The sequence below is a fragment of the Lithobates pipiens genome, unplaced genomic scaffold, assembly GCF_037356315.1.
Source record: "Lithobates pipiens isolate NorthernLeopardFrog02 unplaced genomic scaffold, aLitPip1_a1.2 Scaffold_13, whole genome shotgun sequence".
Classification (NCBI taxonomy): Eukaryota; Metazoa; Chordata; class Amphibia; order Anura; family Ranidae; genus Lithobates; species Lithobates pipiens.
In genome coordinates this window covers 56,055,516-56,343,873 of record NW_027507718.1, presented here as the reverse complement: position 1 = coordinate 56,343,873, position 288,358 = coordinate 56,055,516, and the positions used below count along the sequence as shown (strand labels likewise).

Sequence of the window (288,358 nt, the reverse complement as noted above, 5' to 3'; positions counted from 1 at the left end):
TGCCATGGAGGCTGTCCTGCTGGCAGGATGTGCCCTCCTGACTAGATCACTCACTCGACCAATGAATCCCCATATGGATGCTCAAGGACATCTGTGGGGACACACGCATGGTAATCCACCCAATCATAATTGACTTGGTGGTAGACATGATGGTCCTTTAGTTTTGGGTTGTAACGTGACAAAATGTGGAAAATTTCAAGGGATATGAATACTTTTTCAAAGCACTGTATCTGTCAGGGTGCCACTGCTCTCTACAGGTTCATGCACTGAGCTCATGCTCAGCATCCTGTAGACCTTTTCACTATCTTGGAGAGTTTGTTTTAAAAAATGTGATTATTTTGTGTGCATTTACACTGTCCTGGTGCTCCAGTGCCTCCAAAAATGTTATTGGTAGTCAGATGTATGATGTATGCCCCTAGAACGCCTTAAGGTGCTTCTTGGATTTTGGGCCCCTCGGTGTGCCTAGGCTAGGGATGAGCTTCGTGTTCGAGTTGAACCCATGTTCACTCGAACATCGGCTGTTCGCCCGTTCGGCGAATTCCGAACGTTATGGGCCGTTCGCGACAAATTCGAGTGGCGCTTGCGGCCTATAATTCACTGCGGTATAGCAGTGCATTGCTGGCTGATGATTGTCCAAGCATGCACTATGACCCACATGCTTGGCCAATCATCAACCAACCACAGCGCTGTAATTGGCCAAAGCCAGGGTGGCTTTGGCCAATTATGGCTCCGGGGGTTTAGTACACGCCCCACACTATATAAGGCCGCCTGCGCGGCGGGCTTGCGTAGTGTGTTGCATCGGCGGAGAGACATTGTCTTTGAATTTCATTTGAAGCTGTTGCAATTACAGTCAGTATATTGTGCCACCTACATAGTGTACACCTAAAGCTACCCCAATTGCTGGTGTTCTTCTGATCCTATGCCACAGGAAGCTGCTGCAGCAATTACAGTCGGTTATTGTGCCACATGCACAGTGTACACATAGAGCTACCCCAATTGCTGGTGTTATGCTGGTCCTATACCACAGGCAGCTGTATCAATTACAGTCGGTATATTGTGCCACCTGCACAATGTACAGATAATGCTACCCCAATTGCTGTTCTGCTGGTCCTATACCACAGGCATCTGTAGCAGTTACAGTCAGTGTATTGTGCCACCTGCACAGTGTGCACTTAAAGCTACCCAATTGCTGGGGTTCTGCTGCTCCTATACCACAGGCAAGCAGCTGCAGCAATTACAGTCGGTGTATCGTGCCACCTGCACAGTGTACAGCTAAGGCTACCCCAGTTGCTGGTGTTCAGCTGCTCCTATACCATAGGCAGGCAGCTGCAGCAATTACAGTCAGTGTATTGTGCCACCTGCACAGTGTACAGCTAAAGCTACCCCCAATTGCTGATGTTCTGCTGACCCTATACCACAGGCAGCTGTAGCAATTACAGTCAGTATATTATGCCACCTGCACAGTGTACACCTAAAGCTACCCCAATTGCTGGTGTTCTGCTGGCCCTATACCACAGGCAGCTGTAGCAATTACAGTCGGTGTATTGTGTCACCTGCACAGTGTACAGCTAAAGCTATCCCAATTGCTGGTGTTCTGCTGATCCTATCCGCAGGCAGCTGTAACAATTATGCCGCGTACACACAATCAAACAATCCGGTGGAAAAGTCCGCCAAACAATCCCCCCGTGTGTAGCCTCCGGCATACTTTTTTGACCCGACAGTACGGCGGACTTAGAATTTCGGTTTGCACAACAATCTGCCCGCCGTACTCGCATTTCGGCGGACAATCCGGCCGTGTGTATGCCAGTCCTCTGTACTTTTGAAATGAGCGGACTTTTCCCGCCCGGAGAAAAGTCTGCTCATTTTGAGCGGGTCTCCAGGTAGGCGGGGCCCGCGAAGGAGACGTCGCTGGCCCCGCCGCCTGGTATGGACTTAAAGGGGAACCCCAACACCGAAAAAAATCGGCGTGGGGGTCCCCCCCAAGTCCACAACAGACCCTTGTCTGAGCACGCTACCCGGCCAGCCAGGAAAGGGGGGCGAGCGGGCGCCCCCCCTCCTTAGCCGTACCAGGCCGCGTGCCCTCAACATGGGGGGTGCCTTGGGGAAGGGGGGGCCACGCCCCCCCACCCCAAAGCACCTTGTCCCCATGTTGATGAGGACAAGGGCCTCTTCTCGACAACCCTGGCCGTTGGTTGTCGGGGTCTGCGGGCGGGGGGCTTATCGGAATCCGGGAGCCCCCTTTAATAAGGGGGCCCCCGGATACCGGCCCCCCACCCTATGTGAATGAGTATGGGGTACAATGTACCCCTACCCATTCACCTGTAAAATAAAAGTACAAAAAAAAACACAACACACGAGATAAAATACTTTATTGCACAGCTCCGGGGGTCTTCCGTCTTCGGGGGTCTTCTCGCCGGACTCCTCCGCTATCTTCTTGTAGCTCTTTTACTAGCGGAGGAGTCCGGCTTTCTTCCTCGCCGCCGGCCTCTTCTCCCGACTTCGGGGGTCTTGTCCTCCTCTTTGGTTCTTCTGCCGGGCCACCGCGCCTTCTTATAGCTCTTTTACAGGCGGTGGTCCGGTCTTCTGTCGCCGCTGCCGCCTTCCGTTCTTCTTCTTCTTCTTCTCCTTCTTCTCCTGGAGATGTTGACTCGACGCTCTCTCCGGCCACAATGCCAGGGACGCGCTGCGCGGCTACTTATATAGGGACAAGGGGCGGTGTCACATGGCTTTATGTCACATGGGTTGGTCACATGGGTTGATGTCACATGGGGACTGTGACATCGTAAGGGGGCGGGGTCACCATGTGAGACCAACCCACGTGACATCAACCCATGTGACATCAACCCATGTGACATCAACCCATGTGACATAAAGCCACGTGACACCGCCCATTGTCCCTATATAAGTGGCCGCGCAGCGCGTCCCTGGCATTGTGGCCGGAGAGAGCGTCGAGTCAACATCTCCAGGAGAAGAAGGAGAAGAAGAAGAAGAACGGAAGGCGGCAGCGGCGACAGAAGACCGGGCCACCGCCTGTAAAAGAGCTATAAGAAGGCACGGTGGCCCGGCAGAAGAACCGAAGAGGGGGACAAGACCCCCGAAGTCGGGAGAAGAGGCCGGCGGCGAGGAAGAAAGCCGGACTTCTCTGCTAGCAAAAGAGCTACAAGAAGATAGCGGAGGAGTCCGGCGAGAAGACCCCCGAAGACGGAAGACCCCCGGAGCTGTGCAATAAAGTATTTTATCTCGTGTGTTGTTTTTTTTTGTACTTTTATCTTACAGGTGAATGGGTAGGGGTACATTATTAAAGGGGGCTCCCGGATTCCGATAAGCCCCCCGCCCGCAGACCCTGACAACCAACGGCCAGGGTTGTCGGGAAGAGGCCCTTGTCCTCATCAACATGGGGACAAGGTGCTTTGGGGTGGGGGGGCCGCCCCCAAGGCACCCCCCATGTTGAGGGCACGTGGCCTGCTACGGCTAAGGAGGGGGGGGGCGCTCGCTCGCCCCCCTTTCCTGGCCGGCCGGGTAGCGTGCTCGGACAAGGGTCTGTTGTGGACTTGGGGGGGACCCCCACGCCGATTTTTTTCGCCGTTGGGGGTTCCCCTTTAAGTCCATACCAGGCGGCGGGGCCAGCGACGTCTCCTTCGCGGGCCCCGCCTACCTGGAGACACGCTCGAAATGAGCGGACTTTCCTCCGCGTGTGTGGGCGAGTCCGTTCATTTCGAAAGTACGGCGGACTTCGTACGGCGGACTTAGTACACCGTATTAGTCCGCTGAAAAAGTGCCGTGTGTGGGCAAGTAGCCCGTTCGAAAATTCAGACGGACAGTTTGGCGGACGTCCGCCAGACTAAGTACGTCGGACAGACGGCTACATGTGTACGCGGCTTTACAGTCGGTGTACTGTGTCCTCTGCACAGTTTGCACCTAAAGCTACCCCAATTGATGGTGTTCTTCAGATCCTATACCGCAGGCAGGCAGCTGCAGTAATTACAGTCGGTGTATTATGTCATCTGCACAGTGTATGCCTAAAGCTAACCCAATTGCGGGTGTTCTGCTGATCCTATCCTCAGGCAGCTGTATCAATTACAGTCGGTTTACTGTGTCATGTGCACAGTTTGCACCTAAAGTTACCTCAATTGCTGGTATTCTGCTGATCCTATCCGCAGGCAGCTGTAGCAATTAGTGTCGGTGTATTGTACCATCTGCACAGTGTGCACTTAAAGCTACCCCAATTGCTGGAGTTCTGCTGATCTTATACCGCAGGCAGCTGCAGTAATTACAGTCTGTGTACTGTGTCATCTGCAGAGTGTGCACTTAAAGCTACCCCAATTGCTGGTGTTCTTCAGATCCTAAACCACAGACAGGCAGCTGCAGTAATTACAGTCGGTGTATTGTGTCATCTGCATAGTGTACACCTAAAGCTACCCCAATTGCTGGTGTTCTTCTGATCCTATGCCACAGGCAGCTGCTGCAACAATTACAGTCAGTGTATTGTGCCACATGCACAGTGTACACCTAGAGCTACCCCAATTGCTGGTGTTATGCTGGTCCTATACCACAGGCAGCTGTATCAATTAAAGTCGGCATATTGTGCCACCTGCAGAATGTACAGATAATGCTACCCCAATTGCTGTTCTGCTGGTCCTATACCACAGGCAGGTGTAGCAGTTACAGTCTGTGTATTGTGCCACCTGCACAGTGTGCACTTAAAGCTACCCCAATTGCTGGTGTTCTTTAGATCCTAAACCACAGACAGGCAGCTGCAGTAATTACAGTCGGTGTATTGTGTCATCTGCACAGTGTATGCCTAAAGCTACCCCAATTGCTGGGGTTCTTCAGATCCTATACCACAGGTAGGCAGCTGTAGCAATTACAGTCGGTGTACTGTGTCATCTGCACAGTGTGTACTTAAAGCTACCCCAATTGCTGGTGTTCTCATAGTAATAATACTACAGGCAGGCAGTTGATTCTGCTAGCTGCAGTATATTCAGTATATACGTCTCAGCTTTGTGCAACTACATCACCCTACAGGCCATTAGTATGTCTGGAAGGTCAACAAGGAGAGGCAGACATTCACGAGCCAATAAAAGAGGGCAAGCAGGCTCTGTGTCTAGAGGCAACAGTGCTGGTTGTGGAAATGGTGCATCCTCATCAGCACGTGGCCATGGGACACGCTTGTCCTTATTTTCGGCAGCTGGACGTGTTGAGCTGCAACATGCCGAAGACTTGGTAGAGTGGATGACCATGCCATCCTCATCCTCCTCATCCTCTCTTACCCAGGCTCAGGGTACTGGCAAAGCAGCTGCCAACGTGGCCTATTCCCTTGTCTCAATGGCATCAGTCACTCCTTCTCTAGCCCTACCATGTCCTCCAGAGGAGTCCCCCAAACTGTTTGAGCACAGTGTTGGGTAAATGCTCCAGGAGGATGCCCAGCGTTTTGAAGGCTCTGATGATGATACTGAGCTAGAGGAAGGCAGTAACGTGAGCCCAGAGAGAAGGAATGCCCAAGAAGGACAGCAATCTGGCAGTCATGTTCCCCCAGCTGCCGCATACTTCCAGGTTTGCTCCAGTGATGAGGAGGGAGGTGATGAGGTCACTGACTACACGTGGTGCCTGATAGGAGAGGGGAGGAGGAGGAGGTACATCTCCAATGAGGCAAGATGCCCTCCAGGGCCAGCTTAAGGGCAGCACACCGACTGCATTACACCACAGAGCTACACATGTGCAGGGCGCTGCCTCGGCACATTATTTCAAAAGTTCTTTGGTGTGGGCCTTTTTTGAGATGAGTGCATCCATTCACTCAACTGCTATTTGCAACCTAAAGCCGCGTACACACGAGAGGACTGTCCATCCAACTTAGTCCGCCGAAACACATTTCAGCGGACAGTCCGCTCGTGTGTGGGCTTCAGCTGACTTTTTCAGCGTGCAGTCTGGCGGACTAAGTATTTCGGAATTTCCGTAATATTGTCCGTCCAACTTTGGTTTCAGCGGACAGTCCGCTCGTGAGTAGGCTAGTTGGATGGACTAAGTATGGCGCATGCTCAGAAAGGATTTACACGGCGAAAGGTTGCATTGCTGTGTATTGGACTTCCGATTTCTAGTCTCGTCGTACGTGCTGTACACGTCATCGCGCAAGCTTTCAACGGACTGTTTGTTCATCGTGTGTGGTCAAGTCCGTTCATTCGAAAGTAGGACGGACTGTCTGTCCGATTGTCTGACGGACTAAGTTGGCCATACAGTCCTCTCGTGTGTACGCGGCCTAAGTCTCAAGTGTATCTCGTGGGGCCAAAACATCAGTCATTTGGGCACCACATGTTTGACCAGACATATATCGAACTGCCATGCAGTTCGTTGGCAAGTTGCACCGTCGAAAAAAGTTCACTCCCAGCCATCCACATGTCCAGCGGTTGAATGCTAGCTTGGCTAAATTGCTAGCACTTCAACTGCTGCCTTTTAAGTTGGTAGACTCTGCCCTCTTCCGTGAGTTTGTGGAATGTGCGGTTCCTCAGTGGCAGGTTTCCAAACGCCACTTTTTCTCATGGAAGGCGATTCCGGCTCTCTAACGGCATGTGGAAGGCAATGTCCATGCCTTGCTGGACAGGGTGGTCAACAGTAAGATGCATATTACCGGTGACTCATGGTCCAGCAGGCATGGACAGGGACGTTGCCTATCTTTCACGGCGCATTGAAAGACTCTTCTGGCAGCTGGGAAGAATGCAGGACAAGGTGCAGTAGTGTTGGAGGTTGTTCCATCACCACACCTCCAAAATGCTACTACTGATGATTCTGACACACCTCTCTCCTCCACCCCCTCCTCTTCATCTTCCTCCATGACCTCTTCCTGTGATTTGTCATCAGAACCGGCTATGCTCCATATTCGTTCAAGGGGCTACTCAAGTACGCAGGCAAAAAGATGCCATGCCGTGCTTGCGCTGGTGTGCTTGGGGGATAGGAACCACACTGGGCAGATATTCTGTCAGCTCTGCAGGGGCAAGCTGAGAGGTGGTTGACGCCATGACAACTTAAGCCAGGAATGATGGTTTGCTACAATGGCACCAACCTCCTCTCCGCCCTCTGACAGGGACAACTGACTCATGTGCCCTGTCTGCCTCACGTCCTTAACTTGGTGGTACAGCGATTCTTGGGCTCGTACCCAGGCTTACAGGATGTCCTGAGGCAGGCCAGGAAAGTCTGTGTGTATTTCCGCTGGGTATATAATGCCAGTGCTCGGCTGGTTGACCTCCAAAAGGAATTGAACCTGCCCAAGAACCGCCTAATATGTGACATGCCCACCAGGTGGAACTCAATGTTGACCATGCTTCAGTGGCTGCCCACGCAGCAGAGGGCCATCAATGAGTACCTGTACAGCACCAGGAAAGGGTCAGGGGAGCTTGTTTTTTTTGCCACGCCAATGGGCCATAATCAGAAAAGCATGCACTGTCCTGTCAACATTTGAGGAGGCCACAAGGATAGTGAGCACTGACAGTACATGCATCAGTGACACTGTCCCTCTTGTCCACCTGTTGGAGCACACGCTGCATGGAGTAAAGGACAGGGCACTTGAGGCAGAACAGAGACAGGAAGAGGAGGACTTCTTTGCTTCTCAAGGCCCCCTTTATCCAGACAATGTTCCTGCTGTCCCACCCATCACATAGGAAGAGGAGGAGGAAGAGGAGGAGGAGGAGGATTGTGTCAACATGGAGGTGGAGCCTGGCACTCAGCATCAGCAGCAGTCTTTTAGGGATCATTTACAGTCCCAAGAAACCGTGGACTTATACGTGGCTGGGAGGAGGTGGCTATGGATCATGTCGTCCTTAGTGACCCAGAGGACTCCGGACCGAATACCTCAGCTAACCTACGCTGCATGGCCTCCCTGATCCTGCAAAGCCTGTGGAAGGATCCTTATATTCAGCGGATCAAGGAGAGGGATCATTACTGGCTGGCAACTCTCCTTGATCCATGTTACAAGGGTAAGATTGCGGACCTCATTTTGCCGTCATAGAGGGAGCAGAGGATGAGAAATCTTTGGGAGGCCTTGCAGAAAGGTCTGTGCAATGCATTCCCAGAGACTGGGAGATTACGAATTCCTAGTCCTGGACAACGTGTTGCTGAGGCTTCGGTCAGTCACAGAAGGAGCGGACGAGAAGGTGGCAGTCTGACTGATGCGTTTAGACAATTTTTTAGTCCGCAGCCCCGAGATATGATCGGTTCCAGCAACCATTGCCAGCGTCTGATTTACATGGTGCAAGAATACCTAGGGGCAAGATCAGACTTGGACACCTTTCCCACAGAAAATCCTCTGGCTTACTGGGTCTTGAGGATGGATCATTGGCCAGGGCTTGCACAGTATGCAATTGAGCTACTGGCCTGTCCGGCATCCAGCGTTCTTTCGGAGCGCACATTCAGTGCTGCTGGAGGCTTTGTAATGATCAAAGGGTGTGCCTGACCACCGACTCGCTTGATCGACTGAACTTCATAAAAATGAATCGGTCTTGGATCACCACTAGCTACCAAGCACCTGAAGCTGATGTAACCGAATATTTTTATTTTTTTTGCAATGTCGGATCTCTTCAAGACTGCCTATGCTGATGCAGACTGACTATCCTCTTCCTCCTCAATGATCCTGCTGATAGCTTGGAAGAACATTTTTGGTTCTGGGCACCGCCACCAGTGGCTAAGCCCCAATTTTTCAGCCCCTGTTTAACAGGGGCGTTTAATTACAATTTTTGATGCAATACTTTGCAGCAGGGCTCATTCCTGCGCTCCAACTAGAGTATCTGTGAGGGGTTGCTGTGTTGTAGCACCAGTGCCTAAGGCCCATTTTTTCTGCCCCTGTTCAACAGGTGCATGTAATTACAATTCTTCATATAATATTTCAAAGCAGGGCCCGTTCCAGCACCCACCAAGAGTAACTGTGAAGGCCCAATTTTTCTACCACTGTTCAACAATGGCATGTAATTACAATTCTTGATATAATAGTTCACAGCAGGGCATTCCAGCACCCACCAAGAGTCACTTTGAGGGCTTACAGTGTTGTGGCAACACCAACACCTTAGGCCCAAATTTCTGCAGAGCATATAGGATGGGCCCCTACTTTCAAACATCCAACTTACAAATGTCTCCTACTTGCAAACGGAAGGAGACAACAGGAAATGAGATGAAATCTACACCTAGGAAGGGAAATTCTCTCCTGTAAGGCCGCGTACACACGCGCGGACTGTTTGCCCAACCTTGTTCGTCAAACAGTTTGGGCAAACAGTCCGCTCAAAATTTGCATGAGCGGACTTGCCCACACACGAGCGGACTGTTTGACGAACAAGGTTGGGCAAACAGTTCGCTCAACTTTTGAAATGAACGGACTCGCCCACGTAAGGCGGAGGCAAGCCCGCCCATTTCGAGCGCGTGTACAGGTAGGCGGGGCCCGCGAAGGAGACGTCGCGGGCTCCGCCGCCTGGAATGGGCTTAAAGGGGAACCCCAACGCCGAAAAAAATCGGCGTGGGGGTTCCCCCCAAGTCCACACCAGACCCTTGTCCGAGCACGCTACCCGGCCGGCCAGGAAAGGGGGGCGAGCGAGCGCGCCCCCCCTCCTGAGCCGTACCAGGCCGCGTGCCCTCAACATGGGGGGTGCCTTGGGGAAGGGGGGGCCGCGCGGCCCCCCCCACCCCAAAGCACCTTGTCCCCATGTTGATGAGGACAAGGGCCTCTTCCCGACAACCCTGGCCGTTGGTTGTCGGGGTCTGCGGGCGGGGGGCTTATCGGAATCCGGGAGCCCCCTTTAAGAAGGGGGCCCCCGGATACCGGCCCCCCACCCTATGTGAATGAGTATGGGGTACAATGTACCCCTACCCATTCACCTGTGAAATAAAGTACAAATAAAAACACAACACAGGGGGAAAAAATATTTTATTGCACAGCCGGGGGTCTTCCGTCTTCGGGGGTCTTCTCGCCGGACTCCTCCGCTATGTGTGTGTAGCTCTTTTGCCAGCGGAGGAGTCCGGCTTTCTTCCTCCCCGCCGCCGGCCTCTTCTCCCGACTTCGGGGGTCTTGTCCCCCTCTTCGATTCTTCTGCCGGGCCACTGCGCCTGGTCCGGTGGCCCGGTCTTCTGTCGCCGTCTTCCGTTCTTCGGTCGCCGCCTTCGGTTCTTCTGCCGGGCCACCGCGCCTTCTTGTAGCTCTTTTACAGGCGGTGGCCCGGTCTTCTGTCGCCGTCGCCGCCTTCCGTTCGTGTTCTTCTTCTTGTTCTTCTTGTTCTTCTCCAGGCGATGTTGACACGTCGCTCCCTCCGGCCGGAATGCCAGAGCCGCCCTGTGCTGTGACTTATATAGTGACAATGGGGCGGGGTCACATGGTATATGTCACATGGGTTGGTCACATGGTGACCCCGCCCCCTTACGATGTCATAGTCCCCATGTGACATCAACCCATGTGACCAACCCATGTGACATATACCATGTGACCCCGCCCCATTGTCACTATATAAGTCACAGCACAGGGCGGCTCTGGCATTCCGGCCGGAGGGAGCGACGTGTCAACATCGCCTGGAGAAGAACAAGAAGAACAAGAAGAAGAACACGAACGGAAGGCGGCGACGGCGACAGAAGACCGGGCCACCGCCTGTAAAAGAGCTACAAGAAGGCGCGGTGGCCCGGCAGAAGAACCGAAGGCGGCGACCGAAGAACGGAAGACGGCGACAGAAGACCGGGCCACCGGACCAGGCGCGGTGGCCCGGCAGAAGAATCGAAGAGGGGGACAAGACCCCCGAAGTCGGGAGAAGAGGCCGGCGGCGGGGAGGAAGAAAGCCGGACTCCTCCGCTGGCAAAAGAGCTACACACACATAGCGGAGGAGTCCGGCGAGAAGACCCCCGAAGACGGAAGACCCCCGGCTGTGCAATAAAATATTTTTTCCCCCTGTGTTGTGTTTTTATTTGTACTTTATTTCACAGGTGAATGGGTAGGGGTACATTGTACCCCATACTCATTCACATAGGGTGGGGGGCCGGTATCCGGGGGCCCCCTTCTTAAAGGGGGCTCCCGGATTCCGATAAGCCCCCCGCCCGCAGACCCCGACAACCAACGGCCAGGGTTGTCGGGAAGAGGCCCTTGTCCTCATCAACATGGGGACAAGGTGCTTTGGGGGTGGGGGGGCCGCGCGGCCCCCCCTTCCCCAAGGCACCCCCCATGTTGAGGGCACGCGGCCTGGTACGGCTCAGGAGGGGGGGCGCGCTCGCTCGCCCCCCTTTCCTGGCCGGCCGGGTAGCGTGCTCGGACAAGGGTCTGGTGTGGACTTGGGGGGGAACCCCCACGCCGATTTTTTTCGGCGTTGGGGTTCCCCTTTAAGCCCATTCCAGGCGGCGGAGCCCGCGACGTCTCCTTCGCGGGCCCCGCCTACCTGTACACGCGCTCGAAATGGGCGGGCTTTCCGAGCGGGAACAGTCCGCTCATTTCGAAAGTACAGCGGACAGGCCCACACACGGGCGGACTGTTCGCTCAAACACAGTTTCAGCGGACAGTTTTTCGGAATTTCCGAAAGACCTTGTCCGTCCAACTGTCCGCTGAAACTGTCCGCTGAAAGCCCACACACGAGCGGACTGTCCGCCCAAACACTGTTCAGCGGACAAGGTTGGGCGAACAGTCCGCCCGTGTGTACGCGGCCTAAGTGTTGATATGGGAAAAATGTGTCTCTTCTCCAATGATGCTTTATCCCAATCCTTGTTTTACTAAGAAACCCACATTTTCAAAAAAACATTGGTCATTGGGACAGAAAGTGAGGTGAAATCTTCTGAAGTTGTGCACAGACAGAAAAAAAAATGTTACAGGGGTGATAACCCTTCCCTATGTTTTCCAAAAAGCTTATAAATATATTTTTTGACTGGAGCTACACTTTAACCACTTGCCTACTGGGCACTTAAGCACCCCTCCTGCCCAGACCAATTTTCAGCTTTCGGTGCTCTAACACTTTGAATGACAATTACTCAGTCATGCAACACTGTACCCAAATTAAATTTTTGTCCTTTTTTTTCCCACAAATAGAGCTTTCTTTTGGTGGTATTTGATCACCTCTCGGTTTTTTATTTTTTGCACTATAAATGAAAAAAGACCGAAAACTTTGAAAAAAAACAAATTTTTCTTTGTTTCTGTGATACAATTTTTCAAATTATTAATTTTTCTTCAAAAATTTTGGCCACTTTTGACCCCTTTTTTGAAAGTAGACATTCCAAGGTATTTAGTAAGAGGCATGGTGAGCTTTTTGATGTTGTCATTTTTTCCCACAATTCTTTGCAAAATGAAGATTTTTTATTTTATTTTAATTTTTTCCACAAAATTGTCATTGTAATAGGTTATTTCTCTCACTGGGCATGTGTATACCACAAATAATGCCACAAAATAAATTCTGCTACTCCTGAGTATTACGATACCACATGTGTGGGACTTTTTCACAGCCTGGACACTTAGCCCTTGTACACAGATTCCGTCGGAATGTTTCCTATCGGAGCGTTTTGTCGGATATTCCGACTGTGTGTGGTCTGCATCGGACTGTTTCCGTTGGAATATCCGTCGGACCAACTTTTCCAACTTGCCGGAAATATTTTCCGACAAAATGCTCCGATCGGACATACTCCGATCATGTGTAGCCTACTCCGATGGACAAAGTGCCATGCATGCTCAGATCAAATTCCTAGACCAAAGCTATTGGCTACTAGCCTGAACGTAGTCCCGTGGTAACGAAATAACGTCATCATGTTATGTACAATCTGATTTTCTGACAACTTAGTCCGACCGTGTGTATGCAACATCACTTCCAGACCTCGTCCCGAATTCATCCGTCGGAATGACTTCGATGGATTTGGTCGTCGGAATCTCTGACCGTGTGTACAAGGGCTTAGAGAGACCCAACATGCAGGGAGCGCCGTTACGTGTTCTAGGAGCATAAATTACATATCTAACTTGTTGACTATCTATTACACTTTTTAAGGCCCTGGAGCACCAGGACAATGACACGTGACACTGACGTAGCACTGATGACAGATGGCACTGATACGTGGCACTGATACATGGCACTGATGACAGATGCCACTAATACGTGGCACTGATAACACGTGACACTGACAGATGGCACTAATATGTGGCACTGATGACAGATGGCACTGATGACACATCGCACTAATACGTGGCACTGATGGCAGATGGCACTAATATGTGGCACTGATGACAGATGGCACTGATGACACGTGGCACTAATACGTGGCACTGATAACAGATGGCACTAATATGTGGCACTGATGACAGATGGCACTGATACCTGGCATTGATGACACTGATAACAGATGGCACGTGACACTGACATGTGGCACTGATGACAGATGGCACTGATATGTGGCACTGATGACAGATGGCACTGATATGTGGCACTGATGACAGATGTCACTATTATGTGGCACTGATGACACGTGGCACTGATATGGCACTGATGACAGATGGCACTGATGACATGTGGCACTGATGACATGTGGCACTGATGACAGATGGCACTGATGACATGTGGCACTGATGACATGTGGCACTTATACGTGGCACTGATGACAGATGGCACTTATACGTGGCACTGATGACAGGTGGCACTGGGGACAGATGGCACTGGGGACAGATGGCACTGATGCCAGATGGCACTGACAGGTGGCAGTGGGGGCAGATGGCACTGACATGTGGCAGTGGGGGCAGATGACACTGACAGGCGGCAGTGGGGACAGATGGGCACTTTATTTTGCTTTTTTTTTTTTTTTTTTTTACACTAACAGCTGTGAGATCTCACAGCGGTTCATCTCTCCCTCCTCACACGCTGTCTGTGTGAGGAGGGAGAGCGGCGATGAGAGATGAACGCGCTGTAAATGGCCAATCACAGCGGGGGACACGTCCAGCACAGAACCTCCCCGATGTGCAACGGCGCGCAGAGGGGAAGTAAACAGGAGGACGGCCTCCCGGCAGATAGCGTCCGCGCTGTAGCCGTCTTTTGGCTATAGCGCGGGCGCAAATCGGTTAAAAATGGACCAGTTCAAAATTACAAACAGATTCTACTTAACAACTTAGCACCGCCTATATACTGTTGTTCTGAGTATTTAGGGCCTGGTGGCCCCACGCCTTTCCTTTTTTTGATTTGGGTACGGGGTTCCCCTTAATATCCGTACAAGACCCAAAGGGACTATTAATGGGCAGCGGGGGGGGGGGGGGTTCCCATGCCATTTTTCTCAATGATTTTCATCCATATTGCCAGGACCAGACATGACATTAAAACCGCAAGCAGTTTTAAATTTCTTTTTTTCCGTTAGAAATGTCATTTTGTGCAGAGACTGTTCTAAACACGGGAAACACGTGCCACTTCACATGCATACTATAGACACCCCCCAGGCACAATATTTAAAGGAATAGTTCACTTTTTTTTCACTTTAAGCATCATTAAAATCAGTGCTCCCGAAAAAATGGCCGTATTTAAAACTTTTTTTTGCATTGATACATGTCCCCTGGGGCAGGATCCGGGTCCCCAAACCCTTTTTAGCACAATAACTTGCATATTAGCCTTTAAAATTAGCACTTTTGATTTTGAATGTTCGAGTCCCATAGACTTTAATGGGATTCTAAAGTTTGCAGGAATTTTCAGTCCGTTCACAGGTTCTGGTGTTAACCGAACCGGGGGGGGGGGGGGGGGGGGGTGGGGGGGGGTGTTCGGTTCATCCCTAGCCTAGGCTGTGAAAAAATCTTGCACATGCGATAATGCCATATTCAGAAGGAGTTGCAGAATGTGCTTCGGGTGTAATTCCAAGTATGCCTATGCTGTGTGTAGGAAATATCTTATTAATTGGCTACTTTGTTTATAAAAAAGAAATTTAAAATTAATTTTCTTTTCTGCATTTTTGCATTTCACTCACTATGCCTTGCATAAAATACATTGGGGTATTTGCTTTCCAAAATGTGATCATTTTGCGAGTGTTTCTCCTGTTCTGCTACTTCACAGACTCAAGAAATATGATAGATAGTCAGGAAACTAGATGCATAATGTATGCTCATTGGAAGCCCAAAGGTGTTCCTGGCATTTTGGGCCCCTCTATGGCTCTAAAAACTTTTTGGGAAAACTATTTTTATTTCCTTTCTTCATTTTCCTAAAACTGACAAAAACATTAGAACTTCAAAAAACTCACCAAGCCTGTCACTAAAAGGGATCATTTAGGTGGTATTTGTACTGTGCTGGCATTTTAGGGATTCAAGAAATGAAATATATGAAAGGAAAATCCTCCACAGGTGGGAGAATGTGGGCACTAAACAGACTTCAAATTGATAAAAAATAACATTTATGGGTATAAAAGACTAAAATCTTGTAGGACATACAGACCATCATACAAATGTATATTATGGGTGCAAAATGATCAAAAGAGGTTATGACCACTAATGTGTTTCAATGATTCTTCTTCAGAGGTGTCAGAAACATGATGATACAGATAATTTTTCTGAAAGGTAAGTGTAGACATGAATATACATGGCCACAGTTATGTATACATACAATGAATACACAAAAATAGTACTCTACTAATCCAGTCACAAGGATTGGATCACATATGTATACCACTATGTTTTAAAACCAAGATGAACCAAGATGCCATTGTGCTGGCTCTCATACCCCACCTGATACCCACCACTAGGCTACACATGAGCTTCTGAGTGAAATAGCAAGTCAATTGTATCCAGAAAACTAAATGAGTATGCATCACATTATGTGTCACTTACCTGACACAGGAGCCACAATGTCACCGCTGTCCCCTCTTCCATGGAGCATCCATCTTCTTTCCGGGTATCGTGGCTCTGGCCAGAGCCGTGGTGACGTCACTCCCGTGCCTGCGCACGGGAGCTGCCACTAACGGCATATCGCCGTTAGCAGTGGCATGCTTAGTGTGCCTGAGCGACACTGTCTACGGCGCAAGCACTGTAGACAGCAGTGCCTGTCTTTTTGCATATATCTTCTAAACCGTGTAGTTTTAGGAGAGATTTTTTGGACTTGCAGGTAAGCCTTAATCTAGGCTTACCTATAGGTCAATGTGGACTTTAAGCCCTTTTGACCATAATATCTGAGGGATTGAGCAGGTACATTGTGGGCATATTGTACGTGTAAAGATATAGATACAGAAATATTAAATTCCTTTATTTATTGAAACTGGAAGCATTTCAAACATTTTCAGCACATTAGCAGCTGAAGATGGAAACATTTTACAGATTTGCAGCACGGATATTCCCTGTTATGTCACATACACACGGTCAGATGTTCTAAATGTGCGATCGGAGCTTGTCAGAAATTCCGACCGTGTGTGGGCTCCGTCGGACAGTTTCCATCAGAATTTCCGTCGCACAAAATGTGAGATCTGGTTCTCAAATTTTCGGAAACAAAATCCGTTTGTGTAAATTCTGATCTTGTGTACACAATTCAGACGCACAAAGTTCATTTATCTTGGCTCGTCGTACACGTTGTACGTCACCACGTTCTTTATGTTCGGAAATTCTGACAACTTTGTGCGACCATGTGTATGCAAGACAAGTTTGAGCCAACATCCGCTGGAAAAAATCCCATGGATTTTGTTCTCGGAATGTGCAATCATGTGTACGTGGCATTAGACAGACTTCTAGTTATGAGGGAAAGGCCAAACACATTACATCTGTAAATAATAAAAAAAACGTATTTTATTTTAAATTTAAAACAGAAAAAAAAATTACTGATTTGTGTCATATCATATTTCTGAGGGAAAGAACAGGCGGATTTATTCCAGAAACCTTTTATTAGTTAGAATATCAAAAATTGTGTGGATTTGCTACACATATTTCCATACATTTCTGTAGGGGACAATTTCAAAGTACACATATGTAAGCCATATACAGTACTCAACAAATTAGTTGAGACAAACAGGATATTATAATGAGAACATTTCAGGTTTACAAAACACATTTACTTACTATCTCTCAGTAATTGATATGGCCTCCCTAAGCTTTAATTACCTCCCTTACCCCCGTACACATGGTCGGAAATTCAGACGGAAAAGGTCCGATCGGATTATATCGTCCGAAAATCCAATCGTGTGTGGACTCTATCAGACTTTTTCCGTCAGAAATTCAGACGGAAAAAATTTGAGAGCAGGACCTTAAATTTTCCAAAATCTGATCGGACTTTTTCCGATCATTTGTAGAGAATTCCGATCGGACAAAGTGGCACGCATGCTCAGATCAAATTACGAGACCAAAGCTATTGGCTACTAGCCGCAACGTAGTCCCATCACAATGAACGAACGTCGCCACTTTCCGAACGATCGGATTTTGCGACAACTTTGTCCGACCGTGTGTATGCAACACTAGTTTCGGACAAAATCCGTCTGAAAAAACACAATGGATTTTGTAGTCGGACCGTGTGTACAGGGGCTTAGACATTGGTGCTGCAAAATTTTCACACAAATTCTTCACTTCGGGGGCCTTAAACCACACTTGGAGAACGCTTTCTATCATTTACATTTTTGTTATACAACCCATATGAATTGGTGAATTCCCTGGCCATTTCAAAAGGTATAATTTATGTTGGGAAAAGGGCCCTTAGTTAACTTGGAATTGTGGCAGGGAGCTAGGTCTTGCTGGAACACTCCATCTCCATCAGGAAACCACTTCTTTTGCATCAGGGTCAGTTGTGCCATTAGAACACCTACTGTACATACTTATTACTGTCCATCATGCCTTCAATGTGGTGAATTGTTTTGTATCCATAAGCATTCTTTGGTGAATGTTTATGGGCTTGCAGGGTGTGGTCAGTTTGAAGATGTTCTCTAAAGCCCCATACACACTATCAGTTTTTCTGCTGAGTTTTTCCTTCAGATTTACCAAAACCATGTAATGCAAGGGCCTGCCTGGTTGCATACACATTGAAACTCCTAAGGTTTGCCCTCATATTATATGGTTTTGGTAAATCCGAAGGAAAAACTCAGCAGAAAAACTGATAGTGTGTATGGGGCTTTAGTGACCTGTAGCCATGAACATAAACTGGGTTTTGTCTGAGAATATTACTGTCTTCTACTGTTTCAAATTCCAATCTCTATGCTTCTTTGTCCATAACAACTGCTTCTTCGTCATAGTGGGTGTCAAGAGCACTTTCTTAACTGGCTGTCTGGCTCTGCAACCACCCCAGCAGAGTCAGCGCCACACAGTGGAAGCGTTCTCATTAATTCCATGAGATGCAAGCTCCCTTTTCATGTCCCCACTGGTCTTCTTTGGGTTTCTAGTTGCAAATTCTTCTGATTACACCATCTCTACCCCCCTACCCCAAAGCATCTTTGCCCCATGTCTTCCCTACTACCCTGGACTGTGGTTGTAGGGGTCTGCGGGTGGGGGCTTATCAGAATCTGGAAGCCCCCTTTAAAAACTTCAGGCCAGGAGGTTTACGCCCTTCATGACCAGGCCATTTTTGCAATATGACACTGTTTTATTTTAACTGACAATTGCATGGTCATATACCTAAATAAAATTGATGTACTTTTTCCCCCACAAATAGAGCTTTCTTTTGGTGGCATTTGATCACCTCTGCAGTTTAATTTTTTTGCGCTATAAACAAAAAAGACTGCCAATTTTGAAAAAAACAATATTTTTTACTTTATGCTAAAAAAATAACCTAATAAAAAAATGTAAAAAATTTAATTCATCAATTTAGGCCAATCCATAGTCTGCTACATGTTTTTGGTAAAAAAATCCCAATAAGTATATATGGGATATATTTATGAAATGTTTTTATTATTATTTTTATTAGTAATGTCAGTGTTCAGCAATTTTTAGCTGGACTGCGACATTGTGGCAGACAAATCTGACAATAAGTGACACTTTTTGGGGACCAGTGACACCAATACAGTGATCAATGCTAAACAAAATGCACTGACACTGTACTAATGACACTGGCAGGGAAAGGGTTAACATCAGGGGCAATCAAATGGTTGGGAGTGCTTTCTAACTGTGTGGGGGTGCTTTGTCTGGGGCAAGACAGACATCTGTGTCCTAGAAAATGATGCCCTACCTAAGGACTAACCAACACGTCCACCTTTGCTTATGAACACATTTGTTGCTCACTTACAGTGCCAAGGGAACAACTGCCTTTCCTTGTTGTCCTCCCAGACATTATTGGGAGGGAGGGTGGTGGTGCTTATAAGCAAATGGAAAGAAGAAATGGAAATTTGTATGTAGATGCACTTTAATCAATGTAAAGTGGTGTTTGGTGCACTTTCATTTGAGTACTCACACTACAGACTAGGGATGAGCCGAACACCCCCGGTTCGGTTCGCACCAGAACTTTCGAACGGACCCCACGTTACGAACGTTAGAACCCCATTAAAGTCTATGGGACTCGAACGTTCGAAATGGAAAGTGCTAATTTTAACGGCTAATATGCAAGATACTGTCCTAAAAAGGGTTTGGGGACCTGGCTCCTGCCCCAGGGGACATGGGTCAATGCCTAAAATGTTTTTAAAAATGGCCGTTTTGGCGGGAGCACTGATTTTACTGACGATTAAAGTGAAAAAAAAAAGTGAAATATTCCTTTAAATATGGTGCTTGGGGGGTGTCTGTAGTATGCCTGTGAAGTGCCACGTGTTTCCCGTGTTTAGAACAGTCCCTGCACAAAATGACATTAAACGGAAATAACACCATTTAGAACTGCTTGCGGTTTTAATGTTATATCTGGTTCCTGCAATATGGTTGAAAATCATTCAGAAAAATGGCATGGGTAGCCCTCCCTGCCCATTACCAGCCTATTTGGGTCTTGTACGCATATTAAGGGGAACCCTGTACCCATATTAAAAAAAGGAAATGCGTGTGGCCCCCAGGCCATATATACTCAGAACAGCAGTATACAGGCGGTGCAAACAAGACAGGGACTGTGTAGGTTTGTTGTGTTAAGTTGAATCTGTTTGTAATTTTCAACTGGTACATTTTTAAAGTGTAGCTCCAGTCAAAAAAACTATTTTTAAGCTTTTTGGAAAACATAGGGAAGGGTTATCACCCCTGTATAATTTGTTTTGTCGTCCATCTTCTTTCATCTCACTTGCTGCTGTCTCCTTGCGTTTGCAAGTAGGAGATGTTTGTAAGTTGGATGTTTGAAAGTAGGGGCCTGCCCTATATGCTCTGCAGAAATGGCGGAACAAGGTGTTGGTTTTGCCACAACATTGTAAGCCCTCAAAGTGACTCTTGGTGGGCGCTGGAGCGCCCTGCTGTGAACGATTATATCAAGAATTGTAATTACATGCCATTGTTGAACAGTGGTAGAAAAATTGACCTTTGGTGGTTGTGGTGCTGGTGCCACAACACTATAAGTCCTCACCGTTACTCTGGGTGGGCACAGGAAGGGGCCCTCCTGTGAAATATTATATCAAGAATTGTAATTACATGTCCCTGTTAAACAGGGGCAGAAAAATTTGGCCTTAGGCACTGCTGCTGGTGCCACCACACTGCAACCTCTTCCATATACTCTAGTTTTTTTTGCTGGAATTAGCCCTGCTGCAAAGCATTGCATCAAAAATTGTACTTAAACGCCCCTGTTAAACAGGGGCAGAAAAATCTGGCCTTAGGCACTGGTGCTGGTGCCACCACACTGCAACCTCTGCCATATACTCTAGTTTTATTGCAGGAATTAGCCCTGCTGCAAAGCATTGCATCAAAAATTGTACTTAAACGCCCCTGTTAAACAGGGGCAGAAAAATTGGGCCTTAGGCACTGGTGCTGGTGCCACCACACTGCAACCTCTGCCATATACTCTAGTTTTATTGCAGGAATTAGCCCTGCTGCAAAGCATTGCATCAAAAATTGTAATTAAACGCCCCTGTTAAACAGGGGCAGAAAAATTGGGCTGCTGGCATCACCCAGAACCAAAAATGTTCTTCCAACATATCAGCGGAGGAGGAAGAGGATAGATAATCAACATAACAGGACAGTCACTCAGCATCAGCATAGGCAGTCTTGAAGGGATGTGGTATTTCAAAAAAAATTATTCGGTTACATCAGCTTCAGGTGCTTGGTAGCTGTGGGTGATCCAAGACTGATTCATCTTGATGAAGGTCAGTCGATCAACTGATTCGGTGGACAGGCGCACCCTGTGATCAGTAACAAAGCCACCAGCAGCACTGAAGGTGCGTTCCGAAAGAACGCTGGATGCAAGACAGGCCAGTAGCTCAATTGCATACTGTGCAAGCTCTGGCCAGTGATCCATCCTCAAGACCCAGTAAGCCAGAGGATTTTCGGTGGGAAAGGTGTCCAAGTCTGACCTTGCCCCTAGGTATTCCTGCACCATGTAAATCAGACGCTGGCGATGGGTGCTGGAACCAATCATACCTTGGGGCTGCGGACTAAAAAATTGTCTGAAAGCATCAGTCAGACGGCCACCTTCTCCACCGCTCCTTCTGACCGATGCCTCAGCAACACGTTGTCCAGGACCAGGAGTTTGTAACCTCCCAGTCTCTGGGAACGCGTTGCACAGAGCTTTCTGCAAGGCCTCCCGGAGATGTCTCATCCTCTGCTCCCTCTGCGATGGCAAGATAAGGTCGGCAACCTTACCCTTGTACCGTGGATCAAGGAGAGTGGCCAGCCAGCAATGGTCCCTCTCCTTGATCCGAAGAAAACGAGGATCCTTCCGCAGGCTTTGCAGGATCAGGGAGGCCATGCAGCGTAGGTTTGCTGAGGCATTCGGTCCGGAGTCCTCTGGGTCACTAAGGACAACATGATCCGCAGCTACCTCCTCCCAGCCACGTACAAGTCCACGTGTTTCTTGGGACTGTAAATCATCCCTATAAGACTGCTGCTGCTGCTGCTGATGCTGATGCTGAGTGCCAGCCTCCACCTCCATGCTGACACAATCATCCTCCTCCTCCTCTTCCTCCTCCTCATCCTCTTCCTGTGTGATGGGTGGCACAGCAGGAACACTGTCTGGATAAAGGGGGCCTTGAGAGGTAAGGAAGTCCTCCTCTTCCTGCCTCTGTTCTGCCTCAAGTGCCCTGTCCATTATTCCACGCAGCGTATGCTCCAAGAGGTGGACAAGAGGTACAGTGTCACTGATGCATGCATTGTCACTGCTCACCATCCTTGTGGCCTCCTCAAATGGTGACAGGACAGTGCATGCATCCCTGATCATGCCCCACTGGCGTGGTGAGAAAAAACCAAGCTCCCCTGACCCTGTCCTGGTGCCGTAGTCGCACAGGTACTCATTGATGGCCCTCTGCTGCGTGTGCAGCCGCTGCAGCATGGCCAATGTTGAGTTCCATCTGGTGGGCATGTCACATATAAGGCGGTTCTTGGGCAGGTTCAACTCCTTTTGGAGCTCAGCCAGCCGAGCACAGGCATTAAATGATCGGCGGAAATGCACACAGACTTTCCTGGCCTGCTTCAGGACATCCTGTAAGCCGGGGTACCTGCCCAAGAAAAACGCTGCACCACCAGGTTAAGGACGTGAGCTACACAGGGCACATGGGTCAGTTGTCCCTGTCGGAGGGCGGAGAGGAGGTTGGTGCCATTGTCGCAAACCACCATTCCTGGCTTAAGCTGGCGTGGCGTCAACCACCTCTCGGCCTGCCCCTGCAGAGCTGACAAAACATCCGCCCCAGTGTGGCTCCTGTCCCCCAAACAAACCAGCGCAAGCACGGCATGGCATCGTTTTGCCTGCGTACTTGCGTAGCCCCTGGAACGCCTACGGAGCACCGCTGGTTCTGAGGACAGAGCACTGGAAGAGGCCATGGAGGAAGAAGAAGAGGAGGGGGTGGATGAGAGAGGTGTGTCACAACCAATAGTAGCATTTTGGAGGCGTGGTGGCGGAACAACCTCCAACACTACTGCACCTTGTCCTGCATCCTTCCCAGCAGCCAGAAGAGTGACCCAATGGGCCGTGAAAGACAGGTAACGTCCCTGTCCATGCCTGCTGGACCATGAGTCAGCGGTAATATGCACCTTACCGCTGACCGCCCTGTCCAGCGAGGCAAGGACATTGCCTTCCACATGCCGGTAGAGAGCCGGAATTGCCTTCCGTGAGAAAAAGTGGCGTTTGGGGACCTGCCACTGAGGAACCGCACATTGTACAAACTCACGGAAGGGGGCCGAGTCTACCAACTGAAAAGGCAGCAGTTGAAGTGCTAGCAATTTAGCCAAGCTAGCATTCAACCGCTGGGCATGTGGATGGCTGGGAGTAAACTTCTTCCGCCGGTCCAGCAGCTGGGGCAGGGACATTTGCCTGCTATAATCGGACGTGGGTGTACCACTAGCAGAGTTCCCGGAAGCACTTGGCTGTGACACACCTAATTCTACACCTTCATTCCTCTCAGAGCAGGTTTCAGAGAGGACTGAAGGTCTAGTGGGGTTGGAGATGCCAGCTGATGAGGAGCAAGGAGAGGTCCGCTTTGTTCTTTGGTGTGGGTCTTTGAGGTACGCTTGCCAACAAGCTGCATGGCAGGTCAATATATGTCTGGTCAAGCATGTGGTGCCCAAGCGGCTGATGTTTTGGCCACGTGAGATACGCTTGAGACATATGTTGCAAATAGCAGCGGTGCGATCTGATGCACTCGTCTCAAAAAAGGCCCACACCAAAGAACTTTTAGAATAACGCGCAGAGGCAGCGCTCTGCACAGGCGGAGCTTTGCGGTGTGATTCAGTCGGTGTGCTGCCCCTAAGCTGGCCCCTGGAGGGCATCCTGCCTCATTGGACATGTGCCTCCTCCTCCTCCTCCTCCTCCTCCTCCTCCTCTCTCCTTCCAGGCACCCACGTGGAGTCAGTGCCCTCATCATCCCCTCCCTCTTCATCGCTGTAGCAAACCTGGCAGTATGCTGCAGCTTGTGGAACATGACTGCCAGATTGCTGTCCTTCTTGAGCATCCCCTCTCTCTGCGCTCACGCTACTGCCTTCCTCTAGCTGAGTATCATCATCAGAGCCCACCAAACACTGGGCATCCTCCTGGAGCATGTACCCAACACTGTGCTCAAAGAGTTCAGGAGACTCCTCAGGAGGACGTGGTGGGTCTAGGGAAGGAGTCACTGATGATGACATTGAGAGGAGGGAAGACGATGCGTTGGCAGCTGCTTTGCTACTACCCTGAGACTGGGTGAGAGAGGATGAGGAGGATGAAGAGGGCTTGGTCATCCACTCTACCAAGTCGTTGGCATGTTGCGGTTCAACATGTCCAGCTGCCGAAAAAGAAGGACAAGCATGTCCCATGGCCACGTGCTGATGACAATGCACCGCGTCCACGACCAGCACTGTTGTCTCTAGACACAGAGCCTGCTTGCCCTCTTTTATTGGCTCGCGCCTGTCTGCCTCTCCTTGCTGGCCTTCCAGACATGGTAATGGCCTGAAGGGAGTTGGGTAAAACAGCAGTTGGGTAGTTTATATTGTGCTGGAGGCACACAACACCCACTAACTCCTGCAGATGCCTTTTTTATAGAACACTAGAGATAAAGGGGTATATACAGATGTATACTGTGCTGTGCTGGAGGCACACACAACTTCCAATAACTCCTGCAGATGGCAATTGGGCTCAAATAGAGAACAGCTATGTAGGTGGATTATAGCGGTATGTACTGGGTACAGAGCACGCAGACAGCATGCACTATCTCCTAACACTACTGACTGCAAGCTCTATTATTAAAGATAGATCACTAGCTATATAGGTGAGGTGAATATAGTGGTGTATACTGCGGTCAGGGCACAGACAATAACCACTACACAACAGCAAGATAGGAAATCAGCCAAAAACGATCGGTGTGTACTGTGTTGAAGGTACACAGAACACCCACTGCTTCAGATGCCAACACACTACATGAGGCCGCCTCAATGGCGGCCTTATATAGTGTGGGGCGTGCACTACACAGCCTGAGCTATGATTGGCCACAGGCATCCTGCCTGTGGCCAATCATGGCTCTCCTCGCTGCTGGCGCTGCGATTGGCCAAGCATGCGGGGTCACAGTGCATGCTTGGCCAATCATGAGCCAGCAATGCACTGCGCCATCGCAGTGCATTGTGGGCCGTGAGCGCCACGCGAATTTTGACGTGAACGGACCAAGTGTTCGGATTTCGCCGAACGGACGAACAGCCAATGTTCGAGTCGAACGTACGTTCGACTCGAACACGAAGCTCATCCCTACTACAGACACATTCCACGGATACACTATAATATACTGCAATATAATGCGCCAAGCGAACAGTGACGCTGTCAGAGAGTTGCCCGTAGCGGACGTGTCACTGGGCGCGCTGCAGGGTGTCGGTGTGTGCTGGTGCGTGCTGGCGCTGCTGGGCGCGCGGCTGTGCGTGCACGCGCGGGTGCGCATTGGCGCCAATCGGCCTACTTAAGTGTTCCCCCGTGGTGTGCTCGGTGCTGTCTGATCTGCAGCTTCCTGTGCCCTGTTACCCGTGACTTTGCTTGTGTTCCTGAACTCCTGTTTACCCGGCTCGTCCCTTGGATTTTCCTGTCTGCTGCCTGCCTTTGACCTCGGCCTGTCTCTGACCTCGCATCTGCCTGCTCCTTTGTACCATGCTGCCCACCTGTTGCCAACCCTGCTTGTGACCCGGACTCGAACTTGCTTATCCCTTTTCTGCACTATCTGCCTGCTGTCATCTGTGCCTGTGGCTGGACCTGCTCACCACCTTCTGCTTGCATCTGCTCCTGCATCCAGCTGTGAGAGTCTGTCTACCTGTCTGAACCCTGCCGTCGGATCCCTCCTTCAGCATCTAATCTGCCAGGCTCTCATACCCGTCTGCGCTCCCGTGCCTCCTGTCCATCCTATCAGGGGCCGTGAACCAGACCCGTAAGGGAGACCTTCCCCTGCTATTTCGGGCTCATCTGTCAGGTACGTGGGTCTGACAGTATCGAACAGCCATGTCTGAGCCCGAGCAGGGAGCCTCCCCCATGGAGGAATTGTGCAGACACCTGGCGGGTCTCACTCAAGCCGTGAAGAGTCTGCAAGAAGGCTACACCAGACTGGAAGGCCAAATCCAGGTACTGTCATCTCCTGCACACCAACCAGGAGCTTCCGCTGCCGGACCAGCACCAGCACCCTCCGTAGTAATGCTGCCTCCCGAACCCAGGGTACCAACTCCAGAGAGATTCTCTGTTGACCGCGGAAGGTTCCGGTCCTTCCGCAATGCTTGCGAGCTTTACTTCGCTTTACAACCTCGCACCTTCTCCCTGGAAGCGACTAAAGTGGGCTTTGTGATTTCTCTTCTGTCTGGTGAACCCCAGTCCTGGGCCCATCGTCTCCTAGAGCAGAAGTCGCCCTCTCTTGACAGTCTGGATACCTTTTTCGCCACTATGTCCCAGCTCTATGAGGATCCCCAGCTGAGAGCAACTGCGGAGGCTGCCTTGCATGCCCTACAGCAGGGGCGCAGGGGTTTGTCTGATTCGCTCAAGGACAAACTGGCACGGGTCGGTGTCCCTCAGTCTCTGGAAAAGCTCATCAACCTCTCCATCCAAATCGATCGACACCTTAGGGAATGTCGATCTGAGAGGTCCTCCAGCCAGTTTCGGCCTGCGTGGGTCCTCCCCAAGGTTCCTAGTGCTTCCAGCTTTTCTCGGCCGACCACCCTAGCTCCTCCGGTTCCGGGACCTGAACCCCCTGAACCCATGCAGCTGGGTCTCATCCGTCCATCCCTCGCTCTAGAGGAACGGCAATGTCGAAGAGCCAGTAACCTGTGTATGTACTGTGGGGAACCAGGTCACTACGTGAGATCTTGTCCTAACAAGACACGTAAGTCTCTTCCGATTCCTTTCAAGCATGCTCCTAATCTGCCTAAGTCTACTTCTCACCTTGCTCTCTCTGTCGTTCTACAGCTTCCCGACAAGGATATCCCAGTTCCAGTCATAATTGATTCCGGAGCCTTTAGTTGTTTTATTGACCAGACATTTGCTGCCAATCACCGCATTCCCCTCCGACCGAAGTCCCAGAGCCTGGCGGTGCACCTTGCCGATGGCTCCGTCCTAAGTTCTGGTCCTGTCACCCAGGAAACCATCCCCTTACTGGCCACCATGGGTCCTAACCATCGTGAACTCCTTTGCTTGGATGCCATCTGTTCCCCTCTTTTTCCCATTATCTTGGGAATGCCCTGGCTACAAGCCCACAACCCCAACATCGACTGGGCCACAGGGAGGGTCGAGTTTCTTTCCGGCTACTGCCAACAGCACTGCTTTCTTGAAGTCCCTTCCACGTCCACTCAGCTTCTCAGTCTGGACTCTGATCCTGAGTCACCTCAAGCAATTCCTGAGCCTTATCGGGATTTTGCGGATGTGTTTAGCAAGAAAGGAGCAGAAACCTTACCCCCGCACAGATCTTACGACTGCCCGATAGAGCTTCTACCCGGAACTGAGGTCCCTTTTGGAAGAATTTTTCCGTTAACTGAGCAAGAGCTGGAAACTCTGAAGGACTATTTGGATGAAAACCTCAAGAAAGGCTTCATTCGCCCATCTACTTCCCCAGCTGGGGCCGGCATCTTTTTCGTTGAAAAAAAAGACCACTCTCTTCGACCTTGTATTGATTATCGGGAGCTAAATAAAATTACCATCAACAATCGCTACCTGCTACCCTTAGTGCCTGAACTCTTCCAAAGACTGGGATCCGCTGTTGTGTTCACCAAGTTAGACCTCCGCGGTGCCTACAACTTGATCTGCATTCGTGAGGGGGACGAGTGGAAGACTGCCTTCCGTACGCGGTTCGGGCACTTAGAATACCTTGTTATGCCCTTTGGTCTGTGTAATGCACCCGCCACTTTCCAACACTTTATAAACGACATCTTCCGTGACCTGTTAGATTTATATGTTATCGTTTACTTGGATGACATCCTAATCTTCTCTTCCTCAGTCTCTGACCATTGCAGGCACGTCCGAAATGTGTTGACCCGCCTTAGGCATCATAGATCTTACGCCAAGTTGGAAAAGTGCAAATTTGAGCTCCAAAGCATACAGTCCCTTGGCCTGGTTATCTCTGTTGATGGTATCAAGATGGATTCTCGGAAAGTGTCCGCTATTCTGGATTGGCCCGCTCCTACCGATAAAAAGGGTGTCCAGCGTTTTATTGGCTTTGCCAATTTTTATCGGAAGTTCATTAGGGGCTTCTCTGCTATAATTGCACCCATCACTGAATTAACCAAGCAAGGAAACCATTTCTGTTGGTCCCCTAAGGCCCAAGTTGCTTTCCAGAAACTGAAGGAACTTTTTACTTCTGCTTCCATCCTAAAGCACCCGGATCCTGCCCTGCCTTTTGTCCTTGAGGTGGACGCTTCGGAAATCGCGGTAGGGGCTGTACTCTCCCAGCGACAAGGTGCCAAGGCCCTTCTCTTCCCTGTGGCCTTTTACTCTCGCAAGCTCTCCGCAGCGGAGAGAAATTACGATGTGGGGGACCGGGAACTACTGGCTATAAAGGCAGCTTTGGAGGAGTGGCGTTACTTACTGGAGGGTGCTGCAAATCCAATCCTGGTCTATACCAACCATAAGAATCTGGAGTATCTGAGAACGGCTAAGAGATTGAAACCATGGCAGGCAAGATGGGCACTGTTCTTCTCCAGATTCCACTTCCACATCACGTACAGACCCGGCTCCAAGAACATCAAGCCAGATGCCCTCTCCTGCATGTTTCATAACTCCCAGGATACCTTGCTTCCAGATACCATCCTCCCTGTTTAAAATTTTTTGCTTCTTCAGGGGGACCTCCTGTCCCGGATTAGACAAGCTTCTGTGGGGTGGTCCCCGCCGGTTGAGAATGTTGTGAGGTCACAAGATGGTATGTTCGGGTACAGGGACAAAATTCTAGTCCCGGATGATGTGAAGTAGTGATTGCAAGAAGTACGTAGAGTCCTGCACCACCTGTGCCCGGAACAAGACTAGCCGGACAAGATCCTGGGGTCTACTAAGACCCTTGCCAGTTCCAGAAAGACCTTGGAAGATGATTTCAATGGATTTCATCGTGGAGTTGCCCCTGGCGGAAGGTTTCTCTACCATCTTTGTTGTGGTCGACAGACTGTCTAAGATGGCCCATTTTCTGCCCATGAAAGGCACACCTTCGGCCCTTGAAACTGCAAAGGTGTTCATTAAAGAAGTGGTGAGGTTGCATGGAGTTCCCTCAAGCATTGTATCCGACCGGGGTGTCCAATTTACCTCCAAGTTTTGGAAGGCTCTGTGCAGTTCCCTTGAGATTGAGTTGGCTTTTTCTTCTGCCTATAATCCCTAGACGAATGGGCAGATGGAGAGGACTAATCAGACCTTGGAACAATACCTCCGCTGTTTCTCTGCCTTCTCACAAGACGACTGGGTCTCTCTTCTGCCTCTAGCCGAATTTGCCTATAATAACTCATTGCATTCTGCTATCAAACAGATGCCTTTCTTCGCAAATTATGGTTACCATCCATCCTTCTTGCCCCGTTCGATTCCTGAGTGTGCCATTCCTGCAGTTTCAGAGACAATTGACTTTTTCACCAACAACAAATTGCTACAGGAGGCTATGGCCAAGAGCCAGGATTATAACAAGAGGATGTTTGATAGGAAGAAGCGAGGAGAACTCATCCTTGTACTGGGCAATCAGGTCTGGCTTTCTACGGCTAATCTGAAGATGGCTTGTCCCTCAAGGAAGCTGGGTCCTAAGTTTTTGGGTCCCTTTGCAGTCAGGAGGAAAATTAACGATGTTACTTATGAGTTGGACTTACCCAGTTCCCTAAAGATTCATCCAGTCTTCCATGTATCTTTGTTAAAATCTGTTACTCCTAATCCTTTCACTGGCCGGAACTCGGGCCCACCTAAACCCTTAATCGTTAATAATGAAGAGGAATTCTAAGTGGAAGTGATACTGGACTGTAGAAGGAGGGGTAACCAAATTCAGTATTTAATCAAGTGGAAGAGGTACGGTCTGGAAGATAACTCCTGGGAACCTGAAAGCAATTTACATGCGGAGGAACTGCTCAGTGCTTTTAAAAGTGCCCACTTGGATAGATTGGCCCGGATGGGCATCTGGAGGCTGCCCTTGAGGAGGGGGCACTGTCAGAGAGTTGCCCGTAGCGGACATGTCACTGGGCGTGCTGCGGGGCGTCGGTGTGTGCTGGTGTTGCCTGGTCAAAGGCAGGCAGCAGACAGGAAAATCCAAGGGACGAGCCGGGTAAACAGGAGTTCAGGAACACAAGCAAAGTCACAGGTAACAGGGCACAGGAAGCTGCAGATCGGACAGCACCGAGCACACCACGGGGGAACACTTAAGTAGGCCGATTGGCGCCAACCCGCACCGACGCGCACGCACGCGCATGCATGCACAGTCGCGCGTGTGCGCGCGCCGGTGCGCGTCAGCGCCAATCGGCCTACTTAAGTGTTCCCCCGTGGTGTGCTCGGTGCTGTCCGATCTGCAGCTTCCTGTGCCCTGTTACCTGTGACTTTGCTTGTGTTCCTGAACTCCTGTTTACCCGGCTCGTCCCTTGGATTTTCCTGTCTGCTGCCTGCCTTTGACCTCGGCCTGTCTCTGACCTCGCATCTGCCTGCTCCTTTGTACCACGCTGCCCGCCTGTTGCCAACCCTGCTTGTGACCCGGACTCGAACTTGCTTATCCCTTTTCTGCCTGCTGTCATCTGTGCCTGTGGCTGGACCTGCTCACCACCTTCTGCTTGCATCTGCTTCTGCATCCAGCTGTGAGAGTCTGTCTACCTGTCTGAACCCTGCCGTCGGATCCCTCCTTCAGCATCTAACCCGCCAGGCTCTAATACCCGTCTGCACTCCCGTGCCTCCTGTCCATCCTATCAGGGGCCGTGAACCAGACCCGTAAGGGAGACCTACCCCTGCTATTTCGGGCTCACCTGTCAGGTACGTGGGTCTGACAGATGCACAGAACTATATGGGATTAAACTTGCAGTAACGTACACAGAAGTAAATGGAGTTAAATTTGCAGTAAAGCTCACAGAACTATATGGCAATAAACTGGCAGTAACACACAAAAAAACTATATGTTGTTAAACTGGCAGTAACGACACAGAACTATATGGCGGTAAACTGGCAGTAACTCACACAGAACGATGTGGCATTAAACTGGCAGTAACATATACACAAGACTATATGGCGTTAAACTGGCAGTATCGCACACAGAACTATATGGAATTAAACTTGCAGTAACGCACACAGAAATAAATGGCGTTAAACTGGCAGTAACGCACACAGAAGTAAATGGCTTTAAACTTGCAGTAATGCACAAAACTATATGGAGTTAAACTGGCAGTAACACACAATGCCATATGGCATTAAAGTGACAATAACGCACACAAAACTATATGGCATTAAACTGGCAGTAACACACACAGAACTATATGGGATTAAACTGGCAGGGATGCACAGAAATCTATATGGCGTTAAACTGGCACTAACGCACACAGAAGTAAATGGCGTTAAACTTGCAGTAACGCACAAAGCTATATGATGTTAAACTGGCAGTAACGCACAAAAAACTATATGGCATTAAACTGGCAGTAATGCACACAGAAGTAAATGGTGTTAAACTGGCAGTAAAGCAATCAAGCAGACGGTGTTCAACCATCACTACACTGACGCTATCTGAACTGTCCCTACAATATCTATTCACTAATGTCAAGATTACTGACAGTCTCACTACACTACACTGAAACTATATGAGCTGTCACTACTCTAGCTGCACACTATGCAAAGCTGAATGATGGTCTTCCTCCCTATGGTCACACTATCCCTAGACTGACACTAAACTAATATTCTACACTGACAATTGAAGCAAAATAGCACAGTATAGCACAACAACTAACTAATAGCACTTAACAGAGTCCTGTTCTATCTCTCTCCACACTAAAATCACACTGAAAATGCCTGCCATTGAAAGAATACTTTTATACTGTTGGGCGGGAATGAGCTATGATTGGATAAAGTAATGATGACAGTGTCCAATCATGACTCTGACAGTGCTCTGTGTCCTGATTGGCTGAAGCTTTCACTGCTTCAAGCCAACCAAGCTTGCAATGCACTGTTCAGCGCCGCAATGCATTGTGGTTGGGTTCGGGAGGATGAACAGACGGTCAAACGAGCCATTTGTTCAGATGTTCACAACGAAAGTTCGGTTCAAATGCTCGGGCCAACCGTTTGCCCATCCCTAATGGCAGCTAGCTATTATACTTCAAACAGCTGACGTACAATGATGGCGGGCGGTCTGCAAGTAGTTAAAGCTGTTCTAAAACTATAATGTACATATTCTTTGGGCATGCACAATTTTTTTTAGATTTCAGACTTGGGTAGAATTGATAATCATTATTCAATTATCATTTTATAAATAAGTGTGTAATAGGTTCATCTTTAGTCTTAAGACCTATGATTATTGCATTTTTCTTAAAAAGCAGGTTATTATTGAAGGATAATTATCTTCTACTGTACCTTTTATTCAGTAGATGTGTGAAATAAATGTGCAAGCTTATATTTAATGTACTTTGCAATTTTGAGGTTGGTAACCTTTTTCACTGTTAATATCAAGCTTAAAAGTTTCGATATTTGTTATAAGAAATAATATAATGCATAAAAGTTTGCATAATTATTGTAAAACATGTTTTTCAATATAAAAAAAAAAATATGATATTCTGGCCCAATAAGATCTGTCCTCATGAAATAGAAATGTTTGCTTATTTTCATTAAACATTAGAATAAGAAATGAGTTATAGTTGTGACAGCAACATCACATCCCAAATAACATTAGAAAAACGTATTAGAAGGAAAGACAGAGAGGTACTGAGACCTTTATTCAGAATAATTCACCAAGACATCTGTATATTAAAACATAGATTTTAATGATAAATTAATTAAAATTATTAAATTTGGGTAATCATCCCCTAAAAACATAAACAAAGAGTTGAACACATCCTATTAACTGCTTCTAGACTGCCTCACACCGATATACGTCGGCAGAAGGGCACGTACAGGCAAAATCACGTACCTCTACGTTGCCCTTTAACCACTTGCCGACCGCCGCACGACGATGTACGTCGACAGAATGGCACGGGCAGGCATATGGGCGTACATGTACGTCCCTGCCTTCCCGCGGGTGGGGGGCCCAATCGGGCCCCCCCCGGTGCCAGCGGCGGTCGGTATCCGTTAAGGAGCGATCCGGGATGAGGGGGCGGCCATTTATTCATGGCCACCCCCTCGCGATCGCTCCTGACGAATGGAAGTGCAGCATTACATCACTTCCTCTCCTGTAATGTAAACACAGGCACAGGAAATTATGTAATCTCTCCTCGTGTCGGTCTTTTTCGTTCCGGCACCGAGGAGAGAGGATCGGTGAGTTGCACCTAACACTACACTAACAGTAGAACACGCCAGGCACACTTTTCACCCCCCCTTCACCCCCCGATCACCCCCCCAATCACCCCTGCACCCCCAGTCACAGTGACACCAATTGCATTTTTTTTATTTTTTTATTATTGCATTGGTGTCATTTGTGACTGTAATAACTGTTAGGGCAGTTAGGGTTAGCCCCCTTTAGCTCTAGGGTACCCCCCTAACCCCCCCAATAAAGGTTTAACCCCGTGATCACCCCCCGTCACCAGTGTCACTAATAAGTGATCGTTTTTCTGATCGCTGTATTAGTGTCACAGGTGACGCTAGTTAGGCAGGTAAGTATTTAGGTTCGCCGCAGCTTTTTATAGCGTCAGGGACCCACATATACTACTGCATAAAGCCCCCTGATTGCCCCCTAGTTAACCCTTTCACCAGTGATCACTATATAACTGTTACAGGTGACGCTGGTTGGTTAGTTTTTTTTTTTGTTTGTTTCGGGGCACCCGCCATTTATTACCTAATAAAGGTTTAACCCCCTGATCACCCGACGGGTGATATAAGTTTGAGGGTCAGATAAGGTCTGCGTCGCCCCAGGCAGCGTCAGGTTAGTGCCAGTACCGCTAACACCCACGCGCAAAGCATACACCTCCCTTAGTAATATAGTATCTGATCAGATCTATATTAGCGTCCCCAGCATTTTAGGTTTCCCAAAACGCATTGTTAGCGGGATCAGCCCAGATACCTGCTAGCACCTGCGTTTAGCCCCTCCGCCAAGCCCAGCCCAGCACACCCAAGTGCAGTATCGATCGATCACTGTCACTTACAAAACACAACACACATAACTGCAGCGTTCGCAGAGTCAGGCTTGATCCCTGCGATCGCTAACAGGTTTTTTTGTAGCGTTTTGAAACAGTCGCTGACAGGCTAGGTGCTTTTTTACCTGTGAGTCTCACTAGTGTACCCCTAAATTTAGAGCCCAAAATGGCAAAGCGAAGGTACACTAGTGAAGAGGCCTACACATTTCTGAGCATGACAGATAGTGAAGAGGACGTCACTCATCTGTCAGATTCAGGCTCAGAATACGATCCTGTAGAGGACAGCGGCTCCATGACAGATAGCATTGGCGACGGAGATGAGGTCCCTGTTAAGGGCAGGTGTACCCGATCCCGAATGTTTTCTGTTGTTCAGGTGGAGGAACCACAGGTCACTCGTATGCAGCAGAGACGTACTAGAGCCGCTCATCCTTCTGGTGAACTGGCAAGCACCAGCGGCCTAGTACACCCTGGACGTACATCCAGCACTACAGTAACACGTGGTGACGTGGCGAGTCCCATAAGTGCAGTTCAAGCTGGCGAGGTGGCAAGCACAAGTAGTGTCCCGCTGCCACCAAGACAAAGACAGGCCCGTCGTACCCATAGTGCCCTTCCTGCAGAATTCGCCAATCCTGATTGGGTGCCCACCACTTCTGCAGAACCCGTACTTCACCCATTCACTGGCCAACCTAGCATTAACGTGGAAACAGTTGATTTTACGACACTTGACTTTTACTCACTGTTTTTCACCGAAGATCTCTATAGATCTATTGTGGACCAAACCAATTTGTACGCTGGTCAACACATCGCCACTATTCCCCAGTCCGCCCTTGCCAGACAATGGAAACCAGTTACGTTTTCCGAATTTAAAATCTTTCTGGGCCTCTCCCTCAACATGGGCATAACCAAAAAGAGTGAGTTGCGGTCATATTGGTCCACTGACCCAATTCACCATATTCGCGTGTTCTCTGCTTCCATGTCCAGGGCACGATACAAGCAGATTTTGCGGTTCATGCACTTCAGCGACAATGAACTCTGTCCTCCTCGTGGAGTCCCTGAATACGATCGGCTCTACAAAATTCGGCCCCTCATAAACCACTTCAACCAACGTTTTGCAGACTTGTTTACTCCCCATCAAGTTGTCTGCGTTGATGAGTCCCTGATTAAGTTTTCTGGTCGCTTGTCATTCAAACAATACGTTCCCAACAAGCATTCCAGATACGGGGTCAAGATGTATAAGCTCTGTGAGAGGGCCACAGGCTATACACGTAGTTTTATGGTTTATGAGGGTAAAGATAGTCACGTAGAGCCGGAGAATTGCCCTGACTACATAGGAAGTGCTGGCAAGATAGTGTGGGACATGGTGTCACCCTTATTTGGAAAGGGGTACCACTTGTACGTGGACAAAATTTTTACACAAGCGTGCCACTGTTTAGTCACTTGTTTGATCAGAAGATTGGAGCATGTGGCACCGTGCGACCTAATCGCTGGGGCTTTCCCCAGCGGCTTGTAGAGTCCTGTCTTAGGCTGGGGGAGAGAGCCTGCTTGCGCAGTAATAATTTGCTCGCTATGAAGTGGAGGGATAATAAGAATGTTTTCGTTCTTACCTCCCTTCATGCAGACACGACGGTCCAAATTCCTATGACGACTGGTATTGTGGAGAAACCCCTCTGTGTCCACAAATATAACCTTAATATGGGAGGGGTGGACCTCAATGACCAGTTGTTGGCGCCGTATCTAGTTGCCCTTAAGGCCAGACGCTGGTACCAAAAAGCGTCTGTTTATTTATTCCAATTGGCTATACTGAATGCTTATTTGCTACACAAAGCTTCAGGATGAACTGGATCCTTCCTTAAATTCCAGGAGGATATCGTCAGAGCCCTTCTGTATCCAGGCGGTGCTCCACCTCACGTTCCCCAACCAGATGCAGTAAGCCGGCTGCATGAGAGGCATTATTCTTATGTCATCCCGAGTACCCCTACCCAACGAGCCCCCCAAAGAAAATGTTGTGTCTGCAGAAAGCGCGGATATATTATTGTCATTATTATTGTCCCCGCTGTCCTGACAATCCTGGTCTTTGCATTGGTGAATGTTTTGAACGCTACCATGAACTAGTTGAGTTTTAGAGTAGGGTACAGCATTGCACAGGCTAGGCACACGTTCACAGGGTCTCCCAAGATGCCATCGCATTTTGAGAGACCCAAACCACTGGAAACGTTACAACAGAAGTGTTAAAGTTACATAAAAAAGTGTTTAAAAAAAAGTAAAAAAAACAAAAAACCAAAAAAAATATAAAATAAAAAAAACAAAAATAGTTGTCGTTTTATTGTTCTCTCTCTCTCTATTCTCTCTCTATTGTTCTGCTCCTTTGTACTGTATTCTATTCTGCAATGTTTTATTGTTAACCATTTTTTGTTTTCAGGTACGCCATTCAGCTGTAGCGTGGATTTATTTATTTTGACAGCAACAGCGTTTGCTCCCACGATACGTAAAGCCACGACTCCAGCACCGTCGGAGGTGATTTCACCACCACAGTTAAAAAAGAGCATATATGCCGAAGCATGGGGGCATAAGGGGTGGAGGAGCGATCTGCTCCTACCTTTTGCGGGAGGATGCCCCCATGCTTCGGCATATATATATTTTAGGCACAGATTGTGTTAAATGTGTTATTTTTTGCTATTTTTTTTTTGTATTTGCTTTGCAGGTATGGTAAGTCCTACTGTTATACTGTAATGTTACTTTGTTTTATTGTTAACCATCATTTGCTTAGCAGGTACGCCATTCTGCTGCAGCGCAGATTTATTTATCTTGACAGCAACAGTGTTTTGCTCCCACGATACATAAAGCCGCGACTCCAGCACTGTCGGAGGTGATTTCACCACCACAGTTAAAAAAGACCATATACAGTGGTGTGAAAAAGTGTTTGCCCCCTTCCTCATTTCCTGTTCCTTTGCATGTTTGTCACACTTAAGTGTTTCGGAACATCAAACCAATTTAAACAATAGTCAAGGACAACACAAGTAAACACAAAATGCAATTTGTAAATGAAGGTGTTTATTATTAAAGGTGAAAAAAAAATCCAAACCATCATGGCCCTGTGTGAAAAAGTGATTGCCCCCTAAACCTAATAACTGGTTGGGCCACCCTTAGCAGCAACAACTGCAACCAAGCGTTTGCGATAACGTGCAATGAGGCTTTTACAGCGTCCTGGAGGAATTTTGGCCCACTCATCTTTGCAGAATTGTCCTAATTCAGTTACATTAGAGGGTTTTCGAGCATGAACGGCCTTTTTAAGGTCATACCACAACATCTCAATAGGATTCAGGTCAGGACTTTGGCTAGGCCACTCCAAAGTCTTCATTTTGTTTTTCTTCAGCCATTCGGTGGTGGACTTGCTGGTGTGTTTAGGATCATTGTCCTGCTGCAGAACCCAAGTTCGTTTCAGCTTGAGTACACGAACAGATGGTCGGACATTCTCCTTCAGGATCTCTTGGTAGACAGCAGAATTCATAGTTCCTTTTATCACGGCAAGTCTTCCAGGTCCTGAAGCAGCAAAACAGCCCCAGACCATCACACTACCACCACCATATTTTACTGTTGGTATAATGTTCTTTTTATGAAATGCAGTGTTCCTTCTACGCCAGATATACTTGGACACACACCTTCCAAAGAGTTCCACTTTTGTCTCATCGGTCCACAGAATGTTGTCCCAAAAGTCTTGGGGATCATCAAGATGTGTTGTGGAGAAATTGAGACGAGCTTTGATGTTCTTTTTGCTCAGCAGTGGTTTTCTCCTTGGAACTCTGCCATGCAGGCCATTTTTGCCCAGTCTTTTCCTGATGGTGGAGGCATGAACGCTGACCTTAACTGAGGCAAGTGAGGCCTGCAGTTCCTTTGACGTTGTTGTGGGGTCTTTTGTGACCTCTTGGATGAGTCGTCGCTGCGCTCTTGGGGTAATTTTGGGCGGCCTGCCACTCCTGGGAAGGTTCACCACTGTTCCATGTCTTCGCCATTTGTGGATAATGGCTCTCACTGTGGTTCGCTGGATTCCCAAAGCTTTGGAAATGGCTTTATAACCCTTTCCAGACTGATAGATCTCAATTACTTTCTTTCTCAATTGTTCCTGAATTTCTTTGGGTCTCGGCATGATGTGTAGCTTTTAAGGATCTTCTGGTGGACCTTACTGTGTCAAGCAGCTCCTATTTAAGTGATGCCTTGATTGTGAACAGGTGTGGCAATAATCAGGCCTGGGTGTGGCTAGAGAAATTGAACTCAGGTGTGGACAACCACAGTTATAGTATGTTTTAACAAGGGGGGCAATCACTTTTTCACACAGGGCCATGATGGTTTGGATTTTTTTTCACCTTTAATAATAAACACCTTCATTTACAAATTGCATTTTGTGTTTACTTGTGTTGTCCTTGACTATTGTTTAAATTGGTTTGATGTTCCGAAACACTTAAGTGTGACAAACATGCAAAGGAACAGGAAATGAGGAAGGGGGCAAACACTTTTTCACACCACTGTATGCCGAAGCATGGGGGCATAAGGGGTGGAGGAGCGATCTGCTCCTACCTTTTGTGGGAGGATGCCCCCATGCTTTGGCATATATAAATGGTGCATGTATTCCCACCATTAGAAGTGGGTGGATGAAGGGAGGTATCTAATGGTGGGCATACCCACCGATCAATATTTTTTTTTCGTTCAGCCCACAGGCTGCATGAAAAAAAAATTACAATATATGCCCAACCAGTTCCAGCAACATACTGGTATGTTGCTGGACTTTGAGTGCTTATACCAGAATGATGCCTGCAGGTTTAGGTATCATCTTGGTATCATTCTTTTCAGCCAGCGGTCGGCTTTTATGTAAAAGCAATCCTAGCAACTAATTAGCCTCTAGACTACTTTTACAAGCAGTGGGAGGGAATGTCCCCCCCTGCACCATCTTCCATGGTTTTCTCAGGCTCTCCTGTCCCAACAGGGAACCTGAGAATGCAGCCGGTGGTTCTGCCAGCTGACCATAGAGCTGATCAGAGACCAGAATGGCTCCAATCATCTCTATGGCCTAAGACACCGGAAGCTTCGAGCATTTCATGGATTAGATTTTGCGGGATGTAAACAGCGCCATTGGGAAATTGGGAAAGCATTTTATCACACCGATCTTGGTGTGGTCACATGCTTTGAGGACAGAGGAGAGATCTAGGGTCTGATAGACCCTAATTTTTTCAAAAAAGAGTACCTGTCACTACCTATTGCAATCATAGGGGATATTTACATTCCCTGAGATAACAATAAAAATCATTAAAAAAATATATATAAATGAAAGGAACAGTTTAAAAATAAAATAAAAAAGCAAAATAAATAATAATAAAAAAAAACACCCCTGTCCCCCCCCTGCTAAGGCGCAACGTCGAACGCAAGCATTGGTCTGGTGTCATATGTAAACAGCAATTGCACCATGCATGTGAGGTATCACCACGAAGGTCAGATCGAGGGTACTAATTTTAGCAGTAGACCTCCTCCGTAAATCTAAAGTGGTCACCTGTAAAGGCATTTAAAGGCTTTTAAAAATGTACGTAGTTTGTCGCCGCTGCACGTTTCTGCGCAATTTTAAAGCATGTCGTGTTTGGTATCCATGTACTCGACCTAAGATCATATTTTTTATTTCATCAAACATTTGGGCAATATAGTGATTTTTAGTGCATTAAAATAAAAAAAAGTGTGTTTTTTCCCCAAAAAATGCGTTTGAAAAATCGCTGCGCAAATACCGTGTGAAAAAAAAAATGAAACACCCACCATTTTAATCGGTAGGGCTTTTGCTTTAAAAAAACACTTCATGTTTGGGGGTTCAAAGTAATTTTCTTTTAGTAAAAGTAATTTTCTTTTTTCTTAAAGTAATATTTTTTCATGTAAACAAAAAGTGTCAGAAAGGGCTTTTTCTTCAAGTGGTTAGAAGAGTGGGTGATGTGTGACATAAGCTTCTAAATGTTGTGCATAAAATGCCAGGACAGTTCAAAACCTCCCCAAATGACCCCATTTTAGAAAGTAGACACCCCAAGCTATTTGCTGAGAGGCATGTCGAGTCCATGGAATATTTTATATTTTGACAAAAGTTGTGGAAAAAAGACATTATTATTATAATTTTTTTTTTGCACAAAGTTGTCATTAAATGATATATTGTTCGAACATGCTATGGTTATATGTAAAATTACACCCCAAAATACATTCTGTTGCTTCTCCTGAGTACGGGGATACCACAAGTGTGAGACCTTTTGGGAGCCTAACCGCGTACGGTACCCCAAAATCCAAGCACCACCTTCAGGCTTTCTAAGGGTGTAAATTTTTGATTTCATTCCTCACTGCCTATCACAGTTTCGGAGGCCATGGAATGCCCAGATAGCACAAAATCCCCCCAAGTGACCCCATTTTGGAAAGGAGACACCCCAAGCTATTTGCCGAGAGGTATGGTGAGTATTTTGCAGACCTTCATTTTTGTCACAAAGTTTTGAAAATTGAAAAAAAGAAAAAAAATATACATTATTTTTTTTTTCTTCATTTTCAAAAACAAATGAGAGCTGCAAAATACTCACCATGCCTCTCAGCAAATAGCTTGGCGTGTCTACTTTCCAAAATGGGGTCATTTTGGGGGGTTTTGTGCTATTTTGGCATTTTATGGCCTTCGAAACTGTGATAGGTAGTGAGGAGTGAAATCAAAAATTTACACCCTTAGAAATCCTGAAGGCGGTGCTTGGTTTTCGGGGCCCCGTACGCGACTAGGCTCCCAAAAAGTCCCACACATGTGGTATCCCCGTACTCAGGAGAAGTAGCAGAATTTATTTTGGGGTGTCATTTCACATATGCCCCTGGCATGTGTGAGCAATATATCATTTAGTGACAACTTTGTGAAAAAAAAAAAAAAAAGTTTGTAATTTTCCCGCAACTTGTGGCAAAATATAAAATATTCCATGGACTCAACATGCCTCTCAGCAAATAGCTTGGGGTGTCTACTTTCTAAAATTGGGTCATTTGGGGGGGTTTTGTGCCATCTTGGCATTTTATGGCCATCAAAACTGTAATAGGTAGTGAGGAGTGAAATAAAAATTTTACGCCCTTAGAAAGCCTGAAGGCGGTGCTTGGTTTTCGGGGCCCCGTACGCGACTAGGCTCCCAAAAAGTCCCACACATGTGGTATCCCCGTACTCAGGAGAAGCAGCAGAATTTATTTTGGGGTGTCATTTCACATATGCCCCTGAAATGTGTGAGCAATATATCATTTAGTGACAACTTTGTGAAAAAAATAAATAAATAAATAAAAGTTTGTAATTTTCCCGCAACTTGTGGCAAAATATAAAATATTCCATGGACTCAACATGCCTCTCAGCAAATAGCTTGGGGTGTCTACTTTCTAAAATGGGGTCATTTGTGGGGGTTTTGTGCCATCTTGGCATTTTATGGCCTTCAAAACTGTAACAGGTAGTGAGGAGTGAACTCAAAAATTTACGCCCTTAGAAAGCCTGAAGGCGGTTTTTGGCTTTCGGGGCCCCGTACGCAGCTAGGCTCCCAAAAAATCCCACACATGTGGTATCTCCGTACTCAGGAGAAGCAGCAGAATTTATTTTGGGGTGTCATTTCACATATGCCCATGGCATGCGTGAGCAATATATCATTTAGTGACAACTTTGTGAAAAAAAAAAAAAAAAAGTTTGTAATTTTCCCGCAACTTGTGGCAAAATATAAAATATTCCATGGACTCAACATGCCTCTCAGCAAATAGCTTGGGGTGTCTACTTTCTAAAATGGGGTCATTTGTGGGGGTTTTGTGCCATCTTGGCATTTTATGGCCTTCAAAACTGTGATAGGTAGTGAGGAGTGAAATTACAAATGTATGCCCTTAGAAATCCTGAAGGCGGTGCCTGGCTTTCGGGGCCCCCTACGCGGCTAGGCTTCCAAAAAGTCGACCACATGTGGTATTCCCATACTCGGGAGAAGCAGCAGAATGTAGTTTGGGGTACAATTCCACATATAACCATGGCATGTGTGAGCAATATATCATTTAGTGACAACTTTGTGTAAAAAAAAAAAAAGTTTGTAATTTTCCCGCAACTTGTGGCAAAATATAAAATATTCCATGGACTCAACATGCCTCTCAGCAAATAGCTTGGGGTGTCTACTTTCTAAAATGGGGTCATTTGTGGGGGTTTTGTGCCATCTTGGCATTTTATGGCCTTCAAAACTGTGATAGGTAGTGAGGAGTGAAATTACAAATGTATGCCCTTAGAAATCCTGAAGGCGGTGCCTGGCTTTCGGGGCCCCGTACGCGGCTAGGCTTCCAAAAAGTCGACCACATGTGGTATTCCCATACTTGGGAGAAGCAGCAGAATGTAGTTTGGGGTACAATTCCACATATAACCATGGCATGTGTGAGCAATATATAATTTAGTGACAACTTTTTGTAAAAAAAAAAAAAAAAAATTTTTTGTCATTATTCAATCGCTTGAGGCAAAAAAATTAAATATTCAATGGGCTCAACATGCCTCTTATCAATTTCCTTAGGGTGTCTACTTTCCAAAATGGGGTCATTTGGGGGGGGTTTTGTACTGCCCTGCCATTTTAGCACCTCAAGAAATGAGATAGGCAGTCATAAACTAAAAGCTGTGTAAATTCCAGAAAATGTACCTTAGTTTGTAGATGTGACAACTTTTGCGCAAACCAATAAATATACAGTTATTGACTTTTTTTTTACCAAAGACATGTGGCTGAATACATTTTGGCCTAAATGTATGACTAAAATTGAGTTTATTGGATTTTTCTAATAACAAAAGTAGAAAATATCATTTTTTTTCAAAATTTGCGGTCTTTTTACGTTTATATCGCAAAAAATAAAAATCGCAGAGTCAGCCAAATACCTTTAAAAGAAAGCTCTATTTGTGGGAAAAAAAGGACGCAAATTTCGTTTGGGTACAACATTGCATGACCGCGCAATTACCAGTTAAAGCAGCGCAGTGCCAAATTGTAAAAAGACCTCTGGTCATTGACCAGCAAAATGGTCCGGTCTGAAAGTGGTTAAGGGGCGGCGGGGGCACGCGCTCGCCCGTGGGAAGCTCCGTGAGTTGGGTCTGGGACTGTGACATCATAAGGGGCGGGGACATCACCCGGTGACCCCACCCACTGTCCCTATATAAGTCGCCACACACCACGTCCCTGTCATTGCGGCCAGAGAGAGCGTCGAGTCAACATCTCAAGGAAGAAGAGGAAGAAGAAGAGAAGAAAAAAGAGAAGGTGGCGATGGCGGCGGTGACAGAAGACCAGGCCACCGCTAGTAAAAGAGCTGGAAGAAGGAGCAGAGGCAAGAAGAACTGAAGAGGGGGACAAGACCCCCCGAAGTTGGAAGAAGAGGCGGCGGCGACAGAAGACCGGGCCACCGCTAGTAAAAGAGCTAAAGGAAGAAAGCGGTGGCCCGGCAAGAAGAACCGAAGAAATTAAAATTATTAAATTTGGGTAATCATCCCCTAAAAACATAAACAAAGAGTTGAACACATCCTATTAACTGCTTCTAGACTGCCTCACACCGATATACATCGGCAGAAGGGCACGTACAGGCAAAATCACGTACCTCTACGTTGCCCTTTAAGGGGCGGCGGGGGGCACGCGCTCGCCCGTGGGAAGCTCCGTGAGTTGGGTCTGGGACTGTGACATCATAAGGGGCGGGGACATCACCCGGTGACCCCACCCACTGTCCCTATATAAGTCGCCACACACCACGTCCCTGTCATTGCGGCCAGAGAGAGCGTCGAGTCAACATCTCAAGGAAGAAGAGGAAGAAGAAGAGAAGAAAAAAAGAGAAGGTGGCAATGGCGGCGGTGACAGAAGACCAGGCCACCGCTAGTAAAAGAGCTGGAAGAAGGAGCAGAGGCAAGAAGAACTGAAGAGGGGGACAAGACCCCCGAAGTTGGAAGAAGAGGCGGCGGCGACAGAAGACCGGGCCACCGCTAGTAAAAGAGCTAAAGGAAGAAAGCGGTGGCCCGGCAAGAAGAACCGAAGAGGGGGACAAGATCCCCGTAGTCAGAAGAAGACCCCCGGGCGGCGACGAAGAAGAAAGCCAGGCTCCTCCGCTAGTAAAAGAGCTAGCAGAAGATAGCGGAGGAGTCCGGCGGGAAGAAGACCCCCAGAGCTGTGCAATAAATTATTTTGAAACCTTGTGTTGTGTTTTATTTACATTTTTTTCACCAGGTGAATGGGTAGGTGTACATTGTACCCCAATACTCACTCATTCACATGGGGTGGGGGTCGGTATGTGGGGGTACATACCAGGGGAAGGGGCCAGCGATGTGTCTATACTGCGGGGGTCTGCACTAAGAGGGGTGTCTTGTCTATACTGCAGGGGTCCACACTAAGGGGGTGTCTTTTCTATACTTTTCTATACTGCGGGGGTCTGCACTAAATGGGGGGTGTCTATACTGCAGGGGTCTGCACTAAATGGGGGGTGTCTATACTGATGTCTGTATTAAGGGGGGTGTTTATACTGATGGGGGTCTGTATTAAGGGGGGTGTTTATACTTATGGGGGTCTGCACTAAGGGGGATTCTATACTGATGGGGGGGTCTGCACTAAATGGGGGTGTCTATACTGATGGGTGGGTCTGTACTGGGGGGTGGTTATACTGATGGGGTCTGCACTAAGGGGAATGTTATATTAATGGGGGGTCTGCACTAAAGGGGAGTCTATACTGATGGGGGGTCTGCACTAAATGGGGGTGTCTATACTGCAGGGGCTTTCACTAAGGGGGTGTCTATACTTATGGGGGTTTGTATTAAGGGGGTGTTTATACTGATTGGGGGTCTGCACTAAGGGGGGTGTCTATACTGTAGGGGTCTGCACTAAGGGGGATTCTATACTGATGGGGGGTCTGTACTAAGGGGGATTCTATACTGATGGGGATTCTATACTGATGGGGGGTTCTGCACTAAAAGGGGGGTGTCTGCACTAAGAGGGGGGATTTTACACTGATGGGGGTGTCTGTACTGAGGAAGGGGGTTTGTACTTAGTGGGGGGGGGTCTGTACTGAGGGTGGACAATAGTTGGTGGAGGGGGGGTGACACCAATGTTCTCCACACCAGGTGACACCAACCCTAGTGACGCCACTGCCACCAGGTGATGTAACCAGGTGGCCACACCCTTTAAATATATAAGCACTGTCAAATGGTTTAGCCTGCAATAGGTGGCCAGCCTTCATGGATGACAGGTGTGTTTTTTAATTTTAATTTTTCAAGTGCGGCGGGCGGTATGATTGATGATGAATTTACAATGGGTGGCACAGTTTTTTATTAAAAAAAAAAGACATTTTCAAAAAACATGTTTTTATTACTTTTTAACCTGTTAAAGAAGGATTCCACATTCCTATAAGCCCCCTGTCCACAGACCCGCACAACCACTGGCCATGGTTGTGGGGAAGAGGCCCTTGTCCCCATAACAAGTTGCTTTGGGGTGGGGGGCAGAGTACCCCCCCAATGTTGAGGGCATATAACCTGATAAGGTTGGGGGGCACTAACCTGCCAGGCTGCTTGCTCGGATAAGGGTCTGGTATGGATTTTGGGGGGGACCCCACACTTTTTTTTTTTTTTAAATAGCCATATGTCGGCAATTGCAACTGTGAGTCATTTTAAATGTGAGTTGATTTTTTCATTTTTTTTCTTTAGACATGTATTTTTGCTGCGGCATGTGCTATGCATGCTACAGATGTGCCACTTTACAGGCAGAATAAGAGGACCCCCCAGACATTATATTTAAAGGATTTTTTTGTTTTTATTGTTGCAGACCTTCAGACATTTTTTCAAATTTCCATCTATTAAATCTTCTGCCCTTGTTGTTTTAACTTTGGATAGTAAACCCTTTTTTTCTGCCAGTAAATACCTTATACAGCCCACTTCCTGTTTCTTGTCTGGTCATTAGAATAGGTTTATGAAAGCACCAAAAGAAAGCTCTATTTGTGAGAATAAAATTTAAAAACATTCACACAGTGTCAGCATGACCGCGCAATTGTCATTCAAAGTGTGACTGCACTGAAAGCTGAAAAATGGCCTGGGCAGGAAGGGGGTGAAAGTGCCCTGTATTGAAGTGGTTAAGCATCATTAACCACTTTCGGACCAGCCCCCACAGTTTTACTGCAGCAGGTTGGCTCGGCTGGGCAAATCGACATTACCTTAAGTCTCCTTTTGGCCACTAGCGGAGGGCAGATGACCGCCGGGCACCCGAGATTGCTCGTGACAGTGCAAGAACCAGGATTCTGTGTATAAACACACAGAATCAGGTTCTCTCAGGTGAGAGGAAACAGATCGTGTGTTCATACAAAGCATGAAAACCGATCTTTCTCTTCCCCTAGTCAGTCCCATCCCCCCTACAGTTAGAACACACCTAGGGAACACAGTTAAACCCTTGATCGCCCCTAATGTTAACCCCTTCCCTTTTATAGCACTTATCACTGTATGATTGTCAATGTTCCCAAAAATTTATCAAAAGTGTTCAATTTGTCGACCGCAATATTGCAGTCCAGATAAAAATCACAGATCGCCGCCATTACTAGTAAAAAAAAATATTAATAATAAAAATGCCATAAATCTATCCAATATTTTGTAGCTGGCATAACTTTTGTGCAAACCCATCAACTCTTATTGCAATTTTTTTTTTTTTTTTACCAAAAATATGTAGAAGAATAAATATCGGCCTAAACTGAGGAAAAAATTTGCTTTTTTGAAAAAAAAATTGGGATATTTATTATAGCAAAAAGAATAAAATACATAGTTTTTTTCAAGAATGACGCTCTTCTTTTGATTACAGTGCAAAAAATAAAAACCAAAGTGGTGATCAAATACCACTAAAAGAAATCTCTATTTATGGGAAAAAAGGGACATCAATTTTGTTTGGGTACAGCATTGCTCGTGCACGACTGCAAAATTGTCAGTTAAAGCGACACAATGCTGTATCGCAAAAAATGGCCTGTTCATTGAGCAGCCAAATCTTCTGGGGCTGAAGTGGTTAAAATCACTGCTCCTGAAAAAAAACAATTGGTTTTTAATAAAATGGTTTGTATTGATACATGTCCCCCAGGGTAGTACCCAGACCCCCATACCCCTTTTATGGCCAATTACTTGCATATGAGCCTTCAAAATTGCCACTTTTGAGTTTTCCTGTTCAGAACCCATAGACTTCAATGGGATCTTTTCCCCTGTTGAGCCCATTTCTAGTATCAATTTTACAGAAATTAGACATGTCCTTGAAGAAAATATGAGATATTTATCTGCATGACAGAAACATGAGGTCTTTAAAAAATGTTGGTCTGATATAACATTTACACACACACACACACACACACACACACACACACACACACACACACACACACACACACACACACACACACACACACACACACACACACACACACACACACACACACACACACACACACACACACACACAGCCACCCACTTTCCTGGCCAGTCATGCTACATACTTGAATTAAGGGTCTGGTATGAATTTCTTTATGCATTTTTTTATTTGATTCACCATTTCACCATATTTTTCAAATAACAAAATTAAACCATTTAACCACTTGCCACTGGGCACTTAAAACCCCTCCCTAGGCAGGCCAGTTTTCAACTTTCAGTGCTCTCACATATTGAATGACAATTACTCAGTCATGCTACACTGTACCTATATGAAACTTTTGTCCTTTTTTTTAACACAAATATAGCTTTCTTTTGGTGGTATTTAATCTCCACTGGGTTCTTTTATTTTTTGCGCTATAAAAGAAAAACAACCGACAACTTTGTAAAGAAATGTATTTTTCTTTTTTCTGCTATAAAATTTTGCAAATCAGTAATTTTTCTTCACAAAGTTTAGCCACAAGTTATACTGCTACATATCTTTGGTAAAAATAACCAAAATAAGTGTATATTTGGTCTTTGTTTTTTTTACCTCTATTTGTTTTTTTAACATACACAGTTGTAACATTTCAGAGTTACTCTCAATCTGGTGATTCAGTACTAAACAGCATGTATATGGTTAGTTAGATAACTTTTCAAGTAGTTATTAACCAAACGGTGTAATTTGTAACGTTAGTTGGAGTGCTAGTGCTCCTAAAAGGGGAGAAGAAGGAAAGAGAAAAGAGTAGGGGAAAAAAGGGGGGGGGGGGGGAGTAGAATGGGTGGTCATCAGCTTGTGCCCGTATCCGGATCTCGTTGTTCCTCCCGTCAGTGCCACAGCTCCCAGACCACATTATGTGCTTCCAGGCGATCCTGCATTCTCGCTGTCATTTTCTCCATTAATTCGATGTCCCTTATTCTAGCGTATAGCGCTCCTTCGGGTGGTGGAGAACTACGTTTCCAATTCAACGCCACCAGGCAGTGAGCCACTGTAAGGACATACCTGACTAATTTCCTTTGTGGGACTGGTGTTTTTAATGGAGACAGTCCAAGCAGGAAAAACTTAGGAGTAATAGGGACTGCCTTCTCCAGGAGATGTGTCAAGAGCTGTTGGACTTAAGTCCAAAAGGGGACTATCAGAGGGCATTCCTTGTAGATGTGGAACAGTGTTCCCCTTGCTCCCATGCATCGCCAGCAACGGTCTGAGGTAGACAGATAGATGGCATGAAGCACATCTGGGGTCATGTACCAAAAGTATAACATTTTGTAAGTGTTTTCTTTGTAGAGCGTGCAAATCAAGCTCTTGGATGCCTGGGTCCATATAATTCTCCACTGATCCATGGGTATCTCCTCACCCAAAGCTTTTTCCCATTTAAGCATGTAGGCATGCTTGCCCATTGTTGCAATAGATCGTTTCATAGTTTCATAGTTATTAAGGTTGAATAAAGACACCAATCCATCCAGTTCAACCTGAGTGAGTGTCTACAATTGTCCCTATCCCTTTACATTGTACACTCACATCAGTCCCTACCCTCAAGGAGCTCACATTCCAAGGTCCCCATTCATATACTAGGGCTAATTTTAGACAGAAGCCAATTAGCCTTCTTTGGATTGTGGGAGGAAACCAGGGTACCTGGAGGAAACCCACGCAGGCACAAGGAGAACATGCAAACTCCAGGCAGGTAGTGTCGTGGTTGGGATTTGAACCAGCGACTCTTCTTACTGCTAGGTGAGAGTGCTACCCACTACACCACGTTGCCACCCATCGTTCATTAAGAATTTTATATATGTCAGAGATCTGACCTCTTTGAGCGGAACCTGATAGGACTAGGTTTTCAAATGGGGTGGGTGGGGAGAATTGCAGGATAGGGGCAAAGGTCAAAGCGTAGTGGTGGATTTGGAGCTACCCATAGAATACTTGCTTCAGAAAGTCAAATTTGGTCTGTAGTTCTGCAAAGGATTTCAATTTACGTGTACAGGGATCTACCAAACTACCTAATGAAATAAGTCTCTCGTGGTCCAGGGGGAGGACATCTGGTGAGTCAGGCTATCTGGCATATCAGGGTTACATGCAAAGGAAGTCAGGAGAGAGCTCTCTGAGGTCAGATTGTGTTATCGCGCCAGTTTGCGCCACAGCTTTCTGAGCTGTGCCATTGGGCCAAGCAGCCATGTGGGATCTACCTCCGTGCTTGCACTCCATAATAAACTGTTCGGGTGTATTGGGACCAGCCAAAGTTTCTCTATCTCAGTCCACTTATTGTAGGAGCGGAATGTGAACCAGGAGGAGATTGCCCGTAATTGTGCCGCCTGGTAATACCTAATAAGGTTGGGGAACGCGCCAGTCCCCCATCCGTCCTGGCTGCTAGCATTACCGAGCGTGGGATCCTGTGTCGTTTGTAATTCCAGGTGTACTGTTAAAGTTCTGCTTGTAAGTGCTTTAATTGGCCATAGGGGACAGGGATAGGCAGGGTTTGGAAAAGGTATAGTAATTTTGGGATAATTGTCATCTTTACGGATGCCACCCGCCCTAGCAGAGAAATGTGGTGTTTTTTCCATTGTTGTAGGAGGCCCCTGATATGATGGAAAAGGGGGGGTAATTTTCCTGGAAGAGGGTAGAGTACCGCGGGGTGATATTAACCCCCAAGTATTTTAGGGCTTTGGTTTTACAGCTGTAGGGAAATTAGTTTTCAAGTGGTCCACCTCTTCCTCTAGCATGTTTATTGGTAAGGCCTCTGATTTAGAAGTGTTTATAAGTGTTTATTTTATACCCTGACAGGGCTCCTTAGCATTCAAGTTCCACATGGAGGACTGGTAGGGAGGTCCTGGGCTGAACTAGTGTGAGTATGATATCATCGGCAAATAGGGAGATTTTAAATTCCCTGTCCCTAACTGGCATGTCCTTAATGTCCGGGTTTCGTCGGATAGTGGCTGCTAGGGGTTCTACACATAATGCGAAAAGTAGAGGCAATTTGACACTTTATTGTAACTTAGTAAGCATATATACTTGGTACTATATTATACGCTTTTGGAGTAAGTACATGTAAACGGTACTACACTGCACACTATTGGAGATATAGAGCTAGTGGTGCATGGCTTAGTATGTGCATATAAACGGTACTACACTATACACTATTGGATATATAGAGTTAGTGGAGTATGGCATAGTATGTGCAGTTCCATGTTAAGCTGGAAAACTTGATGCTCAAAATTCACAGAGGGTCCATTTGTATCTCTTTGTGAATTATATTTACGTTATTAAAGACCTGATACCTTTGGAAATATATAATTTGATTTTTAAAAGTATACATATGTTATAAAATAGGTCCTTGGATCCTCATATTGTCAGTTGAGCATCCTCTACAAAAATCTTTAGCCCCACTGGTTTTTATTGGAAATATTTGGGGTATGACAATAAGATATAGGCCCATATACCAGGTAGCGCCAACAACCCCATTTTAGTACAAAAAACATTCTGAGAGATGAGGTTTGTGTTTGTTGGCTGGGAGTGCTGGGAATGCTATGCGGTAGGGTGGTTCCAGAGGTGCATCGTTTTACACATCTGGATAGGTCGACTGAGTTTTAGTCCTGCACGTGGGTGGCAATGATTTAGGGGTGAGGTCAATGCTGGATATCACGTGGGACATCAAATTTGATTTTCTGCCTTTACGCATTGGCATTCCCAGATATAATCATTGTGTGGTCGGACATCATAGCTCGGACCGCATGGAGGATGGGCAGGTCATTGGAGGGTATCAATAAGGCCCATAAAAAGAGGGGGGAGGTGAGCAGATTTGTGGTGAGGAACGGGGGTTGGTGATAAGGCACATGAAGCTGGAGGTGGATACATTGAAGTATCTTAGGGACGATGGCGTGCATCTTAATGCAGTGGGGATAGACATGTGGGCATTGGGACTGCAAGATGGCATACAGTGAGCTTTAAGGGTGTGGAGGGGAACCCAATGTTAAGGTTTTAACCTTGGGCGCTGTGGCAGGTATTGGTCTTTGCGGAAGTAGGAAGATACCTTGGAAGGAATGAGTTCAGGACCTATCGTGGTATGGGTTCTGATGGTGGGATTTCAGCTAACGAAGGTTTAGCTGAAATGTGTTGGTAATGGGTGCACTGCGGTCAATGGTCTTCCCTGAGCCAGCCTGTCGGCTTGAGGCCTATGATCATATGGGAAGTACTGCAGTAGTTTACACAAATGGTAAAGGAGGTTCCCACAAAGACCCACACTAGGTTATAGTAACAGATGTTGATGTTGATGTTATGTTGATTTTATTTTGAAAATATATTTATTTAATAAATAAGGCCTGCTACGGCCTGTGTTTTACTCCAATTTTGGTATGGTCTCGTTAATAAGGTATATGGGAAAGAAGTAAACAAGGGGTTTCAGCAGCAGTAAATATGTTATACAATAGTCAAGAAAAGCCCGGAGCAAAATGAGAGAAGAGAAATAAGTGGAGGGCTGACATGACTGTGGAAACAGGGTACAAGATGTTAGATGTGTGTGGATTGGGGAAAAAGTTAGTGGGAGGGGAGTACATTAGAAAATGTGCTGTCTCCGCCCCCCAAGTACCACAGCATGAGTTCCTGCCCACCCTCCCCTTTTTTAGGTTTGTGTCTGTTTTTGGGTTGCTGTTCTCTTTTGATGACAGGGAAGAGGCGAAATGGATGTGGGGCAGTGGCGGATGTTGGTCTTTGCGGAAGAAGGAAGATACCTTGAATGGAATGAGTTCAGTACTTTTCAGTGATATGGGTCTTGATGGTGGGATTTCAGCTAACAGAGGTTTAGCTGAAATGTGTTGGTTATGGGTGCACTGTGGTCAGTGGTCATCTCTGAGCCAGCCTATTGGCTTGAGGCCTATGATCATATGAGAGGTACCGCAGTGCAGTAGCTTACTCAAATGGTAAAAGAGGTTCCCGCAAAGACCAACGCTATGTGACTGATAGGTTATGGAGTTCTGTGTCTCCATGTGAGAGAATCTGAAAAGGGTTCACCTCTGATTGTGTATCTTCCTCTGCAGTCAGTCTGGATTGAGACTTAGCAAGGTTGTTAGAAGTTGAGGATGCTTGTGAACTTCACTGGTGGAAACGTCCACCCCTCTTACTGTGAGAGCGCTCCTCTCCCTCTGCAGCAGTGCAGTTGTGGTGTGCTGTGTGGCAACCAGCACCATCTTGGCTGAACGGCCAGTCAAGTGGAGGGAAGAATTTTGACATTTTATGGGGTATGCTTCACTCCTTATGCCTTTTTTTACATTCTCCCAGCATGCTGTAGCTGTTGTGGGGTGAGATTGCTGGGTATATGTGGTCTTGGCCCCCCTATGTGAGCCCTGAAGAGCTGTCTTAGTGTGCCACAATCCCAGTTGGCTTCAAGCCACGCCTCCCATGACTAATTAATTTTAATCTACTGATGTACTTTGTTCTGGTGAGAAAAGTTGCAGTGCCTGCATCTCTTTAGAAGTGATTAAAACTTATCTCACCAAAAATGAATTTATGGTGCAGAGGATGCCTAAAATATAATTTATATCTTAGTGCACAATTCTTCATCCAAGTCAGAAATGTATTTTTTAGAAGCATGCTGTACACCAATTGTGTACTGAATGCCTCCAGGTTGCCATATTGCATTGAATATTACAGAAAATGACAGCACTGCTATTTAAAAAGAAAAGTTAATTTTAATAAAATGAAAACACAAAATGGCTTGTGAAATGGTTTATACAATTTTTTTTTCTATTTATTTATTTTTTCCAAGAAAGTTGAGTTATCTTTTTAAGGTCCATTCTTGGGGTGATTTTGATTCTATCTATGGGTGAACCAGCATGTTTGAATCAGTTTTATGGATTAAAATGAATTTGTATGTTAAGTCACTGAGTTTAAAAGTTGCAATTACATAAAGGACACTGGGTGTTATGAGACATTTGGACTTTTGAAAAACCTGATTACTATTATTCACCACTGTTTTTGTTTTTATATGTACACAGTGTTGGAACAGTATGTTTATTTATGGGTGGCATGATACACAATAAATTAGTATTATAGATACTGTAAAATGTCCTCATATTATTACATATACCTTACATATTACCACTACCTGGGTGGCTTAGGTGCAGAGTCCTTCCCTCCATCCTTCCTTTCTCTTGAGTACCTCGCTGCAATGTTCAGCAGCTGGCCACTGTAACAAAGTTCCAACTCCTAGACCGGCTTCTGTAATAGGCAGAACACTGAATCAATTTCCTGGCATTGGATCAGTGTTCCGCCTATCACAGAAGCTGCTGGCAGGACAGGATTCCTAGGAGGCAGGACTTTGTTACAGTGGTCGGCAGCCGAACATTGTAGTCTCAAGCTCTGTAACACAGCGGGGGATGCCCGCTGTGTATAATGCAGGCACAGGTGAGCCTGCAATGATAAGCACAAGTGTGACTGCAATGATGGGCACAGGTGAGTCTGCAATGATGATCACAGTGAGTCTGCAATAATGGGCACAGTGAGGCTGCATTGATTGGCACAGCAGGCTGCGTTGATGGGCATAGATCAGTCTGAATTTGCTGGAAACACTGAGGTTGCATTTGATGGGCACAGTGAGTCTGCAGTGATGGGCACAGTGAGGCTGCAATGATGGACACAGTGAAGCTGCACTGATGGGCACAGTAAGGCTTCATTGATGGGCACAAGTGAGGCTGCACTGATGGGCATAATTAAGTCTGCAATGATGGGCACAGTGAGGCTGCATTGATGGTCAAAGTAAAGCTGCGGGGGGGGGGGGGTCTTGGGAAATCTTGGGTGAGTTCCCACACTTTTTTTCCCAGGTCTTGACCCCTAATTCTGACCCTTCCCTTCTTTATTTAAATATTTGCTTTGGCATCTACTAAAAGTGAGGCTTAAGATCTCCAGCCATTACTCTGTGCCCTGTCTGTTTGACATTGCTTAACTTGGGTAAAAGACCCACTCACCCACAAGGCTAAGCCATGTCTGCCAGCCTTTATCCAATGAATGTGTCTTACTGGCCATTAAAACTGTCTTTGGATCTTTGGAGAGTCTAATACCAAAGGTGAGAGCTTGTTTCCACAATCAACAAGATGAGGCCTTATATCAAACTGAAAGCAATCTCTGAATAAAAAAAGGTTTTTTTCTTGAACCAACGGCAGCAAATGAGCTTATTTCAATATCAATAATTAATGGTATAGTGATATAAGTTTGCAAATTATCGTTTTCCGTTACAAAGATGCTATTGCGCCTATGTATGTGGTGAGAGACATGAAGCTACACAGAAATTCACATATCATATCCCACTGAAAACCATCTCATAAGCAAGCTCATACTGTATTTGGATAGAGCATATTAAGTATTTTTGTATGGTCCCTTATGACTTAGAGGTATGGTTCTAAATCAAATCATATCTAACATCTAATAAAGTAATCTTTTTTTTTTTGCTTTCTGATGTTGTCTCACTTTAGTATTTTCTAATAATTCCTGAAGTACAACTGTTAAGCAAAATAATCTATGAGTTTATGTTCCTTCGTGTAACTACTCAAAATCTTCAAAAATGGTTACCAAAATGAAATAAAAGAAGAAAAAGAGCAGGTCATTTTAAAAGCATTTTGATGCAAATGGAAAAAGAAAGATTTCTCACTATTATGAAATGAGAAAAAAAATGAAATGGTCCAAAAAGTGATTGCATGCTGGAATCCTATTCCCACCTATCCACACCTGTCATCTTATTCCTGGCTCATCACCCAGAGTCATTTGAACAGTAATTTTAACTGAAATACTTGAAAACATCATATTTTTCCGAACATTCTAGTTTAAATTTAAACAAAGTACATATGCAATGACACTGTCAAAATTATTCAAATATATAAAAAAAAAAAAACTAAAAGCGCTTTAAATAAAAGTAAATATTGACTTTGCAAAGTTACAAGTTACACGTTCTAATACAGTGCTGTTTCAAAATGTTCTGTATATTACTAATTTAAGTAAAGATGTAAAGATACAGCTATAATAACAACACCACCGGAATTTTTTCCCTACTACCTGCAGAACATGTACAACATATTGCCTGCTATGATTTGATACAATGTAAGTGTTTAAAGGACTAATGACCTTCAATGTTGTAGATGTGTTTTTTTGTTTTTGTTTTGTTTTTTATCTAATGGATTCTTATTAAACATTTTTTCAAAGTACAATTCATAATGGAACACAATACAAAATGATTGTCAATACAGGTATTGCATAAGGCATATCTTAACTTATAACAAGGAATCAAAAGCTTTCTTCCATGAGGAATGTGTTAGGGAACCGCATACATGTATATACATTTAACTACAATTATAGCAGTATATATACAGAGAGACTGTAATCTTAAAAAAATATATATACCATAGTTTGTGGACTCTATAACTTTCCTACAGACTAAATAATGAACACTGATCTGGAATTTTTTCACCAAGAAAATGTAGCAGAAAAGAGTTTGGCCTATATGTATGAAGAAAAATTATTTATTTGCAGAATTTTATAACAGAATTGAAAAAAAAGCTAAAAATGTCCTTAACCTAATTTTTCTTACCTGATGACCTGAACTTTAAAAATCAAAGGTGCCCATTTTGAAAGCTTATATGCAAGTTATTGGCCATAAAAAGGTACATAGGGGCGTGGGTACTACCCTAGGGACACGTATCAATGCAAAAATGTTTTTTAACTGCTTCAGCCCCGGAAGATTTTACCCCTTTCCTGACCAGCATACTTTTTGTGGTTCGCACTGCGTTGCTTTAACTGACAATTGCGCGGTCATGCAACATTGCACCGAAACAAAATTGACGCCCGTTTTTTTCCCACAAATAGAGATTTCTTTTGGTGGTATTTTATCACCTCTGTGGTTTTTATTTTTTGCACTATAAATAAGAAAAGAGTGACAATTTTGAAAAAAAACGCATTATTTTTTACTTTTTGCTATAATAAATATCCCCCAAAAATATATAAAAAAACTTTTTTTTTTCCTCAGTTTAGGCCGATATATATTCTTCTACATATTTTTGGTTGCACAAAAGTTATAGTGTCTACAAAATAGGGGATAGTTTTATGGCATTTTTATTTTTAATTGTATTTATTAGTAATGGTGGCGATCTGCGTTTTTTTATCGGGACTGCGACATTATGGTAGACACATCAGACACATTTGATACTATTTTGGGACCATTGTCATTTATACAGCGAAAAAGTGCTATAAAAATGCACCCATTACTGTGTAAATTAAACTGCCAGTGAAGGGGTTAACCACTAGGGGGCAATGAAGGGGTTAAGTGTGTCCTAGGGAGTGATTATAACTGTGAGGGGAGGGGCTTCTAGTCACATGACAGTGATCACTGCTCCCCCAGGGAGCAGTGATCTCTGTCATGACACAAGCCAGAATGGGGAAATGCCTTGTTTACTTAACGGGGCACTTCCCTGTTCTGAGGCTCCATAACACAATCGCTGGGAGATGACACGCTCTTAAAGAGGCCGTACAGGTATGCATGTGTCCACCGCTGCCATTGTGCCAACATATAGCGGCATGCAGAGATTGGGAAGTGGTTTAAAAAGATAATTTTTAAAGGAGCAGAAACAATAAACATATAAAATTCCTTTAAATATGGTGCCTGGGAGAGTCCTCTTAGTTTGCCTGTAAAGTGGTGCATCTGTACCATGTATAGAACCTGCTGCAGCAAAACTGACATATATAAAGAAAAAAATTACATTTAGATTGATTTTCTCTGCAAGCTTTGTTTATTTTGTAAACACTGGCTCGGGGAGCCAGTCTGTATGATAGGGCCACAAGTTAGTGCACTTGGAACAAGATTAGAGATGTTTGGGATAAATTCTGGTGTCTCTTTGGCAGACTTTGGATGGAAATAACACATTTTTGTACCACAGTGAGCAAGCTTTATGTGAAGAAGCCACTCTTAGCCCTTGTACACGCGGTCGGATATTCTGATGGACAATGTCCGATAGGCCCGCGTTGTCAGATAATCCGACAGTGTGTGGGCTCCATCGGACTGTTTCCATCGGAGTATTTTCCAACTTGTCTATAAAATTTTCTGACAACATGCTCCGATCAGACTTTGTCCGATCATGTGTAAAGAATTCCGATCCGACAAAGTGCCACGCATGCTCAGATCAAATTCCTAGACCAAAGCTATTGGCTACTAGCCTGAACGTAGTCCCGTCCTAATGAAATAACGTCATCACATTAAGTACGATCGGATTTTCTGACAACTTTGTCCGACTGTGTGTATACAACAGTTTCGGACAAAATCCGTTGGACAAAATCTGACGGATTTGGTTGTCGAAATGTCCGACCGTGTGTACAAGGGCTAAGATAAAGTCTGGTGTCTTTTTTGCAGACTTTGGATAGAAGTAACAGGTGCAGAAAAATTGGGCTTTGAGTGTTGGTGGGGCCATCTGTTTATTTTTCTTAACAAAACATACAAAAACAATGTCTAACAATAACTTCAAAAGAAATTGTTCTAAATAAATTTACAAAATTAATTTGAAAATGGCTTTATTTTCTCATCTCTCCATCTTCTTACTCCTCTTCTATACTATACATTATTACACCTTATTTTAACTTATCCAAGATGTCCAGACAATGCCCCATCAATATACTCTTCTGTATTGGTGAGCTGCATGTTCATGTAGCCCCCACAGAGACCATGTATCCCTTGTATTCCATACCCCACTTCAGTTTCACCATTATTGGCTTACCAGTGTTTTGCTTGAGTCTATCTAGCAAGATTGCTTTGCAGTTTAAACAAGGAAGCTGAGACCTCTGCTATAATAAGAGGCTCCACTATCAGTCTCTACTGCTCTTTTTATTTGGACTTTTGTTGACAATGTTTACAAATTTGTTTACCTTAACAACCAACTGCCAACAGTTTCCATTGTTTCAGGACAGCCTGTGTACTTGTTACCGAGACACTCATTTGAGAAGCATCCTCAAACAAACCTGCAGTAACCTGATTGCTATTCTATGACAGTCTTATAGAAAAATCATATTTTATATCAAATGCAACACATTCCACCCTTGATTTTTCTCTGACTGCACACAGAAAATCTCTTCATTACTAACAACTCATTCTACACATACATTTTCCTTGAATGCAACCCCTCCGTATTTCTGTCACTGAAGGTGTTTCTGTCTTCATTAAAAGTTCATTAGAAAGTCCATTCTAAAGTTCTTTAGAAACAAGTCCAGGCTTGTAATACATCAAAGGCCTTGCTCTCCACAGCTCTTGTAGTCTTCCATTATTCTGTCCGTCATGAAACCACTTTTCTATGGTCTTCCTATGGGTCAAATTGAAGACAGCCTGTGGAGTGGAAAACAAAGTGGAGTATCTGTTCCTTCTAATAATACATAAACAGTAGACCCCGACCCTTTAGCTTCAATCTCTCCTCTAACTGGCTCCTTGCCTGAATCTCTGACCAACACTTTGCCACCTGCCCTTATCCACTTCTGAACCTCCCAAAGAGCATCAATAGAGAGGAGAGGAAATATACTGATATTTCCCAGAAGATCACTGCTGTTTATTTTGGAAGGTTTGATGTTATACAGCCTCCCTTTCCACTCTTGCTGAGAAGTATCCACTAACCAGAGTTCCCGCCACTATCCTGAAGCTCAAATGCAAATGAAAATATAACCTCAAACCTTCCTGCTGGATTCCTTCTCATTCCTAGATAAGCTTCAGCTTCAGATATGTCACTCTTGGTTTCTATGTTATGGGAAGCAGTAACATGGTACCTGTTAAGCTCTGTTCTTTCAGGAACCTTATGTAAATACTGAACTGTTCACTCCAGCTGTGGAATCTGCACCCCAGCCCCCACCGTCCTCTCATATGGTGTGCTTTTGGCTATAGGTCTAGAATTTACCAACATGACTGCCTATGTGAGGATGTGATTCAACCCCCTTAGTGTGGGTTTGCATGTCTGGTCCTTCAATAACCCATTGTATCTTTCAATCAAACCAGCTACATGTGGATGGTGTGGGATGTGACACAACCAGTACACTCCAGAACCTTTGGCCCCTGCTGTACTGTTGATCCAGTGAAGTGTGAGCCGTTATTGCTTTAGACTTGTTTGGGACATCCTTAAGCAATAACAAGTTTCTGGAGCAGTTGAAGCATTGCAGGCTTGATCTGCACATTTGCAAGGATGAACAAGCAACAAGTCCTGAATAGGTGTCCATTGCAGTACAACAATATCACAGTCCATTTTTTCCCCAGGGCAGGGGACTGATGAAGTCAATCTGCCAGATCTTTTGCAATGTCCATTGTTGCACTTATCAACACACTGTACAGTTCCCCATTACAGTCTTTATCATGTTCATGGGTATAGGCAATCCTCTCTACTGTGCCCATTCATATGTTGCTTTCTGCCCCAAATGTCCAGATTGCTTGTGGGCCCAGTTGGCCAAGTTTATCAAGACAAGATCAATTTGCACAACTGCATTCACTTTAGCAATTTCATCTGCCACTCTGTTATATTTCTCAAAGTCTGAGACCAAGGGCACATGTGCATCAACATGCTCCACTTTTATGGTGAGGGAGTGAGCTTCCTTCCAGATGCAATCCCACACTTCCTTGCCTCCCCACACCACCTTTCCATGAATTATCCATTCTTTGGACTTCCACATGGGCATCCAAATTGTCAGTCCTTTAAAGACTGCCCAGCTGTCAGTGTAGATAGTCACATGGGAAGAAGAATCCTCCTGAAGATTCATCACTACAGCTTTCAACTCTGCATACTGACTGGAGCCTCCAATTCCGGTCTCCTGCAGGACTGTGTCTGTACTTAGATGTAGGATGCTGCTGTCCATTTACACCCAGATGAGGTGACTATGGCTGAACCATCAGTGAATCACTCTGACTCCTTCATGTCTTTTGACAGAGACTCAAAGGGTGAAGCCTCTTGAATGGGAGATGATTGCAGCACAGGAATTTCATCTTCTGGCTGGGTGTTGGTAAAAGTAACAAGACCTCATAACTGTTTTGAAATGTCTCTGACATCCCCAGCGGCAATAATCCCTGTTTCCTGAAGGTACCACTTGCACAACTGTCTCAGGAATATTCCCCTGTGGCCCAGTTCACATCATTCCCAGGAATTTCACCTTTGTGGCAGGTCCTTGGACTTTGTCTTTATTGATAGCCTGCCCCCTGTTCTCCATGTGCTGTATCAGCAGGTGCAGTGCTTTAGTTACATTTTATTTCATCCCAGAGATCATAATGTCATAAATGTATTGAAACACAGCAACTTTCAAATTCAGGGTACTTTCATCTCGGGCAATTGGTCCATGAAAAATAGTTGGAGAATGAACATAGTCTTCAGGAAGCACGGTGAAAGTGTACTGGCGGCCATCCCACACAAAGGTAAACTGGTTCTGACACTCTGGGTTTATCAAAATATAAATAAACCAATAATGCCTATCACAGCATAATATTCTCCTGACTTTTTAGAAGTTTTCTTAATGATTGAGATCATATCAGGTACAGCTGACTTCAATGGAGGTGGCACTTTGTTTAGACCTCTATAATCCACAGTCATTCTATATGTCCCATCTGGATTTTTACTGGGAACACCAGAGACAAGAAAGGACTTACAGCAGGTCTAAGGATCCCTACTCTCAACAGATCTTGAATAGTCTCCCCAATTTCTTTGTGGCCTCCAGAAAATCTGTACTGCTTGAGACAGACTGGCTTCTCTGGTGGTGGAATGTAGACAGGAGTCCATTTCGCATTACCTCTGACTACAACCTTCACCGCCCTAACCAGATATGCTTTATCGGGATACCTGAATGGGAATGTACCCCATTCAGTCTGAATTTACTGACCTTGAAATACATCCATCCCAAGGATATTTCTCGAGTAACTCCAAAACATTTGTCATAAATTCTAATCCCTTGAAAATAGCCAATTTTAACTGTGTCCTAACTGTAGTTGTGGTTTGCCCTCTCAAACCTTCTAAATAAATCAATACTCCTTTGTGATGGGGAGGATTTACTTGCAAAAGTGTAACTTCAGCTCCAGTATCAACTAAAGCCATTACATGTTTAGAAGAAGATGACTTCACCCACCATACAGTGACAGGTGCATATGGGCTTCGGTCTCCTGCTGTCACTGTCCTCGTTGCTATTACAGGAGACCCACCTTCCCTTCATAAAGGATAAGGAACATCCCAATGCTCCTTTCTGAGTCTCTCTAACTCCTTCCCAGGATAAAGGGATTTGGGTTTGGGTTCAAGTGCAGTTTTGGGAATTGGTTTGTGGCTAACAGGAGGGGTCTGTTCTGTTTTCTACAAATCTAGGCTGCTATTATCTTCACTAGGAGTAGTGTTTCTAACCCTGACCATTTTCCCTACTAAATGTTTCCACCTCTTCAGTAATTCTGCAGCAGAAATCCCATCTATCTCATCTGATGGTATTCCTGCCTTTAATAGGCCCACCCACATTTCGTTCCTTGAAATAACTAGCCTGTTTTTTCTCTTCACCCCCTATCTTCTCTACCCCATTCCCTTTCTTATCTGTTAATTTCTGCTTGTATTTTTCCTGTTTGGCCTTGACCTTATCATCTGCCCTGACAGGTTTTGTTTTAGTCTCATCTAGCTCTCCCAACTGGCTTAATATGGTAGTGGCTTCATGAATCTTGCTGTTTAATCCCAGGCCTCCCAGCAAGGACAATAAAAGAGCCCTGAGATTCAATGGTGCAGACTTCCTCAGCTTAGAGTTCAGAGCAGACGCAAAAGGTTCCATATCTGGACCCATTCATTCTGGAAATGTATTTAATCCGGTTATATAACCCATCTGGAAATACCCTCTCCTATTGTTCTCCAGGAGTAAGTATTTTCCAGGTCACTAGGACTAGCGTATACTCGGACTATTCTATCTCTCACAAGGTCTAACAGTGAAAAATTCACACTAAACACTCTGACTTTTCGCATGACCTGATGTAATTGTGGATCATGGGTTAACACTCTTATAGCCGCTGCTTCTTTACCTAACAAAACAACACTGCCTGCCCCTTCATCCCACACGTGTAGGAGCCAACTCAATAGGGGCTAGTGATGGCCGAACGGTTCGCCCGGCGGTCGTTTCGCGGCGAATTTCCGACATTCGCGGTCCGCACGTTCGAACGCCTTTTTCCGTCGTTCGCCGCGGCGGACTTACGTGTTTAATGTATACAAGAACTTTAACCTTTGGTGACACGTTTATCATGTGATACAGGACAGCCAATTGAGACATGACAGCACATGGACACTTGTACATTCCCCCTAACCTATAAATACACCCGATCCGGTGGCCATTTTACATTCTTTCTTCTGTTACGATAGGGACAGGTTCCTGTGTGGAGTAGGGAGAGATAAACCACTAGCTATTTGGTACACAAAAGTTCTTTTCAGGACTGGTATAGGTGTTAGGTGTTGATAGGTTTGCTATGCTGCTGATTCTTGCAGCAGCCTGAGTGTCTTTTGTTAGTTTAGAGAAAGGGAAAGGACGGTGTATGCTACAGGGACAGCCAGATTAGTCTTTCATCATCATCATCATCATCATCATCATTAGCTGTTACTATCAAGGTCCACAAAAGAGCTGTTCCAGTAACCACTAATCGTTCTCTTTTTTTGCCAATTTGTATAGGGACAGGAAGGAAGCAGTGTTGTCAGGCAGTGAGGGTAATTTTAAAGACTTGCTGTTATTATTAGTTCCACAAAGGTTCTTTTCAGGACTGGTATCAGTGGTACAGTAATAGGCTTGTACATGTATAATATTCTTTCTTCCAAATATAGAAAGGATATTATACTTGACTGCTGCCCTTCTGCTGCAGTCTGCTAAACATTCACAACTCACTTGTTCCACAAAAGTTCTTATAAGGACTGGTAACTTGGTATAGGGTGCTACGGTACATAGGCTTGAGTGCGGTACAGTCTGCTGTTCTGTAAGGACCGCTATCGGTCCACAATAGATAGGGTTGACGTGCACCACTGCTGACCGCTGCCCTATACTGCAGCAGTCCTTCAGCGGTATAGGGACTGACGTACAGTCTGCTAATCACTAACACACAACCTGCTTGTTCCACAAAAGTTCTTATAAGGACTGGTAACTTGGTATAGGGTGCTACGGTACATAGGCTTGAGTGCGGTACAGTCTGCTGTTCTGTAAGGACCGCTATCGGTCCACAATAGATAGGGTTGACGTGCACCACTGCTGACCGCTGCCCTATACTGCAGCAGTCCTTCAGCGGTATAGGGACTGACGTACAGTCTGCTAAACACTAATACACAACCTGCTTGGTCCACAAAAGTTCTTATAAGGACTGGTAACTTGGTATAGGGTGCTACGGTACATAGGCTTGAGTGCGGTACAGTCTGCTGTTCTGTAAGGACCGCTATCGGTCCACAATAGATAGGGTTGACGTGCACCACTGCTGACCGCTGCCCTATACTGCAGCAGTCCTTCAGCGGTATAGGGACTGACATACAGTCTGCTAAACACTAATACACAACCTGCTTGGTCCACAAAAGTTCTTATAAGGACTGGTAACTTGGTATAGGGTGCTACGGTACATAGGCTTGAGTGCGGTACAGTCTGCTGTTCTGTAAGGACCGCTATCGGTCCACAATAGATAGGGTTGACGTGCACCACTGCTGACCGCTGCCCTATACTGCAGCAGTCCTTCAGCGGTATAGGGACTGACGTACAGTCTGCTAAACACTAATACACAACCTGCTTGGTCCACAAAAGTTCTTATAAGGACTGGTAACTTGGTATAGGGTGCTACGGTACATAGGCTTGAGTGCGGTACAGTCTGCTGTTCTGTAAGGACCGCTATCGGTCCACAATAGATAGGGTTGACGTGCACCACTGCTGACCGCTGCCCTATACTGCAGCAGTCCTTCAGCGGTATAGGGACTGACGTACAGTCTGCTAAACACGAATACACAACCTGCTTGGTCCACAAAAGTTCTTATAAGGACTGGTAACTTGGTATAGGGTGCTACGGTACATAGGCTTGAGTGCGGTACAGTCTGCTGTTCTGTAAGGACCGCTATCGGTCCACAATAGATAGGGTTGACGTGCACCACTGCTGACCGCTGCCCTATACTGCAGCAGTCCTTCATCGGTATAGGGACTAAGAGTTTTGTCACAGGGTCATTTAAAAAATGACAGGCAGAGGAAGAGGCAGGCCCTTCCGCAGGGGTGGTAGGGGTAGGGCAGGAGCAACAGGCTTGAGCCAAAGTGGGAAGTTGCAGAAGGTGCGTTCAATTACTTTAAAGGATGCACCAGACTTGGTTGAGTGGCTCGCTCAGCCTTACTCTTCTGCACCCTCCTCATCCTCTCGATCTGCACCCTCTTCTTCACTCTCTGCTATGTGCACCCCCAAAGACACTACCACCAACAACACGACCACCACCACCACCACCACATACCTTCCGCTTGAGTCACTGGAATTATTTTCCGATCCATATCAAGAGGACATTTCTGATGCGCAGCCACTCTTGGTATTGGATCAGGAAGAGGAGGTAGCAACAAGCGCTACTCAGCAGTCTGACGCCAGTACCCAGATCAGCCCAAGGAGGAGGTTGGTCCCCGGTGTTGCTGCCTACTCCGAGATCTCTACTTATAGCGGTGGGGAAGGTGACGTTGATGATGACGTGTCTAGTGATGTCACGTGGGTGCCCACAAGAGAGGAAGAGGAGGGGAGTTCAGAGGGAGATATGGACCAGCAGATAGGGAGGAGAAGCAGCAATGACTTACATTGCACAGCAGGGACAAAGCAGACTGCAAATGTATCAGGAGCGAGTCATCGACCATGTACGGTCACATCTGGCGCTCCCAGGACACCGGCACATGGCTCCGCAGTGTGGGCTTTTTTTAACGTGTCCGCTGCTGACAATAGCGTTGCCATCTGCAATCTTTGCAGTCAACGCGTTAGTCGCGGTAAGCCCAATACTCACCTAGGGACGACCGCCTTAAGAAGGCACATGAGCAGCCATCACCGAGCCCAGTGGGAGCAACGGAACACACAAAGCCACACTGCAGGCTCTCACCGTCCAGCCTCGTCTTCTACTTCTCCTTCTCCTCTCTCCTCACAATTGTCCTCCACTCCACCTTCCATCACGCCAAGCTCACATTTTTCTGCAAAAAGGCAGGCTTCCGTGGGCCTAATGTTTGAGCGTAAAAAAATGATGACGCCGGATAACCCTCTTGCCCAACGGTTGGCGGCTGGCTTGTCAGAACTCATAGCCCGCCAACTACTGCCATATAAACTGGTGGACTCGGAGGCCTTTCGCAAATTTGTGGCCATTGGAACACCACAATGGAAGGTCCCAGGAAGGAAGTATTTCTCAGAGAAGGGCATCCCAGAGCTATATGGCCATGTTCAGCGGCAAGTGAATGTATCTCTGGCACACAGTGTCGGTGCCAAGATACATCTGACCACAGACACGTGGTCTAGCAAACACGGGCAGGGAAGGTATATCAGTTTTACTGCCCACTGGGTGAACCTTCTGACGGCCGTCAAGCATGTAACCCGTGGCACCCGTGTAGATTTGGTTTTACCGCCACGGATTGCATGCAGGCCTGACTCTTCTTCTCCTCCTCCTACTCCATCCTCCTCCCTCTCCTCCTCAGCTGCCTCCTCCTTTTCCGCTGCTAGCGTCTCTTCCACTGCACCGCCCAAGCTCCCCAGAACCTATTCCACATGCCAGGTGAGACGTTGCCATGCCGTGCTGCGTCTGTTGTGCCTGGAAGCAAAGAGCCACACTGGCCCGGCACTCCTTTCAGCTTTGCGTTCACAGGCAGATGAGTGGCTAACACCGCTCAATTTGACAGTTGGTAAAGTGGTGTGTGACAACGGTGCCAATCTGCTTAGCGCATTGAAACAGGGCAAAATCACGCACGTGCCGTGCATGGCACACGTCTTAAACTTGGTCGTGCAGCGATTCCTTGTCAAATACCCTGGGGTCCAGGACATCTTGCGGCAGGCAAGGAAAATCTCGGCCCATTTCAGAAGATCTTACACGGCCATGGCTCGCCTTGCTGACATTCAGCGGCGACACCATCTGCCGGTCAGACGTCTTATTTGCGATTGCCCGACGCGATGGAACTCAACCTTCTATATGCTTGATAGGCTGCTCCAGCAGAAACGTGCAGTTAACGTCTACCTGTATGAACTCTGCGAAAGAAACGGTTCTGGGGAGCTGGGTTTTTTTTCACCGCGCCAGTGGCTGCTCATGCGCGACACATGCAGACTTCTGCGGCCATTTGAGGAGATCACCAAACTGGTCAGTCGCAGCCATGGCGCCATCAGTGACATGGTACCTTATGCCTTCTTTCTGGAGCGTGCATTGCGTCGTGTCATTGATCAGGCTGTGGAGGAGCAGGAGCGGGAAGATGAGGAAGTCGCAATGCTGGATGAATTCCCAGGGGGGGCTACTCTATCTGAGACAAGTCAACAACAGGAGTCTGATGAGGAGTCAGAGGAGGATGGTGCCGGGGCGGATGAGCAGGAGCAAGAAGAGCATGCTTTAAACCTTTCTGGGATCCCTGTTGTGCGAGGATGGGGAGAGGAGAATGAAGAGGACGACATTATCCTGGATGATGAGCAGGAGCCAGGCCACCACACCGCTTCCACTTTAGTGCAAATGGGGGCCTTCATGCTCCAGTGTTTTAATAGGGACCCCCGTATAAAAAGCATGAGGGTCAAGGACCAGTACTGGGTGGCAACGTACTTAGACCCCCGGTACAAACACAAAATGGCGGAAATGTTACCGCCGTCGCAGAGGGCTGTCAGAATGCAGCACTTCCAGGCCTTGCTTCGAGAAATGCTGCATTCTGCTTTTGCGTGCGCTGGCAGAGGAGCAATTCCCACTCCCAGAGAAGGATTTGCGGGTACCAATCCAACAGCGCCTGCAAGAAGAGGCCGGTTTGAAGATGTGTTGGTGACTTCGGATATGAGGTCATTCTTTCAGCCGACCCATCGACAGGTGTCATCCGGATCCAGCATCAGGGAACGCCTAGACCGTCAGGTGTCCGACTACATTGGGTTAACGGCCGATGTGGACGCTCTGAGGAGTGATGAACCCCTAGACTACTGGGTGGGCAGGCTTGACCTCTGGCCAGAGCTTGCCCAATTTGCAATCGAACTGTTGGCTTGCCCCTCATCCAGTGTCCTGTCCGAAAGGACGTTCAGCGCAGCAGGGGGGATTGTGACCGATAAGCGTACTCGCCTAGCTCACCACAGTGTTAACTACCTCACATTTCTAAAAATGAATGAGGCATGGATCTCGGAGGAATTCAACACATGTGACCAGTAGACCATGTATATGTCTATAAACTATTTTTTTAATCAAGCACACAGACCTTCTTAATTCATTTGGCTCACTTCCTTGACCCAAAAAAGCACACCGTACTATATGCCCCTACCCTCCTCTTTGAAGAGGTTGAGCGGTGTCATATTTCTACTGGGGCTGCTTATGATATCCCTGTGCTGTGCTGACTTCCTCCTGGGGGTTCTTATTATGAAGGGATCACACTATCCCTGTGCTGTGCTGACTTCCTCCTGGGGGTTCTTATTATGAGGGGATCACACCATCCCTGTGCTGTGCTGACTTCCTCCTGGGGCTGCTTACGGTGCTGCTGTCAGTGCTGTATGTCACGGTGCTGCTGTCAGCGCTGTATGTCACGGTGCTGCTGTCAGCGCTGTATGTCACGGTGCTGCTGTCAGCGCTGTATGTCACGGTGCTGCTGTCAGCGCTGTATGTCACGGTGCTGCTGTCAGCGCTGTATGTCACGGTGCTGCTGTCAGCGCTGTATGTCACGGTGCTGCTGTCAGCGCTGTATGTCACGGTGCTGCTGTCAGCGCTGTATGTCACGGTGCTGCTGTCAGCGCTGTATGTCACGGTGCTGCTGTCAGCGCTGTATGTCACGGTGCTGCTGTCAGCGCTGTATGTCACGGTGCTGCTGTCAGTGCTCTGTATTACGGTGCTGCTGTCAGATGCCTCTATCACGGTGCATGTGTCATTCCGGTATGTCACGCTGCTGGTGATCATCTCCTGCACCCTCTTCTTTGCCTACCCTGGTCCCTGACCTTCCCTCTCCTCCATTGCCTTCATTAGCTCCATAGTCCTGAATTGTTAGAACAATTTCCCAAATAAAATAAAAATGCTTGTAGTTATCGATCCCAAATTCACCTCATACATGTATTATGTCATTGTCCAGATGGTGGGACTACGTTTTACCCCCTAATAATTACCACGTGGCCGCAAATTCGACATGAAGGTTTGCAAAGTTCGCCTCCCATTGAAGTCAATGGGGCCCGCGGCGAACGTTCGGTTTCGCGAACGTTTGGGTCCGTTCGCATTTCGCGTTCGCGAAACGTCCCGTCGGAAGTTCGTCCATCACTAATAGGGGCTCTCTAGGCCTTTGTTTGTATTGTTTTGCCAGTTTGTGGAGTTCAGTTTGTGTAAACTCCCGTACGTCTTCAAATACCACATCTCTGGGGTTGCGATAATGCACCTCCCCATCTGCTATATCCTCTCTATCATATTGTCTTTTCCTATGCTTAGTGATCGGAGGTCTGGCACACCTTTTCTTTCCCACTAGTAGATAATTTTCTGCAATTTCAATCACATCCTTACAATCCCAGTTTTGGGAACCCTGGCTTTACTAACAGGTTTATGGCCCCTCCTTTTCCTTAAGGCATTAATTGATTTGGTCATGAGGGCTGCACACCACTCTTGAGGCACAACCTCAACGAGACATCCTGCCTCATTGGGGTTGTGCCTCCCCCTCACTTTCCTCCTCTGCTCTATCCAGCACCCAAGTCGCATGAGTGACTTCATCATCATCATGCCCCCCATCCTCATCATCACTGCTGCCAACTTGGCAGTACACTGCGGCTGGGGGAACATGACTGCCAATTTGTTGTTTATCAGTGTTCTCCCATCTCTGTAGGCTCATGTTACTCCCTTCCTCAACCTCAGAATGAACCTCTTAAAAGCTAGTGTAAGGTACTATTGTCTCAGTGTCAGCAACATAATAGCAGATTATTGGGTAAACAACTAAAAAAGAAAGTTAAGAAAGAAAAGTTGGCAAATTAAATTGCAGTTTTGCTCAGAATTAAATTTATATCTGAGCAAATGGGGGGGGGGGGAGTGGGAAGCAGAGAGGAGACGTCTCGGGAAGGACATAGAGAAAATCAGTGAAAACCTTCTAAAGGTTTAAAGGTTTCAACAGCCTCCAGTAGTGAGATGGATGAATTGCGGGATACAGCGGGCAATTTGTCAGGAAAAAACAGTGAGCTACAAGAACAGCTTCAGAGGTGCAGCATGGACTATTATATGAAAAGCAAGCTTTTAGAGTCATTGCGAATAAAATTGTCAGAGATGGAAGAGTTGGTTATGTCTTTATAAAGAAAATTAACAAATATACACTCCCAGCTTCTTACTAAAGAGAAATGTATAGTATTGCTCAATGAGCACAAAAGAACATGCCAATTGGTCGATATCTGCACAATCAATGAGGAGAAGGGCCGTGATGAAACAGTCTGCTATTGCACCTATAGTTTCGAATCAGAGTAAAAGTTTTATTACAATCCAAGAAAGACTTAGTTTGTGCCAGATTCTGGATGAATTTAATGCCCTGGAATCACCAGTGAGTCTGTCCAATAAATTTGAAGCTCTAGTCTTTAAATTCCATTTGAGTATTGAGGATGTATGCTCTCTTCTAAAAGCATGGATACCGGGACCTTTGGTAGGCCAGCTATCGGCACGGGCTAATGATAACTTAGCAGATGCAGAGGTGCGGAGGAAAGAGTTGCAGCGTATTGCGGACAGTCTTGATAATGGTATGATTTGGTATGAGTGATTTGCAACAAATGAAATTTAGGAGAGGAGATGACCCAATATTGTTCTGCAGTGAGTATCTTGCATTGTATACAAAAGTGTTCAACTGTCCTGACTTATTGGAGGATGATGCAAGTTTCATATACTCGATGGCCAATAAGTGTTATGTAAGTTACCCAACTAGAATGGCTCGGAGAAATGCTAGATCCTACCAAAACTTTGTCAATATCCTGCAAGATTTCTGTCAAGAGTCCAGTGATAGCGAATATGGGTCAAAGGCAAGTGTATCCATAATAAGCAGAAATACAGGAAGGCGAAGAAAGTGCAGACATTCTAAATGGAATAGACATAGACATAGATTTCATAAAGAGCCCTAAACATTGCTAACATGGAGCAGGAAACCCCAGAAATACAGGCATCTGCAATGAAAACCCCCACCCAGGACAGGGACAGCATAGCACAAAGGCCTGATATGAAAGATAGCAGCCAGGACAGATCACACAGTTCTGAAGAGAGAAGAAATGACAGTCCACACCCTAAGCACAGCCAGCAACGAGACTGGATGAACATTCCAATATTTGCCCCTGGGCTAATCTACCATTCTGTCTTGTATGTAGTTGGACGTAAATTGCATTGGCATTTTTTCTGAGTAGGGAGGAGCTTTGAGTTCGAGTCAAACTCATGTTCGACTCTAACATTGCCTGTTCACCTGTTCAGCGAACAGTGAACAATTTGGGCTGTTCGCGGCAAATTTGCGGCAAATTCGAAAAGCCAAAACACCCTGTACAAGTCTATGGGAGAAATCTAAAGTGCTAATTTTAAAGGCTAATACGCACGTTACTGTCCTAAAAAGTGTTTGGGGACCTGGGTCCTGCCCCAGGGGACATGGATCAATGCAAAAAAAAGTTTTAAAAACGGCCGTTTTTCAGGAGCAGTGATTTAATAATGATTAAAGAGGAAGTAAACCCTGATGAGTTTACTTCCTCTTTCATTCCCTGCAAAGGCAAAGCATAATGGACTACTATGCATTGCATAGTAGCCCATTATGTGTCACTTACCTGACACAGGAGCCAGCGAAGTCACCGATGTCCCCTGTAGTTCGGCGCATCCATCTTCTCGGTGGGGTCTCGCAGCTCCGCCGCTGTCATTCGTCGAAGCCGCGATGACGTCACTCCCGCGCATGCGCACGGGAGCCGAGATGCGCAGCATTGCGCGGCATCTTCGTCATCGAGAATGCCACGCTCAGTACGCCTGCGTGCCGCTGTCTACGGCGCATGTGCCGTAGACAGTGGTGCCCGTCTTCAGTCAAACATCTCCTAAACCGTATTTCTTGGACCTACAGGTAAGCCTTAATCTAGGCTTACCTGTAGGTCAAAGTGGTTTGTAAGGGTTTACAAAAGTGAAACAATAAAAGTGTAATATTCCTTTAAATTTCATACCTGGGGGGTGTCTATAGTATGCCTGTGAAAGGGCGCATGTTTCCCATGCTTAGAACTGTCCCTGTACAAAGTGTCATTTCTGCAAGAAAAAAAGTCTTTTAAAATCACTCGCAGCTATAATGAATTGTCGGCTCCGTCATACAGAGAACACTCAATGAGTGTTCTCTGTATTACGGGAGCCGACAATTCATTTATTGATTAAAAAAAAAAAGCGTGGGGTTCCCCTAAATTCAATTACCAGGCCCTTCAGGGAACCCCACGTCAAATAAAAAAAAATTGACGTGGAGGTCCCCCTAAAAATCCATACCAGACCCTTTATCTGAGCACGCAACCTGGCAGGCCGCAGGAAAAGAGGGGGGGACGAGAGAGCGCCCCCCTCCTCAACCGTACCAGGCCACATTCCCTCAACATTGGGAGGATGCTTTGGGGGTGTGTGATCCCTCAAAGCACCATGTCCCCATGTTGATGGGGACAAGGGCCTCATCCCCACAACCCTGGCCGGTGGTTGTGGGGGTCTGCGGGCAGGGGGCTTATCAGAATCTGGAAGCCCCCTTTAACAAGGGGACCCCCAGATCCCGGCCCCCCCGTTTGAAATGGTAAGGAGGTACAAAAGTACCCCTACCATTTCACAAAGAAAGTGTAAAAAATGGTTAAATAAGACAAACACACTTTTGAGAAATTCCTTTATTAAAAAAAAAAAAAAAAAAAAAAAGATTCCAGTGGTGGTAATTAGGGGTGGCCGAACTGTTCGCCCAGCGGTCATTTTGCGGAGAATTTTGCACATTCGTGATTCGTGCGATCGGCGGATTATTGCCGCTGTTCGCCCGGCGGACATATGTGTTTACAGTGTGAAAGAACTTTGACCCATGATGACACATCCATCACGGGGTACAGGGCAGCCAATTGAGACATTTCAGCACATGGACAATTGGACATTCCCCCTACCTTATAAATAGACCTGATCTGGCGGCCATTTTACATTCTGTCTTATTTCAGTGTAGGGACAGGATGCTGTGTGGAGCAGGGAGAGACTGTAGTGACACAAATTGCTAGCTATTAGGTCCACAAAAGTCCTTTTAAGGACTGGTATGGTATATGTGTAGTACAGTATATAGGGTTGAGTACACTCCTGTGCTGGTGATTGCAGCAGCCTGTCGTTTGTCAGTGCAGGGAGGGACAGGACGCTGTGTGCAGCAGGGACAGTTAGTTTAATCACTAGCTAGCTATTACTATTAGGTCCACAAAGGACCTTTTAAGGACTGGTATAGGTGTACAGTATATAGGGTTGTACACATATAATATACTTTCTTCCAAATATAGAAAGAATATTATACTTGACTGCTGCCCTATTCTGCAGCAGTCCTTTATCAGTGTAGGCACTGAGGTACAGTCTGCAAATCACTAGCTACTTGGTCCACAAAGGTCCTTGTAAGGACTGGTATAGGTGTACTATTTGGAGGGTTGTGGTGCACTGCTGCAGATTACTGCCCTATTCTGCAGCAGTCCTTTATCAGTGTAGGGACTGAGGTACAGTCTGCAAATCACTAGCTACTTGGTCCACAAAGGTCCTTGTAAGGACTGGTATAGGTGTACAATATATAGGGTTGTGGTGCACTGCTGCAGTTTGCTGCCCTATTCTGCAGCAGTCCTTTATCAGTGTAGGGACTGAGGGGGCTCAGTGCAGACTCTGATGTAAGGACCTCTGTGCGGACTCTGATGTAAGGGGGTTCAGTGCGGACTCTGATGTAAGGGGGCTCAGTGCAGACTCTGATGTAAGGGGGCTCTGTGCAGACTCTGATGTAAGGGACCTCTGTGCGGACTCTGATGTAAGGGACCTCTGCGCGGACTCTGATGTAAGGGGGCTCAGTGCGGACTCTGATGTAAGGGGGCTCTGTGCGGACTCTGATGTAAGGGGGCGCAGTGCGGACTCTGATGTAAGGGACCTCTGTGCGGACTCTGATGTAAGGGACCTCTGTGCAGACTCTGATGTAAGGGGGTTCAGTGCGGACTCTGATGTAAGGGGGTTCAGTGCGGACTCTGATGTAAGGGGGCTCAGTGCGGACTCTGATGTAAGGGGGCTCAGTGTGGACTCTGATGTAAAGGACCTCTGTGCAGACTCTGATGTAAGGGGGCTCAGTGCAGACTCTGATGTAAAGGGGTTCAGTCCGGACTCTGATGTAAAGGGGGCTCAGTGCAGACTCTGATGTAAGGGGGCTCAGTGTGGACTCTGATGTAAGGGGGCTCTATGCAGACTCTGATGTAAGGGACCTCTGTGCAAACTCCGCAGAGTGAATACACTAAGGTAAGGGGGGGTTACTAATATAGGGGGGTGCAACAATAGAATACCTCCAATATTGGAATTTTTAAGGCAATAAACAATGAAAAAGGAAGTATATATAAAACAATTATATTCTTTATTAATACAATACAATTTTTTTTTTTAAAGTAGTAATCATAGAATTAATACCCAAATCACAAAAGATAGAATAGAATATATATATATTCTCATAGGTGTGACATTGGAAAGTAGCAAAGTTCAACTACGTTTCAACATGGAGACCTAAATATAACATGGTTCCAAGTGATAAGTAGTTGAAAGGTCCGATGCGTTTTGAGTTAGTGCATATAAACTCTTCATTGGGGACAAAAAGCCACTTTCTGAAAATAAAAAGTACAATTTCAATGCAAAAAATACAGACATATTCAATTCAATGTGCCAGTTAATAAATCCATAACATTCAATAACAATTTACATGTCCACCCATTAATTCTGAAAAGGGACCCTTCTCCACTCCAGGCATTCCACTTGAGCACAGTTTTAGACCTCCACCGCATAAAGGGGCCCAAGAGTAAAGAACTCAACAAGGACGTACACTTATCAGTGGCTCCACCCTACGTGCCTTCAAACCCCCAAAAAATCAAGCCTCAGGGGGAGAAGAGAATAGCCAGGGGCCTATATCAAAAAATGAAAAAAAAAATTTGAAAAATATATATAATAATCCATCAGTCAAATTAAGACCAATATGGGGGTGCTGCATAAAAAAGACTTACATAGAGGACAAACAGAAGATGCTCGGATAAAGAAAATCCATGCCACCAAATAGCTGTAATCCAACCATAAAGCAAGTCCCCCTGCCAGAGTGAATAGCTATCTCCTGGTGATTTGTGGCCTCTGCACAAAAAGTTAGATGGAGCTGACATACCCTGGGCTCCTGGCGTTTTCTTTAAATAGCCCCAAGTGGCCCAAGGAATGCCAAAATGTGACGCCCCGCGGACAGTCCCACTGCGTCAAACACTGCAGTGATCGGCGGGCCAGTCAGTGTGGTCGCGTGCAGTTGCTGGAGTTCCGGAAATTACCTCAAACAAAAGTGGGCAATCAATCGGGGACGAGACAGCGGCATCGCCACGGAGATGACGCTGCTGCTCGTCCGATGTAAACACAGAAATGACGTGGAAAGCTGGAAACCGGAAGTGACCTCACAAATTGTGGGGCCACCCCGCCAATGATGAGATAGCGGCGCCATCACCAAGAAAACGATGCAACCGCACATCCACAGCACATGACAAAAGCGTAGCTGGCTGGATCCTAGAAGTGACTTCACTAAGGGTGGAGCCACCCTGTCGGAGACGAGAGTGGCACTGTCATCAAGGAAACAACGCTGTCATTGATGTCAATAAATGGTATTAAGAACTCGGGTATGTAAACTTTTGATCAGGGTCATTTGGGTAGTTTCTGTTGCCATTATGATTTAAAAACAGTAAACACAGTTGATTGATAATAAATAGTTTCAGCCAAACAGCAAAGTTTTTGTGTTATCATTCTTATTCTCTGAAAAATGGCCAAGAAATCATAAATTCTGCCAGGGTATGTAAACTTATGAGCACAACTGTATCTGTTTCTTCCACATATCACATCATCCAAATATGCTATACATGAATCCATTACCCATCGGGATGTTGTTCTCAAAATGGTACATGATACCACCAGAATGCCCACAATTCCTGTAAAGCATCCAGGATGAAAGATAGAGGAGGGCCCTAACATCTCCTTAAAAAAGATCCCCAACCATCTGTGCCATCCCTGTCACACCATAATGTCATAGCATATCACAGCAATGGCAGTGATGTCATCACATACCTGTTACATTTAAAAAAAAACAGGATCAATCTTAACCACTTCAGCCCCGGAAGAATTTACCCCCTTCTTGACTAGAGCACTTTTTGCGATTCGGCACTGCGTCGATTTAACTGACAATTGTGTGGTCGTGCGACGTGGCTCCCAAACAAAATTGACATCCTTTTTTTCCCACAAATAGTGCTTTCTTTTGGTGGTATTTGATCACCCCTGTGGTTTTAATTTTTTGCGCTATAAACAAAAAATGAGCGTACTTTTTGCTATAATAAATATCCTCAAAAATATTTAAAAAACATTTTTCCTCAGTTTAGGCTGATACGTATTCTTCTACATATATTTGGTAAAAAGAAATAAGTGATTATTGATTGGTTTGCGCAAAAGTTATAGCATTTACAAAATAGGGGATAGTTTTATGGCATTTTTATTAATATTTTTGTTTTTTAAATGGCGGTGATCAGCGATTTTTATCATGACTGCAACATTATGGCAGACACGTCGGACATTTTTGCCATTTTTGATTTTTGGGACCACTGTCATTTATACAGCAATCAGTGCTATACAAATGCACTGATTCCTGAGTAAATGACACTGGCAGTGAAGGGGTTAAGTGTGTCCTGGGGCATGTTTCTAACTGTGGGGGGGGGGGGGGCATGGCTGTGTGTGACATGTAACTGATCTCAGTGACACTGTCACTAGGCAGAACGGGGAGATGCTTGTTTACATTAGCATCTCCCTGTTCTTCCTCCCCGTGAGGCGATCGCAGCTATCCCTGCAGCGATCGAGTCAGTGGGACCCAAGACCTGACTCACGGAGCATGCCGTGGGCCCTCACGCCCGCTGGCCACCTCTTAAAGGGCAATGCACAGGTATGTGATTCTGCCTGTATGAGCCCTTCTGCTCACGTATATCGGCGTGAAGCGATCAGCAAGTGGTTAAGAGCATGGCAGAATGTTAGGGCCCAAATTAGGGCCCAAAATGTTGACCTAATGTCAACATTTCAGAAATACTGTAGGGGTGGTGATAAGCTTGAATCAGAAATAGCATATTTCTACTTTTATTTTGAAAAAAACATGGGAAAAATATCCACAGTCTTCTGGGATATAAAATTATTGGAAAAATACAATTAGAATAGATACAATATACTCCATTTAGATTTGAGATCCAATTTTTTCCTAGTGTTATTAAAATGCATACACTAAAATACAAACCCTGTTTGTGCAGGGTTATCTCTGAGCTTCCATAGATGTGTTGTTTAACCACTTGCTTACTGGGCACTTAAACCCCCCTCCTGCCCAGACCAATTTTCAGCTTTCAGCGCTGATGCACTTTGAATGACAATTGCGCGGGCATACAACACTGTACCCAAAATGACATTTTTATCATTTTTTTCCCACAAATAGAGCTTTCTTTTGGTGGTATTTAATTACAACTGGGAGTTTTATTTTTTGCTAAACAAACAAAAAAAGATGCAAAAAAATATATCATGTTTAATAGTTTGTTATAAAATTTTGCAAACAGGTAATTTTTCTCCATCATTGAAGTATGCTGATGAGGCGGCACTGATAGGCTGCATTGGTGGGCACTGATAGGCTGCATTGGTGGGCACTGATAGGCTGCACTGGTGGGCACTGATAGGCATAGTTAAGGCGGCACTAATAGGCACAGATAAGGTGGCACCAATAGGCATAGATAAGGCAGTACTGATGGGCACAGATAAGGCGGCACTGATGGGCAAAGATGGACACAGATAAGATGGCACGGATGGGTGGCACGGATGGGTGGCACTAAGGGGCACTGATAGGTACCACTGATAGATGGGACTGATGTGTACTGATAGGTGGCACTAATAGGTGGCTCTGATAGGTGGCACTGCTGGGCACTGATGGGCGGCACTGATGGGCACTGGTAGATGACACTGATGGGCACGGATATGTGGCACTGGGGTGCAGCACCGTTGTTGAGGCAGATTTTGGGCACTGCTGGGTGGCACTGTGGGCACTGCTGGGTGGCACTATGGGCACTGCTGGGTGGCACTGGCAGGGCTGGCCATGATCGGGACTGATGTCTCGATCACGGCCGCTGTGATCGGCTCTTTTTTTTCTCCTCGCGCTGTCACCGATTACCGTCTCCGTTGCATCACATGATCAGCTGTCATTGGCTGACAGCTGATCACGTGGTAAGGGGTCGGGATCGACCCCTTGCTCGGGTCAGTTATCAGGCGAGTCTCATAGACTCGCCGATCACAGAGCGCGCCGCGCGCGCCCCTCAGGGGGCGCACAGGCCGCTCGTGCACGGGACGACGTCAATAGACGTCGTCCCGGCAAAGGAGGTCTCGGGTCTCAAGTGGTTAAGGATGAGCCAAACACCCCTGGTGGCTGGTGGCCGCAGGTTTCTGTTACATCAGAGGGGGCGGGGTCACCCATGCATCATTGGGGAAGCCCAGCTTTCCTCACTAGCATCAGAGGGGGCGGGGTCAGGTGACAGGTGGCCCCGCCCTCCACATATAACAAACGTCAGGCCGCCGGGATCCCCGCAGTGCCTCCTCCATGGAGACAGAAGATGTTTAAGATGTGTGCCATGCATGGCACATGCGTAATTTTGCCCTGTTTCAATAGGCTAAGCAGATTGGCACCGTTGTCACACACCACTTTACCAACTGTCAAATTTAGCGGTGTTAGCCACTGATCTGCCTGTGAACGCAAAGCTGAAAGGAGTGCCGGGCCAGTGTGGCTCTTGGCTTCCAGGCACAACAGGCGCAGCACGGCATGGCAACGTCTCACCTGGCATGTCGAATAGGTTCTGGGGAGCTTGGGCGGCACAGCGGAAGAGACGCTAGCAGCGGAAAAGGAGGAGTCAGCCGCGGAGGAGAGGGAGGAGAATGGAGTAGGAGGAGGAGGAGAAGAAGATCCAGGCCTGCCTGCAATCCGTGGCAGTAAAACCAAATCTACACAGGTGCCACGGGTTACATGCATGACGGCCGTCAGAAGGTTCACCCAGTGGGCAGTAAAAGTGATATACCTTCCCTGCCCGTGTTTGCTAGACCACGTGTCTGTGGTCAGATGTATCTTGGCACCGACACTGTGTGCCAGAGATACATTCACTTGCCGCTGAACATGGCCATATAGCTCTGGGATGCCCTTCTGGGACCTTCCATTGTGGTGTTCCAATGGCCACAAATTTGTGAAAGGCTTCCGAGTCCACCAGTTTATATGGCAATAGTTGGCGGGCTATGAGTTCTGACAAGCCAGCCGCCAACCGTTGGGCAAGAGGGTTATCCGGCGTCATCATTTATTTACGCTCGAACATTAGGCCCACAGAAGCCTGCCTTTTTGCAGAAAAATGAGCTTGGCGTGATGGAAGGTGCAGTGGAGGACAATTGTGAGGAGAGAGGAGAAGTAGAAGACGAGGCTGGACGGTGAGAGCCTGGAGTGTGGCTTTGTGTGTTCCGTTGCTCCCACTGGGCTCGGTGATGGCTGCTCATGTGCCTTCTTAAGGCGGTCGTCCCTAGGTGAGTGTTGGGCTTACCGCGACTAATGCGTTGACTGCAAAGATTGCAGATGGCAACGCTATTGTCAGCAGTGGACACGTTAAAAAAAGCCCACACTGCGGAGCCATGTGGCGGCATCCTGGGAGCGCCAGATGTGACCGTGCATGGTGGATGACTCGCTCCTGATACATTTGCAGTCTGCTTTGTCCCTCCTGTGCAATGTAAGTTATTCCTGTTTCTCCTCCCTATCTGCTGGTCCATATCTCCCTCTGATCTCCCCTCCTCTTCCTCTCTTGTGGGCACCCACGTGACATCACTAGACATGTCATCATTGACGTCACCTTCCCCACCGCTATAAGTAGAGATCTCGGAGTAGGCAGCAACACCGTGGACCAACCTCCTCCTTGGGCTGATCTGGGTACTGTCGTCAGACTGCTGAGTGGCGCTTGTTGCTACCTCCTCTTCCTGATCCAATACCAAGAGTGGCTGCGCATCAGAAATGTCTTGATATGGATCGGAAAACAATTCCTGTGACTCAAGCGGAAGGTATGTGGTGGTGGTGGTGTTGTTGGTGGTAGTGTCTTTGAGGGTGCGCATAGCAGAGAGTGAAGAAGAGGGTGCAGATCGAGAGGATGAGGAGGGTGCAGAAGAGTAAGGCTGAGTGAGCCACTCAACCAAGTCTGGTGCGTCCTTTAAAATAATTGAACGCACCTTCTGCAACTTTCCACTTTGGCTCAAGCCTGTTTCTCCTGCCCTACCCCTACCACCCCTGCGGAAGAGCCTGCCTCTTCCTCTGCCTGTCATTTTTTAAATGACTCTGTGACAAAACTCTCAGTCCCTATACCGATGAAGGACTGCTGCAGTATAGGGCAGCGGTCAGCAGTAGTGCACCTCAACCCTATGTATTGTGGACCTATACCAGTCCTTATAGAATGGCAGACTGTGCCTCACTCAACCCTATGTACTGTAGTACCCTATACCTTACCAGTCCTTATAAGGACCTTTGTGGAACAAGTAGGTTGTGTGTGACTGATTAGCAGACTGTACGTCAGTCCCTATACCGATGAAGGACTGCTGCAGTATAGGGCAGCGGTCAGCAGTAGTGCACATCAACCCTATGTATTGTGGACCTATACCAGTCCTTATAGAATAGCAGACTGTACCTCACTCAACCCTATGTACTGTAGTACCCTATACCTTACCAGTCCTTATAAGGACCTTTGTGGAACAAGTAGGTTGTGTGTGACTGATTAGCAGACTGTACGTCAGTCCCTATACCGATGAAGGACTGCTGCAGTATAGGGCAGCGGTCAGCAGTAGTGCACCTCAACCCTATGTATTGTGGACCTATACCAGTCCTTATAGAATAGCAGACTGTACCTCACTCAACCCTATGCACTGTAGCACCCTAGACAGACCAAGTTACCAGTCCTTATAAGGACCTTTGTGGAACAAGTAGGTTGTGTGTGACTGATTAGTAGACTGTACGTCAGTCCCTATACCGATGAAGGACTGCTCAGTATAGGGCAGTGGTCAGCAGTAGTGCACCTCAACCCTATGTATTGTGGACCTATACCAGTCCTTATAGAATAGCAGACTGTACCTCACTCATCCCTATGAACTGTAGTACCCTATACCTTACCAGTCCTTATAAGGACCTTTGTGGAACAAGTAGGTTGTGTGTGACTGATTAGCAGACTGTACGTCAGTCCCTATACCGATGAAGGACTGCTGCAGTATAGGGCAGCAGTCAGCAGTAGTGCACCTCAACCCTATGTATTGTGGACCTATACCAGTCCTTATAGAATAGCAGATTGTACCTCACTCAACCCTATGTACTATAGCACCCTACACCAGGTTATTACCAGTCCTTATAAGGACCTTTGTGGAACAAGTAGGTTGTGAATGATTAGCAGACTGCAGCAGAAGGGCAACAGTCAAGTATAATATTCTTTCTATATTTGGAAGAAAGAATATTATACATGTACAAGCCTATTACCATACCACTGATACCAGTCCTGAAAAGAACCTTTGTGGACCTAATATAGTAACAGCTACTGATTAAACTGACCCTCACTGCCTCACACACTGCTTCCTGCCTGTCCCTATATAAACTGACAAAACAGAGGTTACTGGAACAATAACTGGAATAGCACTTTTGTGGACCTGATAGTAACAGCTAATGACTAAACTGACTGTCCCTACAGCAGACACACTGTCCTGTCCCTTTCTCTAAACTGACAAAAGACACTCAGGCTGCTACAACAATCAGTAGCACAGCAAACCTATATACACCTAACACCTATACCAGTCCTGAAAAGAACTTTTGTGTACCAAATAGCTATTTGGGTCACTGCAATCTCTCCCTGCTCCACACAGCAACCTCTCCCTATAGTGACAGAAGAAAGAATGTAAAATGGCCGCCGGATCTGGTGTATTTATAAGTTAGGGGGAATGTCCAAGTGTCCATGTGCTGTAATGTCTCAATTGGCTGTCCTGTACCCCATGATGGATGTGTCATCATAGGTCAAAGTTCTTTTACACAGTAAACACGGAAGTCCGCCGGGCGAACAGCGCCAATAGTCCGCCGAACGGGCGGACCGCGAACAGACGAAATTTGCAGCGAAACGACCGCCGGGTGAACTGTTCGGCCATCACTATTGTTCAATAAGCAGCTTCATCATATGGATAGAACAATTAGTTAAATATTGTTTTCATTCATGTTTTAAATTAAGGGATATGTCATTAATTGTATATAAGATCTGAATATAGAGACTAGGGATGAGTCGAACACCCCCCCTGTTCAGTTCGCACCCCCCCTGTTCAGTTCAGAACATGGGAACATGCAAAAAATTTGTTCAAACACACAAACATCGTTAAAGTCTATGGGACACGAACATGAATAATCAAAAGTGATAATTTTAAAGGCTTATATGCATGGTATTGTCATAAAAAGTGTTTGGGGACCTGGGTGTTGCCCCAGGGGACATGTATCAATGCAAACAAAATTTTTAAAAACTGAAGTTTTTTCGGGAGAAGTGATTTTAATAATGCTTAAAGTGAAACAATAAAAGTGTAATATTCCTTTAAATTTTGTACCTGGGGGGCGTGGCCTGGACAGCGATGGAGTAGGACGCTTGTGAACTGAGCTCCGCTCCTACCGCAATCTCCTGCAGTGATCATGGGTGCCCACTGACTACATTACCCGCGTCCTCACCGGTATTGTACCTGCTAGTCCCCTGCGCAGCTCGGGGTCATGTCTCCAACGAAGAAACACTCTGCAGCGGCGGCTTCACTTGATAAATTCCGGCGGGAACATGAGGGCCAACATGGTGGACAGTCCTCTCCGCATGTAGAACACGCAGCGTCGGATAAGGCGAAGGTGCTTGAGGCGATTTCTACCTGCCAGGCCATGCTGACATCTAAGCTCGAGGGGGTTATCACTCATCCAACAGGACAAGGCTAAACTAAGGGACAGAGTGAAGGAGACTGAAACTCGGATCAGCCAGGCCGAGGATGTCTTGTTCCACATGCAGCATGCTCAGGAAGATGTGCAGAGACAGCTCCAGCAGCTAGCCCAGAAACAGGACAACCTCGAGAACAGGGCTCGCAGATCTAACCTGCGGTTCATCGGTCTCCCCGAGGGCTCTGAGGGGGCTGACCCGGCGACATTTCTGGAATCTCTCCTGATTAAGACTTATGGTAGGGAGGCCTTTTCTACCTCCTTTGTGATTGAACAAGCTCACAGGATGCCTGCCCGCCCGCCACCGGAGGGAGCACCCCCCCCCCGTACGTGCATTGCTAAGCTGCTTAACTACCGTGATAGAGATGCCATCCTCCGCCTCGCCCGGGATAGAGGCAATATCCCTTTCCAGAATGGGCATATCTCAGTATTTCCCGACTTCTCGGCTGAAGTTCAAAAGCGCCGCTCCCGATTTGTGGAAATCAAGAGGCGCCTCAGGGCACATCACATTAAGTATGCCATGCTGTATCCGGCCAGACTCCGTGTTGTGGGTGAGGATAAGGCCTACTTTTTTGAAGATCCTGAGATGGCGGTGTCCTGGTTGGATCAGAGAGACGCGGCTCGCAAACGGTCACCTCGGGACTAAATTCGACATAGGATCTGTGAGTACTTTATTTGTACTTTATCTTTCTGTGTGCAAGCAGGCCGCTGTCAGACTGCTTGCGCGTTGTTAACTGAACGCAATCCTTGAGATACTACCCATACCCCCCCTTGCTGGATGCCACCCTTATTGTATGAGGAGCTTGATGATGACTGTGCCCAAGTTCCGCGGGCCTATACCCGTTTTATTACATATTACCCCTTCCTTCCCCCCCTTTTTTTCCCCCCTGAAGTTTGGGTGGGTCGCTCAGCGGAACTACATGGGCCCTTTCCCTGGGAAGATGGCGGGGTCACAGGACACCTTGACTTGCTACATGAGACTGCAGCACTTTGACTTCCTCCTGCTACATGCCCTTTGTCAGACTTGTACGTTACGCTGCTGTGATGGGCACCGCACAACTGGGAGAGGAGTGGAGAATTGACACATGGTCCAGTTCCAGCCTAACTGTCGGGTTATGACAAGGAAGATCTTGGCTTTGTCACTGGGCACATACCTAGCAGAGTCCACCCCCGTGGCTTATTGTTACTGACATTGCCAAGTGTTTCATGGTTTGTTCTGGGAAGAGAGCTCCAGCTAAGTTGGGGTGGCTGAGAGCAGGGAGGGTGGGGATGGGATGTAAGTGTTACATTAAAGGTTTTTATGTTGTATGTTTAGTTTATAGCACAAGCTTTAATTGGATATGGTACAGGCAAATGTTTCTCCTCTGTATCTATACTGCTAACTGTGGGGATGGGTGCAGCCCTGCCCAGGGATATAAGTACTATTTTCCCCCTTGAGATAGTAGCTGAGACCATACCATGGGCACTCTTAAGTTACTGACGTGGAATGTCCGAGGGATCCGGGATAAACTTAAGCGGGCGGCAGTGTTTGGGTGTCTTAAAACCTATAGGGCGGATATCACAGTCCTGGTAGAGACGCATGTCACTGGGAGATTACAACTGGCATTGCGTCGCCCTTAGATTGGCTGGGCCTACCACGCCACCCATACATCATACTCTCGCGGGGTGTCTATGTTGGTGGCCAAGACGGCCCAGTTTACTTTAGTTTCATTGAAGACAGACTGGCAGGGCAGATATATATTTGTACACTGCTTTTTACACGGCGAACAGTACATTATTCTCGCCTATTATATACCCCCGCCCTATGATCATAGACTAATTACGGAGGGGCTCTCCTTTATGGCTCAGCATCCCAATGTCCCAGCGATTTGGCTGGGGGATTTTAATATGGTTCTGAACCCAGGGGTAGATAAATTATGCCCTGGTCGAGGGGGACCTCAGCAGGGGGACACTGGACTAAGCCGCACGTTTCAGGAATTCTCCCTTACTGATCTATGTTGATTTAAATATCCGTCTAAACGCATTTATTCCTGTTTCTCTGCAACTCATTCTACCGTGTCACGTATCGATTACATTGCTGTATCCAGCCAATTGTTACCCAGGCTAGTTGATACAGGCTATTGTGCCAGATCGTTGTCCGACCACGCCCCTTGTTGGGCAACGTTCTCACTGATCCGGCCCACTGAACCAAAACCATGGCGGCTTCACCCTTTCTGGTTAACCGCCTTGAGTGAGTATGAAGATATAGGTGGCGAGTGGCAGTTTTTTTTTAATACTAACCGGGATACGGCTTCGGTTGATTGCACCTGGGAGGCCTTCAAGCTGCATGTGCGCTCCACTTTATCAAGCCGGATCAACCGGTTGAAGCAAACCTCCAAAAATGTGATGTCCAATGCTCTGAGGGAGCTGGACTCGGCGACCACTGACTTTACCACTGACCCCACACCAGCTAAGGCCCAGATGCTAAGACATCACACAAAGTTAGTTGATCACCTCCAAATTGATTTTTTTATTAAACAACGGGTGTTCGAGCAGGGGGAACGAGCAGGAAAGCTTTTGGCCTACTTGGCACATCAGGACTCCAAACCCTCAGTGGTGGTTTCGTTGACTGACCGTGGGGGTGAGGAAGTGACTGATCTGCCAACAGTAGCCAATATGTTTCGAGAATACTACGCTGCCCTTTATGCGCCACAGGTGCATACGCCGAGAACTGAGACAGGGGCATACCTCCAGGATGTCTCTCTTCCCCAACTGTCCGAAACACAGATTAGGGCTCTTGAGGCTCTGTTATCGGCGGATGAGATCAGCCTAGCAATAGCTTCCCTTGCCGTGGCTAAGGCCCCTGGGCTGGATGGTATTCCCCTAGATTTTTATGCCCAATACTCTGAGATACTAGTGCCAGAACTACTGAGGCTATATACACATATATTTGAATCCGAATCCCTGCCAGATACTCTAAGGCAGGCCGTTATTATAGTGATACCCAAGCCAAGAAAAGATCCCCACTCCCCAGATTCCTACCGTCCCATCTCACTGCTCCAGGCAGACATAAAAATATTGGCTAAAGTACTTGCCACCCATCTAAATGGCATCATTCTATCACTTATTCACCCTGATCAAACGGGATTTATGCCTGGGAAAAACACGGCCATAAATATCCGTTGTTTATATATGAATATTCAGGCTGGGCATGAAAAGATGGGGTCGCGGGTGGTGGTATCACTAGATGCCGCTAAGGCGTTTGATTCCATTGAGTGGAATTACCTCTGGGAGTGCTTGGGTAAATTTGGGTTTGGCCCTAATTTTATTAAATGGATTACTCCTCTGTATTATTGCCCAATGGCTAGAGTAGCGGTTAATGGTTGGGTGTCGGACCCCTTCCAGTTAGGCCGCGGCACACGTCAGGGATGTACGCTCTCTCCTATGCTTTATGCTTTGGCGGCAGAACTGCTGGCTGCTGCACTCTGGGCACACCCGGATGTAGTAGGCCTCTGATGTGGCTCTCTGGTGGAATCGGTAAGTATGTACGCGGATGATACTCTACTGTATTTAGAAGACTCGGGCCAGTCGTTGCGAGTTGCCTTGGAGGTCATAGAGGAGTTTGGCAGTCATTCCGGCCTACGTATTAATTGGAACAAGTCGCCGTTTTTGCCTCTCGACTTGTCCCCTCCAGATCGGTGTGCCGCCTCTCTCCCGGTCTCCAGGGTATTGTCACGTACCTGGTGGAAGGAGCCCGGAGTGCAGGGAGCGGCCTCTCGTAAGCCTCTGGCTCGAGATCCCCTGAGAGTGGGAACAGGGACTCTAGAGGTCAGAGGGCACAAGTGCCAAGTCCGTGTTGGTGGGCTTGGTCCTGGAGCTGGCGTCAGACAGCAGCGGGTGCAGGCAGGTGGTTCTGGAACAGCTGGAGAGCAGTCAGCGGCTGGCAGCAGGTGCAGGAGGAAACACAGGAACGGCTGGCAGGCGGGCAACAGGCAGCAGCGGTCACAGAAGACAACTGGATCAGCAGGCAACAGCAGGGTCAAACACAGGCCGGGTCGTCAACGGGCAGGCAGCAGAAGTACCGAAGGAGAAGGCAGAAGCGTGGTCAGGAAGTCCGAGGGTCAAGGCTGGCAGCAAGCAGGGGTAATCAGGAACAAGCCGGGTAGATCAGAGGCAGGAACAATCAGGTTTAGCAGAGGTAACTCACAGGAACGCTGTAGACAGAACAGCACCGGGCCACTAGAACGGATCTCTTAAGAAGCCCTCTGGGCGCCAAGAACGGTCGCAACGGCGTGCCCGTGCGCGCCCACGTGAAACCGTGCAACCGTTCGTGACCCCGCGCACCCGCGTGCGCACGTTCGCAACCTCGCGCACCCGCGTGCGCCCGATCGTACCTGCTCGCACCCGTGTGCGTCCGTTCGCGCTAACGCGCGCCCGGGAAGACCTATTAGCGCTCAACGGACCAATTCTGTGGATAGGTCTTCCATGGGCCGCTGGAACTCGGGAACGACCATGACATTGCCCCCCCCCAAGGGGCAGCCTCCGGATGCCCAATTGAGCCATTTTACTAGGATGGGCCCTTTCAAAGGCAAGAATCAGTCTCCTGGCATGAATGTTGGATTCAGGTTCCCAAGAATTTTCTTCAGGTCCGTACCCTTTCCACTTCACCAGGAATTGAACTTGATTCCGTCTACGCCTACAGTCCAAGATAGATTCCACCTCGTACTCGACTTCACCGTCGATGACCACAGGTTCAGGTGGGACAATCCTCCGGCTGTCAAAGGGATCCGGGATGGCTGGTTTGAGTAAAGCTACATGAAATACAGGGTGAATCCGGAACGATTCTGGCAGTTTTAGCTCAAATGCCACGTCGTTTATCTTTTTCACAATTGGGAAGGGACCCACAAACCTTGGTCCCAATTTCTTAGTAGGACAGGCCATCTTTAGGTTCAACGTGGAGAGCCAAACCTGGTCCCCAACTTTGAGTTCAAGTTCCCCCCTTCTCCTCCTGTCAAAGACTTCTTTATTATGTCTTTGGGTTCTTGCCATGGTCTCCTGCAGCAGTCTGTTGTTGGAGCTGAAGAAGTCGATACTCTCCTGGACCACTGGTACCGGGCTTTCAGGCAGGTCTTGGGACAAAAATGAGGGATGGAAGCCGTAGTTGGCGAAGAACGGGGACTGACTTGTGGCAGAGTGGATGGAGTTATTATAAGCAAATTCTGCTAACGGGAGCAAGGGAGCCCAATTGTCCTGAGAAAAAGACGAGAAGCAGCGCAGGTACTGCTCCAGCGTCTGGTTCGTCCGTTCTGTTTGCCCATTGGTCTGTGGGTGGTAAGCAGACGAGAGACAAAGATCAATTTTCAAGGCCCTGCAAAGTGCTCTCCAGAATTTAGACGTGAATTGCACACCCCGATCAGAAGTAATGTTTGCGGGAACGCCATGTAGCCTCACAATTTCTTTAATAAATACCTCAGCGGTTTCTGCAGCGGAGGGGGTGCCCTTCATCGGCAAGAAGTGGGCCATCTTGGTTAGCCTGTCCACTACCACAAAGATTGTGGAATAGCCTTCTGATGGTGGAAGCTCTACGATAAAGTCCATTGATATCATCCGCCAAGGCCTCTCTGGAACAGGTAATGGTTTCATCAGACCCCAGGCCCTGGACTTGTTGCTTTTGTTCCGGATGCAAATGACAAATGCCTCCAAGTATTTCTTACAGTCAGATCTCAACTGGGGCCACCAAAAGGTGCGCTGGACCAACTCGGTGGTCTTGAGGGCACCGAAATGGCCGGCCAGCGGGTGATCATGTCATGCACTGAGGACTGGCACCCGAGTCTCCTGGGGAACAAAAATGTTGCCTTCATACCAGAGAAGTTCGTCTTGGGCCAGAAGTGTGGAGGAGTGGCACCAGCGGAGGCTTGCTTGATCAGAGACAGCAAATCTGTTTGAAGAAGAAGAAAGTTCCCTGAGGTCAGGATGGTATCTGGATGTGGGGAAGTCTCTGGCTCGTTGAACATTCGGGACAGGGCGTCCGGTTTGGTATTCTTGGATCCCGGGCGATAAGTTATATGAAATGAAAACCGGGAAAAGAAAAGAGCCCATCTGGCCTGACGTGGCTTCAACCTCTTGGCGGACTTCAAATACTCCAGATTCTTGTGATCTGTGTAAATAAGGATTGGATGTGTGGCCCCCTCCAGCAGGTAGCGCCATTCCTCAAGGGCCACTTTAATGGCTAATAGCTCCCGATCTCCGACGTCATAATTCGCCTCTGCTTCGGATAGCTTGCGGGAAAAGAATGCGACTGGGTGCAGACGGGCCCTAAGCCCATGTCTTTGGGATAGAATCGCCCCAACCGCAATCTCGGAGGCATCGACCTCTAGGATATAAGGCCGGGTCGGGTCAGGATGCTTGAGAATAGAGGCCGACACAAACAAGCTTTTCAGAGTAGAGAAGGCTTCCTGAGCCTCTGGGGACCATTGAAACTTCAGACCCTGCCTGGTCAGTCTAGTGATGGGGCTATAATAGTGGAAAATCCTCTAATAAATTTCCTATAGAAATTCGCAAATCCAACGAAACGCTGGACCCCTTTTCTGTCAGTGGGAGCGGGCCAATCACGGATAGCGGAGATCTTCTCGATGCCATCTACAGAAATTACCAGCCCCAGGAATTGAATACTTTGTTGTTCGAAGGTACATTTCTCCGGTTTTGCATATAGCCCGTGAAGTCGGAGTCGGGATAGTACTTTCTTGACATGTTCCCGGTGTTCTGCCAGGGAGGAGGAGAAGATCAGGATGTCGTCCAGATAGGTAATGACGAACAGGTCTAGGTAGTCTCTGAAGATGTCATTGATGAAGTGCTGGAATGTGGCGGGAGCGTTACATAAACCGAAGGGCATGACCAGGTACTCAAAATGCCCGAAGCGAGTACGGAAGGCAGTCTTCCACTCGTCGCCATCACGAATGCGGACCAGATTGTAGGCCCCCCGGAGATCCAGCTTCGAAAACACTGCTGCTGACCCCAGTCTCTGGAAGAGTTCCGGCACAAGTGGTAGGGGATAACGATTCTTTATAGTTATCTTGTTAAGGGCCCGGTAGTCGACGCAGGGGCGCAGAGTCTGGTCCTTCTTTTCCACGAAAAAGATTCCCGCTCCCGCCGGTGAAGTAGAGGGACGTATAAATCCCTTCCTGAGATTATCATCCAGGTAGGACTTCAAGGTCACCAACTCAGTCTCTGATAGTGGGAAAATTCTCCCAAAAGGAATTTCTGCCCCTGGAAGTAATTCAATAGGACAGTCGTATGGCCTGTGAGGGGGTAAGGTCTCCGCACCCTTTTTGCTAAACACATCCAGGTAATCATGGTAGGCAGGTGGTACAGCTTGGCGGGTTTCTGCGTCAACTTCCAGGCAGAGCAACGAAGAGGAAGCCTGGTCGGTTCCCGACAAGCAGTGCTGGAGACAGTAAGGTGAGAGGAATCTTAACTCCCCGGTGGACCAGTCAATAAGGGGGTTATGTGCCTTTAGCCAGGGCATGCCGAGAATGATAGGGAAGAGGGGGGAAGTAATAACATCCAGACAGAGCAACTCTTGGTGGATCCCGGCAATAGAGGTTAATAAGGGCTGAGTCTCCTGGGTTACAGGACCGGACTTGAGAGTAGAACCATCGGCCAGATGTATAGAAAGTCCCCTTGCCCTGGGCCGGAGTGGGATGTTATGTCTTGAGGCGAAAGTTAAGTCAATAAAGCCACTGCAAGCTCCCGAATCAATAATGGCGTTGGTCTGGACGTTCCCTCCTGGTAGCTGCAAGGAAATGGACACAGTCAAATGGGAGGTAGTACTAGGCCAGTCTAACGTAAGGGCAGGAGATACGGAGAGGCACTTACGGAGCTTGGCAGGGCAATTACGCACAAAGTGTCCAGACCCTCCACAGTATAGGCAGAGATTTCCCTTCCGACGGCGTTGGCGTTCTTCTGGCGTTAAGGAAGGCCTAAGTAAGCCCAGCTGCATGGGCTCAGGGAGATCCTGACTCGTCGTGGTGACAGCGGGAGAGGTAGGATGAGGAGAGCTGGGGACCCGAGGAAGCATCCATACCGGGCGAAGAGTTGTTGAGGACCGCTCCAGGCGGCGTTCCCTCAGCCGCCTGTCTATTTGGATAGCTAGCTCCACCAGGGCTTCTAGAGTCTCTGGAATGCCCACTCGGGCGAGCTCGTCCTTCAAGGGTTCCGATAGGCCCATACGGAACTGATAGCGTAATGCCGCATTGTTCCAGTCTGTGTCGGAACTCCAGCGTCGGAACTCCGACACATAGTCCTCTACAGGTCGGCGACCTTGCTGCAGTGAATGCAGGGCTGCTTCAGCGGTGGCGGTTAATTGTGGATCTTCATATAACCGCGACATGGCCTGAAAGAAGATGTCCAGGGTTTCAAGGGAAGGATCCTTCTTCTCTAATAGGCGGTGGGCCCAGGACTGAGGTTCGCCGGTTAGCAGAGAGATGACATAACCCACCTTGGTGGCCTCAAGGGAAAAAGTCCTGGGCTGTAGAGCAAAGAACAGTTCACATGAGTTGCGAAAAGTCCGAAATTTCCCACGATCTCCAGAGAATCTCTCGGGTGTAGGCACCCTGGGTTCGGGTGGCAGCATTACAACAGCAGGAGTAGCAGAAGTTCCGGAAGCAGCAGGAGAAGAAGTAGACAGGGCCTGGACCCGTTCCTCCAGCTGACTATAGCCCTCTTGTAAACTCTTCACTGCTTGAGTGAGGCCTGCGAGGTGGCGGCAAAGTTCGTCCATAGGAGAGGCTCCCTGCGTGGGCTTGGACATGGCTGTTCTGTACTGTCACGTACCTGGTGGAAGGAGCCCGGAGTGCAGGGAGCGGCCTCTCGTAAGCCTCTGGCTCGAGATCCCCTGAGAGTGGGAACAGGGACTCTAGAGGTCAGAGGGCACAAGTGCCAAGTCCGTGTTGGTGGGCTTGGTCCTGGAGCTGGCGTCAGACAGCAGCGGGTGCAGGCAGGTGGTTCTGGAACAGCTGGAGAGCAGTCAGCGGCTGGCAGCAGGTGCAGGAGGAAACACAGGAACGGCTGGCAGGCGGGCAACAGGCAGCAGCGGTCACAGAAGACAACTGGATCAGCAGGCAACAGCAGGGTCAAACACAGGCCGGGTCATCAACGGGCAGGCAGCAGAAGTACCGAAGGAGAAGGCAGAAGCGTGGTCAGGAAGTCCGAGGGTCAAGGCTGGCAGCAAGCAGGGGTAATCAGGAACAAGCCGGGTAGATCAGAGGCAGGAACAATCAGGTTTAGCAGAGGTAACTCACAGGAACGCTGTAGACAGAACAGCACCGGGCCACTAGAACGGATCTCTTAAGAAGCCCTCTGGGCGCCAAGAACGGTCGCACGGCGTGCCCGTGCGCGCCCACGTGAAACCGTGCAACCGTTTGTGACCCCGCGCACCCGCGTGCGCACGTTCGCAACCTTGCGCACCCGCGTGCGCCCGATCGTACCTGCTCGCACCCGCGTGCGTCCGTTCGCGCTAACGCGTGCCCGGGAAGACCTATTAGCGCTCAACGGACCAATTCTGTGGATAGGTCTTCCATGGGCCGCTGGAACTCGGGAACGACCATGACAGGTATCTTCTATCCAATATCTGGGAGTGCGGGTTACGAGAGAGCCTCGAACCGTTGCTTCTGTATGTGAAGGAGAAGACTCAGGCTTGGTCCCGTTTCCCCATTGGGGTCATGGGAAGGGTCAATATTACTAAAATGATCTTATTGCCTAAGCTCCTGTATGTACTCTGGCATCCCCCTGTCATGGTCCCTGTGTGTTCTTCAAAACACTGGATGGTGTTCTGAACACCTTCATATGGGGCCCATCTAGACATAAGTTGGCATGGAACAATCTTAAAAATCTGACCTCTATGGGGGGCTTAGCTCTCCCTGATTTTCACACGTACTATATAGCAGCGCAAATCTCACATTTTTACCACCTTCATAAAGCAGACAGTCACAGGTACCAGGCCTTGGTGGGCGGTGGAGCTGAATCCTACGTACATACTCCCCTTCAGATAATTTTTCGTGGTGGTGGGGTAAGGGATCCTACCACACCACCGGAGTATTTGGAAATTAGCCCTTAGATTAACGGGAGCAGACTACTACCACTCACATACTCCCTTATGGCGTAACCCCTTGCTTCATGAACTACATCGCTTACCTGCCATAGACTTGTGGGCTTCTAGAGGGGTAGTCTACCTGCACCAGGTAGTGACTCCTCTGGGTATAAGGGATTTCCCTTCATTGCAGGTGGAATTCGAAATACCCCCTCACATGCACTTTCAATACTTGCAATTGTGGCACGCGCTCCATGCACAGTTTGTTCGGGGCCTCCTGGGTGTACAGCCGCTAGCTTTAACAGAAGTAATAATGGGAGACGAACCGACTAAATTAATTTCGACCCTGTACAGCTTGCTCCGTGCCCGCTTGGTGGCGCAAATCACCGAACGGGCTAGGATAAGATGGGAATAGGATATGGGTCCCTTTGAAAGTGAGGAATGGGAAGATGCACTCGAGAATATCAAACTGACTTCGCTTAACCTAACTGACCATTTAACGCAGATCTACATTGTACATAAGTCATATCTCACCCTTGTCCGGATTGCTAGATACCACCCTGATTACAACCCGGGTTGTCCCAGATGCTCTGGTACAGCTGGTATGTTTTATCACCTCATATGGCAATGCCCAATAATCCAGGAGTTTTGGGGGCAGATCATTAAGTTTTTACACGACCATATGGGTTCACCCCTTCAACTGGACCCTAAAATTTGCATACTCAGCATATTTCCTGATGCCACTGTTGATAACTTTATGGCCACGTTCTTGCGCTCTACACTGTTCAGTGCACGAAAGCTAGTGGCTAAACACTGGATGCGTCCAGCCGTACCTACCGTTCGCGAGTGGGTGGTAGATATAAACCGCAAGCTACCCTTTGTTAAACTGGTCTATAGACATCGTGGGTGTCCAGCCAAATACCACAAAATCTGGGACAGGTGGACAGAGAATTGACATACGTGTGTGGAATGAGTTGTGTTGGAGTTAAGACCAAAGCTGTCAGGAAACTTCTTTTACCGTATGATCTATTAATGTCCTCCATTTACGAAAAGTTCGATGTCTGTACCCATTGTATTATGTTTTCCTATTTTTGCTGTTCAATAAACTTGTGCTGTTTTAAAAAAAATAAAAATAAAATAAATTCGTACCTGGGGTTCTCTATAGTATGCATGTAAATGGGCACATGTTTCCTGTGTTTAGAACAGACTGACAGCAAAATTAAATTTCGAAAGGAAAAAAAGTAATGAATTGTCGGTCCGCAATACACATAAAAGTTCATTGATAAAAACGGCATGGGGATTTCCCCACAGTGGAACCCTGCGCCATTTTTTTTCATTTTGTCGCAGGGGACCTGAAGGGCCTGGTTTGGAATTTAGGGGGACCCACGCATTTTATTTTTAAAATTTTGGTTCCGGTTTCCCCTGTGGGGAAATCCCTATGCCGTTTTTATCAATTAAATTTTATGTGTATTGCGGACCGACAATTCATTGTAGCCGCTAGTAGTTTTAAATGACTTTTTTTTTTCCTTTACAAATGTCATTTTGCTGTCAGACTGTTCTAAACACTGGAAACATGCGTCCATTTACAGGCATACTATAGACACCCCCCATGTACGAAATTCAAAGGAATGTTACACTTTTATTTTTTCACTTTAAGCATTATTAAAATCACTGCTCCCGAAAAAAACGTAAATTTTTAAAACTTTTGTTTGCATTGATATATGTCCCCTGGGGTGTCCCCAAACACTTTTTATGACAATACCATGCATATAAGCCTTTAAAATTAGCACTTTTGATTTCTCCCATAGACTTTTAACGGGTGTTCCGCCGCTTTTGAATTTGCCGCGAAAAACTCAAAATTGTGGGCGAACAGCCAATGTTCGAGTTGAACATGAGTTTGACTCAAACATAAAGCTCATCCCTGATAGAGACCAAAAATAACAATCAGTGTATCAATATATTGTAGAAAATACAAAATGTGTCAGAGGTATCTTGAATTTTTTTCCAAAAGTTGTTAAAGTCTTAAGTGCAATTATTTAATTCTCTTCTCTATTATTCATCGAGAAGTCTTCATATTTTTTTTTTTTTATTCATCCGTTTTTCCCAGTTTTGGCCACACAATCCAGACACTTTGGCATGCACTGTATTTGATATAATGTTTTTATTTATTTTTATTTTAAATCCATATTGTGATATGCTAAAAGGGTACTATTTATATATATATATATATATATATATATATATATATATATATATATATATATATATATATATATATATATATATAATATGGCATCTTCTATTATAATAAGATTATTTGTTGATATATTGTGATACCCTGGCTGTTTCATTGTCTTTGTGATATCAACATGAATGTAGAGTATTATGTATAGATGTAGATGTTTGCCTTTTGTTTGCAGAGCTTTGTTTGATCTGCAGGGGGAACTTCACATGGGACAACTAGGCACAGGTTGGGCATGATCACATGCCCCATAGTTGGAGGTGGAGATGGATGGCTCCCCCCAAGGTGATGGGGAATTTAAAGTCTCACTCCCTTGGATGGGAGGGGCCCTCCCCTCTGTGCACACCCATGGACATTGCCATGAATGTGTGTATTTATTTCATGAACACTATGGTATTACGTGGTCATGTTGCAGTGCTATGCAGTAACATCACTAACATGATGATGCTATATCTGTGATGTTATGTCCCCTTGGTGTAAATGGTCTGCCAGTTTGCTGGCATGACAGAGATGGCACATATGGCAGGGGACATTAATGAGGAGATCTCAAGACCCTCCTCTATACTTCATTAAGGATTCATGGTGGGAATTGTAGGCAGTGTGTGGACTATTCCTGGTAGCGTGCACCATTTTTAGAACAATGTCTTTAGGTAAGGTCTTTATTCGTGTATAGCATTTGGTGATGACATGATATGTGTTAGAAGGGGAGGAAGGGTTGCTGAATCACTCCATTGACTCACTCTGTTGTATTTATTCATTTGAGCTTGTATAATAGAGGTATGTAAACACAAGACAATTTTTTCAGCAAAACGCTAAAAACATACACATGCTTTTCCCATGGCTGAAGAAGATACATGGTACTTCTGAGTATGTAGAACGGCGTTAAAACCACACATGTGAGGTATTGTCGCGAACGTTAGAGCGGGACTAACAATTCTAGCCCAAAATCTCCTCTGTAACTATAAACAGGTAACCTGTAAAGAAAAAAAAAAAAAGCATCAGTTTTGGAGATTTTTAAATACCAATGCTTGGCGCCATGCGACGAGTGTGCACAATTTTAAAGCATGACATGTTAGGTATCTATTTACCTAACATGTCTATCTATTTATCTTGGAGTAACATCATCTTTCACATTATATAAACAAATTGGGCTAACTTTACTTTTTTTATTTTTTTAGAATTTATGAAAGTTTTTTTTTCAAAAAATATGTTTGAAAAACAGCTATGCAAATACTGTGTGACATAAAAAGTTGCAACAACAGCCATTTTGTTCTCTAGTAAGTCCCTAGAGTCTCTGCAAAAAAAAAAAAACATATGTAATATTTGGGGGTTCTGATTTTTACATGTATGAGGGAAGTCCCAGAATTGGCCCGGATGGAAAGTGGTTAATGGTCAGGCAATCTTCTGGAATCTGTGATGTGTCCCAGAAGATTGCAGGGAGGGAGTAGGAGAACTTCTGCTCGGATCGCCTAGGCAGTACAACTGCAAGTCGGAGCAGGTACCTGTCAAAACTAGGCACCCACTCCCCCCCTCAAAAAAATGACATGCCAAATGTGGCATAGGAGGGGGACAAGGAATGCTTAAAGTGGAACCTCCCCATTTGGGTGGAGCTCTGCTTTAAGATCCTTAGTTAACAATGTTAAAATGAGCCTACAGCCCCACCAGCTGCCTGGAAATGTAAATGTGAAATATTAATTTGCAACATTTCATACTTATAACTTACAACTAATAACAAAATACCTTTTTGTCCAGAAAATATTAATACAACAACATCATACACTCCCTTTATCAGTTTTAAGAAAATTGTAATTGTCCTTTTAGATTGGGGGCCATACCTATATTAGTAAATCTGCAGCTTATAGTAATTTTTAGTTTGCATCTTTCAGATGCTGCTTTTACTGTTCGGTCTCTTTGCCCTAAATATCAGTAATCAAGTATTATTTTAATGCTTAATGTCTGTAGCTGAATTTACTCAAAGTGTATTTGAATGAATGTTCCATTCACCCACAGGGATAAGTGAAGCCTTTAATTATAAAGAAATTCTAAAGAAATTGAGTTTTTATCCTAAAAGAACTCAGAGCTTTAAAATGCATTTTTTATTCTTAAATATAGTTCACTGATCTGTGGAATTTGGAATTCAGTCACATTCACTCATGATTAGAGATGATTAAATTGATCTTCATAAGGTCACACTTCTAAAAGACAGAACAGGATCAGCGCATTAGGCATGAGAATCATGTGTGTGACTCCCATCATGCTTATACTAGAATTATTTGTATAGGGTTTTCCAGATCCAAAATTACTTGACAATAGATATTCATTGTTTACATGGCTAGGGATTCCTGGCAAAGTGGCAATTAAATGAATGGTGTTAGGTGACATCACTAAGAACACAGTAGGTACCTACTCACCACCACCATATTATTAGTAACCTGTCCATTATATTATATAGTAGCAGCAGAAATACTTCAACTATATAATACATTTGGCTCCCGCCCAGAGTTTGGAAGCATGTCCAAACAGCCAAAGTTCAGTCTGAAACTGAGTTCAGACTGAACCTTGAGCCAATCCCTATTTGCTATAAACAGGGGCACCTAATACAATAATGTTCGCAGTATTTTATCTACAGTTGTATTAGTTATTTTAAAAAAAACAGTTGAAACCAGAAAAAAAAATGTCTTATACTTATGTTATATCTTTTTGTCTACATTCATATAAGAACATTTTCCTAAAAAAAAAGTATTACTTCATTATCTTAAGTAGTGACAAAATTATTGCGAAAACAATATGCTGATGCAATTGTAAGAGCTGAATTTTAAAGTCTATCTAGTATTTCAAATACAGCATGTATACCTTATGTACCTGCAGGCTACCTAGTATTTGCAGTTATTTGTTGCCTCTTAAAGTGGTTGTAAACCCTTACAACACACTTTGACCTACAGAAATATCTCCTAAACCTACACGGTTTAGGAGATATTTGCCCGAATACAGGCAAGCGACAGCACACTGAGCGCGGCATTTTCAACGACGGAGCTGCCGCGTGTGTCGGCTCCCGTGCACATGCGCGGGAGTGACGTCATCGCAGCTTCGCCGAATGACAGCGGCAGAGCTGCGAGACCCCACCGAGAAGATGGATGCGCCGGACTACAGGGGACAGCGGTGACTTTGCTGGCTCCTGTGTCAGGTAAGTGACACATAATGGACTACTATGCGATGCATAGTAGTCCATTATGCTTTGCCTTTGCAGGGAATGAAAGAGGAAGTAAACTCATCAGGGTTTACTTCCTCTTTAAAAAGATCACATTAGTGTTTCTGACAATGGCATTATCATCTTTGTCAAGTCATCATCATGGATCAGAATCTACTTTGACTACATTTTATTTCCTGAAAATATTAAAATCTTATCAGTCTTTGAGGCAGTAACCTTTATGTTCAAAGTGGACACCCATTGCTGTCTCTCAGCAAAAGGTTTGCTACAAAGATTTTTTTTGATTATTTTTTTTTTTAATCAGTGATTACTGGGGAGATGGCACTGAATAAATATCCTACATGCTTGCAGCAGACTAATGACACCATTCATCCAATCTTTACCTCTATGCCCAGGCACAATTACTTGTTTTGAGCTCAGAAGTAGCTTTTTAGTGACAAAAGGTACTGTTTATAAACACAGTTTCTGTACATTTTGATGTCAGGAATTATTTATGTAGACTTGTAAAATTACTGATATGACCACTTCAGCTTCAACACTTGTATATCCCTTGAATCCTAGCAATTTTAACTGTTCTGCTAAGGGCGTGTTTCTTCTGTGAGAACTTTGCCTTTTATTAAGATATCAAAGTTTTCCTGACAGACTCCATGGCAGCAACATGTGGGAAATAACTTGCCATACTCACCCGGGTGGGCAAAAATGCTGAACAAAATTTAACACTGCCAACCGACAGAACTTTCGAACCAAAATTAATGGAAGATAAAGTTGCTGGCTCAACACAATAGTGAGACATAAAAGTATGGATCGATGACCAGGAAGCTGCTCTGCAGATCACTTCAGGTGCAACATGACGTGAGGCCGCCCATGAAGTTGAGAGACTTCTAGTAGAGTGTGCTGTAACCGCATCAGGAGAAGACAAGCCCTTCTCTCTGTAAGCCCATTGGATAGCCTGGATAACCCAAGCAGTGATGGATTTGACAGAAGCCTTAGAGCCTTTGTTTTTCCCTTGGAACAGAACAAAGAGAGAGTCCGTCTGATGAAAAGAAGCTGTAACATCCAGGTATTGCTTTAGAGTAACACCCACACCCAGAGGGCGTGGATCCAGACTTCCAGCAGAATTGAGGGTAGGAAGTGTGATTTCCTGGTTTTCATGGAAGTCCGAGGTAACCTTGGGATTTGTTTCTAGCATTGGAGTTAGGACCACTCTATCCGGAAAAAAAGTGAGAAAAGGTTCCTTTGAACCTAAAGATTGGATTTCGGAATTCTCTTTGCCAAAGTTATGGCTATCAGGAAAGAGGTCTTGAGTGTTAATTCTCTAACTGAAAGAGATTTGTCAAGTTGTGAAAAGAAATCCAGAACCAATGGAAGATCCTATTTGGGAAATCTAGGTTTCCTCTGTGGCCTAAGCCTGACTGCTCCTTTGAAAAACTGTTGGACCAAAGAATGATTAGCCCATGCGACTCTAGAGAAGGCTGAAATTGCTGACACCTGAACACGAAGAGAACTGACAGATAGTGATATATCCAATCCTGTCTGCAAGAAACTTAAAACATCCTGAACTGCGAGAGTATTAGAGGAGCTAGATCTGGAAGACATGTGGCTTGTAAACTTAGCCCAAATCCTCTCATATACCCAATTGGTGCTAGTTCTTCTTGCACTAAGCAGAGTAGGTATAACCTCTTCGGGGCAACCTAATGCCTCCAACCTTCCCCTTTCAAAAACCAAACCTTTAGACGTAGGTGATTCGGGCAAGGATGTAGCCTCAACCCCTGGGACAGAAGATCTGGTCTGGAAGGTAAAGGAATCGGATCCCTGACACTGAGGAGCATTAGGAGGGGAACCAAGGCCTGTTGGGCCAGTATGGAATTATGGCTATCACCTCTGCTGTTTCTGACCTGAGTTTCCTCAGGAACTGAAGAATGATGGGCATTGACGGGAAGGCAGAGGCCCTGTGGAACCACTATTTCTCCGTCAATGTGTCTACCCCATAGGCTTGAGGATCCCTGTACCTTGAGTAGTACCTCACCAGTTTCTTGTTGCAGGGAGAGGCAAACAAGTCGACTTCCGGGGAGAGCCCCAGCGTTAGGATCCAATTTAGTACTTCCTTCTGGAGAGACCACTCGTTGTTGTCTAGGAGTATTCGGGAAAGGAAGTCTGCCAGGACCTTCTGAACCCCCGGAACATATGTTACTGTTAGATCTTTCAGGTTCCTCTGAGCCCCGGTCATGATTGGTTCCACCTCCTGGAGAAGGGATAAGCTTTGAGTACCCCCTTGCCTTCTTATGTATGCCACTGCTGTGGTATTGTCTAGTCTGAGTAGGACCGAGGCTCCTGAAATCAGATGACGAAAGGACAGTAGAGCCTGGAAGGCTGCTCTTAACTCCAAGATGTTTGACACCGTTCTTCTGGAGGGAAGATCCCAGGTGCACTGAGCCACGTCCGCCAGGCAGTGGGTGCCCCAGTCCCTGTTGCTGGCATCCGTTGTTATAGTTACCCATGAGATGGGAAGAATGGAATGGCAGTTGCAAAGATTTTCCCGCTGGAGCCACCACGGAAGGGAGTTCCTCATGGATGAGATGATCCGAATCAGCTGGGCTTTGCTGCCTGTCCACTGGTGAAGGAAACCCTTCTGAAAGCGTCTCATCCTCCACTGCACTCATCTCACCATTGGAATTGTCACCACCATAGTACCTATAATTCTCAAACACTGAAGAGCCTGGAGATGCAAGGCAGAGAGGGCCGGACGGATTCTGTCTCTGACTATTGACATCTTCTCTTCTGGTAATGAGATGGTGCCTCTGACTGTATTGAATAAGGCCCCTAAAAACACCAGGGACTGAGACAGGTCTAACTGACTCTTCTCCAAGTTCAAGATCCACCCGAATTCCTGTAGGGTGTGGATGACCTGCCCTCTGTGTACTAGGAGCTGCTCCTTGTCTTGAGCCAACAGCAGAAGGTCGTCTAAGTAGTGATGTAGATGAATCCCTTTGGTCCTCAGAAGAGCCAACAGTACTTTTGAAAATACACACAGAGAAGTTGATAGCCCAAAGGGAAGGCACGTGAATTAAAAATGGAGCTCGCCCACAGAGAACCGGAGAAATTGTTGGAAATTTTCTGCAATGGGAACATGAAAATAAGCGTCTTTGAGGTCTACGGAGACCATCCAGTCTCCTGATTGAACAGACTGTTGAATTGTGGATAAGGTTTCCATCTTGAACTTTTCTTTTTTGATAAAACGGTTCAAGTGAGTTAGATCTATGACCGGCCCCCAGGCCCCACTCTTCTTCTGGACCATAAAGAAAGGAGAGTACATTTCCAAGCCTCGCTGGTTGACTGGAACATGAATAATGGCACCTTGTGCCAACAAAGATTCCATGTAGGCTAGAAGAATTAGCCTTTTTTCTTCTGTAGCCGGAAGAGAATTGGGGACCCACCTGAGTCTGGGAGCTTTTTTGAAGGTCCAAGCATGGCCTGAAGAGACCATCTTGATGGTCCAGAAGTCTTGAATCGAAGCCGCCCAGACATGACGAAAGTGGAAAAGATGAGCCCCCACCTAACCTGTCTGAGCGGGCCCAATCTCAAAAAGATTTGGTCGGGGGGGCGTGGTGACCGCCGACCACGATGGCCGCACTTTAACAGAGCTACGCTCGGCTGCAGGGGAATCACCAGCCTATCGCCCGCTCGGTCGCAGATAAGAATGCCGCCGCTGCTCGCCGCACTACCGCTGATACGCTGAGCCTTTGGGCTATGAAGAAGAAGCTCTGCGCACCGGAGAAAATATTAAAACTACCGGACTTCTTCCTGGCCGTCTCCCGTGGACCACAGGAAAATGGCGGCGAGAGACAAAATAACAGTCAAGTCTCAGGTAATCTAGTGCCAGCTCTAAGAGCGAGAGCGCAGAGAACGGGCAGAGAGAGGAACACAGCCACCGAACCTGTAATGTTTACCATACAAGACAGCGGTTCCACCTCTCGTTGTAGCTCACCTACAACAAGGAGCCCTGTGAAATCCAAGCCCAGATTGGATCTGGAAATCTCCACACAAAGCAACAGGTACTCGGCACTAGAAATGGAGGTGAGTGGTGCACACAACAGTGACTCGGCTGCACACTGTCCAGCAGACCCGATCGCCATGTTTCCAACCACAGGCCAAACGATCTCAGATACCACATTAAAGGATATGCTCATGTCCCTGAGAACATCACTACAATCGGACATGTTGTCATGCTTTCAACAGTGTAGAGCAGAGATCACTGAGTTCGGGGACAGAGTACATCAAGTTGAAACGAGAATGGGTGATGTCACCATATCCTTTAATGCACTTGTGGACTCCCACATGTCCCAGCAAGATTCTATCTCCAAAATACAATCGAAATTAGCAGACCTCGAGGATCGTTCTCGTAGGAACAATTTGAAAATACGTGGCATATCTGAAAGCGTGGCAGCACAACAGCTTCAGTCATACGTTACTGACCTTTTTCATGCAGCAGCACCATCGCTATCTCCGCTGGATCTAAAGATAGACATGATCCATAGAGTGCCCAAACCATCCTTCTTGCCACAGGAAGTTCCAAGAGATGTGTTACTCAGGGTTAATTTTTTCCAAACCAAGGAACTAATCTTAGATGTCTTCTGCAAAGCGGAGAACCTACCAGAGCCGGCCGCAAATCTAAAAGTGCTCCCGGATTTCTTACAGCACACATTGCAGCTGCGGCGCAACATGGCGACATTTACTAAAGCATTGCGAAACCACAAAATAGTATATAAATGGAAATACCCGGCTAAACTCATCGTCTCTTACCAGGGCTCTAATCACCTTGTCAATTCATTGGATGATGGGTTACAGCTCCTCCGACAATGGCAAATCATAACATCAGACACGAGCACGGATCCGCCTCCACCACACAAGTCCCCACCTGGTAAATTACAACCAGAGTGGCAATCCAAACATCAAAGAAGATCCAGCTCAAGACGCACCTGAGTTAAGGATACAAGTTCCTACCTGCAAATTACATTAGGATTCCCCGAATGCTTATGGTACCGTCCACCGTACCTTAGCACCCACCGGTTGGGCAGTTATACTGCCTGGTCCATTTGGACTTTGTTCGTTTGTTTTTTTTTTGAAAGTTTTCCTTTTTCTTTCTTCCTTTTTTTTTGGAGTTACCACTCGGCGGATATGCTCAAATTCAAGCTACTTCATATATCTCCAGCTAGGGAAACGGACACTACTGTTTTCTCAACCACACAACTTCCTAGCCACCATTCTTGGCAGTCATCCTGGATATTGACTGTCTTAAGGGAACATTTTTACTTCATCATTGATCCCTGTACAACTTACCACGGGCTTCCTGACTTAACCAACGATACAAATCTAATCTTTCCACAAAAGATGATAAAGTGCCATATCTTCCCTGGACGACGCCGGCATCGACTAACATCTCATTTAACTGATTTGAATGACCGTTAAGATTTTATCAATCAATGCGAGAGGCCTCAACCACCCGGCCAAAAGAAGATCCCTCTGGAAGGAGGCTATTCAGCACAAAGTGGACATCCTAGCAGTTCAAGAGACTCACTTGCATAGCTTAGCCACACCCAAATGTTCCCACCCAAATTTCCCACATGTTTTCTTGTCATCTACTACAACAAAGAAGAGGGGGGTAATGCTGGCTATAAGAGACACTGTAGCGTTCGAATTGAAAGACTCCTTTATTGACCCAGAAGGTCACTTCATTATACTGGTCTGTATTATAAATAAGCTTCCTATTACTTTAAAATGTGTATATGCTCCCAACTCGCATCAACTTAAATTCGTTAAGCGGGTTATCAAACTAATGTCAAAGATGCGAGCGGGGAGCATATTAATGTGTGGGGATTTCAATATGATTATAGATGGCAACTTAGACACTTCTTCTCGAGCCAAACAGCGTGGCCCGAATTTCCGGGATTTCCTTATTAGAGTGGAATTGTATGATGCTTGGCGTTGCTTAAACGCAAATGATAAATCGTTCACATACTATTCCCCCAGACACAATTCATACTCCAGATTGGACATGTTCCTTGTAGATAAGGTGCTGTTGCAGAGAATCTCCCACTCTACTATATACGACATAACGTGGTCAGACCACGCCCCTGTGGTCATACAGATAGAGGGTGGGAGTGCCTATGCTACAGCACGCTTAAGGCGATGCAACGAGTACTTAATTCAAGACCCTAAACTTCAAAAAGACATTGCCCAACAGCTAGAAGAGTTTTTTCATTTTAATACTCCCAATGTCACAAACCCCTTCAACAATTGGAATGCCCACAAAGCATATATCCGTGGTATCCTTATTAAATTGAACTCAGGAGTATATAAGGCACGCTCAGCTAGGGTCACGGATCTTATTACTGAAATTTGTAAACTAGAGAAGGAAAACCAAACCGCACCTACAGTAGCTCTAGCCTCGAAGCTAGCCAACACACGTTTCCAACTCAGGGAACTATTTAGTATGCAACACGATCAATACATGAGCAAGCTTAAATTAAACTATTATGCCAACAACAACAAAGCAGGTAAATTGTTAGCGAATAGACTTAAAGAACGTAGATCCAAAACAGTAATTCCTCACTTGTACTACCCTGACGCCTCTAAAAAGGTAGAAAACCCACAGGAAATTGCAAATGCCTTTGCAGATTATTTTTCGTCACTATATAATTTAAAGGATGACCCCAAAACCACCCAACCATGTAGAACAGACATAGATGGCTTTTTATCTAAATTGAAATTGCCCTCGCTTTCGGAAACCCAGCTTCAAGCACTAAATGACCCCTTCTCCACAGCAGAATTGGAAAAAGCTATAAAGTCCCTCCCCCTCCACCACTATTTAACGAGGCCAGGATAAAAGGCACCTTTCTACCAGAAATGCTCAAAGCTTATGTGATTACCCTACCAAAACCAGGTAAACCCCCGGATGTTCCAGCTAACTTTCGCCCCATATCTCTTTTAAATGGTGACATCAAACTCTATGCAAAAATGCTACGAAAGACTATTGTCGATTAGGAGAAACTCTTGCACAACTTTTGACAAAAACTGGAAATGTTGGAAAGATTGGTACGGGGGCGTTGAAGACATAACCCTTTCCCTCTTCCCCTATCCCCCCTTACCCTTCCCTGATACCCTTACAACTATATCATCTACAATAATAACACTGAAGTAAGAAGTCTGTTAATTGCTTAGGTAGCCGAGACTTTATTGCAAATTGTATTAATAGCTGGAATCTAGTTTGCTTCAATTCCCTTTCCCATGTCGAACCTCCTCTGGCGCAGTGAGATCCCAGATGGGGTACTAGAGGGGGCTAGATAGGGTCCTATGACGGGATGACCAGCTGGATTGGGCACCGATACTATTCATAACAGTAAAAGGAAGTTTCTTACAACAGAAGTGTCCTCTGCCAAGTAATGCACTGTATGTTGTCGAATGTTACAATGTAAAATTGTCTATAACTCTATTCAGTATTATCTGATTGTATCTGTTACTCTTCAATAAAAACTATATTAAAAAAAAATAAAAAAATAAAAAAAAAGATTTGGTCGGCTCCCTCTCTACTTTTGAATCACTTTTTGCAGACTTCTTGAAGGAAGATTGTCTTGACTTCCAGGACCTGGAGAATTCCTGGCCTGGTCTGTAACTGCAAACTTCCCTAGCTCGTTCTTGAAACTGGCTCTTTGGGTAAGATCTTCTTTGGCCCTGTAGGCGGAGATCCTGGGGAAGGAACCCCGCCTTCCTGCCAGTGGCGTATAATGTCAACAGTGCGCAGTATGGTCAAAAACAAACCAGGAAGTGAAACGGCGGCTGGAACGCAGGAAGAACCAGCCACCATGCCCGCCTGTCATACAAACAGAAAGAAAGGAGGAAACAAACAACAGAAATACAGGAACATAAACTTGTCCCCACTCCTTTCCTGACCGGCCGGGCTGCGTGCTCAGATAAAGGTCTGGTATGGATTTTGAGGGGGACCCCACGCCGTTTTTTTTAGTGTAGGGGGTTCCCCTTAAAATCCCTACCAGACCTAAGGGCCTGGTATGCCCCCGAGAAGGCATGCAGGCTTCATTCGTGAGGCGACATTATCGCCGCTCTCTCGCTACTATAGGAAAATCACATTTTCCTATTGCAGCCAGCGCGAGAACCAGAGCAACGGGATCGCGCTGGTTAGAGAAGCCTGTCGCCGGGAACCACAATATCGGTGGCACCTACTGTATATTGGACATAGCTATAGTTCACTGAAAGACGGAGAAATGTAGGGAGGTTGGAAGAGGTCCCTCTGGGGGACTCATTATCACCTAGTTGTAGCTTCTCAAGATGACTGACTTCTTAAAGCTCTGGTTATGTATTAGTTTGTTTATAATACCTTTTTGGTTATTGAATTGTTATTACATATACATTACTAAGACCATTTAAATATATGGCAAAGCAATTTGGAGTTGTATTATTTTTAACTGCAGTATGAAATAATGAATTCCAAATATTTAAAGACATGCACAGTTTTATTTGTCTTTAAAAAGCTAAAAGCCAACATTTGTAAAATGGTTTTACCGAGATCAATGTAAAATAAATTCACTCTAAATTTAACAGAAGCCTTGGTCAAATTATCAAGCTGTGTACAATATAACATTTTTTTTGTGCATATTTAAGAGTGTAGGTTTTAAGATCTGTTTGTTTGAGAAGGATCATACAGTTTAAGGAAAACAAAATTGTTTACATAAGTCCGTAGTCACGGAAGATATTTCACAAGTTACCAGGTCTTAGATATATAAATATCATTTAAATATTGAAATGTGGTATTTTATTAAAAGAACTTGAATAATATAAATGTGAATAATATTATCTTTATCATCATCTATCTCTGATAAGTACAAGTACTGTATATCCTTTTATTTGTTTTATTCACAAAATATACCTGATATTATTTTGCACTGTATTTTTAATTAATAAATATATATTTTTAAGCAATCTCATTTGTATCACTTGTCTTCAAAATAGCACGGATAAACGAACTTGAATTTCTTGTTGGTATTGGTAGAAAATTGTAAATCTCCAAAATCCAAAATTTGCATATTTTCAGAATTACAATACATTTTAATATTTCAGTATAAACATCCTGACAACTCAGTGCTTGCGTTTTGGAATGCGGGTTCATTGAATTACATCTATTACATGCAAAACGCTGCATTTTGTGGGAAAAAAGTCCACAACCCTTTCCAAAAGCGCAGAGGCACAAAAATGCTTTGATGTGAACATGTTTCATAGGAACCCATGTTAAAAAAATTCCCTGCAATGTTGCAAAATGCCTCAAAAAACACAAGCCTAACACTGGTGTATGTGAAGTTTGTTTTTGTTTTTCTGCATAGGAAAGTGCAAGATGAATTTTCTGCAAGGACACAAAGAAAAAAATTTCCCTGTGCTCTGTGAGTTTTTTTTATTGGTGCTGAAAATTACATACATGTTACAGATTTCTGTACAGAAAAAAAATTCTCACATGATACCAGTGTTGCGGTGTAAACAGAGCAGATAGAGAACAATGGTTTTTCGTATGCCTTTATAGAAACAGGTACAGAAAAGCTCACGTCTGTGCACATGGTGTGAATAAGGTTAAAAGGTTGGTTTTTAACAGAACATGTTTAGAAAGTTATTTTCTGACAGGAGTAGCTACATATGCTACTATACCACTCAGAAAGTCTTGGCTGTCATTTATTTTGCAAATGGAATTTGCCAGTAAGAGCTTTGTTTAATTGTTTTGGCCATATGCAGGGTGATCAAAAAAAGCTAGTTGAACTGGCTCGATGTATTGCTTATCCATCCAGAACCAGCTTTCCTGCAATGTTGATATTTCACCAGTGTTGGTGTTACCTGATGCATAAACCATTGGAGCCATGTTGCCATATGTCAGTACCAGGACTCAGGCTAGTCCTTTAAGGCTGAGCAAAACTCACCTGAGACAACTTCTACGTGGAAAGAATATTGATTGGCCATCTGCTTGTCTTGGCATCTGCCTGTCCTTTCTGTGTTATCAGACTCTATTACTTCTTGGCCTGCTCTGATGAGTCCTTGCTGCCCTATTTACATTTGTGATGGTGCACCACAAGTACCAGTCAGTCTGATCTGCCTATGGCCCTGCTATTATTGAACCATCTACATATGTAGCACTTCTGCTGTTATCCATAATTCTGACCTGACATCATGTACCATTTTACTAGTGTGCCAGGTTATAAACGTCCAGTGTTTTTTTACATGGGCATTAAACACGAAGTCCACTTTTTGAGGAAAAAGAAAACAATCCCCTCTGGGTGATCTATGTTGAGAAAGAATTTAATTAATTTTAAGAATTTTAACAAACTTTGTGTCAGAATCCCACCGGTTTCTGTTTTCAAGGAAAAGCTGTATGTTCTGGGAGTCTTTGTGGTTAGTCTAATCAGCTCATGCACTTGCAGTCTTATAATGAAGAAAATTTCAGTATCTGCATCCCTTTAGAATAATGAACCCTTAAGGGGCGTGGCCTGCGCGTGTAGCGGATGGCAGCTTGAGTCCGGAGCTCCGGAACACATCGGGGATATAGCGGCACAAACCGACCCACCGGGACTCTTTCACCCCGTACAAACAGCCAGACACCCGCATCTACCTTCACAGCATGTCTCGGAAGTGCAAGGAACTGCGCAAGCCTCAATGCCTGATGGACTTTTACCCGCACAAGCTACAGGAGGGTAAGCAAAATGGCCACCGGCCATCTTCCATGCCACTGAACAATGCGGCCTCCTCACTCCCCTCATCTAGCAATGGTCATCTCAATGATAGCTCCTCGGCAAGCTCCCAGCTTAGCTCTCCCTCTCCCATATCAGGCAGCCCAGCTAAGGCTAAATTTAAACTGGATGGCGATGGATGCAATCAGCAGACCAGCCATGCCTCAGACTCAGGAGATGAGACACATGAACTCCCAGACTCCATTGAATCTTTCCCTACACAGCATCAGCCTGTCATGGACACTGTGTTGAAAGATATGCTATTATCCTTGAGAAGTTCACTTCAACCCGAAATGGCACAATGCATGCATAAGTTTCACTCATCTATACAGGGAGTGGAGACCCGGGTTGAGCACATTGAACAGAAAATGGGTGAGTTTGCTAACACTATTAATGATCTGGTGGATTCACATGAGGAAAGAGAGGGGGATAATGAGTGGATTAAAGCGAAACTCGCTGACATTGAGGACAGGAACAGGAGGAATAATTTGAAAATCAGAGGGATCCCAGAGTCGATACAACAGAATGAATTACGCACCTATGTTTCCTCATTGTTCAAAGCCCTGGACCCTAATCTCTCTGATCTTGATCTAACTATTGATAGGATCCACCGTTTACCTAAACCATCTTTCTTGTCAGATCAGGTCCCGAGGGATGTGATCCTGCGCCTTCACTTTTATCATGTGAAAGAACAGTTATCAATGTTGATGCGCAAAGGTGAGCACATTCCTGCACAATATCATAACTTGCAGTTTTTTGCGGACTTGTCGCAATATACATTACAAAAACTGAAAAATCTGAACACCATTACCAAGGTGCTCAAGAACCACAAAATCATTTACCGTTGGGGCTACCCCACTAAGCTTTCAATCCTGAAAGATGGCCGCACGCACATCATTGACTCTTTGGAAAAAGGGCTGTCCCTCCTGGAGCAATGGAAGATACTCCCTGAGCGAACAGCGGATGAAACCGCGAGCAACCCAAGACGCACACCAAGCCCGAAGTGGAAAACCGTCACACATAAGAATGCACATTCCCACGCATAACCCGGTTGGGTACTATGATTACTACATTATCCCCGAAGGTCTTCTCAGGACTGCCTTTAGGCTAAATAATTTTCCCCCTTTTTGATTCTGAGCAGTGTGTCACTGCATACCGGTGCCATAGGTTCTTCCGCTCCCGTTGGGGGCGGTTAAGTTATGTGGCTTCACGATAAGTCACCTGGTTCTATGGTTCGCTTGTTTTTTTTACTTTACTATGTTTTTTCTTACTTTTTTTTGTTTAAAGTTACACTAATCGGAATTCGGAGACTCCAAGATGAATCCGCTACTCAAGAGCACCTCCTGGCGCAAACGGCTGAAAGACACAGAATGCAGTTCCACGACATTCGGCACAGTGAGTACTTCCTATCCACTACACAGATATCATGTGCCCTTCCGTAATTCTCCCATGCTAGACTATGGGATGGGAATTCACCGTCTTCTGAACTTAAGGTTCACTGCTACACTACAGCTTCCTCCAGACACTACCCATGGGCATTAAAATGATCTCCATCAATACGAAGGGTCTCAATCACCCAGTTAAGAGGAGATCCATGTGGAACGAAGCAATCTCCAACAAGGCTGATATCCTGTGCGCCCAGGAGACACACTTTATCTCGTCAGCCCCACCACATTGTTTGCACAAAAGTTTTCCCCATGTGTTTACTGCTAATGCTCCCATGAAAACTAAAGGAGTTCTAACAGCGATCAAAGACTCAATTGCATTCACTCCACTCGAGGTCATTAAAGACATTAAGGGCCGATTCCTCATATTAATTTGTGAACTTGATTCAGCCACTTTCACCATAGTGAATGCTTACTCCCCTAATAGACGCCCGGTTAGCTTCTTCCATAGCTTGATGAAAAAAGTGAGAGCACACCAAAAGGGGAAACGTATCATCTGCGGCGACTTTAATGCTACTCCCGATCCGACTACGGACTCCTCCTCAGGTTCCAGGCATACAGGCCCATCCTTACTACCCTCAATTCACAGGCTTGAGCTGTTTGATGCTTGGAGGTGCTTTCACGCTGAAGAAAGAGACTTCACGTTTTTTCATCTCCGCACAGATCATATTCCCGCATCGACCTATTTTTAGTGGATCAGGATACTTTAGCAGATGTGGCCTCCACGACCATTAACACCATTACGTCGTCTGACCACGCATCTATCACATTAACATTGTCCGGGACATTGACAGGGGGTTCACCTCCATTATGGAGGCTTAACTAATTTCTTCTGCAAAAGAAGGACTATAGGGAAAGAATTGAATCGCAGTTGAAAGAATTTTTTGAACTTAATGCTTTATCTGTACAGGATCATTTTGTACTTTGGAATGCGCATAAAGCATTCATTCGAGGTATATTCATGCAAATGGGGGCGAGGATTAAGAGGCAGCAGTGTAAACAGATTACAGACCTAACTGAGCAGATCTCTAAGTTAGAAATTCATAACAAACATAATCCATCTTGTATGATCTCCAACCAACTTAGTAAGCTGAGAAATGAGCTGAGAATGCTTCTCTTGGGAGATTTTGAGAAATCTTCCCGGAGGCTCAAAATGTCTTATTACGCTACGGGGAACAGGGCAGGTAAAAACTTAGCAATTAGAATAAAGGGGTTGAGACATAAGACTAGGATTCCATATATACTACACCCTGTCACCCGTAGCAAGCTTTACCATCCCCAGGAGATAGCGGACGCCTTCAGCCAATATTACAGCTCCCTATATAATTTGAAAAACGACCTGCATACCGCCCAACCCACTCCTGAAGCAATTCAGTCGTTTTTTGGACAAACTAAACATTCCTACTATCTCACAGGAACATCTAACAACTCTAAATCGCCCATTCAGCACAGAGGAAGTACATAGAGCTATCAACTCCCTCCAATGTAATAAATCACCAGGTCCGGATGGGTTCTCAGGGGATTATTACAAAACCTTTAAACTCTTATTGACCCCATATTTGGAACAGATCTTTAACACTGCTGCTGCCTCTGCCTTCTTTCCCCCTGAGATGTTAACTGCTGTTATTGTGACATTGCCGAAGCCAGGTAAGGATCCCAATACCCCTCAAAATTTCAGACCCATTTCACTCCTCAACATCGACCTAAAAATTTACGCTAAAATTATTTCCTTCCGTTTATTAGACCCCCTACCCTCGCTTATACATCCTGATCAGTCAGGCTTTACTAAGGGACGTCAGACGTCTGATGCCACGCATAGATTAACAAACATTATTCATTTGGCCAAGTTACATAGGAGGCCTTCTCTGCTGTTGGCCTTGGACGCTGGAGTCCTGTCTAGGCCGTTTGATATTATGAACGGCACTAGGCAGGGCTGCCCCCTATCCCCTATAATCTTTAACCTATTAATGGAACCCCTAGCGATTCATATCCGATCTCACCCGGATATCTCAGGCTTTCGCACAACTAACTCAACCCACACACTCAGTCTATTTGCAGATGATATCATAATGATTTTGACAGATGTGGAAACTTCCCTGGCTTCGGTACACTCATCCCTCGTTATGTTTAACGACATATCCTATTACAAAGTCAGTGATACTAAGTCATACATAATGGATCTAGGGGTGGATCCGCGGGTCCGAAAAAAACTCATGTCAGAATTCCCCTACGTATGGAAACAGGATGGGATCAAATATTTAGGTATAACCCTTACGGAATCCACAGCAGAGTTATATGGAGCCAACTAGTCTCCTTTTTTAGATACCCTTGGTGCAAAATTACAGGAGGTCTCAAAAGTAGAAATGTCTTGGACAGGACGCTTGGCAGCCTTTAAGATGCTGGTGCTTCCACAGCTGTTGTACCTGTACCGAGCATCGTAATCCCCAACTCCTTTTTTACCAAAGCACAATCTTTGTTAAACAAATATCTGTGGCAAGGTAAGAAAGCTCGATGTGCCTTTAAAAAACTGGTCAAGACTAAAAATGAGGGGGTATAGGTCACGTTGTACTGAAAGACTATTACTCTGCGGCTGTCCTTGCACAAGCTAGGGCCTGGTTCCCCCACTCGCAAAGTCCTAGATGGGTGGAATTGGAAAAAGCACAGATCAATGAGAGGGGACTGGTGGACCTGCTTCTGTCTTCCACCTTTCCCTCTCAGATTCACGCGCATTTATTGATTACCATGGAGGCCACTTTAAACGTCTGGAAACAGTTTGCATCTTTAGATTTTTCGGAACAGGTCTTAAAAGCAATTCCACTCCCACTCTCCTGTATTTCATGGCTAGTACCAGATCTGAATATGAGCAGGTGGGTGGCCAGGGGCATCAATAATATGACAGACTTGATGACAGGGTCTCTTCCTAAAGCATTTGATGCACTACAAGTAGAATATGATCTAGAGGATAATGACCGCTATAGATACCTACAGATAGTTCACTTTCTTACGAGAAACCCCACCCTCCACGTCCAATTACCGTGGCGCGCAGTTCTTTATCTTACTAACCAATACACCGCTATTAAGGGCATATCCATGTTTTATTGTCTTCTACATTCTAATACAAACTTTGAAAAATTCACTAACATTAAGGCGTGGGAACGTGAATTGGGTGCAGAATTTCCTGCAGACCAATGGACTAAAGCTTTACAAACTACCTTTAAAGCGACTAAAAGGGGCTAACCTTTGGGAAATGACCCACAAATTACTACTAAGATGGTACCTGACACCCTACAGGATCTCCAGATTCTCTCCTCAGATTTCCCCCCTTTGCTGGAGAAACTGTGGAGAAACTGGAACTCTTTATCATGTCATATGGGGTTGTCCAAAGTTGCGGCAATTATGGTCTAGTGCATTTAATCTGATCTCTAACCTCATAAGGAAATTAGTGTTACCTAATGCAGCTATGGCGGTCTTATCCTTGGGTATAGAACAATTACCACCACAAACCAGAACTATAGTCACACATATTCTCCTTAGCACTAGATTAGTAATACTGCGTCATTGGAAGGAGACTAACTCTCCTTCCCTTCGAGAAGTCATTGAGACAACGAATACACATGCCACATATGAAACTCTTTTTGCAGCCTCCCAGGATAACTTTCTGCAGATGAGCATTAAATGGTCAAATTGGACTGTATGGTACGCGTCTCAAAGTTTGTTAGTGAACACAACTTCTCATTGATTTTGGTTGCATGGTTTAATGTAGCAATACTTATAGAAGTCTTTTAAGTTTCCAACCCTTTCCTTCTTGCTATACTTCTTTACAATTGTTGTTTAACACGCAAAACTGTGATTTGCTCATGTTCTTGCTCTTTCATTACATGTAAAATTTCTCCGATATTGTATGAATACCGACTTTCCTAATAAAAATTTATTGGAATTAGAATAATGAACCCTTAGAAAGTATCTCGCCAAAAATCTAATTCCTAGTGCAGAGGATATCCAAATTGTATTTGTATTTTACTGCAGACTTCTGGAAAATCAGTGAGCCAATTGCACAAGCAGGAAACTACATTGAAGTTTTGTACACAAACTGTGTACAGAAGATCTCCAGGAGGCCATATTGCATTGAATTTAATAGAAAACTACAGCGGCTGCAGATTGAAAAGCAAAAAAAATAAAATTTAAACAATGAAAAAGGTACAAGTGTAATGTTCCAAGTATGATACAGCAGCACATGCAAGAAAATTACAAAGAAAGGAAAACTTGACGTAACATCAAAAAGGGCCACTGATAAGGCAGTGCAGCCAGCTCTCCTGTATTGGGCTCGAGCCCAATCAGTTTAAAAGGTGGGCCCAGGCACCTGCTGAGCAGGAGGGCCAGCTGTACTATATTATTGCAGACACCAATTCTCTTTTCCTCCCCTGCAGCACTTCCAGCTTCTCCTCTTCTTTCTCCCTCTGGCTTCATTGCAGGGGGATTGGTTCTAGCACTTGTGCACCTCCCATCTGCTTGCTGTCTGTGCCCTTGTTTTTCCTTTTCCCTCACAGCACTTCCGGTTAACCTCCTCTCCTCTTCTGCCGACAGCTGCTGCAGGCACACAGGGGGATTTAACAGGATAGAGAGTGGGGGGAGGGGCTGGTGAACAAATAATGTATTGTCCCCTTCTTTTCCTGAATGAACACGGTGTGTGATTGGTACCAATCACTCCTGTTTCCATTCATTGTGTTTACTATGCATCGGTTTATGAATGAGCAAGAAGCCTCAGATCGCTTCCAATTCATTCATCTGTGTACCTCAGGCTGCAGAGAAAGGGACTGATAAATCTGTGTCCTCAGTCACTTGCGTTGCCTGTCAGGTAGGCTGTGTGCCCTGTCAGGGGCCCCCGTGATTTCTCACAGCAGCCCTAACATCAAAAATTCCTACTAGGAAGTGGGGCAAACTAATTATAAACCCCAAAAAGATATAAAAAAACAAGAGTCTGATGTTGTTAATGACCCTTAAAGTGCATCCTAGGATAATTAATGTAATGACCAACCTAAGAAAGTGGAGGACGTGAAGGACATATCTAAAGTTGTTAGTAAGCAGGTTTTATTATTGTTATTTTGACCTTCTCTCAGCCCTTCAAATTGCATCATTCAGTATACAGCTGAGGGTATTTAGGGATAAGAAACGTTTCCCAAATATTGGGGGGGGGGGGGGTGGAGGGGTTGGGAAGGAGGATAGGACAGAGGGGAGGACAAAAAAAGGGGGGTAAAAATAAGAAGAGGGAAGGGGGACACCACCTTCTGCCCTCTCCTACTTCTGGTAAAATATAACTAAAGTCATAACATCAATGGCTTGGTGATAAGTAATTTGTGAGATTCAAGGTCTTGATCTTCTTTTTAGATCTTAGTTTTCAGTCTGTACTAGCTCCTGGTATGACTGATACCGCATACACACGATGGTTTTCCCATTGGAATAAACTCTAAAGGTTTTTCCTATGGAGTTCCGACGGAGTTCCACTGAAACTGTCTTGCGTACACACGATCACACCAAGGTCCAATCGTTAAGAATGCAGTGACGTACAACACGTATGACAGGACTAGAAAAAGGAAGTTCAATAGCCAGTAGCCAATAGCCTTCCCGATAGGAATTGGTTCCGTCGGAAATATTTAAAACATGTTCTATTTCTAGGTCCATCAGAATTTTTGTTAAAAAAAAGTCAGATGATGCATACACATGATCGGAATATACGATTTAAAGCTTCCGTCTGACTTTTTCTGTTGGACATTCCACTAGTGTGTACGCTGCATGACAGTCTGGAAAAGTTGTCCAGCCCTCCCATGGGTCAGAAAATGTAATGATTTCATCTTGAGTGGTGTATATCAGCTCCTCCATCTGTGCTATGCAATTGATATATTCGCCGGATATTATGGATATTGAGAATGATAGCATATTATTATTGATCCGACATTCTCCCATCGGTGTAGTGTGTGATGGGAATAAGATTTTTTAAGATTTTTCTAATTTAATTATATTGTTTTAATTTTTCTGATTTCTTTAATTCCTCTGATAAATTAAGTGCAGATTTTTAGAAGTATTTGTAAAAGCCTGTGGTAGGTAGTCTGCAAAGAGAGCCGCGTATAGAATAAAAGTGGATAAATCACTAAACATTTATATGCATCTATGAAGGGTTAATAGCATACATATAAATAAGGGGTCAGGACTGATTGCCTCCACCCTCAGATGATGTCAATACGACGAAACGCGTCAGGGTGGTAGTACACGTTAGCAGCATAGAGTAACTGACAGGAGGGAGGAAAAGACGCACAGCTAAAACCGTGAGCTATTATATGGCGACAATCTGTAGCGCCTGATGTTAATATATCTCCCTGCACCAGACTATCGTAAAGAACTATGCATGTAGAGTGAACCAATGTTTTGAGAGGATTGTTTTTTGTGAGTGCAATATTTTTCATTTAAATAAATTGTGTTTTTACGAGACAGTATTACGCTATGTGTGTTTTCCGCAATTGCTTTTTTCCGAGATCTCGAATTACCTGGTGCTCATGAAGCGGATGAGATCCAGCCGATGAGGAGTGATATTTGAATGCTCGCTTAACCAGGCAGATCCGGTAAGAATAAAACTAAAGGGGGTCGCTTCGTGCTTGGGATTACCCCCCAGCAAATTTGGGAACACTGCATTGCATTGCTGGAAGTCTAATCACGTTAAGGAAGGATTGCATTGTATACCCCTGTGATCTGTGATGATCTGTGACAGAAAACTTTGTTTCAGTTTTGCTTCCTATGCCTCTTATGGACTGAAATAGATAACTTTGTTTCAGTTCTTTTCTCACTGAAACTATCTTGAGCATTTAGCATAAACTGGACATATGGATAGTTATTATGGACAATAATAATTTTGTATGATCAATTTTTGGAGTATATACATATGTTTTCCGTAGAATAAGAGTTTGTACCAGAACAATTTTTCTGCTATAGAGTAATTTGCGCTGTTTTTTCTATGGGTGAATTGATCCATTCATTTACCTCGTAGATGTTTTTTTTGACGTTTTCAGTGGTTTTTATTCATTTAAAGCCTTTTAATACAGCTGCTTAAATTCCACAGCTCCCAGTTAGGAAGCACACTATTTAGTGCTAGCGCTTTTATTTTGCTTGGTCAACGGGCGGAGGTTACCCAAAGCAAAGGTGTTTATTGTGTTTAGTTATTTAAAAAAAGGCAGCTATGGAGGCTGTGGAATTTTTATCGAATAGACATATAGATATTGGTTCAATTTTTGCTACAAATAGAGAACTGGTGGAAACTAATGATTATAAAGAAGTCCTGCAAGCCCTGGGGAATACATTAGAAAAACAGGTGCGAACATGGTGGGATATATGTACCCTTGAGCAATATTTGAAAGAGAATATTATCGTACGCAGCCTAAGGTGGGAGGTAACACCACAGGACGGATTAGATGACGAAGAATCCATGAGAGAATGGTTGGATTTTTTTAATGGGGTGGGTTTTAAACTTCAGCAATTGGTTTTAAGGAGGAAAGAGAGAAAAATGAAAAAATTAAAGAAACGGATAGAGGAATTATCTAATGAACTAGCGAGCATCAAAGAAACACAACAATGGATGGATTTTAATTCTAATATAAACAAAAAACTGGAAAAAATCGACATAGATACCCAGAAAAAGAAAGTTAAAAAATTCCATAGAGATTTAAATGACTTTAAAAATGAAAATATTTATATATGGCAGAGCAAATTAACAAATAAACCCATAGGAAATGTAGCTACTAGAGAGGTAACCCCGAGCACTCCAGGTATTAGGGGAACTGAAAATTACCTCAATCCCAACAATCAATCTACCCCAAAGTATGACGAACAAAGATGGGTTTATGTTGATCAGCGTTTTAAAAGAAAAGGGAAAAGAGGCAATCCCCAAAGAGGTCTTAGACCTGAAGAATATACTGAGAGACCAGCTGTGTACCCGCAATACAGACAGGGAGATTACCAGCAGGGGATCCCGCTATTTAATAGATTCGAACCCTTAAGAGATAATATAAGGATTAATGATAATCCCCCATGTCCTTTTTTAGGGAGAGGAGGGTGGAGAGGGAGATGGAGACCACGAGGGATGGGCAGGAAGCCCCCTTACATCAACCCCCCCCCCCAGAACAACATGGTTCTTCCGAGACCTCAGCAAGGATGGTGGAATCCTCCACAGAATCAAACCAACTCACAACCTCTGCAAAAGATCCCTCAACCACAACAAGTCTCACGAGGGGGACTGCCCCAAGCAGGGGAGGAATTACTAGGAAGGATCAATCAGATAGGAGATGGAAAAGGGGCTGCAGAGCAGGTCGGAGAGTCCAAAAAAAGGAGAGACCTGGATCAGCCGGAATCTATAACTTAAAGTGGTTTGGTACCTAAAAATGAAAGTTCATGTTATTAAAATCAACAGATAGCATACTTACCTAAACGAACCCTGAAAAAAAAAAAATTATTTACTTACCTTTTATTTCTGATGTTTCAGCTGACTTCCGGGTTGTCCTCCCGTGGGAGTAGGCGTGGCTATCGTCCTCGCAATGGTCCCTGGGAAATTTCCCAAGAATCCATGGGGGACAATGAAAGTTTTTCTTTCCTTGTCACTGCTCTCACTGAGTATGTGCAAGATGGAGCGGAGCATGCTGGGAGCTAGACGTCATCATATACCAGGAAGTAAATGCCTGTGGGCTTCAGACGCCCACAGTTAAAATGGAAAACGCCAGAGCAGGTTTTTATAAGTCATCCTGAGGAAAAGATTTGTCGCGCCGGGGGTCAAATAAACGCCGGACGTGGATGCCAATCGAAGGTAGCACTCGCCCACCAGTGAGACAGGTAAGAAAAAAATAGAGCGGAATCCCGCTTTAAGTAACATTGTATTAACAGCTAAAGAATCAAATATTCTACAGTTGGGGTTAAAATGTGCTCCTAGAAAAGCCATAAATAAATTTAATGTCTATATGGACATCCAGAAATATATTAGGAAAATTAACATAAAGAAATACTTTTTAAATAGTAACACTATAAATAGAACAGCCACACCAGCCAGGACAATAGGAGTCGACAGTGGGTTGAAGAATAAATCTTTGTTTAACCCGCTCAACTCCGCTAATTAGCATGTGGATGTATTTAAAAATCTAATTTTGAAAGATCTAGAGACTATTGTACCAAAAAATAATTTAAATCCACATTATTTACAGGATGGGATCAAAACATTAGAGATGAGGAAGGACATAGTAATTAGACCTGCAGATAAGGGAGGGGGGGTGGTGATTTTAGATAGATCATTTTATGAATCACAACTAGAAAAGATGCTATCTGATAAGGACACGTACGAGCCATTAAGGAAGGACCCCACTTTGCTATATTATCAGAATCTAGAAAAGTTGGTATTATTGGGAGTAAAAAAGAAGGTTTTGAATGTTAAGGAGTCTAGATTTTTGGTACCTAGTTATTGTAGAGTACCGACGATCTACACACTGCCTAAGGTACACAAAAATCCGACCATACCCCCGCCAGACCAATCGTAAACTGCATTGGATCGGTGACAGCGAGATTGGGACAATATTTAGATAGATTCCTACAGACTAGTGTCCAAAGCACAAAAGCATATTTGAAAGACACAAAGAACTTATTACAGCTAATGAGTCAGATCAAATTGAGAGAAGGTAGAGAGATCCACCTAGTAACAGCTGATGTGGCCTCCCTATATAGTATCATCCAGCATGATGACGCCCTTCTAGCCCTTAATTGGGCTTTAAGTCAGAGGAATGACATTCCTCACGAACAGAAAGTATTTTTGGGGCAAGCTTTAGATTTTTGTTTGTCGCAGAATTACTTCTGGTATAACCAGAATTTCTACTCACAAAAAAGAGGCGTAGCTGTGGGAGCCAGATTTGCTCCCAGCATTGCGAACCTTTTCATGTCTGAATGGGAGGACCGAGTAATTTTCTCACAGCAACAACAGTATAAATCATCTTTAGTATTCTATAAAAGATTTATTGATGACCTCCTGATTATTTGGGAGGGTTCAGAAAGTTCACTACATGAATTCATGACTCAATTAAACAGCAATAAGAACAACATCTGCTGAGGCATTAAAGAGGCATCAAACCACAGGGGATGGGAGGAGCCGCTGACACGTAGCAGCCGCCGGAGCGGCGTGCGTCCTCTTCCCTCGCCGTCCCCGCCTCCCGCCTTCCGTGTCGACCGCACCGCCTGCCTGCCATCAGCTGTTCGCCTGCACGAGACAGAGCGGACGCCCTAGGTGAAGACAGCGCAGAGAGAGCGGGCAGAGAGAGCGTTCCCTTGTGAAGCAGGGACACAACGGTAGGACGGCAGCTATGTGCGGAGCCCCGCGCCCCCCCCCCCTCCACTGAGCCGACCTGACTGCACGGACATCTCTACCCCCTCATGCGTAGGTAAGGTCACGGATCAGATAACAGTGACAGAGCAGAGGAGCAGAGGAGCGGTGAGGTGAGCAAGTAATGTGGATGAAAGAAGGGGGGACGGACAGCTGATCACCTGTATATCGCTACTCACTAAAACTGACTAAAATTATCGATGAAATGTTTTTTTTTTAAAGTGATAAGGCGTATAGTTATAACCCTCCTAATGACTGCTATCAGTGTGACGCTCACTACCAGACCACCGGATTGTTATTAATGTTGTCTGATCAGTCGGATATAAACCCTGCAGGACGAGAAGTTGTGTGAGGTGGATGGATATATGAAGGGCAGACAAACAGCTATGCAGTGTGGAGTTTTCTTTTTCTTTTACATACATCTCTCATACAGAGGTACAAAGTAGTGGGGTCGGTTAGCGCTCGCTTGCGACTATCTGCCCTTTTGCCTATTCGACAGTGGATCGGCAGGTAGACACAGGTGGTAAATGCTGGAATTGATGCGGGAATTGAACTACGGCATGTACCTGTGACTAAAAAGAAAAAAAAAAAAAAAAAAAAAAGGGGGACAGAAAAAGAAAAAGGAAAAAGAGGGCGAATCCTAGTGCGTTACCTGGGTAGAGAGTCAGACTGGTGCCCACTGCTCATCAACAGCATCTGCTGTCGCCCGTTGGCATACTGGCATAAGGGGGAAGAACTACACCATTGTGCGCTGCCTTACTCTGTGAAAGAAGGAACGGGGAAGGGGAGAGAAGGCGGAGGAAGGGGTAAAAGAAAAAAGAAAGAAAGAAAGGAAAAACTCCCATGCAAAATAAATCTCTTCAGCATCCCTCCCTAATTGATAGAAGTGCCCCGCTCCCAGAAAGTGACGTAAGCAACCTGTACCCCACAAAGAGTTATAGGAAAAGGAAAAGGACCTTAGCTCTGAAAAAGGTCTTGAGTTTTGGAGCTGACCCACTACAAAAGGAGTATGCGGGGGAAAACGAATAAAAGGGGAGGAGCGGGACCTACTAGTCCTGGGGGGATACAACGATATCTGGTGGGGGAGACAAGCACGATGGAAAACAGCCAGGAAACCCCCAGCCAGAAGACATTAAGAAAATCAGGCGCGGGCATCAGTAAAACTATGGAGACGGGAGAAGGGCGGGGAGCGGAAAAACCTAAGGACTTATGCCCAACTCGCACTAGGATGGGGGGGGTTAGCTCCCGAGAAGATGACAAGGTTAAAAGAAGGGAAGAATCGGGGAGAAAAGGAGAGGCCCCTCCCCAACCCGAAACTCAACCCGAAATTCAATCCGATTTAGAAGGAGACCCAGTGCTGGCGGAGCCACAAGCGACCCTGGGCATGTTGAAAGAGATATTTACAGAGGCATTGACTAAAGTGGAAACTTCACTTAAATCCGATATAGCTGGGATAAGGGCGGATATTGGTCTAGTACTAGGTAGGGTGGAAGAAATGGAGGAAAGAATGAATGGGTATGAACAGAATCTGAGGGACCTAAGAGAACAAGTGAAATCAGCCCAAAAAATAAATAGAGCAATCCTATATAAAATCGAGGATCAGGAAAATCGCGGAAGAAGGAAAAATTTAAGGATAAAAGGTTTGGAAGAAAAATTTAAAAATGAAGAACTCCCTAAGGTGATGCGGGACCTGTTTAATCCCATTCTAGGAAGGGCGGAGGATGAAATACTAAAAATAGATAGAGTGCACCGAGTCTTGGGATATCGGCCCCAAGCCACAGAAAAACCAAGAGATGTAATAATCAGATTTCATTTTTACGAGGAAAAGGCGCTAGTACTGGAGAACATCCGAAGGAAGGACAAGATTATGTTTCAGGAATCGGAGATACAGATATTCTCAGATCTGACGGGGGAAACATTGAGGAGAAGAAGGCTTCTTAAACCCCTGACAGATCTGATGAGGTCATTAAATGTTCCCTATCAATGGGGATTTCCAGCATGTCTTAGGGGAAGGAGAGACGGCCGCACTGCAGTATTAAGGTTCCCAGAGGACTTAACGGACTTCTGTAATAGGTTAGAAATCCCCCCACCATCAATACCAGGATGGGAGGAGGGGATGGGGAATAATGGAAGCAGTGGGGCTATGCAGTGGTCTCGGGTCGGGGATAGGGGGGGGAGAGATGGGGTATAATCACCATCACTGGGGAGCGGGGGGTAGGGGGCGGGGGGGGGGCGCGGGTGCTTTGATAGGCTGTGATTGAGGCGGTCCTCCCAAAGAAGGCTAGGCGGGCAAAAGGTGACCTGTGGGTCACCGGGACACCTATGCGAGGAACAAAAACGGAAATTGTTCACTCCTCTGAAGGGAGGAGGGGGGGAGGGGGGAGGGGGAGGGTTGGGGAGGGAGGGGGCCGGGAAGGGGGAGGGAGGAAGGGGGGGTGGGATGGGGGGCAATCTCTCTCTCAAATAGGGGGTATGTACTCTCTCTCGCGCTCTCTCGTCTCCCCCTCCTCTCGCTCCCCGCGTTGACCCCCGGCGGGGGGGGGAGCTTCCGCCCCCCCCCCCCCCGGCGGGGGGAGAGGGGAGGGGAGGAGGATGAGTGAGATATGACAAGGTTGAATTTGATAACATACAATGTGAGGGGTATAAGTACTCCCCAAAAAAAGTTCAGAGTAAATAAGGAGCTAGAATTATATGGGGCGAATGTGATCTGTCTGCAGGAAACGCATATGACACACGAGGCTAGAGGGAGATTGACATCTTGGAAGTTCCCTACATGGTTCTATGGCGACTCTACTACATGCTACGCTAGGGGGGTAGCAATAGGATTCGAGAGAAGTGTCAGGTTCGAAGTTGAGAAACAAATGGCCGACCCGGAAGGGAGATTTTTGTTCATAAGGGGAAGAATCTCGGATGGAGTATACACTTTTGCGAACATATACTCCCCAAATAGGGACCCAGATAAATTCTTAAGGAAGGTCCTGGATTTATTGGCAGAGTTCAGAAAAGGTAAATTGATAGTGGCGGGGGACCTGAATATGTGCGTCGACCCTCGGGTGGACTCCTCAGCGGGGTCCCCCCGATGGACGGGGCTCAGATATAAAAAGATAAAGGCTATGCTTTTAGAATTTCAGTTGGTCGATGCTTGGAGGATTAAACATCCAAATAGCAGAGACTATACTTTCTATTCATCGGTACATGGGACATTTACACGAATCGACTATGTACTGATTGAACATCAAATGCTCCCAGCACTCAAAGACATAGTAATAAAACCTATCTCCCTATCTGACCATGCCCCAGTTATGGTACAGCTGGAGCTAGCAACAGACCAGGCCAAAAGAGAGACATGGAGATTAAATGAAGCGCTAATTCAGGACCCAGAGACTAGAAGTAGGATCGAAACAGAGCTGGAAGAGTTCTTTATAAGAAATGACTCCCCAGAGGTTACGAGGGGTACGATATGGGAGACCCACAAAGCATTTATAAGAGGAATTTTAATAAGCATTGGGACAGGAAAAAAAAAAGGAAACAGGGAAAAGGCTACAAGAGTTAAATAAGGAGATTTGGGAATTGGAGCAACGAACAAGACCAAAGGGGATCGCAGAGAGAGTAGAACTAAAAGATAAGAAGCTAGAATTAGAAGGACTCATGGAGAAGGAAAGGGTGCGAGTCAACCACTGGGCAGAGAGTATAAGATACCAGGAGGGGAATAAATCTGGGAAATGGTTAGCAAGAGTAGTGCGGGAGAAAAGAAATGTGTCCTTCATATCAAAAATAAAAAATGAAAAGGGGGAAATGAAGCACTCCACTCCTGAAATCGCAACGGTCTTTCATGGTTATTATAGCCAGTTATATAAGGTAGGACAGGGAAAGGAGAAAAGTAGGAATAAAAAAGATACTATCGAGTACCTAACAGGAATAGAGTTCCCTACAGTCCCAGAGGATGAGTTAGAGAGGTTAGACGCCCCGGTAACGGTAGACGAGGTGGTGCAGGCAATAAGGGGGATGGCAATCGGGAAGAGTCCAGGCCCGGATGGGTTCCCAATCCTTTATTATAAAAAGTTTGAAAAAATATTGGCGCCCAAATTATGCGAGTATATGAACGCAGTCGCAGAAGGGGAAGAACTGAGGGAAGAAGCACTGATGGCTTACATAACTTTGATATTAAAGGAGGGGAAGGATCCAACAACCCCGGGGAGTTATAGACCGATCTCTCTTCTGAATACGGACGTGAAGATATTTTCAAAAGTGATAGCAGAAAGGCTAAAACCATTACTACCCCAATGGGTCCATAGTGACCAAATGGGGTTTGTCATGGGAAGGGAGGGTAGGGATAACTGCCTTAAAACCCTCATGTTGATTCATGGAGTGGAAAGCAGCGGATCCCCGGTCGCCCTGTTATCTGTGGATGCTGAAAAAGCATTTGACAGGGTAGACTGGGGCTTCATGTTTGAGACCTTAGGATATCTGGGATTAAAAGAAAAAACATTGCGATGGATAAAAGCATTTTACTCCCACCCGACGGCAAAAATAAAAATTAACGGTAAACTTTCCCCGGTAGTAAAGTTATATAATGGAACCAGACAGGGGTGTCCTCTGTCCCCAATGCTGTTTGTTTTGGCCTTGGAACCCTTGTTGGCCTCGATCAGGAAAAATGAAGATATAAGGGGAGTGAGAATTGGTAGAGAAGAGTATAAGGTGTCTGCGTATGCAGATGACATATTATTTTATGTTTCAGAACTCAGGGTGACTCTCCCAAATATAATTAAGGAGATCCATAGATATGGGAGGTTGACAAATTTTAAGATCAATATGTCAAAAACTGAAATTCTGAACATAACAGTACCTAAAAAAGAACAAGAGGAACTCCAGAGCTCTTTTCCCTTTATTTGGTGTAGGGAGGAGCTGAGTTACCTGGGGGTAAGAATTACGCCCACATTGTCATCCATATACGCGGCCAATTATACATATATATTAAATAAGGTCAAAGAATGTATTAAAAGTATGAGATATAAACCCTTGTCACTAATAGGGAGAGTAAATGCGTTAAAAATGTTCATTTTACCAAAATTGACATATATGTTCCAAATGATCCCAATAAAAGTTCCGCAGGAGTTCTTCACGAAACTTAAAACTCTAACTTTAAAATACATATGGGGACGTAGGAATCCCAGGATCTCTTATGCGACTCTGGAAAGGGGGAAAGTAGGAGGGGGATTAGCAGCCCCAAACTTTAGAAGATACTACCAGGCAGCAGTAATTTCACGAGTGGTGGATTGGGTGTATGACAAAGGGGATAAAGGGTGGGTAAATATAGAGAAAACACAAAGCGGAGTTAATCTAGGAAAGAGGATTTGGATACCACGAGATTTTCGCGACTTGGGGAGGAGCACTAACCCACTAACTACTAATTTGTTTAAAACATGGGATAAAGTGGGAGAATCAAATCACTGGCAGTACAACTCACCTTTAATTTCTTTATTGGACACAAGTTTTTTTAAACCAGGGAAGGAGGAATTTGTTTATTTCACTAGATGGGCAAAAAAAGATGATATTTTGCTGAAAGATGTGATGAATGGGGACAGATTTTGCACTTTAGGAGAAATAAGACAAAGATGGGGAAGTAGGAACTTAGATAGCTGGAGATATGCACAAATTAAACATTTTGTTCAGACTCTGTCTTGGCCACTCCGAGGGACAGGAGATCTCAGACCGATGGAGAGAATGCTCTCGGATCCGAGCTGCAAGAAAAAAAGTATGTCCAAAATTTATAAAATCCTACAGGAGGAAGAGGAACCAGGGGAACCACTATTCCTGAAAAAATGGGAAGAAGAGCTGGGTACCGTGGGGGATAAGGAACGTAGAAAGAAGATCTTAAGAATAGCAGGTACAATATCTAGGGACAATATGTCATTAGAGATGTCATTTAAATTAATGGCAAGATGGTATGTTGTCCCACAAAGAGCGCATAAGAGGAGAGCAGGTATATCAGCACTATGTTGGCGGGGCTGCGATAAGGTGGGAACCTTTGCACACATATGGTGGGAGTGTGGAAAGATTGGCCCATACTGGGAGAAAATAATAGAAAATATTTTCCGAATAACAGGGGAAGAGGTAAAGAAGGAACCATGGACATGTCTGTTTCACGACACTGACAAAACACTGGGGGAATACAAAAACTCATTGATTCCTCACTTATTGATTGCAGCAAAAAGCCTGATCCCAAAGAGATGGGGCACTCCCGAACCCCCATCTATGAGGGAATGGTTAGGCAAAATAGAGTGGGTAAGATCAATGGAGGAATCAACATCTAGAAGAGGGGACCAAGTGGAAACTTACTTTAGTAAGTGGGGAAAATGGCTGGAGTTCAAGAAAACAAGGGAATATCTCAGAATGAGTGGATCCGAGGGGAAATGAGGGAGAGAGCGCGGGGGAGAGATGTAGAGAGAGAGAGGGGAGGGAGGGAGCGGGATTGGGGGGGGGGGGGTTGGGGATAGATATGGAAATGGAATGGGTAGCATACTTTTTGCAATAAAAAAGAAAAAAAAAAAAAAAAGAACAACATCTGCTTAGAATATGAACATAGCAAAGAAAAAATACATTACCTTGATGTGGATATAATCAAACAAGGAACGTGTCTGATCACCAAAGCATATTTTAAGCCCACGGATAGGAATAGTTATTTACCTATAAAAAGTGGACATCATCCATTGTGGCTAAAAAATATCCCGAAAGGCCAAATTATGCGTATACGGCGAAATTGTACCTTAGATAGTGACTTTTACCCACAATCAGACATTATTAAGAAACGATTTATAGAAAAAGGGTATAATGAAGTAGCTTTGAATAAAACAGTATCGGAAATAGCAAAAATTCCCCGAGATGAATGTCTGGAAAATAAATTGCAGGAAAATGCCCCTAATCAAGAATGGGGATTAATTTCAGACTTTCATGCTCAGTATAAAGAAGTGGAAACAATACTAAATCGCCACTGGCATGTATTATGTCTAGATAAAGTGCTGGGACAGGTCCTTCCACCTCGCCCTTCATTTATATACAGAAAAGCCCCGAACTTTGGAGACCAAGTAGTAAAGAAAGTATTGAACCCCCCAAAAAAATTGGAAACCTTTTGGGATAGGGATGGATTTTTTTCATGTAGAAGGTGCCAACCCTGTATGAAACAAAACAACCCAATTAGAGGTTTAATGGAGTTTATATCCACAGGTAACAATAGGAAAATGGAAATAAAAGAATTTATCACATGTAGCTCTACGCATGTGGTATACGTGTTACAGTGCCCATGCGGGCTCATGTATGTGGGAAGAACAAAAAGGACCTTGAGGAAGCGCATATCCGAACACATGTATAACATAGAAATCGGATTTAGTGATCATAGCGTATCCCTCCACTTCAAGAAACATCACAATAGAGATCCATCTTTATTAAAATTTTGGGGAGTGGACAGAGTGCACCCCAATTGGCGGGGATCGAACATGGTCCAGGAAATTTCCAAAAAAGAATCCCAATGGATATATCGGATGAACACTCTGACCCCCAATGGGTTAAACGTCGAATTAGACGTAAACTGTTTCATTAGTGATTTTTAGGATGATCTTATTGGGGGTTTCAGTATCCAGATTACTCCAAGAGTTACTTTTTACTTTTTATTAATCACAGTTTTTAGTGGTAATATTGGGTTTATTGGTTATTTTTGAGTAAGATTATGGAATTATTGTGGCGGATCACTATAAATGGAGTTTATAAGTGGTAAATGTATATTGTTTTAAGAAAATTGTTGTCGTATGTGGAGTGAGGAGATCAGTTATATTCTATATATACGCAGTCAACAAGTGGGAGGCATATATTCTATGTAGGTTGTCATTATATAGGCAGGTTAGACTAAAATAGGAGGGCGAGAAGGAATAGTTTTACAGATATTCATATATGAAATAGAGATCCAGTTACGGTGGTGCAAATATAGGTAGAATTATACATTTATGCTGAGTATAATATGAACACATAAACACATAAGGTTGTGTTTTCTTGATGCAATTGCCCTCTGTTATGCGGTTTCCTTACCATTAAGAGTTAATGAGCAGAGATGGGCAGTAACTTCGTTCTATTTTTTATTTTTATTTTTAATTGCAATTTTAGTCTTAATTTTAGTATCTGGCCTATATATGAGAGGAATCAGCATGCTTAAATTTAAGTTTTGGAAGGTTCAGTTGCTTAGTCAGCTGAATATTCAACATAACTCGAGGTTATATATAACCACTATATTAGCTCTTTTACTCATACTTAATAATGGGCTGTTTAAACAATCAAAGAGTTTAAGTTGGCACAGTGTAGAATTCACAATTTCGCATGTAAGGTAGATTGAGAATAGCGGTACTCAAAGCACTTAATTCCTCTGATAAATTAAGTGCAGATTTTTAGAAGTATTTGTAAAAGCCTGTGGTAGGTAGTCTGCAAAGAGAGCCGCGTATAGAATAAAAGTGGATAAATCACTAAACATTTATATGCGTCTATGAAGGGTTAATAGCATACATATAAATAAGGGGTCAGGACTGATTGCCTCCACCCTCAGATGATGTCAATACGACGAAACGCGTCAGTGTGGTAGTACACGTTCGCAGCATAGAGTAACTGACAGGAGGGAGGAAAAGACGCACAGCTAAAACCGTGAGCTATTATATGGCGACAATCTGTAGCGGCTAATGTTAATATATCTCCCTGCACCAGACTATCGTAAAGAACTATGCATGTAGAGTGAACCAATGTTTTGAGAGGATTGTTTTTTGTGAGTGCAATATTTTTCATTTAAATAAATTGTGTTTTTACGAGACAGTATTACGCTATGTGTGTTTTCCACAATTGCTTTTTTCCGAGATCTCGAATTACCTGGTGCTCATGAAGCGGATGAGATCCAGCCGATGAGGAGTGATATTTGAATGCTCGCTTAACCAGGCAGATCCGGTAAGAATAAAACTAAAGGGGGTCGCTTCGTGCTTGGGATTACCCCCCAGCAAATTTGGGAACACTGCATTGCATTGCTGGAAGTCTAATCACGTTAAGGAAGGATTGCATTGTATACCCCTGTGATCTGTGATGATCTGTGACAGAAAACTTTGTTTCAGTTTTGCTTCCTATGCCTCTTATGGACTGAAATAGATAACTTTGTTTCAGTTCTTTTCTCACTGAAACTATCTTGAGCATTTAGCATAAACTGGACATATGGATAGTTATTATGGACAATAATAATTTTGTATGATCAATTTTTGGAGTATATACATATGTTTTCCGTAGAATAAGAGTTTGTACCAGAACAATTTTTCTGCTATAGAGTAATATGCGCTGTTTTTTCTATGGGTGAATTGATCCATTCATTTACCTCGTAGATGTTTTTTTTGACGTTTTCAGTGGTTTTTATTCATTTAAAGCCTTTTAATACAGCTGCTTAAATTCCACAGCTCCCAGTTAGAAAGCACACTATTTAGTGCTAGCGCTTTTATTTTGCTTGGTCAACGGGCGGAGGTTACCCAAAGCAAAGGTGTTTATTGTGCTATGCAATTAATGCAAGGAAACCACTCCTTCATCGAGGGGGGAGGTGGACCACCAATGAACTGGCACACAGAGCCTAGCAGCGTTAATCATATGCCTAGCAATTTAAAATACAGTTTCTTAGAGATCTTGGCATACATGGGACTGAACACGATTTGAGCCTTAAGTTGGTATGCTTCTGACATAATGCTGCTGCACTTCTTAGGGACATTAAGTCCTTTGACATTGAGGGAATAAAAAAAAGGGGGGCAGTTAGGGATGGGGGGGTGAATGAAGGATTAGTGGGTGGGGAAAGAATATCGTCGGGAACTGAAGGGTAGAACCTAAGACTTACTAGGGCAGGTAGATAGGGAGGGAAAGAAGATAGATGCTATTCTCTCCAGAAAGAGGGTAGGACTATTGGGAAATTGCACGTCTACTACCGGTGGTGGAGACATACTTGCTGGCCCACCTAATTGGGGGGATGAAGGGGTGAGTTAAGCCGGATAGTTGAGAAGCCATCAGATAAGGGAGAGCTTTGCTTATTAAGGATAGAATGCTCAAAGTGGCCCCCCACCTATTGGTTCCAGGCTGAGACCCCCATCACTGTTATCCCTAGACAAATGCATATCGAAACAGGTCAAACACATATTGATCTGTGGAATTTGGGCTGCAGCTGGGCATGTCCATTTTTCTGCAAGCCAAATTTAATTATCCAAATATGTGAAACGAAAGAAGAGTAATCCCCTAACTGGACTTTAAAGACACTAGGGTTACATAGTGAATAGAAAAAGTGTAACTTGTATTAATGGCAAAATTATTGCAAAAGATACAGAATAAAAAACGGAATGTTAGCAACAATGCATATACGGTCTGACAGTCATCATATCAGTTGACAATATTTAATATTGTCTATTGATATGATGACTGTCAGAATGTATATGCAATAATTTTGCCATTAATACAATTTACATTTTTCTATTCACTATGTAACCCTAGTGCCTTTAAAGTCCAGTTAGGGGATTCTTCTTCTTTTGATTTTTCTGCAAGCTGACACAAGCTGCTTTATAGCCTAAGCTAGAAAGAATGACCTGCAACCAGGTAACCAGTACTCATTATAGTGCACTGTTCACAGCAGCCCAAAATACCACACCAAATTACAGTACATATAACATAAAATAAAACATATTTTAAAACATATTTTACATAGTTCACCTTATAAAAAGCATAAGACACCAGCCGGAGTCGCCATTTTATTTGCTCTGTGTGAAGAAAATGTAGTTTTTAATAAAAAGAAATTAAAATATGGCTTGTGTAGCAAATAATAATACTAATAATAATAATACTTAATATTACTGTATTCTTTTTTTATTTGATTTTTTAAAAAATTTTATTTGAAAGCAGAGTTACCTTTTAATTTTCATGTTATTTAATATTTATGTATTGACCAATCAATCACTTTTTATCTGACAAAGCATATCACAGAAATATGATCTTACATATAAGAAATGGGAAAACGTTTGTCCATGAATTATTAAACTACTTAAAATATTCCATGAACTTTGAAGACCTATATCAGCACATACTAGGCTGACTCCACCAAGGTATGTTGATAGTAATTTTTTATAGTAGAAAATTATTTCATAGTAGAAAGTTATTTTCTATAAGGGTCATTATTAGCAACAATTAGGGTCAATAAAAACTGCAAGTAACAGTTACTTGGCTAAAACTGAAGATCAATATGACAGATACCATAAGCATAATAGTTGAGTGTATTGACGCTAACATGCTAATGCTGTACTATGCTGTGTGTTGCAATATGAATAACCCCACATACAGTATGTCAATGGTGTCTAGGCCATAGACCTACAACAAATGTAGTCTTCAACACATCAAGATTACTGTATGTTGTATAATGCTTTCTGTTTTAAAACTTTGGTTGCAACTGAAACAATCACAGTTAGTAACATGCTCAATGTCAGTTTATTTCTTTGCAAACTATAAATTCCTAACTGAGCTGTAAATGTTTAATACTTAATAGGCTATTCTGTATTTTATGAGTAAATGAGTAAGCTTTAGTGTTCACTAAATTGAATTAAAGGAATACATTCCCCAGATATCATTTTAGAAAATACAACATTATGTTTATTTAAAATAAATAAAGATTTAATATATAAACTGATATTCTTTTTCGTAATATGCATCATTTAAAGTAAATTGCTATAGTATGGCACTGTACAACAGCATGCATACTATGCCAATGACAGCATAAAGATGCCCTTGAAGAAATTACACAACCTTCAACTGTGCTTCTAATTTCTTCTTTCATTTGATTCCTGGAACATAAAACTGCATCATTTCCCCAAGGACATCTGCTTCTCCCATCTGCTTAAACTTTGTTAAGGCATGTGACAAAAAATGAAGTACTAAAATGTGTCTTATAAAAACACTAGAAGATCTTCCTTTTTGACGTTTTACCCTGATTTCTTTATTATATTATTTTAAAACTTTGGGTTTTAATAAAGTTGGTTTGTTAAAAGTTAGCATGTTTCATGATGCAGTAAAATTTCTGCCATACATTACAGGCAAGTAGGGATAGACTTTGAGTTCGGATTGAGGTTGGATTTGTGGAGAATCCAACGTGTTCCCGAATTGTGAACACGGTGAACTAATCTGGTCATTTCCCACCATAGCAAACATATATCAATAATGCACTCTCTGTGGCTTAGAATTATCAATAATGGGGGCTTTTTTTATCTGACGCTAAAAATGTTGAACTCTCTGCACGCTGCTATACACCCTTTCTAGCAAACTTTGCAAAAGACAGGGTTTTTTGTTCACATACACTGCAATATATGTTTAGGCTTGCCAATTGCATCAAAGTAATCCCTCTCTGACAAGTTCCCATGCTGCTCTGAAAATTTCAAATTCTCTAGAAAATACAGTGCCAATATGAGGCAGATAGATACAAGTTGTATGAGAGCTACAGGTGCAGGTATGGTCACTGACCTGGATAATGAAATATATACCTGTGCTCAAATTCCAGTAGCTTACATGTATACAGTATCTCACAAAAGTGAGTACACCCCTCACATTTTTGTAAATATTTCCATTTATCTTTTCATGTGACAATACTGAAGAAATTACAGTTTGCTACAGTGTAGTGAGCCAAATTCGAGTGGCGCATCACGGCCCATAATTCACTACGGCATCGCAGTGCATTTCTAGCTGATGATTGGTCAAGCATGCACTATGACCCACCTGCTTTGGCCAATAACAGCAAAGAAAAAACGGAGAGCCATGATTGGCCAAATTATGGCTCAGGGGGTTTAGTACAAAGCCCCACACTATATAAGGCAGCCTGCGCGGCGGCCTTGCGTAGTGTGTTGTGTCGGCGGAGAGAGAGATAGACGGAGAGACAGTGTTTTTGAATTTCCTTTGAAGCTGTTGCAATTACAGTCTGTGTATTGTGCCACCTGCACAGTGTACACCTAAAGCTACCCCAATTGCTGGCGTTCTTCTGATCCTATACCACAGGCAGCAGCTGTAGCAATTACAGTTGGTGTATTGTGCCACCTGCACAGTGTTAACCTAAAGCTACCGCAATTGCTGGTGTTCTTCTGGTTCTATACCACAGGCAACTGTAGCAATTACAGTTGGTGTATTGTGCCACCTGCACACTGTACAGCTAAAACTATGGCAATTGCTGGTGTTCTTCTGGTCCTATACCACAGGCTGCTGCAGCAATTACAGTCGGTATATTGTGCCACCTGCAGTGTCCACCTAAAGCTACCACAACTGCTGGTGTTCTGCTGGTCCTATACCACAGGCAGCTGTAGAAATTACAGTCGGTGTATTGTGCCACCTGCACAATGTACACCTAAGGTTACCCCAATTGCTGGTGTTCTGCTGGCCCTATACCACTGGCAGCTGATGCAGCAATTACAGTCGGTGTATTGTCGCACCTGCACAGTGTACAGCTAAAGCTACCCCAATTTCTGGTGTTCTGCTGGTCCTATACCTCAAGCAGCTGTAGAAATTACAGTGGGTGTATTGTGCCACCTGCACAGTGGACAGCTAAAGCTACCCCATTTGCTGGTGTTCTGTTGGTCCTATACCGCAGGCAGCTGTAGCAATTACAGTGGGTGTATTGTGCCACCTGCACAGTGTACACCCAAAGCAACCCCAATTGCTGGTGTTCTGCTGGTCCTATACCACAGGCAAGCAGCTGCAGATATTTCAGTCAGTGTATTGTATCATCTGCACAGTGTGCACCTAAAGCTACCCCAATTGCTGGTGTTCTGCTGATCCTATCCGCAGGCAGCTGTAGCAATTACAGTCGGTGTACTGTGTCATCTGCACAGTTTGCACCTAAAGCTACCCCAATTGCTGGTGTTTTGCAGGTCCTATACCTCAGGCAGCTGTAGCAATTACAGTGGGTGTATTGTGCCGCCTGCACAGTGTGCAGCTAAAGCTACCCCAATTGCTGGTGTTCTGCTGGTCCTATACCACAGGCAGCTGTAGCAATTACAGTCTGTGTATTGTGCCACCTGCACAGTGTGCAGCTAAAGCTACCCCAATTGCTAGTGTTCTTCTGATCCTATACCACAGGCAGCTGCTGCAGCAATTACAGTTGGTGTATTGTGTCATCTGCACAGTTTGCACCTAAAGCTACCCCAATTGCTGGTGTTCTGCTGATCCTATCTGCAGGCAGCTGTAGCAATTACAGTCTGTGTACTGTGCCACCTGCACAGTGTACAGCGAAAGCTACCCCAATTTCTGGTGTTCTGCTGGTCCTATACCACAGGCAGCTGTGTCAATTACAGTCGGTGTACTGTGTCATCTGCACAGTGTGCACCTAAAGCTACCCCAATTGCTGGTGTTCTTCAGATCCTATACCACAGCCAGGCAGCTGTCTTTGTACCTTGTACCTAAATTTACCCCAGTTGCTGGTTTTCTGCTAATCCTATACCACAGGCAGGCAGATGCAGTAATTACAGTTGTTGTACTGTGTCATCTGCACAGTGTGCACTTAAAGCTACTCCTATTGCTGGTATTCTGTTGATCCTATACCACAGACAGCTGCAGTAATTACAGTTGGTGTACTGTGTCATCTGCACAGTGAGCACTTACAGCTACCCCTATTGCTGGTGTTCTGCTGATCCTATACCACAGATAGCTTCAGTAATTACAGTTGGTGTACTGTGTCATCTGCACAGTGTGCACTTAATGCTACCCCAATTGCTGGTGTTCTCATAGTAATAATACTACAGGCAGGCAGTTGATTCTGCTAGCTGCAGTATAATTAGTATATATGTCGCACCTTTGTGCAGTTACATCTCCCTGCAGGCCATTAGTATGTCTGAAAGGCCAACAAGGAGAGGCAGACATTCACGAGCCAATAAAAGAGGGAAAGCAGGCTCTGTGTCTAGAGGCAACAATGCTGGTCGTGGACACGGTGCATCCTCATCAGCACATGGCCATGGCACATGCTGAAGACTTGGTAGAGTGGATGACCAAGCTGTCCTCATCCTCTCTCACCCTGGCTCATGGTACTGGCAAAGCAGCTGCCAATGCAGCCTCTTCACTCGTCTCAATGGCATCAGTCACTCCTTCCCTAGCCCCACCATGTCCTCCTGAGGAGTCCCCTGAACTGTTTGAGCACAGTGTTGGTAAATACTCCATAAAACTGCCCAGCGTTTTGAAGGCTCTGATCATGATACCCAGCTAGAGGAAGGCAGTAACGTGAACCCAGAGAGAGGGGATGCCCAAGAAGGACAGCAATCTGGCAATTTTGTTCCCCCAGCTGCAGCATACTGCCAGGTTTGCTGCAGTGATGAGGAGGGATGGGATGATGAGGTCACTGACTCCACATGGGTGCCTGATAGGAGGGAGGAGGAGGAGGCACATCTCCAATGAGGCAGGATGCCCTCCAGGGGCCAGATTAAGGGCAGTACACCAACTGCATCACACCGCAGAGCTCTGCGCGTTATTCCAAAAGTTCTTTGGTGTGGGTCTTTTTTGAGATGAGTACATCAGATCGCACTGCTGCTATCTGCAACATATGTCTCAAACATATCTCGCATGGCCAAAACATCAGCCGCTTGGGCACCACATGCTTGACCAGACATATGTCGACCTGCCATGCAGTTTGTTGACAAGCGTACCTAAAAGACCCACACCAAAGTACAAAGCAACCTCTCTTTAGCTTTTCTCTCCTCATCAGCTGGGATCTCCAACCCCACTATACCTTCAGTCCACTCTGAAACCTGCACTGAGAGGAATGAAGGTGTAGAATAAGGTGTGTCACAGCCAAGTACTTGCTGGCAATCTGCTAGCGGTACACCGATGTCCGATTGTACCAGGCAAATTTCACTGCCCCAGCTGCTGCACCCTCGAAAGAAGCTCACTCCCAGCCATCCACATACCCAGCTGTTGAATGCTAGCTTGGCTAAATTGCTAGCACTTCAACTGCTGCCTTTCAGTTGGTAGACTCGGCCCCCTTCCGTGAGTTTGTGCAAAGTGCTGTTCCTCAGTGGCAGGTTCCCAAACGCCACTTTTTCTCACAGAAGGCGATTCCGGCTCTCTACCAGCATGTGGAAGGCAATGTCTATGCCTCGCTGGACAGGGCAGTCAGCGGTAAGGTGCATATTACCCCTGACTCATGGTCCAGCAGGCATGGACAGGGACATTACCTATCTTTCACGGTGCATTGAATGACTCTTCTGGCAGCTGGGTAGGATGCAGGACAAGGTGCAGTAGTGTTTGAGGTTGTTCCGCCACCACACCTCCAAAATGCTACTACTGGTGATTGTGACACACCTCTCTCCTCCACCTCCTCCTCTTCTTCTTCCTCCATGGCCTCTTCCTGTGCTTTGTCCTCAGATCCAGCGGTGCTCCAAAGGCGTTCAAGGGGCTATGCAAGTACGCAGGCAAAAAGATGCCATGCCATGCTTGCGCTGGTGTTCTCGGGGGACAGGAGCCACACTGGGGCAGAGATTCTGTCATCTATGCAGGGACAGGCTGAGAGGCGGTTGACACCACGTCAGCTTAAGCCAGGAATGGTGGTTTGTAATAATGGCATCAAGCTCCTCTCCGCATTCCGACAGGGACAACTGACCCATGTGCTCTGTTAGGCTCATGTCCTTAAATTGGTGGTGCAGCAGTTCTTGGGCAGGTACCAGCTTACGGGATGTCCTGAGGCCGGCCAGGAAAGTCTGTGGGCATTTCTGCCGGTCATATAATGCCAGTGCTCGGCTGGCTGACCTCCAAAAGGAATTGAACCTGCCCAAGAACTGCCTAATCTGTGACATGCCCACCAGGTGGAACTCAACGTTGGCCATGCTGCAGTGGCTGCACATGTAGCAGAGGGCCATCAGTGAGTACCTGTGTGACTACGGCACCAGGACAGGGTCAGGGGAGCTCGGGTTTTTTTTCCCCATGCCAGTGGGCCATGATCAGGGATGCATGCACTGTCCTGTCACCATTTGAGGAGGCTACACGGATGGTGAGAAGTGACAGTGCATGCATCAGTGACACTGTCCCTCTTGTCCACCTGTTGGAGCATACACTGCGTGTAATAATGGACAGGGCACTTGAGGCAGAACAGAGGCAGGAAGAGGAGGACTTCCTTGCCTTTCAATGCCCCCTTTATCCAGACAGTGTTCCTGCTGGCCCGCCGATCACACAGGAAGAGGAGGAGGAGGATTGTGTCAGCATGGAGGTGGAGGCTGGAACACAGCATCAGCAGCAGTCTTTAGGGATCATATACAGTCCCAAGAAACCTGTGGACTTATACGTGGCTGGGAGGAAGTGGCTGCGAATTATGTCGCCTTAGTGCCTCAGCTAACCTACACTGCATGGCCTCCTTGATCCTGCAAAGCCTGCGGAAGGATCCTTCATCGAGTTACATTACTGGCTGGCAACTCTCCTTGATCCACGGTACGGGTGCTGAGACTTCGGTCAGTCACAGAAGGAGCTGTGGAGAAGGTGGCCGTCTGACCAATGCGTTCAGACAATTTATTAGTCTGCAGCCCCAAGGTATGATCCGTTTCAGCAACCATCGCCAGTGTCTTATTTACACGGTGCAGGAATACCTAGGGGCAAGATCAGACTTGGACACCTTTCCCACTGAAAATCCTCTGGGTTACTGGGTCTTGAAGATGGATCACTGGCCAGAGCTTGCACAGTATGCAATTGAGCTACTGGCCTGTCCTGCATCCAGCATTCTTTCGGAACTCACATTCTGCTGGAGACTTTGTAACCGATTACAGGGTGCGCCTTTCCACCGACTCAGTTGATCGACTGACCTTCATAAAAATGAATCAGTCTTGGATCACCACCAGCTACCAAGCACCTGAAGCTAATATAACCGAATAATTTTTATTGAAATGTCAGATCCCTTCAAGACTGCCTATGCTGACGCTGAGTGATTATCCTGTTATGCTGAGTGACTATCCTCTTCCTCCTCAATGATCCTGCTGATAGCTTGGTAGAACATGTTTGGTTCTGGGTGCCACCATCAGTGGCTAAGGCCCCTTTTTAACAGGGGTGTGTATTTACAATTTTTGATGCAATACTTTGCAGCAGGGCTCATTCCTGCACTCCAACTAGAGTATCTGTGAGGGGCTGCAGTGTCGTGGCACCAGCACCAGTGCCTAAGGCCCAATTTTTCAGCCCCTGTTTAACAGGGGCGTGTAATTACAATTTTTGATGCAATACTTTGCAGCAGGGCTCATTTCTGTGCTCCAACTAGAGTATCTGTGAGGGGCTGCAGTGTCGTGGCACCAGTACCAGTGCCTAAGGCCCAATTTTTCCACCCCTTTTTAACAGGGGCATGTAATTACAATTTTTGATGCAATACTTTGCAGCAGGGCTCATTCCTGCACTCCAACTAGAGTATCTGTGAGGAGTTACAGTGCCGTGGCACCAGCACCAGTGCCTAAGGCCCAATTTTTCCACCCCTGTTTAACAGGGGCATGTAATTACAATTTTTGATGCAATACTTTGCAGCAGGGCTCATTCATGCGCTTCAACTAGAGTAACTGTGAGGGGTTGCAGTGTCATGGCACCAGTTCCTAAGGCCCAAATTTTCAGCCCCTGTTTAACAGGGGCGTGTAATTACAATGTTTGATGCAATACTTTGCAACAGGGCTCATTCATGCGCTACAACTAGAGTATATGTGAGGGGTTGCAGTGTCTTGGCACCAGCACCAGTGCCTAAGGCCCAAATTTTCAGCCCCTGTTTAACAGGGGCATGTAATTACAATTTTTGATGCAATATTTTGCAGCAGGGCCCATTTCTGTGCTCCAACTAGAGTATCTGTGAGGGGTTGCAGTGTCATGGCACCAGCACCAGTGCCTAAGGCCCAAATTTTCAGCCCCTGTTTAACAGGGGCGTGTAATTACAATTTTTAATGCAATACTTTGCAGCAGGGGTCATTCCTGCATTCCAACTAGAGTATCTCTGAGGAGTTACAGTGTAGTGGCACCAGCACCAGTGACTAAGGCCCAATTTTTCAGCCCCTGTTTAAAATTACAATTTTTGATCTAATACTTTGCAGCAGGGCTCATTCCTGCTCTCCATCTAGAGTTTCTGTGAGGTGTTGCAGTGTTGTGGCACCAGTGCCCAAGGCCCAATTTTTGTGCCTCTGTTAAACAGGTGCATGGAATTACAATTCTTGATATAATATTTCATAGCAGGGCCCGTTCCAGCACCCACCAATTGTCACTATGAGGGCTTACAGTGTTGTGATAACACCAACACCTTAGGCCCAAATTTCTGAAGAGCATATAGGGCAGGCCTTTACTTTCAAACATCCAACTTACAAACGTCTCCTACTTGCAAACGGAAGGATACAACAGGAAGTGAGATGAAATCTACAACTAGGAAGGGAAATTATCTCCTGTAAGAGTTGATATGGGAAAAACGTGTCTCCTCTCCACTGATGCTTTATTATCCCAATCCTTGTTTTACTAAAACCCCCAAATTTTCAAAAATTATTTGTCATTGGGACAGAAAGTGAGGTGAAATCTTCTGAAGAGGTGCGCAGACAGCAAAAAAAAAGTTACAGGGCTGATAACCCTTCCCTATGTTTGCCAAAAAGCTTAAAAATAGATTTTTTAACTGGAGATACACTTTAAAAATGTACCAGTTCAAAATTACAAACAGATTCTACTTAACAACAAACCTACACAGCCCCTGTCTTGTTTGCACCGCCTGTATACTGCTGTTGTGGGTATATAGGGCCTGGGGGCCCCACGCCTTTCCTTATTTTAACTTGAGTATGGGGTTCCCCTTAATATCCATACAAGACCCAAAGGGGCTGGTAATGGGCAGGGGGGTACCCATGCCATTTTTCTCAATGATTTTCATCCATATTGCCGGGACCAGAAATTACATTAAAACCGCAAGCAGTTTTAAATGACTTTTTTACGTTAAATGTCATTTTGTGCCTCGACTGTTCTAAACACGGGAAACACGTGCCACTTCACAGGCATACTATAGACACCCCTAGCCACGATTTTTAAGGAATATTTCACTTGTTTTTTCCTTTAAGCCTCGTTAAATTCAGTGTTCCCAAAAAATGGCAGTTTTTAAAACTTTTTTTGCATTGATACATGTCCTCTGGGGCAGGACCCGGGTCCCCAAACCCTTTTTAGGACAATAACTTGCATATTAGCCTTCAAAATGAGCACTTTTGATTTTGAGAGTTTGAGTCCCATAGACTTTAATGGGGCTCTAAAGTTCGTATGAATTTTCGGTCTGTTCGCAGGTTCTGGTGCAAACAGAACAGGGGGGGGGGGGGGTGTTCGGCTCATCCCTACTCAGCATCATATGCAGAGGTTGTCTTTGGCAAATAGACATATGAGTGCTGCCAGCATTGCTGCAGGGGTTGAAGGTGCTCAGACCATATGGTGCACACTGCATCAACCGGTTCCCGACCGGCGCACGCCGATGTACGTCGGCAGAATGGCACGGGCAGGCATATTGGCGTACAGGTACATCCAATCTTTAATGCCGCCCTGCCATCGGGACTCCCGTGAGTCCGGTCGCGTGCCCCATGGACTCGATCGCCACGGGCATACCGGCGATCGTTTCACGGGGCGGCTGAACGGAGAAATGCAGTTGTAAACAGCATTTCCCCGTTCTGCCTAGCAACTAGTGACGCTGATCTCTGCTCCATGTGATTGGAGCAGAGATCAGTGTTCACTAAATGAATGCCCAGCCCCCCACAGTTAGTAACACACCCCTATGAACACTTAACCCCTTCACTGCCAATGTCATTTACACAGGAATCACTGCATTTATATAGCAGTGATTGCTGTTTAAATGACAATGGTCCCAAAAATGTGTCAAAAATGTCTGATGTTTCCGCCATAATGTTGCAGTCACAATAAAAATTGCTCATCGCCGCCATTACTAGTAAAAAAAAATTATTAATAAAAATGCCATAAAACTATCCGCTTATTGCGATTTTTTTTAACCAAAAATATGTAGAAGAATACGTATCGGCCTAAATTGAGGGAATTTTTTTTTTTTTTTACATATTTTTGGGGGATATTTATTATAACATAAAGTAAAAAATAATGCGTTTTTTTCAAATTTGTGGCTCTATTTTTGTTTATAGCGCAAAAAATAAAAACCGCAGAGGTGATCAAATACCACCAAAAGAAATCTCTATTTGTGGGAAAAAAGGACGTCAATTTTGTTTGGGAACCACGTTGCACGACCGCACAATTATCAGTTAAAGCGACGCAGTGCCGAATCGCAAAAAGTGGTCTGGTCTTTGACCAGCAAAATGGTCCGGTCTGTAAGTGGTTAAAATGGTATAATAGATTTTTCACAGAGCCCGTGTGTTTCAGGAGTCAGGGTTTATGGTTTAATGACAATGTATATTGGACTGGATATAAATTCTAAACTGGATGTGGGTATATGTTTTGAGCCAGGTGAGTATTAAAACTTACAGTCTGTCAGGTCTGTCAGCAGTTGATTTTAGTGGCCTCAGAAAATACTCCCTTCATCAAGGCTTACGGTTGCATGATATTGTATACTGGACTGGAAATGGTTCATCTATATAATAGATTTTTGTACTGGTTATTAGTAGAAGTAAGAAAGAGAGCATTCACAAAGCCACATCCGTAGGTTTAAGGGGAACAAAAAAAGAGGGATACTTACTAAGTAGCCCTATGCCAGACATTAAAGGCATAGAAAACAATAAAGAGGTATAGAAATATATAACAATGTTTATTGAAAAAATGCATGTTATAGATAGAACTTTCAAGAGTTAAAATCCATGTATAATGATACACAGTATACAGCAAGCCCTTGTGCGTCAATACGTTTCACCATTAGGCTTCCTCAGGACACATTCAAGGTTCAAAGAAAGCAAAAAGAGAACGGATCTCACTGTCTTGCAGGATAATAGGCCTCATATATAGGTATCCAATAACAAGGGTGTTCAAAGGTATAACTCAGGAAGGGCTAGTTCCAGTAATCTTTATATAGGTAGATGGAGACGGCCAACGCTGCTAACATAGGTAGATCAAGGATAGTAACCAAATAGTTCCCAAACAGGATCGAGGCAGTATCATAGGGGATAACCCAGGACCAGTAGTCAAGATAAAAGGTACTGGGGCTTTAAAGCCAAGATACCTTAATGGCTACAGGGCAAAGACTCATGTGCATAGACAGTGTTAGGTTCCTGGTGATGAGCCTGACTTGATGGAAGAAGACTTCTCTTACAGCTCTGGTTCAGGGACCACTGGATTGGAGACAGTGGCCCCGTGAGCGCAGCGGGGTAGGAGTGTCTGACTGGAAGCAGCGGCTGGTTATTTCTGGATGCTGGAACCGCAGAGAAGTTGGTAGACAGGCAGGCAGCGATCAGCAGGCAAGGCAGTGGCAGCAAGGACCGGGTACAGCACACTTGAACAGCAGAAGAGTAGTCAGGCGGGCCGGGTCACAATGGATAAGCAGACAGGTAAGTACAGCAGGCAGAAGAGAAGTGCAGGCAGGCAGAGGTTCGGCAACAGAGGTACAGTCCAAAGCAAGGTCAGGCAGGCCGGGGTCAGAGCAGGAGAGGTCAGCGAGGTCAGACGGTAGCCGGGTCAGATATCACAACAGCAGGCAGATAGCAGGTAGTTCGGGTACAGAGCTGCAGACAAACAGCACCGAGTAGATGCAGCAGCCTCCTTTAAATAGGCCCACTGGCGCCAAACCATGCTAACGCACACGCGCACGCCGCGCATGCGCAAACCGCGCGCCAAGCGTGTGCACGCGAATGCGGCTATCGCGAACGTCACGAACACGTACGCGAACGCCGCGCGCACGTATGCGCACATCACGTACGCGCACCTGCGCATCCGCCCGTTCCATGCGGGAGAAACCCTGACATTGCCCCCCCACAAGGTACCTCTTTTCCGGATGAGCCAAGAAAAAGGCACGGACCAGTCTGTGTGCATGCAAATTACCACAAATTACTTTCTGGACCGTACCCCTTCCACTTAACCAAAAACTGTCTCTGACCTTGTCTCCTTCTACAATCAAGGATAGCCTCCACCTCATACTCTTCTCTACCATCGATAAAAACGGGTTGAGGTGGTCTGGAACTTCTACCCGGGAAGGAATCGGGCACAGAGGGCTTCAGCAAGGACACATGAAAGACCGGGTGGATTTTCATTGAATCAGGCAAGACCAACTCATACGACACCTCATTCATCCTTCTCTTTACAGGAAAGGGTCCCAAAAATTTGGGCGCAAGTTTCTTAGAAGGACAGGCTAATTTAAGATTGTTCGTGGAAAGCCATACCTGATCTCTGACCTGCAGGTTCAATTCCCCTCTTCTCTTACGATCAAAGGCCTTCTTGCTGTCTGCTTGAGCTTTGGATACCGCCTCTTGTAACACCCGATTGTTATGACTGAGGAAGGTCACTGTGTCCTGGACTGCTGGAACTGGTGACTCTGGAAGAAAGTCAGGCAGAAAGGTTAAGTGAAACCCGTAATTAGCAAAAAAAACGGGGACTGCTCTGTGGCTGAGTGACTAGCGTTGTTGTAGGCAAACTCCGCAAGGGGCAGCAGAGATACCCAATCATCCTGGACAAAGGACGTGAAACATCTAATGTACTGATCCAGGGTCTGGTTGGTACGCTCAGTCTGTCCATTGGTCTGGGGGTGGTAGGCAGATGACAGAGCCAGCTCGATCTTCAAACACTCACACAGGGCCCTCCAGAACCGGGAGGTGAATTGGACCCCCCTGTCAGACACGATGTTAGCAGGTACTCCATGCAGTCTGACTATCTCCTTTATGAAGACACGGGCCGTCTCTGGAGCAGATGGAGTCCCTTTCAAGGGCAAGAAATGGGCCATCTTAGTTAGTCTATCTACAACCACAAAAATGACCGTGCAACCTTCAGAGCAGGGAAGCTCGACAATGAAGTCCATCCTGATCATCCTCCAAGGCCGATCAGGTGCAGGAAGAGGCTTCAGAAGTCCCCAGGCCCAGGGGGGCGTGGCCGGCAGCCGAGGAGTATGGCCGCAGAGTAAGAGAGCTCCGTCCACCGCCTGCACACCGGAGCTTATTCCAACAGACCTGGGGAGTCAAACTCAGCGGTTTTCACAGAGCGGAGGTCGGGCAGGCAAGCGGAACATGTCCCGCCGGAGAAAAGAGGCAAAACGCCTAAGCCGAATGACGGACTTTAATCGGCAGCCCCGCACTTCACATTCCCAAGATGGCGCCGGTAAGCAGAGTGATGAAGGGGAGGGCGGACATGTGAGCAGCAAAATACATGTAACTTATCATGCCACAGACCAGACTGACACACCGCAGCGGGATAAGCTTACCTCTCCTTCAGCTTCATCCACCTCCAGCCCTATCAAAGCTAAGCAGCCCCATATGCAGAGAGAAGAAGAGGAAGGTGCGTCTTTAAATGACACGAGAGAGCTACAGGACTCCATACTTGAATTCCCTACCAAGAACCAGCCGGTTATAGACACCACTTTGAAAGATATGCTGGTATCACTACGGAGCACCCTGCATGCGGACATTCTATCCCTTACTAGCCATTTCAAAGAGGAAGTCAGAGCTGTGGACAATAGGGTCACCCACATAGAATGCAAAATGAGTGAGTTCGCTGGCACTATTAATGAGGTTATAGATGCACATAATGAGAAGGAAGACGAGTTGCTTAGTTTGAAAGAGAAAATGGCCGACCTCGAAGACCGATCGAGACGCAACAACATTAAGATAAGAGGTATTCCAGAATCAGTGAAACCTACTGACCTGCTCTCTTTTTTTCAAACAATTCTGCAGGACGCACTACCAGAGGCATCGCTAACAGACCTCGCCATAGATAGAATTCACAGGCTTCCGAAGCCTAGACACATCCCAGCTCCCTTACCAAGAGATACGATCGCTAGAATCCATTTTTTTCAAACGAAAGAAAAATTCCTTTTTTGTATCCGCAACCCGGACACCATACCTCTGTCCGCACAAGCCTTATCTTTCTTTCCAGATCTGTCGGCATTTACGATGCAAAGACGTCGATCCCTGGCGACGATTACGAAGCCCTTGCGAAACCATCGAATTCCGTACAAGTGGGCATATCCAGCTAGGCTACTAATTTCCAAGGATGGATCCACCATAGCTATCAAATCAGTCGAAGAAGGTATACGACTCCTCAGAGATTGGCAAATCTTGGACAAAGCAGAAAATTTGCCGTCCGGATCTTCATCTCCTCGCGCCGAATCCCCTGCCTGGCCGAGACGTTTACAGGACTGACCTCCCAGGTATTTCTTTTCATCCATACTAAATCTTAGAGCTCCGGTGCTCGGTGGATATCTATGTGGTTCTCTTTTGCCCTCCGTTGTTTAAAGGGTTTTTTCCCTACTTACTTGCTACTATTTTTCTTTTTTTATATTTTTTATCTTTTTTTGTTTTGTTTATCTTCAAGACTACACTTAGATCAAGCTAGACTGCCCGCTACCTCGTGGTCGGCTATATTTTATTCCTTCAGGACTTTACAAGCGGACGTTTTGATTTTTTGTTGCGTCACCACTTGGGAATAATTGTTTCACTTTGTTCTACAGTCTAAGTGCCTACATTTTCTCTTCGTTGTTTTTGTTCTATTTTATTTTTATTTTTTTTTCCTATTTTTCAATTTTTTTGGGTCCACCGCAACTGTAAGCCGGTTTGGACTTTCTTACACTGAGACTAGTGCCGCTCCGGGTCCCTGCTCATTCATCACCCTTTACGACATCAAGATGGGGTTTAAGATCTCGACATTTAATGTTAGAGGTCTAAATAGCCCTCACAAAAGAAGCTTATTATGGAAAGAAGCCATGAAACTACAGAGTGACGTTCTTTGCCTTCAAGAAACGCATTTTCTAGACTCAAAACATCCGCAACTTCTGAACAGACATTTTCCTACTGTATTTTTAGCCAATGCTCAGAAGAAACAGAGGGGAGTAGCTATACTGATTCGAGATAAGTTGCAATTCAAATGCTTGCAGACTGAATTAGATCCTGCTGGTAGATATGTTATTCTAATAGGGGAAATAGACAATGTGGTGTATACCATTGTTAATGTATATGTACCTAATTCCAAACAACTGTCTTTTTTACACAGGTTAGGCAAGAAAGTGTTATCGGTGCGCAGGGGTCATCTCATACCCTGTGGCGATTTCAACACAATACCGAATCAGGTTCTGGATGTGTCCTCTAGACCTCGCAAATCCGGAGGCAGGATTACCCTTGCGCACTTTATGGCAAAGTATAATCTGTTTGATGTTTGGAGATGCCAACATTCCTCAGAGAGGGATTACTCTTACTATTCTAGCGTACACAATTCGTACTCTAGAATTGATTTAATTTTGGTCGACAAATTTTTACTTCAGAAAGTTACTATGTCCTCGATCCATAATATCTCGTGGTCTGACCACGCCCCGGTTTCCGTAGTGGTGGGGGGTCGCCCGATGGAGACTGGAGCAAACAGGTGGAGAAACGATACTTCTCTTTTCTCACATCCCAAATTTAAGCAACAGATCATCTCGGAGTTACGAGAATATTTTAAACATAATGCCCAGTCTGTGTCGGACCCCTTCATATTATGGAACGCACACAAGGCGTTTATGAGAGGGGTTTTAATCAAGTTGAAATGCACAGCCGTCAAACAGAGAAATCTAAAAATTGACAATCTACTCACACAGATTGAAAAATTAGAATCCCAAAATAAACAGGCGCCCCAATATCAAGTAGGCTCTCAGCTAGACAGCCTTAGACACGAACTCAGATTATTGTTGATATCACAACATGAACACGTGCTTAAGAAATGGAAAGCCCGCTTTTATCAGCAAGGCAACCGGGCAGGAAAGTTATTAGCTAGACAAACTAGGGAAAAAACAATTAAACAAAAGATACCTTTCATTTTTCATCCGAGTACCGGGGCCAAACTTTCCAACCCAAAGGATAACGCTAACGCTTTTCGAGACTATTACAGCGCCCTCTACAACTTAAAAGACGACGACTCCATTCCCCAACCGACTATGGACGATATTGAACGCTTCCTTGACAAATTGACTCTCCCAAGTCTAAATAAAGATCAACTGAGTGATTTAAATGAACCCATCACACTAAGTGAACTTAACAAAACAATCTTAGCGCTACCGCTCAATAAGTCCCCAGGCCCAGACGGTTTTTCGTCAGAATATTATCGATCATTTTACCCCATCATAGGTAGATACTTACTAAAAACATTTGAAAAAGCTACTTTATCCACCTCATTCCCTCAAGAAATGTTGGCAGCTACAATAACAACAATACCTAAGCCAGGGAAACCAACAGAGTCCACCCAAAACTTTAGACCGATATCCCTATTAAATGTAGATCTAAAAGTTTTCGCAAAAATCCTGGCAAATAGACTATCCACAATTTTAGTGAAAAAGAGTGGCTGACAACACAGCAACTATTAAACCCTGCGCCACTAAAATTAGTAATAAAAAATGTATGAAAAATTAAACAATCAAATAATCAATGAATCAAAATATGTGCTAAATGAAACACTAATAGCTGCTCCCTAGAAAAACAAGAAAAAAACCTGTAGTGCTATAAATATACTCATAAAAGGGGCGCTAGACCAAATATCAAACAATAAAAAATGTGAGACTAGTGATCATACAATATCTAAAATGGTACATAACATATCACAAAAAACTGCAATATACCAAAAAAAAGTTGCAAACAAAATAAAGTGAACAACAATAGTAGGTGAAGTCCCAATTAGGTGCTAACACCAAACAACGGAAATACAGATAAATAAATAAGTATAAATCCAAAAGTCCAAAGCAGTGTTTTTTTTTTCAGTGAAAACCTTCTTCTGAATCCATAAACAGAACAACTGCTGGGATCTTCTATAACGTGATAAAACAATGTCCCTTCACCAAGAATTTATGGACATAAAAAAGACACCCCACTTGTGAAGAAAATAGATGTCTTCTTACCAAATGCTGTTGACTACTTTAATTAAAAAGATAGTCAAATAGGCTTATGCAGGGTAAAATCCCTGCTCACATGGAATCAGGTGGACCTCCTATGGACAGAAGCTTCTCCTCATAGACTCAGATGGGTCATAAAAAAAGCCAAACAAAAATCCATAGCGTAATACCGTTTAATAAAACATAAATTATAAAACATAAGGCCAAATGGCTGCTTACATAAGTTGGTGCCCAACCTGGCACTGGGGCTGCTTGCTTAAAACAAAAAGTTTTCGTAATGGATACGTAGTTCCTCGTGGTATAGGGTGTGCGTTCCACCGAAGGGCAGCTGATGACCAAGGGCGACCGGAACTAAACGTAAACGAACGTGACTGGATACCGCCTCGACGTACGTTTCGTTTGACACGTCATCAGGAAGCGTACCCAGTCACAAAAATTAACATTCTTTATAGTGTCTCGATCGATCCAACAGACCAATCGAGAAACACTTAATTTAATGCGCAGCCTCAGTCCCACTTAAGGCTAACAGCAATAATAATTCAAATAAAAACGAAAATCACAAATAAACATTTGTAACATATCATCCCGAACAAACGAAGGGATGAATTAGAATAAAAGAAAAATTAGAAAAGGTGAAATTTAAAAAAAGGGGGCACTACTACTAATCCAATCGGTTTCATCATTGAAAAAGCAGAGGGGATAAATTGCTTGTGATTTACAAACCAACCACTAGATGTCAGTCTGTAATATAGAGATAAATACCCCTTCATCAATAAAAATAAAAATAAAAAGAGGGATAGTTTTTATCTGATTACTGATTAAAGGTTTCTTCAAAAAAACATATGTGAAATTATTAAATATATCACTGCCATTATTCAAAAAGGAAAACTGGCAATCTCTCTGGTTAACAGATGTGGGGAAAAAAACCCAACCAAAACCCCCATCACAGGCCAGAGAAAACGCCAAATAAATTCCAAAGTCGAAAAATGGCAGAAAAATAGCTGAGTCATGAAATACGGGAAACTTTTTAGTCATTAGACAAAAAACAATTCAGATCAAGTTCTATGTTCATTCCTAGACTATTTGACTATCTTTTTAATTAAAGTAGTCAACAGCATCTGGTAAGAAGACATCTATTTTCTTCACAAGTGGGGTGTCTTTTTTATGTCCATAAATTCTTGGTGAAGGGACATTGTTTTATCACGTTATAGAAGATCCCAGCAGTTGTTCTGTTTATGGATTCAGAAGAAGGTTTTCACTGAAAAAAAAAACACTGCTTTGGACTTTTGGATTTATACTTATTTATTTATCTGTATTTCCGTTGTTTGGTGTTAGCACCTAATTGGGACTTCACCTACTATTGTTGTTCACTTTATTTTGTTTGCAACTTTTTTTTGGTATATTGCAGTTTTTTGTGATATGTTATGTACCATTTTAGATATTGTATGATCACTAGTCTCACATTTTTTATTGTTTGATATTTGGTCTAGCGCCCCTTTTATGAGTATATTTATCCACAATTTTACCCTCTCTCATCAAAAACGACCAAGTGGGATTTATTAGGGGCCGTCAAGCTCCCGACGCTACCAGGAAAATTATTAATTTGATCCATGCGGCCGAAACCTCGAAGGACCCTTCTCTGCTTCTCACTTTAGATGCAGAGAAGGCCTTTGATAGGGTCCACTGGGGCTACCTCTCTCGAGTACTCACCAAATTTGGTATGGAAGGAAATTTACATTCTGCTATTTCGGCCCTATATACGAATCCTTCGGCGATGGTATTTACAGAAGGGATGTTCTCAGAAAGCTTTAATATTACAAATGGGACTAGGCAAGGGTGTCCGTTATCTCCGTAAATTTTTGCCCTCATAATGGAACCCCTTGCTGAAACAATTTGTACGCATCCAGACATCAAAGGTATTCCAGTTTTGAAAGCTCCCTATTCGATTACACTATTCGCCGACGATGTCATTTTGTCCCTCTCACAACCATCCCTCTCTTTACCAGCAGTTCACGACACTTTGGAACAGTTTAACAAAATTTCTTACTATAAGGTGAATGCATCTAAATCAAACCTACTTGCAATAAATGTCAAGAAGCAAACCCGTAAAGACCTAGCTGCAAGATTCCCTTACCCATGGACAAACCAACCAATTCCATATTTAGGTATTAAAATAATGTCGCCTAGTTCTAACCTGTTTAAAATTAACTTCCTACCCTTACTCTCCTCCCTCCATCATGAGCTAAATAGACTTAAGAAATGTTGTCTATCTTGGATGGGAAGACTAGCAGTGTACAAAATGCTAGTACTTCCGAAACTTCTATATCTTTTCAGGGCGTTACCAATCCGAATTCCCTCGTCTTTTTTCATATCAGCCCAAGCGCAACTATCGTCATTTGTGTGGCAAGGAAAAAAACCTAGAAGTTCTAACATCATTTTATGTAAAAGAAAAGACATGGGGGGTATGGGGTTCCCTGTCCTAAGAGACTATCACAAAGCATGTATACTCGATCAAATTAAATATTGGATTTTACCAGAGACGGACAAGCAATGGGCTAAGATGGAGAGAGCATGGCTACTACCCACCTCATTGTACTCTATGTTGCTGGCATCCTCATTTCCCAACACGAGGGTTAAGACACAACACCCCATAATCGAGTTAGTGACAGATACCTGGACTCAATTTATTCTTAACGTATCCAATCACCAAAACCTGACGGAGATACCACCTCCTATCTCTTCACTATGTACATGCATGACAGACATTGATTTATCACTCTGGGAACAAAAGGGTCTGACACTGGTTTCAGATTTATTCAAGAACAGTAAGCTGATCCCTTTTGAAACTCTAGCGATTAAATATGATATTCCCTCTACAGCCTATTTTACCTATTTGCGAATAGCTTCTTTTCTAAAACAGCATGGACGGACCATGGTGCTAATCCCTCACAAGGCATGGTCGTTCTGGACTGATGTGGCGAAAGTCAGAGGAGGTATTTCCCTTTTCTATGATCTATTACAATCTAAAAGTGATTTTACGAAAATACATCCTCTCCAGAAGTGGGAGAGAGATCTCGACACCTCATTCTCAGATGAGCAATGGAAAGCAGCTATTAAGAGCACTGGTCGCTACATCAGATCCATGACACATTGGGAAACAACACAGAAACTACTTTTTTTTTTTTTTTTTTCTTGCTACATCAGCGAATTTATCTGCGAGGCGCCAATCAACTTAACGTTCATTTAGTTTTCCTCGTCTTCACATCATTGTAACTCATCTTTTAGGTTACCATTACCAACCATAATCTTTATCCGTTCATACATATAAAACAAAAATAAAGCCAAGTTATCCTGTACTATCCCTAGGATTTAACCCTTACCATCCCTCACACTACTTCTTCACCATATTTTACCCCCTCCCCAAACCCCCCCCCTCTTTTAATTCCACTACGGGTAAAAGAAAGGAGACGGAAACCCAGAGCTTGCAACAAGACATCAAACGTCCGCCCTCAGTCGGGCCTCCTCTCTTTGTCCCTTTATATTCTCATCTATCCCCTCCCTCCCCCCTCTCTGTTCCTGATTGATTTCACTCGGGGTTCTACTTTAGTCATTTCTTCCACATTTCCTTTCCCGTTATTACTACTGTGTTATTTCCTCCACGTATCGCCATGATTTTTTAAATTTTTCCCAGAGATCCCATTTCCTATCCCTCTCCTCCTTTATGGCTGATTCCTCTTCACCTCCCTCCTAACCTTCCAGATGTTGGATTTCGGTTACCCGAAAAATCCAATCCTGGATTTTAGGACTTTCTTTCTCTCGCCATTTTCTCGCCACGTATCGCCATGATTTTTTAAATTTTTCCCAGAGATCCCATTTCCTATCCCTCTCCTCCTTTATGGCTGATTCCTCTTCACCTCCCTCCTAACCTTCCAGATGTTGGATTTCGGTTACCCGAAAAATCCAATCCTGGATTTTAGGACTTTCTTTCTCTCGCCATTCTCTCGCCACGTATCGCCATGATTTTTTAAATTTTTCCCAGAGATCCCATTTCCTATCCCTCTCCTCCTTTATGGCTGATTCCTCTTCACCTCCCTCCTAACCTTCCAGATGTTGGATTTCGGTTACCCGAAAAATCCAATCCTGGATTTTAGGACTTTCTTTCTCTCGCCATTTTTTTTTTTTGCGGTATCAAGTAATATGGGGACTAATGATGCTTTATATTGTTTTGTTGTCTCCTCTGTCCCGTGGAATAACACCATCCATGGGTCCTCTCTGACTTCTTTTCCTGTAACCACCTTTGTTATATCAATTATCCTCTTCCAATATTCTTTAATTATGGGGCAATCCCACCATATGTGGCCCATACTCCCGATAGTCTTACATCCTCGCCAGCACTCCGGAGATTGATCATTTCTGAACCTACTTAGTTTGTCAGGGGTGGCATACCATCTTGCTATGCATTTGTAATTTGTTTCTATCAGTTTACTCCCTCCCCCCGCATAGTGAGTTAGTGTAAGTATTTTCTTTCTGTTTTGGGTGTTACATTGTACCCCCAGTTCTTTTTCCCATTTTTTAATGAATGCCGGTTCGTCCAGCTCATCCCCCTCTGAGAGTATTTTATAAATCAAACCAATATTTTTTCTTTTTTTTATTAGCTTATCCTTCTGATATATCTGTTCAAAAGGTCTAAGCTCTTCTTTACTCCGTAAGGGATGGGGTAACTTTATGACAAACTGTCGTAACTGGAGGTACCGCCATTCATCGATCCTCATCAACTCTGTGTCTTCTCTTAGTGCTTGAAAAGTGCTTAATTTATCTTTTACTAAAATATCTTTTAATTGTGCATTATCTTTTAATATCCATTTTCCCCCTATTTCTTGTTGTCCTGGTGGAAAATATTCGTTATTTTTCAAAAAAATCAAAGGTGAATTGTATCCCCATTTATTTTGTGTGTGTATTTGATCCCATAGTTTAAATACTTGTCGTGTTATCTCATGTGTATTTGAACCCAGTGTCCTATGTTGTGGCGGATTCCATATTATTCTCCCTAATTGTGTTTGAGAAAGCGTGTTTTCTATGCCTACCCATCTTTTATCATTTACCTCTTTTGCCCACTCTACCACCCGTGAAAGAACCACTGCGTTATAGTATCTTTTTATATCCGGAGCTGCCACCCCCCCTTGTTTTTTCCCCCTCCTTAGTACCGCAAACGAGATTCTCGGTTTTTTATTTTGCCATATAAATTTCGATATTATCTTCCTTAAAACTACAAAATAGGTCGCAGGGAGTGCAATGGGTATCATTTGAAATTGATATATTATCTTCGGGACTAAAATCATTTTTACCACATTTATCCGACCTAATCACGAGAGGGGAATAGATGAAATTTTATTTATCTCACTCTTAATTTCCTCTAGTAAAGGGATATCATTTTTCAGATATATTTTTCTTATGGTATTCGATAGGAGGACTCCCAAATATTTAATTTCTTTACGCCAGGGGAAGAAGAATTGTGCTCGTAATCTCTCCTCTTCCTGTTTACAAATATTTATGTTTAAGACTTCTGATTTTCCGAGGTTAATTTTCAAGTTTGATATTTGTCCATATTCTTCAAGTATCTTTAGCAGGTTCGGGATCGTTATCCTGGGGTTTGTAATAAAGAAGAGCACATCGTCCGCGTATGCGGCTAGTTTGTGCTCCTCTTCTCCCATTCTAATCCCCTTAATGTCTGAGTTATTTCGGATTGCAGCCAGCAAAGGTTCAAGGGAGATCGCAAACAGCAGGGGCGACAATGGACACCCCTGTCTGGTGCCGTTTCCCATTTGTAACAGTGTGGAAGATTCTCCATTAACCTTTACCGTCGCTTGTGGGTTCTTATATAGTGCCTTGATCCAGTATAACATCCTCGGACCCACCCCCATCTCTTCTAATGTTTCTAGCATGAGTCCCCAGTCTACCCTGTCAAAGGCTTTTTCAGCATCTATTGACAGGAATAGCCCTGGGGACCCACTATCTTTTAATGCTTGGATGAGGAGCAATGCCCTTATTCCATTATCCCTGCCTTCTCTCTCGGGAATAAATCCAACTTGATCCGGATGTATCAATTCTATCATATTTCTTTTTAGTCTTGCTGCTATTACTTTGGCGTATAACTTTACATCTGTGTTTAACAGAGCTATCGGCCGATAATTGCCACATAGTGTTTGATCTTTCTCCTCTTTCGGGATCAACGTAATCGCGGCTCGCAATGTTTCTCTCCCCATATCATATTCTGTACCTATTCCGTTTAGATATTTGCAGAATTGGGGAACTAAAATTTCCTTAAATTTTTTATAATACGAGGTCACAAACCCATCTGGGCCCGGGCTTTTTCCTGAGGCTGTCTCTTTTAAAGCCTTATAAATTTCATCTTCAGTAATGGGACTCTCCATATCCTCCCTCTCCCCATCTTTTGATCGGGGTACTTTAGCTTTGCGCAAGAATTCTTTAATTTTCTCCTTTTTCCCTTTACCCTGTTCCCCTTTCTGTTCCACGTTATACAATGCTTCATAGTAGTGTTTGAATACTTCCGCTATTTCCCTAGAGGTATATGCCATTTTACCTTCCTTATCCTTTATTTTGTCTATGAAATTAACCCCTCTCTTACTTTTCACCTGTCTCGCTAGGCTTTTTCCTATTTTGTTTTCCCCGTAATACCTTTCTCTAACTCTACCTAATAATGCCCTTCTAGTTTCCTCGTCATAAATATCTTTAAGTTCCTCTCTCTTATTGATCAGTCGGTGAAAGATCTCTTGTTGCCGGCCCCCTTGCTTTTTATGCTCCTGTTCCAGTCTGTGGACCTCTCTCATCAGCTTCTCCTTTTCTTCTTTTCTTTCCTTTTTTTTCCTGGTCCCTATGGAGATGAGGACACCCCTAACATACGCCTTATGGCCTTCCCAGAGGGCAGCACCCGACACCTCCCCTGTACCATTTGTCATAAAGTAAAATTATATCTCTTTCTGTATTGTTTCCGCCGTTTTCTTATCCCAAAGGAGCTCCTCATTTAGCCTCCATGTAAACGGGCGTCTCTGTATCCCGGGTATCCTCATCTTCATTGCTACTGGACAATGGTCTGAAAAAGTTGCTATTTCTATTTTTGTTTCCATAACCGACTCCAATAATCTGTGTTCAACCAATATATAGTCCAGCCTGGAGTACGTCCCGTGCACTGGGGAAAAAAACGTGTAATCTTTTATTTTTTCATGTTGTATCCTCCAAACATCTATCAGTTGGCTTCGCCTCAACCGAAGCCTAACTTTTTTTACACTCCTCGCACTCTTCCCCTTTTCACCGGACGTACTGTCATATGCCGGGTCCAAACAGAAATTAATATCCCCTGCCACTATTACATCTCCTTTTTTAAACTCCGCGAGTCTCCCTAATGTTTGTATCATATATCTCTCTGGATTTTTATTTGGGCAATATATATTAGCTAGGGTGATATTTCTATCCCCTATTTTCCCATTCAAGAATAAATATCGCCCCTCTGGGTCAGTCAGCCTATCGAACACCTCATATTTTATACCCTTCTCGAACCCACTTGCCACTCCCTTAGCCCTCCTAATTGGCGAATCTCCGTAAATCCAATTTGGGTAGTTTTCGGAGTACAGTTTCACGTTTGTGTCTTGCGTTAAATGAGTCTCTTGTAAAAATATTATTTCTGCTTTATATTGTTGTAATTCTTTTAAAAGTTTGAATCTCTTATCTGGAGAATTCAAACCCTTAACATTATATGACACAAACTTTATCTCTGCCATCCGATCCTACCCTGGGAAAGTTTATTCTGCACCTTATGACATACCTCTCTTTTCTTCATTATTTTCCTTTACGATCCCTCTTCCCCTCTCCTGCCAGGAACATTTCCCCCCCTTCCCCCCCACGCCTCCCCCCCCCATCCCTTCCTCCCCTCCCCCCCTCTCCCCCCCTCCCGGCCCTATCCAGGCCTCTGCTTTGCATAGTAAGTTTTACTCCTTCTGCAAGCCCTTTCTCCTGTGGTTTGACCTTGACTGCGTCCCCTCTCTTCTTACCCCCCCATAGGCCCCGATCCCCCTCTTTTCCCACCAACCACTCCTCCCCTCCCCCACCCCACCCCCCCAAACCCCACAAACAAAAAAAACAACAAGAGAATCAGGAAGGACAGTTACACATCCGCTAAGTTTCATACATTTCCCCCTTCCTACACCTCTCAATCCCTACACCTCCCATGGGTCTAACGGGATCAGGGGGGTTGGAATTCCTATTTTATTACAGAAGTCCTCTATTTTATCTAGGATTTTGAGCTTAAGCATCCTTCCCTCCTTCTGCACTAGAAGAGCTGCCGGGAAACCCCAACTGTATTTTATGTTTGCACTTCTCAGTTGGTCCAATAGGGGTTTTAATCTTCTTCTACGCGCCAGGGTTCCCGGTGCCAGGTCTTGGAAGACCTGTAACGTTGATCCTTCATATTGAATTGGAGGTAGACCTCTGAGCTTACTCCAGATCTTAGCTTTATCTTCATATAACTGAAACTTTATTATTACGTCTCTCGGAACCTCTTCCCTCAGCCCCTGAGGTTTCCTCACTCTGAGCGCACGCTCTAATTTTAACTCTGTCCCTTCTTCTTTTCCCAATAAGGGATTGAATAACTTTCCCATTTTTACGCCCAACTCTTCTCCCTGTTGTTCTGGTAGTGATCTAATTCTCAGATTTTGTCTTAGATTTTGATTCTCCTGTTCCTCCATCTTAAGTCGGATCTCTTTATGCGCTTCCTGCGATTTCTTTACTTGTGTTTTTAAGTCCAATATTTCCCTGGCCTGTCTTCCTGTTTGTTCCTCCATTTCCTCCACTCGCCTCAGCAAATGCCCCATATCCTTCCTTACTGTTAAAATCTCCGCTTTAATTGTGTTTTCTAGTTTCCGGAACATTTCCTGCATTTCTCCTTTTGTGGGTATCTGAGGGGCGTCCCCTTCCTGCCTTCTTCCACTCTCCTGATCCGAATCCTCTCCAGAGGAGTCTCCCCTTGCCCCCTCTGGTTTTCCAACCTCCTTCTTCCGCTCTCTCGCCCCCCTTTGATTTCTCTCGAGGCCCGGGCTTTTTTGACTTGTTTCTTTTAAATATTTTTGAATCGAACTGGTGTTTAAACTCTCCCTTGGGTTTTTGGGCTCGTTCGTTTTGGGGTTTTTTCCCCTCATGTTCTCCTTTAACTTTCTTTTCCCCAGGGTTCCCCAGGATCCTCCTTTTATTATAAGAGATTCCCAGACTGGGGGTTTCTTTTGTGCTATTACCACACGACCTCTGATTTGCAATCTTTTCAAACCGTAATTAAAGTAACTTAAATAAATAATAGTACTGTCCCTTTAATTACCTTTGATCGTCCACTACGGGAAGATTAAACAACCATAACGGGGAAAGGGATTGCAAAGTCCTAAACCCAATATACTTTTATCACAGCTTCCTGGGTTCCGACTTTAATTTACAAACAATACCACCTTCTCCCTTCCGGTTCTCTGCATTATTATTTCTTGTTTTAAGCAGTTCCTGCACTGGAGATTTCTCTTATGCTATCACTGCCGCTCCTCAGTTTCGCAGGCTTTTTATACCGTATTTATAACAGCTCTCTTAAAAACATGAAATGTGAAATGTGGTACTGTCCCCTTAATTCGCTTCTGCAGTCCGTGGGAGAGAGAGAGGAGAAAAAATACTAAAACAGCCAAACATAGAAAAAGCAAGAACTAACGGAGGATCAAGCGAATGCGAGGACCTAATCCCTTTTATGCTTTAAACATTGCCTCCTGGGACCGGGTTCTGCGTTACCAGGATTACCACTTTTTCCCTTACAGACCTCAGCAGTATTACTTATCTTTTCTCGTTACGCTGTCCGTCCCATTGCTGTGTTTGTCTGTAAGCACATTCAATCACATAAAAAGCAGTTGCCAAAAGGAAAGATCTGACCTTATTTTCCCTCCTCTGTGTCCTCACAGAGGGGACCGGGGACCGGAGTGGGTTCGTGGGGGGGTCCGGGGGAGGCTCCGCTATCTCCAAGAGAATCTCCTACTTCCCGTCCGCCTTAGTGTTATTCTCAGTTCATGCCGCTCGTGCCGCCGTTCCCTTCAGTCACTCCCGCCCTGCTTGCTGCGTGGCGGGCGGTTAAACGAACGGGCCGGCCATAACCCCGTGACTCACTATTAGCGGTACTCGATCGGGGAGGACGGGGCTGGGGGTCGGCGTGGTTGCTCGGTCTTCACGCCGGAGCAGAGCGCCCTCTCACTGTGCTCATCTCCGGCTTGCTCCTCGGGACCTCCACCATCTCCCACGAGGACGCCGCAGTCAAGCCCCTCCCCTCTCCTCTCTCACATCCGCATCCTGTGGATCCATGACACATTGGGAAACAACACAGAAACTACTTTTAAGGTGGTACTTCACCCCATATATTACGGCGAAATTTGCAAAGGGGAACTCAGACGCCTGCTGGCGAGGATGTGGAAAGTGGGTACGCTGTTGCATATGGTGTGGGAGTGTCCTTGTACTAGAAATTTTTGGAGAGGAGTTTTTGCTCTTATCTCCAGAATCACTGGCATTCTTAGAGAAGCAACCCCTGAACTAGCAATTCTAAACATACACATAGACCAATTTCCGCCATCCCTTAGATTTATTGTAATCCAAATATTAACAACAGCCAGACTCTTGATAGCCCAAAAATGGAGAGCCCCGGATCCTCCCTGTTTAAGCGAACTAAGCAAAAAAATTGATGAAACTTTTAAATATGAACAAATTCTTTTCACATCAGAGGGAAAATCCTCTGCCTTGTATTTTCAATGGGCACCTTGGATCGGCACTAGAGACATTGTATAACTTTCTGCCTTAACCTAATCCTCTTTTTTTCTTTCTGTTGTTTTGTTTTACTGCTCAGTTATATAAAAATGTTGGCTGTCATTAAAAGGAGATATTACTATATCCATGAACAGATGTGGCTACTTATCCTGTATCTGCTTGATAAGATTCTGTATCTATCGGTATTTTTGTTTGCAACTATTCTCCTGTATGCTATACAAGTGTATATGCGTTATCAATATGTTGTTTTGATATCTGTATCTCATCAGCCTTTCAATAAAAACTATTTAAAAAAAAAAAAAAAAAAAAGAAGTCCCCAGGCCCGATTCCTTGTTGCCTTGCTCCGGATGCACACAGGACAGGAGTCGACATACTTCTTGCAATAATCCTTCAGGCCGGGCCACCAGAAGGTACGCTGTACCAATTCCAAGGTCTTACGGGGCCCAAAGTGTCCTGCTAACGGGTGATCATGGAGGAGGGCTAGAACTTTAATCCGGATGCTTTCAGGCACAAAAACTTGTCTTGCCTTCCATAGAAGATCCCCTCTGGAAATCAGTGTGACCTCTGGTGGTGCAGGTGAATTAGTGGATGCCTCCCTGATCTGCGCCAGCAAGTCTGGTTGCACAAGTAGAAAGGTACTCGCAGGTAGTATAGTGTCCGGAGCAGCAAGGTCTTTGGGGCAATCGTACATACGCGAGAGCCCGTCTGGTTTCACATTTTTAGATCCGGGACGGTAAGTAATGTGGAAACAGAAATGTGAGAAAAACAGGGCCCAACGGGCCTGTCGGGGCTTCAGACGATTGGCAGTCCTCAGGTATTCGAGGTTCTTGTGGTCGGTGTAGATCAGCACTGGATGAACTGCACCTTCCAACAAGTACCTCCATTCCTCCAAGGCAGATTTGATAGCGAGTAATTCACGGTCACCGAATTCATAATTCTTCTCGGCAGGGGAAAGCTTTCGGGAGAAGAACCCTACGGGATGCATCAAATCGTTGCCGCCTTGCCTCTGGGACACAACTGCCCCCACAGCTACTTCGGAAGCGTCCACTTCAAGAATATATGGTAGGGAAGGATCTGGGTGGCTGAGGATGGGGGCAGAGGTGAACAGTCTTTTGAGTCTCTCAAAGGCCTCCTGGGCTTCCGACCCCCAGTGGAAGCGTACACACTGTTTTGTCAACTAGGTAATGGGGGCAATTATGGTGGAAAATCCCTTAATACATTTTCTGTAAAAATTTGCAAAGCCCACAAAACGTTGTACCCCCTTTTTATCCGTAGGTGCAGGCCAGTCCAGAACAGTGGAAACCTTCTGAGGATCCATCTTGATGCCAGCCAGGGAGATCTCAAGCCCGAGGAATTGGATGTTCCATTGCTCAAAGCTACACTTCTCAGCCTTAGCATACAGTCCATGCTGACGGAGCCGGAGTAACACCCTGCCCACGTGACCCCGATGCTGTTCGAGAGACCCCAAAAAAATCAAAATGTCGTCCAAGTAGACGATCACAAAAATGTCCAGGAAGTCCTTGAACACGTCATTAATGAGATGCTGGAAGGTGGCAGGAGCATTACAAAGGCCAAAGGGCATGACCAGGTATTCGTAATGCCCAAAACGGGTCCTGAATGCTGTCTTCCACTCGTCCCCAGCCCGAATGCGAACCAGATTAAGTCCAGATTAAGCCCCCCTTAAGTCCAACTTGGAGAAAATCGTGGCTGATCTCAGTTTCTGAAAGAGCTCCGGCATCAGAGGAAGAGGGTAACGGTTCTTCACCGTGATCTTGTTAAGCTCACGATAGTCCACGCAGGGCCGGAGCGACTGGTCTTTCTTGGTCACAAAAAATATTCCAGCGCCTGCAGGGGAGGTGGAATGACAAATGAACCCCTTCTCCAAGTTTTCTGTAATATAAACCTTTAAGGCCTCCTGCTCCTTTTCAGACAGGGGGAAGATACGCCCAAACGGGATCTCAGCTCATGGAAGAAGTTCAATGGGGCAGTCATAGGGGCGGTGAGGTGGAAGTGTGTCTGCTCCTCGCTTGCTGAAAACATCTAAAAATTCATGGTATGGTTCAGGCACCAGCTGGCATAAGTCCTGATCAGAATCAAGGCAAAGAAGGGTAGAGGGCACAACAGAATTCACACGAAGACAGTGCTCTTGGCAGTAGCTGGACTGGAACTTGATCTCCCCTGTAGCCCAGTTGATGCAGGGATTATGGGCCTGCCCAGGATCAGGGGAGGGGAAGAAATCACATCAAGGGTGAGGAGCTCCTTGTGCTGGGAAGGGGTATAAGCCATCAGGGGTAGCGTCTCTTGGGTTACTTGCCCTGATTTGATGCAGGACCCATCAGCCAAGAACACAGACAGTCCGTGGGTTTTCTTCTGAAGGGGCAAGGCTTGCAGACTGGCAAAGGTGGCATCGACAAAACAACTGCAAGCCCCAGAATCAATGATGGTGCTGGTGGAGACTGTCCTTCCCTGGAACTGCAATGAGAGAGGGAGAGCAAGGTGGGTTGTGCTGGCTGGCAGGGAAACAGGAACAGGAGACACAGAGGAAAGGCACTTACGTGTCTTAACAGGGCAGTTGTTAACATAATGTCCGGACCCCCCGCAGTAAAGACACAAATTCAGCTGGCTACGACGGGCACGTTCCTCTGGAGACAAGATGGGACGCATCAATCCCAGCTGCATTGGCTCAGGAGTGTCAGGAGCAGGACTGGCAGGGTCCCTTTGCAGAGCAGGCTGAGGACAGAAGGCGGGAATAGGAACCCTTGCAGTCATCCAATTCGAGCGCTGGGGCTGAGTTGAGTGCTCAGCCCGCCGTTCCCGACGTCGACGGTCAATTTGTATGGCCAAGGTGATCGACTCCTCCAAAGAGTCCGGGATACCGACACGGGCCAGTTCATCTTTCAGTCCCTCAGAGAGGCCCATGCGGAACTGATGTCTTAGAGCAGAGTCATTCCATTGGGTGTCTGCGCTCCAGCGCCGAAAGTCAGTAACATAGTCCTCGGCCGCACGGCGGCCCTGCTGATGCGCAGACAGAGCCGATTCGGCTGTGGCAGTTCGCTGAGGATCTTCATAAAGCTGTGCCATAGCCTCAAAGAATGAAGAAAGGGAATGGGTAATAGCACTGTCACCTTCCAGGAGACGGTGGGCCCACGTCTGGGGTTCTCCCCGTAGTAGCGATATCACAAACCCCACCTTAGTAGCTTCAAGTGAAAAAGTCCTGGGTTGGAGGGCGAAGTATAGCTGACAGGCATTACGAAAGGCCCGGAACTTGGATCGGTCTCCCGAGAACCTTTCTGGAACAGGTACTCTCGGTTCAGGAGGGAGCATCACCACTGCAGGCTGGGTAGCAGGCTGAGTATGAAGAGGAGGTGATGCTGAGGTGGAAGGACTGGTACCATAAAGGTGTTGAACTTGCTCTTCCAATCTGGTATATCCCTCTTGGAGCGACTTCACAGCCTGTTTAAGGGCCGCTAAGTGGGTGCAGATCTCCTTCATGGCAGAAGCTTCTCCCGCAGGCTCAGCCATGGCTGTTTGTACTGTTAGGTTCCTGGTGATGAGCCTGACTTGATGGAAGAAGACTTCTCTTACAGCTCTGGTTCAGGGACCACTGGAATGGAGACAGTGGCCCCGTGAGGCAGCGGGGAAGGAGTGTCTGACTGGAAGCAGCGGCTGGTTACTTCTGGATGCTGGAACTGGAAAGAAGTTGGTAGACAGGCAGGCAGCGATCAGCAGGCAAGGCAGTGGCAGCAAGGATCGGGTGCAGCACACTTGAACAGCAGAAGAGTAGTCAGGCGGGCCGGGTCACAATGGATAAGCAGACAGGTAAGTACAGCAGGCAGAAGAGAAGTGCAGGCAGGCAGAGGTTCGGCAACAGAGGTACAGTCCAAAGCAAGGTCAGGCAGGCCAGGGTCAGAGCAGGAGAGGTCAGCGAGGTCATACGGTAGCCGGGTCAGATATCACAACAGCAGGCAGATAGCAGGTAGTTCGGGTACAGAGCTGCAGACAAACAGCACCGAGTAGATGCAGCAGCCTCCTTTAAATAGGCCCACTGGCGCCAAACCGCGCTAACGCGCACACCGCGCAAGCGCGAACTGCGCGCGAACTGCGCGCCGCATGCGAATGCCGCAATCGCGAACGTCGCGGACGCGTGCGCAAACGCCGTGCACGCGTATGCGCACATCGTGTATGCGCACCTGTGCATCCGCCCCTTCCATGCGGGAGAAACCCTGACAGACAGAGTACTATAAATTCAGATAGTATAATCCCTATTGGGTAGTTCCAAGACTGGACAGTTATCAGATGACTACAAGGAGACAGCCTTCTGCTAGTCACCTGTCAGGAAATTGAAGATCCACTTCTCAAAATGTACTGGAGGGTCAATAACTCCTGAAGCTAGTTTGTCCCGTATAAATTGTCCCCTAGGGATATTACAAAGCCACTTGCTGTGGTGGCAGCTCTCTATTGGAATAAATGCATTACGGTCTGTGGATTTAAAATAGTTGATCATCTTAACCTGATCGCTATCTTTTGGTAAGTCTAAGTCTAAGAACACTATCCAGTCTGTACTTACATTCCATGTTAAAACAATGTTTTTATTATTGGCATTCAACTTCTGCATGAATGTATCAAGACCAGCCTCATCACCATTCCACACTATTATAAGATTGTCAATGTATCTTTGGTAGCAGACTAGCTCGGGGGGTTTATTCTTGAATATGGCTTCTCCCTCCCATTGCGCCATGAAAAGATTGGCAACACTGGGAGCAAACCTAGCCCCCTCCTCTGGTCTGGAGGAAGAACTGTTTACCATACCAGAAGTAATTCTTTGATGAACAAAATGTCAAACTATCAATCAAGAAGTTTTTATGTCTCCTTGATAAACCGGATGTACCCATTTGACCGAGGATAATTCATCCTCATGGCTGACGATAGTGTATAAAGAACTTACATCAGCCGTAATCAAAAAAGTAGATGATGTAACTCTTAGCCCACGTACACACGGTCGGAGATTTTGCCAACCAAATCCGTCGGATTTTGCTCATCGGATTTAGTCCGACGGATTGTGTCCGAAACTGTTGCATACACACGGTCGGGCCAAGTTGGCGAAAAATCCGATCTTTCATAACGTGATGACGTAATTTCGTTACGATGGGACTACATTCAGGCTAGTAGCCAATAGCTTTGATGTAGGAATTTGATCTGAGCATGCGTGGCACTTGGTCCGATGAAAATGCTCTACACATGATCGCATTAGGTCCGTCTGGCCCAGTTGGTCGGGAAATATTTCCAACATGTTGGAAAATTGGGTCGGACGGAGTTTCGGACAGAATCAGTCTGATGCATACCACACACAGTCGGATTATCTGACGACACAGTCCGATAAGACTCATTCCGACAGATTCTCCGACCGTGTGTACAGGGGCTTAAAGATTAAAGGATATGGATGACATGCTTGGTGTCCTTCAGGAACGCAGTAGTTTTACGGAACGTGTCTATGTATTGACTCAGCCTCAAAGAGACTGAGTCTATATCGTTCACAATTGGTTTCCCAGGTGGATTCGTACTATCTTTATGAACCTTGGGTAAAAAATAAATAATGGGGGTGCGACAGAACAACGGATCAAGATATAATGCTTCCTTTCCTTTAAGGACATCAACATGTTTCCCTCTCTCAATCAGGAAATGTAACTCTCCTTTAAATTTTAACGTGCGGTCCTTAGCCATTATACTATATGTATTGGTGTCACTGAGCAGGTTCTCCATTTCATTCTTGTAATACATGTAATACACCTTGCTCGGTACTACCAACCCCCCCCCCCCCCCCCCCCATCCACTGGTCGAATTATCAAATCCTTTTTATTCATCAGTGATTTTATACCATTCCTAGTAGACAGAGGGTCATTAACCTTTTGGATTTTGAGCAGTTTGAGATCTTTCACAACCATATTTCTAAAAACATCTAAATGTTTGGTGTCTGCATTAGGAGGGTTAAAAACAGACTTATTCCTGAGATTAGAACAATGGCTGGGGGAATTTAACAGCAGTCCTAATAGGTGGATTGGACATTTTTTATTTTTTTTTAATGTTCAAACTGCGAAGATATTTCTGCAGATTCACATGGGTCTGAAATTTGCGATTAAGTGCGTATTTCTTTTCAGTTATTTTTATTAGTTTTCAATGAAAAGAGAAATAACGGTACAACATTGTTTTACAGAGTACATTTTGCATTTAGATATAATACATATTTAAAAATTACATACCTGCAATTTTCTTTATTAGTTGAAGGGACCGTGCATCCTACTTCAGAATGTGGATGCTGCGGCTCCCTGGATATGCAAGATGCAGGAAGGTTATATATTCATCATAAGCAAAGAAAACTATATATAATCCTTGTCTCTGATAGGCATATTATTATAGCAGAAAATATTTTAACATCTAAACAGAAGTTTAAAGTGTAAGGGAACTTAAAAATAAAACAAAGAAGAAAAGAGGACCATATTTGGGTAAATATTTCTAACTTTATTTTTTAGGATGGTTTCATTAATGAAATTAAGCGCTATTGGGGAATCTGGTGGTCCAGGATATCCATTGTTAATTAAAAGTTAGTACCGAGTGAGACTGTATAGTAAAATGTTTTTCATAAAGTGCTGTGTGTTGACCCTTTGGATAACTTTGATGGTATTAGGTACTACGTTGGTTTTCTATTTTGACATGATTGCCAGCTGAGCTGCAATAAGTACATGGTTTACCATGTATCTAAATTGGGTTGGAATCTTTTTAATTGTGAGGGTAAGGAAGGCCAATTGAGGATTTGGTTTTCTAAAAAAAAACAGTTATAGAAGATGGCAGTAGGGGACCCTTGGACCCTACCACTGTGGCCAGACCTTCTCTTGCAAGGTTCGGTATTCCATCCTACCTTATAAATGCTAAATTTAATGGTTTGGCTATTGAGACCCATGTTCTGAAACACCATGGGCGTCTGGAAGGCATATCTCTCATGGTGTGAATCCAGGGGTTGGCACCCCAGGAAATATGTCATAGGTAGGATCCTTGAATTCCTACAGATGGGATTAGAAATTAAGCTGGCCAGGTGTCAGCCTTATCAGTGTTTTTATTAACGACCACTTGTTTCACGCTATCTGGTTCATAACTTTATTCAAGGACTAACATGGATTAATTCTCCAGTTGGGTCATCCCTGAACCCTTGGGACTTGAATTTAGTCATGTTGGCATTACAGAAACAGCCTTTTGAGCCAATACAAGATATTCTCTTGGTCCTCTTGACGAGGAAAATAATTGTCTTGGTTGCCATATCTTCTGCTAGAAGAGTATCTGAGTTGAGTGCTCTTTTTTGTAAAGAGCCATATTTGATTATTCATTAGGATGAGGTTGTATTGTGGCCTCATCCTACTTTTCTACTGAAGGTAGTGTCTGGTTTTCATTTGAACCAGGATATTGGTCTGCCTTCATTTTTTCCAGAACCTCAGTGAAACAAAGGTTGCTACATTCTCTTGATGTGTTAAGAGCGCTCAATGTCTATTTGAAAGTGACCGCTCAGATTCGTAAAACAGATGTTGTGTTTGTGTTGCCAGATGGTCCTAAAAGAGGACAGGCAGCATAAAAATCTACTATTTTTAAATGGATTCGTCAAGCGATTGTTCAAGCTTATGGTTTAAACAGGAAAATTCCTTCTTTTCATGGTAAAGCGCACTCTACCAGGGCTGTTAGTGCTTCTTGGGTAGTGCATCACCAAGCCTCCATGGCTCAGATATGCAAGGCCGCAACTTGGTCTTCAGTCCATACATTTACCAGATTCTATCAGGTAGATGTAAAGGTCATGAGGATATCGCCTTAGGGTGCAATGTACTGCAGGCTGCAGTATGAGTTCTCTGGTTTCTTAGTGCCCTACTTTGTTGTGTCTCTCTCCCTTCAGTTGGCATTGCTATGGGACATCCCACATAGGTACTAGCATGGCTCTGTGTCCCATGATGTACAATATGAAAATAGGATTTTTATAACAGCTTACCTGTAAAATCCTTTTCTTTGAAGTACATCACGGGACACAGAGGTCCCTCCCTTCTTTGGTGTATTGCGTGTATTGCTTTGCTACAAAACTGAGGAACTCCCAGCAGTAGGAGGGGCTATATAGGGAGTGCACTTTTTGTCTTAGGGCATGCCAGTGTCCATCACGTGAAGGTGGCATAACCCACATAGTAACTACTATGGCTTTGTGTCCCATAATGTACTTCAAAGAAAATAATTTTACAGGTAAGCTGTTATAAAAATCCTATTATGTGTGTGTTTAGATGTGTTATACTTAGCTTCTTGTGCACTAATTGCTCAGCATACAACCCTAAAACACTGTAAATTCACTTTTTTACTGATTGAATAGTTTTCTATTTGCTAGTTCCTCTTCAAGACTGTAGATGTGAATAGCAACTTTTTGTGTTATAGTTGCAATTGTTAAATGCATTGTATGATTGCTTTATTTTAGCCTATTACAGTTATAAACAATCATGTATTTTTTCATTATCTAGCATTATTATGTAACACTAACATTCTGTTATGAATTGCATTGAATTCCATTAAGCTTTCAAACCATTACAATAACAGGAAAATAGTCCATAAGAAGGATTCTGAATATAATCAAAAACATTTTCACGTTATCATAAATGTCATTATTACCTCAGAGAGAATATGAATGACCTACAACAACACATACAGATTTTTATACAATGAAATTACATTTTCCAGTAAATTCAAGAAAAGATGATATGATAAAGTGTGGGAAATAATGGGATTCAGATAGGGCAATGCTGAAGTATACATTATTCCCTGTTAAAGTTTCATTCAGAGCTCAGTGTCCTTTCGGCTTCATTATTTTTGTTATAAAAAGCATTCAGCAGTTGAAGAATGTTAGCCTATTTAATAAAATAATGCAGCCCTGTTGAAGATATGCCTTTGGATGAAATTGAATGGTAGAGGACAGAGAACTGACATTTATAGTCTATGATCAGCATCTGTCTGGTTATCAGTGTGTTTTCGACCTACTATTTCCATGGAAACATAAAACAGGATGCAGACATAATTTAAAAAGGGCATTGCATTTTCTACTGAGTGAAAACAGGGGCACACCTGCCATTACGCCTTGGAAAGCATCTGTCATGAGTCAGGGTTAATCCACTACTCAAGTTGTGGCTTCCTGGTGATAGCAGATGCATATTTTTAATCATTATTGGTCTGGTGACTTTCATGCTAAGATCCAATAGGGGAACATCCACTGCCACCGTAAGGCCCATTTAAACCTGAACTCCGAACCTCTGCTCATCAGATACCAGTGCTTCCAAGTTCCTACTCATAGTGTTTATTTACACCTTGGCATTTGTACCATTCCTTTGCCCCTGCCCACCCTGTCTCAACATCCAGAGTTTATCAGATCTCCTTTGGTACATGACAACTTAGTTATTTTGTAGTTCCTTTAAGATTGCGAAAGTGATGTTGCTCTAGACAGATAAACAGCAGACTATTAAGATGGTAGGTAGATATAGATACATAAACTTTCACAAGAATTAAAGCCTAATTCCAACCCTTTTTTTAGTTTTTGGGATGATGTGAAAGAGTTCAAATAGTTTGTAAGCTCCCATGAGCGGGGCCCTCCTAATCCTCCTGTTTTGAAATGATATTGTAATTGTATTGTCGTTATAAAGTTCTGCGCAAACTCTTGCCACAATTAATATATTAATAATAATATGTCTGTTTGTTTTTTATTACTGTCTATGTCACTACTGGGTAGATTTTTCCTCACTTCCTGGATCTGTGTCATAGGGTCAGGAAGGAGCACACAGAAAAGAGAAAGCATTGTTAAAAAACGGTTCTCATAGGGGAGATTTCCTAACACATCTTGTCCTGACAGAAAATAAGGATAACATTCCCCAACTGGGATACAGAGAGCAATAAAACATTGTCAGAACCTGTCCTCCATTCTATTCCAAAGAAAATGAAATGCTTTGGCTGGATTTGGGCTTTAACCATTTAAGCCCCGGGCCATTCGGCTGGCCAAAAACCAGAGCGTTTTTTTGTGATTCGGCACTGGGTTGCTTTAACTAACAATGTGACGTGCCCCTCCCCCCCCCCCCCCCCCCAGCAAAATTGACATCCTTTTTTTCCCACAAATAGAGATTTCTTTTGGTGGTATTTGATCACCTTTGCGGTTTTTATTTTTTGCTCTATGAACAAAAAAATAGCAACAATTTTGAAAAAACACATTATTTTTTACTTTTTTCTATAATAAATATCCCCAAAAATATACAAAGAACAGTTTTTTCCTCAGTTTAGGCTGATATGTATTCTTCTACATATTTTTATAAAAAAAAAGCAATAAGCATTTATTGATTGGTTTGAGCAAAAGTTATAGCGTTTACAAAATAGGGGATAGTTTTATGCATTTTTATTAATTTTTTTTCATTAGTAATGGTGGCGATCAGCATTTTTTATCATGACTGGGACATTATGGCAGACAGATCGGACACTTTTGCATGATTTTAGGACTATTGACATTCATACAGCGATCAGTGCAATAAAAAAATGCATTGATTACTGTGTAAATGTGACTGGCAGTGAAGGGGTTAACTATTAGGTGGTGCTGTAGGGGTTAAGTGTGTCCTAGGGAGTGATTCTAACTTTGAGGGGGGAGGGGCTGTGTGTGATACAACACTGATCACCGCTCCCGATTACAGTGTCACTAGGCAGAACGGGGAAATGCTTGTTTACATTAGCATTTCCCCGTTCTTCCTCTCCGTGAAACGATCGCGGGTATCCCTGCAGACATTGAGTCCGTGAGACCTGCTAACACGCTTATGGAGCCACCAGCAGGCGCACGCAAGCACCTGCAACCCCCCTCTTAAAAGGCAACGTTCAGGTATGTGATACTGCCTGTATGTGCCCTTCTGCCACAGTATATCTGTGTGAGGTGGTCGGGAAGTGGTTAAACTGTATGCCATTAATATATGTGTCTGATAAAAGGTCCGCTTGCCTGAAAAGTGAAGTGTTTAGTGTACAGAATTTTAAAACAAATTGTTATTTCTTAGAACTTATACAACTATACAATTTGTTAAAAAAAATTCTGTATTTTCCACCAAAAATGTAGCTTTTACTATACTGACTGTGGATTTAGAAAGTCTGAAACTCAAACAGCAAACCTTTTTTGTACAAATTGGTTCCTACATTTCCCAAAACTGTGCATCTTTTAATATATTATTATTATTCAGGATTTATATAGCGCCAACAGTTTGCGCAGCGCTTTACAATATGAGGGCAGACAGTACACTTACAATACAAATCAATACAGGAGGGATCAGAGGGCCCTGCTCGTTAGAGCTTACAATCTAGAAGGGAGGGTCAAGTTGAAACAAAAGGTAATAACTGTGGGGGGTGAGCTGATGGAGAAAATGAAAATACAGTTAGGTGTGGGTGGGGTAGGCTTCTCTGAAGAGAAGTGTTTTCAGGGATCGTCTAAAAGCTAATTAAGTAGGAGATAAGCGGACAGATTGGGGTAGGGCATTCCATAGGATTGGGGAGGCTTTGGAAAAGTCCTGGAGGCGAGTATGGGAGGAGGTGAGAGGGAGCTAGAGAGCAGGAGGTCTTGAGAGGAACGAAGAGGACGAGTAGGTTGGTATTTAGAGACTAAGCTAGGGATGTAGCTGGGGGCAGAGTTGTGGATGGCTTTGTATGTAATTGTTAGTATTTTGAATTTAATTCTTTGGCTGAGTGGAAGCCAGTGGAGGGATTGACAGAGAGGAGTAGCAGACACCGAGCGATTGGTAAGGTGGATGAGTCTGGCAGCGGCATTCATAATGGATTGAAGAGGTGATAGACTATGTAGAGGTAAGCCAATGAGAAGGGAGTTGCAGTAGTCGAGGCGAGAGATGACCAGCGAGTGAATTAAGAGCTTTGTTGTCTCATTGGTTAGAAAGGGGCGTATTTTGGAGATGTTGCGGAGGTTGAGGCGGCAGGATTTTGACAGTGATTGGATGTGTTGCTTGAAGGAGAGTTCAGAGTCCAGGACTACACCTAGAACCTTGGCATGAGGGGATGGGCTTATGGTTGTGCCATCAATTTTGACAGTGAGATCAGGGGAAGGGGCATATGGGGGAGGAAATATTATAAGTTCGGTTTTGGATAGATTGATTTTGAGGAAGTGATGTGACATCCAGACTGATATATCTGATAGTAAATTAGTGATACGTGAGGAGACAGAGGGAGTGAGCTGAGGGGTAGAGAAATAGATTTGGGTGTCGTCAGCATAGAGGTGGTATTGGAAGCCGTGGGAGGCTATCAGTTGACCCAGGGAGGAGGTATAGATTGTAAATAGGAGTGGTCCAAGAACAGAACCTTGGGGGACCCCAACAGAGAAAGGAAGAGGAGAGGAGGAAGTAGAGTTGTAAGAAACGCTAAAGGTGCGGTTGGATAAGTAGGAAGAGAACCATCCTAGAGTACAGTCACGGAGACCAAAGGTGTGGAGTTTTTTGAGAAGGAGGGGGTGGTCAACCGTATCAAAGGCAGCAGAGAGGTCCAGGAGGAGGAGTACAGAATAATGTCGATTGGTTTTGGCCGTTAGTAGATCGTTTGTTAGTTTTAGGAGAGCAGTTTCTGTGGAGTGTTGAGGACGAAATCCAGACTGAAGGGGATCAAGAAGGCTATTATCAGCGAGGTGGATGCTCAGTCGGTTGTAGACCAGACGTTCGAGTAGTTTGGATAAAAAGGGGAGCAAGGAGATGGGGCGTAGGTTGTTTGGATTGGATGGGTCCAGTGAGGGTTTTTTAAGTATGGGTTTGACAAGTGCATGTTTTAGAGAGTTGGGGAAGATGCCAGAAGAGAGGGAGAGATTGAAGATGTGAGTTAGAGAGTGTAGCATAGAGTCAGAGGGTGAACGCAGCATTTGCGAGGGAACAGGATCCAGAGGGCAGGTGGTAAGGTGGACATTACCAAGTAGTTTAGCAACTTCGTCTATAGTGGTGGGGTTGAAAGAGGGAAGTAATGTGTGTAATGATGTGTAAAGCGTGGTGGGTATCAGAACAGTAGAAATCTCCACGCGAATTGTATCAATCTTCTGTTTGAAGTGATTAGCAATCTCCTGGGCAGTGAGTGAGCTGGCGGGAGGAGGCGGTGGAGGACGAAGTAGAGAGTTGAAAGTAGAGAAGAGTTGACGGGGACGGGATGATAGGTTGCTGATGAGAGTGATAAAATCGTTCTGCTTGGCAGAGAGGAGGCTAGAATTGTAATTTTGGAGGGCAGATTTATATTGGTTGAAATCTCTCTGAGACTTGGTCTTGCGCCACAGGCGCTCATGAGCACGACTACGTTTTTTCAGACTTCTAGTGGCATCTGTTTGCCAAGGCTGAAGGGGTCGGGGCTTGATTCTGTGTGTAGTGAGGGGGGCCAGTGAGTCCAGAGAGGCCAGAAGTGAAGTGTTGTAGACAGAAGTGGCTAGGTTGGTGCAGGATAGGGGTGAGATTTTGTCGTAGAGGTTGTCAATAGCAGAGTAGAGAAGAGAAGGCTTGAGATGACGTAGGTTTCTGCGGGTAACTTTAATGCGGTTGGAGGGAGAGGAGGTGAAGGAGAGGGAGAGAGTGAAACTAATAAGGTGGTGATCAGAGAGAGGGAATGGATAGTTAGAGAGGTTGCATGGAGTGCAAAGGTGAGAGAAAACGAGGTCAAGGATATTGCCTTCGGAGTGAGTAGGATCATGTATCCACTGTTTCAGGTCAAAGGAGGAGGTTAGGCTGAGAAGTTTGGAAGGAGCAGAGGTGTTAGTATTAATAGGGATGTTGAAGTCCCCGAGAATGATTGTGGGGATTTCAGAAGAAAGAAAGTAGGGTAGCCAGGCAGAGAAGTCATCAAGAAATGTTGATACTGGTCCAGGAGGCCTGTAGATCACGGCTATTCTTAAAGAAATTGGAGTGAAGAGACGAATGCAGTGTGCTTCGAAAGAGGAGAGTGACAGAGAGGGAGGTGGCTGAAGTACCTGGAAGGTGCTATGTGGGGCTAGAAGGATTCCAATACCTCCTCCCTTATGTCCATTGGATCTAGGGGAGTGAGTCCAAAGAAGACCACCATGGGATAGGGCCGCAAAAGATGCAGTGTCCGATTCGTGGAGCCAAGTTTCGGTGATGGCGAGTAGGTTAAATGAGTTGGCGATAAAGATGTCATGTAGAGAGGTGAGTTTGTTGCAGACAGAGCGGGAGTTCCAAAGGGCACAAGAGAAAGGGAGTCTGGTCTTGGGAAGAATAGAAATGGGAACTAAATTGTGTTGATTGCGGCTGCTGCCAGAGGGTGCAGGGTGATGGGTACAGTTTAATGATGGAGGTCCAGGGTTTGGGGATATATCTCCAGAGGTTAGGAGAAGCAGGAGGGTGAGGGAGGCAATATGGGAGTGAGATTTATATGAAGGGACGTGCCCCAGGGTCTTGGAGATTTTTAGTGTGCGTGGATTTAGAATTAGCAGGAGTTGGTGGGTGCAGTAATAAGGAGAGGACAGAAGTGAGGGTGATATATATATGCTGTGGGGGGGAGAAGTGGGGCGGAGTTGAGATAATTTTAGTATAGAGGACAGAGCTGTCAGAAGGAGTGGTAGAGAATGCATGTTATAAGGAGAAAGTGCTAAAGGGTTAAACAAGGTCACCTGCTGTCTTTCCGGTGTTTTTCAAAGTATTTTCTTGTGTACCTTCGCTTTGTGCATTCGCTGAAGTGCAGAGTCATATACATTTGGAAGTAAATTGTTTGCCCTATAGAGCTTTCAGAAAGCAAGAGATGTGTAAACAAAACCCTTTCATTTCACCTAAAGTTCAGCTTTTATTGTACTTAAGCCACCAACATACAAAAAAAGTGTTCCCACACAGAATTAGGTATTGTATAAAAGAAGGTATGTGGCACTAACTAGAATTAATAAACAAAATTAATATCATTCATAAATGAATATGAAAATAAAATCAATATACATAAATATGCAGCACACTGATTGTCAATAGCCGACAGGGATGTGCTTCAACAACAAGTGTAAGGCAACTATAGTGTGACAAATCTTCAATAAAGCATAACAGTTTGCACACAGAATCTGGTACAGCAGTGCATAGTGACCAATCAGCTTAATTGAACAAGCTGAAGTTAGGAGCTGATTGGTTACTATGCATAGCTCCTGTGTGCTCAAGTTTTAGTAAATCCCCCCCCCCCCCCACCTAGAATTAAATTGCCATCTCCTGAAAATGTGCAATCGGAGCTTGTTGTCAGAAATTCCAACCGTGTGTAGGCTCCATCGGACTTTTTCCATTGGAATTTCCGACACACATAGTTTGAGAGCTGGATCTAAAATTTTCCGAAAACAAAATCCGATCATGTAAATTCTGATCATGTGTAGACAATTCCGACACACAAAGTGCCACGCATGCTCAGAATAGATTATGAGACGGAAGTGCTCGGTCTGGTAAAACTAGTGTTCGTAATGGATATTACACATTCCTCATGCTGCAATGTTTAAAATTGTTCAATGCAGTACATTCTCTTTTTCTTTATAGTGCTCGAAGAATGAAGTTGTTTTGCTGCTCATATTTACACTGACTTCTCACAAACTTCTTTCTTTATTATTTCTCGTCATTTCATGAATATAATATTTTTATTCTGGAGAGAAAGAAGTCCTGAATTAGGCGTGAGCCAAACACCCCCCTTTTCAGTTCGCATCCAGAACATGCGAACAGGCAAAAAATTTGTTCGAACACACAAACACCATTAAAGTCTATGGGACACGAACATGAATAATCAAAAGTGCTAATTTTAAAGGCTTATATGCATGGTATTGTCATGAAAAGTGTTTGGGGACCTGAGTTCTGCCCCAGAGGACATGTATCAATGCAAACAAAAGTTTTAAAAACGGCTGTTTTTTCGGACGCATGGATTTTAATAATGCTCAAAGTGAAACAATAAAAGTGTAATATTCCTTTAAATTTCATACCTGAGTGGTGTCTATAGTATGCTTGTAAAGGTGCGCATGTTTCCCATGTTAAGAACAGTCTGACAGCAAAACATTTACATTTACATTTCTAAAGGAAAAAAGTCATTTAAAACTACTCGCAGCTATAATGAATTGTCGGTCCGACAATACACATAAAAGTTAATTGATTAAAACAGCACAAAATTTCCCCACGAAAAAATGCATGGGGGTCCCCCAGAATTCCATACCAGGCCCTTCAGGTCTGGTATAGATATTAAGGGGAACCCCGTGCCAAAAATGGAAAAAAAATGGCGTGGGGGTCCCCTTCAAAATCCATACCAGACGCTTCAGGTCTGGTATGGATTTTAATGGGAGCCCCGTGACGATTTTTTTTTTTAAATGGCGTGGGCTCCCCCCAAAGATCCATACCAGGCCCTTATCTGAGCAGGCAACCTGGCAGGCCACAGGAAAAGAGGGGGGGGCGAGAGAGTGGCCCCCTCCTGAACCGTACCAGGCTACATGCCCTCAACATTGGGAGGGTACTTTGGGATAGCGACTCCCCCCAAAGCACCTTGTCCCCATGTTGATGGGGAGAAGGGCCTCATCCCCACAACCTTTGCACGGTGGTTGTGGGGGTCTACCATTTCACAAAAAAGTGACAAAAGGTTTAAAAAAAAACAAGAGACGGTTTTTGACAAGTCCTTTATTAATTTCTTCTTCTTTCCGCTTCTTCTTCCATCTTCTTTCCTCTGGTCTTCCTTCTGTGTTCTTCTTCCCCCATCTTCTTCTCCATCTTCTTCTTCTTCTTCCTCTGCTCTTCTCGTCCCGCATATTGCTCCAGCTTCTTCTCCGCCCCGTCTGCACAATCCGCTTCTGTGGGAGACTTCTTATACCCTGTGACCCTGCCCCTCTGATGCACAGGGACTTCCCTATGACTTTCCCAGTGATGTCAGAGGGGGCTGTGTCCCCCCGTTTACGTAAACGGATGACCCCCCTGAAGGGTCTGGTATGGATTTTGAGGGGGACCCCCACGCCATTTTTTATTTCAATTTTGGTGCAGGGTTCCCCTTAATATTCATACCAGACCTGAAGGGTCTGTTATGGAATTTAGGGGGACCCCCGTGCATTTTTTTTTTAAATTTTGGTTTGCGGTTCCCCTGTGGGGAAATTCCATGAGGTTTTTATCAATGAACTTTTATGTGTACTGACGAACAATTCATTATAGCCGCAAGTAGTTTTAAATTCATTTTTTTCCTTTAGAAATTTTGCTGTCAGACTGTTCTAAACACAGGAAACGTGCACCCCTTTACAGGCATACTATAGACTCCCGGAAAAATGTCAGTTTTTAAAACTTTTTTTGCATTGATACATTTCCCCTGGGGCAGGACCCAGGTCCCTAAAAACTTTTTATGACAATACCATGCATATAAGCCTTTAAAATTAGCACTTTTAATTTCTCCCATAGACTTTTAAAGGGTGTTCCGCGGCTTTCAAATTTGCAGCAAACACCCAAAATTGTTCGCCCAATGTTCGAGTTGAACTCATGTTCAACTCGAACATAAAGCCCATCCCTATCCTGGAAGGTCGCACATCAAAAAAAGGCATCTTGGGAAGTTGATGGGGTCGGACGCGTTCAGCGAGAGCTCCGCTGCGGCCTAATAGCATCCACCACGATCCGGCCTCCTGGCGCCGCTGGTCGGGCTCTCATCCGTACGCAAGCCCTGCTGGAGCTACCCGCTGTCATCCGGGGTCCTTTCGGTGCTTCTCCGGGCGGTCCATGAGCTCCGGTCCGTCCCGGGGCTGCCGCCCACGCGTGAGGTGCTCCGCCGCCATCTTGCGGCCTACCTCGATCCCGGAGCGTCTGGACATCCTTCGGCTCAAAAGGGGGTCCTCTTCCTCATCATCCACGCAGCGGTGCATCCCTGCCCTGATCCGGTGGCCAAACGAAGCGAAGTGGGAGTGCCTGGAGGTTTGAGGCCTAGTGATCCACAGCACCAGACGGCGGCCATCTTGGTACACCCGGAGCAGGCCGCAGCCCTCCGTCCGCAAGTCTGGTACCAACATCTGCTGCAGGTGAGACACCCCTTCTGGATTCCGCTCTCTCGAGCGACGTGGGACTGCTTTGGAGCCAGGGAGGGCTTCCCCAGCCCCTCCAGCAATAATTAACCCTCGGTCAGATCGGTTTGGAGTCAGGAGCTGCTTGGGCCTACTGTGTCTTTCCTGCCACCGCTTTTCAACACTTCCTGGACATTGCTTCAAGTTCTCATCTCCAGTGTTTGCGGTTCGCAGGGTTCCTTACCTCGACAATTGCTCCCCTGGACTCGCAGTGAGTACGGCACAGCCTTCCCCCCCCCCCCCCTGCCGCAGGCTGTTTCCTGGTGCCCTGTCCCCTCCACTGACTGTTTATTCTGGGGGGTGCCCCCTTCTACTTGTCACTTTGGAACTGTTTGCTGCCGGGCTTTTACATCAATCTGAGGCACAGCAGCCCTCAGCAAGCCCACAGACTGACTATTGACACTGCGCTAGCTGCTTCTGCTTCAATGCACCGCTGTCAGGGAAATAGGCGTAACCTCACGCGGTACGATCGCGTTAACGCGCGTCAGCAAACAAGAAGGCGCTATATGGTTCCGAGACGAACGTCCCAAGCTGCGTCTGATCGAGTGCGAGTACGCGGTGTAGGACGAACGCATTCCATTACACGTTGTAGGCGTACGAACGCTACGGCGCGCACACGACGTAACCCAGCCACCCTGCCTATTTAAACGTTCACCTGACAGAGCCTCATCGCTGGATTATCGTCAGCTTCTCCTGAGTACCTGTGCCCGTGATTCCTGCTGTCTGATCTCCCGTTCACCAACCCGGCTCGTTTGACCTGCTTCTGTTGATTCTCCTGGCTCCGACCTCTGGCTTACATCTGACGCTCCCTGTCTGCTCCCAGTATCCGACCTCGGCTTGGCTTGACCTCCGCTCTCCGGCTCTCAGCTTGGGACCTGTTGTTCTGACCTCTGGACTGATCTTCCGTGTTGACCCTCGGCCTGGCCTTGACCCTGCCATTGGACTTCCTTGCACAGTTGCCCCAAGACTGATCATCGGCTACTGCTACCTGGCAACCTGTGCTACTGTGGGCACTGCATCCCTGTGTCACCTTCAGGGTTGTACTGCACTCGGCCGCAAGGGGAGCCCTCTCAGCATCTCGGCCTCCCTACCCAGACGTGACAACCGCCTCCTTTCACAGTAGCAGCGCACGCACCTAGGCTCCAAATGTATTTCTGAGACCCCAGATTAGCTCCGTTCGGGACTTCAGTCTATCTCTGAGGTATACTTGCTCCACGTTTCACCCCTTCAAATTTTTTTTCTCTTACCTCATCTCCTAACCCGCTGAGCCTTGGTGTATGCCGACTAAAAAAAAGAAGGCTCCGCCCAAAAGACTCTCACACAATACCTTCTACGCTCTCAGGAACAATCTAACATGGAGCGTGAGGGGTCAGTTGAGGGGCGCCTCTCCCCCGACCCGGCCTCCCCACCTCGCTTATTGGGTCCAACTTCTCCTGCCCCTTTGTCGGATAGAAGAATTCCCAGTGCCCTCTCAAAGGCAGATCTAGACAGGTCTGGACTCCATGTACAATAGATTGGCTTCCAAGTTTCAATCAGAACTTCAGAAAACTTCTCATGCACTTTCACAGGAAATCTCGGCCCTGGGCGCGAGGACTGAGAGGCTAGAGACTAAACACGACGAGCTGGCGATAGCTCATAATGACCTCAGCCGTGAACATGAAGCCCTATCCTCCACGGTCAAGCTTCTACAGTCTCAAATAGAAGACCTCGATAACAGAAATAGACGCAATAATCTGCGTATCCGTGGCATCCCGGAGTCCGAATCTGAGCTCATTCCGGTAGTGATCAGGTTGTTTAAATCCTTGCTCCCTGACCATGAAGCCAATATGTTCAAGTGTGATCGGATACATAGGGCTTTGCGCCCCAAACCCCCGGAGGATAAACCTCCCAGGGATGTCATTCTCTGCATGAAGGACTTTCTGGTCAAAGAGGAAATTTTGAGAGCAGCTCGTAACAAACAGAGGATCACTCTCGATGACAAAGTTATCCAAATTTTCCCAGATATCGCACCGGCGACTTTGGAGCGGAGGAGGAACCTAAAGGAGATAACCACAGTCTTGCAATCGGCCCGCATCAGGTACCGTTGGGGGTTCCCGTTTCGTCTTGTGATTCCACATAACGGCTCGACATACTCTGCCACTTCGGTCCTGGAGGGTCAGGAGATCCTGGTGAAGCTAGGACTTTTGGACGCCTCGAAGATTCGCAGACTGCCCTCCACTCCCAGAGCTACACCTATTTGGCAAACTCCTCCGACCAGAAGAGACAGGCGTAGAATCAGATATGGTGCTGAAGTTCGGGTGGAAGATAGTCCTCGATGATGTTGTTTTTCTCTCCTTCATCTGAAGGCTCAGACTGCGGTTTGCTATAGTTCTCAATGGCTGTTTATACGCTGCTCTTGTTTACATTGTTCAGGGTAGAGTGTGTTCAGATTTCTGGTTTTATACTGTTTCCCCCTTGTATCTCCCGCTTGCTCCGTGCCTCCGTCCTTTCGGGGGATGGTGGAGCTTGCTGGAGAGAGGGGCTATATGGGTTCCAGGTTTTCCTACCCAAACCACAAGCCATTTACAAGTCCCTAGGAGCTGTTGTATGGCTCCCCTTTCCAGTGGTCGGTTGCTTCTCTGGTGGGCGCCCCCTACCATTGCGCAACCCTACTGGTCACGAGACCTTGTTGTCTCGGTGTTTGACGATTATTTTGGTGTGGCTATGTTTTCCCACACGTTACCATGCTTAGCATTAATGTTGGGCCCCAGGCCTTTATCAGGCTCTGGGCCTTTTCCCTTTGATGTTTACTCTCTTTTTTTATGTCTTTTGGTTTTCTCCCTTCTAGGTCGATCATTGTCCTTGTTCTATGCTCTTTCAATCACTCAGGCTCCTTTTATGCTCAGGATTAGTGTTCTCATGCTACACTTGTTGTTATTGCACCTTATCTTATTTTTCTGTTACCCAGCTGATGATATGAGGGTCCCCCTGTGTTTCTGGCGCCTGTTGGACGAGTATTCCCTGAGAGTTTCCCTTTCCCCCCTTGCTACCATATTTGATCTCTCCATTATAGTTGTTATTTTTTATTTTCCATGGCAATAACTTGTGTCTCCCACAATGTCAAGGGATTTAATTCACCTTCCAAAAGGCGTAAAGCCTTCTCCTTTTATAAAAGCCTTGGAGCTAAAATCCTTCTACTCCAAGAAACACATTTCTCCCGCTCCTCTCACCCTAAATTTTTCCATAAGGACTTTCCTCAAGCCTTCTACTCGCTCCACTCGTCCAAGACCAGGGGGGCCGCCATACTCCTCCACTCCTCCTTCCCGATGGAGGTTAAGCATATATTTAGAGACCCCGAGAGCCGCTATGTTATTGTTCAGGGTGTTGTCCACAACAGAGAACTTACTATTGCCAGTATTTACGCACCCAATGAAGGACCGGCTACTTTCTCTGGGTCATTTTTTGAGAAAATTGCTCAATACCACTCTCCTCACTTGATCGTAGGTGGCGATTTTAACTCAGTTTCCAACGCCACTCTAGACCGTTCATCGACACCAATCACTTCTATAGCTTTCCCGAAGTCGCTCTCCAGAGGCCTACGTGACCTGCAACTCACTGACACCTGGAGAGCTCACAACATAGGCTGCAGGGAGTACACTTTCTTCTCCCACCAGCATAACAGTTATGCGAGGTTGGACTACATATACTCCACTCCAATTATTCTTGCTAACTCTGTGGAGGCCTCCATTCACCCCTGTGTTTGGTCCGATCATCAGGCTATTTCCTTTACTACGGGGTTCATTAGGCTCACTCCCACGCCTCACTCCTGGAGATTGAATGAATCCCTTCTCTCGGACTCAGGGGTGGAAGCCCAGGTAGCTCAGTCTCTGGAGGAGTATTTTTCCTTGAATGCTCGCCCAGATACGCAGCCCTCGACTCTCTGGATGGCGCATAAAGCCGTCATCAGGGGACGACTTATCGGTCTTTCCGCAGCCCGAAATAGATCCAATAGACTTAGGATAGTGGAATTAACTAGAGAATTAGATCACTTATACAAAGACTCATCCTCATTGCACTTGGACTCGACCAGGCGTTCCATAGACCAGAAGCGCCTGGAACTCGACTCCTTGTTGTCCTCCAAGGTTGAGAAGACGCTACGCTGGGCCAAGGCTCGCAGTTTGTTATTCAACAACTCCGCATCGACCTCGTTTGCTAGGAAGTTGTCTAACACACTTCGCCCGCCTCATGTCTACCGGCTATCTAATAGTGAGGGTTTTGTATCGTCACATCCCAAGGAGGTTCTCAAGATCTTTGAGCAATTCTATTCTAAACTCCTAGAAGCCCCCCGCACCTTTCCTTCTCTCGATGACCTGTCCTGGTTGCAGGACATCTCTCTCCCGACGCTCTCCCCCTCACAAATGGAGGCGTTGAATGCCCCCATTACGGTCCCGGAAATCTTAGGGGTTCTCAAGTCACTAAAATTGGGTTCGGCCCCGGGTCCAGACGTCTTTTCGGCCCTCTATTACAAAAAATTCTCCACGATTTTAGCCCCCAGAATGATGCAACTTTTCAACTCGATTCTATTAGGAGATAGCTTCCCGGAGGAAATGCTGTTAGCTAACATGTCACTGATCCCTAAACCCAATAAAAATCATAATCTACCTCAAAACTTTAGGCCAATCTCGGTTATAAATAACGATATCAAAGTATTTAGCAGAATCTTAGCTGACAGACTAGCAAAATTTATCCCTTCCCTGATTTCCCCCTTCCAATCTGGGTTTATTCCACATCGCTTTATCACTGACAATATCCGCCTTGCCACCAACGTTATCCAAGATGCCAGCCTGTTCTCCCGTAAGCTCCTCCTGTTGAGTTTAGACATACAGAAGGCGTTTGACAGTGTTACATGGAACTATTTAGACACACTTTTGCCTCTCATGGGCTTTCGGGGTAGCTTTCTGACAGGATTCCAAGCCCTCTATAACAATCCTATGACTCGCATTAAGTTGCCTGGCTGTAACTCAGAATTCTTCCACATAGGTAAAGGCACTAGACAGGGGTGCCCCCTTTCCCCTTTAATCTTTGCTCTAGCCCTAGAACCCCTTGCAATAGCCCTCCTTAGACATCCTGATATTACTGGTTACACTAAGGGAACCGAAATGTACAAATTTTGCATGTATGCCGATGATGTTTTGATGTTTATTACTAACCCTCATGTCTCCCTTCCCAATCTTTTTTTGACACTGTCTCACTTTGCGAAGGTCTCTGGCCTTTCCATTAATGTGTCTAAATCTGTAGCCCTCCCTATAGGCTTTACCCCCAATGATTTGGCCCTTATTAAACAAAACTACTCATTTACTTGGGCCGCCTCCCACATTCCTTACCTTGGTGTTGGACTCCCCGGGAATTTCGGGGACCTCTTTGGGGTCAATTATCCCCCACTGATTAGCAAACTTAAAAACACCCTAAAAAGCTGGCTCTCTTTACGTATCCCCTTTATAGGACGTATCACTGCCCTCAAAATGGTCATCCTTCCCAGGTTGCTATATTTATTTCGCTCTCTACCGGTTAGGCTCTCCAAGCGCTTTCTCCTTGACCTTCAGTCCCATTTCAACAGGTTTATTTGGAACAGTAGACCTCCCAGGTTTGCGAGGGGGGTACTCTACAGATCTATGAAAAATGGTGGTTTGGGGGTACCTCAGGTTTGGTTGTACTACCTTGCCTGCAGATTCACTCAGCAGGCACAGTGGTCGATCCCTAATTCTAGAGTCCCCTGGGTGAGGTTTGAGGGTGACTCGATCACTCCATTCTATCTCCCCGGCCTTATGTGGTCAACTAATCGTCCCCTCCTGACTTTAACCTCCCGCAATACTATAGTTGCGGATTGCCTCCTACTGTGGCACCGCTTTAAGCAGAAATACGACATCACCCTGGGTCGCTCTATGGGGGCTTCCTTCCTGGGTGACCCTAGGTTCCCCCTGGCTTATCTCCATCCTGAATCTTTTGGTATATGGGTCCCTTGTGGGCTTACCCAGCTGAAGGACTTTGTGACGGGCTCTGGCTTTGTTCCTTTTGCGACTCTGCAGGCCCTGCACCAACTCCCGGACTCTGAACGTTATAGATATCTACAGATCCGCCACTTCTTTCTCTCCCGGTATGGACTCCGTCCCCAAGCACAGCTCACTATCTTCGAAGACGTGTGTTTTAATTTCCCACGCCAAAAAGGACTGATCTCTCTGATATATAGGGCCCTGGAGGGACATTCGGAGTGTCAGGCCTTGCGATATAGAGCGCGCTGGGAGGAGGAGTTGGCTCTGGAGACGGGAGTGGTGGATTGGGAGGAAGGTTGGAACAACATGCGCAAGTGCACCAGATCCCTAACTGTTAGAGAGACAGCCATCAAAGTTCTCACCAGGTGGTACTACACCCCGGTACGTTTGCACCAGATTTATCCCCTTACATCCCCCAACTGTTTTAGAGGATGCAATCACCCTGGCACCTTTGTTCACATTTTTTGGGACTGTGACTTAATTCGCCCTGTTTGGCAGGAGGTCTTAGGACTGGTGGATGGGTTCGCTGGCCGAACACTGTCCCTCTCTTATCACCATTGTCTTCTCTTCCAGACCCCCCCTGACACTCCTAAACATTTTATAAGGTTAGTGCACTCTATATGTGTCGCTGTACTGTGGACTATTGCACTTCATTGGAAGTCCCCGTCTATACCATTAGCACAAGTTCTTTCTCGTATTGATCAGGTAATGCTGTCTGAAAAGATCTTTCACACTCTGCATGACACGGAACACATTTATGACCTTAAGTGGAACCCATGGTTCCTATTTCGTTTACTGAAGTGATCGCACCTTAGGTTTTTCATTTTGCTTCTCTTTTCTGTTTGCATTTTCTCCTCTTTTTCCTTTGTTTCTCTCTGCTCTCTCTTCCCTTTCTCCCTGCCATGATCTTTCTTTTGTATTTTGGTTATGATGGTCAGCTCGTTTAACATGTCCTTCTCCTTACTTTTATGACCTGTTGTTGGATGTAAGACCCATACAGTTAATTATTTATCAGTGGTTTGTCCTGCAGGGTTCTGCTATTTGTTTATCACCTTTTGGTAACCTTGTCATCCAACTTCTTATGCCAATGTTGAAATATGAATCTTTTTGCTGACTTTGTATTTCTGTTAATAGCTTTAATAAAACCTTTTTTGAAAACAAAAAAAAAAAAAAAGGCATCTTTATTGTCAAATGATAAAATCCAAATACAGGCACCTCATAAATAGGGAAAAACAGGGCAAATAGCTAACACGTTTCACGCCCTATCATGGCGCTGATTTATAGCTGATGTGCGGCCATCCAGGACTTCTTTCTTTCCTCAATCTTGAGCAGAGCCAGCACCTGTGAGTTCCATCAGGGTGAACATTTTACCATGGTTTTGGGAGGTTGGAGCGTCAATTTCTTGCTTATAATATTTTTATTTGTCAGATCTCCGGAATTTTTTTATGTTTCAATATTTTTAATTATTTTGTGGTCGTTTTTTTTTTGATCTCCTGGGTTTTTTTTTTGGTGATCTCCATAATTTGTTTGTGTGTTTTGTGTGTCAAGTTACCACAACACCATTATTATCTTTTTTTAATCTTGAGGAGGTTGTTTGGTGTTGTTGTCCCTTGTTAATTTGACTTTGTATTTTTGAAATGTACCTGTCTACTCCCAAATAAACTGTCCTTTTTGAAGTAAAACACATAGGCAAGTATTTTTTTAACAAGAAAAAACCTTAATAGGGGTCATAACCATATAAAAAGGAAGGCAACGCTGGAGAAACTGCTGAAGCTGGCAAAGCCTTTGGCACCCAGGGCACACATCAACTCTTTTAAGGCAAAATTGGTGGCCTGAGGAGTCCATATATAAGGAAGTACAATCTGGTCCAGAAGTCCAAGAGATCAGGAACAGCAGCAGATGACATATATGTCCCCAGGCTGTGGTCATACAAGAGCCTGCATCTTTTGTGAGACCAGACTGAACCCAGGCCATCACTATCTTCTCTTCCTTCCATGCTTCTTTCCAGGCTGTGGCTGTGGTGCTTGAGGTGTGGCAGGACGAGGAGGAGGAGGATGGTCCAACTCACACAGGTGTTTTTTTTTTTGGTGATTTCACCCCTCAACCCCTTATTTAGTGTGTAGTACATGATTTCTTCATACATGAGGCATTGCCCCTCCTCCATGTCCTGCAGTGTGCATGCAGCCATGGAGGCAAAGGCCTCTTGATGAGTGGGGATGGTTCTGAGGGCCACAGAAGCCTCCCCAATCAACCTGAGTGCTGATTCCTCCACGTTCCTCCCATTCCAGGGCCTTTTGGTTGGAAGGCAGAGGGAAGAGACCTGGGATTCTGTGAGGCTCCTAGGCCTGCCCACCTCCTGGCTGACACTAATCCCTGCCTCCTCCTGGCTGCCACATTCAACAGCCACCTCCTCGCTGCCTCATTCCACAGCCTCCTCCTGGCTGAGGTCTTCCTGTGTAAGAAAAAGGGACATACTTTTAGTTTTTGGTTCATCAATCACACACAATTTTCAGCTCATGACTGTTGAAAATTGAATGTTAACAAATAGTAAAGACTATCATTCTGACCCCAGCATTTTTCGTTCTTGTCCCAATTATTTTTCGCTACTACTATTATATATACTAGTATATACTACTATTGATATGTAAAACACTTTATTAACCACTTAAGGACCGCCGTATTGCCATTGTACGTCATCGCAATGGCACAGGCATGCACAAGCACGTACATGTACGTGCCTGCCTTCCAGCGGGTGGGGAGTCCGATCGGACCCCCTCCCGCTGGATATGGCGGTCCGGTTCGCTTCAGGAGCGATCCGTGATGAGGGGATGGCCGTTGGTTTCTGGCAACCCCCTCTGGATCGCTCCTGGCCAATGAGAAGCTTCCTCCCACTGTGTATTGTATACACAGGAAGGAGGAAGTGATGTCATTCTCCTCGGGGCGGTCTTTTTGACCGGACTACGAGGAGAAGACTAAAAGTAAGTGCACCAAAACACTACACTGACACATGGGTACACATAGGTACACAAACCCGCCAGGTTTTTATAGCGCTAGGTACCCCGATATACTACCCAATAATGGTTTTAACCCCCTGATTGCCCCTAGTTAACCCTTTCACCCCCTTTTCCCAGTGTCACTAAGCAATCGTTTTTCTGATCGCTGCATTAGTGTCACTAGTGTCGTTAGGTAGCTAGTTATTTTTTTAGGTTCACCGCCAGGTTTTTATAGCGTTAGGTACCCCCATATACTACCCAATAATGGTTTTAACCCCCTGATTGCCCCTAGTTAACCCTTTCACCAGCGATCACAGTATAAGTGTCACTGGTGACGCTGGTTAGCCAGTTAGTTATTTAGGTTCCCCGTCAGGTTTTTATATAGCGCCAGGGACCCCCATATACTACCTAATAAAAATTTGAACCACCTGATTGCCCCTAGTTAACCCTTTCACCACTGATCACCGTACAAGTGTTACGGGTGACTCTGGTTAGTTTGCTTTTTATAGCATCAGGGCACCCACCATTTATTACCCAATAAAGGTTTAACCCCCTGATCACCCGGCGGGTGATATCAATTAGGTTTTAGGGTCAGGGTCTGCGTCGCCCCAGGCAGCGCTAGGTTAGTGCCAGTACCGCTAACACCCACACGCAAAGCATAAACCTCCCGTAGTGGTATAGAATCTGAACAGATCAATATCTGATCTGATCAGATCTATACTAGCGTCCCCAGCAGTTTAGGGTTCCAAAAAAACGCATTGTTAGCGGGATCAGCCCAGATACCTGCTAGCACCTGCGTTTTGCCCCTCCGCCCAGCCCACCCAAGTGCAGTATGGATCGATCACTGTCACTTACAAAACACTAAACACATAACTGCAGCGATCGCAGAGTCAGGCCTGATCTCTGCGATCGCTAACAGTTTTTTTGGTAGCATTTTATATTTAAATCCGGAAGGCAGTGCTTGGTTTTCGGGGTCCCGTACGTGGCTAGGCTCCCAAAAAATCCCCCACATGTGGTATCCCCGTACTCGGGAGAAGCAGCAGAATTTATTTTGGGGTGTAATTTGACTTATGCCCATAGCATGTGTGAGCAATATATCATTTAGTGACAACTTTGTGCAAAAAAAAAAAAGTTTGTAATATTCCCGCAACTTGTGGCAAAATATAAAATATTCCATAGACTCAACATGCCTCTCAGTAAATAGCTTGGGGTGTCTACTTTCCAAAATGGGGTCATTTTGGGGGGTTTTGTGCTATTTTGGCATTTTATGGCCTTCGAAACTGATAGGTAGTGAGGAGTGAAATCAAAAATTTGCACCCTTACAAATCCTGAAGGTGGTGATTGGTTTTCGGGGTGCCGTGCGCGACTAGACTCCCAAAAAGTCCCACACATGTGGTATCCCCATACTCGGGAGAAGTAGCGGAATATATTTTGGGGTGCAATTCCACATATAACCATGGCATGTGTGAGCAATATATCATTTAGTGACAACTTTTTGTAAAAAAAAAAAAAAAAAATTATTTTTTGTCATTATTCAATCCCTTGGGACAAAAAAAAAATATTCAATGGTCTCAACATGGCCCTCAGCAAATAGCTTGGGGTGTCTACTTTCCAAAATGGGGTCATTTGGGGGGGTTTTGTGCCATCTTGGCATTTTATGGCCTTCAAAACTGTGATAGGTAGTGATAGGTAGTGAGGAGTAAAATAAAAAATGTATGCCCTTAGAAATCCTGAAGGCGGTGCTTGGATTTCGGGGTCCCGTACGCGGCTAGGCTCCAAAAAAGTCCCCCACATGTGGTATCCCTGTACTCAGGAGAAGCAGCAGAATGTATTTTGGGGTGTCATTTCACATATGCCCATAGCATGTGTATTCCCGCAACTTGTGGCAAAATATAAAATATTCCATGGACTCAACATGCCTCTCAGTAAATAGCTTGGGGTGTCTACTTTCCAAAATGGGGTCATTTTGGGGGGTTTTGTGCTATTTTGGCATTTTATGGCCTTCGAAACTGTGATAGGTAGTGAGGAGTGAAATCAAAAATTTGCACCCTTACAAATCCTGAATGTGGTGATTGGTTTTCGGGGTGCCGTACGCGACTAGACTCCCAAAAAGTCCCACACATGTGGTATCCCCATACTCGGGAGAAGTAGCGTAATATATTTTGGGGTGCAATTCCACATATAACCATGGCATGTGTGAGCAATATATCATTTAGTGACAACTTTTTGTAAAAAAAAAAAAAAAAAAAAAATTATTTTTTGTCATTATTCAATCCCTTGGGACAAAAAAAATATTCAATGGTCTCAACATGGCCCTCAGCAAATAGCTTGGGGTGTCTACTTTCCAAAATGGGGTCATTTGGGGGGGTTTTGTGCCATCTTGGCATTTTATGGCCTTCAAAACTGTGATAGGTAGTGATAGGTAGTGAGGAGTAAAATAAAAAATGTATGCCCTTAGAAATCCTGAAGGCGGTGCTTGGATTTCGGGGTCCCATACGCGGCTAGGCTCCAAAAAAGTCCCCCACATGTGGTATCCCTGTACTCAGGAGAAGCAGCAGAATGTATTTTGGGGTGTCATTTCACATATGCCCATAGCATGTGTGAGCAGTATATCATTTAGTGACAACTTTGTGCAAAAAAAAAAGTTTGTAATATTCCCGCAAATTGTGGCAAAATATAAAATATTCCATGGACTCAACATGCCTCTCAGTAAATAGCTTGGGGTGTCTACTTTCCAAAATGGGGTCATTTTGGGGGGTTTTGTGCTATTTTGGCATTTTATGGCCTTCGAAACTGTGATAAGTAGTGAGGAGTGAAATCAAAAATTTGCACCCTTAGAAATCCTGAAGGTGGTGATTGGTTTTCGGGGTGCCGTACGCGACTAGACTCCCAAAAAGTCCCACACATGTGGTATCCCCATACTCGGGAGAAGTAGCGGAATATATTTTGGGGTGCAATTCCACATATAACCATGGCATGTGTGAGCAATATATCATTTAGTGACAACTTTTTGTAAAAAAAAAAAAAAAAAATTATTTTTTGTCATTATTCAATCCCTTGGGACAAAAAAAAAAAATATTCAATGGGCTCAACATACCCATCAGCAATTTCCTTGGGGTGTCTACTTTCCAAAATGGGGTCATTTGGGGGGGGGGTTTGTATTGCCCTGCCATTTTAGCACCTCAAGAATTGAGATAGGCAGTCATAAATTAAAAGCTGTGTAAATTCCAGAAAATGTACTCTAGATTGTAGACGCTATAACTTTTGTGCAAACCAAAAAATATACGCTTATTGACATTTTTTTTACTAAAGACATGTGGCTGAATACATTTTGCCCTCAATGTGTGACTAAAATTTAGTTTATTCGATTTTTCTTATAACAAAAAGAAGAAAATATCTTTTTTTTTCAAAATTTTTCCCATTACTTTTTTCCCATAATTTTTCCCATTTATATCGCAAAAAATAAAAATCGCAGAGGCAATCAAATACCATCAAAAGAAAGCTTTATTTGTGGGAAGAAAAGGACACAAATTTAGTTTGGGTGCAATATTGCATGACCGTGCAATTACCAGTTAAAGCAGCGCAGTGCAAAATTGGAAAAAGACCTCTGGTCCTTAAGGTGTTTATTGGTCCAGGGCTGAAGTGGTTAAATGAGCAATTAGTGATCAGTAATCACATCTAGTTAACATCATTCATTTTTACAAAAACAAAATGTAGAACACTACTATACCTGGCTCAAGCTGGGCTCCTTCACTACTTCCTGGCTGGAAGGCCCAGGATGGGCGTCGGAAGCCTCAGCTGGGGTGGAAGGAAGTGTGGACGGAAGGGTTGAGAGGGATTCCCTGATTTCAGTCTGGTCTAACAGAAAATGCTGTCTGTCATAGTAACACAGCCTGGTGACATAAATGTCATCTGCTGCAGCTCCTGACCTCTGGGAATCCTGGACCTTCTTGCGCTCCCTAAGATATGTGCTCCTCACGCCACCAATTTTGGCTTTTAACCACTTCCCGACCGCCGCACGACGATGTACGTCGACAGAATGGCACGGGCAGGCATAAGGGCTTACATGTACGTCCTTGCCTTCCCGCCGGTCGGGGGCCCGACAGGGCCCCCGCCCGGTGCCTGCAGCGGTCGGTATTCGTTCGGGAGCGATCCCAGATGAGGGGACGGCCATTCATTCATGGCCACCCCCTCGCGATCGCTCCCGACGAATAGAAATCCTTCGTCACATCACTTCCTCTCCTGTAATGTAAACACAGGAGAGGAAGTGATGTAATCTCTCCTCCGTGTCGGTATTTTTCGTTCCGACACCGAGCAGAGAGGATCGGTGAGTTGCACCAACACGACACTACACAGTAGAACATGCCAGGCACACTCACACCCCCCCGATCACCCCCCCAATTACCCCTGCCCCCCAGTCACAGTGACACCAATGTCATTTTTATTTTTTTTGCATTGGTGTCATTTGTGACTGTAATAACTGTTAGGGCAGTTAGGGTTAGCCCCCTTTAGTTCTAATGTACCCCCCTAACCCCCCCAATAAAGGTTTAACCCCGTGATCACCCCCCGTCGCCAGTGTCACTAAGGCTGGGTTCACATTGCAGCGGTTTATGAGAACGAATGTGATTCGCACCGCACTGCAGTGCAAATCACATCCGATCTCTGTGCGATTCGAGTTCAGCCATACAGATAGTATGGCTGAATTCGCATCGCACCCGCCGCACCCGCCGCAAATTCGCACGGGACCCTTTTTTTGGCCCGCAGCAGAATCGGATCGCATGGGTGTTCACACCATGCGATCCGAGTTTGCAGATCGCACTGCGATATGCGAACTGATCTGGGGGTGTCATTAACATTTCACTGACACTCCCAGCAGTTCGCATAGGGCAGTGTGAACTGCCGCCGGGAGGCATGCGATGCGGGAACCCGCCGTGGATTCATGGCGTTCCCGCATCGCTCCAGTGTGAACCCAGCCTAATAAGCGATCGTTTTTCTGATCGCTGTATTAGTGTCACAGGTGACGCTAGTTAGGCAGGTAGGTATTTAGGTTCGCCGCAGCTTTTTATAGCGCCAGGGACCCCCATATACTACCGCATAAAGCCCCCTGATTGCCCCCTAGTTAACCCTTTCACCAGTGATCACCATATAACTGTTACAGGTGACGCTGGTTGGTTAGTTATTTTTTTATAGTTTCAGGGCACCCGCCATTTATTACCTAATAAAGGTTTAACCCCCTGATCACCCGGCGGGTGTCATTTGTGACTGTAATAACTGTTAGGGCAGTTAGGGTTAGCCCCCTTTAGTTCTAAGGTACCCCCCTAACCCCCCCAATAAAGGTTTAACCCCGTGATCACCCCCCGTCGCCAGTGTCACTAAGGCTGGGTTCACATTGCAGCGGTTTATGAGAACGGATGTGATTCGCACCGCACTGCAGTACAAATCACATCCGATCTCTGTGCGATTCGAGTTCAGCCATACAGATAGTATGGCTGAATTCGTGTCGCACCCGCCGCAAACTCGCACGGGACCCTTTTTTTGGTCCGCAGCAGAATCGGATCGCATGGGTGTTCACACCATGCAATCCGAGTTTGCAGATCGCACTGCGATATGCGAACTGATCTGGGGGTGTCATTAACATTTCACTGACACTCCCAGCAGTTCGCATAGGGCAGTGTGAACCGTGCCGCCGGGAGGCATGTGATGCGAGAACCCGCCGCGGATTCGTGGCGTTCCCGCATCGCTCCAGTGTGAACCCAGCCTAATAAGCGATCGTTTTTCTGATCGCTGTATTAGTGTCACAGGTGATGCTAGTTAGGCAGGTAGGTATTTAGGTTCGCCGCAGCTTTTTATAGCGCCAGGGACCCCCATATACTACCGCATAAAGCCCCCTGATTGCCCCCTAGTTAACCCTTTCACCAGTGATCACCATATAACTGTTACAGGTGACGCTGGTTGGTTAGTTATTTTTTTATAGTTTCAGGGCACCCGCCATTTATTACCTAGTCTCACTAGTGTACCCCTAAATTTTCAAAATGGGGTCATTTCCAAAATGACTTTCCAAAATGGGGTCATTGGGGGGGGGTTTGTGCCATCTTGGCATTTTATGGCCTTCAAAACTGTAACGCCCTTAGAAAGCCTGAAGGCGGTGCTTGGTTTTCGGGGCCCCGTACGCGGCTAGGCTCCCAAAAAGTCCCACATATGTGGTATCCCCGTACTCAGGAGAAGCAGCAGAATTTATTTTGGGGTGTCATTTCACATATGCCCATGGCATGCGTGAGCAATATATCATTTAGTGACAACTTTGTGAAAAAAAAAAGTTTGTAATTTTCCCGCAACTTGTGGCAAAATATAAAATATTCCATGGACTCAACATGCCTCTCAGCAAATAGCTTGGGGTGTCTACTTTCTAAAATGGGGTCATTTGTGGGGGTTTTGTGCCATCTTGGCATTTTATGGCCTTCAAAACTGTAATAGGTAGTGAGGAGTGAAGTCAAATATTTACGCCCTTAGAAAACCTGAAGGCGGTTCTTGGTTTTCGCGGCCCCGTACGCGGCTAGGCTCCCAAAAAGTCCCACATATGTGGTATCCCCGTACTCAGGAGAAGCAGCAGAATTTATTTTGGGGTGTCATTTCACATATGCCCATAGCATGTGTGAGCAATATATAATTTAGTGACAACTTTGTGAAAAAAAAAATAAAGTTTGTAATTTTCCCGCAACTTGTGGCAAAATATAAAATATTCCATGGACTCAAAATGCCTCTCAGCAAATAGCTTGGGGTGTCTACTTTCTAAAATGGGGTCATTTGTGGGGGTTTTGTGCCATCTTGGCATTTTATGGCCTTCAAAACTGTAATAGGTAGTGAGAAGTGAAATCAAAAATTTACGCCCTTAGAAAGCCTGAAGGCGGTGCTTGGTTTTCGGGGCCCCGTACGCGGCTAGGCTCCCAAAAAGTCCCACATATGTGGTATCCCCGTACTCAGGAGAAGCAGCAGAATTTATTTTGGGGTGTCATTTCACATATGCCCATAGCATGTGTGAGCAATATATCATTTAGTGACAACTTTGTGTAAAAAAAAAAAAAAAAATTTTTTTTTGTCATTATTAAATCGCTTGAGGCAAAAAAATAAAATATTCAATGGGCTCAACATGCCACTTATCAATTTCCTTAGGGGGTCTACTTTCCAAAATGGGGTCATTTGGGGGGGTTTTGTACTGTCCTGCCATTTTAGCACCTCAAGAAATGAGATAGGCAGTCGTAAACTAAAAGCTGCGTAAATTCCAGAAAACGTACCTTAGTTTGTAGATGTGACAACTTTTGCGCAAACCAATAAATATACAATTATTGACTTTTTTTTTACCAAAGACATGTGGCTGAATACATTTTGGCCTAAATGTATGACTAAAATTGAGTTTATTGGATTTTTCTAATAACAAAAAGTAGAAAATATCATTTTTTTTCAAAATTTGCGGTCTTTTTACGTTTATATCGCAAAAAATAAAAATCGCAGAGGCAATCAAATACCATCAAAAGAAAGCTCTATTTATGGGAAGAAAAGGACGCAAATTTTGTTTGGGTACAACATTGCATGACCGCGCAATTACCAGTTAAAGCAGCGCAGTGCCAAATTGTAAAAAGACCTCTGGTCATTTACCAGCAAAATGGTCCGGTCTGAAAGTGGTTAAATAGGGGATGTTTGCCGTGGGGGCAACCGGTTTCACCAAATCTAGCAGTTTCTCCAGCACTGCCTGCCTCTTTAATTTGTTATTATAATGTGGATGTTTCACCTGCCACAGAAAGGACAGCTCCCTGTAGTTGTCTATGAAAATTGGGAGAAAGCTGTGGTCTTTGAACCCATCCATTTTCTCTGCAAGACACAACATAAGACAAACCCTAATGTCAGGCTAAACTCTTCTAATCTTGACCCAATATAGGCCTCAATCTATAAGCAGTATAGGCCAGTGATGAACCAAATTTAAATTGTACCATCGTAACAAGGATCGTCACTTCTGATACCCGGTCCTCCGCTCACAGACCGTACGTACGACGCGCGCGTGTTACGTTTTATATACACTGCACATTTGCGAAACTCCACCCGCCCCTGATGTTCTTTCTAGTCTATTCCCTACCCCTTCTCTTTCAGCACAGTGGGGAGAGCACATGGTGGAGACACAGCAGGTGCATAATAATTTCAGCAACGAGGAGGACGAGGAAAGCCCGGGGCCAGAAACGTCCCGATCCCGGAGGAGAATTAAGGTCCCAAACATGTCCTTTGTAGAGATGGTGGACATGGTGGACATCTTGAAGAGGGCTGACTATGACAGGAAGCATGGACCTTACCCAAACCCAAATGTGAGAAAGGCGGAGATCATGCCTAAAGTTGTAAAGTCTGCAGAAGAATTTTGGGGTATGACGATCCAGGGATCAACTGAGGAAACTCTGGTCAGACCTGAAATTGAGGGAGCAGAATCAGTACAGAAAGATCAAGCAAGTTCTTCAAAAAAGTAAGTATTTGTTGTGTGTTCATTATATTATTATTACTTGCATACTGCTCCATGTGCTTTTCTTTACTGTTGTACAGTTTAAAATGTAATCTTTCATGTTCATGGGTTCAATCTGTCGTAGGAAACATCGTTCATTCGCCCAGTAAAATACAATGTTTTGGGAAGTTGCAGTTAACTACATTTGTTCAGGCCTATTTCTATTCAAAGAAGTTTGTTGTCTAGATGGATTTGTAACTAGAATGAAATGCAAACTTGATTCAGTGTAAAGGAGAGGACACTAAGCAGCTGTTTCCACATCTGTCCCACACATGTGCTCCAGTGGATACTATAGGGGTGTCTCCATCTGTGAAACTTGCCCAAAACAGGTAATTATTCCAGCTTTAGAAAGTGTAAAAAATAATGTTTTCAGCTTGGAACTCTGCCAAAAAATACAATTGGACAACACTTCCAAGCAATGTTTCATATTCCTATTTCTGCCCTTAAATATCAGTGTGCTAAGTATTCCTTTTTTAAATTCTCATAGGGGAGAAAAGACTCAGGACGTCTGAGGACACCAGGAACCCCCCACCTCCAAAAGAACAGGAAATACAAACACCACAAACAGAGGAGAAGGAGGGAGAGGCTGTTGAAACTGGCGAAATTGTCACCACAATGGGTGAGTGTCTGAGACCACAGTTTCAGGTAATAGATGTATGCCTGCATTTTTATAATACATTGTGTGTTGTTTTTGTTTATTTTTAGGTGATGTGGATGTTGTGGAAGAAGAATCTAATTTTCACAAGTGAAAGTGTCCAGATCCTCATCGGGGATATAATGGGGTGCAATCACGATTTAGAAAATCTAAAGAAAAACATCAATGATGTTCAGCAAGAAATTAAGAACATCATTGATGTTTTAGGGAGAATCTAAAACACACAAAAATACCTAGCATAGATTTGTGTTTTTAAAAACAAGTTTCAACGTTTTTTAAAAGCCACATTTTGAAGATGCACACCGTGGGGGTTATTTACTAAAGGAAAATCCACTTTGCACTACAAGTACACTTGAAAGTGCACTTGGAAGTACAGTCGCTGTAGATCCGAGGGGGACATGCAAGGAAAATAAAAAACAGCATTTTAGCTGTTCTCCACAAATTTGGCTTTACTGGAATCATCCTTCAGGCAATCCTCGCCCTCTACTCCTCTCCCAGTGCCAGAGTATTTACCTCCGGACTACTATCAGACCATTTTCATATCTCCAACGGGACATGTCAGGGGTGCCCACTCTCACCCCTGATATTCGCCCTTTTCATGGAACCCCTAGCGCAATCAATTTGAGACAACCCTCTCATCTCAGGAATAGCAATAGCACAAGAAACACATAAAATTGGTCTATACGCAGATGACGTTATCATCTCCTTAACTGGCCCTGTCACCTCACTCCCCGCACTACATAACAGCCTGGAACTATTCAGCAAAATGTCTCTCTATAAAATCAACTTCTCTAAATCTAGCATGCTGGTCATCAGACTGGATTCCCATATAAAACAAGCTATTACCAACTGCACCTCCTTCTCGTGGTCGCCTAACTCCACCCTAACATACCTAGGCATAAAATTGACCCCACCCTCATCACACCTACGTTGTGTCTATTTTAATAACCTCATCACCAAACTTCAAAAAACATACAAGACCTCAAACACACAACTGCCTCTTGGGCAGGCAGGATCGCCCTTGCTAAAATGTTCCTTCTACCCCATGTCCTATATACCTTCCGAACCATCCCTATACCCTTCCTCCAACAAAAAATAACCAATCCTCCAATTGCAAAATATTATTAACACATTCATTTGGAACGACAAACACTCTCCACTTAAAAGCACCACTCTCTGCAAACCGGTTACTGCTGGTGGGATGGGAGCGCCAATCTTAAAGACCTACTATAAAGGGATTATACTTGACCAAGCTAAAACCTGGTGGTCCACTGCCCAGAGTACTGCATGGTTACAAATAGAACAAGCGGCACTCACCTACCAACCCAAACTGATCCTATGCGCCCTCTTACTACAACACCACGAGACCCACTCATTCCTCAAAACAAATAATGCCACCATTCTGGTATGGAAAGCCATAATACAAACCTCTAAGCCCTTGTACACACGGTTGGACATTCCGACAAAAAAATCTATCGTATTTTGTCCAACTGATTTTGTCCAAAACTGGTGTTGCATACACACGGTCGGACAAAGTTGTCGAAAAATCAGATCGTTCGTAACATGATGACGTAATTTAGTTACGACGGGACTATGTTCAGGCTAGTAGCCAATAGCTTTGGTCTAGGAATTTGATCTGAGCATGCGTGGCACTTTATCTGATCAGAATTCTCTACAAACGATCGGACAAAGTACGATCGGATCATGTTGTCGGAAAATTTCATAGCCCTGCTCTAAAACTTTGTCGGTCGGATATTCCAACGGAAACAATCCGATGGAGCCCACTCACTGTCGGATTATCCGACAACACGGTCCAATCGGACATTGCCCATCAGAATATCCGACCGTGTGTACAAGGGCTAAGGGTATGCCATTAAACCTGCTCCAGCATATATCACTGACAGCTCCCCATATTCTCACTCCAGACATCAACTTTTCTGGCTGGACAGCCAAAGGCATTCCCAATATCGGAACCCTCTACCAAGGTCCTAATCTCAAATCATTTCATACTCTCCAAACCACCTCCACATAGACCATACAGACTTCTTTAAATACTAACAACTAATACTTTTAATACTGTATCTAAAATACAATGGTCGACAGACCTACTCCCACTGCACATACTAACATTTTTCTTTTTTTTTTTTTAAACATGTTTTTATTGAGAAAATTAACAAAAGACATTTATACAGGTTACCATCAGTCTTTTTCCGGGTAGTACAGCAGTGAAGTAAATGAAACAGAGAAAAGCACAAAGGGGTATCATCTGAGCAAAGCACGTAAGGACAATTATCGGGACTGGTGTACAAGCCAGAGAAGTTAAGCACATAGAAGGATAAATAGCCTAAGTAGCACAAGAAGGCTCATTTAGTGAGACCAAAGTAGTCTTCTTGCGAAATACTAACATTTTTCAATCTCAACTCACCCCACTAATGTGGAATTTCGGTTTGCGACAAACTCCTTAATGAAGCCTGCTCAACACTCAAATCCCCCACAATGCTGAAATGGGAGTACTTATTAAAATGTTCCTATACTTCCCAACAATGGCTCTGCTCACTCCAAACACCCCTGAAAGTCTCCAAATGCCTACTTCACCAGAAAATATACCATAATTGGTACCTCACGCCAACCAAACTTGCCCACATATACCCAACCACAAGCACTCTGTGCTGGAGAAACTGTGGATCTCCGGGTACCCCACTCCACATATGATGGGAATGCCCGAACCTAACCACTCTGTGGTTTGCACTATCCAAACTCCTCCTCTCCATCTTATCGGTACCTGTACCTCTGACTCCACAAATGGTACTACTAGGCCTTGGCCTAGAATCCTGGCCTCAACCCTTACAGAATATTATTTCTCATGTTTTTATTGCTACACGCTTAGCCATCGGTAAATATCCCCTTAACCCCCCTCCAATGTGGAAATTACCACACTCCTAAATAACCACTGATTCATGGAATTTATGCACGCCAAGGCCCACCTCCAAATTCCTAGCTTCCAAACTAACTGGGACCTTTGGCTGAAACATCCTAAATGCATACCCCCTATGAACGAACTCCCACGCAGCTGATACCCCTTTACCGTCTACATATGAATGATGAGATCCTGTTTACCTGTATTGCTTCCCTTACGTTAGTTATTACTACTGTTAACTACTATAACTCACAGGTATGCCATGCATATTACGCTACACCCGTAGCAAAGATTTTTTGTTTTGTTTTTTCGTTCATTAGTTAATTCTATTATAACATGCACTCTCGAGATGGAGCTCCTGAGACCCTCATTGGGGTCAAATGCAGGCTGCCTACTAATGTCCCACCAAGAACCTGCTCACAGCGAAGCACCCAGATGGGGTGACGGGTTTTACCTCCTTTTGAGGCCATGATCTACTCTACCAATGAATGCCTGCATGCTTATGGCACTGTTTGAACTTTGTGCTCCTCTCTTCTTTTTTTGTTGTTATATTTTGTTATCGCCTTGTATGCCTAACCTGTTGCATCAACTGTAACTACCTTATATTGTACATTGTGAAATTCAATAAAACTTATGATTAAAAAAACAGCATTTTAGCTTGTACATGATTGGATGATAAAATCATCAGAGCTTCCACTCATTTCAGATTTAGGGCGACTGCATTTCCAAGTACACTTTTAGTGCACTTTCAAGTGCACTTGCAATGCAAAGTGATTTGCCTTTTGTTAATAACCCCCAGTGTGTCAACATGTGCTATCTGCCATCACGGGAGATCAATGTACACATTTTGTGGGTGCAATCCCTTTCTCCCTACTAAAGTGTCCAAGATGAAGGGGTTGCACCCCCAAAACACGTCCATTGATCCCCCATGATGGGAGATAGCACATGTTGACATTAGGCATGGGATCAGGAGGGAAATCCCCATTTTGAATCCCAATTTGTGTGCATCTTCAAAATTCGGCTTTTACAGGGCTGACATCACCCCATCTGATGAAGGCAATATCAACACAGTTCGGACATACCAATGTCTCATAGTGCCTTCAATTTATCAAAGTTGAACTTTGTAAGTTCCTGAGTTGTGTATGTTATGCTTTGAAACATACTTGTTTTAACAAAAAAGGCTAGTTATATTAATGTGACAAAAAATAATGTTATACACCAAAGATGTTGGTTTGTTGAAAAACCCTTTTATAAACGCCCATGTGAATGTGTTTTGAGTAAAAAATTGTATCATCAACAATGTGTGGCTTGTTCTTTCAATGCTCAAAAGCAGTTTTTCTAGTAAAGTTGGTGTTTTCAGTGGCAATGGGGGTTATTTACTAAAGGAAAAGCCACTTTGCACTACATGTGCAGTTTCAAGTGCACTTTTGCAATGCACTTGTAGTGTAAAGGGGATTTGCCTTTAGTAAATAACACCCACAGTGCTTTTTAATTTGCCCCAATCACGCTATTTTCATGACTCCCCAAATTTCTGTCATGGTGCTGATGAATATTTTTACATATATTAACCACACAAACAACGTGTGTGTGTAGCAGACCCACAACATAATAATAATATTAGCCGAAGAAGAGATTGTCACCTCATGTCTCAAAGAAATTTGGTTTGCATTGTTGAAGAAAAAGGCCCCAAAAAATAAAACAAAAGATAACCTAGAAGACAGCTGAAAGAAATTCAAACAGTAAATCAAAGCAAATATTAGTCCAGTTTCAAAAATAAATGTATTTAAAAAATGTCTCAGACATTGTCTGGCATATCAATGGCCCCCCAACCTGCAAAGTATTCCATGTATTTTCTTCTGACCTCACAGGCGCTTTGGGGGGGGGGGGCAAGCCAGGACGGCCAGCTTCAAGTGCAGGGGTGAAGGTTCTGGAAAGTTGGCCTCAGGCCCAACTGAGGCCACATAGTTTGTAGATTTCTTTCTAAGAAAATTGTGCAGAATGTAGCAGGCAAGCACAATATGGTTCAGTTTATATTCCGCCATGTTGATTGGTGTCATAAATAGGCAGAACAGGCTGGCCATCCCGAAAGCATTCTCCACCACTCTTCTGGCTCTGGCCAGCCAGTAATTAAATACCCTCTGGTCCGAGGTGAGGTTCCTCATAGGGAATGGCCTCATAAGATGGTCCTCCAGTGCAAATGCTTCATCTGCGACTAAGACGAACGGGAGTCCTTCCACATTGTCTTTTGGAGTGGCAAGCCCAAGCTGCCATTCTGGAGCTGTCGGTAAAACTCAGTCTGGGTGATGACTTTGACACCCGGCCATTTTCCCCCATGTCCACGAACTTGTAATTAGCTAACTCCACCGCCAACATCACAATACTATTAAACCCCTTGTAATTATAATAGTATGACCCCGAGTTGGAAGGTGGGACTATGTGGACATGTTTCCCATAATGTGCCCCTTCACAGTTAGGAAAGTCCCAATGAGTGGCAAAGTGGGAGGTCACAGTCTGCCATTCCTGGAGGTCACAGTCTGCTATTCCTGTGGCATTGAAGGAAACTGTGGAGTCAAACAAGAAAAAAAAAATAGTAATTTTGCACATAAACATTGCAAGCAGATTAGACACAAACATTCTTTGCCAACATCAGTATAATATTTATTGAAATGAGTATTTAACCAGTTGCCGACCGCCGCACGACGATGTACGTCGATAGCATGGCACGGGCAGGCATATTGGCGTACATGTACGTCCCTTGCCTCCCGCGGGTCGGGGGCCCGATCGGGCCCCCGCCCGGTGCCTGCGGCGGTCGGTATTCGTGCGGGAGCGATCCCGGACGAGGGGACGGCCATTCGTTCATGGCCACCCCCTCGCGATCGCTCCCGACGAATAGGAATCCCCGGTGACATCACTTCCTCTCCTGTAATGTAAACACAGGAGAGGAAGTGATGTATTCTCTCCTCCGTGTCGGTATTTTTCGTTCCGACACGGAGGAGAGCGGATCGGTGAGTTGCACCAACACTCTACACACACAGTAGAACATGCCAGGCACACTCACACCCCCCCTTTACCCCCCGATCACCCCCCCAATTACCCCTGCCCCCCAGTCACAGTGACACCAATGTCATTTTTTTTTTTTTTTTTTTTTTTTTGCATTGGTGTCATTTGTGACTGTAATAACTGTTAGGGCAGTTAGAGTTAGCCCCCTTTAGTTCTAATGTACCCCCCTAACCCCCCCAATAAAGGTTTAACCCCGTGATCACCCCCCGTCGCCAGTGTCACTAAGGCTGGGTTCACATTGCAGCGGTTTATGAGAACGAATGTGATTCGCACCGCACTGCAGTGCAAATCACATCCGATCTCTGTGCGATTCGAGTTCAGCCATTCGCCGCACCCGCCGCACCCGCCACACCCGCCGCACCCACCGCAAATTCGCACGGGACCCTTTTTTTGGCCCGCAGCAGAATCGGATCGCATGGGTGTTCACACCATGCGATCCGAGTTTGCAGATCGCACTGCGATATGCGAACTGATCTGGGGGTGTCAGTAACATTTCACTGACACTCCCAGCAGTTCGCATAGGGCAGTGTGAACTGCCGCCGGGAGGCATGCGATGCGGGAACCCGCCGCGGATTTGCGGCGTTTCCGCATCGCTCCAGTGTGAACCCAGCCTAATAAGCGATCATTTTTCTGATCGCCGTATTAGTGTCACAGGTGACGCTAGTTAGGCAGGTAGGTATTTAGGTTCGCCGCAGCTTTTTATAGCGCCAGGGACCCCCATATACTACCGCATAAAGCCCCCTGATTGCCCCCTAGTTAACCCTTTCACCAGTGATCACCATATAACTGTTACAGGTGACGCTGGTTGGTTAGTTATTTTTTATAGTTTCAGGGCACCCGCCATTTATTACCTAATAAAGGTTTAACCCCCTGATCACCCGGCGGGTGTCATTTGTGACTAATAACTGTTAGGGCAGTTAGGGTTAGCCCCCTTTAGTTCTAAGGTACCCCCCTAACCCCCCCAATAAAGGTTTAACCCCGTGATCACCCCCCGTCGCCAGTGTCACTAAGGCTGGGTTCACATTGCAGCGGTTTATGAGAACGGATGTGATTCGCACCGCACTGCAGTGCAAATCACATCCGATCTCTGTGCGATTCGAGTTCAGCCATTCGCCGCACCCGCCGCACCCGCCGCAAATTCGCACGGGACCCTTTTTTTGGCCCGCAGCAGAATCGGATCGCATGGGTGTTCGCACCATGCGATCCGAGTTTGCAGATCGCACTGCGATATGCGAACTGATCTGGGGGTGTCAGTAACATTTCACTGACACTCCCAGAAGTTCGCATAGGGCAGTGTGAACTGCCGCCGGGAGGCATGCGATGCGGGAACCCGCCGCGCATTCGTGGCGTTCCCGCATCGCTCCAGTGTGAACCCAGCCTAATAAGCGATCGTTTTTCTGATCGCTGTATTAGTGTCACAGGTGACGCTAGTTAGGCAGGTAGGTATTTAGGTTCGCCGCAGCTTTTTATAGCGCCAGGGACCCCCATATACTACCGCATAAAGCCCCCTGATTGCCCCCTAGTTAACCCTTTCACCAGTGATCACCATTAGTGATGGCCGAACGGTTCGCCCGGCGGTCGTTTCGCGGCGAATTTCCGACTTTCGCCGTCCGCGGGTTCGAACGCCTTTTTCCGTCGTTCGCCCCGGCGGACTTACGTGTTTAATGTATACAAGAACTTTAACCTTTCGTGACACGTTTATCATGTGTTACAGGACAACCAATTGAGACATGACAGCTCATGGACACTTGGACATTCCCCCTAACCTATAAATACACCCGATCCGGTGGCCATTTTACATTCTTTCTTCTGTCACTGTAGGGAAAGGATCCTGTGTGGAGTAGGGACAGAGAAAACGCTAGCTATTTGGTACACAAAAGTTCTTTTCAGGACTGGTATAGGTGTTAGGTCAGCAGCCTGAGTTTCTTTTGTCAGTTTAGATAAAGGGACAGAGCGCTGTATGCTGCTATTTTAGGGACAGCTCAGCCAGATTAGTCTTTCTTCATCATCATCATCATCATCATCATTAGCTGTTACTATCAGGTCCACAAAAGAGCTGTTCCAGCTAATCGTTCCAGCCTACTCTTTTTTGCCAATTTGTATAGGGACAGGCAGGAAGCAGTGTGTCAGGCAGTGAGGATAATTTTAAAGACTTGCTGTTACTATTAGTTCCACAAAGGTTCTTTTCAGGACTGGTATCAGTGGTACGGTAATAGGCTTGTACACGTATAATATTCTTTCTTCCAAATATAGAAAGAATATTATACTTGACTGCTGCCCTTCTGCTGCAGTCTGCTAATCATTCACAACTCACTTGTTCCACAAAAGTTCTTATAAGGACTGGTAACTTGGTCTGTCTAGGGTGCTACGGTACATAGGCTTGGGTGCGGTACAGTCTGCTGTTCTGTAAGGACCGCTATCGGTCCACAATAGATAGGGTTGCCGTGCACTACTGCTGACCGCTGCCCTATACTGCAGCAGTCCTTCAGCGGTATAGGGACTGACGCACAGTCTGCTAAACACTAATACACAACCTGCTTGGTCCACAAAAGTTCTTATAAGGACTGGTAACTTGGTATAGGGTGCTACGGTACATAGGCCTGAGTGCGTTACAGTCTGCTGTTCTGTAAGGACCGCTATCGGTCCACAATACATAGGGTTGACGTGCACTACTGCTGACCGCTGCCCTATACTGCAGCAGTCCTTCAGCGGTATAGGGACTGACGCACAGTCTGCTAAACACTAACACACAACCTGCTTGGTCCACAAAAGTTCTTATAAGGACTGGTAACTTGGTATAGGGTGCTACGGTACATAGGCCTGAGTGCGTTACAGTCTGCTGTTCTGTAAGGACCGCTATCGGTCCACAATACATAGGGTTGCCGTGCACTACTGCTGACCGCTGCCCTATACTGCAGCAGTCCTTCATTGGTATAGGGACTGACGTACAGTCTGCTAATCACTAACACACAACCTGCTTGGTCCACAAAAGTTCTTATAAGGACTGGTAACTTGGTATAGGGTGCTACGGTACATAGGCCTGAGTGCGTTACAGTCTGCTGTTCTGTAAGGACCGCTATCGGTCCACAATACATAGGGTTGCCGTGCACTACTGCTGACCGCTGCCCTATACTGCAGCAGTCCTTCATTGGTATAGGGACTGACGTACAGTCTGCTAATCACTAACACACAACCTGCTTGGTCCACAAAAGTTCTTATAAGGACTGGTAACTTGGTATAGGGTGCTACGGTACATAGGCCTGAGTGCGTTACAGTCTGCTGTTCTGTAAGGACCGCTATCGGTCCACAATACATAGGGTTGCCGTGCACTACTGCTGACCGCTGCCCTATACTGCAGCAGTCCTTCAGCGGTATAGGGACTGACGCACAGTCTGCTAAACACTAACACACAACCTGCTTGGTCCACAAAAGTTCTTATAAGGACTGGTAACTTGGTATAGGGTGCTACGGTACATAGGCCTGAGTGCAGTACAGTCTGCTGTTCTGTAAGGACCGCTATCGGTCCACAATACATAGGGTTGCCGTGCACTACTGCTGACCGCTGCCCTATACTGCAGCAGTCCTTCATTGGTATAGGGACTGACGTACAGTCTGCTAATCACTAACACACAACCTGCTTGGTCCACAAAAGTTCTTATAAGGACTGGTAACTTGGTATAGGGTGCTACGGTACATAGGCCTGAGTGCGTTACAGTCTGCTGTTCTGTAAGGACCGCTATCGGTCCACAATACATAGGGTTGCCGTGCACTACTGCTGACCGCTGCCCTATACTGCAGCAGTCCTTCATTGGTATAGGGACTGACGTACAGTCTGCTAATCACTAACACACAACCTGCTTGGTCCACAAAAGTTTTTATAAGGACTGGTAACTTGGTATAGGGTGCTACGGTACATAGGCCTGAGTGCAGTACAGTCTGCTGTTCTGTAAGGACCGCTATCGGTCCACAATACATAGGGTTGACGTGCACTACTGCTGACCGCTGCCCTATACTGCAGCAGTCCTTCATTGGTATAGGGACTGACGTACAGTCTGCTAATCACTAACACACAACCTGCTTGGTCCACAAAAGTTCTTATAAGGACTGGTAACTTGGTATAGGGTGCTACGGTACATAGGCCTGAGTGCAGTACAGTCTGCTGTTCTGTAAGGACCGCTATCGGTCCACAATACATAGGGTTGCCGTGCACTACTGCTGACCGCTGCCCTATACTGCAGCAGTCCTTCATTGGTATAGGGACTGACGTACAGTCTGCTAATCACTAACACACAACCTGCTTGGTCCACAAAAGTTTTTATAAGGACTGGTAACTTGGTATAGGGTGCTACGGTACATAGGCCTGAGTGCAGTACAGTCTGCTGTTCTGTAAGGACCGCTATCGGTCCACAATACATAGGGTTGACGTGCACTACTGCTGACCGCTGCCCTATACTGCAGCAGTCCTTCAGCGGTATAGGGACTGACGCACAGTCTGCTAATCACTAACACACAACCTGCTTGGTCCACAAAAGTTCTTATAAGGACTGGTAACTTGGTATAGGGTGCTACGGTACATAGGCCTGAGTGCGTTACAGTCTGCTGTTCTGTAAGGACCGCTATCGGTCCACAATACATAGGGTTGCCGTGCACTACTGCTGACCGCTGCCCTATACTGCAGCAGTCCTTCAGCGGTATAGGGACTGACGCACAGTCTGCTAAACACTAACACACAACCTGCTTGGTCCACAAAAGTTTTTATAAGGACTGGTAACTTGGTATAGGGTGCTACGGTACATAGGCCTGAGTGCAGTACAGTCTGCTGTTCTGTAAGGACCGCTATCGGTCCACAATACATAGGGTTGCCGTGCACTACTGCTGACCGCTGCCCTATACTGCAGCAGTCCTTCATTGGTATAGGGACTGACGTACAGTCTGCTAATCACTAACACACAACCTGCTTGGTCCACAAAAGTTCTTATAAGGACTGGTAACTTGGTATAGGGTGCTACGGTACATAGGCCTGAGTGCGTTACAGTCTGCTGTTCTGTAAGGACCGCTATCGGTCCACAATACATAGGGTTGCCGTGCACTACTGCTGACCGCTGCCCTATACTGCAGCAGTCCTTCAGCGGTATAGGGACTGACGTACAGTCTGCTAATCACTAACACACAACCTGCTTGGTCCACAAAAGTTCTTATAAGGACTGGTAACTTGGTATAGGGTGCTACGGTACATAGGCCTGAGTGCGTTACAGTCTGCTGTTCTGTAAGGACCGCTATCGGTCCACAATACATAGGGTTGCCGTGCACTACTGCTGACCGCTGCCCTATACTGCAGCAGTCCTTCATTGGTATAGGGACTGACGTACAGTCTGCTAATCACTAACACACAACCTGCTTGGTCCACAAAAGTTCTTATAAGGACTGGTAACTTGGTATAGGGTGCTACGGTACATAGGCCTGAGTGCGTTACAGTCTGCTGTTCTGTAAGGACCGCTATCGGTCCACAATACATAGGGTTGCCGTGCACTACTGCTGACCGCTGCCCTATACTGCAGCAGTCCTTCAGCGGTATAGGGACTGACGCACAGTCTGCTAATCACTAACACACAACCTGCTTGGTCCACAAAAGTTCTTATAAGGACTGGTAACTTGGTATAGGGTGCTACGGTACATAGGCCTGAGTGCGTTACAGTCTGCTGTTCTGTAAGGACCGCTATCGGTCCACAATACATAGGGTTGCCGTGCACTACTGCTGACCGCTGCCCTATACTGCAGCAGTCCTTCATTGGTATAGGGACTGACGTACAGTCTGCTAATCACTAACACACAACCTGCTTGGTCCACAAAAGTTCTTATAAGGACTGGTAACTTGGTATAGGGTGCTACGGTACATAGGCCTGAGTGCGTTACAGTCTGCTGTTCTGTAAGGACCGCTATCGGTCCACAATACATAGGGTTGCCGTGCACTACTGCTGACCGCTGCCCTATACTGCAGCAGTCCTTCATTGGTATAGGGACTGACGTACAGTCTGCTAATCACTAACACACAACCTGCTTGTTCCACAAAAGTTCTTATAAGGACTGGTAACTTGGTATAGGGTGCTACGGTACATAGGCTTGAGTGCGGTACAGTCTGCTGTTCTGTAAGGACCGCTATCGGTCCACAATAGATAGGGTTGACGTGCACCACTGCTGACCGCTGCCCTATACTGCAGCAGTCCTTCAGCGGTATAGGGACTGACGTACAGTCTGCTAAACACTAATACACAACCTGCTTGGTCCACAAAAGTTCTTATAAGGACTGGTAACTTGGTATAGGGTGCTACGGTACATAGGCTTGAGTGCGGTACAGTCTGCTGTTCTGTAAGGACCGCTATAGGTCCACAATAGATAGGGTTGACGTGCACCACTGCTGACCGCTGCCCTATACTGCAGCAGTCCTTCAGCGGTATAGGGACTGACGTACAGTCTGCTAAACACTAATACACAACCTGCTTGGTCCACAAAAGTTCTTATAAGGACTGGTAACTTGGTATAGGGTGCTACGGTACATAGGCTTGAGTGCGGTACAGTCTGCTGTTCTGTAAGGACCGCTATAGGTCCACAATAGATAGGGTTGACGTGCACCACTGCTGACCGCTCACCTATACTGCAGCAGTCCTTCAGCGGTATAGGGACTAAGAGTTTTGTCACAGGGTCATTTAAAAAATGACATGCAGAGGAAGAGGCAGGCCCTTCCGCAGGGGTGGTAGGGGTAGGGCAGGAGCAACAGGCTTGAGCCAAAGTGGGAAGTTGCAGAAGGTGCGTTCAATTACTTTAAAGGATGCACCAGACTTGGTTGAGTGGCTCGCTCAGCCTTACTCTTCTGCACCCTCCTCATCCTCTCGATCTGCACCCTCTTCTTCACTCTCTGCTATGTGCACCCCCAAAGACACTACCACCAACAACACGACCACCACCACCACCACCACATACCTTCCGCTTGAGTCACTGGAATTATTTTCCGATCCATATCAAGAGGACATTTCTGATGCGCAGCCACTCTTGGTATTGGATCAGGAAGAGGAGGTAGCAACAAGCGCTACTCAGCAGTCTGACGCCAGTACCCAGATCAGCCCAAGGAGGAGGTTGGTCCCCGGTGTTGCTGCCTACTCTACTTATAGCGGTGGGGAAGGTGACGTTGATGATGACGTGTCTAGTGATGTCACGTGGGTGCCCACAAGAGAGGAAGAGGAGGGGAGTTCAGAGGGAGATATGGACCAGCAGATAGGGAGGAGAAGCAGCAATGACTTACATTGCACAGCAGGGACAAAGCAGACTGCAAATGTATCAGGAGCGAGTCATCGACCATGTACGGTCACATCTGGCGCTCCCAGGACACCGGCACATGGCTCCGCAGTGTGGGCTTTTTTTAACGTGTCCGCTGCTGACAATAGCGTTGCCATCTGCAATCTTTGCAGTCAACGCGTTAGTCGCGGTAAGCCCAATACTCACCTAGGGACGACCGCCTTAAGAAGGCACATGAGCAGCCATCACCGAGCCCAGTGGGAGCAACGGAACACACAAAGCCACACTGCAGGCTCTCACCGTCCAGCCTCGTCTTCTACTTCTCCTTCTCCTCTCTCCTCACAATTGTCCTCCACTCCACCTTCCATCACGCCAAGCTCACATTTTTCTGCAAAAAGGCAGGCTTCCGTGGGCCTAATGTTTGAGCGTAAAAAAATGATGACGCCGGATAACCCTCTTGCCCAACGGTTGGCGGCTGGCTTGTCAGAACTCATAGCCCGCCAACTACTGCCATATAAACTGGTGGACTCGGAGGCCTTTCGCAAATTTGTGGCCATTGGAACACCACAATGGAAGGTCCCAGGAAGGAAGTATTTCTCAGAGAAGGGCATCCCAGAGCTATATGGCCATGTTCAGCGGCAAGTGAATGTATCTCTGGCACACAGTGTCGGTGCCAAGATACATCTGACCACAGACACGTGGTCTAGCAAACACGGGCAGGGAAGGTATATCAGTTTTACTGCCCACTGGGTGAACCTTCTGACGGCCGTCAAGCATGTAACCCGTGGCACCCGTGTAGATTTGGTTTTACCGCCACGGATTGCATGCAGGCCTGACTCTTCTTCTCCTCCTCCTACTCCATCCTCCTCCCTCTCCTCCTCAGCTGCCTCCTCCTTTTCCGCTGCTAGCGTCTCTTCCACTGCACCGCCCAAGCTCCCCAGAACCTATTCCACATGCCAGGTGAGACGTTGCCATGCCGTGCTGCGTCTGTTGTGCCTGGAAGCAAAGAGCCACACTGGCCCGGCACTCCTTTCAGCTTTGCGTTCACAGGCAGATGAGTGGCTAACACCGCTCAATTTGACAGTTGGTAAAGTGGTGTGTGACAACGGTGCCAATCTGCTTAGCGCATTGAAACAGGGCAAAATCACGCACGTGCCGTGCATGGCACACGTCTTAAACTTGGTCGTGCAGCGATTCCTTGTCAAATACCCTGGGGTCCAGGACATCTTGCGGCAGGCAAGGAAAATCTCGGCCCATTTCAGAAGATCTTACACGGCCATGGCTCGCCTTGCTGACATTCAGCGGCGACACCATCTGCCGGTCAGACGTCTTATTTGCGATTGCCCGACGCGATGGAACTCAACCTTCTATATGCTTGATAGGCTGCTCCAGCAGAAACGTGCAGTTAACGTCTACCTGTATGAACTCTGCGAAAGAAACGGTTCTGGGGAGCTGGGTTTTTTTTCACCGCGCCAGTGGCTGCTCATGCGCGACACATGCAGACTTCTGCGGCCATTTGAGGAGATCACCAAACTGGTCAGTCGCAGCCATGGCGCCATCAGTGACATGGTACCTTATGCCTTCTTTCTGGAGCGTGCATTGCGTCGTGTCATTGATCAGGCTGTGGAGGAGCAGGAGCGGGAAGATGAGGAAGTCGCAATGCTGGATGAATTCCCAGGGGGGGCTACTCTATCTGAGACAAGTCAACAACAGGAGTCTGATGAGGAGTCAGAGGAGGATGGTGCCGGGGCGGATGAGCAGGAGCAAGAAGAGCATGCTTTAAACCTTTCTGGGATCCCTGTTGTGCGAGGATGGGGAGAGGAGAATGAAGAGGACGACATTATCCTGGATGATGAGCAGGAGCCAGGCCACCACACCGCTTCCACTTTAGTGCAAATGGGGGCCTTCATGCTCCAGTGTTTTAATAGGGACCCCCGTATAAAAAGCATGAGGGTCAAGGACCAGTACTGGGTGGCAACGTACTTAGACCCCCGGTACAAACACAAAATGGCGGAAATGTTACCGCCGTCGCAGAGGGCTGTCAGAATGCAGCACTTCCAGGCCTTGCTTCGAGAAATGCTGCATTCTGCTTTTGCGTGCGCTGGCAGAGGAGCAATTCCCACTCCCAGAGAAGGATTTGCGGGTACCAATCCAACAGCGCCTGCAAGAAGAGGCCGGTTTGAAGATGTGTTGGTGACTTCGGATATGAGGTCATTCTTTCAGCCGACCCATCGACAGGTGTCATCCGGATCCAGCATCAGGGAACGCCTAGACCGTCAGGTGTCCGACTACATTGGGTTAACGGCCGATGTGGACGCTCTGAGGAGTGATGAACCCCTAGACTACTGGGTGGGCAGGCTTGACCTCTGGCCAGAGCTTGCCCAATTTGCAATCGAACTGTTGGCTTGCCCCTCATCCAGTGTCCTGTCCGAAAGGACGTTCAGCGCAGCAGGGGGGATTGTGACCGATAAGCGTACTCGCCTAGCTCACCACAGTGTTAACTACCTCACATTTCTAAAAATGAATGAGGCATGGATCTCGGAGGAATTCAACACATGTGATCAGTAGACCATGTATATGTCTATAAACAATTTTTGGAATCAAGCACACAGACCTTCTTAATTCATTTGGCTCACTTCCCTGACCCAAAAAAGCACACCGTACTATATGCCCCTACCCTCCTCTTTGAAGAGGTTGAGCGGTGTCATATTTCTACTGGGGCTGCTTATTATGAGGGGTTCCCACCATCCCTGTGCTGTGCTGACTTCCTCCTGGGTGTTCTTATTATGAGGGGCTCCCACCATCCCTGTGCTGTGCTGACTTCCTCCTGGGGGTTCTTATTATGAGGGGATCACACCATCCCTGTGCTGTGCTGACTTCCTCCTGGGGCTGCTTACGGTGCTGCTGTCAGCGCTGTATGTCACGGTGCTGCTGTCAGCGCTGTATGTCACGGAGCTGCTGTCAGCGCTGTATGTCACGGAGCTGCTGTCAGCGCTGTATGTCACGGAGCTGCTGTCAGCGCTGTATGTCACGGAGCTGCTGTCAGCGCTGTATGTCACGGAGCTGCTGTCAGCGCTGTATGTCACGGAGCTGCTGTCAGCGCTGTATGTCACGGTGCTGCTGTCAGCGCTGTATGTCACGGAGCTGCTGTCAGCGCTGTATGTCACGGAGCTGCTGTCAGTGCTGTATGTCACGGAGCTGCTGTCAGCGCTGTATGTCACGGAGCTGCTGTCAGCGCTGTATGTCACGGAGCTGCTGTCAGCGCTGTATGTCACGGTGCTGCTGTCAGCGCTGTATGTCACGGAGCTGCTGTCAGCGCTGTATGTCACGGAGCTGCTGTCAGTGCTGTATGTCACGGAGCTGCTGTCAGCGCTGTATGTCACGGAGCTGCTGTCAGCGCTGTATGTCACGGAGCTGCTGTCAGCGCTGTATGTCACGGTGCTGCTGTCAGCGCTGTATGTCACGGAGCTGCTGTCAGCGCTGTATGTCACGGAGCTGCTGTCAGCGCTGTATGTCACGGAGCTGCTGTCAGCGCTGTATGTCACGGAGCTGCTGTCAGCGCTGTATGTCACGGAGCTGCTGTCAGCGCTGTATGTCACGGTGCTGATGTCAGTGCTCTGTATTACGGTGCTGCTGTCAGTGCTCTGTATCTCCTGCACCCTCTTGTTTGCCTACCCTGGTCCCTGACCTTCCCTCTCCTCCATTGCCTTCATTAGCTCCATAGTCCTGAATTGTCAGAACAATTTCCCAAATAAAAAAAAAATGCTTGTAGTTATCGATCCCAAATTCACCTCATACATGTATTATGCTATTGTCCAGGTGGTGGGACTACGTGCTACCCCCTAATAATTACCCCGTGGCCGCAAATTCGACCTAAAGGTTTGCGAAATTCGCCTCCCATTGAAGTCAATGGAGCCCGCGGCGAACGGTCGTTTTCGCGAACGTTTGTGCCCGTTCGCGTTTCGCGTTCGCGAAACGTCCCGTCGGAAGTTCGTCCATCACTAATCACCATATAACTGTTACAGGTGACGCTGGTTGGTTAGTTATTTTTTTTATAGTTTCAGGGCACCCGCCATTTATTACCTAGTCTCACTAGTGTACCCCTAAATTTAGGGGTGTCTACTTTCCAAAATGGGGTCATTTGGGGGGGGTTTGTGCCATCTTGGCATTTTATGGCCTTCAAAACTGTAACGCCCTTAGAAAGCCTGAAGGCGGTGCTTGGTTTTCGGGGCCCCGTACGCGGCTAGGCTCCCAAAAAGTCCCACATATGTGGTATCCCCGTACTCAGGAGAAGCAGCAGAATTTATTTTGGGGTGTCATTTCACATATGCCCATGGCATGCGTGAGCAATATATCATTTAGTGACAACTTTGTGAAAAAAAAAAAAAAAAAAAAAGTTTGTAATTTTCCCGCAACTTGTGGCAAAATATAAAATATTCCATGGACTCAACATGCCTCTCAGCAAATAGCTTGGGGTGTCTACTTTCTAAAATGGGGTCATTTGTGGGGGTTTTGTGCCATCTTGGCATTTTATGGCCTTCAAAACTGTAATAGGTAGTGAGAAGTGAACTCAAAAATTTACGCCCTTAGAAAGCCTGAAGGCGGTGCTTGGTTTTCGGGGCCCCGTACGCGGCTAGGCTCCCAAAAAGTCCCACATATGTGGTATCCCCGTACTCAGGAGAAGCAGCAGAATTTATTTTGGGGTGTCATTTCACATATGCCCATGGCATGTGTGAGCAATATATCATTTAGTGACAACTTTGTGAAAAAAAAAAAAAAAAAAAAAAGTTTGTAATTTTCCCGCAACTTGTGGCAAAATATAAAATATTCCATGAACTCAACATGCCTCTCAGCAAATAGCTTGGGGTGTCTACTTTCTAAAATGGGGTCATTTGTGGGGGTTTTGTGCCATCTTGGCATTTTATGGCCTTCAAAACTGTAATAGGTAGTGAGAAGTGAACTCAAAAATGTACGCCCTTAGAAAGCCTGAAGGCGGTGCTTGGTTTTCGGGGCCCCGTACGCGGCTAGGCTCCCAAAAAGTCCCACATATGTGGTATCCCCGTACTCAGGAGAAGCAGCAGAATTTATTTTGGGGTGTTATTTCACATACGCCCATAGCATGTGTGAGCAATATATCATTTAGTGACAACTTTGTGTAAAAAAAAAAAAAATTTTTTTTTTTGTCATTATTCAATCGCTTGAGGCAAAAAAATAAAATATTCAATGGGCTCAACATGCCTCTTATCAATTTCCTTAGGGGGTCTACTTTCCAAAATGGGGTCATTTGGGGGGGTTTTGTACTGCCCTGCCATTTTAGCACCTCAAGAAATGAGATAGGCAGTCGTAAACTAAAAGCTGCGTAAATTGCAGAAAACGTACCTTAGTTTGTAGATGTGACAACTTTTGCGCAAACCAATAAATATACAATTATTGACTTTTTTTTTACCAAAGACATGTGGCTGAATACATTTTGGCCTAAATGTATGACTAAAATTGAGTTTATTGGATTTTTCTAATAACAAAAAGTAGAAAATATCATTTTTTTTCAAAATTTGCGGTCTTTTTACGTTTATATCGCAAAAAATAAAAATCGCAGAGGCAATCAAATACCATCAAAAGAAAGCTCTATTTGTGGGAAGAAAAGGACGCAAATTTTGTTTGGGTACAACATTGCATGACCGCGCAATTACCAGTTAAAGCAGCGCAGTGCCAAAGTGTAAAAAGACCTCTGGTCATTTACCAGCAAAATGGTCCGGTCTGAAAGTGGTTAAAGACAAAAGTATCACCTCTGTGGTTTTTATTTTTTTGTGCTATAAAAAGTGTGACAATTTTAAAAAAATTCAATACTTTTTTGCTATAATAAATATCCCACAAAAAAACACTTTTTTTCCTCGGTTTAGGCCGCTATGTATCCTTCTACATATTTTTGGTAAAAAAAAATTGTAATAAGAGTATACATTGATTGGCTTGTGCAAATGTTATATCATCTACAAAATAGGGGATAGATTTATAGCATTTTTATTATTATTTTTGTAATGGTGGCAATCTGCAATTTTTATCGGGACTGCAACATTATGGCAGACACTTTGACACATTTTTGGGACCATTGGCATTTATACAGAGATCAGTGCTATAAAAATGCACTGATTACTGTAAAAATGTCAGTCAGTGAATGGGTTAACACTAGGAGGTGATCAAGGGGTTAACTGTGTTCCTTGTGTGTGTTTATAACTGTAGGGGGAGGGGACTGACAGATCGTTATTCCTTGCTATTAGGAACTCACGATCTGTCTTTCCTCACAGAGGAGAACAGGGATTTGTGTGTTTACACACACGTCCATTTTCTGCCTCTCTTGCCCGTGATCGCTCCTGGCCGGTGCTCTTCACCACCATTGGCACCCCCGCAGTGCAACAGGCACACGCGCCTGCTATCCCACTTAAAGGAGCTGATGTATAGCTATGACAGCTTGCGGGATAGCGCTGACCTGCCGCAATATAATGATGGTGGCTGGTCGGCAAGTGGTTAAGGTGAAAAAACATGAGGGTTTACAACCCATTGAAGGACTGGGTCTATTTTTCAGACTCTGTGTTTACAAGTTAAAATCATTTTTTTTGTGCTAGAAAATTATTTAGAACCACCAAACATTATATATATATATATATTTTTTTCAAACACCCTAGAAAATAAAATTGTGGTCATTGCAATACTTTATGTCACACTGTATTTGCGCAATGGTCTTACACGAGCAATTTTTTGGGAAAAAATACACTTTTTTGAATGAAAAAAATAAGACAACAGTAAACTTATCCCATTTTTTTTATATTGTGAAGGATAATGTTACGCAAAGTAAATTGATACCCAACATGTCATGCTTCAAAATTGTGGAATAGTGACACAATTATACCCTTAAAAATCTCCATAGGCTACATTTAATAATGTCTACAGGTTACCAGTTTTGAGTTACAGATGAGGTCTAATGCTAGAATTATTGCTCTCAAACTGAATTTCCCAGTGATACCTCACATGTGTGGTTTGAACACCGTTTTCATATGCAGGCGCGACTTACATATGCATTCGCTTCTGCGTGCGAGCTTGGCGGGCTGGAGCACTTTAAAAAATGTATTTATTTTTTATTATTTATTTTACTTAAATGTGAGATGTGGGGTTAAAAAGACCTCAGATCTCATATTTACACTAAAATGCAATAAAAAGACTTTTAAACAATAAATCTTTTTTTTTTTTTTTACAATAAAAAAAAAATCCCCTTTGACGTTAGCTCCTGTAAGCAGCAGGTGTAGCCCACTGGTACAATAGGAGAGGAGATTTTATTATAACCAATTGTTTGCAAGTAGTAGTAGTAGAAGTTCTTTTACATGGAGCCCATTGCAGGCTTTTCTAGTCTACATTCTGGTAACAATGCTAAGTCCTTGTGACCAGGAAATGTCTGGTTAGTGGAGCATAAAAAACAGATGTATGGTACAAAAATATATTTTCAAAGCTGAGAACAAGAAATCTTCTCTACATAAGACACACAGCTTTTTTTTACATGGCAGGAAGTGTTTTTTACTCACTTTTAATTTACACCTATTGTGTGCAGTCGTCCCACTCATTCGTGCTCCGGTCCAGCACCAGGTCTTTTCCTCTGTGTGAGGAACTCAGCCAGTCAGTGCACTAGCTGCCAAGCCCTCCTGAAATAAATATTAGGTGGTTACAGATTCCCTCTATTTATTCCATATATGTATTAACTTGTTTATATCTATACTTAGCTAGACTATCAAAGCTCTGATAATGTTACTGGTGATAATTAGACATGTGCATTTGTTTTTGTCCGAATGCATTTTCGTCCAAATTTCAGGTATTTGGAATCTGAAAACCAAAAGATCCGACATAAACAAATGCTTTTTTTTTTTATTTTTGTTGCAAAAGTTCGATATGGATAGGAGATTCGACATGATGCTGACAATAGCAATCTGTGTCCATCAAACTTGTGGTTGAATGTGCCTAACCTTAGCTCTATTAGTTCAAGATTATTCTACATAGAGAGAAAAGATTTGACATAGAGAGAAAAGTTTCAACATTATAGAGACAATAGCAAAAAAGGTCGAATGTGCCTAACCTAACTCTATTAGTCCAAGATTATTCGACATAGAGAGAAAACATTTTACATGAAGATTCGACAAAGCAGTCGCCGTGAACGTACATTTCCAGTCAAATGCTCTGCCCATAGGCTATAGAAAAATTCTAATGTTGGTTGACTAGTAATAATAATTAACAAATATAGCTATTACTAGTGTCATACAACATTAGAATTCTACTATAGCTTGTAGGCGGAACATTCGACCGGAAATGTACGATTGCGGCGTCGTACAGTTTAGCTGCTCCGTCGAATCTTCTTAGAACATTCAACAGACACCATAAGCCTTCAGTGACAGATTTGACCTTAATTATTTTTTGGATTTTCGGACGAATGCATTTTTTTTAACAAAACAAAATAAATAAAAACAAATTTCGGGAGTAACTAATTTGGATGAAAACGAAATTCCGAAATGAAATATTTCAGTGTGCACTGATATTTCAGTGTGTAGTGATAATACAATGAAATAAGGTTAGCTATGAAAATAAACACACTGCTTAATAAAACAGCATCTTATTTATTTCCCAAGGAAATAGGAAATGCTAACATAAAAACACTAAAGGAAAATATTACAGAGTATATGAAATACAAAAACATCAATGATATGTTACGTAAGGTCATCCTCTAGATATTGTCTCTTCAGCTAGGCTCAAAATGGCAAGAGATGGCCATGAGGCAAGAGAAGCAAGAGAGAGTTTTTTCCTCTCTGTCAGCACTTTTAAACTCAATTCATACCACGCCCAGACACAACTTCATTGCCAGCCCATCTAGGATTCTGACAAATAAAAATAGTTAAGAGGCAGTCCTTCTTAATACATTATTTTTCTATCTGTCCTGCTGTAGTCCTCTAGGGGCAACATTCATCCATGTATCATCGCTTTGTGACCTGGGTCATTTTCAGTGACAGCTGGCCCTTTGATCTTATGTAGCCCAACTCATCAATCATCTTGACAGCAGTTGCTCTCTTTGAAGCTTGTTTGCAGATGTGTTAATCAAGCATTTCAATCTTTATCACACCAGTTGGTCTAGAGCCAAGCTTTTGTTCCAATACTCCCCCTGCTAGGGGGCATGACTCTTCTTTCAGATGAAGGTTCTGATACTTTGATGGGCTTTGATGGGCAACCTCCAAGAGTGATGAGGCTCAGTGTATCCAGATTTCATATTCAAACAAATCTTGTATTGTGAATAGGGATGAGCTTGGTGTTCGAGTCGAACATATGTTCAATTCAAACATCGGCTGTTCGCACTTTCGGCAAATACCGAACGTTATGGGCCGTTCGTGCCAAATTCGTGTGGTGCTCACGGCCCACAATGCACTGCACCATCGCAGTGCATTGCTGGCTCATGATTGGCCAAGCATGCACTGTGACCCTGCATGCTTGGCCAATCACAGCGCTGCCAGCTAGGAAAGCCATGATTGGCCACAGGCAGGATGCCTGTGGCCAATTATAGCTCAGGCTGTATAGTACACGCCCCACACTATATAAGACCGCCAGCACGGCGGCCTTGTGTAGTGTTACGGCGTCTGCAGGAGTTAGTGGATGTTGTGTGTGTGCCTTCACCGCACAATACATTTGTATCTACCTTTCATTGCTGCTCTGAGTGTTCTCTAACTGAGCCATCTGCCATCTGCAGGAGTTAGTGGGCGACTGGGTGTTGTCTGTGTGCCTGCACCGCAGAATACACCTGTATCTACCCATTGTTGCTGTTCTCTAATTGAGCCATCTGCAGGAGTTAGTGGGCGTCTGGGTGTTGTCTGTGTGCCTGCACCGCAGAATACACCTGTATCTACCCATTGTCGCTGTTCTCTAATTGAGCCATCTGCCATCTGCAGGAGTTAGTGGGTGACTGGGTGTTGTCTGTGTGCCTGCACCGCAGAATACACCTGTATCTACCCATTGTTGCTGTTCTCTAATTGAGCCATCTGCCATCTGCAGGAGTTAGTGGGCGACTGGGTGTTGTCTGTGTGCCTGCACCGCAGAATACAAATGTATCTACCCATTGTTGCTGTTCTCTAATTGAGCCATCTGCCATCTGCAGGAGTTAGTGGGCGATTGTGTGTTGTCTGTGTGCCTGCACCGCACAATACACCTGTATCTATAAACATGTACCTGTATAATAAAGGCATCTGCAGGAGTTAGTGGGTGTTGTGTGCCTCCAGCACAGCACAGTATACACCTATATATACCCTTTATTGCTGTGTTCTATATTAAAGGCATCTGCAGGAGTTAGTGGGTGTTGTGTGCCTCCAGCACAGCACAGTGTACACCTATATCTACCCTTTATTGCTGGTGTTCTATAATAAAGGCATCTGCAGGAGTTAGTGGGTGTTGTGTGCCTCCAGCACAGCACAGCACAGTATACACCTATATCTACCCTTTATTGCTGGTTTTCTATAATAAAGGCATCTGCAGGAGTTAGTGGGTGTAGTGTGCCTCCAGCACAGCACAATATACACCTGTATCTGCCCTTTATTGCTGGTGTTCTATATTAAAGGCATCTGCAGGAGTTAGTGGGTGTTTTGTGCCTCCAGCACAATATACACTACCCAATTGCTGGTTTTCTCATCTCCCTGCAGGCCATTACCATATCTGGAAGGCCAACAAGGAGAGGCAGACAGGCACGAGCCAATAAAAGAGGGCAAACAGGCTCTGTGTCTAGAGACAACAATGCTGGTCGTGGACGCAGTGCATCGTCATCAGCACGTGGCCATGGGACAAGCTTGTCAATATTTTCGGCAGCTGGATGTGTTGAGCCGCATCATGCCGAAGACTTGGTAGAGTGGATGACCAAGCCCTCTTCATCCTCCTCATCCACTCTCACCCAGGCTCAAGGTACTAGCAAAGCAGCCAACGCATCCTCTTCCCTCGTCTCAATGTCATCATCAGTGACTCCTTCCCTAGACCCACCACGTCCTCCTGAGTAGTCCCCCGAACTGTTTGAGCACAGTATTGGGTACATGCTCCAGGAGGATGCCCAGTGTTTTGTAGGCTCTGATGATGATACTCAGGTAGAGGAAGGCAGTAGCGTGAGCGCAGAGAGAGGGGATGCTCAAGAAGGACAGCAATCTAGCAGTCATGTTCCACAAGATGCCGCATACTGCCAGGTTTGCTCCAGTGATGAAGAGGTAGGGGTTGATGAGGGCACTGACTTGACGTAGGGGCCTGGTAGGAGAGAGGAGGAGGAGGAGGCACATCTCCAACGAGGCAGGATGCCCTCCGGGGGCCAGCTTAATGGCAGCACACCGACTGAATCACATCGCAGAGCTCCGCCTGTGCATGGCGCTGCCTCTGCGCGTTATTCTAAAAGTTTTTTGGTGTGGACCTTTTTTGATACAAGTGCATCAGATCGCACTGCTGCTATTTGCAACATATGTCTCAAGCTTATCTTGCGTGGCCAAAACATCACCCGCTTGGGCACCACATAATTTACCAGACATATGTTGATCTGCCATGCAGCTCGTTGGCAAGCTTACCTCAAAGACCCACACCAAAGAACAAAGCGGACCTCTCCTTGCTCCTCATCAGCTGGGATCTCCAACCTCACTATACTTCAGTCCTCTCTGAAACCTGCACTGAGAGGAATGAAGGTGTAGAATTAGGTGTGTCACAGCCAAGTGCTTGCGGGCACTCTGCTAGTAGTACACCCACATCCGATTGTAGCAAGCAATATTCCCTGCCCCAGCTGCTGGACCGTAGAAAGAAGTTCACTCCCAGCCATCCACATGCCCAGCGGTTGAATGCTAGCTTGGCTAAATTGCTAGCACTTCAACTGCTGCCTTTTCAGTTGGTAGACTCGGCCCCCTTCCGTGAGTTTGTGCAATGTGCAGTTCCTCAGTGGCAGGTCCCCAAACGCCACTTTTTCTCACAGAAGGTGATTCCGGCTCTCTACCGGCATGTGGAAGGCAATGTCCTTGCCTCACTGGACAGGGCAGTCAGCGGTAAGGTGCTTATTACCGCTGGCTGCGTTCAAGGGGCTACGCAAGTACGCAGGCAAAACGATGCCATGCCGTGCTTGCGCTGGTTGGTTTGGGGGACAGGAGCCACACTGGGGCAGATATTTTGTCAGCTCTGGAGGGGCAGGCCGAGAGGTGGTTGACGCCATGCCAGCTTAAGCCAGGATTGGTGGTTTGCGACAATGGCACCAACCTCCTCTCCGCCCTCCGACAGGGACAACTGACCCATGCGGAAGTATCCTCGTATTCTTCAGATCAAGGAGAGGGACCATTACTGGCTGGCCACTCTCCTTGATCCACAGTACAAGGGTAAGGTTGCGGACCTTATCTTGCCGTCGCAGAGGGAGCAGAAGATGAGACATCTCCGGGAGGCCTTGCAGAAAGGTCTGTGCAACGTGTTCCCAGAGACTGGGAGGTTACAAACTCCTGGTCCTGGACAACGTGTTGCTGAGGCATCGGTCAGAAGGAGCAGTGGAGAAGGTGGCCTTCTGACAGATGCGTTCAGACAATTTTTTAGTCCGCAGTTCCAGCAACCATCGCCAGCATCTGATTTACATGGTGCAGGAATACCTAGGGGCAAGGTCAGACTTGGACACCTTTCCCACCGAAAATCCTCTGGCTTACTGGGTCTTGAGGATGGATCACTGGCCAGAGCTTGCACAGTATTCAGTTGAGCTACTGGCCTGTCTTGCATCCTGCGTTCTTTCGGAGCGCACCTTCAGTGCTGCTAGTGGCTTTGTAACCGATCACAGGGTGCGCCTGTCCACCGACTCAGTTGATCGACTGACCTTCATCAAGATAAATCAGTCTTGGATCACCCACAGCTACCAAGCACCTGAAGCTGATGTAACCGAATAATTTTTTTTGAAATATCACATCCCTTCAAGACTGTCTATGCTGATGCTGAGTGACTGTCCTGTTATGTTGACTGTCTATCCTCTTCCTCCTCCGCTGATATCTTGGAAGAACATTTTTGGTTCTGGGTGATGCCACCAGCCCAATTTTTAAGCTCCTGTTTAACAGGGGCGTGTAATTACAATTTTTGATGCAATGCTTTGCAGCAGGGCACATTCCTGCACTACAAATAGAGTATATGGGAGAGGTTGCAGTGTCGTGGCACCAGCACCATTGCCTAAGGCCCAATTTTTCAGCCCCTGTTTAACAGGGGCGTGTTATTACAATTTTTGATGCAATGCTTTGCAGCAGGGCTCATTCCTGCACTCCAAATAGAGTATATAGTAGAGGTTGCAGTGTTGTGGCACCAGCACCAGTGCCTAAGGCCCAATTTTCAGCCCCTGTTCAACAGGGGCGTGTAATTACAATTGTTGATGCAATGCTTTGCAGCAGGGCTCATTCCTGCACTCCAACTAGAGTATATGGGAGAGGTTGCAGTGTTGTGGCACCAGCAAGCAGTGCCTAAGGCCCAAATTTTCAGCCCCTGTTTTACAGGGGCATGTAACTACAATTCTTGATATAATATTTCACAGCAGGGCCAGTTCCTGTGCCCACCGAGTGTAACTGTGAGGACTTACAGTGTTGTGGCACCAGCACCACTACCACCACCACAACCACCAAAAGCCCTATTTTTCTACCACTGTTCAACAATGGCATGTAATTACAATTCGTGATATAATTGTTCACAGCAGGGCTCTCCAGCACCTACCAAGAGTCACTTTGAGGGCTTACAGTGTTGTGGCAACACCAACACCTTAGGTGCAAATTTCTGCAGAGCCTATAGGGCAGGCCCCTACTTTCAAACATGCAACTTACAAACGTCTCCTACTTGCAAACAGAAGGAGAAAACAGGAAGCGAGATGAAAAAAGACGACCGGCAAAACAAATTATACAGGGGTGATAACCCTTCCCTATGTTTTCCAAAAAGCTTAAAAATAGATTTTTTGACTGGAGCTACACTTTAAAAATGTACCAGTTCAAAATTACAAACAGATTCTACTTAACACAACAAACCTACACAGTCCCTGTCTTGTTTGCACCGCCTGTATACTCCTATTCTGAGTATATAGGGCCTGGGGGCCTGGGGGCCTGGGGGCCCCACGCCTTTCCTTTTTTTAATATGGGTATGGGGTTCCACTTAATATCCCTACAAGACCCAAACTGGCTGGTAATGGGCAGGGGGGCTACCTATGCCATTTTTCTCAATGATTTTCATCCATATTGCCGAAACCAGATATTACATTAAAACTGCAAGCAGTTTTAAATGACTTTTTTTCCGTTAAATGTCATTTTGTGTGTTTTAAACACGGGAAACACGTGCCACTTCACAGACATATTATATACACCTCCCAGGTACGATATTTAAAGGAATATTTCACTTTTTTTCACTTTAATCGTCATTAAAATCAGTGCTCCCGAAAAAACTGCCATTTTTAAAAACATTTTAGGCATTGATCAATGTCCCCTGGGGCAGGAGCCAGGTCCCCAAACCCTTTTTAGGACAATATCTTGCATATTAGCCATTAAAATTAGCACTTTTTATTTCGAACGTTCGAGTCCCATAGACTTCAATGGGGTTCTAAAGTTCGCATGAATTTTAGGTCCGTTCGAAAGTTCTGGTGTGAACCGAACCGGGGGTGTTCGGCTCATCCCTAATTGTGAAACAAAACATGTTGCCTTCCAACTTATGCCAATTTGCGCCTAAAGGGCACATATCACCCTTCTTCAGACACAGCTCCTATGGAACAGTCCATAACTGTCTTAACATGTTGTGCTTTCCAACATGTGCTTCCGAAATGGCTCCTATGTAACAGTCCATAATGGTCTTAATGTGTTGCGCTTCCCAACATGTGCCGCTTTGCCCCTGAGTGACACACCACCATCATGAGAGCTTCCATGTCACCATTCTGTGTCTTCTCCTTTCAGATATCTTCATGACGGGGTGGAATACAGGCAAGGGGTGTCCATTCACTCACCATTTGCCAGCACACACTCTGAGCAACATATTAACTAGACATGTGCTATTCGTTTCGTATGAATCTAAAATTCGTACGAATTTCCAAAAATTCATACATTTGTACGAGTCCGAAGCACAAATTTTTATGCATACAAATTCCGTACGAAATATGAAATTTAATTGACGAATTTCGGATCCAAATTCATAACAAAAATTCGTAATTGTTACGAAAAGTTAACAAACCTAAAAGTTAAAACCCCAGGAAGTCAGCACAGGGTTGGTGGGAACCCGATGGGAAATTGCTATGCTTATGAATTTTATACAAAATACGAAATTTTGTTAACAAATATTGGATCCAAATTAACAGAATTGTGACTGATGTTTTGTTCACAAATCAGAGGAAGTCAGTACAGCACAGGGATGGCGGGAACCCCTCATAATGGGCATAGCGGGTGTACACTCAGACCCAGGAACTCAGCACAGGGATGGTAGGAAGCTTTCATAATGGACACAGCAGGTGTACAGACCTGGGAACTCAGCACGGGGATGGTGGGAACCCTATGGGAATTTCTATGCTTACGAATTTTAGACAAAATACGAAATTTCATTCAACGAATTTTGGAATTTCGAATCCAAATTAACAGAATTGTGACTGGTGTTTTGTTCACCAATCAGAGGAAGTCAGCACAGCACAGGGATGGTGAGAACCCCTCATAATGGGCACAGCAGGTGTACAGATCTGGGAAATCAGCACAGGGATGGTGGGAAACTGCCATTCCGCGCCTTGACAGCGAGGTGTGAGGTTGCTAGTTCCTTTGCTCCTGTGCTTCCAGAGACCAGGGGCTAGAGTTACTTCTCTGCCCCAGGAGAGATGCTGGATCCTAGGGTGGACCCTGGTGGGGGCCCCCTGGATAGGCCTCAGCCTTTGGAAGATTCTGGGCCTGGCCCAAGGAAAGATGAATCTCTGTCTGCTTTTAGACCGAGGATTGTGGAAATGCTGAAGCGGACTGAGAAGCAAGAGGAGAAGTTGGTAGCTTTGAAAGCCGAATTTAAAAAGAAAAAGCAGATTTGTGCTAAAGTCTTCAGTAAGCAGAGACCGGCTCTGAGGCCTGAATTGAAAGACCTGGAACAAGCTCTGCGGAAGCAGAAAGAATTGGTGAGTTCTCTGAAGAAGAATAGTGGAGCATTTAAAGAAAAATACAGAAATTAAGAAAGATTTTGCCAAATGAGAAGAGGAGCCGCTTCCTGCATGGAGAGTGAGGAGAGGCAGGTACAGACAGCAGAGAGTGAGAAAGTGGGCCCGGAGGATGAGCCTAGCTCTTCAACACCTCAGACATCTGCTGAGCCCTCAATGGCGGAGGCCTCTGTCCCCTTCCCTCCCCAGCAATGTGGAACATCTGAGCAGGAGGTTCTGGTATGCTGGATTTGATCAATAGACTGGAGTCCACTCCAGATTCAGCTCCTCAGAATGGTGAGGGGAAGATGGACACTGTTCCTAGCCCTGTGAAAGAAAGACCTGTGGAGAGAGCAGGTGCATTTACAGTGTATGTGCAGGATGGTGGGAACTTTAATGACAATGGGCCCGCTGTGGGTTGTAGTACTACAGACAGTCAGCCCAGACCCATAGACAATTTAGAGCAAGCAATAACATCTGCTAATAACTGTCAGCTTCAGTCTGCAGAGAGGTCCATGGACAACACAGAGACTTTGCCTGGACCAGGCACAGCGGCTGTTCCTGTGAATGGTGGAGGAGATGCTGGGAGCAGTAGTGCTACAACTCTCCAGGAGTCTACAGCAGCCCAGGCTGTGATGGATCCCAGGATTGAAGCTGAGTGTTCAGAGCAGGGGGAGGGGGTGGGTCCTGCCTCTGCTAATCAGAAGACTGCTATCCCAGCTGATTCAGACTCTCTGTCAGCAAGTTTGAATGTTTCTAAGGACGAGACTGCAAATGCTGGTGGTGGAAGAAAAACTTATGCTGGTGTTTCTGCCACAGGTTCTGGGAAGGGGAAGCAAGCAGGGAAGGAGCATGGGAACGTTCTATCTTCCTCCCTGTTCAAAAGGAGGAATGTTGTCCAGTTAAAATGGGAAGGCGATGGAAACCCCCCACATAGGAGGACAGCGGTGGATAAAATCCTGCAGATGGGGTTTAGGCCTACAGATATCTTCGCCTTGATCAGTCCGGCAGGTTCCTATGAGTATGATTTGTCCTTTATCCATCCAGAGTCTTTGGATATATTTTGGGAGAAGTATGAACACGTGTGTAGGGGCCTTCCGGACTGGAAAGGGCTCATCCCCAAGCTTATTTCACGCCAGCCCCTCAATAAAATGGTGACAATTCTTGTCCATAATGAGTCTATACCCCAAGGGGATTTAGCTGTATGGTTGAGGAGGTATGGGGACGTCCTGAGGCCCCTAAAAAAGATTTTGGACGATCAGGGAATATGGACAGGGGGATGGTCTGTGCAGCTAAAATTAAAGGTCATTGACAATGTTGTCCAGCATCTGCCATCCTCAGCTTTCCTGGGGAGGGACAGGCTGGCCATCTCTTATCCAGGCCAGCCAAAGCTCTGCAACAAGTGTGGAGATAAAGGGCATCTTGCATCCTACTGTCCAGTGATGAAGTGCTCTCCGTGTCAGGGTATAGGACATTTGGCAAAGGACTGTAATATTATAAGGTGTAATCTGTGCAATGCAGTGGGACATCCTTACAGTCAATGTCCTGAGGCAATGCACAACAAGTCTGAGCTCATTAGAGAGTTTTTCCCTCTGGATATGGAGGATGCTCAGAGCTCAGCAGCTGGAGGGCCTGTGAGTCCATCTGAGTCTGTGCCAAAACCCAATGTGTCTGTGTCTACCCAGTCTGTGGTGCCCCAGTCTGTGCCAATACCCAGTATGTCTGTGTCTCCCCAGTCTGTGCGTGTACCTAGTGTACCCGTGTCTTCCCAATATGTATGTAAAGTTTCAATTGCCGAGAATGTGACCAATCCTTCTGTGTCTTCTAAAATTGGCAGCAAGAGGTGCTGAAGCTGGTGCGTCAGGTGTGGTGCCAGCAGTCCCCCTCCCCTGACGCTGCAGGGTTTCTATTGCAGATTGTGGTGTGCAGAGGAGGGGGGGAAATAGTGGGGAAGCTGGCCTGGTGGTAGATAAGGGAAGGGAGAGTGGGGGGGTGAAGGGGAGGATAGGTGTGGGGAGGCTGGTTCTGGTTTATCTAAGGATGATATGGAGTGGTTGGAGGATAGAAGGAGGAGGGGCAAAAGAAGGTAAAAAAGGGGTTCAGTTGCCTTCAATCCTAAAGTTTTGCCTTTGGAAAATAAGTTTAAGGTCCTGTCGGATGATGATGATGATGAGTGGGACTCGTTCAGTTCAGCGTCCTCTATGGATGATGAGTGCAAGGGTGCAACAAAGCGTGCTGGTTCTCCAGGGAGAGGGAGTAGTCAGGCTAAGAAACGTCTGCCTCAACTACCTTAATGACAGTTCCCACTCCATTAAAAGTGGCAACCATAAATGTTGCCAGCTTAAGATCAGTAAGTGCTCGTCATATGGCCTTATTTTTGCTCAGCGAGTTTGATGCTGACAGTTTGTTTTTGCAAGAGACCCATCTGAGTAGTCTGGCCGATATACATCTGGCAAAGAAGGAGTGGAGACGTGGTCCCTCATTTTGGTCCCTTACAGTGGGGTTGCGGTCCTTTTTTCTGGTTTGGTAATGTGCCGGCAGGTAATTGAGGTAGAGATTGGGAGATGCATGGTCTTGGACGTCTCTGTAAGGGGGCAGGACTTGTGCCTGATTAACATTTATGGTCCCCAGACGAAGTGGGACAGGAAATGCCTTTTTTACAAAGATTAAGCCTTTTCTTTTTACGACCCAGCAGGTTATCTTTGGAGGTGATTTCAACACCATTACCCAGTTGCCGAAAGCATGGGTTCACTTTTCAGCGAGGTAGTAGTCAGAGTAGGATAGATAGTTTTTTTTTTTTAAAGGGAGACTCTGCTTTTTCAGCACCTTTGTGTTGGGCAGTGGAGTTTTCTGATCACTGTATTCTATCTGTGACTCTGAATGCCTCAGACATGCCACCTAGGGGGAGGGGTATCTGTAGATTGAATTTGCCCTCCTGGAAGACGAGAGAGTAAGACAATCCTTTGAGGATTTTTTTCAAGCCAGGTAACAATCCTAGACTTTTGCAACAGCAAGTGAGAATGGTGAGAGCTTGTAAAACAGTGAACTGTTAGGCTTTTCAAGGCCATAGGAAGAAAGAAGCAGCGAGATAAGTATATCACCTACCAGCGTTTGTGGAGAAAACTTGATCGCCTTGTTTCGAATGGAGGAGATTCAGGGGCGATCTCTGAGGTGAAGCTCCTCCTTAAGAGACATGAATATGACCGGCACGCCTCTTTGGTTCATGAGAGGGATTACGGGAAATACCATTCGCCTGACCCTTACCAGAACTGTAAACAGGGCTTAGCAGTTAAGACAGTCAATGGCCTGAAGGACAGTACAGGCTTTCTGACGAAGTCTAGGTCAGGGATCCTGGAGGTTGTCAGGTCATACTAAGCTGATCTCCTGGGAGGATGGAACCTTGATCGGACAAGGATGTTGGGTTTTTTGGACTCTACACCAGGACTTGAAATTAATGTTCCTTTTGATGAATTTGACAGATGAAATCACTGCATATGAGGTAGTCCAGGCTATTGATAAACTGGCCATCAAGAAAATGCCAGGGCCAGATGGTTTGACAGCTGATTTTTATAAATGTTTTAAGACTATCATGGCTCCCTATTTTGCGGAGGTTTTTAATGGCTGTTTGTATGAGGGTTCTCTCCCTCCCTCCATGACCATGAGGCAATCTGCAGTGATCCTTCTGTCAAATGGTAAAGATCCTTCGATGATTGAGAATTGGCGCCCCATTAGCCATCTTAATTTCGATAGAAAGATACTGGCAAAGATTTTTTTCTGGCGATTATCTCCAGTGGCAGGCAGTTTGCTATCCCAACACCAGCACTGTTCGGTCCAAGGTAGAAGCACTTTCTCAGCAGTGTTAGCTGTCCGGGAGGCCTTGGAGCGTTATAGGGCTGCTGGTTGGGGTAAATTTTTGCTGACATTGGATCAGGCTAAGGCCTTTGATAGGGTTAATCATGAGTACTTATGACTCCTTCTTGGCAGATATGGCCTGGAGGGGTGTTTAATTTATTGGCGCAAGATTTAGTACGGGCTGAAAGCTTTCCTCTGGTTAATGGTTGGGTCCAGCAACCCTTTGTGGTCGGCCTTGGTTGTGCATCAGGGGGGCCCATTGAGTCCTCTGTTATATGTGTTTGCAATTGACCCCTTCATTAGAAGGCTAGAGAATGGACCATTGTGTGGGGTACCTTTGGGCATCGCTGGTGAGCCTCCTTTGAAGGTTGTAGCCTATGCTGATGACGTTTCTGTTTTTGTCTCTGGGACTGGGGAGGCGCAGGAGGTGGTCTCAGTGATAAGGCAGTATACATAGGCATCAGGTTCAAAGGTCAACCAGGACAAGTGTGAAGCTTTCTGGATGGGCATGGAAGGTTAGAGCTTTGTTCTCCCGGATGACTTTCCAGAGCCCTAGCAAAAAAGTAGAGTTCTAGGCATTGAATTTGGCCCAGGTGACTATGGTCATGCAAATTGGGTGAACAGGCTGGAGAATGCCGATGCCAAGGTGGTTCCAATTTTTCTATATGTCAGTTTTGTTTGTGTTTTGCCAGCTTTTCTCTATACCAGGGTCTATACTTTTTTCTTCCAGCTGTTATGGGGGAACAGAATAAACCTTGTCAAAAGGAATGTGACTTACCTTTCTAGGCAGGAGGGTGGTCTAGGGATGATCAATCCTGTAGTCTTTTTCTCTCTGATGTTTGTGAAGTACAATCTTGGTAACATGTTGGCAGAGAGACCGCCTGGGTGGATTGGTATTTTCCAGTCCTGGTTTAGGCCCTTTCTGCGAGACTGGGAAAATGGTGGGCCAGTGACGAGCCTAAGGGTCAAGCATGATAAGCTCCTGGCTTATGTTGCCCCGTGTTTGAAAATACTGTGGCAGTGGCAAGTAACAGCAGGAGAATTCAGATCTCTTCCAAGGAAACTTCTTGAGAAGCGGATCATAAGCTCTGCTTTTTGCGAGCCACTGGCCTTGAGGGATTGCCCAAGCCTGGTTTTGGGGATTGGTTTGTGGTTGATTAAATTGGAGAGAATCCCAATGAAGTTTAGGGATCAGGCTTGGCTTGCCTTTCATGGAAAACTATATGTGAACGGCAACTTTAAGTTTCTTTCCATGAGTGATCGTGCTGCCCGAGAGTGGAGTGTGGAGGAGTGGTGGAGTCCATGGATCACTTTCTACTTCAGTGCCCTTAATATAGAGGTGTACAAGAGGGTGGGGAGGTCTCTGAGTATACCCTTTCTCCCCCATATGGGTTATGCAGAGTGGGTGTATGGGGCTTTCCACACTCGTCGGGATTATGATTTGGAAACACTTTTTCTAGTTAGTTTAGTAGTCTGTTATTTCACATGGAGTGCGCGGTGTCAGGTATCCTTACAGGGTAAGATGCTCCCTGTGGAAGTGGTGATGCAGAACATTCTGGGTGAGGTTTGGGAAGATTCAAGGTCTTGAGAAAGACAGGTGGCAGCAGGAGGCCTGGATAAAGGTGTGGAGGAATATCAGGACTCTGATGATCTCGGGGTGTGTGCGGCTTTCTTTGTATTCTTCTTTCACTCCCCTAGATTTTCAGATACAATATCATTTTGATAAAAGGCTACATGCATGATGATGGTGATGTTCCTTAGTCTGGCTCTCCCATAGGGATTATGTTGTGCGCAATTTAGTTTGCACCATTAATTTTGTTCTTATTCTTTCTGGTTTGTATAGTCATATTCAATTATTTTGTAAATATGTTTTATTTATTTATTATGGTTTTATTGTATATAAGTTGTTGTTTGTAAGATTTTCAATAAACAAAATTAACCCCTCATAATGGACACAGCAGGTTTACAGACCTGGGAACTCAGCACAGGGATGGTGGGGACCCCTCATAATGATAAATTCATCATAACGAACATTCGTAATTGCTACAAAAAGTTAACAAACCTAAAAGTTAAAAACCCAGGAAGTAAGCACAGCACAGGGATGGTGGGAACCCCTCATAATGATAAATTCATCATAACGAACTTTTGTTATTTTTACGAAAAGTTAACAAAACTAAAGGTTAAAAACCCAGGAAGTCAGCACAGCACAGGGATGGTGGGAGCCCCTTATAATGATAAATTCATCATAACTAACTTTCGTTATTTTAACGAAAAGTTTACGAATCTAACGAAACAAAACAAAAATTTTGAAGGCGCCCATGTCTAATATTAACCAGCTTTCAGATACAGAACCTTGAGGAGGGCCTTACTCACCTATATTACTAACCTAAAATACACATATGTCACCCTATACTATCACATAAATCAAATTACGCATCCCACTCCCAACCTCCTATAACTCTTTACTGTAGATACGGGTCGGGATTAGGCAGGCTTGCTCAAAGTTGCCTTTTCTACCACAATATTGGCATGTCCATGGAACGTCGGGACTCTGAATTGGCAGCAAAGCCTCTAACTTGTACAAAGAGACCTTACTGTCAATTCGTCCCTCAACTTGCATAGATGTAAGACATTACTATATAAATGTCCAGTCCATCAACACATATAAACCTGAAACAATGACAAAACTACAAAATTCCACACCTGTGCCTGGATTTTAGAGACCATGCCCAGGGTATATCATGCACCTCTATCTACTGTTCGGTTCAAGCAACACCCTAGTTCCACGACTAATGTTACATTGGTATCCTTTAGAACAAATAAAAACAAACATATCTATGTCCCAAATAATACCCATGTGCTTCCTTCCCAGCAACAATCTCTCCATCCAGCACACAGAGTGAAAAATCTTCCCAACATTTCTTGTTCACCACCGTGTATTGATCTGGCATACAAAGGACATCATGGTCATGCCTTCAACAGAGGGAAATATCAACCTGCCTCCAGCTTCCATCCTCTCTGATCACATATGGGTAATTTAGGCTCAGATGCAACAAGGTAGAATCCCCAGTCAGTAAGCCCATTGATACCACCAAATATACAGACCAAGGCTGCACTTCTGTATATGGGATCAATGAGGAAGCATAACACCTTCCATAACCCAAACTAGCACAGCCCATCCAGACATTCAACCACCACTTTGGATTAGTGTAAGTGATGTGTTTTGGCAAAATCTCACTGAGCTGTGATGCTAACTCATAAGGCCACTTCCCCTCATACAGAGAATGTACAATCAGTGTGAAGTTGGTTGATACCTCCGCCTTCCCATGCATGCATGCCAGAGCCCATGATAGATTTCTGTCCTGTACCACCACACTCTCTACCAACCTCTCAACATGGTGGACAAAATCCTGAGCCACTTTAACTTGGGTATTAATGTGACTTTGTTGAATGTTATTAAGGATGTCATCAATCTCTCTCTGAGTAACAAAGCCTTGCTTACTGTTTAAAGCTATGGCTGAGAGTTTGTTCCCCAGGATACTGATTCATTAATAACACCCATCCCAGCTCCTATTCCCCCTAATATAGTGCTGAATACATACCTCCTCTTTCGGTCATTTCTCAGAAATAAGCTTTCTGAATGAATCTCATTCTGCGTACGCACATCTCTGAGAGCAAACCACTGGTACAATGACCTCACTTGATTCAGTGTATACTCAGCTTATGTAGGGTAATAGGTTTCTATCAACCACTGTGAGAGGTTGAAGTGCCATGTGGTGAAGGCACCCTTTACCCTGGTAGCCAGCATTGGTTTCCCCTTTCTCTAATGGAGCATGCTTTTGTAAATAGTCACTGCCATTACCTGTGCAGGGTTCCAACCTCTCGGGTGAAAAGGCAAGAGAGCCATGGGGCAGCACTTTTAAACTCAATTCATACCCCACCCAGACACAATCCCATTGTCAGCCCATCTAAGATTCTGACAAATCAAAATAGTTAAGAGGCAGTCCTTCTTAATATATTATTTTTCTACCCATCCTGCTATAGTCCTCTAGGGGCAGATTTCATCCATATATCATTGCTATGTGACCTGGGTCATTTTCAGTGACAGCTGGCCCTTTGACCTTATGTAGCCCAACTCATCAATCATCTTGGCAGCAGTTACTCTCTTTGAAGCTAGTGTTAATCAAGCATTTCAATCTTTATCACACCAGTTGGTCTAGAGCGAAGCTTTTGTTCTCATACTCCCCCTGCCAGGGGACATGACTCTTCTTTCAGATGAAGGTTCTGATATGTTACAAAGCTTTGATGGGCAACCTGTTACATTCCAGTCGACCCCAAAGAGTGATGAGGCTTTGTGTATCCAGATTTCATATTCAAAAACATCTTGTATTATGAAATAAAACATGTTGCCTTCCAACAGCTTCTGGGACTACGTAGGGCATAGGGCTCAGAAGAGATACTGAAACATATTGGTACCACAAAGGTCACCAATGGATTATGGACTATTGAGCCTCATAGTGGTCAACAACTATCTAGAAAGCAAATGAGTCAGGGGACTCATGGAGAGACTTAGAATTACAATAGGAACTGAAGAGGCAGCCCAGTTACACTGCCCTGATTACTGGTCAGCCCCCTGTGGCTTCCTGAATTCCTGAGCAGCGTGACTCTGTATTTTCCTGACAGCTCCAGTATTAATGCACTTAGTGCTCCATAGGACTCCTATTTACACCATTCCTGCATCGGTAAGCCCTGTGTATTTCAAGAGAGCTTCCAGGAGCGTGAGACTCCTAGCCCGGGATTGCATAAACGATCGCCGAACCGATCTCCAGAGGCATCCACACCATTATCCCTCAGCCCAGCAAAATCCAAACCGCGGATGGCGGTTAACCTCAGCACGGAGCAGGTTAGTGGTGAAGGTGACCAGCTAGAGGATACTAGGGAAATCTCAGACACCATAGACACATTCCCTACATCCAACCAGCCTGTGTCCGACACTACGCTAAAAGACATGCTGGTCTCCCTGCGCAGCACATTACACTCGGACATAATGGAGTGCATGAGGGGGTTTAAATCAGACCTTAACGAAATGGGAGCCCGAATTGACCACGTGGAGCATAAAATGGGGGAGTTTGCGACCACCATTAATTCCGTGGTCGATGCTCATAATGACCAATCGGATGAGGTGGCATGGCTAAAAATGAAAGTCTCAGACTTAGAGGACAGATCCAGGCGCAATAATCTCAAACTGAGAGGCATCCCTGAACTGATTTTACCAGGGCAACTACTACAATATGTCCAGGAGTTGCTAGGCGCTTTCCTGCCGGACCTGTCGACCTCTGACCTAGCGATAGACAGAATACACCGCTTGCCAAAACCACCCCATCTCCCGGACAACATCCCAATGGATGTTCTCATGAGGGTCCACTTTTTTCAAGTTAAGGAGAAGTTTACTTCAGCCTTCAGGACCAATAAACAACCGCCTGAGCGCTATGCCAATCTTCAGGTATTCGCAGATCTGTCGCAGCACACAATGCAGAAAAGAAAAGCGCGGCTGCCTATTACAAAAGCCCTCCGTAACCATGCTATCTTATACAGGTGGGGATTCCCATGCAAGCTCACCATATCCAGAGAGGGCCAAACAACGGTCATTGACAACCTGGAGGACGGTCTGGACTTACTCAGACACTTGGATATACTCCCCTCTCAGAATGACAGTGCTCCAACTTCACTGTCCAAGCCGCCGTCCCATGACAACTGGCAAGTGGTATCACGCAAAAAGAAAACCGCGAATCGCAACCTTTGAGCCCTGGTATACATTTTTGTTTGAGCTTTTTTTATCTCTTTTGAGAATGCTCTCGGTGACTGACTGTTGAACTTTATAAGTTCTTGTTTTCCCCCCCAGTTTCATGATAGGCAGGAAAACTGCCCACAGATTCCAAGTTGAATCGACCTTTTTACTTATGTGGCAAATGCCATGGTTTCAAAACTGTTTTTTCTTTCATTTTTCCATTTGTAATATCCTTTTGTTCTTTATCTTCTCCTTTTATGTGTTTCTCCCATCCCCCAAATTCACCTTACACTCTCCAGAGATGGACTCTACTACGTCAAGATCTCGTCGTCCAGAGAGGAAGAACCAACCTGATTTGGACACTTGTACTACTATGGAAAAGCTCTCAAAGTGGAGAAGGTATGCTGACCACCGTACTCTTTTACTATTAATTAACAATGCTGAATTTCGTTTCATTTAATGTACATGGATTAAATCATCCAGCAAAAAGGGCATCTGCATGGAAAGAGGCTCAGAGGCTACGTGCAGATGTACTTTGCCTACAGGAATTGCATTTTCTAGCTTCTGACCCTCCATCTTTTTGCAACAAGCACTTCCCACACCTTTTTTGTGCCTCTGCTAATCAAAAATGCAAAGGCGTTTTAATCGCCATCAGAGACTCGGTTTCATTCTCCCACATCCTTACAGTGACAGATCCTGAGGGCAGGTACCTCATTGTGATAGGCTCTCTCAACAACAAGATCTATACCATTGTGAGCCTATATGCTCCCAACTCCCACCAGACAAGATTTCTCAAACGACTGATCACGAGAGTCAACGCAGTACGTCAAGGAGCTTTAATCTTATGTGGAGACTATAACATCACTGCAGACTTTAAGACGGACACTACTGCTAAGTCTCTTAGACCCCTTCCCTCGTTACAGCGTTTGCTACACGAGGAGGGGCTGTACGACATTTGGAGATGTCAACATTCTAATGAGAGAAACTATTCGTTTCACTCCTCCAGACATGATACGTATTCAAGAATTGATATGATACTTGTTGATAGATTTCTGCTGCAAGCGGTGTCCTCCTCCGCCATCCACGGCATCTCTTGGTCTGATCATGCCCGGTTTCTGCTGTGGTGGCAGAGGGGAACAACTGCACTGTGTCTGATGTCTGGAGGGCGAATGCTGAGTTATTTGGGTCCCAGGCTCAGATGGTGGAAGTGACTAATAGCCTCAAAGAATTTTTCCTAATTAATACTAATTCTGTAGATGATCCTATGATCCTCTGGTGTGCGCATAAAGCTTTTGTGAGTGGTTTATTACTCCAACTAGTGTCAGACTCAAGAAACAAAGATCTTTAAAGTTAGACTGCATCCTACGGGATACCAACCTATTAGATTCGCAAAACAAAATATCCCCCAGCCCCACAATGGCGCGTAAACTAGACGCTCTTCGCTCCGAACTAAGGCTTTTATTGTTAGAAAACCATAATAAATTTATTAACTATCTTAAATTAACGCACTATTCGGCAGGAAATAGAGCGGGTAAATATCTAGCTCAACACTTAAAAGAACATAGAACTCGCACCACTATTCCTTACTTACCGTATTTGCCGGTGTATAAGAAGACCCGGCATATAAGACGACCCCCTAACTGTACAGGTTTTTAAAATGTTTTGCCCGTACTCACCGTTTAAGACGACCCCCCATTCCAAGGCTTCCGACGCTTCATATCCCTCTTCTTCGTTCTTGCTGGAGCCATTTCCTTCTTCCTTCTTGCTGGTGCTGGAGCCAATCACGGTGAGCAATGTATTCTGTTAATGAATACAAAGCCTGCTGGGATTGGCGGAGGCTGTAACATCATCAGCCCGCGCCTCTCTCACTCTCAAAGCCAATCGGAGCAGGCTACTGTGTGTAGCCTGCTCGGATTGGCAGAGATTGCTACTTCAATCCGAGCAGGCTCTGTATTCATTTGAATACATCGCTCACTGGGATTGGCTCAGTGGTATATACTGTATGTAGCCGAAGCTACATACAGTATTAACGGACATCCAGAAAGCGTCCCAGCAGCTGACCCGGCGTATAAGACGACCCCTCCTTTTTGCCCAGTTTTTTTAAGTGTAAAAGGTCGCCTTATACGCTGGAAAATACGGTAATCAATGCTTCAGACAATAGTAAAATCTATAATCCTAAAGATATAGCGGATTCCTTTGCCCAATACTACTCCTCCCTATATAACATTAAATTAGATTCCGAAAACTCCACAGCCAACGAAAGAAGACATCCAAGCATTTTTAGATAGTGTTTCACTCCCAAAATTATCCAAGGAACAACTTTCCAGCCTTAATGACCCTATTTCACAAGCAGAGATTCAGAGGGTCATCGGCTCCCTACCACTAGGCAAGTCTCTGGGTCCTGATGGCCTCCCGAGTGAATATTATCGAAAATTTGCTGAACTACTGACCCCGACATTACAAGCCATCTACTCCCAAGCGACTGCTTCCTCCTCATTTCCCCCTGAGATGCTTAGCGCTTATGTTGTCACCATACCTAAACTGGGCAAATCCCCAGATACTCCGTCCAATTTCTGCCCTATTTCACTTCTAAATACTGATGTGAAAATTTATGCTAAAATCTTGGCCCAGAGACTACTCCTTATATTGCCCACACTTATAAACCCAGACCAATCAGGATTCACATTAGGATGACAGGCATCTGATGCCACTAGAAGGGTGATAGATGTTGTGTGCCATGCGAAGGTCTGTCGAACGCCTTCTCTGCTCCTCTCTTTGGATGCGGAGAAGGCGTTCGACAGAATACACTGGGGCTACATGAGCTCTGTTCTTCGTAAGTTTGGATTTGAGGGCCCTATTTTTTCTGCAATATTAGCCCTCTATTCTACCCCCTCTGCAAAAGTATACACCTCTAGTATCTTATCCAGGCCCTTTACCATAACGAATGATACCAGACAGGGGTGTCCCCTATCCCCTTCAATTTTCAATTTACTGATTGAACCCTTAGCTGAAAAGATTAGGGCACACCCAGACATCTGAGGGTTCACCTTCCGGGGCAAGAACCATAAAATAAATCTATTCGCTGACGACATTATTTTGTTCATTACGTCCCCAACAACATCCTTATATCATACCCAGAATATATTAGATGACTTTAGTAGAATTTCATACTACAAAGTCAATAACACCAAGTCCCTTATACTCCCTTTAGATGTCCCACGCAAGCTTCTACTTAACTTACAAAAGTCTTCTCCTTTTTTATGGAAAGTAGATAGTATAACGTACTTGGGACTTCAAATAACGGCGGATCCCAACAGATTAGCAGATGTCAACTACCTTTTGCTACTCCAAAAATTAACTACTGAGACCAAACGCATCTCTAAAACAGAATTAACCTGGTCGGAACGCCTAGCTTCCTTTAAAATGCTCTTACTCCCGCAGGTCCTTTATGTGTTCCGTACACTCCCTATACCACTTAAAGCCACCCACCTTAAATCATTCAACTCCCTTCTAAACGGCTACATATGGCAAGCAAAAAAACCTAGATGCTCTAAAACTCTTTTAATAAAGAACAGGAAGGCGGGAGGCATGGGTCACGTTGAGATACAAGACTACTTTAGAGCAGTTATACTCACCCAACTTAAAACCTGGTTCAATAGACAGTCACTTGCCCCCTACGACAGGAGACGTTCTTGCCTTATTATGGCTCGACCGCTGGAGGCCCTTTCATCTACGACAACTACCTCTTACAATTCAGGCCTCTCTTTGGGCATGGAGGGGCCTCCCGCGGATCGAAAAGCTGGAATCGGGAGAAGTTGCAGTACCCTTAAGTATTGAGTCCCTAACCTTGCCCTCCAAGACTGGCAACTTAAAGGCATCACTCTAATATCCGACTTATTTTCTGAGGGACAGGTCAAAGATTTCAACACACTTAGAGCTGAATATGACCTTGAGCTGGGGGAGATTTACAAATATGGTCAAGTATCCCATTTCCTGCGCTCGCTGCCTGCACACCAGATATACCTGCGTGACGATGTCTGGAAATTTTATATGAATAAGAGTACAACAGTAAAGGGGGTCTCTTTCTTTTACGGCCTCCTCCAGCATAAAAATGTGTTTATCAGGTCCTCCCCTTATTTGAAGTGGGAGGGAGATTTGGGGAAGTTATACACATTGAAACAATGGCAACAAGCTGTTAATTCAATCTACAAAGCCTCTAAATGTGTTAATCACTGGGAGTTATATCAAAAAATATCCTTAAGATAGTACCTCACACCATACCGAATGTCTAAATTTTCTGATGGACACTCTAATTTGTGCTGGAGGGGTTGTGGAGGAGTGGGCACTCTTAAACACATTTTTTGGTCTTGCAAGCATTTGACTAGCTTTTGGAATAGTGTATTTAGACTGACCTCCTCCATTATGGGAATCATCTCGTCTGCCGAGCCAGGGTTAGCCCTGCTAAATTTAGGTATTGAAGCTTTCCCTCCTCAGTATCGCACGATTGTAACACACGTTCTCTTAGCTGCCAGATCACTCATAACTCAAAAATGGAAAACAGATGTGGTGCCCAATCTCTCTGAAGTAATTGCAATTGTGAAAACTAATTGTATATATGAAACTCTATTGCTCCAAAGATTAAGTAATGGTGTAAAACGAGCTGATGTTTGGAAGGCGTGGAGAGTCAAATTCCATTAACATACCACTATATTCACAGTATGTACAAATGATCGGGTCCATCTCAAACCCTCCAACCCTTGAACCCCCTCTTCCCCTCTTTCTCTTTCCCTAACCTCTCCTAACCCTGTCTATAGTCTCGTTTTTCTTTTTATCTCTTTTCTTCTTTCTTCTTGCTTACAGTCTATGTTCTCAGTGCTTACAATCTATGTTATCGTTTTTTTCTTTTAACTCAACAAATGGAAAGCCTACGGACATTATATATGGTCAGCCATATTATAAATAATGTTATGTAAAGATTATAGCTGTTAATCCTGTATGCGAGTGGATACAGTGATATGTCCATCTTTCCCATTCTGCCTATTTCTACCAAGATACTTTATGTTATTGTTTATACTATAATTTCCTTTACATTGGAAATGTATGTTCTTGCTTCTGAAAAACTTTTATAAAAATAATAAAAAATAAAAAAAAGAGAGCTTCCAGCGTTTCTAAACGTGTGTGCCCTGTGTACTTCCAGTGAGTTCTAGAAGTCTCTACACTTTTTTCCTTCCAGAAACTCTTTCACTCGTATGTTCCTGTGTTTCCAGAAATGTTCACATATGTGTTTCTGTGATCTCAGCACTCTAGTGCTCCCAAATACTCTCATTCCTGGTTTCCTCTGAACTCAGAACCTCATTGTTCTCAGAGACTCCCACTGCTGTATTCTTGTAATCCCAGCATCCTAATGCCCCCAGGGGCTTTTTGTGACCTTGTTGTTACTATTGTACGTCTTTACTCTTGCACACTGGTACTTCCTGCTCAATTGTTCCCTGCCTCTTCAGCTCCTATTGTCATTATATGTCTCTCCATGAGTCCCCTGACTCATTTGCTTTCTAGATAGTTGTTGACCACTAAGAAGCTCAATAATCCATAATCCATTGGTGATCTTTGTGATATCAATATGTTTCAGTATCTCTTCTGAGCCCTATGCCCTACGTAGTCCCAGTTGCACTACCCTGATTACTGGTCAGCCCTTTATCAGTTTATAAGAACTCTTCTACATGACAGGAGTTGTATGGGGTAAAGAGAGGTTATAGCTAAGCTGCCATCTTCTTGCAGAGCGATTAGAGAAATATGTTAGGGCAGAAGTACAGCACAGAGAGAGGGGAATCCCTAGAGGCAGGCAACTTGAGACTGTGTTTGAGGTGGGTAGGGAACTTGGATATTAGATCAAAAAAAGGCTTATGTATTATAAGAATATTACATGTTAAATCCGAGTTTTGACACTTGCATCACGGCACCAGTCTTGCACATTTATAGAGTTACAGAACTTCTGCTTGTTTCTAATTGTCTTGTTTATCTTAATACTGTACAACCATACCACATAAATTACAGTCTGGTTGCTTGCAATATATGGTGGCCTAATCAAATCAAAGTTATAGATCAAATCATAGATAAAAATATAAAATACTTCAAGCATTTTGAATTAAAATTCATGGAGGTCAGGTCATTACATTTTTCTTCAGGTAGAGGTTCAAATCTCATATTTGTGCTAATAATTGGGCCATCTTTACATCACAAACCCCCTTTTACATAGCAGACCCCGCCCCCTTTGCATTACACCCCCCCCCCCTTTACAATACAGTGACCCTTTTATATTACAGCGCCTCCTTTTTGCATCACAGCCACATTTTAGATCACAGTGCCCCCTTCACATCTCAGTCCCCTCTTTTACATTTCAGCTTATACATCACAGCTTCCCTTTTGCATAGTTGCCCTCCTCCCTTTACATCACTACATCCCCTTTACAATAAAGTTCCCCTTTTACATTACTGTCCCACCTTTACATCACAGTTCCCCCTTTTACAATACATCCCCTGCTTTACATGACAGTCCATTTCAGCCACCTTAACAGCACAACCACACCTTCCTTTACATCTGTGTAATCAGTTCCCCTCTTTCCAGGCCTACCTTATGTAGGGCCTGAAGAGTACGCACTGTCTGTAAATTTGTTTTTTTCCCAAGACTATAGTTGAGTCTTGGCGTTAATTGTTCTACTGTAAATTGTGGTTTTGGCATCAGTTTGGCTGGGCTGTACTAACGTTCTACCTGGTCATGGGTGTAGGTAGCACCTCTGACAGGCATTGGAACACAGTCTGGTCATTGGGTACCAATCTCTCTCTCTGAGCCAATCAGTGGGTGTGTTGTCTTGCTGTGTATTCTGGCAGAGGGTACTTAAGGTGCTGAAGTCATGTGGTTCTGGGTTCCGGTCTAGAAGTATGTTCTGACTCCATGGTCCTGGTCCTCCTAACCAGCCCCCTCATGGCCTGGGGTGCGGATCCATTCATTTCCAAGTCTCAGAACTGGCTAGTCCGAGGCACAGTAACTGGAAGGAGGATTCTAAAGTGGTCCGGTGCCGTCTCGGGTTTTGGAGAGGCCCAGCAATTCGTCATGCAACCAGGGAAGTTTTGGAAGAGGGCCATGCACGAGGCTGGCTGCTCAGTAAGAGCCTGGATGCTGAGCTGTATGGACACTAATTGAATCCACATTTCTTATGGTATCGTCGGATCAGCTGCAAGATACTGGTACCATAAGTAGTTTCCTGTTTTCATCCTTCTGTTACAACTAAGTTCCTGTGAGAGACTTTCTGTGTTCATCTAAAAGTTTACAACCAAGTCTGTGGCAGAGATTTTGCTAATTTTGAGTAATTTGTTGGCTGCTTTGTCCATAAACCAGGATTTATCCAACAGTGGAAATATCCAGTTGCGAGTGGCTATTCCCTGGATTACCTAGAGAGAGACATTTATTAAGTGTCAGCAGTTTCAAAGTGCCTGAGCTTCCATACCTATACCCTCTATTCCCAACTGAGAGACTGTGTTTCTGTTCAACGTTTTAAGCAAATAAAAATTCCTAAAGGAATTCATGTGTCGGTCTCTGCAGTTATTGGGCTATCAACCTAAGGAACCCCTAGACAAGAACGACGAGTTACAAGGTGGAGGAGGCAAACGGTAAGCCCAAGAAAACCAGCCGCTCCTTCGGGAGTCAGTGCTACACTATTATAGCATGGCAGAATGCAGGATGTATTGCAGGTCTGGATGGAGCAGAAAGCTTTCCAACTTTTCTTGTTAGCAAGTGGGTGATTGGTTTCTATGACTACCCCACAGTGTGGCAACCAATCACGAACTTGTTAACTTAAAAAGTGGTGCAGCTCCCGCCCTCCATTCAGACCTTTCTCTCCTCCCACCTGCTGCCATGCTCTAAAGATGAATAGAAAAGGGGGAAAACACTGCGCTATGGTTTGTAAAAAATGGCCACAACAGCCAAAACAGCCGCCAACACTAAAAACAAACAAAGTTCAACAGATGGAATAATAAAAACAGTGTAGCGCTTCAATAATAATAAGTGTAATCAACACAAATTAAAAAAAATAACAGAACAAAAAATCGCACTGGGGCATCTGGTTCTGTGCGATTTTTTGTTCTGTTATTTTTTTTAATTTGTGTTGATTACACTTATTATTATTGAAGCGCTACACTGTTTTTATTATTCCATGCTCTAAAGATGACATAAGCGCCAGAGGCAGGGGGAAGAGAGGACATTAAGGCAGCTGAATGACACACCCACAGCCTGCCATTTAATGATGTCTGATATACTGTAACCCAGACAGCTGTTGTACTGTTCATAGAAGTATTTGTAAGTGAAGGCCTGCTTGTTTTGAAAGGTGCTTTACAATGTTTAAAGCAGAGCCAAAGTCCTGCGGGAACGCATGGGAATGGAGTTCCTGTACTTTTTCCACAACAGGAACTCAGTTCCCATTAGCAGCCGTGTCCTGCAAGACATTGAAGTATGAGAGCTGTGTGGCAGGTGCTACACCAGAAGCTGCCGACACAGCTCACAATAGTAAGTGCTGCACACCTGACCATTCAGGCATTGCCAGTAGGGGGCCCCATGAAAGCTTCCGCTTCGATCTACCTGTCAGTCACAGCTATCTGACGGGTAGATCAGGTCCCTGCTGCTAATAGATTAGATTTAGTCAGACCTCTTGTGATGCGCTCCTCCCTGCTGGCCCTTCCTGATTTTCTGTCTCCTCCCCCCCCCGTCTCCTGTATACTTGCTCTGTGTGTCACGCTGAATCCCCCTCTCCTCTATCTTTAGTGCCATATGATGAGAGAACCCAGAGGAGGAGCACAGCTATTCTGCTCACAGGACATGCAGGGAGAGAGGTGGGCTGAGGGAGGAACATCAGTTTGGGTTGGTAAGCTGAGCACAATATCTGGCAAAGTTTAATGCCAGGAGTGAAGTTTATGTGGAAATATGTGAAGGGTTGGAATAACAGCGAGTGTGTGTTGGAGTCCTGCAGAGTTTGCAGCCCCCCAAGCTAACATACATCTCCTAAGCAGGAACACATCACTATCTCCCTAAGCAATCTGTCCAGATAATATGCAGTTAATTTATGACCTTTCCGTTTAACCCTGTGTTATCCAAACTCTGTTTAATGAAAAGTGTAAACTCACCACATAAACACGCTATATACAAAATAAAATTCCCCAATAAAGATCACAACATGATGTTCACATGTTCACATTTGCATGGAAGCACAATTGAATGAATGCTGATTATTCAGAGAATTACCGTATTTATGTTCAAGGATTGTTTTTTTTTTTTTATGTACTAACAGTTAAGCTTCATACACACAATGCGAAAATTGGATGAAAAATACCACTTTTGAAGCGTTTGTGCATATGAGCGTATCGTTTTTTTTTTGTTTTTTTTGGTGGGGGAGTGGATCTTGGGTGGGAGTTCCCACACTTTTTTCCCCAGGACTTGACCCCTGGTTTAAAGTATCTTTAATAATGATTTGATATACAACATTGATTTACCATGCAGCAAGTAAAACACTATTAAGGGTTACAGTATATGGAAATAGATAAGAAGTATACTTTGTATAAAACTATTAAGGAAGAAATACATAAATATATCAGTGAATAACAATCAATAGTTAATTTATACAGAAAATAAACAAATAATCTTGATAGAAAAATATAATAATCAAATTAAATTGGATGCACTTTACTTGTTTTATTGTTTCATTATCTGTAGAAGTAAGCTATTTTTAAGTAGTGCTTAGCAAGATATAAAACAATTCTTGCTTAAGCAGTCTAACAATGTTAAATCATTATTTTGTCAGTTCATTTTCTGTATCATTTAATCACTCTATAAATGATTAAAGGCCATGACCTAATGGTTTGCAAGTATAAAGAACAGGAGTTCCAAAATCATTTTTATGTTTGCCTAAGAGCCTGCCAACATGTTTTATCAGAAACAAGGTATCTGAAATGTCACTTGGAGTCTGTAGTAGGAAGTGTTCCACTTTATTTATGTCTAGAGAACAAACATTCTCTCATTCAGAACCAATGTTTTTAAATTAGGTCTGGACTTTTATAGATTCTCAAAGAGTTAGGGCATTATAATGCCATGCCTATTTACTACTGTAATATTAAAAGTAATGATATTCTTTCACAAAATCCTAACCTGTAAGAATACAGGACAATTAAATGCAATTCAGTTTAAAATAAAATGAGAATATAGTGTGAATATTTAAGCTATTATTGCAGCTAGTTTGTTTATCTAAAATGAATTTTTACTGTCTCTTACATATTTTGCATGCTTCATATCCCATTGTTTGTTATTGCATTAAATGTGCAGACTTATAGATTACCCACTAATCTAAAGTACAGCCCGAAGTCCACATTGGGCCTGCTAGGATTTTTTTTTTCAATCCGCAGCTTGAGTCTTTAGACTCACTGCAGAGACAGTCTCTGCTCAAACCTTGTTGGGTAGCTGGAACTCCTCTGCATACTCGCCCCCCGCCTCCGCAGCATTCAGTTCAGGTCTGTCCACTTATCCCTCCTGGCACCACACTTTATTATTGTTTGTTAGGACCTCCTGTGTTCTAGCAACCAATGAAGTACTTAACGTGATTGTAAATATATATATGTATATATAATATGTGTTAAAAATAATAAACACGTTATACTTATCTGCCCTGTGTAGTGGATTTGCACAGAGCAGCCCCGATCCTCCTCTTTTCAGGTCCCTCTTTGGTGCTCCTGGCCCCTCCTTCCTGTTGAGAGCCCCCCACAGCAAGCAGCTTTCTATGGAGGCGCATGAATCGTGCCACAGCTCCCTGTGTCAATTCAGACACAGAGCAGCAGCCCGGCCCAGTCCCTTTCTTTTCCCATTGGCTGACTGACTCTGATTGACATCAGCGAGAGCCAATGGTGCTGCTCTGCTGTCTCAGAAAATGAGGAGGGGAGTCCCGGGCAGCCGAGACACTCCTACAATATTTCTGGATCTAGATAGAGATCAGGTAAGAAAAACAGCAGGATGAGAGGCAGGAGGTGCAGCAGATCTATCTGCACTAAAGCCAGTTGTTATTTACTAGTTGTTTCAGAGGCAAACTGTACATTGGTACACTGATATAAAGGAGAAATTTGAATTAGATGTAGGAGAGACTGTAAGGGAATTCAAATGTGACAGGGTGAGGGTGTTTTTCTGATAGGGACACAAACATGCATGGGAGAGCTCTGAGGAGGACATAAATGTGCATGGGGGAGCGCTGAGTGAACAAAAATGTGCATGGGGATGGGGGGCTCTGAGGGTGGCAAAAATGTGCTGTTGGCTCTGATGTGGACACAAATATGTGTGGAATTATAATTGGGACACAGATGTGCATGGGGGTCTCTGAAGGGGACATAAATATGTAGGAAACTCCAAGGGGGTTACACATTAGAGTGGGGGGAGCTCTGAAGGGACACAAATGCATGAGGAGGGGGCTCTGAGGGAGACACAAATAAGTGTGGGGCTCTGAGGGGGGCACAATGACTGGAAGGCGCTAAAGTAGACACAACTAAGTGGGGACTCTGAGGGGGACACAAATGTGCAGGAGAAGCTCTTAGGGGACACAGATTTATGAGGGGCTCTGATGGTGACACCAATTTGCAGAGACACTCTAATTGGTGATAAAGACACAAATGTGTGAGGAGACTCTGATCTGGACACAAATGTGTGAATAGTGCTCTTATGGAGAAACAGATGTGTGGAGAGCACGCTGATGGGAACCAATTTTCGGGGAGACGCTGATGGATAATGGGGACAAAATTGCAGGGAGACTCTTATGGGGACAGAAATGTATGTGGGGGAGGTGCTAATACAGACACTGATTGGGGCACTGACTTGCAGGGAGATTTGGATAGGTGATAGGGACAAAAATTTGCGGGGAGGGCTCTAATGGAGACACACATGTGTGTGGAGGGTTCTGATGGAGACACCAACTTGCAGGGAGATTCTGGTGGGTGATGGGGACATAGCTGTACGGCAATACTCTGGAGAGAAAATGTATGGGGATCTGATGGGAACAAATATATAAGGCCCCATGCACACTGGAAAGCCCCAGTGCACTAGATTAAGAGGGAATAGAAGTTTAGGTAGTGCATTGTTTTCCAAAGATCAGCCAACTACCAACCTACATTCTGAGAGGGAGCAGTAAAGCAAAACGCATGCAGCACTAGAAAACAGAAATCAAATCTTGCATATATAATGAGCATATACAACCTCCCCAAAAAATAACATAAATAATTACAAACTATTATCAGAAACAAAGTTTTAAAAACATCACATGCACATTGATAGGAACATTTACATATAGCTGATATGTTATAGTAAATTTATTGGCAGTTCACACCAGATGCAGTGCGGGAAGGGTATGTCCCATGTGCTTTTCCGTAACTGTGCTCAAAATGTATTGCTTGTGCAATCTGCTGTGGGTATCAATATACAGTGCCCTGAAAAAGTATTCACACCCCTTGAAAGTTTCCACATTTTGGCATGTTACAACCAAAAACAAATGTATTTTATTGGTATTTTATGTGATAGACCAACACAAAATGGTTCATAATTCTGAAATAGAAGGAAAATGATAAACGTTTTTCAAAATGTTTTACAAATAAATATCTATAAAGTGTGACATGCATTTGAATTGAGCCCCCCTGAATCAATAATTTGTAGAACCACCTTACGCTGCAATATGAGCTGCAGGTCTTTTTGGGTATGTCTCTACCAGCTTTGCACATCTAGAAAGTGAAATTTTGCCCGTTCTTCTTTGCAAAATAACTCAAGCTCTGTCAGCTTGAATGGAGAGCATCTATGAACAGCAAAGTTCAATTCTTGCCACAGATTCTCAATTGGATTTTAGGTGTGGACTTTGACTGGGCCATTCTAAGACCTTGTACACACGGTCGGAGAATCCGTCAGAATGTGTCCTATCGGACCGTGTTGTCGGATAATCCGACTGTGTGTGGTATGCATCGGATTGGTTCCGTCGGAATATCCGTCGGACCCAATTTTCCAACTTGTTGGAAATATTTCCCGACCAACTGGTTCGATCGGACATACTCCGATCATGTGTAGAGAATTTTTATCGGACCAAGTGCCACGCATGCTCAGATCAAATTCCTACATCAAAGCTATTGGCTACTAGCCTGAACGTAGTCCCATCGTAACGAAATTACATCATCACGTTCTGAATGATCGGATTTTTCGACAACTTAGTCCGACCGTGTGTATGCAACAGTTTCAGACAAGATCCGACGGACAAAATCCGACGGACAAAATCCAACGGATTTGGTTGTCGAAATCTCCGACCGTGTGTACAGGGGCTTTCACATTAATATGCTGTGATCTATACTGTTACATTGTAGCTCTGGCTGTACATTTATGGTCCTTGTCCTGTTGAAAGGTGAACTTCCATCCCAGTCTCAACTCTAGTGCTAACAGATTTTCTTCTAAGATTGCCCTGTATTGGCTCCATTTAGCTTCCCATCAACTCTGACTAACTTCCCTGTCCCTGCTGAGGAAAAGCATGGTGTGTTCAGGGTGATGTGCAGTGTTATGCCGCGTACACACAAGTGTAATGCCCGACAGAAGCTTTTCATCGTATATTCCAACCGTGTGTGTATGCCTCATCTGACTTTTTTTTAGAAAATTCTGACAGACCTAGAAATAGAACATGTTCTAAATATTTCCAAAAGAATCAATTCCTATTGGGGAAACCGCTCATCTGTATGCTGTTCCGACAGGCCAAAAACAACACATGCTCTGAAGCAAGTATGAGACAGAAGCTATTGGCTATTGAACTTCCTTTTTCTAGTCCCGTCGCACGTGCTGTACGTCACTGCTTCTTGATGATCGAACTTTGTTGTGATGGTGTGTATGCAAACTCCGTCGGGAAAAACCTTCAGAGTTTATTCCGATGGGAAAACCGGTCGTGTGTACAGGGCATTAGCTTTTCGCCACACATAGTGTTTTGCTTTTAGACCAACAAGTTAAATTTTGATCTCATCTGATCAGAGCACCGCCTTCAACATGTTTGCTGTGTCTCCCACATGGCTTCTCGCAAACTGCAAACTGAACTTCTTATGGCTTTCTTTCAAGAACAACTTTCTTCTTGCCACTCTTCCATAAAGGCCATATTTGTGGAGTGCATGACTTATAGTTGTCCTGTGGACCGATTCTCCCACCTGAGCTGGGGATCTCTCCAGCTCCTCCAGAGCTACCAAGGGCCTCTTGGCTGCTTCTCTGATTAACCACTTGCTTACTGGGCACTTAACCCCCCTCCTATCCAGACCAATTTTCAGCTTTCAGCGCTGTCGCACTTTAAATGACAATTGCGAGGCCATACAACACTGTATCCAAATGAAATTTTTATCATTTTTTTCCCCCAAATAGAGCTTTCTTTTGGTGGTATTTGATCACTTGTGCGATTTTTTATTTATTTTTTTAAATGTAAAAAGACCGAATTTTTTTTTCTTTAATTTTGTTTTAAAATTTTATAACCCGTAATTTTTGTCCGTCATTGATGTATACTGATGAGGCAGCACTGATGGGCACCGATAAGTGGCAGTGATGGGCTCTGATGGGTGGCAGTGATGGGCACTGATCGGTTACACTAATAGGCAGCACTTCTACGTGGCACTGATTGGCACCACTGGTGGGCATTGATAGGTGGCACTGGTTGGCATTGATAGGTGGCACTTGTGGGCATCGATAGGTGGCACTTGTGGGCATTGATAGGTGGCACTTGTGGGCACTGTTAGACTCTATAAATGAAGCATAATTGGCTCTTCCTTTTCTCTTCCACTGTCAGTGTGAGGAGAAAAAAAATGATCATGAGCTTTTGTTTTGATCATGTGATCAGCTGTCATTGGCTCGTTTCGGTGATCACCCGAGTCTCAGTGACTTGGTGATAACAGCGCACTCCGCGCGCACCCTGTAGGGAGCACAGGGAGCGTGCACACGGGAGGCTTCATATGACAGCCTCCTGGGAATTCACATCCGCACTGTGGCCATCATTTGGCCGTAGCGCGGATGTCAGGTGGTTAATGCTCTCCTCGCCTGTCCTGCTGTTTGCTTGATAGCCATGTCTTGGTAGGTTTGCAGTTGTGCTATACTCTATCTATTTTAGGATGATGGATTGAAAAGTGCTCAGTGAGATGTTCAAAGCTTGAGATATTTTTTTATAACCTAATCCTGCTTTAAACTTCTCAACAACTTTATCACTGATCTGTCTGGTGTGTTCCTTGGCCTTCATGATGCTGTTTGTTCATTAAGGTTCTCTTACAAACCTCGGAGGGCTTCACAGAACAGCTGTATTTATACTGATATTAAATTACACAAAGGTGGACTCTATTTAATAATTACTGTAGCTGACTTCTGAAGGCAATTGACTTCACTGGATTTTAGTTAGGGGTATCAGAGTAAAGGGGGTTGAATACAAATGCATGCCACACTTTACAGATATTTATTTGTAAACAATTTTGAAAATCATTTATCATTTTCCTTCCACTTCACAATTATGTGCCACTTTGTATTGGTCTATCACATAAAATCCCAATAAAATACATTTAGGTTTTTGGTTATAACATGACAGAATGTAGAAAATTTCAAGGGGCATGAATATTTTTTTAAGGTACTGTATTCTTAAGGACACCCAAACACAGATCTCAAATGCAGTTTGCCTGCACGAGATTACATGGTACCGAAGTACCATGGATTTGGTGCGGTAAATTTCTGAAAAGTAGTGCATACACTAATGCCGCGTACAAACAACCGGACTTTTCGAGGAACTAGGTCCGACAGACTTTCGACGGAGTTCTGACAGAGTTCTGATGGACTTTCCGAATGAACGGACTTGGCCACACACAATCACACCAAAGTCCGACGGATTCGAACACGATGACGTACGACCGGACTAGAATAAGGAAGTTCATAGCCAGTGATGACGTACGACCGGACTAGAATAAGGAAGTTCATAGCCAGTAGCCAATAGCTGCCCTCGCATCGGTTTTTGTCCGTCGGACTAGCATACACACGAGCGGATTTCTCGGTAGGAACTGGGTCCAGTGGAAATTTTTTAAACATGTTCCATTTCTAAAGTCTGTCAGATTTTTGCAAATCAAAAGTCCGCTGCAGCCCACACACGATCGAATGGTCTGCCGGAATTGTTCCGTCGGACCTTTGATGTTGAAAAGTCCGGTCGTGTGTACGCGGCATAAGTTTTCTGCAATCCATTGTGATTCCAGTCCATTTAAATAAACAGGCTGAAAATCATATGGCTCCATGAAAATCATATGGCACACAATCCATGTTCCTGTAAGATTTAGGTGTGAAAGCATAATTAACCATTTAGGGACCGCCCCACTTACATATACTGTGGCAGGATGGCCCTTTAGCGCAAAATCACATACCTGTACCTGATTCTCGTGATCGGCTCTCGTGTGTGCACCACCGGAACCCCAGTTTCACTGTGATTGGACACAGCAGGAGCCAATCAGCGTGTCCGGTGGCCGCAATGACTGTCTGGAACCCGGTGATCATTCGTAGAGTGGCCGATCGGCTGTCTGCCTATGTAAACAAGGCAGACTGCTGTTGTGCCAGAAAGGAAATGGAGATCTCATGTTTCTGATAAGCAGAAACATTGATCTCTGTTTTGCTTTAGTCAAAGCACTCCTCCAGTTAGAAAACACACATAAGGAACACAGTTAACCCTTTGGTCACCCCTGATGTTAACCCCTTCCCTGTAAGTCTCATTTATACCGTGCCAGTGCATTTTTTTAACACTGGTCTCTGTATTGGTGTCACTGATCCCCAAACAGTGTCACTTAGTGTCACAGTTCCTCTAAAAATCACTAATCGCTGTCATTACTAGTAAAAAAAAAAAGTCCCTAAGTCTATCCTATAGTTTGTAAATGCTATAACTTTTGCACAAACCAATCAATATACACTTATTGGATTTTTTTTAAACCAAAAATATCTAGCAGAATACATATTGGCCTAAATTGATGAGGAAATTTGATTTTTTACATTTTTTTATTGGATATGTTTTATAGCAGACCCATAGGGGGTTATTTACTAAAGGAAAATCCACTTTGCACTGCAAGTGCACTGAAAAGGCACTTGGAAGTAAAGTCACTGTAGATCCAAGGGGGACATGCAAGGAAAATAAAAAACAGTATCTTAGCTTGCACATGATTGGATGATAAAATCAGCAGAGCTTCCACTCATTTCAGATCTACCCCTTAGATTTAGAGCGACTGCACTTCCAAGTGACTTTCAGTGCATTTTCAAGTGCACTTGCAGTGTAAAGTGGATTTGCCTTTTGTAAATAACCCCCATAGTGTTTCTAGATATTTTTGGCAATGCCATAATAGGGATCCTAGATGTTTGAAATGATGGGGAATTGAAAGGTGGATCGGCATTGGAGGGGGGGGGAATTACATCCGTTACCAGGGAAGAGCTGCATATGACGTTCACCCGCTGCTGCCCTTCGGAATTAGACAGACACATGTCTGTGATCTATGCCTGTACGAAATAGTTTTAAATGTGAGTAGTCCATGTGTGGACATAATTCAATTTTATTATCATATAGTGAGCACTCAGATCTTCTTCTTTTTATCATTTATGGTCTGGTGTCCGTATTGAGCTTTGAGAAGTCTGGAAAGGAGTGTGTGATCCATTTCAACTCATTGATTATTGGGATCTGCTTGCATGACTACCTGTTAGTTCAAAAATCCATGCTTTAAGGTGAGAGTAGAAAATAAGGCTGTAGCTAGAGGGACTGTCACCTATTGTGGATTATATTATTACTGGTGAAGGTTTTCTGGGACTTGTTGCCCATAAACTCTCTGGACTTACTCTCATTACTGCACTGAAAATACATTCTGGGACCTGTTGATTTATCAAAGTTTTGGACTGAATTGTTTGCGCTGCACTTATACCCTGATATAATATTTTATAGAAGAAAGTAAAAAAAAAAAAATATATATATATATATATATATATATATATATATATATATATATATATATATATATATATATATATATATATATATATATATATATATATATATAAAATTGTTGATTTTTTGTTTATAGCGCAAAAAATAAAAAAAACACAGAGGTGATCAAATACCACCAAAAGAAAGCTCTATTTGTGGGGAAAAAATTATATAAATGTTATTTGGGTACATTCTTGCACCACCGCACAATTGTCAGTTAAAATAATGTAGTGATAAAACTACTGTTCGTAATGGAGATAGCACATTAACCACGCTGCAATTTTTTAAATAGTTACTGCAGCACATTCTTTATAATGTTAGAAGAATTAAGTTGTTTTATAGTCACACAGCGTTCTCACAAACTGATTTCTTTATTATTTCTCGTGATCTCATGAATAATATTAATTTTGTTTTTCGTCAGATCTCCATAATAATGTTTCTAATTTTTGTTTCATTGTTTTTTTTTTGTTTTGTGAAAAAGAACTAGCCATTTATTCTGTCAATTCATAACAAAATAAAGAGTAAGGCAACGCTGGAGAAACCAGTGAAATTTGCGAAGCCTTTGCAAGACACAACACAAGACAAACCCTAATGTCAGGCGAAACTCTCCTAATCTTAATCCAATATAGGCCTCAATCTATAAGCAGTATAGGCCACTGATGCACCAAGTAAAAATTGTACCTTTGTTATAACGATCGTCACTTCCGTTACTCTGCCCTCTGCTCACAGATCGTGTGCACAACGCACGCGTGTTCTGCTTTATATACACTGCGCAAGCGTGAAACTCCTCCCCCTGACGTTCTTTCTAGTATATTCCCCACTGCTTCTCTTTCAGCACAGTGGAAGAGCACATGGTGGAGAAACAACAGGTGCATGCAGAAGAGAGCAGCAATGACGAAAAGCTCAGGCAGTCCCTCACAGAAAAGTGTCCGGGCAGCGCACAGAGCCAAGACAGAAAGATTCCGGGCACAGGATACGTGTGCGCAGTGTGGAGAGAACTTGAACCTGCTTCACAGAAGGATTCTGGGAATTTTTGTGCATCACAGAAATAGAGACGACGTCATATACTGTATGACGAAACGGACGTAGGGTGGTCTCGACATGCTTGACGCTATCACGTGACATTTGGGCGCTCGTTTTGCCGGCCGGCATTTAACGCTGATTTGACTTTTTATATTTGTGAGTATGTTTTCTATGACTTAATAAAAGATTTTATTTACGGATTTACGCTATGGGAGTTTCTATCTATATTTTATGAATGATCCCACCGTGTGGAAAGATGAGATGCTGTCCTGGTGTGATGATCTTTTGAGATTCCTGATTATACATGCCTGTTTGTTTTTGGATTTGGTAAGCGCGCATTCTTACTATCAATCATCACGGTGGTGGTGAAGGAAGTTTATGCTTTACACTGAATCTACACTGAATTTTCTTTGGAGAAATATTTCTATCTGACGGACTGCCACGCTTATATTTTATACTTCCATTTATTCATTTATTTGTGTATATTTACTAGGCACGTGTGTTTGTATTCCTAAAGGAATTTTTGTTTGCACATTTTCTCAGAGCACTTTATATATTATTTGGGTGCATGTTATTGTCTATATATTTAGTGTATCATGTTTTTCAATGAATTTCTATTAATTGCATGAATTTATTTATATTTATTTCAATGAATTTCTCCCTATTTATTTATTTGTTTGAATGTAATTGTTTATACTGTGTGTGAACTAATTTGCACTGGATCTTAATTGTCTATAGTGTACACACACTAGTTGTGTTTACATATCACGTTTATTATTGTTATTATTATTACTAATTTTTGCTTTTATTTTTTAGATGTTAGTTGATTTTCACTAGGTTTTGGTATATGGGAGAGTGCGGTTATAATAAAAAGTAAGTACCTGTCACGTGTTCCCATTATTATTATTACTTGCATGCTGCTCCATGTGCTTTTCTTTAATATTGTACAGTTTATAATGGCAAATTTTATGTTCAGGAGCACAGTAATCGATCATAGGAAACATTGTTCATTTGCCCACTTATGAGATGTTTTTGGCAGATACAGGTTAACTACATTTGTTCAGGCCTATTTTTATTAAAATAAGTTTGTTGTCTAGATGAGTATGTAACTAGAATGAAATGCAGACTTCCGGTTCCGGCGCCACATGAGGAGGAGGTGATCACCCTCAGCTCCCGTGTCCCTCCTCGCCAATACTGCTCTAAATTCCGCTACGGACCTCGGGGAGAACCGACACCTTACCTGCGGCAGGGTGACCCCTCATGGATCGTTTTGTGGAGCGATCCTACGCTAAAGCAGCCTCGGCGGGGCTCCCGCCTGGGGGAGAGACACACGCGGCCAACATGGCGGCCGCGCCGCACCTGACTGAACAGGCCCCGATGCCTTCTGACTCGCCGATTTCCGCGGCGCCACCACAGGCAGACCCAGCATCACCGGAGGGCATAGCTCACGCCGTTGTCCTCCTACTGGGTCCCACGCTCACAGCCACAGTGGATGCAGCAGTCAATAGGGGGCTGGAGCAGCTTCACCTGGAAGTACGGGCCCAGGCTCAGAGACTCCAACAGGCTGAGGATCGTATTTCGGCCCTGGAAGATGAAGCTGCAGGTACCTCTGCTACGCTAAGCAGGGTCCTTCATACCCAGAAGGAGATCTGGGAGAAGCTGGACGATTTGGAGAATAGATCCAGAAGGAACAATTTACGCATAATCGGCCTCCCGGAATCGGTCTCCTCGGCCCAACTATCAGCTTTATGCGCCATTATGATTCCCGAACAACTGGGCCTTCGTGCGCCGTGCACGGTCGAACGAGCGCATCGTATCGGTCAGCCGTCCGAATCACGCTCCAAGCCCCGGCATGTCATCGTGAAATATCTCAATTACGCCGACAAGACGGCTATTATGCAGAAATTTCGTACTTCACGTTCGTTAGTGATCGACGGGGTCAAACTGCTCCTATTTGCTGACTATTCTGTGGATGTTATGCACAGACGCAAAGCCTTTTCACCAGTCTGTACGGCTCTCTACAACCTTCGTGTCAAGTTCTCTTTGGCGTATCCAGCCACGCTACGCCTCCAAAGTAACGAAGGAGAGCAGCTCACCTTTACTACGCCGGGAGCAGCCGAACGGTACGTTGAATCGTTGGGCTCTGCCATGGATCAATCGAACGTGTCAGACGCATCTTCTCCAAACTCCGGGAACAGGTCGACTGCACCTCCTAAGTCTCACCGCAGTCCCATTAACCCTCCACACAAGCGCATCAGGGTCACACCCAAGGACGATCGTTCCGGAAACCGCTGACAAGTTCTTCGTTTCGCCGAATATGGGAGGACCTTATGGTGAGACTCTATGTTCAATTGAGCTCCCCCCCTCTTTCTCTTCGACCCTTTTAAAAAGTCGTGGAACTAGCCTATGCATACGAAGGGATGCCGTCTGAACGCCTAGTGCCCCAATGACGGCTTCATGACTTCAGCCCGCCTTTGATTTTAGACTTACACTTTTTCTTCTGCTTCTAGTTTTTTCTGTTTCCGCTCTGCTTGGACAAGCAGAGGCTGCATCCACCACAGGTTGCCTTGTTGATTGCCACTTTTTACTGTCACTACTGTTTGCTAAAAAGTTGTACGTTTTATGTAAATGGGGATCGCAGTTTTCACCTCGGCTCCCTCACCCTCTACCCCTACCCTGCGAAATTGGGGTTTCATTGCTGGTATATTTGCCCTCCCTAGGGTTTTGCTTCTCCTCTCAATTCACTCAGTCTTGTGCCCCTGTGGGGTACTGGGTACACTCGCTACCCTGTTTATCTTTTGTTTTCTCTTTTTATCACCCTTAAATCCCATTCATTCTCTCTGAGTTCCACTGTCTCCCTTTTTGGCCCCTTTACTGCCATCTGGGGAGGGACGGGACGGGGCTGGTAGCCGAGTCTGAAAGTTGTGACTCATGTGGAAAAAAGGAAAGTTCATATATGTTGGGATGTTACCACACACATTGTGTTCCTTATCGATGCATAGATACCTAGTTTTTGTAGTTGTACACCAGATGCTGACACCTGTTTTAGTTTCTAGACCTTTGAGGCCTGTTGATTGTATATTGAGACATACGAACGCGGGGACTCTTGAGCACAGCAAGACTGTCCTTGCACTAACCACTAGTATTTCTACCCGGCTATCTTTCCTGTCCCATCAATCACTGGTGGATGTGACGTGAAAGTTATCTCGTGGAATGTCAAGGGGCTTAGATCTCCGTGTAAACGCATGGCTGTACTGAGGCACCTGAAACGCCTCCGAGCGGACATAGCTTTACTGCAGGAGACTCACCTCACGGTAGAGGATTTACAACGGCTACGTAAATTATGGGTGGGTGAGGTCTATGGCTCGCCTGCCACTGGACGTAAGGCTGGTGTAGCCATCCTAATACATAAACATCTCCCGCACGAAATAGTATCTGTTAAAGCTGACAATGAGGGTCGTAAGGTGACAGTACAGTTGATCCTTGACTCAACCCCCATGGCCATCACTAATATTTACGCACCTAACTCTCCGAGCTCGCCATTCTACCAGGATGTCATTCAATGGATTTTAGCCTTCCCTGACTCACAGCATCTGGTTGGAGGAGACTTCAACTCGGTGATGTCCGTCATAACTGACCGTTCTAAGACTGGCACCGGTAGTGGGACTGCACTGACTTCTACTGCACCCAAACCTACTCCATTAGCCCAAGCCCTGTCTTCCATAAGCTTCACTGATATATGGCGCTTACAACACCCTACGAGCCAAGAATATACCTTTTTCTCTCCTCCGCACCAGTCTTTCTCGCGCATCGATTATTTCTTTGCATCACCCGCATTGACGCCATTCATTAGAGATTCAGAAATTCTAGATGCCAGGATATCGGATCACAGTCCGGTAGTAGTGCAGTTATCACTCACAGGTACCCTTCGAGGGCCGAAGTTATGGAGGTTCCCCTCCTATTTGGCTGACAGCCCGGACTTTCAATACATGCTTAGGACTGCATGGACTGACTACTCGACCACGAATAGCGCGCACGTCTCGGATCCTAATCTTTTTTGGGAAACGGGTAAAGCTTTCATGAGAGGCAGAATAATATCATACACTGCGCAACTGAAAAAACACAATCGACGCCAGTATGAGGCCTCTAGTAGAGTGCTTAAAGCAGCTCATGAGCGCCTGATTACACACCGCACACCGAAGCACATTCAGGACTGGACCCAAGCCAAAAGGGAATTTGACCTTTGGGCTGAGCAACAGGAGTTGTCTCAACTGGCATACTCCAAACTATACTTTCATAGATACGGGAACAAATCAGGCAAACTCCTTGCGAAATTATGCGCGGGACCCAGGAAAACCACTCGCATCCATTCTATGCGAGATGTAGATGGCTCAGTTACATCAGACGCGGATAGAATTAATGCCATTCTTACCAACTACTACTCTAATTTATACAAAGCTGACTTAACTAATATAGATATGGCCGACGCTTTTTTGTCCTCCGTTAATCTACCGACCTTACAGGATGACCACCTTACTGAACTCAATGCCCCCATTACTCTCGAAAAGGTCAAACGCACTATATCGATCATGTCCGCGGGCAAGGCGCCTGGTCCGGATGGCTATTCGGTGGAATTTTACAAATCTACCGTGGAATACTTGCCGGATACCCTCCAGACTGTTTATGCGGGCATGTGGCAGGGAGGTCCTTATTTGCCCACGGGTTCGCATGCTCACATAAAACTGATCTCCAAAAAAGGCAAGGATCCCACTATGCCTGGCTCCTATCGGCCAATTTCACTTATAAATGTAGACGTGAAAATTTTATCTAAAATAATTGCCGCTAGACTAGCCAAATTTCTCCCTTCGCTCCTCCACTCGGCCCAATCAGGATTTGTGTCTGGACGTTCTGCTACCCTTAACATTCGCAAAGTTCTTCTAGCCCTTCACTATGCCAAAAATCACCCCACACAAGACGTAGCCATAATCTCTCTAGACGCGGAAAAAGCATTCGATAACGTGAGTCTACCTTGGCTGTTCAGGGTGCTGGAGCAATTTGGCTTTCGGGGCCCTGTCCTGCAATTTTTACGCCTGATGTATTCGTCCCCCACAGCACGGTTGGTTACCCCAGATTCCATGTCTGACTTCATACCTCTATCCAAGGGAACCAGACAGGGGTGCCCACTGTCACCACTACTGTTTAACTTGGCGATTGAACCTCTCTCTCGCTGGCTCAACTCGGAGGCTGGGATCAGTGGTCTACCGATAGGTCATCACACACTGCGATCCGCTCTTTTTGCGGACGATGTCCTGTTGTTCACCACTGATCCCACTTCGGATTTTGACAAGCTGCAAAAAACCCTTGCCACTTTTCGGGAATGCTCGGGGTTTCGAGTTAATTTTGACAAGAGTGAAATATTACCCCTGAACCCCAGGATGTCCCATAAATGGATACATTACTCCCCGTTCACTATAGCCAAACATCACATCACATATCTCGGTATACACATTGGACGGGAACCGACGTCGTTATACGGGTTGAATTACCCTCCACTTATTTCCAAAATAGTGCAGGAATTGGATTTATGGACAGCTTTGCCTATATCACTCTTCGGGAGATGCCATTTGTTTAAAATGATATCATTTGCTAGACTGCTATACCCCATGCAAACTATACCCCTTCTGCTGAAACACACTGATGTCCAGAAAATATACAAGGCACTGTCGGCCTTTTTGTGGTCTCGTAAAAGAGCACGTATAGCTCTCCGCAAACTGTGCCTCCCGAAGACTGATGGCGGGGCAGGGGTACCTAACCTTCGCTTTTATAACCTTGCATGCCTCCTACGTCAGGGTCTAGATTGGTTGTCAGGCAACTCTAGGTACTGCAATGTTAGACTGGAAGAGGCTATGACGGCACCATATTCATTGGCAGCAATTCTTCACTCCAAAATACAGGCTTTACCGTCTCATCTGAAATCTAACCTGCTGATTAGGGATACTGTTGTTGCCTGGAGGGAGATCCGCAAACTACTGGGATTGCCAACATCCGTGTCAAGTTATCTTCCTATTCAGGGGAATCCCATGTTTTTACCGTCCACGCTACATGCTATCTTTGAGCAGTGGAGAATAAAGGGTCTTACATCTACCAAAGCTGTCTTTAACACTGGTTCTCGCAAGTTTAAATCATTTGCAGTCCTATCTCGGGAATTTTCGCTTCCACCGACCCATCTTTTTTACTATTATCAGCTGATTGACTACTTGGGCTCCCTTTGCGGTCCGCAAACGGACCCCTTTCAGAAGTCTTTCATCGATACGGCGGTGGCCTCTGGAGACTACTCGATCACCAATCTTTACTCTCACCTCATTCAACATCAGGCTGACAAATATCATCTCACTCCATTCCGGCAGTGGGCGACCCTTCTGCAAGACGAAGATATTCCAGATAAATTATTGGAGGGATACAGACGGGTACGGAAACTCACCCTTTCTGAAACATGGCGTGAGACGCAATTTAAGCTGCTTCACAGAGCGTACTATCCTGTATACATAGATAAGGATAATGGCAATTTGAAAATTTGTCCTTGGTGTTCTGAGCCTCACCCAACGTTGTTGCATCGTCTTTGGGTCTGTCCTACCATTGATACCTACTGGACTGATGTTACTGACTATATTAGCTCTGTCTCTCACCAACGGATTCCGAGAGAGATTACACTATGCCTATTTGGTTATATTCCTCAAACTGCTCCGCCGGGGGATCAGAGTTGGACCCCAGTTTCAAAATGGGCCCAACTGAGCCTCCTTGTTGCCCGCAGGACCATAATGCAAACATGGATCTCCAAGACACCACCTTCACTATCAATGGTTCAAAAGGCCATTGAATCGCTTTTCTACATGGAGAGACTGGATACCATTACCAGAAATCCTAAACCCACCCGCCACTTTTTTGCGAGGTGGGGCAATTACATGGAAATCACGCTGTCCCACTCAGATCTTCAGGGGGCCATGCAACCGTTTCGCTACACGGAATGGTACCTCCGACACGACCTAACAGATTCTTTGGGTAGACTTAAATTACTTTCAAGCGGAGACCCGGCTATCTTCAAGCCTCCTTGAGGACTTCAACTTTCTACTGTGCTGATATTTGTTTTATTTTGACTATTTTCTATCATCTGTCTCACTTTCTATAACTGTATGTCTTCCAAGGGTTACGCTGTTAACATGTTGAACTGGTGTACGGGTATTGTCAGCTGCTTTATTGTGTAGATTTTTTGTTTCTGTCAAACAATCTGGTTATTTAATGTGATCTTTGTTTGTTTGTAAAACCGAATAAACATTTTTCAAAAAAAAAAAAGAATGAAATGCAAACTTGATTCAGTGTAAGGAGAGAACACTCAGTAGCTGTTTACACATCTGGACACAGGAGCACTAGTGTGGGACACCAGAACAAACTTTTTAGGATGCCCCACACAGGTGCTCCAGTAGATACTAGGGGTCTCTACATGTGTGATACTTTAACAAAAAAGGGAAGTATTCCAGCTTTAGAAAGAAAATAAAATGTTCTTCAGCTTGGAACTATGCCAAAACAGACAATTGTACGACACTTCCAAGCAATGTTTCATATTCCTATTTCTACCCTCAAATATCTGTGTGCTAAGTATACCAATTTTTTATTCTAATAATGAAAAAAAAATGATACACCAAAGATTTTGGTTTGTTTGAAAAACCTTTTCTAACGCACATGTGAATGTGTTTTGAGTAAAATGTTTTCTACTCAACAATGTGTGGCTTCTTCTTTCAATGCTCAATAGCAAATTTTGTAGTAAGTTGTTATTTACAGTGACGATGGGTGTTATTTACTAAAGGCCAATCCACTTTGCACTACAAGTGCAATTTCAGTACAGTTTCAAGTGCACTTTTGCAGTGCATTTAGAGTGCAAAGTGGATTTTCCTTTAGTAAATAACATCCACAGTGCTTTCTAATTTGCCACAATCACACCATTTTCATGAATCCACAAAATGTATTCATGGTGCTGAAAATAATGAATATTTTTCTCAGTAATGCATTACATACATTAACAACAAAAAAAAGGTGTGTGTAGCAGACCCACAACATAATAATAGTTTGCTGAAGAAGAGATTGTCAACTCATGTATTAAATAAATTACATTTGCACTATTGAAGAAAATGTCCAAAAAGAAAAGCCAATTGGAGAACCTAGGAGACAGTTAAAAGAAACCCTGTTTAAGTTAAAAAAAATTGTTGGTAACATGTTTCTTAAACAGTTTCTGGCATATCAATGCCCCCCACCCACAAAGTACTCGTCATACTTTTGTCTTACTTCACAGGCGCTTTGGGGGGTAAGCCAGGAAGGCCAGCTTCAGGTCAGGGTTTCTTGTTGAAGTTCGGCCTCAGACCCAACTGAGGCAACATAGTTAATTGAATTTCTCCTTAAATACTGTAGTTGTGTAGAATGCAGCATGCAAGGATTATCTGGTTAAGTTTATATTCCGCCGTTTGGGGTTACAGAGAGCTCGAGCTTGCGGCGGCTATACTGGTATTTGGGGGGTAGTTCCTGGGCTGCTGGGGGGAAGAATTTGTTATCATTATTAGATCGTAGGTTTGTCTCTGGAACCTTCTGTGGATCTCCGGGCCGCCTCTTTACTTTCCATTCGTCCCCTGGACCCAGGTTTGGTTGGCGAGGCTGAGGGTCTCCGGTGTTCGTGTGTTGTGATTCTGCAGAAGCGGTGGAGAGAACAGTGACATGTCCAGCATGAATCCCGAGTATGACTAGTCAAATTTCTGATTGGAGACTCCAGAGTGGGAAATATTGCCTTTTGCTTAGGTTTGCAGATGATACATACACAGAAAGTTACATCAGTACAATTGATGTGGATTTTAAAATCAGGACTATAGAATTAGATGGCAAAACAAACTTCAGATATGGGATACAGCCGGCAAAGAAAGATTTCAAACTATCACATCCAGTTACTACAGAGGCGCTCATGGCATCATTGTTGTGTATGACGTTACAGATCAGGAATCATTCAACAATGTAAAGCAGTGGCTTCAGGAGATAAATCGTTATGCCAGTGAAAATGTTAACAAGTTTTTGGTAGGAAACAAATGTGACCTGATCACAAAGAAGGTAGTAGACTGCAGAACAGCTATGGAATTTGCAGACTCTCTGGGAATTCCATTCTTGGAAACAAGTGCGAAGAATGCAACAAACGTAGAGCAGGCCTTTATGACAATGGCTGCCGTGATCAAAAAGCAAATGGGTCCTGGAGCTACATCTGGCGGCCCAGACATCAAAATCCAGAGCACTCCAGTCAAGCAGTCCAGCAGAGGTTGCTTCTAAAATGGCCTGCCCCCTAAATCACCCCATTCCCTCCTCACAGCAGTGAAATCTCAATCTGAGGTGACAAAACAAAAATTGCCTGAATTGTACTGTATGCAGCCACACTACAACAGAATCTTACCATCTCCCCAAAGGTCAGCGATTGTAAATGCTCAATACTGACTTTTATATACCCTTAACTCAAGACAGCTAACTTCATTTTCAGAACTGTTTTAAACCTTCCCCCTCCCCCCTGCCCCCCTTCCCCTGTGTGCCGGTTTCTTAATACTGTGTGTAACCCTTGTTGCTTTACTAATACCAAAAGCCCCATCCTTGTGGTTGGTTAAATGAACCCTCCCCCCCCACTTTTTTTTTTATGTTTCAATTGGCATGTTTAGGAGTCGGGTTTAGTTTTCTGAATCTGAAGTTCAGCCATTTTTTATCAAACAGCACAACAGTGTCTGTCGGTTTCCATGCATCAATAAAGTTTAGTGAGATGTTATATGTAAAAAAAAAAAAGTTTATATTCCGACATGTTGATTGGCATAAGGAATAGGCGGAATCGGCTGGCCATTGTCCCGAAAGCATTCTCCACCACTCTTCTGGCTCTGTCCAGGTGGTATTTATAAACCCTCTGGTCCGAGCTGAAGGTCCCCATGGCTTCAAAGCAGTCGGCTGGTCAGAACAAACTAACAGAATGCACTGAAAAACAGAAAGGCCGCAGATGAAAATCAGAAACGAATAGACAAGAACGCCAGAATGGCAATCAAATAGGTAATAGAAATATGAACCCACAAGCAAAAACTGAAGAGCAGTAACGATTGGAAAAGCATGAGGCTGAACAGCGCGAATCGTCTTTCATCAAACTTCTAATAATACGAGACTAGCGGAAGGAGCCCAAAGGGTGGTGTACTTGGTATTGAACTTCCTCTTTCTAGTGCCATCGTACGTGTTGTACGTCATCACATTCTTGACGTTCGCAAATTCCAACCAACTTTGTGTAACCATGTGTATGCAAGACAAGTTTGAGCCAACATCCGTCGGAATGTTGTTGGAATGTGCGATACTGTGTACGCGCCATAATAGTGCATATAGTGATGACTGTGCAAAACAAAGTCTTTTCTTTAAAGAAAGTGCTGCTGTGCTCCATATACCAATACTATCTGTGCATCCACCTCGTGGGGGACTGTGAATACGCCACACTCACCAGATAAGTTGGACTGCTTTACCTTATTGCTGTAAACAAACTGGACGTCACCCTAAACATGAAAACTGGCTCTGTGCATAAACAGTATGGGTAGTGGTCGCTGCCTATACTTCACCACCAGCTCAGTTAGTGGAACGCACGCTACACCATAGCCAGCGACCACTACCCATATATGCACAGAGTCGGTTTTCATGTTTAGGGTGTTGTCCAGTCTGTTTACAGAAACAATATTTTTATGGTTGCTTGTGAGATCTGGGGTCAAAAAGACCTCAGATCTCACATTTACACTTAAAGCGGGAGTCCACCGGGACTCCGCGTTTTTTTTTTTAAAGCCAGCAGCTACAAATACTGCAGCTGCTGACTTTTAAATAGTGACACTTACCTGTCCAGCGCGCCCGCGATGTCGGCACCCGAAGCCGATCGCTCGCTCGTGCCGCCGCCATCTTGGGTATGGGAATCAGGAAATGGAGCCTTTCGGCTTCATTTCCCGGTTCCCTACTGCGCATGCGCGAGCCGCGCGGCGCAACCCGGACGGTCCCCGCTGCCTCTGGGAGCTGTGTGTTTCCCAGCAGGCAGCGGGGCACTTGCTGAAGGGGGCGGGCGCTTGCGGAAAGGGGCGTAACGTACGCCCCTTTCCGCAGAGAGCTAGCCCGGAAGTGGGTGCAGTTACCTGGATTATCCAGGTAACTGCACCCCCCTCCCCCCTGAAAGGTGCCGATTGTGGCGCCGGAGGGGGGGGGGGATTCCGATGAGCGGAGGTCCATTTTAGGGTGGACCTCCGCTTTAAAAGCAATAAAAAACAAAATAATTTGGCTTTGTGCATATACAGTATGGGTAGTAGTCGCTGCCTGTACTTCACCACCAGCTCAGTTAGTGGAACGCACGCTACACCATAGCCAGCGACCACTACCCATATATGCACAGAGTTGGTTTTCATGTTTAGGGTGTTGTCCAGTCTGTTTACAGCAACAATATTTTTATGGTTGCTAGTGAGATCTGGGGTCAAAAAGACCTCAGATCTCACATTTACACTTAAAAGCAATAAAAAACAAAACCATTTTCATTAAAAAAATTAAAATGATCCCTTTAAGGACAGAGGGCAGAAGTGACTTTTTACATCGCTCCGGTCCTCAAAGGGCATAGAGTTGAGTGGGGGCCATCTTGCCCTTACTCGACTTCCTGCCCATCCATCCATTGGATCCAATCTTTTTTGTCGCTGTTGATCTTTCTGGTAAGCAGTGCAAATGGCCAGGAAGCGGTGGGAGGGGCACCTCTCCCGTCACCCATAAAAGTGATCCAGTGGCGAATCCGCCGCTGGGACCACTTTTATGTTAAAGAGGATCACCGGCTGTGGATAAATATACTGGGGTTATTGCAGCTATCTACTGCCAAAACAACTGTTTTTAATGACAAAATAGCAGCGTATATCCACGGTGGGCGGTCTGGAAGTGTTTTTTTTTATAACCTTATCGTTAATTTGACTTAAGACTAGACATGGGCCAATCGACCCCCAGTTCGATTTGCGTCAGAACTTTCAAACATCGCAAAAGTTGAGAACCGAACAATGAATCCCATTAGTCTATGGGACCCGAACTGGAAAAATCAAAAGAGACCATTTTGAAGGCTTATTTGCAAGTAATTGGGAATAAAGTGGGTCTAGGTACTGCCCTCTATCAATGGAAAAAAATAAGTTTTTTAAATGAGCAGTGATTTACGGAGGCTTAAAGTGAAACCATAAAAATGAGAAATAACAATAAAAAATAAAAATTCCTTTAAATATAGTGCCAGGGCGGTCCCCTTAGTCTGCCTGTAAAGTGTCAATTTATAAATGTCAATAATGACATTTATAAAGCCAAAAAAATGACATTTACCCTGCAAGCTTTCTTTATTTTGTAAACAATGGCTTAGGGAGCGAGTCTATATGATGAGGCCACCCAATCCTAATAAGTATAAGGCATCCAAATGGAACAACAGCCAGTATCCAATCGGGCTTGGTGAGGGTAAATGTGGTATAATAGCGCTCTACATGTGTGCATCCGTGCTTCCTCAGGAGCTTAGGCAAATATTCTAAATAAACAGAATCAAATAATAAATCATACAGGTAACAAATACATGTAAGTATATTGTGTGCTACCATACACCGCAAGCCTGTACATTGCTAATGTTTAAGGCTGAGTTCACACATATGCAAATTAAATGTGGCTTAAACAGCATCCAATTCGCAGAACATTTGAAGATATGTTCTTTTCAATAGGTCTGGTTCACATATGTGCTTTGCATCCCCACTATGCATAGCACAAAAAAACATGTGCAATTTCTAGGCAGTGTAGTGTGAATTGCAGGCACATAATCTTCAATAGAAACGCACACTGATTCGCAGATGTGTTCCGTTGTGGACATGAATTCTCTCCCCCCTCCTCCTACACCTCCCTCCTCTCCCTGGTCAGCTGATTCAAAGCTACAATGGAGAGGAACCACTGATGTAATAGTTTTTATCTTTGGAGGGAAACCGGAGCTGAAATTCGCACTGGAATGGTGTGAACCCAGACTAACCTGGAGTTTGTTTCTATATCCTCTTATTTTGTGCCAGGTTTGAATTTTATTGTTAACTCTGATTAATGGTATTACACCTGTGGCAGACTATATGTCACTTTGGCTAGGTGGCGGTTACCTGTGTATAAGTGCATCTCCGTATATTGACAATCAATGCCATGTTTGACATTAGTATGACTATACTTACATTTGTTTGTTACCTGTATGATTTATTATTTGTTTCTCTTTGAAAATCTGCCTAAGCTCCTGAGGAGGCGCTGATGTGTGCAACATGTAGAGCGTTATTATACCACATTTACCCACATCAAGCCCTATTGGATACTGGCTATTGTTCCATTTGGATGCCTTACGCCTACTAGAAAGGGGTTTTGGTGGTCTTAGTGGTGTTAACTATATATTTTATAGGCAATATATGTATTGTGCTATAATACGTTTATATTTTAATCAGTTTTTGTAATAAAGTAAACTAACTTTTTATCAATCTTTGTGTACTTTGTGCCTATAAGTTCATGTTACAATGTTTTCCAAATATAGTTTTCTGATTTACTTAGGATATGGTACCCTCCCTACTATTTTTTGTATCCACAGTTCCATCCTGTTGTGATACAATTCAATTAATCAGAATGCAGTTAATCAGCGACATTGGCATCAGGGGCTTGATAGCTGCTGCTAATACGAGACTGATTCATTTTGATAAATATCAGCTGGTCCATGGAGTCTGTGGACAGACGTGCTCTCTTATCTGTCACAAAACCAATGATAGCACTGAATATCTGCTTGGAAAGCATGCTAGATGAAGGGCAGCCCAACAGCTCAATTGCATACTGGGCAAGTTCTGGCCAGTGGTCTAGTCTCTTGACCCAGTAACTTAGTAGATCATTAACTGGAAAGCTCTTCATGTCTGTTGATGGGATGTGGAAGCTGACAGCCCTGGGCACTGAGGACTAAACATTTTTTGAAATGTATCACCAAGCCTACCAGAGTTTGGAAAGGTTCCTCTTTAAGGTGTCCTCGAGAGATTTCATCTTCTGCTCCCTCTGTGGGGACAGGATGAGTTCCCAGACTTTCCCCTTGTAACGGTAGTCAAGGAAGGTTGCCAACCAGTAGTGATCATTCTCCTTGATGCCACATATTCATGGGTATTTTCACAGGCTTTGAAGAATGAGGGAACCCATGCAAGTTTGTGGAAGCATGAGAAGCAGACTCCTCTGGATCACTGAGGATTACAGTATCTGGAACTGCCTCCTCTCAGCCACATACTACTCCCAAGGGTTCTGGGGATTAAAAAACAATCTGTTAAGGGTTGATGTATGTCTTCCTCTGCTTCAATGCCACCAAAACTGCCAGAATGCTCCTCAACCTCCTCCATCTCCTCTTGTGTGTTGTGTGACATCGCAAAAATGATGTCTGCATAAAGCAGGCCTTGAGAGGAAAGAAAGCACTTCTCTTCCTTTTGCTGCTCTGCCTCAAATGCCCTGTCCCTAATGCCACACAGAGTCTGCTGCATCAGTAACACAACAGGGATTGTTTCACTAATGCATGCATTGCCATGTCTCGCCATCCTTGTGGCTCCCTCAAATGGTAACAGTACAGTGCATGCATTCTTTATCAGCAGTCAAAAAGTTGAGCTGGCCTGACCCTGAAGATGTGCCATACTGACACAAGTACTCCTGGATGGCCCTCTGCTGCATGTGCATTGCCAAAGTCGAGTTCCATCTGGTGGGCATGTCACAAATCAGGCAGTTCACCAGCAGGTGTAATTCCCGCAGAATTTTAGCCAACTGAGCACTGGCTGTGTATGATTGATTATGGCTACAGACTCTTCTGGCCTGCTTTAGCAGATCTTCCAACCTTGGGTACCTACAGTATTTAAGAAACTCTGCACCACCAAATTGAGGACATGTACCAGGCATGGCACGTGGTGCAACTTTCCCTGTCTAAAGGAGGACAGGAGGTTTGTGCCATTATCACACACCACCATTCCTGGCTGCAGCTCGCATGGCATGAACCACCTCTGGGCCTGCCCCTGCAGAGCTGAAAGAATCTCTGCTCTGGTGTGGCTCCTGTCCCCTACACAGACCAGCTGAAGCACTGCATGGCACCTTTTAGCCTGAATACCCCCTTAAACGCTTAGAGGGCATGGAAGAGGAAGAGGGAGTACAGCTGACAAATCTTGCATAATCACCACTAGCTGTATAGAGATGTGGCAGCACAACAAGTTGCAACACTGAGCCCTGTCCTGCATCCTTCTGAGTTGCAAGCAGGGTTACCCAGTGTCGTACATGGAAATATAATGACCATGACCATGCATGCTGGACCACGTGTCAGCAGTATCATGGACCTTGCAGCTGACTGCCTTTCCCAATGAAGCCACAATATTGCCTTCCACTTGATGGTATAGAGTTGGAATGGCCTTACGTGCAAAGAAATAGTAACTGATAACCTGCCATTGTGGTACAGCACATTCTGCAAATTCATTCTGCAAATTCTGCAAATTTTTTTTTTTTTTTTGCTGCAGCAGATGGGGCAGAAAAATGTGTCTACAGCTGATGGTGTGTTACTGGCAGATGTGCTGCAAAGACCTGTGACACTCTTTGCTATATCATCATCCCTGTCAGTGGAGGCTGTTGAGAAGTCATGAGGTATAGCTGGGTAGACCAGAAAGGTAAGGAGTGAGGAAGCACAACATTACATCCCTTTTATGTGGCTTTCAGGTGCTGTTGCCAACAGGCTGAGTGGTAGGAGGTTAAATGCTTTGTCGAGCACGTGGTACTCAAATGGCTGGTGTTTTTGCCATGCTTGATCTGCTTGAGGAAAAGTTTCCAAATTGCTACAGTGTGTTGTCTTATGAGTTTATGTGAAATCTCCATTAATAGCTGTAAAATAATTGTAATTATGAATATATTTCATTTAGACTTGTATCTTCTGTAGGGGTATAACATAGCTTCCCAGAAGGCCCTGTTATACAGGCAAGTCGGTGACTCAGCTTGTATATCTAAACAATGGGACCAAAACCTCTTTGTTCTACAAATATTCACTTCAAAGGATCCCTTGTTTAGATATGCAATGAGGGTGGCTAGCCCATCATGAATACTTAATTTCCCTGAAAATGTAATCTACTGACAAGGTTAATTTTCCTGCTCAAAATTGTATGGGCCAAGGATTTGCATTAAAAGGGGCGGAGCTTTGCAAAGTATAGGAATTGGAGATTTAGCCAATCCTTAACCAGGAGGCCCAGCATTCAGAGCCACGCCATTCCAACCAGTCTGTAATGATATACACAGACTAGACGGGAGGGGAGAAGCTCACTCTCTGGTAGAGCGGTCATCTGAATGGAAACTTTGTGGGCCATAGGCTGGTAACTATTGTAACTAACTATGTTTGTCTTATGTCCTTTCTGTCCTTCTGTTTGCAGATTAATGTTTTAAGGACAATACTCTGTATTCCTTCATGTAATCAATGATTTCTACCCTTTTCCTGTACAAATACATAGATTGCTGTGTATTAGTTTAGATTTTCTACTACTCACCAATACATTTTGTTATTGTGTTAAAGCTTTCACTCATGGTCAAAGAACTCTCATTTAACCCAAATCATACCTGAGAGATATTAAATCTCAAATATAGTAAACGGGTATCATAATTGGCGATCTATGTACCCGGGACCAGACTGAAAGTATTTAATATAATACAAAGATTTGTGTAATACAGATTAAGGTTATTGGGGTGGATTTTAGACTGTCAGTTTGTCAGGTAGTTTTGAGGTCACAGCAGGTCCATCTAGGGAAAAATATAGGTAAATGTTTTTGTTTTATGGTTGGGTATTAGATAACTCAAAAAAAAAGGAGAGAAGATACACCACATATTTTGTTTTGGTTAATATCCGGTAATTATAGTTGAAAAAATATATATTGGATGAACCATTAAAAATTGGTCATTTTAATGGAGAGGATATATTGAGCTGGAAAATTTGTTTTCATTTATTCGTGCTTACCAAGCATTGTTTCTCTCTAATCATCAGTGATGTAAGTAACGGAGTTAAAGTAAACGGCGTTACTTAACGCCATTACTTTAGAGGGTAATGAGTAATCTAACTGATTACTCTTCCCCTCATGGTAATGGCGTTCCCATTACTTGGGCAGCGTTACTGCAATTACATCTACCGCCACGGGGGGCGGTAGCTGTAATTGGTGTAACGCCATAATTACATCTACCGCCACTAGGGGAGCAACGTATCGTCACGCACTGTTAACCCTTAGCGCTCCGCAGCCTCGGCCTTAGGAAAGGCCGCGGCTTCGGCCTATGTCCGGAGCGGCGGCCATCTTGGAGCAACCAATGGCCGTTTACAATGTGATTGCTCCGTCAAATGAGGGAGCGATCACTTGTAAACAAACCGGTGTCATGATGATGCTGGTTCCTCTCTCCCCTCTGTGTACAGATATGTACAGTGGAGGGGAGGAGGGGAGAAATCGGATGGAAGCAGCACTGTGGGCTGGATCTGTAGTGCCCACAGCGCTGCTATGTGACAATTGCAGTCACAGCCATCCCTCCATACCCTGCCAATACTCTGCAATACCCAGCAATGCCCTGCCAATACTCTGCAATTCCCCGCCAATACTCTGCAATACTCTGCCAATACTCTGCAATTCCCTGCCAATACTCTGCAATACTCTGCCAATACTCTGCAATTCCCTGCCAATACTCTGCTATACCCTGCCGATACTCTGCAATTCCCTGCCAATACTCTGCAATACCCCGCAATACTCTGCAGTACCCTGCCAATACCCTGCCAACACTCTGCAATACCCTGACAATATTCTGCAATACCCTGACAATACTCTGCAATACCATTCAATACTCTGCAGTACCCTGCCAATGCTCTTCAATACCCTGCCAATACTCTGCAATACCCTGACAATACTCTGCAATACCCTGACAATACTCTGCCATACCCAGCCAATACTCTGCCATACCCAGCCATACTCTGCCATACTCTGCCATACCCATCCATGCTCTGCCATACACTGCCATACCCAGCCATACTCTGCTATACTCTGCCATACTCAGTAATACCCAGCCATACTCTGCCATACTCGGTAATACCCAGCCATACTCTGCGATACCCAGCTGTACCCAGCCATGCTCAGCCAATATTACAGTGGGGGAGATGACGTGGATATTACAGTGTGGAGATTGTGGATATTACAGTGGGGACTATATGGTGGTGGAATTTTCACAGGTTTTTGCAAATTCAATTATTATTTGCTGATCCAAAAAATGATCCAATCTGTGACTCTGATCCGAGGAATGATCCAAACCGTGAGTTTGGGGGGAGAGATTACAGAGGGGAAACAAATATATGTTTGTGGGGGGGGGGGGTCGACAGACTTGTAGTGGAGTACATAGGGGGAACAGATATATGTTTGGGGGGGGCAGACGTGCAGGGGGGTACAGAGGGGAAATAGACGTGCAGGGGGGAATGTGCCCCTTGCTTACAGTAATACTAGACCCGCCCCTTAGAATATTAAAAAAAGTCACAGTTACTTTGCTGAGTAACTAATTACTTTTCCAATGTAGTAACTGAGTTACTAACACAAATACTTTTTGGGTGAAGTAATTTGTAACTTAACTAATTACTTTTTTAAAGTAAGATGACCAACACTGCTAATCATTGTTTGAGTTTGCTTTATGGTAAGCACATATATGTTTTATTGGAAAGACACTGAAAGAGTGTGGTCTTTGTTGGTCTATCGAAAATGGTTCAACAGGTTTTTGATTTTTATTTAGATTGTATGTCCACTAACTCATGGAATTTGTGTAGGACATTGAAACTGAGCTACAAGAAAATTGTTTTATTGTTTTTTGTGTTATGGTAATTTACAAGCAGTAATATTCTCATAGTTGTCAGAGTAAAAATCCACTTTAACCACTTTCAGACCGGACCATTTTGCTGGTAAATGACCAGAGGTCTTTTTACACTTTGGCACTGCGCTGCTTTAACTGGTAATTGCGCGGTCATGCAATGTTGTACCCAAACAAAATTTGCGTCCTTTTCTTCCCACAAATAGAGCTTTCTTTTGATGGTATTTGATTGCCTCTGCGATTTTTATTTTTTGCGATATAAACGTAAAAAGACCGCAAATTTTGAAAAAAAATGATATTTTCTACTTTTTGTTATTAGAAAAATCCAATAAACTCAATTTTAGTCATACATTTAGGACAAAATGTATTCAGCCACATGTCTTTGGTAAAAAAAAAGTCAATAATTGTATATTTATTGGTTTGCGCAAAAGTTGTCACATCTACAAACTAAGGTACGTTTTCTGGAATTTACGCAGCTTTTAGTTTACGACTGCCTATCTCATTTCTTGAGGTGCTAAAATGACAGGGCAGTACAAAACCCCCCCAAATGACCCCATTTTGGAAAGTAGACCCCCTAAGGAAATTGATAAGAGGCATGTTGAGCCCATTGAATATTTTATTTTTTTGCCTCAAGCGATTGAATAATGACAAAAAAAAAATTTTTTTTTTTTTTTTACACAAAGTTGTCACTAAATGATATATTGCTCACACATGCTATGGGCGTATGTGAAATGACACCCCAAAATAAATTCTGCTGCTTCTCCTGAGTACGGGGATACCACATATGTGGGACTTTTTGGGAGCCTAGCCGCGTACAGGGCCCCGAAAACCAAGCACCGCCTTCAGGCTTTCTAAGGGCGTCAATTTTTGATTTCACGCCTCACTACCTATTACAGTTTTGAAGGCCATAAAATGCCAAGATGGCACAAAACCCCCACAAATGACCCCATTTTAGAAAGTAGACACCCCAAGCTATTTGCTGAGAGGCATGTTGAGTCCATGGAATATTTTATATTTTGCCACAAGTTGCGGGAAAATTACAAACTTTTTTTTTTTTTTTTTTTTTTTCACAAAGTTGTCACTAAATGATATATTGCTCATGCATGCCATGGGCATATGTGAAATGACACCCCAAAATAAATTCTGCTGCTTCTCCTGAGTACGGGGATACCACATATGTGGGACTTTTTGGGAGCCTAGCCGCGTACGGGGCCCCGAAAACCAAGCACCGCCTTCAGGCTTTCTAAGGGCGTAATTTTTTGAGTTCACTTCTCACTACCTATTACAGTTTTGAAGGCCATAAAATGCCAAGATGGCACAAAACCCCCACAAATGACCCCATTTTAGAAAGTAGACACCCCAAGCTATTTGCTGAGAGGCATGTTGAGTCCATGGAATATTTTATATTTTGCCACAAGTTGCGGGAAAATTACAAATTTTTTTTTTTTTTCACAAAGTTGTCACTAAATGATATATTGCTCACGCATGCCATGGGCATATGTGAAATGACACCCCAAAATAAATTCTGCTGCTTCTCCTGAGTACGGGGATACCACATATGTGGGACTTTTTGGGAGCCTAGCCGCGTACGGGGCCCCAAAAACCAAGCACCGCCTTCAGGCTTTCTAAGGGCGTTACAGTTTTGAAGGCCATAAAATGCCAAGATGGCACAAACCCCCCCCCCCCCCCAAATGACCCCATTTTAGAAAGTAGACACCCCTAAATTTAGGGGTACACTAGTGAGACTAGGTAATAAATGGCGGGTGCCCTGAAACTATAAAAAAATAACTAACCAACCAGCGTCACCTGTAACAGTTATATGGTGATCACTGGTGAAAGGGTTAACTAGGGGGCAATCAGGGGGCTTTATGCGGTAGTATATGGGGGTCCCTGGCGCTATAAAAAGCTGCGGCGAACCTAAATACCTACCTGCCTAACTAGCGTCACCTGTGACACTAATACAGCGATCAGAAAAACGATCGCTTATTAGGCTGGGTTCACACTGGAGCGATGCGGGAACGCCACGAATGCGCGGCGGGTTCCCGCATCGCATGCCTCCCGGCGGCAGTTCACACTGCCCTATGCGAACTGCTGGGAGTGTCAGTGAAATGTTAATGACACCCCCAGATCAGTTCGCATATCGCAGTGCGATCTGCAAACTTGGATCGCATGGTGTGAACACCCATGCGATCCGATTCTGCTGCGGACCAAAAAAAGGGTCCCGTGCGAGTTTGCGGCGGGTGCGGCGGGTGCGACACGAATTCAGCCATACTATCTGTATAGCTGAACTCGAATCGCACAGAGATCGGATGTGATTTGCACTGCAGTGCGGTGCGAATCACATCCGTTCTCATAAACCGCTGCAATGTGAACCCAGCCTTAGTGACACTGGCGACGGGGGGTGATCACGGGGTTAAACCTTTATTGGGGGGGTTAGGGGGGTACCTTAGAACTAAAGGGGGCTAACCCTAACTGCCCTAACAGTTATTAGTCACAAATGACACCTGCCGGGTGATCAGGGGGTTAAACCTTTATTAGGTAATAAATGGCGGGTGCCCTGAAACTATAAAAAAATAACTAACCAACCAGCGTCACCTGTAACAGTTATATGGTGATCACTGGTGAAAGGGTTAACTAGGGGGCAATCAGGGGGCTTTATGCGGTAGTATATGGGGGTCCCTAGCGCTATAAAAAGCTGCGGCGAACCTAAATACCTACCTGCCTAACTAGCGTCACCTGTGACACTAATACGGCGATCAGAAAAATGATCGCTTATTAGGCTGGGTTCACACTGGAGCGATGCGGAAACGCCGCGAATCCGCGGCGGGTTCCCGCATCGCATGCCTCCCGGCGGCAGTTCACACTGCCCTATGCGAACTGCTGGGAGTGTCAGTGAAATGTTACTGACACCCCCAGATCAGTTCGCATATCGCAGTGCGATCTGCAAACTCGGATCGCATGGTGTGAACACCCATGCGATCCGATTCTGCTGCGGGCCAAAAAAAGGGTCCCGTGCGAATTTGCGGCGGGTGCGGCGGGTGTGGCGGGTGCGGCGGGTGCGGCGAATGGCTGAACTCGAATCGCACAGAGATCGGATGTGATTTGCACTGCAGTGCGGTGCGAATCACATTCGTTCTCATAAACCGCTGCAATGTGAACCCAGCCTTAGTGACACTGGCGACGGGGGGTGATCACGGGGTTAAACCTTTATTGGGGGGGTTAGGGGGGTACATTAGAACTAAAGGGGGCTAACCCTAACTGCCCTAACAGTTATTACAGTCACAAATGACACCAATGCAAAAAAAAAAAAAAAAAAAAAAAAAATGACATTGGTGTCACTGTGACTGGGGGGCAGGGGTAATTGGGGGGGTGATCGGGGGGTAAAGGGGGGGTGTGAGTGTGCCTGGCATGTTCTACTGTGTGTGGGATGTGTTGGTGCAACTCACTGATCCGCTCTCCTCCGTGTCGGAACGAAAAATACCGACACGGAGGAGAGAATACATCACTTCCTCTCCTGTGTTTACATTACAGGAGAGGAAGTGATGTCACCGGGGATTTCCATTCGTCGGGAGCGATCGCGAGGGGGTGGCCATGAATGAATGGCCGTCCCCTCGTCCGGGATCACTCCCGAACGAAAACCGACCGCCGCAGGCACCGGGCGGGGGCCCGATCGGGCCCCCGACCCGCGGGAGGCAAAGGACGTACATATATGTGCTTATGCCTGCCCGTGCCATTCTGATGACGTAGATCGGCGTGAGGCGGTCGGCAAGTGGTTAAAATACCAAACTGTGGAAGTTTGGTTACTGAATCTAATATCGGATAAAGCTTATAGAGTGTAAAATAAGGTACATTTAGCATTCTGTATTATACCTTGAAATTTTGTTAAGGATAAACCCTACCAATAATTTGATAAGCTGGACTTGTGGTAGATTAAGTTTTGTGTTAAACAGAAGTGGGTGCAGTACTTATTGGTCTAAACACAGCTGTGTTTACCTTTCTATTGTCTACCTAGGGAATTACAAAATGACAAAAAGGAAATGAGATTGCGCTATGGGTTAATTCAAGACAATAACAATAATGGGTATGAGCTGCCTCTACTTAATACCTCCACCCTAAGAGGGGGGGGTTATGCTGAAAAAAAGAGGAAGAAAATGTAGATGTGGCGCTATACCTTCGAAATCCCTAGAATGATATGATTAATAATAAGCAAATTTGATGAAATATGTTGAATGCCACCTAATAAAAAGGGGTGGGTGCCGTGTTAGAGAGGAAAAAAAAAAAATATATATATATATATAGAAAGGCCAGTATGGTGGCCTGAAATTATGGGAGGAGCCCGGTGGAATATATAACCAGCCGTCCGCCCGTCTTCCTCGTCGGTTCCGGTGCGCGATACCTGATACGTCAGATATCAAGGGCCGACTATCCTAGACCAGACGCAGTGAGCCCGTTCGTGAGTTCCCGCGTTGTTCGTCTCCGTCTTGACCGTCTTCCCGTTCATCAGCGTCCGTGGGTTTCGCCGTCGGAGTGTCGTCTTACCCATCGAATTTGTCGTTACACGTCGGGCCGGCTGTCGCAGGTAGGGCTTCGGCACCCCCTTTTCGGTTCATGTATTACGATGTCCCATCAACATTCCCTGAACTCACGAACCGCTCGGATGTTTTACTGTGGCTCTCGTACTCATGTCACTGTTTCTACTTTCGATGTAGTCGTTATCACCTTCGGTTGATCACGCCACGTCAGGCGATTCATTCGCAGGTACGACATTCGAAACCGTTCGACTCCCCGAGCATTTCGATTAGTATCGGTCGAATCGTTCGACTCACAGCCGACTGCTTGTTACGACAAAGCAAGCAGTCCGCACGTATCGGTTGGTCTGCTCCAGTTCGAATATATCTCATCATTCATGCAGTTGTGTTATGTATCTCATTTCATCTCATTTCAAGTCATTTCAGTCCCACTCATTTCTACCGTTTCAAATCATTTCTGTCACTAGCCGCGCTCCGGCGCGAATCCTGTCGCACCTCCGGTGCACCGATTCGCTTTGAAGTGCCCCAGGGTTCGGCCTCATTTCTGTACATGCTCCAGAGACTGAGTCACTCGCAGGTTCACGCACGGTCCCTGATTCTTGTCTTTGTCATGGCATACCATTTCTGTCACTTATTACGCTCCAATTCGAATCCTGTCGCATTCTTCTATGCACCGATTCGTCCTGGTGTGCCCAGCTGCTACGCCTCATTTCGGTACATGCTCCAGAGACGGATTCTTTTTTTCGTAACCTGCAGTCCAGTTGTTGAATCCGGTCTCTGTCATGGGATATAATTTCTGTCACTTATTACACTCCAATTCGAATCCTGTCGCATTCTTTTATGCACCGATTCGTTCTGGTGTGCCCAGCTGCTACGCCTCATTTCAGTACATGCTCCAGAGACGGATTCTTTGTTGTAACCATCAGTCCAGTCGTTGAATCTTGTCTCTGTCATGGCATATCATTTCTGTCACTTATTACGCTCCAATTCGAATCCTGTCGCATCCCTTATGCACCGATTCGTTCTGGTGTGCCCAGCTGCTACGCCTCATTTCAGTACATGCTCCAAAGACAGGATTCATCTGTTTGGTTCAAGGGCTCGTCCTCTGATTCTTGTCTTTGTCATGGGTTTTTCATTTCATTTCACCTATCATGTTCCGGTACGAATAGTCACATCTGTGTACCAAATTCGTCTCGGCGTGCCCCAGGAATGGCCTCATTTCAGTACATGCTCCAGAATCCGTTTCGTGCTCGGTCGCAAGTTGTGGCATGGCGATCCGGATCTCTGTCATGGCAGGTTCTCTCATTTCACTGTCACATACCGCTTCCAGGCTTGGGTCCAGTTGATTCTTCAATGTTTGGATGCCTGCCGGGGGCCTTGCTCCTCGGCCTCATTTCATTATAGATTGCCTCAAAAGGGAAAACACAGCTTTGTTTAGGCGTGTCTCGCTGTTTTCTCCACATACAAGCGTAGACTTCTTGCAATCGTTGCAAACACACATCCATGCGTAGACTTCTCGCAATCGTTGCAAGCACGCATCCAGACATAGACTTCTCGCAATCATTACAAGCACGCATTCGAGCATAGACCTCTTGCACTTATTACTAGCACGCATTCGAGCATAGACCTCTTGCAATCGTTGCAAGCACGCATTCGAGCATAGACCTCTTGCACTCATTACAAGCACGCATTCGGGCATAGACCTCTTGCAATCGCTGCAAGCACGCATTCGAGCATAGACCTCTCGCGATCATTACAAGCACGCATTCGAGCATAGACCGCTTACACTCATTACAAGCATGCATTCAAGCATAGACCTCTTGCAATCATTGCATGCACGCATTCGAGCATAGACCTCTGGCGATCATTGCAAGCACGCATTCGAGCATAGACCTCTTGCACTCATTACAAGCACGCATTCTAGCATAGTCCTCTTGCAATCATGGCAAGCACGCATTCGAGCATAGACCTCTTGCAATCGTTGCAAGCAGGTGTCCAGGCACAACTTGTTGCAATCATTGCTGGCAGGCACTTCTGGCTGCTCAATAGATTGCTTTAGGGAAAACCTGGATACCTTCCTAAATGTACGTTGTATTACGGGGTACTTATATTTATAGGTATAGTTGATCCAGGGAAAAAATCCGATTGCCTCTCGAGGGGTCAGGAAGGAATTTTTTCCCCGGCTGTAGCAAATTGGCCTATGCTCTGTTGGTTTTTTTTTTGCCTTCCTCTGGATCAGCTGCGGGCGTAGAATTGGGTGTGTCGGGTTGTGTGATACCTTATTTATTTTGATTTGGTTGGACCGGATGGACTTCTGTCTTTTCCGGCCTGGCTACCCATGAAGCCTACCATTATTCCTTGCAGTCGTTGCAGGCACGAGTCCTGGCACAACTCCTTGCATTAGTTGCAGGCACGCATCCTAGCATAACATCTTGCAGTCGTGGCAAGCACGCATCCTGGGTAACATCTTGCAATCATCGCAAGCACGCATCCAAACATGCATTCAAGCACAACTCCTGTAGTCTTCGCAGTGCACATGCGGTAACACGAATTGCTCACAGTCACTACGTATACATCTCCAGTGACAAACTCCCGGGCAATTGTCGCAAGCACATGTTTAAACACAACTTTTAGTCATGCCAAGGCTCGCGACTTAGCATAACTTCTTGCAATCATTCGTTGGCAAGCACGTTCTCAGTGGCACACAAACTGGCTACACGTCATTTTCAGCAGCACTTAATTGGCCACTCGTCTCCTGTGGCTTTTCTTACAAACCACTCACTGTTGTCTGTCTATCCGTCTCTTCCTTAGGACAGTTGAGTTCAGCTTCCGTCCCGCACCAGGATCATGTTGTCACACGCAACTGGCTTCTTCCTGTAGCACGCCCAGGCTATTTCTAGCCAGCGTTCAGCATTTCTTATCCTTACAGTGCACGGAGAGCCATCTGTCGTTACGGCCCATACAGCAAGATCCCCACCACGAGGCATCCAGAGGCATCAGCCCATAGCCAACGGCAAACGCTCGCCATCACAACTGCCATCTTTAGGGGCATATTATATCCTCGCATATTCTCCAGTCTAGTCGTCCAAAAGACACCTACAGTCCCTACACGGCATGTTGAGTTCACTATGCGCATCATCCCTCAGGGTCGCGCCTTGTGTCACGCCTATTGGTCTTACTGTCCCTCTCACAGGATCCAGAGCTAGTCCTCAGCCTGGATCCCGCGGCAATAGCAGTCCTTGCTATGCGGGAGGAATTCCTATCGTCTGGGAATGGCGTCTCCCTGTTCATTCCCTCCGTGTCTTCCCTTTCGCCCCAGGTGATGACCGACGCAGCGGCCTCCACGGGCTTGCGGCTGTTTTTTGGCCACCTCCGGCTCGCAGCTCCCTGGCCTCCCCAGTTACTGGCAATTCCTGGCTGCGCCAAGGCGTCCTCTCTGTTGATTATGTCCTTCCTACGTCAACTGGTCCAGCTCTTGTTGTTGTTTCAGTTCAACGTCCATTGTTCCTTTATCCACGGTAAGTTCAATCAGGCAGCGGACGCCCTCTCCCGCTTTAACCTTGTCTCTTTTCCGATCAGGTACCCGGAGCCGGACCAACATCAGTAGCTATCCCGGACTGGTCTCAACTAACCCTGGATTAGCCCCTCACCTCCTAGCGGCTACCCAACTTATCGATCACTCCCTTTCCCGCAATACCCTCAAGGCCTATCTGTCAGCCTGGAGGGCCTTTAACCGCTTCATCACGTATCACAGCACAGTGACGTCCCGTGTCAAGCAAGTCGTAGCCTTCATTTCCTACTGCCACTCGCAGTTGGTGTTATCCGTTAATACGATCCGGCTATACCTGACCGGTGTACAACATTTCACGTCCCTCCAGGACCCTACCGTACCCTCCTTATTTTCTTACCACACCGTTCGGGCTGTTATGCGCAGTGTCCAGAAGCGCCAGCTGATGGCCGGCACCAAACCACCGCCTTTCACAGGAGACATTCTAGAACTATGTCAGATATCCTGGCCACTTCACCTTTCGGTCTCCACATGAGTGGCATTTACAAGCAGCCATACACCTGGCCTTCTACGGCTTCTTACGGCCAAGCCAGTTTACTTGTAGTAGCCTCACAGCACGCATGCTGTACAAACACCACCTGGTCCGATACGAAGACCATTTCATCTTACACTTAGCAGTCTCCAAGACGCAGCAGCTTGGCTCGGGTATGGACATACACTTCTATAAAACCAACAGCCGCTGGTGCCCGGTCACTGTTCTCATCCGCTTGTTGCCCCTTTTGGCCAACCAACCAGGAACTGGCCCGCTTCTGCCTTTTCACACGAAACCTCTCAACGCAGCCCAGTTCATGGAGCATGTCAGGATACTCCTGGGCATCCTTCACCTCAATCCTGCTCACTACTCCGGACATGCATTCCGTATCGTAGCAGCTTCTACGGCCTCCCGCCAAGGGGTCCCGGTCCATGTTATCAAGAAATTGGGTAGATGGAAGTCCTCCTGTTTTGCCCGTTACATACCCAATCTGCAAATAGAGATGGCCCAGGCCTTTGTCAAACTCACCCAGTGACAGTCTTGATTCAATAAAGTGCAACCCCTACCTGGATGTTTTGCCCCCTTATTTTGGCATACCGTACGTTAGACCAGGGCACACTTTCAGGTCCATTTCAAGTAAGCGAGTTTATGTTAACCTTGTTTGTCATCCTTATCCGTATCGGTCTGAGGGCTCTGGACCATAAATAGAAAGGCCAGTATGGTGGCCTGAAATTATGGGAGGAGCCCGGTGGAATATATAACCAGCCGTCCGCCCGTCTTCCTCGTCGGTTCCGGTGCGCGATACCCGCCCACCCATCCCCTTTATCAGGGCATTTCTCTAAGCATACTCCTCAAGTGAGTACTCATTTCACCCATTTCATATTAATTTCATTTTAAGGTATGCCCCCTTATTTTGGCATACCGTACGTTAGACCAGGGCACACTTTCAGGTCCATTTCAAGTAAGCGAGTTTATTTTAACCTTGTTTGTCATCCTTATCCGTATCGGTCTGAGGGCTCTGGACCATAAATATATATATATATATATATATATATATATATATATATATACCAATTCTATACCTGCATTAATAATGTGCTAAGTGCTTGTGACAATCTAATAAATATAATTAATATACATGCAATAAATAACTCCTCGTGCAATAGTCCATAAAATGTGACATAAACTATTTCTTCCTCAAAAATTGGTGAAAACGTGAAGAAATAGATGATAAAAATATATTCTAAAAATAATAATCAAACCCACTAAGCGTTAATTAATAACTATAGTGAAGAACTGTGAATTAACAAAATACATAAGAAATAAAATATAATATGTTTAAAAAGCAATTAATCCAACTCAGGATTAGCCAATCAGTCCAAATAAATTCTTGTTAGTGCAAGGAAAAAGGGTGTTGCCACTTCAAAGAGAAAGATCCCCCAACACGTGTATCCAAAAAAGTGCTCTTGTTGCCCTCACCAGATCACCTGCCCCCTTCAGGGGTGAACTCGCTGCCACAGTGTGAGCCCCTGTGTCACTGTCTGGTTTTCCTCTGGGGAGTCCCTTTAATTGGTCCGTTGGGGGTGCCTCAAATAAGTATCAGTAAAAGAGAAGGGCATCCATAGTGTAAAACCATCTCAAAAACTCGCTTTATTGTTTAAAAAAGACTCACATTTGCACAATATATCAATCGCATATCAAAATACAGCAGCCGTCCACCGTGGCGTTCTGAGCCAGAGAGAGTGTGTTGTATGGCCATGCCCTATGCGTTTCGTCACTACAACGATCTCTGGAGCTGCCATATTGGTGCACCTCTCTGGTCAAATAGGGTGCAGCGCTCTACTGTGTCTGCATGGAGCAAGACGCCATTTTAACTGTGGGAATGCCGTCTATGATGCTGAGTGTTCGTCCGAATTGCGGGTGTTTAAAGCCAAAAACGTCATGTTGACTGCGGGTGTAGTAAGATGTTATCCCCGCCTTTATGTAAGCGCTAATCTAAAACAGTATTTTATGATAACAGCCTACGTAGAGCCCTGCATCCCACTTGAGGCAGTCTATGCTGCTGCCATCGGACTAAAACATAAATAAACAAACAATAAATCTTAGCATCATGGAATACAGAATACTTGTGTGTGTATTAATAGATAAAATTGGAAAAATAATAAAAAAGTAATTTAAAAAATCATAAAATTGAAAAGTATATAAAAAATTTAAATTAAGAAATATAGAATTAATTATGAATGGGCTTGCGGGTACCAACCATAATTTATTAAATAAACGGACCCTACCCGGGATACTGTAAAAGGAAGATAATGGAGGGGGATAATAAAGGGACCCGTATGGATGAAAAAATATATATATATATCTTATTAAAGGGGATAGATCCAAATAACCCTTTTAGGGTGGTTTGTAGCTGATAGTATTACTGTTATTTATTCCAAACTTATCTTGGTTAATTAAATCCCTCAGCTGTATAAGTCAGATGAATGACATTTGATCTTTGCCAAATTTGTAAAATATATAAAGGTCTGAAATACATGTTCCAAAATGTCTGTTAAATTAATTTAATGGGGAAATATTTGAAAGATAAAAGGGGGAGGTGTACTATATAAGTTGGATGAATGGATTTTCTTTTACCATGAATAACATTCGACCTCCTCCCAAGAATTTATGTGTAAATAAAAAAGTATGTAAAAAGGTATGTGAAGAATTTATAAAAAAGATCTAATAAATGGGGCGTGGTCTGGCCGCTGCTGAGGATGGCCGCCTGAAGAGTCTGCTCCGCTCCTCCACAGCCTAGTTCAGCGGCATAGGCAGCCTGCTGCATTTGCAAATCCTCCGGAACGGAGGGCACAGCTGCGGGTCATACAGCGGAGTATGTCCCGCAAGAAATCCAAGCTCAAAGGACCCCGTAGGCTTCTAGACTTCTACATGAAGCCTCCAAGGCCTAGAAGCCAAGATGGCGCCGACCGCGCTGACCGCGCCGAGTGCAGGAGACCTGGGACCCCGCCGCTAGTACAGGCGAACGAATCATCCGACGGCCCTGAGCTCCTGGAGGATATGGATCAGCTAGACAACCACAGCGTGTCGCCGGGGGATAGAGGTAAGAGGCTTGCTGACTTCCCTGCTCCCTCTCCTGACAAACAGCCTCCCTCTAAGAAGCAACACAGCGCTGGGACTTGTAGTTCCTCTCTACCGCAACCCCAGGCACAGTCACAGTCTCTTGCTGAGTTTCCTTCCACTGATAATCCAGCCTCAGAACACAGCATGAAAGCGATGCTAATGTCTCTTCAAGCTGAATTACACAGAGAGCTTAAAATATCTGTTAATCAAATCCAGGATACAGTTAATGTGTTAGAACGCCGCACTGAGCACATTGAACTACACTTGTCTGAAGCCACTATTGCGCATAATAGGATGGTTGATTTACAGGATGAGCAGGCCGCAGCGATTTCCCAAATGCGATTAAAAATCGCAGACCTCGAAGATCGCTCACGCAGGAATAATATCAAGATCAGGGGAGTGTCCGAATCCTTAGCAACTCCAGATATAATTCCATACCTGCACCAGTTATTTCGCAAACTTGTTCCATCTCTGACGACACAAGATTTACTGATAGATCGGGCGCACAGGCTGCATAAGCCACAACACCTCCCATCCTCAGTGCCCAGAGACATTTTAGCGAGAGTGCACTTCTTTCATGCTAAGGAAGATATTATGCGTGCTGCGAGAGCCTTGCGCACCCTGCCTGAGCCCTTTTCCAAAGTGCAACTGTTTAACGACATCTCGGCAACTACGGCTCAAGCTCGCAGAGCGTTCGCCCCAGTTACATCCGTCCTGACTGAACAAAAAGTGGCCTACAAATGGGGTCACCCCACCAAGCTCCTGGTGTCATACAGGAACCAGCATGTCGCCATCCTGTCCCCAAAGGAAGGCCTTAAGCAACTACATAACTGGGGTATGACCCCCCAAGCACCGCCGCCTAATACACCCGGTACGAGACCACCGTCAAGAATGGCTACACCCTGGGACTCTCACGCTCTCACTTAATTTGATCTGGCCGGAGCCCTTGCGGTAATAAGTATGTTCAGCAGCTACGGTTATATTTTGCTGCCTATGTTTAACGTTTAATGTGTTATACCATTTATATACAGTGTTGCTGTGGGGGAGGGGAAGCGGTTGTGATACCCCTTCCACACTCCTCATTTCCTTTTGATGTGCTATGCACATCCACTGGTTTGATTTACCTGTTTCAACAATTGGCCTGGTAGTTGCTAATACACTACCTTACAACTGGTCTTTTTTTAGATTTCTCCGTTTTGTTCTGTTGCTCCTGTTATTACTATAGCGATTTCTTTTATTTTGATTTTTACCTTCCTTTCTTATTCTTTTGTGTCCGCATAGTACGCTATAGGGGCTTAGTCGGGACGCTCAGTCTCATTTGTGGACTGCCTGACTTGATCATCCCTCTTAGCGACTACGAAGTATATAAACTAACCTACTCTAACCATTGCATATTGTTCTAGTTTCCTCCTGTCATTACTCATCCTTACAGTGCGGATAGTCTCTCTCGGTATTGCAGTAAGATTTATAGCAGGCCTACTATTCGGGGGACATGTCGATCACAATAGTTTCACTAAACGCTAAGGGCCTTAACAGCCCCTTTAAAAGATCCCTGTTGTGGCGAGAGGCATTAGCCCAAAAGGCAGATATTTTATGCGTCCAGGAAACGCATTTCTCTGAGCTTAACTCCCCAAAATGCTCTCACAGGCTATTCTCCCATTACTTCCATGCCCGCTCAGACAAGAAAACGAAGGGTGTGATGATTGCTGTACGCTCATCCATATCATTCTCCCTCAAACACATTGAACAAGATACAGCGGGTAGATACTTAATCCTATCAGCCGTTTGTAACAACCAACCCCTGGTCTTGGTCAATCTTTATGCCCCCAATACGGGCCAAAAAGATTTCTATAGATCCATACTGAGCAAACTTCAGCCATACCCCAAGGAACACCTAGTGATATGTGGTGACTTTAATGATGTTCTTGACAATCAGCTGGACACCTCTAATACGAAGCGTAGACACTCCACAGCCATTTCTAGTGTAGCTTTACAGGAGGACCTCCACGATCCTTGGAGGTGCCTCCATGGTGCCGAGAGGGACTATTCCTTTTATTCGCATGCCCAACGATCTTACTCTCGGATCGATTTATTCTTAGTCTCGAAAACGGCGCTTCAGAAAATTAATCGCGCTACGGTGGGCCTCATAACATGGTCCGACCACGCCCCAGTATCAATTACTATCGCCACCTCTCCACTGGTGGCCAGACATACACTTTGGCGTTTGAATTCTGCACTCATTAGTACGCCGGAGACTCGAGAGCTGATTCGATCCGAGATATCGCAATTTTTTGACTCTAATTATGATTCTGTGTCTAGTCCCACTATCCTTTGGAATGCTCACAAGGCGGTAATCCGCGGAGTATGCCTCAAGCTGGGTGCACAGGAGAAGAAAAGGAGGATGGCAACGATTGAATCCTTCCTACAGAAAATTCGTGGTCTTGAAACTTCGAATAAAAACGCCCCTTCCCCCCAAATTACCAAAGAACTTAGTACCCTAAGAAATGACCTTAGCTCATTTCTTCACAGAAATTTTGAATTTTACTTAAGCAGGATGAGACTTACGTGGTATTGCCAAGGTGATAAGGCGGGGAAACACCTGGCACAGCAATATAAAAAAAGAGCCGCACAACATAGGATCCCCTTTTTGTTAAACCAGAAAGGTCAGAAAGTTAGCAATCCCAAAGACATAGCCGAGGAATTTAGTCTCTTCTATTCAAAGCTATATAATCTCTCCAGTTCCCCTTCAGAGCCATGTCCCGAGGAGGGGAATATATCTGGGTTCCTAGATCCGCTGCAGCTTCCCTCACTCTCCCCAGCACAATTAGAACTTCTCTCCCGGCCTTTTACCCATCAAGAAATATCTGACGCAATAAAGGGTCTCCCCCTTCACAAAGCTCCTGGGCCTGATGGGTACACTAATAGCTACTATAAAACATATGTAGACCAATTGTTACCTCACCTATGTGCCATACTTAATGACTTTTTAGCAACTGGGAAGATACCCTCAGAATCCCTTGAGGCGACTATCACCACTATTCATAAAGTAGGCAAACCTTCTCATGACCCCGTAAATTATCGGCCCATATCTTTGTTAAATACTGACACAAAACTTTACTCAAAGCTTCTAGCTGCTAGGCTGGCGAGTTTTATTTCTACCCTGATCCACCCGGATCAGGTGGGTTTTATCCCCTTGAGACAAACCTCAGATGGAACCCGTAGAATAATTGACATGCTTCACTGGGCAGAGCATCATCAAATGCCTTCTCTGCTGATATCATTAGACGCA

General features: G+C 45.2%; 1 pseudogene; it reads left to right on the top strand.

Annotated features, from left to right (window-relative positions):
* The first annotated feature begins 263,128 nt into the window (after positions 1-263,128).
* On the top strand, positions 263,129-263,777 carry LOC143975847 (ras-related protein Rab-1A pseudogene; annotated as a pseudogene).
* Positions 263,778-288,358: the final 24,581 nt, after the last annotated feature.